This window comes from Myotis myotis, unplaced genomic scaffold (genome assembly GCF_014108235.1).
Source record: "Myotis myotis isolate mMyoMyo1 unplaced genomic scaffold, mMyoMyo1.p scaffold_m19_p_58, whole genome shotgun sequence".
Taxonomy (NCBI): Eukaryota; Metazoa; Chordata; class Mammalia; order Chiroptera; family Vespertilionidae; genus Myotis; species Myotis myotis.
The window spans coordinates 1-225,392 of NW_023416366.1; the positions used below are offsets into that span (position 1 = coordinate 1).

Consider the following 225,392-nt stretch of genomic DNA (forward strand, 5'->3'; position numbering starts at 1 on the left):
TAAAAACTAGCAAGGATTGTGGTTGAGTGAGACGGAGAGCTGATGGAGTCCTAGGCAATTCCTCTTAAAGGGCTCACGCTCTGACTTATTCAGATTCATGCCCTGTGAGCTCCAGTGCTGTGGCAGCAGCTTGAATGGCACCAGGGACATACAGGTTGGACCTGAAGGATGAGAGCTGTAGAAGGAGCTTTCTCCCAGGCATAAGTCTTGGTAGAAGCCATTGTTTCTTTTCTGAGCCTTTCACCCACATAGCTGGCAAACAGGAGCCACAGCTGAGTCTCCATCAATTTGTCTCACACTTTTTCACCACACCCTGAAGATTTCCTGACACCTCACCCCATCAACATGTGGGACCACCAAAGCTGTTTCCAGTGGCTATTCCATACAAACAGCCTAAATTGTCTTATGCTTCAGTCTTTACAACAATGTCTTAAACAAGCAGGATCTGGCCCCAGTGTACCCCCCATAACTCTCGCTAAGTGGCCCCCAGCACGGAAACTATGTAATGTCTAATTATTGGGATGTACACCTGAAACTAATATAATATTATATTGGCAACTACAATTGAAAAATTTTTTTAATGAGTTACACACACACACACACACACACACACACACACACACACCAATTACACTTTCCAGAATAGGTGTGACAGGCCTTTAAAAACCTACCACAGCTGATAGTTATTTTTGTTTTCCTGTATAAATCAAGTTATAAAGAATGGGATCGCAACAAAAGATCACAAGGCTTATGAAGAAACAGAAAAGCAATCCAACCAGAGGGACAAAATAAATCTCCATAAGTTGGCCCTAATTTAATAAACATATGTTAATTACCTGACAAAGATAAGAAAAAAAAACCTTTAAAAGGGCTCAATTGAAAAAAACATAAAAAACTATTGCCATCACAATTAGGCATGACAATAATAAAAATGCAAGCAGACAGAAGTATAAGAAAGAACCAACAGATATTGGGAACTGAAGAATATAGTTAGTATCTGAATGAAATATACAATAGAAACATTAGGAAAGACTTGATCAAGCAAAAGAAGGATAAGACAACTTGGACACTGACCCACAGTGTTCCTGGGATGTGGGAACCAAATTACAGTATCTCAACCACTTCCCTCCCAAATTACTCAGAGGCAGAAAACAGAACTTTAAAAACTAGTTTAATTTAAAATTCCTCAGCAACATGCACAGACTTCCCCAAGTTCACCAAGAAATCCAATAGTAGCCAGGTCATGCCACCCTTACACTGTTACAGGAGGACTTTGGCTCTCACTGCAAATGTGATGGAAGCAGAAAGAGAATCCTTAGATGATGATGGAGAGGATCTGTCCCTCGAAGCCAGAAATAGAAATAATCGTGACCCTCTCGAAAATCAGTCCCATTGAAGCAGATGTTTCCAAACCATTATATAATACCCGATCTTCGGCCTCTCACCTGGATCATCTATTTCCTTGATTTCCACCTACCTGGCTGGATGGGTATTGTCTTTTTTCCCTTCAACTCCCAGGGCTCCTTCATGTGCTCCAAAAAGGTGAGTAGGTCTGGCTTAGACACACCTGTTTATTAGAAAAAGGAACATGGGCCATAGCCAGTTTGGCTCATTGGGTAGAGTGTCATCCTGGGGACTGAAGGGTCCCTGGTTTGATTTTGGTCAAGGCCACATGCCTGGGATGCAGGCTCAATCCCCAGTAAGGGATGTGCAAGAGGCAGCCAATCAATGATTCTCTCTTATCACTGATATTTCTACCTCTCTCTCCCTCTCTCTTCCTCTCTGAAATCAAATAAAAATATATTAAAAACAACAACCAAAAACTTACAAAAAAAAAAGAAACATGGGTTCAATGGAGAATCTCCAATTTCCAATCAGCTCTGTGCTCAAGTAAGAAGAAAGGACATTGTAGAATACCAGAATATCATAAAAAATTATTTTCCAAAATATTATTTTCTGACAGAACCTTTAACTATACTGGAGACAACATTTAAAGTTTTCAAATCTTGAGTTCCACTTCCAAATACATCAGGAAGCCTTTTTGTTCTGCACCAGCAAAACCCCAATTTCTTTCCTTAATAACACGGATCTGAAACTCTATTATAAAAGCAGAAGCTACAAGCAGACACTGTGCTAATGAAGACAACAACACCCTGCGGGTGGAGGAGAAATTCTGGAAGGACGTGGTCCTCACCCAGGAATACCAGGTTCCTGTAGTTCTGCAACATCACGTCCATGTACAGTTTCCGCTGAGCTGGGTCCAGGCACGCCCACTCCTCCTGAGAGAATTCTATGGCCACATCACTGAAGGTCAACTGCCCCTGAAATTAAAAGGAAATTAAAAGAAAAGCATTAATCAATTGACCATGGGCAGAGGTCATAAGGTCACCCAAAATGAAAAGTTAATAGAACCAGTTTAGACTTAGGACAGTATCCTGAGTTATCCAACAGCATCACTTTGACATTAATATTCTCTAATGTATTTTTAGAAAGGAAGATGGCATATGATCCACAAAACCACAGTAGAAGTTTTACTTTTCTGAAAGATAAATTTTAAAAATACAGGCATCAACACAGGCATATCCATTTTTGAGTGCTATGTTTGAATCACAGAGGATCAACTGTACATATTTCTTAGCTGGAGAAGTCATTTTGAGTGAGCACAGTGTAGCACTTTTAAAATTTTAATGAGCTTCTTTTCCAAGGAAACACCAAATGGCGGATGACACCAGGGCAGAATAGGAGGTCTCTGGGGTTTCCATGGAGGATTTGGCTTCGGCATCCGGGGCCGGGGTGGCCGCCGGGATCAGGGCAGTGGCTGAAACCGCGTAGCTCATGGAGGCAAGGCTGAGGGCAAGTAGTGGATCACTTATCACCAAGCTGGCCGCTTGGTCAAGGGCATGAAGATCAAATCCCTAGAGGAAAGCTATCTATTCTCCTTGCCCATCAAGGAATCTGAGATCATAGACTTTTTCTTGGGGGCATCCCTCAAGGATGAGGTCTTGAAGATTATGCCTGTGCAAAAGCAGACAAGTGCTGGCCAGAGGGCCCAGTTCAAGGCATTTGTCGCCATTGGACATTTTGGTCTGTGTGTTAAGTGCTCAAAGGAAGTAGCCACTGCCATCCGTGGAGCCATTATCCTGGCCAAGCTCTCTATTGCGCCCGTGCGGTGAGGCTATAGGGGAAACAAGATTGGCAAGACCCACACCGTTCCTTGCAAGGTGACTGGCCGCTGTGACTCTTTACTGGTGCGCCTCATCCCTGCCTCCAGGAGTACGGGCATTGTCTTGGCCCCTGTGCCTAAGAAGATGCTGATGATGGCTGCTATTAACGACTGCTATACCTCGGCCAGGGGCTGCACTGCCACCCTGGGCAACTTCGCCAAGGCCACCTCTGATGCCATCTCTAAGACCTACAGCTATCTTACCCCAGATCTCTAGAAAGAGACTGTGTTCACCAAGTCTTCCTATCAGGAATTCACTGGCCATCTTGTAAAGACCCCCACCAGAGTTTCTGTGCAGAGGACCCAGGCTCCAGCTGTGGCAAACACATAATTTTATACAAGACAAATAAAGTGAATTAAGCCTGCTAAAAAATAAAATAAATAAATAAAATATTAATGAGTTCTGGGTGGGGCCTAAATTTACATATGTTTAACCAGCTCACTTATAACTATGGATGCCAATGTGCTGGTACGTGTCCCATACCTTTGGATACCACAGAAGAAGAAAACACAGGAAAAAAGTTCATATACAAGATTTTGACTGAACAATTTTATGGGCTTTACAGGTCTCATAGATTAGTAAGCCCATCAACCACAGCTGTTTTAACATTTATATATTAATTAATAAATCTCAAAAGTATTCAAAGAACAATAACATTCTTGTTCATTTTTTTAAAAATGTTTTTATTGATTTTTAGAGAGAGAGAAAGGGGGAAGGACAAAGAAACAGAAATGTCGATGAGATAGAAACATCAATGAGCAGACTCCTGCATGCCCCCTACCAAGGATTGAGCCCTGAACCCGGGCATGTGCCCTAACCCGGGAATTGAACCAGTGATTTCTCAGTGCATGGGTCAATGCTCAACCAAGTGAGCCATGGCTATTCATCCTTTTTAAGGAAAATATTTTGTAAGATATCCATAAAATGGTAGAGCCTGGGTGTTATTCCAAACTTTACTTCGAATTTGTCAAAAAGATCACAGAGCAGTACACAGACACAACCCTCATGAATGTACACAGCTGTTGTAACTGTAAAGAATACAAACAAGAAGGTACGAAGAAAGAACAGGGCAAATAATGTTAACATTTTTGCAAAGAGGCAGACATAAAAATGGAAACTATGTACACATTATATGCAACACAAAATAAAATGTTCATGTCAATAAAATTACCTGAAATAAAATCAACATTAATGTCAATGTGCCAATGTCACAAATCTCTTTGTGAATGATTGTATTTTATAAACACAAAAGGGAGGTAAACACACCATGATAAAAAATATTAGCGTTATTACTTCTTAGCCTTTTATTTATTTGATAAAAGTTATCTTTAGTGCTGATCTGTACTTTATAAATTTAACACACTTGAACATCCATTACTATGATGCTTGTAAACATTTTTGAAAATACAAAGCAGTGATAAAGAAGAGTGTATCTGTGACAAGTCGGTGAAATACAATAAAAATTTACAGGTCTGGGGCAAAGCAAGTATCTCCAGTGAACAACAACAAAGCAACCTACAAATAAAGCAAAATTGAAAAGCAATGAAAGTTTCCAGAAGAAATGTGATCATTTATGCACAACTCTCAAAAAACTTTTGACACCCATATTTAAAAAAAAACAAAAATTAACTTTATATTTCAGGAAATGGGCAGAGAACACCCGCACCAAGTGAAAATCAGGTGCAAAGGAAGGCACATCAAGTGACAGATGGACACATCATCACTAATACCAATTTTATACAAAATTCATTCCACAAATACCTCCTATACTGTATAAATCTTACAGAGCATTTAAAGAATAAAGCATCCATGCCAATGTAGAGAGCAAGTCACTGCTAATGAGTTTTCTTTTGCAGAACTTTCTGATCTAATCCCGGCCACTAAGGCCATCCTGGTTAAAGGTGCTTTGTCTCAATCCTGTTCTGCACAGCAGATGTTGCAGACATAGGAAATGTAAAACCTGCATGTCCCTTCTGCAAACATCATCTCAATAAGGAACTCGGATATCAATGCCTTCCCATGTTGAACTGTGGCAAAGAAAATGTTTTGAAAAGTTGAAGATAGGGGTTCAGAACAAGGCACCCTAAGATGTGCTTCAATGGTACATGCATTATGTTGAGCTGAAGGCATCAAGACCCTTTGGGTTCAAGAGAAACTTCTGCTCTCCCCCTTAACTACCTAGAAGAATTTAAATGATGAGCGTGACCTGTGATATAAGGTAAACCAAAAATGACATTTGAACTACCTAGATGGTAAGGAACCTAGGATTTCCTGAACATGTGATTTCCTGGCAACAATATTCTAAAGTCCCAAGGTGCATTACCTCATCCCAGGCTCAGAATGTCTTAGATGCTAAATTTCCCTTTCAGTCTCTGAACCTCTCTTGCATGTGGGGTCTCTGACTCTGTCATGTGTGTGCAGCTCCCATACATATCCCCTTTCTGATTAGGCCAGCTGAGAGAACTTTGAAGGTAGAAGAAAGTACCTTCTTCCCACACAATGGTCATTAACTTATGGTGAGATTCCTATGGGGGACCTGGATGGACACAATAGACAGAAAGCTGTGGACAAAAACGCAGAGGTAGCTGACTTTATCTGCCTCCTAAAGGCCTGCTTCCTTGCAGATGTTGAAACTGCTGACCCACATGAGCAGTTGATGAAGGCTTGACTGCTACATGACCTTCTTCAGGTGGCTCTAGTGACTACGCTGCCATCTCTCCCCCACAGCGCAGGCGCTAACAACCAGACAACCCCATTGGAAAAGGAAGTAACTGCACCCTGAAATGGAAATCTCCACCAGCAGGCCTTTTTCAAACCACCCTCCTATGTGTCCCAAGCTTGTCAGGGCCGCCAAGCAGCGCCAGCCCCTCAGCAGCTCAGGGGCCCTTCCTTTCTTCTGTGTTGTCTCCCTTATGAAAGAGCATAAGCCTAAGAAAATTTCCCAAGATATATCTCTAGAGGTTCCTCTTGATTTCTATCTTGGGGAACCCATAACCCCAAGCGACAGTCACAGTTTAAAGAGGGAACTTATAGAATCACAAAGAAAAAAAGTAAGCAGGTGAAAACAACTTCGTGTTGCAGGATCATCAGAAATAGAGAAACAAAGGTCTGCACCATCTAAATACATGAACTTTGGAAGGAAAAGCAGACACAGAACTGAGCCAAGACAGAGCGCTTACCTGAGAAGCAGCCATACTGTCCTCTTCCTCCTCCTGCTCTGGGTTGTTTTCTCAGGCGACTTTATGTTGACCAATCACACCTGCATCTGGAGAAGATATGCCGTGCTTCCACCACACTCACAGGCAGAAGGACTTGAATGATGAAAAATCTCACACTCCCATGCCCTTTGACACAGGAGAGATTAAGAAACAATGAGATGCTACATGAAGATCAAACTGTTTTTCTCTCCTGTCTTCTCTTGCTCTCCCCTCCAACAGACACGCCCAAATTCCAACCCAGCAATGAGAAAGTGGGCTGCACTTCTGTTCCTCCCAAACCCAAGAGAGGACCCTGGACCAAAGCCCATTGTCAACTCTCACAAATGCACTGGGGCAGGGAGCCCTTCTGCTAAACCCTGGCCACACTTTTGAATCACCTGGAGCACCACACTAAAATGACCACGATGTTCTACCCAGACCGGCTGTTCAACTCTGAGGGGGAGGCACAGGCAGTGTTATTTCTTACAACTCGTCAAGTGGTCGAATGGGAGGGGACCACCTAGCGAAGCATTTCTTCTGCAGCTTTAACGTGCACACAGAACCGTGGGGATCAAGGTTTCACTCTAAAAAGTTATGATTCTGTAGAGCTGCAGTGAGGCCCATGAAATAGCATCTTTACTTAGTGCTCTGGTGGAGGTGACCTGCTGTAGGTAGCACTGGGCGAGAGAGACTAGACCTAACACACCCAAGCCCTGTGCGTAGTGTGAGGGGTTGGGGCAGGAACTTCTACAGGGCAGCCTCCCAGGGTGGATCCCTAGAGATGGGGTTGTCCTGGAATGGGTTTCGCCAGGCCTGTAGCTACTGTGCAGATGCAACAGGGGAGAAGACAAAACTTGGTGGCAACAGGGCTCTGCAAAAATCCTGCCCTCAAAATCCTTCCACGGCCCGAACCAATATGCTCAATTAATATTTGACAAAGGGGGCAAGAACATACAATGGAGCCAAGATAGTCTCTTCAATAAATGGTGCTGGGAAAATTGGACAGATATATGCAAGAAAATGAAACTAGACCACCAACTTACACCATACACAAAAATAAACTCAAAATGAATAAAGGACTTAAATGTACGACGGGAAACCATAAAAATTCTAGAAGAATCCAAAGGCAACAAAATCTCAGACATATGCTGAAGCAATTTCTTCACTGATACAGCTCCTAGGGCACTTGCAACTAAAGAGAAAATGAACAAATGGGACTACATCAAAATAAAAAGCTTCTGCACAGCAAAATAAACCATCAACAAAACAACGAGAAAACCCACTGTGTGGGAAAACATATTTGCCAATGTCATATCTGATAAGGGCCTAATCTCCAAAATGTATAGGGAACTCATACAACTTAACAAAAGGAAGATAAACAATCCAATCAAAAAATGGGCAAAGGACCTAAATAGACACCTTTCAAAAGAGGACATTCAGAAAGCCAAGAGACATATGAAAACATGCTCAAAGTCACTAATCATCCGAGAGATGCAAATCAAAACAACAATGAGGTACCATCTCACACCTGTCAGACTGGCTATCATCAACAAATCAACAAACGACAAGTGCTGGAGAGGATGTGGAGAAAAAGGAACACTTGTGCACTGCTGGTGGGAATGCAGACTGGTGCAGCCACTATGGAAGACAGTATGGAGTTTCCTCAAAAAACTGAAAATGGAGCTCCCATTTGACCCTGTGATCCCACTTCTAGGAATATATCCCAAGAAACCAGAAACACCAATCAGAAAAGAAATATACACCCCTATGTTCATAGCAGCACAATTCACCATAGCTAAGATCTGGAAACAGCCTAAGTGCCCATCAGTAGATGAATGGATTAGAAAACTGTGGTACATCTACACGATGGAATACTATGCTGCTCTAAAAAGGAAGGAACTCTTACCATTTGCAACGGCATGGATGGAACTGGAGAGCATTATGCTAAGTGAAATAAGCCAGTCAATGAAGGAAAAATACCACATGATCTCACTCATTCATGGATAATAGAGTCCATTAGAAACTTTTGAACAATAATAGATACAGAGGCAGAGCTGCCTCAAACAGACTGTCAATCTGCAGTGGGAAGGCCGGGGAGGGTTGCGGGACAGGAGGTAGGGGGGTAAGAGATCAACCAAAGGACTTGTATGCATGCATATAAGCATAACCAATGGACATAAGACACTGGGGGATAGGGGAGGATAGGGGACTGTCTGGGGGGGGGGGAGGGGCGGGGAAATGGACACATATGTAATACCCTTTGTATTACTTTAAGCAATAAAAAATAAATAAATAAATAAATAAAGTAAAAAAGTAAAAAAAAAAAAAAAATCCTTCCAAAATGCCACCCAGTCCCCTTTGCCCACACCCCTCCCATGGGACACGTATAACAGGACAATCTCCCTCATCCCCTGTCCATAGGTGAATGGAGCCTCAATCCCTAAGGGACAAGGGGTAGAAAAGTGTTTCCATCACAGCTGTATTTGCAAATGAAGTAAAGGAGCATACTCTAGAAGCCTGTCAAGACATGAGATTGTTTGTATCACATTCATGTTCACTTTCTCTAACTGTACCCCCAAACACATTTTAATCGTTGCTCTTGTTAATGTAAGAACACCACATGAGATCTACCGTCTCAATATTTTAATATATATTTTTATTGATTTCAGAGAGGAAGGGACAGGAAGAAAAAGATAGAAACATCCATGATAAGAGAGACTCCCTCCCGTAGGCCGACATTGGGGATCGAGCCAGCAACCTGGGCACGTGCTCTGACCCGGAATTGAACCACGATCTCCTAGTTCATAGGTCGACACAACTACTAAGCAACACTGGCCAGGCTTAATGAAATTTTAAGTGTACAATACAATAGTGTTAACGGGCAAAATGTTGTACAGTGGATCTCTGAGACTTATTCATCTCTGATAAATCAAAATCTGTATCGCTGAATAGCAACTCCCATTTCCACTCTCCTCTGCCTGTGGCAACGCTAATCTTTCCTCTAATCTTTGTTCCTATGGGTTTGACTCTGTTGTGAGAATTCTGAACCTGTATTTATACTGTGTTTATACATTAAAAGTACTTTCTATGGCATATAAGGTTAGTAGTCATATTCTTAAATTTGAGGCAGAAAATATGATTAAAATAAACTCTAAATTTTATAGTTTAACAAACATAATTATTATGAAAGAAACAGAAAACAAATTCCTGAAACACAAGAGATTGACTCTAATAAAACCTTAATGCATCCCCAAAATCTTCATGTGGAAATTTATGCTTTTAACTGCAGAGAAGCAAATCCATAGGCCCAAGTCATTATTTCTCATTAACATTGTTTTTGGGAATAAAAAATTAGTACCTTTTCCCTCTATGCATATCTCTGTGACCAGATTTCCCCTGTTAATAAGGACAACAGGAATATTGGAGGAGGGCCCACAGTTAATGTCTTTAATTTAAGTTGATTATTTTGTTTAAGGATCCATTCTTTAAATGGGGTAATATCCCAAGGCAGTGGATAAGATTTCAACATATGATTTTTGAGAGACCCAACTGAACCCTTACATGGTAAATTTACATGGGTGGGTGTGTAAGTGTGTGTGTGTATATATCTATGAAATTTTATCACACAGGTAGGTTTGTTTAAATCAGGGACCACAAACCAGATCCTTTACTTGATACCCCGACTGACAACTCAGTGCAACCCAGTGCAACCATTAATCTGTTCTCTATACTGATCTGGTTGGATTTATTTTTGATAACTTTATAATTTTCAAACAATCATTAAATCACAAATTTGAGTTAACCCAATCTTTTATTTAACTGAATACACACTTACTATAAATAGTTCTATTTCAACAAATAGTCAATATTTAAAGAAACTTATATAAGGTATTTCACAACCATTTCCCCCTATTGTGTTTTGAACAATCAGTATGTATCTTCCACTAACAGCACATCTCAACTGAGACTAGCCACAGTTCACACGCACAACAGCCACAGGAAGAGACTGGCTGCCATACTGGATGGGCCAGCACTACAGTATCAACATGAAAGTATTTTATGCAATATGAGGGCAGACTGTGCCTGTAATACCCAACCTTTTCATTTCTTTGATGCTTTCTTTGAGGTTAAGTATAAAATCACCTTTGTAACTGAGCATGGTCTCAGGAAAAGAATTTTTTTTTTGTAGGGTCAGAGTCAAGTGAGTGTGTACATACACTCCCAACCTTATATCATGGTGTTACTCAGTCTTTTTGTCCTTGTTGTATTTGTCTACAGATCTGCCAAGTTCTGAGAGAGGAATTAAAAAAATTCTAACTTTCACTCTAGATATACGTTTCTCAATTTCTCCTTACATTTCCAATCATTATGTCATTCATCTTTAGCTTTGCCACTAGTACTTACATTTACTCATTCAAGTTTTATTTGGTGCCTGGCATTGGAGACACAGAATAGAACAAGACCAAGGCCTTGCACATGTGGGATCTTAATCAGGAGACAGACAATAAGTATACAAACAAATAAATAAACAGAAAAATATCTTGAGTCTAGAGAAGCCCAATGAAGACAAGTTAAAACTGTGGAAAACTCAGTGAAGGTTGGGAACAATATAACAGTCACAGCAAAGGCCCTAAAGCAGAAACCTTCCTATGTGTTTAAAGAACAGTGAGGAGGACCCTGTGCCTGCAGCTGATGCAGGGAGTGGGAGAGAGCAGGAGATGGAGTATAGAAGGAGCAAAGGGAGCCTGATCTGTGGGCTCCAATGGGCCATTTTAGCTTCATACACTGCATGTGTTATTATCTATCCATTCACTGAAATATTTCATGTATTGAAACTATTATAATATTATCTAATGAGCTCTAACTAATAGGTTCTGGCAATGAATGAGACAGATAAGGTTCTTGTCACCCTTATAACTCTCACAGAATATTAAAGAAGAGGAATAAACAATTTGATAGAAAAGCAATAGAAACACATTTTTCCAATTACAAAATAAAATGCAATCTTCCTAAGGGCCAGGCTGTTCTAAGCTCTTTCTGCAGAGTCATTAATTCTTATGACAACATTACGTGGTAATGACTGTGCCCATTTTACCAATGTGGAGCCTAAGCCACAGAGCGCCAGGAGTACTCCCGAGGTTTCACAACCAGCACCAGGCAGGCCTTTCTTTCCTTCCCTGTCCTAGCACTTCTCCTCAATCACCACCTACCTCTCCCCTCTCAGACTCCTCTTTTCTACGACCCCCCCCCCAAAAAAAACCCAGGGTCTGATGGAACACAGCCCTTACAATTCCTCAGGCCCCTCTGCTCCTGCTGCTAGTATCTGCTTGGTGCCTGCACTGGTGAAGGAAGAGGTAGAGGGGCCCCAGGCACCCAATGCTGCCTTATGGCTGCTTCCCTCCTGCGGCTCGTGGGCACTAACTTGTCTTGGTGAGTTCCTCATTAAACTGAGGACCCTGGACACTGTTGAAGGGACAGGTGGAATGAGAGGGCTGTAAGCAGGGGAGGGTAGGTCAGCTCTGGATACAGGAAGACCCCTTTAGGGCCATGAGAGGGGGACAGACTGGATGGTAGACACTGGAGACCAAAGAGGAGTCTAGAAGAAGGCTGAGGGACAGAGGACAGAAGCTGAACCACCTGAAACCATGAAGGTGGAAAGGAGAGAATGGGTCAATTCAGGGGTCTGAAACCAGGAGAAAGAGGGATAGAGAATGGGGGTGGGGGACTTGTTGGCACAGAGGACCCTGGGTCTTGTCCAGTGACTGGAGTGGACAGAGGGGACGCTGGGAAAATAGGACGATTAGGAAAAGATATTGATTTCAGTGGGAATTGTGCGTGTAAAGAGCCATAAGGGATATATTTGGGCCCAACAGTCTATAAGCCAGGTGAGTGTGGTCTCATGGATCATGGGGAGGGAAACCATATGCAAAGCCCTCCAATAATGCAAATGTTCAGGGTGTTCCAGTAACTTTAGCCAGATTTAGGTGGGTGTGGGAGAAGCTTTGAAAAATGCCACAAACACCAGGCAAAGGTGCTGGGACTTCCTACTCAGGGAAGCAGCATCAAGGGACGTCTATGATGGAATAAAGAACCTAGGAGCAGGTGTGGGGGTAGGAGGCAGGTGGATTGAAGGGGGTGAGGTTAGGAAAGTCCCAGTGGGTTCCTGATGAGCACAGGGAGCTCTAACAAGAAACACTTTGTAGTGATCACTTGCACACATAGCACCTCAGTGACACAGGTCTTGTGCTGGGCTTTTATAAATTCACACACTTAGTTGCAAAGTTGGAGCCTTTATTATCCCATTTCTCAGATGCTGACCCCAAGGTACATAATTTTCCAAAACTCACACAGCTTGTGCATCACAGAGCCAAGATTTGACTTGACTCATGGCTTTCTGCTTCCAGCATCTGAGCCTTTCATTCTATTGCCTCAATTTCCTGATCTGTCTGTCCAAAAGGCACTAATAATACTCCGTCTACCTTAATAGAACTGTCTGTCCACAGGTCTATTAAAGAGACACAAGCATTTCCTGCATCTTTTCCAGGTATTCACAGCGAATTATTTAAAATATATATGATTGTGCACTTAGGTTTTGGCGCTGAAAACTTTAAAAAACATGTTACCTTTGGAAATAGGTTGATCAAATTCCTTCACCATGAACAGATGAGCTCTCTTGGAGCAAACTTTCATGTCCATCCTTCAACATTTTCAGAGAATGGAGAAAAGGGATTTAGAGGAATATCATTGTAGCTCACAGCTCACTAATTTAACAAATCATATAAATGGAATTTTTAATACTGTGAATATTATACTAACTCACTAAAACTAGGTTCTCTCAAGAACAAACCATCCTTACTAAGTGTACACTGAAATAGCCTAATCATTTGTGTATACCAATGGATGTTCCCACATATTTTAAGGGAGAGAAAGAATGCAAAGCACATGATCTAAACTAGATACAATATATTCAAAAGGGAAAAAATTCAAATTTTCAAAAATATAATGACTTCCAGGGTTAATTTTATTTTTTAATTTAAGCTGCCCTATATTTAGAAAAGAATGGTAAGAGCTGGTAATGAGACGTCAACAATGCTTATTTCAGAAGTAAATGAAAATTTACAACAAAGTGGAAATTCAACAAAAATTTATTTAAATATACTATTTTTAATATTTTTTAATTGATTTTTTACAGAGAGGAAGGGAGAGGGATAGAGAGTTAGAAACATTGATGACAGAGAAACATCAATCAGCTGCCTCCTGCATACCCCCTACTGGGGATGTGCCCACAACTGAGGTACATTCCTTTGACCAGAATCAAATCTGAGATCCCTCAGTCTACAGGCTGACTCTATCCACTGAGCCAAGCCAGTTAGGGCTATTTCAATATACTTTTTAAGATACAGTGAAATAAATGTAACAGCAGTAGAAAGGAAAAAGTAAACCCATTTCAAAGAAATAAAAAACCAACACTTTTAATACTCCTTGAGAAAACATCATGTGGTGATAAACTTGGTCATTCTGTCCCAGTTCACCTTTCTAATCCCATCCCAGGAAATGGGAAGAGACCCAGGACTGACTGAGACAAGACTCTCCCCTCTGGCTGAATAAGGGCTGCAAATGAAAGCTATCTGCTGACGCAAATAACCATTTTATCATTTATAAAATGAACAAGCCTTATAAACTGGACTTGTGCAATTCTCGTTTGCATCTGTATAACTGAAATACAAATATTAAATTAAATAGGTCACAAAGCCACAAGTCAACACATCACAACTCACCCACATCCATCAGTTTTCCACTCGCCCAGAACGGGGTTCCCTTCCTCCTCCACTTCTGTTTCTCAATCCATTTAGGTCGCTCTCTTTCCTTTGTTTCTCTCCACTGTCCTTTCCTGTGTTCCCCCTTCGCTCCTGTCTCCCCTTTATTCTATTCCTTTCCTATACCTGTTCCGTGAAATTACTGGAACCGTGACCTTCAGTAGCCCTTTCTCCCTAATCTCTCTGATTGTTCTCACCCTCCATACATTTCGCCTTTCTCTCCCCATCCCTGTGCCCCTTCTGCTTCCCTTCTGGTTCCACCTCTCCTGCCAGACTCCCTGGCACCACCGCCTGGCTAAGCTGATTATTTTCTCTATTTTATTGATATTTTACAGAGAGGAAGGGAGAGGAATAGAGAGAAACATAGATGAGTAGATGAGAAACATCGATCAGCTGCCTCCTGCACGCCCCCTTTGGGAATGTGCCCGAACCAAGGTACATGCCCTTGACCGGAATCGAACCTGGGACCCTTCAGTCCGCAGACCAACGCTCTATCCACTGAGCAAAACCGGTCAGGGCAACACAGTGCTGATTCTTGCTGGGCTTCCTCCCTTCCAGCCCCTACACAGGCCTCATCCAACTTTTTCTCCTGACTCTCTCCATCTCAAGGGCCTCGCCCTTCGGGGGCCCCAACTCTGCTAACCAAGGACTCCTCACCCTTTTGCTCCCCTTCACGTCTCTAGAGCTCCCCCTTTTCCTCCATGGGTCTCTACTTGTTCTCCATTTACCACTTTCCCGAGTTCCTCTTTCATACTTAACAGTCGATTTGCAAGGACCTTCCACGTCCTCAACTTTGCTGTCTCCTCATGGGCCCCCTCACTGACCTTTCTGCCCTCTCACTACTTTATTTCTTCTCATTATCTCTTTCTCTGATTCCCACTCACCTGCACTGCGCCCCTTTCAGGACCACCCCGTCGCAGTCACACCTTCCACGAAGCCAATCCCTGCGCAGGGGGGAGGTGACAGCTTCCTGGGACACCCCGTGTTCTTCTGTCCTACATCCCACCTTACTGAAACGTGCACACTACTCGGCATCCGGCCTCATACTCGTTTAGTGGGGCGTGGGGGGGGGGGGGGACTGGAAACGGGGGTGTCTATACTCCCAGGCCAGGGAGGAATCCGGCTCTACAGGCTGGGAACTGCGAGGCTGCGGAGGGAGAGAGGGTTTGACTCCATCTCCCAATAGTTTAATGGCCTGGGGCGGAGGGCTGGCCCGTGAACGGTTTTAGCAGGAAAACCACGCGCGGGCCGGCGCAGGGGCCCCGGGAAGGCAGACCGCAGGCAGAGAGGGCTCCACAGTTTCAGCCAAAGGTAAAGCGGGTCTCAAACCCGCAGCGAAGCCCTCGGGGTCAGAGGTCTCACCGGGACGCGAGACTTACCGCCGATGGGAGGCGGGTTCGGGGTTTCAAGGTCTCCTCCGCCCTCGGGCTTCACACGTGCAGGGCTGTGGGCTGAGATGCGGAGGTTTAAAGGAGAAAGACCAAAGGTCTCAGACTCCACGGTTACCTTCCCTCTGCACCAGCCGCTTCCGGGTCCGGAAGTAACTGCGCGTGCGCGGGGCGGCAAAGGGGACGTGGTGGGGCGCGGGGCGAGGCACGGCGGGCGCTGGGCGGGGCTCGGGGCGGCAGGGGCTCCGGGGACACCGAGAGGGCGTGGCCGGGCCGAAGCGCGGAGCATGAACAGGGGGTTAGACTCGGACGTAGCATCTGGGCTGGTTTGGGCTGAGCTCCAGGAAGGCGCGTGAAATGCACTGCGGCCTAAACGAGGGTGTGGCCTGTCCGGTGGGAAAAGTGGCGGAACCGATGCTGGAGCACATTGCCTACTGGAGGTGGAGCCCAGCCCCAGGATGACCAGGGTCAGCGTCGCCAGGGATGATAGCTGGGCCCCTACTCCTGTCCGCGTGCCTCACAGTTTGTATTTTCTGAATTCTGAACCTGTGCAATTTCTTTCGTGCCCTGTAAAGCAGGACTACTCCCTGCCCATTTTAAGTTGATATTTCAAAATGTTTTATGTAAAATGTAGAGGTCAGTGGGCCACTTACGTTGAAAGCTACAATGTCTTTGTTTTAACAGGATGAAAACGGATTTGCTCAAAACTTCTATTGGGAAGTGGTGGACTCGCCGGTGAGTATTGGCAGAGATGCCAGCTGAACTCCAGCTCTGGGGTCTGAGAACCTGGCAGAGTTGTGGTGGAGCGATGATTGGATGGAGGAACGACCCAAATAAGTAATTTAATGAAGCAAGGAGTGCAGTTGTCTGTGCAGGAGATGCAAACTTGAAGGTAAAATTCAAAATTATATCTGTGTGAAATTCAAAATTCTACCTTTGGGAAACAGGCCATCGCAGACCAACATCTATCAGAACACCATTTCCGTTCCCATTCCCCACTCACTCTGTGCTCAGATGCGGAGACTTTTATAAGTACAAGACCTGGAGGGATGAAGCATGTGATAATTTAGGTCACCGTCCATGCTTTTTAAAAAATATGCAGCCCTAGCTGGTTTGGCTCAATGGATAGAGTATCGGCCTGTGGACTGAAGGGTCCTGGGTTCGATTCTGGTCAAGGGCACATGCTTGGGTTGTGGGCTTGGTCCCCAGTGTGGGGCACACAGGAAGCAGCCAATCAATGATTCTCTCTCATCACTGATGTTTCTATCTCTCTCTCCCTCTCCCTTCCCCTCTGAAATCAATAAACATATATTTTTTAAAAATGCAGCAATAACTTTTACGAAATAGACATAAATTGTATTGTTATTTATATATTCGACACTTGAGGGGAATGATAAACTCCAAGACCTTTGTTGAGATAAATTTTTCTGACAACATAATTAGTCATTAACTTCTGTATATAATTCAATTTCAAATCTCCTTTATATTTATGCAAAAAAGGAGTATTTTTATGCACTTTTTTTATATTTTAGCTTTTTGCTTGTTTTCTACTTATGAAGTTCTCGTAGGTGTGGATAATAAATGTCTTGTACTGTTACAAGACAATAGAATTTTCCCTAACTGGTTTGGCTCAGTGGATAGAGTGTTGGCCTGCTGACTGACGAGTGGCCGGTTCAATTCTGGTCAAGGGTACATGCCCAGGTTGCGGGCTCGATCCCCTGTGGAGGTGTGCAGGAGGCAGGCAATCAATGATTCTCTCATCATTGATGTTTCTATCTCTCTCCCTCTCCCTGCCTCTTCGAAATCAATAAAAATATATTAAAAAACAACAAGAAGACAATAGAATTTGCTTTTACCATATGGAAATGTTTGCAATATTTCTAAAGACATTCAGTAGAGATGTCTATCCTCTTTCAAATGAACCTTAAAGAAAGTAAAACAATCTAATCAATTTCCAGAGGTCTCATTCAAACCTTCAAGAAACTTTAAAGCAATATCTATGACATCATATCCATCATGAGTTACATTTTTTTCTCAAATCCCTACATGTGCAACATTTCTGTCCAGTAAGAACTTTTGATGAGATCAGGGCATTTTGGATAAACTGTCCTTTAGCATATCATAAATTGATAAGTTGTCACTGCCATATTCATATACGATGTTTCCCCAGGTTATGCCTTTATTGAACTCTTTTGACATTCATTACATTTGACATACCTAATATTTTGTAAGGTTTGAACATCATTACTCATAAAATATGTAAGATTTCATTATAAACTCAATAACATGATTATCCCCCAACTGTTGACATTTGGATAAGAACTTTGCCACACAATGTATTTTTAAGATTTCTTTTACATGTATATTTACTAAAGTTTGGTAAAGTTCAATTCTTGGTAAAATACATTGTCCAGTGCATTATATTTTAAGACACCTTCCCCAAGTAGGAGATTCTCGGGATTACTGAAGATTCATCTTCCTAAAGACAGCCCAAATTCATTATATTTGTAAGTAATTTTTTCTCTAATATATATAACTGCGATATTTGTTCATTAATGAAGAATGGATTGAAACTTTCCCTATCTCTATTGCAAATGTTGGTTTTGATACTAGGAAGGATTCTTCCATGTTATGAAACTAAGGAACCATTTTGAAAGATTTCTTGACTGGATTACACTTATACTATGCTACTCAATATTGATCTCTATAGTTAAGCCTGAGGTAACTGAAAGCTTAACCCCATCTTTTTATCAAACCATTCCAGGCATTGGCTTCCAGCATATATATGTGTTTTTAATACAGTGTTCGGCTTAGATTTGACGATCTTGACCAGGTAGATTATGTAGATTTACTGTCTTTAGTAATATCACCAACCAACCATGTTGCCACAAAAGAGCTTTCAACACAGGCTCCCATTTTCACATGAACTTTTTATCAAACTCAGAACTGTTGGAGAAAACCCAATTACAGATCAAAGTCAAGCATCCATGTTGTTCACGGGGAGTTTTGCTGCTTATAAAATTTACAAGGGAGTGAAATGTATAAAAGGAGTATTCACATGAATAAAAGGAGTATTTCCTTAATCACTTGAAATTTTTGACATGGGTCTCCCTGTACTATCGTTATAAAACATGCAAATTATTAGGTTATTAAAATCTTCACAATTATTGAAGGCTTCAAAAAACTGAAAAACATAAAAATTAGTTTGACCTGGTGAGTTAAATTCTATATCACAAAATCACAGACCATACATATAGATTTTTTTTATTTTTGTATATATTTTTTTTTAGAGAGAGAGAGGAAGGGAGAGGGAGAGACATAAACATCCATGAGAGACATCAACATCAATCGGCGGCCTCCTGCACGCCCCCTGCTGGGGAATGAGCTTGAAATCAGCATGTGCCCTGAACAGGAATCAGACTGGTGACCTTCTGGTGCATGGGTCAACGCTCAGTCACTGAACCACATTGGCCTGGCGAGACTATATTTTTTAAGCACACATGGAACACATATTTAACACTGTCAACTAAAAAAATCTGGGTTTATGTAAAGAGAGACTTTATACAAAAGGTGATTTCAGTAGGCCTTTCCAGGCCTTTACCACACTATTCTCTGTGTCCATTGATATGCATATCTACACTAAATAAAAGACAAAGATGCTAATTGACCATACCTTTGCTATGCCCTAAGCCACGCCCACCAGCCAATCAGAGAGACTATATGCAAATTAACCCAACCAAGATAGTGGCCGGCAGCCACGAAGCTGGAGCAAGCAGAAGGCTTGGTTGCCCGCACGATGAAGCAAGCCAACCTTCCCACAGGCACTGAGCGGCTGTGGCCTCTGCTCATTGCAACTAAGTTTCAATTATAGAAGACAAATAGATCCAGATACCTGCTTCCAACTAGCCTCCACTGGGATCTTAGGTGGCTGGGGGTTGTGGCCAGCCTGCAAGCAGCCATCAGCCCCTCACCCAGGCTGGCCAGGCACCTCAGGGGAGACCCCCACACTGAATGGGCTGTGGCCAGCCTGCAAACAGTCATCAGCTCTTCACCCAGGCTGGCCAGGCACTCCTATATAATAAAAGGGTAATATGCAAATTGACCCTAACAGCAGAACAGCTGGGAATGACTGGTCACTATGACACACACTGACCACCAGGGGGCAGATGTTCAATGCAGGAGCTGCCCTCTGGTGGTGAGTGTGCTCCTACAGGGGGAGCTCTGCTCAGCCACAAGCCAAGCTAATGGCTACCAGTACAGCAGTGGTGGTGGGAGCCTCTCCCACCTCCTCAGCAGTGCTAAGGATGTCCGACTACACCTTAAGCCTGCTCTCCGCTGTCAAGTGGGCAACCCCTGAAGGCTCCCGGGCTGCCAGAGGGATGTCTGACTGCCAGCTTAGGTCCAATCTCCCAGGGAGCGGGCCTAAGCCAGCAGGTGGTCATTTCCCGAGGTCCCAGGCTGTGAGAGGGCAAAGGCAGGGCTGAGGGACCCCCCCTCCCCCGAGTGCACAAATTTATGTGCACCGGGCCTCTAGTATTCATATAAGTTCTTTGGTTAATCTCTTTCCACTCCCCTAACCCTCTTCCCTCTGAGATCTCTCAGTCTGTTCCATCCTTCCATAACTCTGGTTCTATTATGTTCGTCAGTTTACTTTGCTCATTAGATTCCTCATATAAGTGAGATCATGTGAGATTTGTCTTTCTCTAACTGGCTTATTTCACTTAGGATAATAATCTTCAGGTCCATCCATGTTGTCTCAAAGGGTAAGATTTCCTTGTTTTTATAGCTGCATAGTATTCCATTGTGTAAATGTACCACCAGCTGTGTGCCGGGAAGGTGAAGCAATCTTGCTCCTGCTCTGCCTGACTGCAAAGCCCATGTTCTTTGTTTCCAGTGGGTGGGGAAGTGTCACACAGGACATCAGGAAGGGTGTCCAGCAGGACAGAGGGCCATAGGGAGGTGGTAGAGGGAAAGGCCCAGTGAGGAGACAGAAGGAAAGTAGAGATCACAACAAAGTCAGATAAATTCTAAAATCCAGGCTCGAAAGAAGGGTTGTAGGAGCCAAGGGGAAGTGCTGGGGAGAGGCCACAGGAGCTGATGTCTGAGCTGAGTCCTAAAGGACTCACAGGAGTCATTCATTCATTCATTCATTCAATATTTATTAAGCTCCGATTTACACACTGAGGACTCAACCAACAACACAGCAGATGCCACACACAATCAACTCCTACATGGAGACCAACAGGTTGAGTTTTCTACCTCGTTCCTCTGAATGTCCTTCCATCCTAGTGAATACCCTACATTATGAGGCAGCCATGGGTTATGGAAGCCTGACTGACCTTCCCCTTAAGTACAGATCTGGCAGTCTCTTATAGTAACTGCTGGTCACGTGGTCACCAGTTCATGATGGGCAGTGTTTTTCCTTTCTTCAGGCTCTGATTTTCCCAGTCATTCTCTTTCCCATTCTCGGGGCTTTAATCCTCAAAATGCCATCCTCTTCCTTTTCTTTTTTTTTTTTTTGAAATCAATAAAAATCCTATCTAATAAAAGAGAAACATGGTAATTAGCCATACCTCCGCTACCATTCCCATTGCCTAATAAGGGCGATATGCAAATTAACTGACAGCCAAGATGGCAGCCGGCAGCAAGGCAGCTTGAAGCGAACATGAGGTTTGCTTGCGTCAGTGACGGACGACTCCAACGTTCCCCGCCTGCTACTGCCGGCCTCTGAGCTTGCAGTTTGAAACATTGTTACAAATATAGAAGCTAAACAAACTCCAGAAACCTGCTTTCAGCCAGCCGGGATCTCAGAGCTGGAGTTGAAACAGTGTTTTGATTATAGAACCCAAACAAACCATATACCTGCTTTCAGCAGCTGAGACCTAAGAGCTGGAGCTAAGCCTCAGAGCTAAAGCTGGCCCAGAATAAAAAAAGAAAAAGAAAAAAGGAACGGTTGGGAGCTTCAGTCACCCGCCAGCCTGAAAACAGCCCTCAGCCCCTCACCCAGACTGGCCAGGCACCCCAGTGGGGACCCCCACCCTGAAGGGGGTGTGACCAGCTGCAAACAGCCATCATCCCCTCATCCAGGCTGGCCAGGAACCCCAGTGGGGACCCCCACCCTGATCCAGGACACCCTTCAGGGCAAACCAGCCGGCCCCCACCACTGCACCAGGCCTCTATCCTATATAGTAAAAGGGTAATATGCCTCCCAGCACCGGGATCAGCGGAGCCGCGAGGTCTCCTGGCACCGGGATCAGCGTGACAGGGGACAGTGCCCAAACCCCCAGATCGCCCTGCGGCTCTGTGTGACAGGGGGCGGGGCCACAACCTCCCTATCCGCCCTGCTCTGTTTGTGACAGGGGAAGGCACCCCAACCCCCTGATCGGCCCTGCACTGTGTGTGACAGTATGCGGAGCCCCAAACCCCCGCCACGGGCCCTGCTCTGTGTGTGATGGGGTAGAGCCATAACCTCCCCATCGGCCCTGCCCGAAGTGTGACAGTGGCAGTGCCACAAACCTGATTGGCCCTGCTCCATGGGTGATAGAGGGCGGCGCCCCAACCGCCCCCCACAAGCCCTGATCTGTGTGTGACAGAGTAGAGCCATAACCTCCCCATTGGCCCTGCCCTGAGTGTGACAGGGTGCAGCGCCTCAACCCTCTGATCCGCCCTGCTCTGTGACAGGGGGCGGTGCCCCAACTCCTCTATTGGCCCTACTCTGTGAGTGACAGGGGGGAGCTCCTCAACCCCCTGATGGGCCCTGCTCTGTGCGTGACAGGGTACGGAGCCCCAACCCCCCTGATGGGTTCAACTCTGCGAGTGACAGGGGGCAGTGCCCCAACCCCCTGACTGGCCCTACTCTGTGCATGACAGGGGGTGGCGCCGCAACCTCCCCATCGACCATGCCTTGAGTGTGACAGGGGGTGGTGCCCCAACCCCCCAATCAGCCCTACCCTGAGCGTGACTGAGGGTGGCATCGCAACCTCCCGATCCGCCCTGCTCTGTGCATGACGGGGCGGCGCCCCAACTCCCCAATCAGCCCTGCTCTGAGCCCAACCAGGGGCTGCACTTAGGGATTGGCCTGCCATCTGCCACCCGGGAGCAGGCCTAAGCCAGCAGGTCGTTATGTCCCGAGGGGGTCCCAGAATGCGAGAGGGCACAAGCTGGGCTGAGGGACCTCCCCCCTCCCCCCAGAGTGTACAAATTTTTGTGCACCGGGCCTCTAGTATATTATAAAAGAAAAGAAAAGGGAGAGGAAGATAGAAACATCAATGATGAGAATCATGAATTGGCTGCCTCCTGCAAGCCCCCTAGCCCTCTACCGGGGATCAAGCCTGAAACCTCCTGATTCATAAGTGGATCCACAACCACTGAACCACACAATCTGGGGACCTCCTTCCTTTTCTAAACTCCATTTTCTAGAGCCAACTACACTCTCCTAATTGGAGAGATATTTTTAATCAGAGCTGTAAAGTGCTATACCCTCTCCTTACTACTGCCTTGTGACTGTGTATATTGGCGCAGGCAGGAAAGTGCGTGGCCAAGACCAGGAAGGAAGGGAAAGTCTGGATGTGGTAGTGGTAGCTTTGTCCCATCTCACTCCTTCTCTAAAAAGATTTCAGGTGATATTTTGTATACATGATCAAAAGAGATGTCTCTTCGTGGTTTTAAAAACAATGATTTTATTTTATCTGTGGGGCTAATGCAGGTGCTGAGGCAGGAAAAACACTGCCCATCATGAACTGGTGACCACGTAACCACTCTCCAAAGGACGTGAGCGTGTCGGAGGGGATGTGTGCACATCCTGTGGGGGACTTAGGCATGCTGGGGTTGATGGAAGTGCAGCTGGGGGGAGGGTGCGGGGGGAACGTGTGTGCGCCTTGGTCTGCGACTGTTGCAGGCACACGAGGGTGACAGCGTGCTGGGGGGTATTTGCACGCAAGCGGGGGAGGAGAGGATGTACGCACCGGAAGCCTGTGGCTTCGCAGATCCACAAACCCCCGTGGCGCAGCCAAGAGGATGTTAATCTGGCCTGCCACGGTGGCTGTCCCTGCAATTGATTGCACATCTTCTGGGCCAGGAGGAGGGACTTGCGCAGCCACTCCTCTGTGCTGATGGTCTGCAGGCACTACTTCAGCTCAGCCTGCAGGCTCCACTTGGCACACTCACGGCTACCACTGCAGCCATGTGGGGAGTACAGGCCGCCCTCCGCTGGCCCACCTCCCCTGACCAAAGGCTCCCCATGCGCTGCCCACAGGCCCAGAGTGGCCTGGGCAGGGCGGGACGCCAGCATGCGGCTGCTCACCTGCCCAGAATGACCAGGGAGGGGCGGAAGCCAGGCATCCCGCCCCCACCCTGGCTGCTACTTGACTCTGCACGCTGTGCACTGGCCTGGAGCGGCCAGAGCTGGGCGGAATCCGGGTGTCCTGCCCTGCCCAACCCCGGCCACTCTGCCTCTGTGCGCGCTGCCCGCTGGGGCAGGGTGGTGCAGGACGCCTGCCTCCAGCAGTTTGGCACCTGTGCACGTGCACACTGCCCACAGGCCCGCCATCTTTGTCGGGTTAATTTGCATATCACTCCGATTGGCTGGTGGGCATGGCTTGAGCATACCACAGGGATGGCTAATTTGCATGTTTCAATTTTATTATATAGGATGGTTAGACTTGATTTTCACTACACACATAAAAAAAATCAACATTACTTGTGAACCAGTAGGAATTAATAGAAAACGTAGAATATTGGATTATAGTTAACACAACCCATGTAGCACATGCCTTGTATTACCATGGAGGACCCTCTGGCCATGAAGATAGACGTCAGTCCCTTAAAACAGGCAGAATGGCCTCCAGGAATATGGCAATAGGAATGATCTTTTCATTATAGACTACAGCTAGAATCCTGGGGGAATTTCTCTTTTCTCTACCATTTTACCTTCCTTTACTTCACAGGATGCAAGTTAAGGTCCACAGATTTCATTCTCTAACACCTACAAAGAAGCTTCACAGACAAAAAAAGGGAGTTTATCACCACCAAGCCAGCAATGCAAGAAATGCTAAAGGGACTGGTATAAAAAGAAGAAATAAAAAGCTCAGAAAGAAAATAGCCACACAAAAAAAGAAATGGCTACAAACAAGTACCTTTCAATACTAACTTTAAACGTAAACGGACTAAATGCTCCAACAAAAAGACATCGAGTGGCTGAATGGATAAAAAAAACATGACCCATACATTTGCTGTCTACAAGAGACCCACCTCAGAAGAAGGGACTCACACAGACTGAAAGTGAAGGGATGGAAAAATATCTTTCAGGCACATGGAAATGAAAAGAAAGCTGGGGTAGCAATACTTATATCGGACAAAATAGACCTCAAAGTGAAGGCCATAACAAGAGATAAGGAAGGCCACTTCATAATACTAAAGGGATCAATACAACAAGAAGATATAACCCTGATAAACATATATGCACCCAATGCAGGAGCACCCAAATACATAAAAAAACTCCTGGAAGATATCAAAGGAGAGATCGACAACAATACAATCATAGTAGGGGACTTTAATACACCACTGACATCCCTGGATAAGTCCTCTAGACCAGCCGTGGGCAAACTACGGCCCGTGGGCCGAATCCGGCCCGTTCAGCTGTTCTATCCGGCCCGCGAAGCCGAAAGAGTGGAGGGCTCTCTTCTCTCCCCTCCGCTCCTTCACCAGCAGCAGTGTTAACATGGCAATGTCAGGAAACAGGGCCGCAGCTCCTTCTTCTGAGTCCAGTTTAAGAACCCATTATGGCCCTCGAGTCAAAAAGTTTGCCCACCCCTGCTCTAGACAAACAATTAGCAAAGAAACAGCAATCCTAAATGACTCACTAGATCAGATGGACTTAATTGGCATCTTCAGAACACTTCACCCCAAAGCCACGGAATATACATTCTACTCAAGTGCTCATAGGACGTATTCAAAAATAGACCACATATTGGGTCACAAAGTCTCCCCAAATTCAAGAAGATTGAAATCATACCAAGCATCTTCTCAGACCATGATGGCATAATATTAGAAATAAACTACAATAAAAACAACCCAACATACTCAAACACTTGGAAGCTGAATAGCATGTTATTAAATACTAGAGGCCCAGTGCACAAAAATTTGTGCACTGGGGGGAGGGAAGGGGGTCCCTCAGCCCGGCCTGTGCCCTCTTGCAGTCTGGGACCCTCGGGAGATAACGACCTGCTGGCTTAGGCCCGCTCTCGGGTGGCAGGGGGCAGGCCCAATCCCTAGGTGCAGCCCCTGGTCGAGCTCAGAGCAGGGCCGATTGGGGAGTTGGGGCGCTGCCCCGTCATGCACAGAGCAGGGCGGATCGGGAGGTTGCGATGCCACCCTCAGTCACGCTCAGGGTAGGGCCGATTGGATGGTTGGGGCACCGCCCTCTGTCACACTCAAGGCAGGGTCGATGGGGAGGTTGCAGCGCCACCCCCTGCCACGCACAGAGCAGGGCCAATCAGGGGGTTGTGGCGCTGCCCCTGTCACTCACAGAGCAGGGCCCATCAGGGGGGTTGGGACTCCATACCCTGTCACGCACAGAGCAGGCTCCATTAGGGGGTTGGGAGCTCCTCCCTGTCACGCACTGAGCAGGGCCAATCAGGGGGTTGAGGAGCTCCCCCCGTCACCCACAGAGCAGGACGGATCAGGGGGTTGGGGCGAGGCACCCTGTCACACTCAGGGCAGGGCCGATGGGGAGGTTATGGCTCTACCCCGTCACACACAGAGCAGGGCCAGTGGCGGGGGGTTGGGGCGCCGCACCATGTCACACACAGAGCAGGGCGGATCAGGGGGATGGGGTGCGGCACCCTGTTACACACAGAGCCGCAGGGCGATCAGGAGGTTGGGGTGCCTTCCCCTGTCACAAACAGAGCAGGGCGGATAGGGAGGTTGTGGCCCCGCCCCCTGTCACACAGAGCCGCAGGGCGATCAGGGGGTTTGGGCGCCTCCCCCGTCACGCTGATCCCAGTGCCGGGAGGCCTCGCGGCTCCGCTGATCCCGGTGCTGGGAGGCATATTACCCTTTTACTATATAGGATAGAGGCCTGGTGCATGGGTGGGGGCCAGCTGGTTTGCCCTGAAGGTGGTCCTGGATCAGGATGGGAGTCCCCACTGGGGTGCCTGGCCAACCTGGGTGTGGGGATGATGGCTGTTTGCAGCTGGTCACACCCCCTTCAGGGTGGGGGTCCCCACTGGGGTGCCTGGCCAGTCTGAGTGAGGGGCTGAGGGCTGTTTTCAGGCTGGCAGGTGACTGAAGCTCCCAACTGCTCCTTTTTTTCTTTTTTTCTTTTTATTCTGGGCCAGCTTTAGCTCTGAGGCTTAGCTCCAGCTCTTAGGCCTCCACTGCTGAAAGCAGGTATCTGGTTTGTTTGGGTTCTATAATCAAAACACTGTTTCAACTCCAGCTCTGAGATCCCGGCCGGCTGAAAGCAGTTTTCTGGGGTTTTGTTTAGCTTCTATATTTGTAACAATGTTTCAAACTGCAAGCTCAGAGGCCAACAGCGGCAGGCAGGGAACACTGGATTCCTCCGTCACTGAAGCAAGCAAGCCTCATGTTCGCTTCAAGCTGCCTTGCTGCCAGCCGCCATCTTGGCTGGCAGTTAATTTGCATATCGCCCTGATTAGGCAATGGGAATGGTGCGGAGGTACAGCTAATTACCATGTTTCTCTTTTATTAGATAGGATTGATTGGGTTACCAATGAGATCAAAGAAGAAATTAAAAACATCCTGGAAACTAATGACAATGAAAACACAACAATCCAAAACCTATAGGACACAATGAAAGCAGTCCTGAGAGGGAAGTTTATAGCTCTACAGGCCTATCTCAAAAAAACAAGATAAAATGGTAGTAAATCATCTAACTCAACATCTAAAGAATTAGAAAGAGAGCAACAAGAAAACCCCAGAGTGAGCAGAAGGAAGGAGATAATAAAGATTAGAGCAGAAATAAATGACATAGAGACCAAAAAAACAATACAGAAAATCAATGAAACCAAGAGCTGGTTCTTTGAAAGAATAAACAAGATTGACAAACCTCTAGCCAGGCTCACCAAGAAGCAAAGAGAGAGGACCCAAATAAACAACATCATAAATGATAGAGGCGAAATAACAACAGACCCCACAGAAATACAAATGATTGTTAGAAAATACTATGGACAACTCTACTCCAACAAACTAGACAACCTGGAGGAAATGGACAAATTCCTAGAAAAATACAACATTCCAAAACTCAATCAGAAAGAATCTAAATATCTCAATAGGCCAATAACTGTGGAAGAAATTTAAGGAGTCATGAAAAAGCTTCCAGCAAAAAAAGCCCAGGACCAGATGGCTTCACCGGGGAGTTTTACCAAACATTCAAGGAAGAACTAAAACCTATCCTCCTCAGACTACTACAAAAAATTCAAGAGGAAGGAACACTTCCAAGCTCATTTTATGAAGCCAGCATCACCCTAATACCAAAACCAGGTAAAGACAACACAATGAAAGAGAATTACAGGCCAATATCCCCCATGAACATAGATGCCAAAATCCTCAACAAAATCTTAGCAAATCAGATTCAGCAGTACATCAGAAAGATCATACACCATGACCAAGGAGGATTTATCCCAGGGATGCAAGGATGGTACAATATCCACAAATCAATAAACGTGATACATCACATAAACAAATTGAAAGAAAAAACCACATAGTCATATCAATTGATGCAGAAAAAGCATTCAACAAAATCCAACACCCATTTTTGATAAAAACTCTCAGCAAGGTGGGAGTAGAAGGATCATACCTCAACATAATAAAATCTATATATGACGAACCCACAGCCAACCTCATACTCAATGGACAAAAACTAACACCATTTCCCCTAAGAACAGAAACAAGACAGGGATGCCCACTCTCACCACTCCTGTTCAACATAGTACTGGAAGTATTAGCCATTGCAATTAGACAAGAAGAAGAAATAAAAGGCATCCAAATTGGAAAAAGAGGAAGTAAAACTGTCCTTATTTGCAGATGACATGATATTATACATACAAAACCCTAAAGTCTCCATCGAAAAACTACTAGACTTAATACATGAATTTGGCAATGTAGCAGGATACAAAATTAAACCCAAGATATCTAAGGCATTTCTATACACCAATAGTGAACTTTCAGAAAGAGAGACTAAAAAAAAAATCCCATTTACCATCTCACCAAAAAAAATTAAGCTACCTAGGAATAAACTTAACTAAAGAGGTAAAAGACCTCTACTCAGAAAACTACAGGATGTTGAAAAAAGAGAGAGAGGAAGACATAAACAGATGGAAGAACATACCGTGTTCATGGATTGGTAGAATCAACATCATCAAAATGTCCATACTACCCAAAGCAATCTATAAATTCAATGCACTTTCCATTAAAATACCAACAGCATACTTCACAGATCTAGAAGGAACTCTCCAAAAATTCATTTGGAATAAAAAAAGACCCCGAATAGCTGCAGCGATCCTGAGAAAGAACAAAATAGGTGGGATCTCAATACCAGATATCAAGCTATATTACAAAGCCACTGTTCTCAAAACTGCCTGGTACTGGCACAAGAATAGACATATAGATCAATGGAATAGAGAGCCCAGAAATCGGCCCGAACCAATATGCTCAATTAATATTTGACAAAGGAGGCAAGAAAATACAATGGAGTCAAGATAGTCTCTTCAATAAATGGTGTTGGGAAAATTGGACAGATACATGCAAGAAAATGAAACTAGACCACCAACTTACACCATACACAAAAATAAACTCAAAATGGATAAAGGACTTAAATGTACAATGGGAAACCATAAAAATTCTAGAAGAACCCAAAGGCAACAAAATCTGAGACATATGCCAAAGCAATTTCTTCAATGATACAGCTCCTAGGGCAATTGAAACTAAAGAGAAAATGAATAAATGGGACTTCATCAAAATAAAAAGCTTCTGCACAGCAAAAGAAACCATCAACAAAACAACAAGAAAGCCCACTGCATGGGAAAACATATTTGCCAATGTCATATCTGATAAGGGCCTAATCTCCAAAATGTATAGGGAACTCATACAACTTAACAAAAGGAAGATAAACAATCCAATCAAAAAATGGGCAAAGGACCTAAATAGACACCTTTCAAAAGAGGACATTCAGAAAGCCAAGAGACATATGAAAACATGCTCAAAGTCACTAATCATCCGAGAGATGCAAATCAAAACAACAATGAGGTACCATCTCACACCTGTCAGAATGGCTATCATCAACAAATCAACAAACGACAAGTGCTGGAGAGGATGTGAAGAAAAACGAACACTCGTGCACTGCTGGTGAGAATGCAGACTGGTGCAGCCACTATGGAAGACAGTATGGAGTTTCCTCAAAAAACTAAAAATGGAACTCCCATTTGACCCTGTGATCCCACTTCTAGGAATATATCCCAAGAAACCAGAAACACCAATCAGAAAGGATATTTGCACCCATATGTTCATAGCAGCACAATTCACCATAGCTAAGATCTGGAAACAGCCTAAGTGCCCATCAGTAGATGAATGGATTAGAAAACTGTGGTACATCTACACGATGGAATACTACGCTGCTGTAAAAAAGAAGGAACTCTTACCATTTGCAACGGCATGGATGGAACTGGAGAGCATTATGCTAAGTGAAATAAGCCAGTCAATGAAGGAAAAATACCACATGATCTCACTCGTTCATGGATAATAAAGACCATTATAAACTTATGAACAAAAATAGATACAGAGGCAGTCCTGCCTCAAACAGACTGTCAAACTGCAGCGGGAAGGCCGGGGAGGGTAGGGGGATAGAAGTGGGGTAAGAGATCAACCAAAGGACTTATATGCATGCATATAAGCATAACCAATGGACATAAGACACTGGGGGGTAGGGTAGGCCAGGGGATTGTCAAGGACGGGGGGGGGGGGGAAGGAGACATATGTAATACCCTTTGTAATACTTTAAGCAATAAAAAAAAAATACAAAATGCCCTGCAATTATCACAAAAATGTAAATCCTAGATTTTCACAACATTCAGGTGTTTATTCACACATCTCTCAGGAACCTGAGCGCTAATTTAAAGCAGCCACATCATAGCTCAGTGGTGAGACCAAGACACAATGTACTTTGACTTCAATTATTAAAAAAAAATTAAGATGACTGTGAATTAAATGTTATGTACTTATTATGCAGAAACTTATATAATTTAAAATTTCTTAATACTTACAGTAGAGAAGTTCAAGTTTTGCTACATAAAAGAGTATGTCCTAACAACCTAAAGAATATGGAATAGAATTGGAGTGTGTAACTTTCTATCTGACAAAGTAAAAGTTCCAGATGGTACCAAAGCCAACGATTTTGAAAGACATTTTATCAGAAAGAAAGAAGAAATGAGCCAGTAGACAACTCATGCTCTGTACATAAACAAATATACATAGCACACCAACACACTTGTACAAAGATTCATCACACATTAAAATGCAAAAATGCATATCCTCACTCATATTCTATCACGCACTCACACTCCTGCCCACACCACATACTCATAATCACATTCATACATACTCAAAATGAAACATGCCATGACAGAAGCTCACATGGGTGTACTCAGGTTTATAAAAAAAAACATTAACAGGTCCCATGAGTGAGCAGATCTCAATAACATGCTCATGTATGGATACACAGTAGTAACTACAGTCCTTTGGGTGCCTAACAGGGTGGCTATTTCCCTCATCCATGATCCCGCCTACACTACAACAATGCACGTGCAAATGGCTTCCAATGTTCAGAACTTTGAAAGTGCAGTGAGCATTGCCACTTTAGGTCAAAGACTATGGTGGGAAACTTAATGTGTGTGGACAAGTGACAGTGTGTGGCTGAATGCAGCAGCAGAGAGGAAAGAGCTATAGAAAAAAGGGCATAGGATAAACTGGAGCTGCAGAGTCTGGGTTCCAGGGGTCCCAGAGTGCAGGAGAAGAGAAGGTGCTAGGATCTGCACCAATTCCCCAGAGCTTAAGACTGTAGAAAAATATTTTTGACAGTCCTGGAGGCAAAAGGTCTAAAATCACATTGTGGGCAGTGTCATGCTCTATCTACCTAGAAGTCTAGAGGGATTAAGTCTTAACCCTTGCTTCTGCCCTGTGGATGTCAGCACCTTTGGCTCTCTGTGGCCTATACCTTCATCACTCTATCTGCTTTCATCATCAAAGGTGTTCTTTGTATCTGTGGGTCCAACTTACCTTTTCTTTGAGGAACCCCAGACATTGTGTTAGTTCTCATTCTAGTCCAGTCTGACCTCATTTTAACTTGATTACATCTGCAAAGACCCTATTCCCACAGGTACAGGTACTGAATTTCAGGCTTTGAACATGCATTTGAGTCACACAATTCACCATTCAAAAGGACAGCAGCCCTGACTGGTTTGGCTCAGTGGATAGAGCGTCGGCCTGAGGACTGAAGGGTCCCAGGTTCTATTCCAGTCAAGAATTGGTTGCGGGCACATCCCCGGTGGGGGGTGTGCAAGAGGCAGCCGATCAATGTTTCTAACTCTCTATCCCTTTCCCTTCCTCTCTGTAAAAAATCAATAAAATATATTTTTTTAAAAAAAGGACTGCAAGGTACAAGATAGTTAAAGTAACTGAGGGCTGAATGTACTATACAGGGTGCAAGGGTACACGAAAGTGAACAAGGAAATGAAGTCTACATGTTGGGGGATAAGGAATTGAGGAAGTCACAGGAATCCTATATAATAAAAGGCCAGGAATCATAAGCATAATGACTGGAATGACTACTCGACCAGTTGCCAAGAGATACATTTACCACCTCTCGGTCCTTCCCCCCACCCCCACCCTGCAGGCTCCAATTGCAGAATCGCGAACGGGGAACCACAGCAAATGGGGGGGGGGAGGTGAGGGTGGTGGCAGGGCAGGACTGGTGACTGGCGGCAGAGGGCGGTGAGTGGTGAAGCAACAGCAGCAGCAAAATCAGCAACGTTTGGCTAGCTCTTCAGAAACCTTACCTAAGGGGCATACAAATTGAAGGCCCTGGGGTGCACAAAAGACTACTGTTCACAAGGACTGCTGGAGAAATCATATCAAAACTTACATTCACTTGTGACACTGTAAGTTGTGTCTGTATGCACTAGAGATTCATGGGAGTTCCGTTCTTTAACTACACAAAATAAATGATAATGCTGAAACACCACAGACTTTTATATAAACCCACAACAATACTCTCACTACATATTTTTTTGTAACCATCATAATGTCCCAGCAGGTACAATGAATAAAAAAATAAATTATGGGTAAACTCTTTACACATTATTTAAGGTTTAAGGCCTGTGAGTAAATGTCACTCCACTGCATTACAAATTGTTACCCACAATGGTGAATAAGGCGGGAAACATTAAGACTGATGGCAAGTCAACACCTCATTCATTACACATCACTGTTAACATATTTCAATTACTTCATCTTTATTAATGAACATATTAAGTCCACACATTGTCTAAACAAAGTATTTCATAGCACATGTATTGTCTTGGGTTGAAATAGACATTACAAGCATTCAAAGATCATGAAATGAATTGAGAGAGAAATCACATGAATACTTTTGTTTAAAAAAGCCACAAATAACTGTTGCAATAAAAAAGGATTCAGTGGAGACAATTACATTTGTCCTAATATTCATCCCCTTGGTATTCTGATTTATTTTGATCTCAATATATTTTATTGATTTTTTTACAGAGAGGAAGGGAGAGGGATAGAGAGTTAGAAAGATGGATGAGAGAGAAACATCAATCAGCTGCCTCCTGCACACTCCCTACTGGGGATGTGCCCATAACCAAGGTACATGCCCTTGACCGGAATCAAACCTGGGACCCTTGAGTCCACAGGCTGGCGTTCTATCTACTGAGCCAAACCAGTTAGGGCGGTATTTTGATTTATACTAAAAAATCATGTAACTTTCCATACTAGAGTCTTTAAAATATGTATTCTGATTTAAACTCATATTTGAAAAGTGTTACTGACTTACTACTTTCAAGTACAAATGCTGTGGGGTTTTCTGAAATACAGTGGGGCCTTGACTTATGAGTTTAATTCGTTCGGAGACCAAGCTCGTTAAGGAGCTCGTTAACTCAAATTATCAACTTAATGCAAAAAATCGGCAGAGACAGCTGGTATCTCAAAAAACTCGTTAGCCGGGACATTCGTAAGTCAAGGCCCCACTGTATGTATTTTGAGGAAAGATTTTTTATCATTTATTACAAAAGTAGAATTTCTCACGAGTATGCATTCTCTGATATGCAGAAAGATTGTAGGTCCATGTATAGGGTTTGCATATTCTTTAACATTTTAAGTTTTTCTCCAGTAAAAATACTCATGTGGCAGTTAAGATGTACCAGTAAATGCTGAAAACAATCTGCTGAACTTTTTATATTTGTATGGCATCTCTCCACTATAAATTTTTAAAGCAACCGTCGCGAACCGGTGGTCCACAGACCACTGGTGGTTCATGAGGTCTGAAAGGTTGGCGACCACTGGTTTAAGGAAACCTTTGCAGCAGTGGTCGCCAACTGGTGGTCTGCAGACCACTGGTGGTACATGAGGTCTGAAAACTTGGCAACCATTGCTCTAAAGTAAATTGGAGCTTGAGCAATGGTTAAAGGTTTTGCCAGATTGTTTATATTTGTATTCTTTCAGTAAAGCATAAATTATGTGATACTGACTAAGGTTTCAACACTGGGTAAAGGTGTTATCAAATTCTCTCCATTGTAAGGTTTCTCTCTGGTATGATATTCAGTGAGGTTTGGGCAATGGTTGGAAGTTTTTCCATATTCTTTATATTTATACTAGTGGCCCGGTGCACAGAATTTGTGCACTGGAGTGGGGGAGTCCCCTAAGCCTGGCCAGTGCCCTCTCACAGCCCGGAACCCCTCAGGGGATGTCCACCTGCTGGCTTAGGCACGCTCCCTGTGGGGAACAGGCCTAAGCCAACAGCAGGACATCCCTCTTGCAGTCTGGGACCCCTTGCAGCTACCGCCTGCCTGCTCGCTGCTCTTTACCACTTCCCTTGCTGCTCCTTAGCACTGCCATGGAGGCAGGAGAGGCTCCTGCCACTGCCACTGTGCTCATCAGCCGTGATCCCGACTTCTGGCTGAGCAGCGCTCCCCCTGTGGGAGCGCACTGACCACCAAGGAGCAGCTCCTATGTTGAGCATTGGCCCCCTGGTGGTCAGTGAACATCATAGTAGCCAGTCATTCTGGTTTTTCTGCTGTAAGCGTTGCCTAGGCTTTTATTATATAGCTTCTATTTGCTATAAATTTCCCAATATTGAGTACAGCAATAGCAAGGTTAAAGGCTTTGTCATACTCTTCACATTTGTAAAGCTTCTCTCAGGTATGCATTCTCATATATTTGGTAAGATTTGAGCAATGAGTAAAGGCTTTGCCACATTCTTTGTTTCTAAGGCTTCTCTCTAGTTGAGTCCTCTGATGCTATAAATGTTTAAATATGATGTGAAGGCATTTTGACATCTGCACATTTATAAGAGTTTGTGTCCTGAGTGATTTCTCTGATGTTTGGAAAAGGCTGAATACCAGCTAAAGACTTTGCCACATTCTGTACATTTATAGGGTTTCTCTCCAGAATGAATATTCTGATGTTGAGTAAGATGTGAGCCCCGGGTAAAGGTTTTGCCACATTCTTCACATTTAAATGGCTTCTCTCCAGAATGAATTTTCTGATGTTTAGCAAGTTGTGAGCCCTGGTTAAAGGCTTTACCACATTCTCTACATGTATAAGGCTTCTCTCCAGAATGAATTTTCTGATGTTGAGTAAGATTTGACCTCCGGATAAAGGTTTTACCACATTCTCTACATTTATACGGCTTCTCTCCAGTATGAATTCTCTGATGATCGGTAAGGTTTGAACAGTGGCTAAAAGCTTTGCCACATTCAGTACATTTATAAGGCTTCTCTCCAGAATGAATTATCTGATGTCGAGTAAGATGTGAGCTCTGGATAAAAGTTTTGCCACATTCTCTGCATTTATAAGGCTTCTCTCCAGAATGAATAATCTGATGCCGAGTAAGACTTGAGCTCCGGATAAAGGTTTTACCACATTCTCTACATTTATAAGGCTTTAGTCCAGTATGAATTCTCTGATGATGGCTAAGGTTTGAACAGTGGCTAAAAGCTTTGCCACATTCAGTACATTTATAAGGCTTCTCTCCAGAATGAATTATCTGATGTCGAGTAAGATATGAGCTCTGGATAAAAGCTTTGCCACATTCTCTACATTTATAAGGCTTTTCTCCAGTATGAATTCTCTGATGTAAAATAACATTTGCCTGCCACTTAAAGGCTTTATCACATTCTTTGCATTTGTAAGGCTTCTCTGCAGTATGGATTTCCTTATGTATATTTAACTTAGAAGACTGACTAAACACTTTCACGTAGTGATTACATGGGAGAGACTCCTCCTCAATATGAGTACTTTTATGTTCAGTAAGATTTGACGATTGGTTGGAAGACTTGGCACATTCACTAAAACTTTCTGTTTTCTCTACAGTATGAATACCCTGAGGTATAAAAATATTTGAGTTTTTTTCAAAGACTTTAGGCAATTTATACTTGTTCTGTGGAAGCTGAGCTCTTTGATGGTTATTAGAATTTGACCCTTGGTTAAAGTTTTTCTGAGATTCATTGCATTGGTGACTTCTCTCTTCATTATATGTACTCTGATAATAATTTAAGAGAGAAAAACTTTTAGTGAGGGCTCTAATATCATTACACATTTACAATTGTTCTCAATTACCTATTTTGACACCATGATGGTTGTATATATATCCTCCCACATTTATGAAAATTATAAACTCTGGAAAAAGAACTATTTTCCCATGAAACAATAATACAAAATTGGTTAAGGGATTTACAAATTCATTTATAAATTGTACCTTCATTATTTTTTAAATTTTGTTTTATTGCTTAAAATATTACAAAGAGTAGTATATATATCTTCTTTTTTTCCCCCCTTGACCTTCCCCCGGCCACCCCTACCCCCCAGTGTCTTGTGTCCATTGCTTAGGCTTATATGCATGCATACAAGTCCTTTGGTTGATCTCTTTGTACCTTCATTTTTAAAATATCTCATTTGTAGTAATATTTGACTGTTTAATCAAATGCTACATTAAATCATTCAAAAATTATTTGCACAATGGACTAGGTGACTTTTCTAATATTAGAAATTTTACTTCAGAGAATATACATACATTTTTATTTATTTTAGTTTTCACATGAGAACATGTTTATTGATTTTTAGAGACAGAAAAGGGGGGACGGAAAGAGATAAAAAAAATTGATGAGAGGGAAAGATCGATCAATTGCCTCCTGCCTACACCCGGACCAGAGATCGAACCCTAAATCTACATGTGTTCCAACAAGCATTGAACCCACAACATTTCAGGGTGACACTCCAACCAACTGAGTCACTGCAGCCAGAGCAGAGAATACATACTTTTAAAGTTTTTTTTGTACAGAAACACATTGTTCTGCCAATGTAACTGTTGTCAAGTAGAGGGTAATTGCCCCACTTTGGGGCAAGATCATGACTCACAAGATTTTTTTCTCTTCATATTCCCCTGCACATTACAAAATTTTCATTCAGTGTGAATTCTCAATGCCATATCTGCTATATCTTACCTGTAACATTTTCTGGAATGACACTTCTACACCTGACTTTGACAAGAAACCTTGGGTAACTTGAGAAGATATAGCTGAAATATAACAAATTAATTAGAAAATACACGCAGGTAAATATTCTTTAAATTTTAATGTACAGAATTAATACCTGTAAGAAGACTTCAGTGAGATAGAAGAACAGGAAGCACAAAAACTTTCTTCCTCCATGGAAATGTTAACTTACCAACAATTACTGATCTAATTACCTTCTAAAGTACTTCAGAAGCCAGTTCAAAGACCACAATACCCACCAGAAAGCACAAAATAAAAAAGTCATATCAAAGACGGAAACAAATAATGTACATTTGCCCAAAATACCTGCTCACTCTTTCTGACACAGGAATGGGAAAATATCATGGGCTCTAAATAAAAGCAAAATATGTTTTAAACTGGAAAGTTACACAAAACTCACACACGCAGGCTTCTGGTCTCGATGGAGGTGTAGGTAACTGTGGCACTGGCAACCTCCCACAACCACATAAAAAAAAATACAACTGGACTACAGGAAAACCATCTCTCAGAACTGACTGAAACCTAACTGAATGAAGTTGTAAAACTAAGGACATAAAGAAGGCTTATCCAGACTGGTAGGAGGTGCAATGTCACAGAATGGACTGGGCTCACATGGTGGATAAAAATCACCAGTGGCATATCGGCTTCAGAGGTTGCATCTGAGGAGTGAAGGGTCACAGCCCACAGAAGGCCCTCTAGCCCCGGGTTCCAATGCCAAGAAGAGATGTTCCCATTACTCTGGCTGTAAAAACTAGCAAGGATTGTGGTTGAATGAGATGGAGAGCTGATGGAGTCCTAGGCAATTCCTCTTAAAGGGCTCATGCTCTGACTTATTCAGATTCATGCCCTGTGAGCTCCAGTGCTGTGGCAGCAGCCTGAATGGTACCAGGGACATACAGGTTGGACCTGAAGGATGAGGGCTGTAGAAGGAGCTTTCTCCCAGGCATAAGTCTTGGTAGAAGCCATTGTTTCTTTTCTGAGCCTTTCACCCACATAGCTGGCAAACAGGAGCCACAGCTGAGTCTCCATCAATTTGGCTCACACTTTTCACCACACCCTGAAGATTTCCTGACACCTCACCCCATCAACATGTGGGACCACCAAAGCTGTTTCCAGTGGCTATTCCATACAAACAGCCTAAATTGTCTTATGCTTCAGTCTTTACAACAATGTCTCAAACAAGCAGGATCTGGCCCCAGTGTACCCCCCCATAACTCTGGCTAAGTGGCTCCAGCACAGAAACTATGTAATGTCTAATTATTGGGGCGTACACCTGAAACTAATATTATATTGGCAACTACAATAGAAAATTTTTAAAAGTGAGTTAAACACACACACATACACACCCACACACCAATTACACTTTCCAGAATAGGTGTGACAGGCCTTTAAAAACCTACCACAGCTGATAGTTATTTTTGTTCTCCTATACAAAGCAAGTTTATAAAGAATGGGATCACAACAAAAGATCACAAGAAACAGAAATGAAGAACCAGAGAAACAATCCAACCAGAGGAACAAAATAAATCTCCGTAAGTTGGCCCTAAGATAATGAACATATGTTAATTACCTGACAAAGATATGAGAGAAAAAAGAACACCTTAAAAGGGCTCAATTGGAAAAACATACAGAACTAATTATTGCCATCAAAATTAGGCATGACAATAATAAAAATGCAAGCAGACAGAAAGTATAAGAAAGAACCAAACAGATATAGGGAGCTGAAGAATAGTTAGTGCCTGAATTGAAATATACAATAGAAACATCAGAAAAAGACTTCATCAAGCAAAAGGAAGAATAAGACAACTTGGACACTGACCCACAGTGTTCCTGGGATGTGGGAACCAAATTCCAGTATCTCAACCACTTCCCTCCCAAATTACTTACATGGGGCAGAAAACAGAACTTTAAAACTAGTTTAACATAAAATTCATCAGCAACATGTACAGACTTCCCCAAGTTCACCAAGAAATCCAATAGTAGCCAGGTCATGCCACCCTTACACTGTTACAAGAAGACTTTGGCTCTCACTGCAAATGTGATGGAAGCAGAAAAAGAATCCTTAGATGATATTGGTGAGTAAGTGTTGGAGAGGATCTGTCCCTCTAAGACAGAAACAGAAATAAACGTGACCCTCTCAAAAATTAGTTCCATTGAAGCAGATGTTTCCAAACCATTATATAATATCTGATCTTCCGCCTCTCACCTGGTTCAGCTGTTTCCTTGATTCCCACCTACCTGGCTGGATGGGTATTGTCTTTTTTCCCTTCAACTCCCAGGGCTCCTTCATGTGCTCCAAAAAGGTGAGTAGGTCTGGTTTAGACACACCTGTTTATTAGAAAAAGGAACATGGGCCATAGCCAGTTTGGCTCATTGGGTAGAGTGTCAGCCTGAGGACTGAAGGGTCCCTGGTTTGATTCCGGTCAAGTGCACATGCCTGGGATACAGGCTTGATCCCAAGTAAGGGATGTGCAAGAGGCAGCCAGTCGATGATTCTCTCTCATCATTGATATTTCTACCTCTCTCTCCCTCTCTCTTCCTCTCTGAAATCAAATAAAAATATATTAAAAACAACAACAACCAAAAACTTACAAAAAAAAGAAGCATGGGTTCAATGGAGAATCTCCAATTTCCAATCCAGCTATGTGCTCAAGTAAGAAGAAAGGACATTGTAGAATACCAGAATATCATAAAAAATTATTTTCCAAAATATTATTTTCTGACAGAACCTTTAACTATACTGGAGACAACATTTAAAGTTTTCAAATCTTGAGTTCCACTTCCAAATACATCAGGAAGCCTTTTTGTTCTACACCAGCAAAACCCCAGTTGCTTTCCTTAATAACACGGATCTGAAACTCTATCATAAAAGAGCAGAAGCTACAAGCAGACACTGTACTAATGAAGACAACAACGCCCTGCGTGTAGAGGAGAAATTCTGGAAGGACGTGGTCCTCACCCAGGAACACCAGGTTCCTGTAGTTCTGCAACATCACGTCCCTGTACAGTTCCCGCTGAGCTGGGTCCAGGCACGCCCACTCCTCCTGAGAGAATTCTATGGCCACATCGCTGAAGGTCAACTGCCCCTGAAATTAAAAGGAAATTAAAAGAAAAGCATTAATCAATTGACCATGGGAAGAGGTCATGAAGCCACCCAAAATGAAAAGATAATAGAACCGGTTGAGACTTAGGACAGTATCCTGAGTTATCCAACAGCATCACTTTGACATTAATATTCTCTAATGTATTTTTAGAAAGGAAGATGGCATATGATCCACAAAACCACAGTAGAAGTTTTACTTTTCTGAAAGATAAATTTTAAAAATACAGGCATCAACACAGGCATATCCATTTTTGAGCGCTATGTTTGAATCATAGAGGATCAACTGTACATATTTCTTAGCTGGAGAAGTCATTCGGAGTGAGCACAGTGTAGTACTTGTAAAATTTTAATGAGTTCCGGGGGGGCCTGAATTTCTATCTGTTTAACCAGCTCACTTGTAACAATGGATACCAACGTGCTGATACATGTGCCGTATCTTTGGATACTACAGAAGAAAACACAGGAAAAAAATTCATACACAAGATTTTGACTGAACAATTTTATGGAATTTACAGGTGTCACAGAATAGTACGCCTATCAACCACAGTTGTTTTAACAGTTATTTATATATAAATAATTAATAAATCTCAAAAGTATTCAAAGAACAATAACATTCTTGTTCATTTTTTTAATGTTTTTTATTGATTTTTAGAGAGAGAGAAGGGGGGAAGGACAAAGAAACAGAAATATCGATGGGATAGAAACACTAATGAGTGGACTCCTGCACACCCACTACCAAGGACTGAGCACTGAACCTGGGCATGTGCCCTACAGGGAATGGAACCAGTAATTTCTCAGTGCATGGGTCAACGCTCAACCAAGTGAGCCATGACTATTCATTCTTTTTTATGAAAATATTTTGTAAAAGATCCATAAAACAGTAGAGCCTGGGTGTTATTCCAAACTTTACCTCGAATTTGACAAAAAGACCACAGACCAGTACACAGACACAACCCTCATGAATATACACAGCTGTTGTAACTGTAAAGAATAGAAATAAGAAGGTAAGAAATAAGAAAAGGTCAAATAATGTTAACATTTTCTGTAAAGGGGCAGACATAAAAATGGAAACAATGTACAAATTAAATGTGACACAAAATAAAATGTTCATGTCAATAAAATTACCCTGCAATAAAATCAACATTAATGTCAATGTATCAATGTCACAAATCTTTGTGAATGACTGTCTTTGTATTCTATGAACACAAAAGGGAGGTAAACACACCATGATAAAAAATATTAGTACTATTATTTCTTAGCCTTTTATTTTTCTGATGAAATTTATCTTTGATGCTGATCTGTATTTTATAATTTTAACACACTAGAACATCCATTACTATGATGCTTGTAAACATTTTTGAAAATACAAAGCACTGATAAGGAAGAGTGTATCTGCGATAAGTCGGTGAAATACAATAAGAATTTACAGGTCTAGGGCAAAGCAAGTATCTCCAGTGAACTACAACAACAAAGCAACCTACAAATAAAGCAAAACTGAAAAGCCATCAAAGTTTCCAGAAGAAAAGTGATTGTTTATGCATAAATCTCAAAAAACTTTTGACACCCTTATTTAAAAAAAAATTTAACTCTATAGTTCAGGAATTGGGCAGAAAACACTTCTACCAAATGAAAATCAGTTGCAAAGTAAGTGACATCAGGTGACAGAAGGACACATCATCACTAACACCCATTTCATACAAAATTCATTCCACAAATACCTCCTGTACGTTATAAATCTCACAGTGCATTTAAAAAGTAAGACTTCCATGCCAATGTAGAGAGCAAGTCTCTGCTAACGAGTTTTCTTTTTCAGAACTTTCTGATCTAATCCGGGCCACTAAGGCCATCCTGGTTAAAGGTGCTTTGTCTCAATCCTGTTCTGCACAGCAGATGTTGCACACATACAAAATGTAAAACCTACATGTCCCTTCTGCAAAAGCCATCTCAATGGGAGCTCGGATAACAATGCCTTCCCATGTTGAACTGTGGCAAAGAAAATATTTTGAAAAGTTGAAGATAGGGGTTCAGAACAAGGCACCCTAAGATGTGCTTCAATGGTATGTTGAGCTGAAGGCATCAAGAAATTTGGGTTCAAGAGAAACTTCTGCTCTCCACCGGAACTACCTAGAAGAATTTAAATGATGAGCCTGACCTCTGATATATGTTAAACCAAACATGACATTTGACCTACCTAGATGGTAAGGAAACTAGTATTTCCTGAAATGTGATTTCCTGGCAACAATATTCTAAAGTCCCAAGGTGCATTACCTCATCCCAGGCTCAGAATGTCTTATATGCTAAATTTCATTGTCAATCTCTGAACCTCTCTTGCATGTGGGGTCTCTGACTCTGTGATGTGTGTGCAGCTCCCATACATATCCCCTTTCTGATTAGGCCAGCTGGGAGAACCTTGAAAGTAGAAGAAAGTATCTTCCTCCCACACAATGGTCATCAATTTATGGTGAGATTCCTATGGGGGACTTGGATGGACACAATAGACAGAAAGCTGTGGACAAAACGCAGAGGTAGCTGACTTTATCTCCCTCCTAAAGGCCTGCTTCCTTGCAGATGTTGAAACTGCTGACCCACATGAGCAGTTGATGAAGGCTGACTGCTACATGACCTTCTTCAGGTGGCTCTAGTGACTACGCTGCCATCTCTCCCCCACAGCGCAGGTGCTAACAACCAGACAACCCCGATGGAAAAGGAAGTAACTGCACCCTGAAATGGAAATCTCCACCAGCAGGCCTTTTTCAAACCACCCTCCTATGTGTCCCAAGCTTGTCAGGGCCGCCAAGCAGCGCCAGCCTCTCAGCAGCTCAGAGGCCCTTCCTTTCTTCTGTGTTGTCTCCCTTATGATCGGGCATAAGCCTAAGAAAATTTCCCAAGATATATCTCTAGAGGTTCCTCTTGATTTCTATCTTGGGGAACCCATAACCCCAAGCGACAGTCACAATCACAAGAAAAAAAAGTAAGCAGTTGAAAAGAAGATTCATGTTGCAGGATCATCAGAAATAGAGAAACAAAGGTCTGCACCATCTAAATACATGAACTTTGGAAGGAAAAGCAGACACAGAACTGAGCCAAGACAGAGCGCTTACCTGAGAAGCAGCCATACTGTCCTCTTCCTCCTCCTGCTCTGGGCTGTTTTCTCAGGCGACTTTATGTTGACCAATCACACCTGCATCTTGAGGATATGCCGTGCTTCCACCACACTCACAGGCAGAAGGACTTGAATGATGAAAAATTTCACACTCCTCTGCCCTTTGACACAGAAGAGAATAAGAAACAATGAGATGCTACATGAAGACCAAACCATTTTTCTCTCCTGTCTTCTCTTGCTCTCCCCTCCAACAGACACGCCCAAATTCCAACCCAGCAATGAGAAAGTGGGCTGCACTTCTGTTCCTCCCAAACCCAAGAGAGGACCCTGGACCAAAGCCCATTGTCAACTCTCACAAATGCACTGGGGCAGGGAGCCCTTCTGCTAAACCCTGGCCACACTTTTGAATCACCTGGAGCACCACACTAAAATGACCACGATGTTCTACCCAGACCGGCTGTTCAACTCTGAGGGGGAGGCACAGGCAGTGTTATTTCTTACAACTCGTCAAGTGGTCGAATGGGAGGGGACCACCTAGCGAAGCATTTCTTCTGCAGCTTTAACGTGCACACAGAACCGTGGGGATCAAGGTTTCACTCTAAAAAGTTATGATTCTGTAGAGCTGCAGTGAGGCCCATGAAATAGCATCTTTACTTAGTGCTCTGGTGGAGGTGACCTGCTGTAGGTAGCACTGGGCTGGAGATACGACTAGACCCAACACACCTGAGTGCTGTGCATAGTGTGAGGGGTTGGGGCAGGAACTTCCACAGCAGCGGTTCTCAACCTGTGGGTCGCGACCCCTTTGGCGGTCGAACGACCCTTTCACAGGGGTTGCCTAAGACCATCCTGCATATCAGATATTTACAGGATGATTCGTAACAGTAGCAACATTACAGTTATGAAGTAGCAACGAAAATAATTTTATGGTTGGGTCACAACATGAGGAACTGTATTTAAAGGGCCAGAAGGTGGAGAACCGCTGTTCTAGAGGGCAGCCTCCCAGGGTGGATCCCTAGAGATGGGGTTGTCCTGGAATGGGTTTGGCCAGGCCTGTAGCTACTGTGCAGATGCAACAGGGGAGAAGAGAAAACTTGGTGACAACAGGGTTCTGCAAGAATCCTGCCCTCAAAAACCTTCCAAAATGCCACTAAGCCCCCAGTTCTTTGCCCACACCCCTCCCATGGATTACGTGGTATAACAGGACAATCTCCCCAATCCCCTGTCCACAGGTGAATGGAGCCTCAATCCCTAAGAGACAAGGGGTAGAAAAGGGTTTCCATCACAGCTGTATTTGCAAATGAAGTAAAGGAGCATACTCTAGAAGCCTGTCAAGACTTGAGATTGCATCACATTCATGTTCACTTTCCCTAACTGTACCCCCAAACACATTTTAATCTTTGCTCTTGTTAATGTAAGAACACTTCACATGAGATCTACCGTCTCAATATTTTAATATATATTTTTATTGATTTCAGAGAGGAAGGGACAGGAAGAAAGAGATAGAAACATCAATGATAAGAGAGACCCCCTCCCGTAGGCCGATACTGGGGATCGAGCCGGCAACCTGGGCATGTGCTCTATCCCGGAATTGAACCACGATCTCCTGGTTCATAGGTCGACACTCTACTACTAAGCAACACTGGCCAGGCTTAATGAAATTTTAAGTGTACAATACAATAGTGTTAACGGGCAAAATGTTGTACAGTGGATCTCTGAAACTTATTCATCTTTGATAAAGAAAAATCTGTATCGCTGAATAGCAACTCCCATTTCCACTCTCCTCTGCCTGTGGCATCGCTAATCTTTCCTCTAAATTTGTTCGTATGGGTTTGACTCTATTGTGAGAATTCTGAACCTGTATTTATACCGTGTTTATACATTAAAAGTACTTACTATGACACATAAGTTAAATATCTATAAGGTTAGTAGTCATATTCTTAAATTTGAGGAAGAAAATATGATTAAATTAAAATAAACTCTAAATTTTATAGTTTAACAAACATAATTATTATGAAAGAAACAAAAAACAAATTCCTGAAACACAGCAGATTGACTATAATAAAACCTTAAAGCAGTTCTAAATCTTCATATAGAAATTTATGCTTTTAACTGCAGAGAAGCAAATCTATAGTCCCAAGTCATTATTTCTCATTAACATTGTTTTTGGAAATAAAAAATTAATACCTTTTCCCTCTATGCATATCTCTGTGACCAGATTTCCCGTGTTAATAAGGACAACAGGAATACTGGAGGAGGGCCCACTGTTAATGTCTTTAATTTAACTTGATTATTTTTTTTAAGGATTCTTTCTTTAAATAGAGTAATATCCCAAGGCAGTGGATACGATTTCAACATATTTTTGAGAGACCCAACTGAACCCTTACATGGTAAATTTACGTGGGTCGGTGTGTAAGTGTGTGTGTGTGTATATATCTATGAAATTTTATCACACAGGTAGGTTTGTTTAAATCAGGGACCACAAACCAGATCCTTAACTTGTCACCCCTCCTGACAACTCCCATCCCTAACCCAGTGCAACCATTAATCTGTTCTCTATACTGATCTGGTTGGATTTATTTTTGATAACTTTATAATTTTCAAACAATTAATCATTAAATCACAAATTTGAGTTAACCCAATCTTTTATTTAACTGAATACACACTTACTATAAAAGACCAACACTTTTAATACTCCTTGAAAAAACATCATGTGGTGATAGACTTGGTCATTCTGTCCCAGTTCACCTTGCTAATCCCAACCCAGGAAATGGGAAGAGACCCAGGACTGACTGAGACAAGACTCTCCCCTCTGGCTGAATAAGGGCTGCAAATGAAAGCTATCTGCTGACGCAAATAATCATTTTATAACATAAAATGAAAAAGCCTTATAAACTAGACTTGTGCAATTCTCGTTTGCATCTGTATAACTGAAACACAAATATTAAATTAAATAGGTCATAAAGCCACAAGTCATCACATCACAACGTAATCACCCACATCCATCAGTTTCCCACTCACCCAGAACGGGGTTCCCTTCCTCCTCCACTTCTGTTTCTCAATCCGTTTAGGTCGCTCTCTTTCCTTTGTTTCTCTCCGCTGTCCTTTCCTGTGTTCCCCCTTCGCTCCTGTCTCCCCTCTCCCCTTTATTCTATTCCTTTCCTTTTCCCATTCCGTGAAATTGCTGGAACCGTCGCCTTCAGTAGCCCTTTCTCCCTAATCTCTCTGATTGTTCTCCACCTCCATACATTTCGCCTTTCTCCCCCCATCCCAGTGTCCCTTCTGCTTCCCTTCTGGTTCCACCTCTCCTGCCAGCCTCCCTGGCACCGCCGCCTGGCACAGCTCAGAGTGCTGATTCTTGCTGGGCTTGGTCATCCTTTCCTCCCTTCCAGTCCCAGCACTGGCCTCATCCAACTTTTTCTCCTGACTCTCTCCATCTCAAGGGCCTCGCCCTTCGGGGCCCCATCTCTGCTAACCAAGGGCTCCTCACCCTTTGCTCCCCTTCACGTCTCTAGAGCTCCCCACTTTCCTCCATGGGTCTCTACTTGTTCTCCATTTACCACTTTCCCGAGTTCCTCTTTCATACTTACAGTCGATTTGCAAAGACCTTACACGTCCTCAATTTTGCGGACTCCTTATGGGCCCCCTCACTGACCTTTCTGCTCTCTCACTACTTTATTTCTTCTCATTATATCTTTCTCTGATTCCCACTCACCTGCACTGCGCCCCTTTCAGGGCCACCCAGTCGCAGTCACGCCTTCCACGAAGCCAATCCCTGCGTGGGGGGAGGTGACAGCTTCCTGGGACACCCCGTGTTCTTCTGTCCTACATCCCACCTTACTGAAACGTGCACACTACTCGGCATCGGGCCTCATACTCATTAAGTGGGGCGTGGGGGGGGGGGACTGGAAACGGGGGTGTCTATACTCCCAGGCCAGGGAGGAATCCGGCTCTACAGGCTGGGAACTGCGAGGCTGCGGAGGGAGAGAGGGTTTGACTCCATCTCCCAATAGTTTAATGGCCTGGGGCGGAGGCCTGGCCCGTGAACGGTTTTAGCAGGAAAACCACGCGCGGGCCGGCGCAGGGGCCCCGGGAAGGCAGACCGCAGGCAGAGAGGGCTCCACAGTTTCAGCCAAAGGTAAAGCGGGTCTCAAACCCGCAGCGAAGCCCTCGGGGTCAGAGGTCTCACCGGGACGCGAGACTTACCGCCGATGGGAGGCGGGTTCGGGGTTTCAAGGTCTCCTCCGCCCTCGGGCTTCACACGTGCAGGGCTGTGGGCTGAGATGCGGAGGTTTAAAGGAGAAAGACCAAAGGTCTCAGACTCCACGGTTACCTTCCTTCTGCACCAGCTGCTTCCGGGTCCGGAAGTAACTGCGCGTGCGCGGCTCCGTCTCACGGGGGGCGGGGCGAGGCGCGGCGGGCGCTGGGCGGGGTTTGGGGCGCCTGGAGCTCCGGGGACACCGAGAGGGCGTGGCCGGGCCGAAGCGCGGAGCATGAACGGGGTTAGACTCGGACGTAGCATCTGGGCTGGTTTGGGCTGAGCTCCAGGAAGGCGCGTGAAATGCACTGCGGCCTAAACGAGGGTGTGGCCTGTCCGGTGGGAAAAGTGGCGGAACCGATGCTGGAGCACATTGCCTACTGGAGGTGGAGCCCAGCCCCAGGATGACCAGGGTCAGCGTCGCCAGGGATGATAGCTGGGCCCCTACTCCTGTCCGCGTGCCTCACAGTTTGTATTTTCTGAATTCTGAACCTGTGCAATTTCTTTCGTGCCCTGTAAAGCAGGACTACTCCCTACCCGTTTTAAGGTGATATTTCATACTGTTTTATGTAAAATGTAGAGTTCAGTGGGCCACTTACGTTGAAAGCTACAATGTCTTTGTTTTAACAGGATGAAAACGGATTTGCTCAAAACTTCTATTGGGAAGTGGTGGACTCGCTAGTGGGGACTGACAGAGATGCCAGCTGAACTCCAGCTCTGGGGTCTGAGAACCTGGCAGAGTTGTGTTGGAGCGATGATTGGATGGAAGAACGACCCAGATAAGTAATTTAATGAAGCAAGGAGTGCAGTTGTCTGTGCAGGAGACGCAAACGTGAAGGTAAAATTCAAAATTGTATCTGTGTGAAATTCAAAATTCTACCTTTGGGAAACAGGCCATCGCAGACCAACATCTATCAGAACACCATTTCCGTTCCCACTCCCCACTCACCCTGTGCTCAGATGCGGAGATTTTATAAGGACAAGACCTGGAGGGATGAAGCATGTGATAATTTAGGTCACCATCCATGCTTTTTTAAAAAAAATATGCAGCTATAGTTCTGAATTGTTATGTTTTTCTGTAGAGTTCTGTCAGTTTTTACTCCACCTGTTTAGAATATCTGTTTTGATTCCACAGTGTTCAGAATTCTGTACTCCTGATGAATTCATCTCTTTATCATTTTGAAATGAACTTCTTTATCCCTAATAATAATAATAATAATAATAATAAAAATATGCAGCCCTAGCTGGTTTGGCTCAGTGGATAGAGCATCTGCCTGTGGACAGGTTGGATTCCAGTCAAGGGTTGTGGGCTTGGTCCCTAGTGTGGGGCATGCAGGAGGCAGCCAATCAATGATTCTCTCTCATCACTGATGTTTCTATCTCTCTCCCTCTCACTTCCCCTCTGAAATCAATAAACATATATTTTTTAAAAGTGCAGCAATAACTTTTACAAAATAGATATAAATTTTATTGTTATTTATATATGCGACACTTGAGGGGAATGATAAACTCCAACACCTTCGTTGAGATAAACTTTTCTGACAACAATTTGTCATTAACTTCTGTATATAATTCCCTTTTAAATTTATATTTATGCAAAAAAGGAGTCTTTTATGTACTTTTTTATATTTTAGCTTTTTGCTTGTTTTCTACTTATGAAGTTCTCGCAGATGTGGATAATAAACCCCGTAAAATAAATGTACTGTTACAAGACAATAGAATTTTCCCTAGCTGGTTTGGCTCAGAGGAAAGAGTGTTGGCCTGTGGACTGGTTCGATTCCGGTCAAGGGTACATGCCTGGATGTGTGCAGGATGCAGCCAATCAATGATTCTCTCTCATCATTGATGTTTCTATCTCTCTCTCTCTTCCTGCCTCTCCAAAATCAATAAAAATATATTTATTTTTAAAAAAACGAAGACAATAGAATTGGCTTTTACCTTATAGAAATTTTTGCAATATTTCTAAAGACATTTAGTAAAGATGTCTATCCTCTTTCAAATGAACCTTAAAAAGAGTAAAACAATCTGATCAATTTCCAGAGGTCTTTCAAACCTTCAAGAAACTTGAAAGCAATATCTATGACATCATATCCATCATGAATTACATTTTTTTCTCAAATCCCTACATGTGCAACATTTCTGTCCAGTAAGAATTTTTGATGAGATCAAGGCATTTTGGATAAACTGTCCTTTAGCATATAATAAATTGATAAGTTGTCATTGCCATATTCATATGTGATGTTTCCCAAGGTTATGCCTTTGTTGTACTCTTTTGACATTCATTACATTTGACTTACCTAATATTTTGTAAGATTTAAACATCATTACTCATAAAATGTGTAAGATTTCATTATAAACTCAATATCATGATTATCCCCCAACTGTTGACATTTGGATAAGAACTTTGCCACACAATGTATTTTTAAGATTTCTTTTACATGTATATTTACTAAAGTTTGGTAAAATTCAACTCTTGGTAAAATACATTGTCCAGTGCATTATATTTTAAGACACCTTCCCCAAGTAGGAGATTCTCATGCTTCCTGAAGTTTCATCCTTCATAGACACAGCCCAAATTCATTATATTTGTAAATTTTTTCTCTAATATATATAACTGCGATATTTGTTCATTAATGAAGAATGGATTGAAACTTTCCCTATCTCTATTGCAAATGTTGGTTTTGATACTAGGAAGGATTCTTCCATGTTATGAAACTAAGGAACCATTTTGAAAGATTTCTTGACTGGATTACACTTATACTATGCATCCTTAATATTGATCTCTATAGTTAAGCCTGAGTTAACTGAAAGTTTAACCCCATTTTGTCATCAAAACATTCCAGGCATTGGCTTCCAGAATATATATGTGTTTTTAATACAGTGTTCGGCTTAGATTTGACGATCTTGACCAGGTGGATTATATAGATTTACTGTCTGTAGTAATATCACCAACCAACCATGTTGCCACAAAAGAGCTTTCAACACAGGCTCCCATTTTCACATGAGCTTTTTATCAAACTCAGAACTGTTGGAGAAAACCCAATTACAGATCAAAGTCAAGCATCCATGTTGTTCACGGGGAGTTTTGCTGCTTATAAAATTTACAAGGGAGTGAAATGTATATAAGGAGTATTCACATGAATAAAAGGAGTATTTCCTTAATCACTTGAAATTTTTGACATGGGTCTCCCTGTACTATCGTTATAAAACATGCAAGTAATTAGGTTATTAAAATCTTCACAATTATTGAAGGCTTCAAAAAACTGAAAAACATAAAAATTAGTTTGACCTGGTGAGTTAAATTCTATATCACAAAATCACAGACCATATATATATAGAGAGAGAGAGGGTTTTTTTTTTGTATATTTATTTTTTTAGAGAGAGAGGAAGGTAGAGGGAGAGACATAAAACATCCATGAGAGACATCAACATCAATCAGAGGCCTCCTGCATGCCTCCTGCTGGGGAATGAGCTTGAAATCAGCATGTGCCCTGAACAGGAATCAGACTGGTGACCTTCTGGTGCATGGGTCAACGCTCAGTCACTGAACCACAGTGGTCAGGCGAGACTATATATTTTTTAAAAAAATATATTTTATTGGTTTTTTACAGAGAGGAAGGGAGAGAGATAGAGAGTTAGAAACATCGATGAGAGAGAAACATCGATCAGCTGCCTCCTGCACATCCCCCACTGGGGAAGTGCCTGCAACCCAGGTACATGCCCTTGACCGGAATCGAACCTGGGACCTTTCAGTCCGCAGGCCGATGCTCTATCTGCTGAGCCAAACCGGCTTTGGCGAGACTATATTTTTTAAGCACACATGGAACACATATTTAACACTGTCAACTAAAAAAATCTGGGTTTATGTAAAGAGAGACTATACAAAAGATGATTTCAGTAGGGAGAATGCTCTGACCATGGAACTTAAAAGGGTCTCAAAGACCAGACAGAAAGGGCTTTTCTTTTTATAGAGTGGTCAACAAGGCTAGAAAGGACAGGGGGTGAGGGAGTGGATGAGCAGGGAGCCTAACCCACCCTTGTGAACACCTTTTACCCTGAGTTTGCCTAGTCTAGAAGGAGGGGTTGTTCCTAATTATACTGTTCAAGGATGAGCCACAGTTCAGGGATCTGGGGAGATGGAGAGGCGATTGATTAGGTGTGCGTTAGTCATGTGACAGCATTTTGTTCCAACTGATCAATGGAGACAACCAGTTCAGCTAATTATAAGATGAAAAATGGCCTTGGTACGGTTTGTGCCTGGCTTTGTTCCAGGTAAGCAATGGTGTTGCCCACAGTCCTATCTAAGTAATATAAGAAAGGGCGTTTCTATTTTCATCAACACAAAGGCTTGGGGGAACTTCTTTAACAGCTGTTGTCACTACTGATTACGAAACCAAAAAGTTAAAAAATAATAAATACAAATATATTAGAATATTAAAAAACACTCAAATCCTATAATAACAATAAGAGTAAGCATGCTCAAAGATTCTGATATACTGTATTTTTCTGAATTTGACTATACACTTAATTTTACACTTGCTTTTTTATACTCTCATGTTATTAACAAACATTTTTCATTTCAGGTTGAAGACCAATGTTCCGGCATCCTCCAAATTTCCTTTTCCTTGTGACTTAGCCACACTTTTCTGTTTTTCATTCCTTCTAGCTTTTGTTGAGAACTGACACTTTAAATAATGTAATGTGGAAATCTAGAAATCAGAATCTCCTCTTTCAGGTTTGTTGCTGCTACGGGTTGTGGATGGTAATTAGTTTAGTGCTTTTTCACAGAGATTTTGCGTTTATTATATTGTGTGGTCAGTGTAGTCTCTCTTCCATTAGCTTAGTAGTCATTTTGTGTTTCACAGAGATTTCACTGAGTGACTGGAGCCAAGACAGAAAGGAATAAGGAAAAGAAAATAAGTTACTCTCCCAGTAGCTGCAGATTGGCTCTGAGTTCTGACAGTTGATCAAACATTCAGCCACGCCATCTGCCACACTGCCTTCACCTTCACTTTCTGTTTGTGCAGAGCAAGAGGAGATAGCTAATGTCTTTACCCGGCTACTTCTATTCCCCAGTATATGGGTGCTGTTTGTAAAGCCCTTAGTCCACACACATTTTTTATTTCTCAGCCTCACCACATGCTTTTTATCTTTCTGTCACTTATCCCATTACCCCTTGTCCTAGTCTGCTTTGGCCAATATTGTTGCTTTCAAATTCTGGATGATTTTCACTGAAATTTACCAATGAGAAAAACATGTATTGAATTAAAAAGGCATAAAGGAAGCAGAAATATCATTTTCAGGAGAACCCCATGACCAGATAAAGACTCTGTAAACCTCCCCAGTGGTTCTAATTTAAGGTAGCCAGAAGCAATAACTCTCAGACATAGCCATGATCTTTGGCTTCTCCTCGCACTTTTTGCTTTTGGATATAATTTCCCAGTCTTTCATACACCTCAGTGCTCAAGTTTCTACCTCTCAAATAATTACATTTATGTTTTCCTGACAAAATACAGATTTTTACAATCCCTCAGAGTACTAGTTCTATGTTTTCAAAATTTAAAAATCTCAAATCAGCGTGACTATGTTGGTTCCATGGTCCACTTGTTCTTAAATGTTTCATCTTAGAGAGGAAACCAAGATGGCGGCATAGGTAAACACCAAAGATTGCTGCCTCGCACAACCAATTCAAAAATACAACTAAAAGACGGAACGGACATCACCCAGAACCACAGGAAGGCTGGCTGAGGGGAAATTCTACAACTAGAAGGAAAGAGAAAAGCATACCGAGACTCAGAGGAGGCGCAGTGCTGAAGTAAAATACAAAGGTGCCTGTGGGGTGCGCTGAGGGCACGGTTGTCTTTTTCAATCAGGACGGAGTCTCAGGCTCTGGGCTCCAGTTCCGGGTGAGTCTTTGGGGACCCAGACTCAAACGGGAGAAGCAGGACTGTCTGTCATCAGCCGGAACTTGAGGGCAGCTTTCTCTCCGAGGGGCTTGCAGTGATTACCGGGACACTGAGAGGCAGAGCCTCTGGGAACGGGACTGAGAGCAGCCATAATTGCTCCCTCCACACGCCCTGTTGATCCCCTGGGACCCGCCCCGCCCAAGCCTTGCACAGAGGCATTTGCTGGTTAGCCTCAGGCAGAGGCAAGATTAGCGCTGCCCTAAAGATCTGGGACAGAGGTTCTCCCACTGCAGACACAGCTGATTCTCACAGTCAATTTGCCTGGAGGTCAAATCCCTCCCAGTATTACCTACAACAATCAAGGCTTAACTACAACAAGACTGCGCACAGAGACCACAAGGGGGTGCACCAAGAGTGTCTACCTCAGGTAATTGGGACACTTAGCACAAAAAGCCACTCTATTGACACAGCGAAGCATAAAAAATGCCGAGTCAAAGAAACAGGACACAAATGACAGAACTGGAGGAAAGCAGGCAGCTGGATATAGAATTCAAAACCACACTTTTGAGGTCTTTCAAGAGTCTTCTAGAGACTGCCGATAAACTTATTAAGATGTACAAGAAATCTAATGAGACCCTCGATGTTGTGATAAAGGACCAACTAGAAATTAAGCATACACTGAATGAAATAAAGAATATTATACAGACTCCCAACAGCAGACCAGAGGAGCGCAAGAATCAAGTCAAAGATTTGAAATACGAAGAAGCAAAAAACACCCAACCAGAAAAGCAAAATGAAAAAAGAATCCGAAAATACGAAGATAGTGTAAGGAGCCTCTGGGACACCTTCAAGCATACCAACATCCGAATTATAGGGGACCAGAAGATGAGAGAGAGCAAGATATTGAAAACCTATTTGAACAAATAATGACAGAAAACTTCCCCTTCCTGGTGAAAGAAATAGACTTCCAAGTCCAGGAAGCTCAGAAAATCCCAAACAAAAGGAATCCAAAGAGGACCACACCAAGACACATCATAATTAAAATGCCAAGAGCAAAAGACAAAGAGAGAATCTTAAAAACAGCAAGAGAAAGAAACTCAGTTACCTACAAGGGAATACCCATACGACTTTCAGCTGATTTCTCAACAGAAACTTTGCAGGCCAAAAGGGAGTGGCAAGAAATATTCAAAGTGATGAATGCCAACCACCTACAACCAAGATTACTTTATCCAGCAAAGCTATCATTCAGAATTAAAGGTCAGATAAAGAGCTTCACAGATAAGGTAAAGCTAAAGGGAGTTCATCACCACCAAACCAGTATTATATGAAATGCTGAAAGGTATCCTTTAAGAAGAGGAAGAAGAAATAGGTAAAGATACAAATTATGAACAACAAATACGCATCTATCAACAAGTGAATCTAAGAATCAAGTGAATAAATAATCTGATGAACAGAATGAACTGTTGATTATAATAGAATCAGGGACATAGAAAGGGAATGGACTCACTATTCTTGGGGGAAAGGGGTGTGGGGGATGGGGGAAGAGACTGGACAAAAAACGTGCACCTATGGATGAGGACAGTGGGTGGGGAGTGAGGGCGGAGGGTGGGGTGGGTACTGGGAGGAGGGGAGTTACGGGGGAAAAAGAGGAACAAATATAATAATCTAAACAATAAAGATTTAATTTAAAAAAAATTTTCATCTTAAAGAAAGTGTGATTTTGATCATATTTTTAAAATTTGATGCTCAAAAATACTGAATTGATGGAACAACTGAATATCTACATGGAAAGAATAAAGGTGTACCCCTACTTGACACCATATATAAAAGTTCATTCAAAACAGATGAAAGGACTCAGTGCAAGAACCATTCTTTTTGTTGCTGTTGTTAAGAACCATTCGTAATACAAGAATACATATTTCTCAAACCAAGATATACCAATGGACAAAAAAAAAAAATTTAATGCTTACTATCATGAGTTATTAGGGAATGCAAAACAAAACCGTGAGATGCCACTTTACACCTGTGAAATCACTAAAATGAAAAGACAAAAAATAACTGTTAATGAAAAAGTGGAAAAATTGAAAGCCTTGTGCATTGCAGGTGAAAATATAAAATAGTGTGGCTGCTTTAGAGAAGAGCTTGGCAGGTCCTCGAAAAAGATAAAGTTAAGTATCTTATCATTATGACACAATTCCACCCATGTATGTACACCCAAGGTAATGTAAAATGTGTGTACACTAAATCAAGCAAATAAAAGGCTTCTAAATAAATTTCCCTAGAAGCACTGTTTATAATAGCCTAAAAGTAAGATTTAAAAATTTTTCGAACTATTCAGCCATTAAAATGAACCAAGTTGCAAGTAACACGATGAATGAGAGTTGAAAACATTTTCATTGAAATTAGGTGAACACCAGAGGCCACATATTACTTTATTATTTTATTTCCATGAAGTTTCCAGAATAGGCACATACATAGAGACCAAAATTACAGAAGTAGTTTCCATGAGGTTGCTAGAGTGTATGGGATTTCATTTGAAGGTGATGAAAGTATTCTGAAGTAAGAGTTGAGGATTTTACAAAATTGTGAATATATAATAACCAACTAATGTTTCATGTGAAAGGCTAAATTTTATGGTAAGAATCACATATAGGTAAAATGAAAAAATCCAGTTCTTTCACTGACATAAAGGAACCTCTTTCTTCACATTCATAGAATACCTACTTCGACCTACCATTATTCTGTGGACATTTTTATGAAGACACAGTCCTTTCTCCCCTGTATATTGTTGGATGCTGTTTTGTCTAATCTTTCTTCATCATGTGGCTTTAGCATGGCAGCTGCAGGGAGCGGGATTTGAGAATTTTCTTGCTGTTTCCACTCTGCTTTTATTTTGCAATCTTACTGCCTAAAGATCAAATAGGGTGTTTCAGAACTAGTAAGACCAAGTCTTTTTTTTATTATTATTATTAGTTAAGGTATAACAAATGTGTCCTCATCCCCCCCATTAACCCCCAACCTCCCCCCCACACACACTCATGCTACCATCCCCCTGTTGTCCATGTCCATTGGTATGGCTTATATACATGTATACAAGTCCTTCGGTTGATCTCTTCCCCTTACCCCCGCCCTCCCCTACTTTCCTTCTGGGGATTGATAGCCTGATTGCTGTTTCTCAGTCTTTGAGTCTGTCCCTTTTCATCAGTCTATGTTGTTCTCTATAATCCACAAATGAGTGAGATCATGTGGTATTTATCTTTCTCTGATTGGCTTATTTCACTTAGCATAATGCTCTCCAGTTCCATCCATGCTGTTGCAAAAGGCAAGAGTTCCTTTTTTTTTTTTTACCGCAGCATAGTATTCCATTGTGTAGATGTACCACAGTTTTCTTTTCTTTTTTTTTTTTTAATATATTTTATTGATTTTTCACAGAGAGGAAGAGAGAGAGATAGAGAGTTAGAAACATCGATGAGAGAGAAACATCGACCAGCTGCCTCCTGCACATCTCCCACTGGGGATGTGCCTGCAACCCAGGTACATGCCCTTGACCGGAATCGAACCCGGGACCTTTCAGTCCGCAGGCCGACGCTCTATCCACTGAGCCAAACCGGTTTCGGCCACAGTTTTCTAATCCACTCATCTGCTGATGGGCACTTAGGCTGTTTCCAAATCTTAGCTATGGTGAATTGTGCTGCTATGAACATAGGGGTGCATATATCCTTTCTGATTGGCGTTTCTGGTTTCTTGGGATATATTCCTAGTAGTGGGATCACTGGGTCAAATGGGAGTTCCATTTTTAGTCTTCTGAGGTAGCTCCATACTGTTCTCCACAGTGGCTGCACCAGTCTGCATTCCCACCAGCAGTGCAGAAGGGTTCCTTTTTCTCCACATCCTCTCCAACACTTGTTGTTTGTTGATTTGTTGATGATAGCTATTCTGACAGGTGTGAGATGATAACGCATTGTCGTTTTGATTTGCATCTCTCGTATAATTAGTGACTTTGAGCAGGTTTTCATATGTCTTTCGGCCTTCTGTATGTCCTCTTTCTTTTTTTTTTTTTTTAATATATTTTATTGATTTTTTACAGAGAGGAAGGGAGAGAGATAGAGAGTTAGAAACATCGATGAGAGAGAAACATCGATCAGCTGCCTGCTGCACATCCCCCACTGGGGATGTGCCCGCAACCCAGGCACATGCCCTCGACCGGAATCGAACCCGGGACCCTTCAGTCCGCAGGCCGACGCTCCATCCACCGAGCCAAACCGGTTCCGGCTGTATGTCCTCTTTCGAAAAGTGTCTATCTAGGTCCGTTGCCCATTTTTTTTATTGGATTGTTTATCTTCCTTTTGTTAAGTTTCATGAGATCCCTGTAAATGTTGGAAATTAAACCCTTATCGGTGGTATCATTGGCAAATATGTTCTCCCATGTAGTGGGTCTTCTTGTTGTTTTGTTGATGGTTTCCTTTGCTGTGCAAAAGCTTTTTATTTTGATGTAGTCCCATTTGTTTATTTTCTCTTTAGTTTCCATTGCCCTAGGAGCATTATCAGAGAAGAAATTTCTTCGGCATATGTTTGCGATTTCGCTGCCTGTGGATTCCTCTAGTATTTTTATGGTTTCCCGTTGTATATTTAAGTCTTTTATCCATTTTGAGTTTATTTTTGTGTATGGTGTGAGTTGGTGATCTAGTTTCATCCTTTTGCATGTATCTGTCCAATTTTCCCAACACCATTTATTGAAAAGACTGTCTTGACTCCATTGTATGCTCTTGCCTCCTTTGTCGAATATTAATTGGGCATAGTGGTTTGGGTTGATTTCTGGGGTCTCTATTCTATTCCATTGATCTATATGTCTGTTCTTGTGCCAGTACCAAGCTGTTTTAAGAACAGTGGCTTTGTAATACAGTTTGATATCTGGTATTGAGATCCCACCTACTTTGTTCTTTCTCAGGATTGCTGCAGCTATTCGGGGTCTTTTTTTATTCCAGATGAATTTTTGGAACGTTCGTTCTAGATCTGTGAAATATGCTGTTGGTAATTTAATGGGGATTGCATTGAATCTATAAATTGCTTTGGGTAGTATGGACATTTTGATGATGTTGTTTCTACCAATCCATGAACACAGTATATTCTTCCATCTGTTTATGTCTTCCTCTATCTCTTTTTTCAGTGTCCTGTAGTTTTCAGCATATAAGTCTTTTACCTCCTTAGTTAAGTTTATTCCTAAGTATTTTAATTTTTTTGGTGCAATGGTAAATGGGATTGCTTCTGTAGTTTCACTTTCTGTAAGTTCACTATTGGTGTAAAGAAATGCCATGGATTTCTTAGCATTAATTTTGTATCCTGCTACATTGCCGAATTCATTTATTAAGTCTAATAATTTTTTGACGGAGTCTTTAGGGTTCTGTATGTAGAGTATCATGTCATCTGCAAATAAGGACAGTTTTACTTCTTCTTTTCCAATCTGGATGCCTTTTATTTCTTCTTCGTGTCTGATCGCAATGGCTAGTACTTCCAGTACTATGTTGAACAGGAGTGGTGAGAGGGGGAATCCCTATCTTGTTCCTGTTTTTAGCGGGAATGGTTTTAGTTTTTGCCCATTGATTATGATGTTGGCTGTGGGTTTGTCATATATGGCTTTTATTATGTTGAGGTATGATCCCTCAATTCCTATCTTGCTGAGAGTTTTTATCAAGAAAGGGTGTTGGATTTTGTCAAATGCTTTTTCCGCATCAATTGATATGACTATGTGGTTTTTCTCTCTCAATTTGTTTATGTGATGTATCACATTTATTGATTTGCGGATATTGTACCATCCTTGCATCCCTGGGATAAATCCTAGATCATGGTGTATGATCTTTTTGATGTACTGCTGGATCCGATTTGCTAGGATTTTGTTGAGGATTTTGGCATCTATGTTCATGAGGGATATTGGCCTGTAATTCTCTTTCATTGTATTGTCTTTATCTGGTTTTGGGATTAGGGTGATGTTGGCTTCATAGAATGAGCTGGGAAGTGCTCCTTTCTCTTGGATCTTTTGACATAGTCTGAGGAGGATAGGTTTTAGGTCTTCCTTGAATGTTTGGTAAAACTCCCCTGTGAAGCCATCTGGCCCCGGGCTTTTGTTTGCTGGAAGCTTTTTGATTACTGCTTCGATTTCCTCCATAGTTATTGGCCTATTGAGATTTTTAGATTCTTCCTGGTTAAGTTTTGGAAGGTTGTATTTATCTAGGAATATGTCCATTTCCTCCAAGTTGTCTAGTGTGTTGGAGTAGAGTTGTTCATAGTATTTTCTAACAATCCTTTGTATTTCTATGGGGTCTGTTGTTATTTCTCCTCTTTCATTTCTGATTTTGTTTATTTGGGTCCTCTCTCTTTGTTTCTTGGTGAGCCTGGCTAGAGGTGTATCAATCTTGTTTATCCTTTCAAAGAACCAGCTCTTGGTTTTGTTGATCTTTTGTATTGTTTTTTTTGGTCTCTATGTCGTTTATCTCCGCTCTGATCTTTGTTATTTCCTTCCTTCTGCTTACAGTGGGCTTTTTTTGTTGCTCTCTTTCTAATTCTTCGAGTTGTAGAGTTAGGTCATTTATTCTCATTGTTTCTTGTTTCTTGCAGTAGGCTTGTAGAGCTATGAACTTCCCTCTCAAGACTGCTTTTGCTGTGTCCCATAGGTTTTGGATTGTTGTGTTTTCATTGTCATTTGTTGCCATGATGTTTTTTATTTCTTCTTTGATCTCACTGGTGACCCAGTCGTTGTTTAATAGCATGCTATTTAGTCTCCATGTGTTTGATTTTGTTGGATTGTTTTTGTTGTAGTTGATTTCCAGTTTTATGCCTTTGTGGTCTGAGAAGATACTTGATATGATTTCAATTTTCTTGAATTTGAAGAGACTTTGTCTGTGACCCAATATATGGTCTATCTTTGAAGATAACAAATGTGCACCCGAGGAGAATGTATATTCTGTGACTTTGGGGTGAAATGTTCTGAAGATGTCAATTAATTCCATCTGATCTAGTGAGTCATTTAGGATTGATGTTTCTTTGCTGAGTTTCTGTTTAGAGGATTTGTCCAGTGGAGATAATGGGGTGTTAAGATCCCCTACTATGATTGTATTGCTGTCAATCTCTCCCTTGATCTTCTCCAGAAGATTTCTTACGTATTTGGGTGCTCCTATATTGGGTGCATATATATTTACCAGAGTTATTTCTTCTTGTTGGACTGCTCCCTTTAGTATTATGAAGTGGCCTTCTTGATCTCTTTTTATGTCCTTCACTTTGAGATCTAATTTGTCAGATATAAGTATTGCTACCCCGGCTTTTTTTTCACTTCCATTTGCCTGAAAAACCTTTTTCCATCCCTTCACCATCAGTCTGTGTGCGTCTTTTTTTGTGAGGTGGGTTTCCTGTAGACAGCAGATATATGGGTCATGTTTTCTTATCCACTCATTTACCCTATGCCTTTTGACTGGGGAATTTAATCCATTTACATTTAAAGTTATTATTGATAGAAACTTGTTAGTCGCCATTTTTGTTCTTTACCGCTGCGTTCCTTCTTTGTTTCCTGTTTTTTCTATTTACAGCAGACCCTGTAGCATTTCTTGCATTGCTGGTTTGGTTGTAATAAACTCCCGTAGACCGTTTTTGTCTGTGAAGCTCCTGATTTGACCCTCAATTTTGATTGATAGCCTCGCTGGGTATAGTATTCTTGGATTCAGACCCTTCCTTTGCATGACTTTGTATATTTCATTCCATTCCCTTCTTGCCTGATGTGTTTCTGTTGAGAAATCGGTCGCTAGTCTGATGGGGGATCCTTTGTAGGTAACTTTCTGTCTCTCTCTGGCTGCTTTTAAGATTCTTGCTTTGTCGTTGGTGTTTGCCAATTTAATTATTATGTGCCTTGGTGTCGGTCTTTTCGGGTTCATTTTGTTTGGGACTCTGTGAGCTTCTTGGATTTGTGTGAGTTTTTTCCTCCCTATATCAGAGAAATTTTCTGTTACTATTTTTTCAAACAGGTTTTCTATTCCTTGCTCAGTTTCCTCTCCTTCTGGCACCCCTATTATTCGGATGTTGTTTCGTTTAGCATTGTCCCAGAGTTCTCTTAGGCTCTCCTCCTGCTTTTTAATTTTTTTTTCTAGAAGCTGTTCTGTTTGGGTATTTTTTTCTGCCTTGTCTTCTAGCTCGCTGATGCGGTCCTCTGCTTCTTCTAGTCTACTGTTGATGCTTTCTATTGAGTTCTTTATGGCAGTGATGTCGTTTTTCATTTCTTCTTGGTTTCTCTTCATTTCCTCTTGGTTCTTCTTCATTTCCTCTTGGTTCCTACACATATTGTTGAATTGGTCTTCCATTTTTTTCATCCACCTTATGGCCATTACTCTGAATTCTTTCTCTGACAGGTTGCTTGCCTCCATTGCCTCCATTTCGTTTACTTCCTTTTCTGATGATGCCTGTTTTTCTTTCATATTTGGGTTGGTTCTTTGTTTCACCATGATTTCTCTTCTCAAGGTGTTTGGTTATGTAGTTCTCTCTCTGCTTTAGGGGATGTCCAACCTTTCCGTGAGAAGAAGCAGTGCTCGTCTGAGTTCAGGCAGTGACGCTGCTTGAGATCCCTTGTTTCCAGGTTAGTAGCTGGTCTCTGGATGCCGGCAACAACCACCCAAGATGGCGCAGTCTCCGCTGCTTAGCTGGCGCACCACGAGAGGCTTCAGCCGCAGTCTCCAACTGTCCTTTTTTTCCTGGGGGTTCTCGGTCTTTCCTAGCTGCAGACAGTCTCTCAGCTGAAAATCCTCTGCCTATTCGGGCTGCATGTTACCCGTTTCAGCTGCTCACCCTTATCTGCTCCAGGACAAGGCACAGGACACGTCCGTTTATACCGCCGCCATTTTTCCTCCTCCAAGACCAAGTCTTATGATAAGTCATAATGTTATATATTAAGTACCTTCTATCTGCCAGGCTCTGTTACATACATCCTCGATCCTCTTATCAGGGTGGTGTTTTGATCCACTTTGTACAGAACCAGACACTAAGGCTCAAGGATAAAGAACACAGATGCTAAAATTAATCAGTCTGTGAATGGTGAGATGAGCCCCGCCTTTTCCCCCGTGTGTCCTTGAACAGCTGGGTTTCTCTTTCAGCCTCATCCCTTAAGTGAGACCACACAGGGCCTGCCTTCAGGGTGATGGGAAAATGAGCTGAGGACACCGAGGGGCCAGCCCAGCATCTGGACACCAAGAGGCTCTCAATGGTGGCTGATCACAGCATCTCATCCCTCCAGGGACATCCAGGCACCTCGGGTGTTTATGACTTGACTTACTCCAGTGACTTACTATAATATCAAAATGCTTGATGTATGTTAGGAAGCAAGTTAAATATTTACAGATGTAAATACTTGTTAATATGTGTTGTCTGTCCACTGTTAGAGAAGATGTTGAGTAATAACCATTGTGAGTCACTCTAAATTATTTTTCCATAGGAAGAAACTGCTCTTGCTTTTGTTGTATTTTGTTTGTTTGTTTGTTTGTTTAAATCCTTCTTGTTGGGAGTATTATATATGTCTCCTCCCGCCCCCCCCCCCCCCGCAATTAACTTCCTCCAGCCTGCCCAAGACCCCTGCCCCAGGTCTTTACCGCCCTATTGTCTGTGTCCACAGATTATATATATATATTACTTTGGTTGATTACCTTCCACCCACTCACTCTCCCATGCCTTTCCTCTGAGATTCCCCACTCTGTTCCATGCTTCCATGTCTCTGGATTCACTCCATTCATCAGTTTATTTTGTTAGATTCTACATATGAGTGAGACCCAGTGATATTTGTATGATACTCTCCAGGTATCAAAGGGAAGAGATTCTTCCTTTTTACTGCTGCATAGTATTCCATGGTAAAAATGTACATCAGCATTTTTATCCACTCTTCTACTAATGGACACTTGGGTCTATTTCCAATAGATCTTAGCTATTGGAAATTCTGCTGCTATAAGCAGAGGGGTGCACACATTCTTTCTGATCGGTGTTTTGAGTTTCTTAGGATATATTCCTAGAAGTGGGATCACTGGGTCAAATGGCAGTTCCATATTAAATTTTTTGAGGAAACTCCATACTGTTTTCATAAGGGCTTCACAAGTCTGCATTCCCACAGCAGCTTATTAGGGTTCCCTTTTCCTCATATCCTCACCAGCACTTGTCATTTGTTGACTTATTGATGGTAGCCTTACTGACAAGTGTGAGGTGATACCTTATTGTAATTTTAATTTGCATCTCCAATGATCAGTGACTTGGAGCATTTTTCATATGTCTTTTAGCCATCTATATGTCCACTTTTCAGAAGTGTCTACTTAGGTCCTTTACAGATTTTTAAATTAGATGTTTGTCTTCTTTTTGTTAAGTTGTATAAGTTCCTTATATATTTTGTATATTAACCCTTATCAGCTGTATCTGCCAAATATATACTCCCATATAGTGGTCTCATGTTTCATTTTGTTGATGATTTCTGTTGCTGTGCAGGTTTTTATTTTGATGTAGTCCCATTTGTTTATTTTCTCTTTAGTTTGCTTTGCCCTGGAGATGTATCCATGAACATATTGCTATGAGAGATGTCTGAGATTTTGCTGCCTATAGTTTCTTCCAGGATTTTTATGGTTGCCCAGCTTACATGTAAGTCTTTTTTCAAAATATATTTTTATTGATTTCAGAGAGGAAGGAAGAGGGAGAGAGAGAGATAGGGGTCCTCCCACCCCACAGTTTCCCATGCATTTAGTAATGAGACATTTCCTCTGCAGAGTGCAACAATTCCAAAGGGAATGGGGAAGGGGAATCAGCTAAAAACAGTTACTACAAAGAGTAAAACTACTCATTGATTTTGTTCCTGTGCCCAGAATGGTGGAAAATCACCTGGGGAGGAAAGAAGGTGACTTTGAACTCAGGACTGGATTTGTTGTTGACCCTGCCCCTCACTCAGAGTTCACTTCTCAAGACACGAGTGTCCTCCTATATAAGCTGAGGATGATGAAACGCCATCCCAGAGGAGAACCAAGATAGTGGCGTAAGGTACAGATCTGTGCGTGCTGTCTCCCACAACAACATCGAGACTACCAACTATAAAAGAAACAGTTGTCATTCAGAACCATGGGAAAGCTGGCCCAGTGGAAGCTCTACAACTGGAAGGAAAGAAAGAAGAGCATTGAGACTGAGTAGGTTGTGCAGAGACTCCAAGAACGGAGGTACAGAATCGTTCGGCAGGCTGGCTGCAACTGGATGCGCGGTTTTTTTCAACCAGAAGGGGATGCGGACTATCAAATCCACTGAGCATGTTTGGGGCAGGATACTAAGGTCCCAGACCCCTACGGGGAGAAACGGATTGGCCTTACAACGGACCGGAGAGGGAGAGTGGCTGTCGCTGGCACTCGGGGACGTGAGTTGCTGAGGCTCGGAGTGGCGAGTAGACGCAAATGCCATTGCCCTTGGCCCCGCCCTGGTGATTCCCGGGGACCCCGCCCTACTCAAATTACATCCCCAATCAAGCTGTGCTAGTGACACAAAGAGAACCATCTATGCTTTTGCAGCCCAGCCCAGCAGAATGCAGATTTCAACTCCTCGCATACATAAGGGACACAATAAAGAAGCAGAATCAGGATCGGAGGAAGCTGGAGCCAGACACGGCTGGGCCGGCGATGTGGAACCACTGTAGGAGGAAACGCACAGACAGGCCCACCAGATCCAGTCTCACAGAGGACGCTGGGTGACGGCAGACAGGCAGTCCGTGCACATGGTAGAAAACGAAATCCAAGCAAGCATACCAGATATTCAGCCACCAGGAATGCCTGGAGATTTTGTCCAGCAAGGAGCCCCCCAACAAAGGACAGAATGCCAAACTTCGTGTTGCTGAGGCGGCCCCCGAGAGGCTGGGACAGCCCCTGTGAGGCGGGGACAGCACCTGTGAGGCTGAGATGGCCACTGTGAGGCTGAGATGGCCCCTGTGAGACTGAGACGGCCCCTGGGAAGCTGAGAAAAATACCAGATGAACTCACTGATTTACGGATAATAAGAAACATTATAGACTGATGAACAAAAATGGATACAGAGGCAGAGCAGCATTGAGCAGAATGTCAAACTACAGTGGGAACCCTGGGGAGGGCTGGGGGGGAGTAGGAGATCAACCGAAAGACTTATATGCATGCATATGAGAAAAACTAATGGACACAAGACACTGGGGGGGGGGGGGGGAAGCCGGGGGAATGTCAAGGGAGAGAAAAAAGGAGACATGTGTAATACTCATTGTAATACTTTAAGAAATAAAAAAAAAAAGAAACACCATCCCAGCATTATTAGAAAGATAAAAAACAATATATGAAGTTTTGACAGTGCCAGATGCTTATTATCCCTATATAATAAAGAGCCAATATGCAAATGGACATCACGCCCTCACCCCACATGCGGTAATGGCTCAGACAATCAACACTGGGGAAAGAGGAATGGGGACCAGCCAGACACAAATGAACTTAAGAGAGGAATGGGCCCAGCCAGGCTGCAGCCGGGGAGAGGGACAAGCCACCCGCCCTGTGGTCCTGGGTGCCAACAGCTGCACCTGCACCTGCAGCCCAGCCTGGGAGAGGGACAAGCCGCACACCCAGCAATCCCAGGCGCTAGCAGCTAGGGCTGCAGCCCTGGAGAGGGACAAGCAGCACGCCCTGTGGTCCTGGGTGCCAGCGGCTGCGCCTGCACCTGCAGCCCAGCCTGGGAGAGGGACAAGTTGCATGCCCGGCAGTCCTGGGCGCTAGCCGCTGGGGCTGCAGCCCTGGAGAGGGACAAGCCGCCTACCCCGCGGTCCCAGGTGCCAGTGGTTGAGCCTACACATGTGGCCTGGAGAGGGACAATCCACATGTCCCACAGTCCCCGCAGTCCTGGGTACCATGGATTGTGCCTGTACCTGCAGCCCAGGAGAGGGACAAGCTGCCCTCCCCATGGTCCTGGGTGCCAGTGCCTGTGGCTGTGGCCCGGGAGAGGGACAAGCTGCCTGCCCTGCAGTCCTGGGTGCCTGCAGCTGTGGCCCAGGTGAATCCGCCCACCCATGGTCCCCTGCGGCTGTAGCCAGCCCAGGTCCTGGAAGCCTGCTGACAGCCGGAGGGAGGGAATCCTGGGTCCCGGGTACGGGGTGAGGCAGAGGTGGTTAGGGGCGATTAGGCCAGCAGGAGTGCAGTTAAGTGCGATCAGGAAGGCAGGCAGAGGTGGTTAGGGGAGATCAGGCAGGCAGGCAGGCAGGCAGGCAGGCGAGCGGTTAGGAGCCAGCAGTCCCAGATTGCAAGAAGCAATTGGACATCCCCTAAGGGGTCCTGGATTGGAAAGGGTGCAGGCCGGGTTGAGGGACTCCACCCTCCACCCATGCATGAATTTCATGAACTGGGCCTCTAGTTAGTTATAATCACAATCATCTTCACTCTTTATTATTCTCCTTTTATAGCACATTCCACCCCACCCCTGTGGTATTGGGTCCTCTGGGGAGGTCTCCACCTGGGCAGACAGTGAGCTTCAACACCAATTCCCATGACTTCACCCACAAGAATATGGCCCTGAAATTATTCCAAGATGGAAATGAGATTCCAGCCTCAAGACCACTGCAGACCCAGATGGAGACAGCCCTTTATACAGCAAGCAACTCCAGCACAGCCAAACTATCTGAGACCATCCAAGGTAGATGTCCCTCATACCCAGCTCAAACCCACACCTGGCCCCTGTCCTCCAAGGCTGCTCCTCCCCCTGCTCCTTGCTTCACGCCTGGAATCTAATTCCAGACAGTCGATCCCATTGCCAGGCACCTGGATGTGCCCATCACTCATCTCTGTTTAAGACCAGTTCCCAGGTGAACATCTATCCCTATACTTGGTAGTTTCATCTACTTCACCAGTAACAACTCCAGTAACAGCACCTACTGTAACCCACGCTCCTATGTCCTTGGTGATTTCACTTGTTTTGCTATACTTATTATGTTTCTCCTATATGCTGGGGCTGTGATTGGTGATTTCTCACATATCACCCAGGGAGCAGTTACCAGTCCTTAACCACCTACTTTCTGCAGGGACCTCTGCTTACTGATTTCATTCATATGCAAAGAGATTGCTGAGTTGTGAGCACTTGCTGGATACTTTGAAGTGTTCTGGGTTACTTTGAAATTCAAAGTAATTGCTGTGGTGGGGATGCTTAGTTATGGAACCCTCCTCTGTGATCAGTCTGTTCTATGAGGTCAGAGCTTCTGCCCTGTACGGTTTGTTTTGCCCATCTTGGAGGTTACCTACCACACTTTCAGACAACATGGTGAAGCTCACCTGATCAGTAAAGAATCACCAGCACCTCCAGCTTTCCTGGTTGCAGAACGGAAATATGTACCAAACCTGTACAGCCTCGACCCATGTAGAGAAAAGCAAGGGACCAACAATTACAAGAGCTGGCTCCTGGTGAATTTGTCTACAGGGAGGGTGTGATGCTCACTTGTCGGGTGGAGCATGATGAGCAGCAAGTGGTCACCAAAATCCTTGCCCTGGAGGCCTCTGCTCACCACAAGGACCAGCAGAGATGAACCCTCTGGTGAGGCCTCTACTCTAAATGAACTGCTTTTTAAATTTTATCATTTTTAGTATTAAAAGTAGTAATTTACGCTTCTTATAGAAGAATCTCCAAATTTATAGATATGTTAGCATTTTGAATGAAGCTCCCTTTTTCCCATATTCCACACTCTAAGAGTCACCACTGGTGAGAGTTTCATAAATACCTTGATAGACCCTTGACACCATTTTCATTAAAGAAATAAAAAGGAAGAAAGAGCATCCTGTTCAGTGCCACTTGTTTTCTTCACCTAAGTCACTGTGTTCACTGTTCATATCATACCTGCCCTTCTCCTTGCTCTTTTAATCTCTTCATGGCCCCTAATCCACCCTACACTTTCCCACCTGGACCAGACACACAGCTGTGAGTAGTCACAACATGGCAATTCTTCGTCCGCTATTTATGAAAAGAACCAGAAATAAACACAATTGTTCACTGAACATTCTTACATGTACATTTCTGTTCTTCTGTGAATTCCTTTCCTGTAAAGCACCTTGTGGAATGTGCAATTTTATAGAAGGTATTCAGGGAGCAATGGAGGGGTCTTCACAAGACATTCTTGTCATAATAACATGTGATTGGGCTAAGCTAATCAAGATAATCTGAGAAAATATTCAAGATTTTACTGCCTACTTTATCTTATATAGCTTTGATTGTATTGAGTCTTACATTTAAGTCTTTAACCCATTTAGTGTGCATACTTGTGTATGGTGGAAGGACATAGATTTGATGTTTTGCACAAATCTGTCCAATTTTCCAAACACCATTTATAGAATAGACTGTCTTTCCTGCCTTGTATATTTTGCCTCCCTTGTAAAATATTAATTGACCTAATAAGTGGGGATTGATTTCTGTGTTTTCTATTCTGTTCCAATGATCTATGTATGAGCTGATGCCAGTTCCATGCTGACTTTATTACTAACGCCTTGTAGTATAGTTTGATATCATGTTGTGTGGTTCTGACAACTTTGCTCTTCTTTCACAAGATTGCTGGGGCTATTCGGGGTTATAATAAAACTGTGACTGGGAAGATCATTCCAATTGTCAAATCAGATGCCATTCTCATGTTTTCCAGCATTCAATATTCACATTCCAAAAGAGAGATTTCAGAATGAAATTGTAAGTTGTGAGGTCTCTTTTTCATTCAAAATATAATCCAAAATTTTCAATACTATCTGATGTTTCCCCCATTACATAAATTCCAAACAAACGATCTGTAAGGACGATTTAGGATGGGGAGAATAGGGAGATGGTATAGTCATAACACCTCAAAAGAGAATGACTGTGATATCTATGTAGCTGGGAATGAAAAGAAATAAAGGAATTGGAGATAGGAAGGAAATGAAAAAAGTATCATTTATGCTACTAATTTCAGAGTCAGTATTGCATCCTGGAAAAAGATATCCTCTCTTTCCACATGCTGAATTCATATCAATTTTTCATCCTGGTTCTTTTCCATCTGCTATTTAATACTACATCACTCCTATTGCAATGTTTTCCTTCTAATAATGGAGTATCTCTTCCACAACTTGAATGTGGTATGTTTCTTCACTTCATATTATTGTAAAAACACCATAATTTATGACACCACCAAGTTGTGACCTGAATAAATGGGCAAACACTGAATGTCTTTGGTGACATCAATAATAAACAATGAAAATAGTAACTAAAGGAATACTGACTTAGTTTTTCTAATAAATAGATGGTATGAAGTGTACCACATGAACTACAACTTCATATGCTCATTGTGACATTACTTCCATTTTCAAGATATTTCTGTATAATAATGATTTCAATGGAAGCCATTCCTCTGAGCACAACATATAAGGAACATTTCATGAGCTAGCCCATCTAATAAGAGCAATATGCAAATTAACCCTCACTCCATCACTCCACAACAAAGATGGCGACGCACATTGCGGCCGGGGCAGGACACTAGTGACGTCACCCCGGCAATGTGAGCCCAGCAGGCAAGTGTGCCCGCAGGCAGCACCCAGCAGGGCCTGCTTGGCTGTTGCCGTGGTATGGAGCAGGCAGGCCCCGCAGAGAGCAGAGAACCATAGGGAGCGGGCCCAAGCCGTCAGTAGGACCTCCCCTGAGGGCTCCCGGATTGGAGAGGGTGCATGTCAAGTTGAAGCCCACCCCCCACCCCCATGCACGAATTTCATGCACCAGGCCTCTAATGGAACAAATAAAATATACGGCATCTTACATGAGACACAGAAATGTAAAAAGCATAGAACTGCAGTAGGAGAATCTGAGAAGAGTCATCAGATCAGGGAGAAAAATCAATGTAATGTAATAAAAGATACTTCACATAATAAATCTGTAAGGTTTGTTAGTAAATCAGCAAATGTTTCTAAATAACCAATTTTAATCCATTATTTCCCTTTTCTTCTGAAGATATGAGTACATACATACACACAAACTTCCTCATTACTCCTCTTACTCCTAAATACATTTTTATGTTACTATATTTACATACTGCATTTAATGCAAAACAAAATGTGTACAGCTGTTATAAAAACTCAGAAAAAGTCCATGCTATTCATATATGTATAAACATATACATATATATGTATACATTATATATATATGAAAAAATGTTGTGAGGATGCAGAAAACCAAAAATTGGGCTTCTCAATGTATTCTTTTAGATATTTGTTATATTAGCATTTGTTAAGGAAACCCCCCTGGTACTGGATGGTGTCCAGCAGTTTCCCAAAAGACCACAGATAAACTGGAAATAAAAGTTTATAACTCACGGAGGAAGTACACGGCACGCCTGCAGGGACTAACACAAGGCAAGACAGGATGCAGGAAGAGAGTGGCAGTACACACAGTGTAGGTCTGTATTAGGATCACTATGTGGAGTGCCTTGGGGTTCTTGAGCTAGGTCCAGATTGTTCTACTCAAAGCAAAATCAGCAAGGTTTGGCTAGCTCTTCAGAAACCTTACATAAGGGGCATACAAATTGAAGGCCCTGAGATGCACAAAAGACTATTGTTCACAAGGACTGCTGGAGAAGTCATATCAAAAACTTACATTCACTTATGACACTGGAATCTGGTGTCTGTGTGCATTAGGATTTCATGGGAGTTCAGTTCAAAATGTTTTAGCTACACAAAATAAATGACAACACTGAAACACCACACACTTTTATATAAACCCTTAAAAACAATCCCATTAGATATTTTTTGTAACCATCATAATGTCCCAGCAGGTACAATGAATAAAAAGATAAATTATGGGTAAACTCATTACACATTATTTAGGGTTTAAGGCCTGTGAGTAAATGATGTCACTCCACTGGATTACAAGTTGTTAGCCACAATGGTGAATAAGGTGGGAACCATTAAGACTGATGGCATGTCAACACCTCATTCATTACACATCACTGTTAACATATTTCAATTACTTCATCTTTATTAATGAACATATTAAGTCCACACATAGTCTAAACAAAGCATTGCAAACACACTGTATTGCCTTGGGTTGAAATACACCTTACAACCACTCAAAGAATCATGAAATAAATTAATCATATTAATACCTTTTTAAAAAAAATCACAAATTCTGTTATACTAAAAAAAGGATACAATGGAGGCAAATTACGTTTGTCCTAACATTCATCCCCTTGATATTGTGATTTATACTAAAAAATCATGTAACTATCCTTAGTAGACTGTCTAAAATAAGTATTCTGATTTAAAGCCATATTTGAAAAGTGTTATTGACTTACTAGTTTCTAACGTGAATTCTCCGATATTTTACATTAATTTGCATTATCTCCTTTCACACATTTTCTACTTCTTTAAGTCACTTTCACGCACAAATTCTGCAGACTTTTCTATAATGTGTATTTGGGGGAAAGATTTTCATCACTTATTTCAAAGGCAATCTCTGATATTCAGGAAGACTCTGGGTCGAGGTAAAGGGGGTTTTTTTGTTGTTGTTGTTTTATATTTTATTGATTTTTTACAGAGAGGAAGGGAGAGGGATAAAGAGTTAGAAACATCGATGAGAGAGAAACATCGACCATCTGCCTCCTGCACACTCCTCACTGGATATGTGCCCGCAACCAAGGTACATGCCCTCGATCGGAATCAAACCTGGGACTCTTGAGTCTGCAGGCCGACGCTCTATCCACTGAGCCAAACCAGTCAGGGCGAGGTAAAGGGTTTGCACGTTCTTTAAAGTTTCTCTCCAGTATGAATTCTTGTGCATCAATTAAGATGTAAATGCTGAATATAGGCTATGCCGAACTTTTTTATTTGCATGGCTTCTTTTTATTTTTTTATTTTTTATTTTTTTTTTATTTTTTTTTTTTATTGCTTAAAGTATTACAAAGGGTATTACATATGTGTCCATTTTATCCCCCCGCCCTAGACAGTCCCCTAGCCTCCCCTATCCCCCAATGTCTTATGTCCACTGGTTATGCTTCTATGCATGCATACAAGTCCTTTAGTTGATCTCTTACCCCCCTACCTCCTGCCCCGCAACCCTCCCCGGCCTTCCTGCTGCAGTTTGACAATCTGTTTGAGGCAGCTCTGCCTCTGTATCTATTATTGTTCAAAAGTTTATAATGGTCTCTATTATCCATGAATGAGTGAGATCATGTGGTATTTTTCCTTCATTGACTGGCTTATTTCACTTAGCATAATGCTCTCCAGTTCCATCCATGACGTTGCAAATGGTAAGAGTTCCTTCCTTTTTAGAGCAGCATAGTATTCCATCGTGTAGATGTACCACAGTTTTCTAATCCATTCATCTACTGATGGGCACTTAGGCTGTTTCCAGATCTTAGCTATGGTGAATTGTGCTGCTATGAACATAGGGGTGCATATATCCTTTCTGATTGGTGTTTCTGGTTTCTTGGGATATATTCCTAGAAGTGGGATCACAGGGTCAAATGGGAGTTCCATTTTCAGTTTTTTAAGGAAACTCCATACTGTCTTCCATAGTGGCTGCACCAGTCTGCATTCCCACCAGCAGTGCACAAGTGTTCCTTTTTCTCCACATCCTCTCCAGCACTTGTCGTTTGTTGATTTGTTGATGATAGCCAGTCTGACAGGTGTGAGATGGTACCTCATTGTTGTTTTGATTTGCATCTCTCGGATGATTTGCATGGCTTCTTTTTAGTATGAATTCATTAAAGTTCAGTGAGCCTTGATAAATGGTTAAAGGTTTTGATATTCTTTATGTTTCAATTGTTTCAGTCCAGCAAGAATTATATGATATTGACTAAAGTTTCAACACTGGATAAAGACATTACGACATTCTATGTACTTGTGAGGATTCTCTCTGGTATGAATTCTCTGATATTTAATGAGGTTTGGGCAATGGTTGATGTTTTTTCCATATTGTTTAGATTGCTTCTATTTATCATGTATTCCCCAATATTGAACAGAGCTAGAGCAAGGTTAAAGGCTTTGTCACACTTCTCACACCCCTAAAGCTTCTCATGTATTTGGTAAGAATTGTGCAGTGTAAAGGCTTTGCCATATACTCAACCTTCATAAGGCTTCTCTCTGATGAATCCTTCGATGTCTAGAAAGGTGTGAAGACCATGTAAAGGCTTTGCCACATTCTACACACATATAAGGCTTCTGTCCTGAATGAATTCTCTGATGATGGGTAAGGGTTGAAGACCGGCTAAATGCTTTGTCACATTGCATACATTTATAAGGCTTCTCTCCAGTATGAATTGTCTGGTGTTTCTTAAGGCTTCCACACTCATTAAAGGCTCTGCCACATTCTGTACATTTATAAGGCTTCTCTCCAGAATGAATTCTCTGATGTCGAATCAGATGTGAGCCCGACATAAATACTTTGCCACAATCACTACATTTATAAGGCTGCTCTCTAGAATGAATTACCTGATGTCGACGAAGATTTTCTCTCCAGTTAAAGGTTTTGCCACATTCTCTACATTCATAACACTTTTCCCCAGAATGAACTCTCCATTTCTTAAGGCTTTCTCCCTTGTTCAAAGCATTAACACCTTCTGTACATTTATAAGGCTTCTTTCCAGAATGAGTTTTCTCATGTAGAGAAAGACTTAAGCTCCCGGTGAAGGCTTTGCCACACTGTTTACATATATAAGGCTTCTCTCCACTATGGATTCTCTGATGTCGAACCAGTTCTAAGCTCAAGAAAAAGGCTTTGCCACATTCTTTACATTCATAAGGCTTTACTCCAGAATGAATTATCTCATGTTCTTTAGGGGTTCCACACATGTTAAAGGTGTTGCCAACGTCTGTACATTTATAATAGTTCTCTCCAGTATGAATTACCTGATGTTGAATGAGACTTGACCTGTGGATAAAGGCTTTGCCACATTCTTTACATTTATAAGGCTTCTCTCCAGTATGAATTCTCTGATGTTGAGTAATGCTTTTATAACAGTTGAAATCTTTGCCACATTCTCCACATATATAAGGCTTTTCCCCAGAATGGACTATCAGATGTTGCTTAAGTCTTCCACATTCATTGCAGTAATCATTACATTGATTACTTCTCTCTTCATTAGGTGAACTCTGGTAATCATTGAAGAGATAAAATCTTTTAAAGAGGGCTCTAATATCATTGCACATATAAAGTTGTTTCTAATTACCTATTCTGATACCTATCTACATCCTCCCACATTTACAAAATGTATACACTCTGAAAGACAGGTGAATATTTCTCCATGAAAGAATAATGGAAAGTTCTTTGAGGGATTTGCAAAACTAATAATTTTTACCTTCATTTTAGAAAGACCTACATTTTAGCAATATTTGACAATTTAATCAAATCCTACATTAGATCATTCACAAAATTATTTGCACAATGGACTAGCTGACTTCTCTGATATTCCAAATTTTACTTTAGGGAATAAGGATGTATGTATGTATTAATTGATTTATCTATATATCTATTTATTCACTTCTTTATTCATTTTAATCCTAACCTGAAGACATGATTATTGATATTTATAGAGAGTGAAGTAGAGAGAGAGGAAAAGAGAAAGTGAAGAACATCGATCAATGGCCTCCTGCATGCAACCAGACCAGGAATCGAACCCACAACGTTCATTATATAGGGCAAAACGCCAATCAACTGTGCCACACTAACCATGGCAGCAAATATGTTTTTTAAATTTTATTGGTCTTTACGTTCAGAGACCATTGCTCTGTCAACATAGCTGATGAAAAGTAGATATTTTCAAGATTCTTTTCCCCAAGATGTTTTATATACTTAATCTCCTTAGGCAACAAGGATTTTATTAAGGATAATTGCCCCACTTTGATTATATCCATCAGAACATCCTTTTTTTTCTCTTCATATTACTTCACCCATTACAAAACTTTCATTAAGTGTAAATTCTCAGTGCCACACGTGCTAGATCTTACCTGTTGCATTTTCTGGAATGAATCTTCTACGTCTGACTTTATAAACAAACCCTGGGTGACTTGAGAAGACAGAGCTGAAATATAGCAAATTAAGTATGAAACACTACACTCAAGTAAATATTCTTTAAATTCTAATGTGAGATGGCAGAATAGGAAGCACAACTTTTTTCCTCCATGGAGATGCTAATTGACCCAATTACCTTCTAAATTGCTTCAGAAGCCAGTTCAAAGACCACAATACTCACCAGAAAGCACAAAATAAAAAATTCATTATCAAAGAGAAAAACAAGTTACCTACATTTGCCCACAATACCTACTCACCCTTTGTGACATACTACAAAATAACTGTGGGATAACTCCCAAGTCTCAGTTTCTTCTCAGAATAGAAATCAATGAGTGCACTGTGTCTCCAGTAGTCGGGACTTTTTACAACTGCCTGAGGAACTTGTTTCTCTTTTGAATGACACAGATTTAAAAGAAATGTTAATATACTGTGACTGCATTATGGTGGCTAAGAAGGTAAGAGAGTAATTGTTCAAACACCAGAGAGACTGCAATGCTGAAGAAAGACATCAGAAATGGTTAAGATGTGAAATCAAATTATGTTTTAAACTGGGAAGTTACAAAACACACACACACACACACACACACACACGCTTCTGGTCAAGATGCAGCAAACAAAAGCCCTGGTCCAGACGGATTCACAGGGGAGTTTTACCAAATATTCAAAGAAAACTGACACCTGTACTCAAGCTATTCCAAAAATTTCAAGAGGTAGGATCACTTCCAAACTCTTTCTATGAGGCCACCATCACCCTAATTCCAAACCCAAATAACGACATGACAAAGAAAGAGAACCACAGGCCAATATCCCTGATGGACATAGATGCTAAAATCCTCAACAAAATTTTAGCAACCCGGATCCAGCAATACATTAAAAAGATCATTCATCATGACCAAGTGGGATTTATTCCAGGGATGCCAGGCTGGTACAATATTTGGAAATCAATAAATGAGATATAGCACATGAACTGATTGCAAGACAAAAATCACATGATCATATCAATCGATGCAGAAAAAGCATTGGACAAAATCCACCACCCTTTTCTGATAAAAACTCAGCAAATTGGGAAGGGAGGGAACATACCTCCAAATAATAAAGGCCATATATGACAAACCGACAGCCAATATCATACTCAATGGGCAAAAAATAAAAGCACTTCCCTTAAGAAGACAGGGATGCCCTCTTTTACTAGTCTTGTTCAACATAGTTCTGGAAGTCCTGGCCATAGTGGTCAGACAAGAAGAAATAAAAGGCACCCAAACTGGAGAGGAGGAAGTAAAACTCTCATTATTCACAGTTGACATGATACTGTACATAGAAAACCCTAAAGAGTCCATCAAAAAACTACTAAATTTAATAACTTAATTCAAAAACATAGCAGGATACAAATTTAACATGCAAAAATCTATTTCATTTTAATAATAGTGAACTCTCAGAAAGAGAAACTAAAATAACAATCCCATTTACCATTGCAACAAAAAAATTAAGATACTTAGGAATAAACTTAACCAAGGAGGTAAAAGACCTATACTTGAAAAACTACAGGACATTTTTTTTTTTTTTTAAATATATTTTATTGATTTTTCACAGAGAGGAAGGGAGAGAGATAGAGAGTCAGAAACATCGATGAGAGAGAAACATCGACCAGCCGCCTCCTGCACATCCCCCACCGGGGATGTGCCCGCAACCCAGGTACATGCCCTTGACCGGAATCGAACCTGGGACCTTTCAGTCCGCAGGCCGACGCTCTATCCACTGAGCCAAACCGGTTTCGGCAACTACAGGACATTGAAAAAAGAGGTAGAGGAAGATATAAAAAAGTGAAGAATATATACCATGTTCATCGATTGGTAGAATAAACATCATTAAAATACCAATACTACCCAAACAATCTACAGAGATTCAATGCAATTCCTATTAGAATACCAAGGGCATATTCCACAGATCTAAAACCAACACTCCAAAAATTAAATGGAACCAAAAAGACCCTGAAGTGCTGCAGCAATCTTGAGAAAGAAGAAAAAAGTAGGAGGAATCACAATACCAGATATCAAGTTATACTATGAAGCCATTGTACTCAAAACAGCCTGATACTGGCACAAGAGGACATACAGAAAGCCGAGAGACATGAAAAAATGCTCAAAGTCATGAATCATCCGAGAAATGCATGTCAAAACAACAATGGCATATCACCTCATACCAGTCAGAATGGCTATCATCAACAAATCAATCAATGACAAGTGTTGGTGAGGGTGTGGAGAAAAAGGAACCCTAGTACACTGCTGGTAGGAATGCAGACTGGTGCAGCCATTGTGGAAAACAGTATGCAGTGAGTTTCCTCACAAAATTAAAAATGGAACTCTCATTTGACCCAGTCATTCCACTTCTAGGAATATATCATATCCTAAGAAACCTGAAACACTCATCAGAAAGAACATATGCACTCTTATACTGATAGCAGTGCAATTTACAATAGCTAAGACTTAGAAACAGCCTAAGTGCCCATCAACAGATGAGTGGATAAAAAACTATGGTACATTTATACAATGGAATACCAAGAGGTAATAAAAAAGAAAGAACTCTTACCATTTGCAACAGCATGGTTGAACCTGAAGAGTATTAGGCTGAGTGAAATAATCCAGTCACAGAAAGTTAAGTACCACATGAGTTCACTCATATGTGGAATCTAATGAACCAAATAAACTGATTATCAAAAATAGACCCAGAGTCACAGAAGCATAAACAGACTTTTGAACCCCAGAGGGAAGGCAGGGGAGGGTGGCTAGGAAGAGATCAACCAATGAACTTATATGTATATATGCATAACCTGTGGGCACAGACAATGGGGTGGTGAGGGCTTGTGGGGGAGGATGGGAGTGGGCTGGAAGAGGTTAATGGGGGAAAACGGAGAACCTATGTAATACTTTCAAAAATAAAGATAAAAAGAAAAAAAAAGATGGCAGTGTAGGTAATTCCGGCACTGGCATCCTCCCACAACCACATAAAATATACAACTAAACCATAATTCAGAAATGCCAGAGACCTGGCTGAATTAAGTTTTAAAACTAAGGATATAAAGAAGAACCTTCATTGAGATTGGGACCGGGGCAAAGTCACAGAATGGGTTGGTCCCATGTTGATAAAAATCATGAGATATATTTCTGCTGCAGAAGTCATGTTTGAGGAGTGAACGGTCCCAGGCCACCAGCCCAGGGTTCCAAAGCAGAGCAGAGATGTGACCATTACTACGGCTGTAAAAACTAGCAGTGATTGTGGCTGAGTGAGTCAGAGAGTGGATGGAAACCCAGGCAGTTCCTCTTAAAGGGCTCGTGCTCAGGCTTACTCAGACTCATGCCTTCTGAGTGCTATGGATGCAGCTCGGCATGAGAGACATACAGGGAGGAACTGAAATGTCTTGCATAAGGGAGAGAGCAGGAGGAGGAGCTTTCTCCCAGACATAAGCTCTGATAGAAGCCATTGTTGCTTTTCTGAAACTTTCCCCGCAAATGGCTATCAGATAGGGGCCATAGCTGAGTCTCCATCTACCTGTCTCAGACTTTTCACCCCACCCTGAAGATTTGCTGACTACCTGCCCCATCAGCTTGTGGGGCGACCCAAGCTATTTCCACTGGCTATTCCATACAAACAGCCTGATTGGCTTGAGCTTCAGTCTTTACTACAATATGTCAAATAAGCATCAGCTGGCCCAAGTGTGCCCCATACCACTTGCTAAGTAGCCCCAGGCCAAAAACGATATAATGTCTATTCATTGCAGTGTCCACATGAAACTAATATAATATTGTATTTGCAATTATAATTGAAAAATAGAAAATGAATGAAACACAAACACACACACACACACACACACACACACACACACACACTCCAATTACACTTTCCAGAATAGGTTTGACAGGCCATTAAAAATCTAGCACAGTGGGGGGGCAGAAAGGAGACATCTGTAGTACTTTAAACAATAAAGAATTTAAATTAAAAAAGTAAAATATGGGATATACAGGCAAAAAAATCTACCACAGCTGACAGGCGGGCATGGCTCAGTGGTTGAGCTTTGACCTATGAACCAGGAGATCAGGTTTGATTCCCTGGGGCAGCATGTAGAAGGCAGCTCATCATGATTCTCTCTCATCATGATGTTTCTATCTCTCTCTCTCTCTCCCTTCCTCTCTGAAATAAATAAAAATATATTTAAAATAGTAAACACATTCCTGACCGGTTTGGCTCAGCAGATAGAGCGTCAGCCTGCAGACTCAAGGGTCCCGGGTTCGATTCCGATCAGGGGCGTGTGCCTTGGTTGCGGGCACATCCCCAGTGGGGAGTGTGCAGGAGGCAGCTGATCAGTGTTCCTCTCTCATCGATGTTTCTAACTCTCTATCCCTCTCCCTTCCTCTCTGTAAAAAAATCAATAAAATATATTTAAAAATAAATAAAAATAAAATAAAATAGTAAACACAACCGAACAAAAACAATCTACCACAGGTAATTATTTGCCTTGTCTTGTACAAAGCAATTTCATAAAGAATGTGCTGCTTCTAATGACCTTAAGTAGCAGCAAAAGATCACAAGGCTTACGAAGAAACAGAAAAACAGTCCAGCCCGAGGAACAAAATAAATCTCCATATACTGGCCCTAAGTTAACTAACATCTGTTAATTACCTGACAAAGATCTCAAATATGCCGAAACTGGTTTGGCTCAGTGGATAGAGCATCGGCCTGCGGACTGAGGGGTCCCAGGTTCGATTCAGGTCAAGGGCATATACCTGGGTTGCGGGTACATCCCCAGTAGGAGATGTGCAGGAGGCAGCTGATCGATGTTTCTCTCTCATCGATGTTTCCAGCTCTCTATCTCTCTCCCTTCCTCTCTGTAAAAAATCAATAAAATATATTTAAAAAAAAAAAGATCTCAAATAAACCAACATAAAGGGGAAATATTGCAAAATATAGAAAACATAAAAATCTAAATATTATCATCAAAACTATGCATGGGAAAAATTAAAATGCGACAGAAAGTGTAAGAAAAAAAAACATATATTGGGAGCTGAAGGACCCAGTACCTGAATTTAAATATACAATAGAACTATCAGCAACAGACCTGATCAAACAGAAGGAGAAATAAGACAACTTGGACACCTATCTCTAGTGTTCCTGGTTTGTGAGAACTAAATTCTAGTATCTCAACCGCTTCCCTCACAAATTAATTACATGAGACATAAAAGATTAAAAAGAAATATGCCTCACCCAAATATACCCTCTCAAAAATCATTTCCATTGAAGCCAAGCTTCCCAAACCATCGTTTAAGGTCTGGCTTCCTCTGTCAACCTTGGCCTCTCATCTGGGTCATCTGCTTCCTTCATTCCCACCTACCTGGGTGGATGGATACTGTTCTTTTTCTCTTCAATTCCCAGGGCTCCTTCTTGTGTTCCAAAAAGGTGACCAGGTCTGGCTTAGACACAGCAAGACCTGTTTATGAGAAAAAGGAACAGGAATTTTAAAGGAGATTCTCCAATTTCAAATATATACTGAGCTCAAGGGAGAAGACAGGACATTGTAGAATATCAGAATAGTCTAGAAAAAGTTTCCCCAAAATATTATTTTCTGATGTCACCTTTACCATACTAGTGACTACATTTAAAGTTTTCAGATTCTGATTTCCACTTGCAAGTGCACCAGCAAAACCCCAGTTGCTTTCCTTAATAACACGGATCTGAAACTCTATCATAAAAGCAGAAGCTACAAGCGGACACTGTGCTAACGAAGACAACAACGCCCTGCGGGTGGAGGAGAAATTCTGGAAGGACGTGGTCCTCACCCAGGGACACCAGGTTCCTGTAGTTCTGCAACATCACGTCCCTGTACAGTTCCCGCTGAGCTGGGTCCAGGCACGCCCACTCCTCCTGAGAGAATTCTATGGCCACATCGCTGAAGGTCAACTGCCCCTGAAATTGAAAGAAAAAGCAAACATTACTCAAGTGGCCATGGGCAGAGGTCATAATGTCACCCAATAAGAAAAAAGTTCGAGCCCTGACCGGTGTGGCTCAGTGGATGGAGCGTCGGCCTGCGGACTCAAGGGTCCCGGGTTCGATCCTGGTCAAGGGCATGTGCCTGGGTTGCGTGCACACCCAGTGGGGGGTGTTCAGGAGGCGGCTGATCGATGTTTCTCTCTCATCGATGTTTCTAACTCTCTATCCCTCTCCCTTCCTCTCTGTAAAAAAATCAATAAAATATGTGGTTTTTTTTTAAAAGAAAACAGTTCGATTGAACTGTTGTTTTTGGTTTTTGTTAATCCTCAACAGAGAATATTTTCCCATTGATTTTTAGAGAGTGGAAGGGAGAGGGAGAGACAAAGAGAGAGAAACACATGGATTGATTGTCTCCAGCATGCGGCCGACCCAGGGCCTGGGAGCAATCCTGCAACCAAGGTATGTGCCCTTGACTGGAATCAAACCGGAAAGCCTTCAGTCTACAGTCCAGAGCTCTATCCCCTGAACCAAACCGGCTAGTGCTGATCTGATTTTGAGCCAGGGAAGTACCCTGAGTTATCCAATAACACCACTTTGACACTAATATTCTCTAATGTATTTTGAGAAAGAAGGATGTCATATGACCCACAAAACCACAGTTGAAGCTTTACTTTTCTAGAAGACAAATTTTAAAAATAGCCGGGCCATCGTGGCTCAGTGGTGAGCATCAATCTATGAACCACAAGGTCATGGTTCAATTCCCGGTCAGGGCACATGCCCGGGTAGCAGGCTTGATTCCCAGGGTGGGGCATGCAGGAGGCAGCCAATCAATGATTCTTACTCAGCATTGATGTCTCTATCTCTGTCTCCCTTTCCCTTCCTCTCTGAAATCCACAAAAATATGTGGGTTTTTTTGGGTTTTTTGTGTTTTTTTTTTTTAAATATATTTTATTGATTTTCTACAGAGAGGAAGGGAGAAAGATAGAGAGCCAGAAACATCGATGAGAGAGAAACATCGATCAGCTGCCTCCTGCACATCTCCCACCGGGGATATGCCCGCAACCCAGGTACATGCCCTTGACCGGAATCAAACCTGGGACCCTTCAGTCTGCAGGCCGATGCTCTATCCACTGAGCCAAACCGGTTTCGGCCACAAAAGTATGTTTTAAAAAATAACAATAATAAATAAAGGCATCAACACAGGCATTCATTTTTGAGTGCTTCGTTTGAATCATAGAGGATCAAGTGTACCAGTATATATTTTTTAGGTGGAGAAGTCATTCTGAGTGACAACTATAAAGTACTTCTAAAATTTTAAGGATTTCTGGGGTGGGGCCTGAGTTTCCACATGTTTATCTAACTCACGTATGACTATCGATGCCAATGTGTCTGGTTCATGTGCTGCACTTTACATAGCACAGAAGAAAACACAGGAAACAATTCATATACAAGACTTTGAATAGTTTTATGGAATTTACAAATCTCACTGATTAGTAAACCTAACAGCCGCAGTCCTTCTTTAATACATTGTTCTAACAGTTTTATACATATTAATCAATCTCAAAAGTAATCAAAGAACAATATTATTCTTCCTTTTTCAAAAAATAAGTTTTTGTTGATTAGAGAGAGAGTGAAAGGTGGAGAGATAAAACATTGATGAGAGAAACATTGATGAGCTGACTCATGCATGCCCCCTACCAAGGATTGAACCGGCAACCCGGGCATGTGCCCTGACTGGGAACTGAAGCAGTGACCTCTCAGGGTCACCACTCAACCAACTGAGCCATGGCGATTGTTTCTTTTTTATGAGAAAATTTTGTAAAACATCCAGCATTTGGTAGAGCCTGGGTGTTATTCCAAACTTTACCTGGAATTTGTCAAAAAGAACAAAGACCAGCACACAGACACAACTCTCATGAATGTACACAGCTGTTGTAATTGTAAAGAATAGAAACAGCCGAAACCGGTTTGGCTCGGTGGATAGAGCGTCGGCCTGCGGACTGAAAGGTCCTGGGTTCAATCCCGGTCAGGGGCATGTACCTGGGTTGCGGGCACTTTCCCAGTGGGGGATGTGCAGGAGGCAGCTGATCGATGTTTCTCTCTCATCGATGTTTCTGACTCTCTCTCTCTCTCTTCCTCTCTGTAAAAAATCAATAAAATATATTTTTTTAAAAAAAGAATAGAAACAAGAAGGTAAGAAAGAAGAGCTCAACGTTAGCATTTTCTGCAAAAACCAAGACATACAAATGGAAATAATGTACACACTGAATGCAATACAAAATAAAATTTTCATGTCAACAAATTACCCTGAAGTTTATAAGCTGGTTAGGTTCAGTGGATAGAGCGTCGGCCTGTGGACTGAAGGGTCCCAGGTTCAATGCCTGGGTTGCAGGCTCGATCCCCAGTAGAGGGGGTGCAAGAGGCAGCAGATCCATGATTCTCTCTCATCATTGATGTTTCTCTCTCTCCTTCTCCCTTCCTCTCTGAAATCAATAAACATACATTTTTTTAAAAATTTAACTCTGTAGCTCAGGAATTTGGCAGAGAACACCTGCACCAAGTGAAAATCAGATGCAAAGGAAATCACATCAGGGGACTGAAGCACGGGAAAGGACACAACATCACTAACATCAGCTTATACCAGTGGTTCTCAACCTTCCTAATGCCGCGACCCTTTAATACAGTTTCTCATGTTGTGGTGACCCCCAATTTCATTGTTTCAAATTGAACATAATTAAAGCATACTGATTAATCACAAAAACAATATGTAATTATATATGTGTTTTCCGATGGTCTTAGGCGACCCCTGTGCAAGGGTCGTTCAACCCCGAAAAGGGTCGTGACCCACCAGTTGAGAACCGCTGGCTTATGCAGATTTCAATCCACATACCTCCCAGACTCTGTAAATCGAACAGTGCATTTAAAGCAGTGGTCCCAATGTGGGGCAATTTGACTTTAAGAGGGGAAATTCAAGAATGAGTTAACAATGAATTTTTTGCATTTCTTATGGTTCTAGGGACTTCACATAGAGTATATGAATATATATTGTGACATATTTATACATTTCAGTTATCTATTATGTTTTGAAACTTTATTTGCTATTTTTTTCATATCACTCCATAGTATTAGTATTTTTAACAATTCCTTAGTGATTTCTTCCTCAGTATTTCGATTGTCCTTTCATTCTTTTACTTTTCGCTTTCATGGATGCCATGTTCTTTGGAAGCTTGTTTAGACCAAGTTAATGGCCTTTTAGGGTTCCTCCACAAGAATAGAAGTTCACTTTTTGAATAATAAGAATTATATGTCACAGGAGGGGTATCAGGATTTTAGAGATGCTTAGGTGGGGCACGGCCAAAAAAAGTTTGGAAACCACTGACTTAAAGAGTATTTCTTTCTGTCCGGCCGGTGTGGCTCGGTGGTTGATTGTTGACCTATGAACTATTAGGTCACAGTTCAATTCCCGGTTAGGAATCCCCAGTGTGGGGGGTGTGCAGGAGACAGCCTATCAATGATTCTCTCTCACCATTGTTTCTCTCTCTCTCTCCCTCTCCCTTCCTCTCTCAAATCAATAAAAATATATATATTTTTTAAAAAGTATGCCAAACCGGTTTGGCTCAGTGGATAGAGCATCGGCCTGCGGACTGAAAGGTCCCAGGTTCGATTCCGGTCAAGGGCATGTACCTCGGTTGCGGGCACATCCCTAGTAGGGGGTGTGCAGGAGGCGGCTGGTCGATGTTTCTCTCTCATCGATGTTTCTAACTCTCTATCCCTCTCCCTTCCTCTCTGTAAAAAATCAATAAAATATATTTTAAAAAATAAATAAATAAATAAAAATAAAAAGTAATTCCTTCTTATCAACGTAGTGAGCAAGTCTCTTGCAACGATTTTTCTTTCAGACCTATCTGATCTAATCAGGGCCTGGTTAAATGTGCAGTGTCTCAATCCTGTTCTACAAAGCAGATGTTGCAGCCATACGAAATCTAAAACCTCCATCTCCCATCTACACTTCACATCTCATCTCTATAGGGATCTTGGATATCAATGCCTTCCCATGTTGGTCTGTCACACACACAAAAATGTTTCCAAGAGTTGAAGGTAGGGGTTCAAAACAAGGCACCCTAAGATGTGCTTCAACAGTAGGAAGATTATGTTGAGCTGAAGGCACCAAGACCCTATGGGCTCAAGAGAAGCTTCTGCTCTCCCCCTGAACTACCTAGAAGAATTTAAATTCGAAGCCTGGCCCATGATAAGTGTCAAAACCAATAATGACTTTTTACCTATCTAGGTGGTAGGCAAACTAATACCTCCTGAACATGTGATCTCCAGTCAAAGATCTTCTGAAGTTTCAAAGTGCATTACCTCATCCCAGGCTCAGAATGTCTCATATGCTAAATTTCCCTTTCAGTCTCTGAGCCTCTCTTGCATGTGGGTCTCTGACTCTGTCATGTGTGTGCATGTCAGGGCCAGCCTGACAGGGTTGAGCCGGGCTGAGGCAGGGAGGTGGGAATTGAGAAAAGAAAGAAAGACAGGAAAGCGGGGTCGGGAGGACCCCAGTTCTCTTGATGAACTAAAGCGAGTTTATTAGCTATACAATCCTATTTATACATAACACACTGAATCGGAGGTCTGTCAAGAGGAATGTATTCTTTGTTCCTCTTAATCTCTAAGGGAGAGATACAGCAGAAGGACAAGTTCTCAGTACAGCATATCTCAGTAAATAGTTATAGACTTCTTGGCAAGCTATGAAAGGCTGTTCTCATTCTACTCCCATTCTACTGATAATCGCCATCCAAACAAGTCTGGGAAAACTGTGTGGGTAAGGGTCCCAGCCTTGCTAAGCCCCTACAGGTGCAAGGACCTTGCCAGCTTACATCTGGCCCCCAACATGTGCAGCTCCCATACATATCCCCTCTTTCTGATTAGGCCAGCTGAGAGAACCTTGAAGGTAGAACAAAGTATCTTCCTCCCACACAATGGTCATTAACTTTTGGTGAGATTCCTATGGGGGAACTGGATGGACACAGCAGACAGAAAGCTGTGGACAAAACGCAGAGGTAGCTGACTTTGTCTCCCTCCTAAAGGCCTGCTTCCTTGCAGATGTTGAAACTGCTGATGCACTTGAGCAGTTGATGAAGGCTTGACTGCTACCTGAACTTCCTGGGGTGGCTCTAGTGACTACGCTGCCATCTCTCCCCCACAGCGCAGGCGCTACCAGGTAACCCTGTTGGAAAAGCAAGTAACCACCAGCAGGCCTTTTCCAACCACCCTCCGATGTGTCCCAAGCTTGTTATGGCCGCCAAGCAGCGCCAGCCCCTGAGTCAGCTCAGAGGCCCTTCCTTTCTTCTGTGTCATCTCCCTTATCCTTTAGCAAAAGCCTAAGAAAATATGCCCAGAAATTTCTCTGGTAGCTCCTCTTGAATTCTATCTTGGAGAACCCAAAACCCCAAATGACATAACATTTTAAAGAGGGAACTTGGGCCCTGCCATTCTCCGTGATTACAGCATCTGCCCCAGACAGAAAGGATGCAGGTTAGAGTCCAGGTTGAGGGCACTTACCTCGGTGGCAGGTTCCCTGACACCAGTAGGGGTGCATGTGGGAGGCAACCAGTCCACATGTTTCTTTCAAGAAGATGTCTCTCTCTCTCTCTCTCCCTCCTTATTCCCTTCCACTCTCTAGAAATCAGTGTGTGTGTGTGTGTGTGTGTGTGTGTGTGTGGCGGGGGGTGGGGGGGGTGGAGAATATATCCTATGGTGATGATTTTTAAAAAAGAGGAAACTTGGATAGCTATAAGGAAAAAAAGTTAGTAGTTGAAAGCAAACTCCCTCTGGCAGGATCATCAGAAATAGAGAAGCAAAGGTCTGCAGGTCTGTACCACCTACATCCGTGAACTTTAGAAGGAAAAGCAGACACAGAACTGAGCCAAGACAGAGCGCTTACCTGAGAAGCAGCCATATTGTCCTCTTCCTCCTCCTGCTCTGGGTTGTTTTCTCAGGCGACTTTATGTTGACCAATCACACCTGCATCTGGAGGATATGCCGTGCTTCCACCACACTCACAGGCAGAAGGACTTGAATGATGAAAAATTTCACACTCCCCTACCCTTTGACACAGGAGAGAATAAGAAACAATGAGACCTAGCAGGTTTGGATCAGTGGATAGAGCGTTGGTCTGCGGACTGAAGGGTCCCAGATTCGTTTCTGGCCAAAGGCACATGCCTGGGTTGCAGGCTCGATCCCCAGTAGGGAGCGTGCAGGAGGCAGCGATGAATGATTCTCTCTCATCATTGATGTTTCTATCTCTCCCGCTCCCTTTCTCTCTGAAATCAAGAAACAATGAGATGTTACATGAAGACCAAACTGTTTTTCTCTCCTGTCTTCCCTTGCTCTCCGAGCCCACAGATGTGCACAATTTCCAACCCAGCAATGAGAATGTGGGCTGCACTTCTGTTCCTCCCAAACCCAAAAGAGAACCCTGTTACCTCCCCTGGGCCAAAGCCTGCTCTCAACTCTCATAAATGCACCGGGGCAGATAACTCTTCTGATAAATATTAGCCTTGTTTTGAATCCAAATGACCCAACCCATCTGAAATCTGAGTAGTGTGAGGAGTTGGGACAGGAACATCTAGAGCGCAGACTCCCAAGGTGGATTCCTAGAGGTGCAGGAAACCATTTACTGTCTTCACTAGCTGAGTATAGACAGAGACCCCCAAAAGCTAGTAACCTTTGAAAGTCCTAGAAAAGGTCAGGATTGTGCACCACCCAGTTAATTTAGACACCACCCAGTTAATCTAGATAATGGTAGCTGAAGCATCATCCCCACCTTAGTTCACTGAATTCCTTAGATACTAGTGTAGACCAATGAGCTAATCCATGTCATTCAAACCACCTTACCCTAGGGCTACCCCAGACAAACCTCCTTACCCTAGGGCTACCCCAGACAAAATAAAAGGTTGGAGCGGCCTGAGCATCGGTGGAAGTCCTTCTCCTTGAGTTGGACTTGCCCACCTGGCTCCCCAATATTTCAAATTATCTCGTGTCTTTTCTCTTTCATTTGTGCGCGGCTCCTCTTTCAGATCCTGAACCCTGACCCACGCGGGACGTGGGAAGGAAACATACATGACATAGAGGTAGGGTTGTCCTGGAGTGGGCATGGCCAGATCCTTGGATACTGTGCAGATGCACCAGGGGAGAAGAAACCCATGTGGTGGCAACAGGGTTGCCCTCAGTATCCTTCCCCAACTACCCTGTCCCCAGTTCTTTACCCAGTCCCCTCCCATGGGATGAAAGAATAAAAGTGTTTAAAAGCTGCCTGTTTTATCTCAACTCCCCAAGGTCCCCCGCCAGTGATGGGAACAAAGCCCTTAAAGCTGTCCCAGGAAACAGCCCCTAGCAAAGAGCAAGCAGAGCAAACAGCAAACAGTGCTCTGACAGTTAAGAAAAACAGGATATGAGATTACCAGATGGGACTGTTGACTGAGCTTAAGCCCTGTCATGAAACCTGTTATTAACAAGCCCAGTTCCCCCTTGGAATTCCTTTGTTCCCCTCTTCCCTCTTCCGTGTGTAACCCCTCCCAATGTGTGGTTTTTGCCTATATATACTTGTAAGACTTTCTGCTCGGGGCTCGACTCCTCTGCTCCTGCGTGAGTTACCAGTTGAGCCCCAGCGCGCTGGAATAAAGCCTCTTGGTGTTTGCATCAAGTGACGCCTCCTGCGGTTGATTGGGGTTGCCGTCGATCCGTGGGACAGAGTAAGGGTCTCCCTGTGGGGGTCTTACAGGGACACATGTATAACAGGACAACATACTCTGTGATGCCCTGTCCACAGGTGCCTCAAACCCTAAGGGACCAGGAGCAGAAAAGTGTTTCCATCACAGCTTTGTTTGAAAATGAACTGAAGGAGCACAGTCTAGAATACTGTCACTGTATGAGCAATCTCATATGCCATTCATGTTCACTTTCTCCAACTGACCCCCAAATACAAAGCAGCTGGGCTTAGGTTCCCTCTTTTATCCTAAGGCCTTATTTCATTTTACTGTCCCCAGCTACTCTCAAAGCCACCTGGACTCAGGTTGTGAAAAGAACCCACACACGACTAGACCCTGACGGGTAACACTGGGACACCCAGTGCTTTTCTAGCCTAAATCCCGTCTCACGGAAATGTGTGCCCTTCCTTGGCATCTGGCCTTTTAGATACTAAATGGAGAGTTGCGGGGGAGTCTGCAGAATCCCAGGCCAGGGAGGAATCCAGGCCTTAAATGGCCTAGAGAGTCCGGGGCTGAAGGAGGGCGCAGAGGGTTTGAGTCCATCTCCCAGGACTTTAAATGGCCTGGGGTGGGAAGGCTCTCCAGTGGGAGGTTTTAGGCAAGAAAACCATCCGAGGCAGGCCGTGTGCAGTGGCCCCAAAAAGGAAAGTGTAGAGGCAGGGCGGATGCAGAAAGAATGTAACCAGAAATTAAGGGAAACCTCAACGCAAAAGTGAAACAGGAATTTTGGGGGGTGGGGAGGTGAAAAAAACAGGTTTTAGGAAATTTTAGAAATTAAGGGGACCATGGAGGTGTAAGGCCGCTGAGACCTCCCTTCCCCCTCTTAACTAACTTTTCCAGTAAGCCCTGGTTAATGTAAGATCAAAGAGAAACCCTCCCCCCTCCTCCTGTGTTTTAACTGACCTTTCCCGTAAGCTCTGGTGCTCTGGTCTGGTCATAGCATAGCTATCTTATCTCCTCCTGGGATCGGGTTGTGTAAAGACAGACCACTCTGCCCCTCAGGAAATGAGTCAACTACAAACACAGGCCTGTCCTTGCAGGAGATGAGTTATGAGTTAACTGTTAACCCAAATTCCTGTACCCCAGGCCACCTGCGTGTGGTTTTTGCCTTTATAAGCTCATGCTTTGCCATTGCTCAGGGCTCCAGTCAGCCAGCACTTCCCTTGTGTTGCTGTCTGTCTGCCTGAGAGCCCCTGCGCTGCGCTTGTAATAAAGAACCTCTTGCTTTTGCATCAAGCTTCGGTCTCTGCGTTTGACTTGGGGTCGTCGCCCCCTCCGTCGGACTCACCGGGGGTCTTGGGACCTTACAGAGGAAGCACAGGGCTGCAGAGCAGCAGAAGGTATATTTCCATAGAATAGGGAAGCTGAAAAGCTGCAACAGGCATATTTCCATAGAATGAGGGAGCTGGGAACAGCAACACTTCCATATTTACAAAATGGAGAGAAGGAAGCCCTTCATCCAGAAGGAGAAAAAGAAAGCCCAAAGGGAACAGAAAAACAATGGGGGGGGGGTGGAGAAGAACTTCACATGTCCCACGTGAGGTTGGACCTCTGAGCCTAGGAGTTACTATAGTAACCAGTCTAAGGGAATAGTGACCAATCAGAGGGGATATCAAGGCACCAGGATCTGCAGCCTTTATAAGCCATAGGGAAAAGGAACTCAGTGGGACCCTTTCCCCCTCCCCATGTGGGAGAGTGTACTTGTTCTTCAATAAATCTCCATCTTTGCTATACCACTTCCTGTCCGTGGATTCGCTCTTCAATTCCCGCGGACAGAGAATCAGGGTTCCAGTCCAGGGGAACACCACGTGTTCCAATCCAAAAATTCCGTTTCAAAAGCAAAGCCCTAAGGATTCCAACCTTTCACGGGGACGCGAGACTTACCGCCCTTGGAGACGCGGGTTTGGGATTTCAAAGTCCGTCGCGGCCCCAGGATTCATCTGTACAGGACCTTGGGTAGAGATGCTCGGGTTTAAAGGAGAAAGACCAAAAAATCCGCATATTTACCTTCCCTCTGCCTTAGCCGCTCCCGGGTGTGCAAGACACGCGGCCAGGGCGGTGGAGACCCGAGAGGGTGGGGCGGGCCCGGATGGGACGTGAGCAGGAGCGGGTGGGGCGGAGCCGTCCTACCCGGAAAGGCGCACCCAGGAGAGGGGAGGGCCGGCTGCGTCCGGGGCGGGGCGTTGGGATGGGGGTCGATGAACTGTCTTGGCCTCAGCAAAAGTGGTTCAGCGGGTGGAAGAGTGTGACAGGGTCGGGAAAGAATGTGGTGGAACTGGGCCCAGAGTCGCCTGATGGCAGGCGGGTGGAGCCAGGCCCCCAGAATGATGGCCAGGGTCAGCTCCGCGCGGGGGGGTGGGGGGGACCGTAGGGGCGGGCGCGGGGCGGGTTTGGCTGGGCCCGGACTCCAGTCTTGGGTCTGAGTTTGTATTTTCTGATTTCTCAACTTGCTCAATTTCTTTTGTGCCCTGTGAAGCAGGGCTATTTCCTGCCCATTTTAAGTACATATTTCAAACAGTGTAATGTAAAATTGAGAGTCCTGTGGGCCACTTATGTTGAAAGTTAAATTGTCAAAAAAGAAAGGAAGAAAGTTAAATTGTCTTTAACAGGCTGACAATGGATTTACTCAAAACTGCTAGTGTGAAGTGGTGGACATGCCTGCGCACCTTGGCTGAGATGCGGCTGAACTCCAGCTCTGGGTTCTGGGAACCTGGACTTCCATATCGAGTTGTGGTGAAATAGTAATTGGATGGAGGAACCATCCAAGTAAGCAATTTCATGAAGCAAGGAAAGGAGACTGTGCAGGAGATGCAAATTTAAATGTAAAACTCAAAATTCTACCTTTGTGAAACAAGCCTTCACAGACCGACATCTATCAGAACACCATTCCCACTCCTATTCCCCACTCACCCTTGAATTTTATAAGGACAAGACCTGGAGGGATGAAGCATGTGATAATTTAGGTCACCATCCATGGTGGTGTTGTTTTTTAAATACAGCAACAACTTTTACAAAATAGATATAAATTGTATTGTCCTTTACATATTCGGCACTTGAGGGGAATGATAAACTCAAATACCTTTGTTGAGGTAGACTTTTGTGATATCGTAATTCATTTGTCATTGACTTTTCTGTATAGAATACTGAGAAGGAAAATAGGGGGGCAACTTTGGGGGCTTACAGCCTAATTCAGTATCTATTAAACTAATTTTACAAGCCCCATTCTAACCGACTTGGGCGGAGCTGCAAAGCCCACACCAAGGGGCCCGCCACAAGATATATATATATATATATATATATATATATATATATATATATATCCCCACACTGAATGGCCAGATTATTATGACCACCTGACGTTTTTAGGCAAATTAGTTATAATTTCGCGCTGAAGTTGCTAGAGGGCCAGACCATTATAAATAGGGAAGCAGGTTGTTTACCACGACAGAAGTGACTTTTTTCTGAAGATATGGGTAAACAATGTGATTTAACAGCCTTTGAACGTGGGAGATATATATATATATATATATATATATATATATATATATACACACATATACACACACACATATATATACACACACACACACACACTGAGTGGCCAGATTATTATGACCACCCCATCAGTACTTTGTTGAGCCACTTTTTGCCTTCAATACTGCGGCGACTTTTCTTGGCACTGACTCCACAAGATGTTGAAAGGTGATGCAAGGAATCTGACACCATGCCTGATGAATAGCACTGTCCAGTTCTGTGAGATTTGATGGCTGTGGAACCAGCTGCCTGATGGCTCTTTTAACTTCGTCCCACAAATGCTCAATTGGATTGAGATATGGTGATTGTGGGGGCCACCTAAGCAAGGTAAAGTCTCCCTCATGTTCTTGAAACCACTCCTGCACAATACGAGCACCGTGGCATGGCGCATTGTCTTGTTGGAAGAAGCCATCTCCATTGGGATACGCCATCAACATGATAGGATGCACTTGATCAGCAACGATACTTAGGTATGTTGTGCTATTCAGACGTTGTTCCACACGAATTAAAAGGCCCAAATCATGCCAGGAAAACATGCCCCAAACCATAACACTGCCCCACCAGCTTGAAGGGTTGTACTCATGCATGTGGGGTGCATGCTTTCATGCTATTTCCACCAAATTCTCACTCTGCCATCTGCATGATGCAACTGGAAACGTGATTCATCGGACCACATGACTTTTTTCCAATGCTCCACTGCCCAATCCTTGTGTTCCTGTGCGAATTGGAGACATTTTATCTTGGTAACTGCAGACAGCAAAGGTGTTGGAACAGGCCTTCGGCTTCCATGTCCCATATGATGCAGTGTACCGCTAATTTGCCTACAAACGTCAAGTGGGCATAATAATCTGGCCACTCAGTGTATATATCAAAGCCTCCCCACATTGTCAGTTCAGGCTTTGGATCAAGGTCCCCTGAACTAGCAGCGCTGCAAAATAAAGGTTTTGCTTTCCTAATTCCTCTGGGTAATAAAGATTTTACTTTCCAGATTTCTCTGGGTGCCGGCTACCATTCTCTTGGGCCATTTGTAACAACATTCTTGGTTCCCTGACCCACGAAGCGTCAGCTGCGCTGGGTTTTGGGGCCACCGCTGATGAGAGCGGACTCCCGGGCACTGGGGCACTCGTTCAGGCTCTGAGACCCTGGGAAGGCGTCACTGGCACATTCGCCGGTTCCTGGACTCGTGGGGCCTGCAGAGACTGCTGCGACTCTGCGCTCTGGGGGACTCACTGAGGCAGGAAACCGCTTTCCGGACCCGCGGTTACATCTCTCACCCCTCCCTCCCCCCGCCTCCCCTCGTCCCCCGCCGCACTTGGCCGAGTTCAGGCCTGTCTTTCGGGACAGAAGAGTTTGGCTGATCACCCGCTAGGCAGTTATCTGCCTCTGTTTGCTGGGCGGACTGACTGGAGCTCTTAGGAGTTGATCTGCCTCTGTTTTGGGGCTTCCTGGGGAGGAAGTCAAACTCGGACTGACTGTGTGTGAATGAGAGCGTGAATGGCGATTCCCATATGGCTAAGAGAGGCATCCTCACCTGGGGGACTGAGGCAATCCGGCCCCTCCCTGCTGAGGTGATCCGGTTCCAGGATTTATACGGATTCTCCAAAGCTAAGAGTTTGTCTCCACCGAGAGAGTGGCCAGACAGACGGAGTTTTCTGTTGAAATTGTATGTCTTTTTGTTGTTTGTTTAATTTGTTTGAAGATGGGGCAAGTCCCACTTTGGGAAACCCAGTTAAGCTAGTGAGATTTCTGTCTGTATATCTGTAATGTAATCTTTTAGGGACTTTAGTTTACTCTTCCCTGGTTTATAAATACAGGCCTATACATAATTTCCCAAAGTCTTTGATAACTTAAAGGCTTTGGAGCACTGCTGGGTTAAATGATACTGAAACATTAATTGATCTGAGTTTACCTTCTCTGGAGAATCGAGGATGACGTTGAATCATTAATAAGTAAGTCTTGCATTTTATTTGAAATCTCTCTTAAAATATAAATGTATTGCTAATCTAAGGAACGTTAATTACTTACATGTCACCGAAAAATTAAGGTTAAGGAAAATATGGCTTTGGTGCAATAGAGAAAGCATAGGCATAGAAATGCAGTTTGAAGGAGAAAGAAGGTAGTTTCTAAAGCTGGTAATTTCTGAAAGTTATAAGAATGTTTGTGTCTAACACACATTGATACGTTATCTTTTGGTAAAATCAAGTTTGACAGTCCGTCAAGGGTTTAAATTTTAAGAAACTTTCTCTTGACCTGTAGTTGGCTTTAGATCATCCCAATAGGCTCTGAAATGCCTCAAATGTTTGTTTTCTCTTTCATGAAAGAAAATTTTATACTGAAGGTACATAGGAGCCTTTGTCAAATACAATTATAACTAATATTTATTAGTTATAGTATTATAGAATATTGGGTTTTACAGAAAGAATTAGCCAGGGATTATAGTGTGAAACTAATTCCCTGGAAGTTAAGAACATCCTGTGAATCAGAATGGCCAGCCTATGGTGTGGGTTGGCCCTCAGAGGGAACCCTAGATGTCCCAACTGTCAGGGCCCTCTTTGAGGTCATCACAGGTGACCCTGGTCATCTTGATCAGTTTCCTTGCATAGATCAATGGCTAGAAATAGCTCGACACAGGTCTCCTTGGATCCGGCTCTGCGTGTGTAAGAAAGGACAGAGTAAGGTTTTAGTGGCAGGAGAACAGAAGCAGGTCCCTCGGAAGGAAGCTCAGCCCCCTGTTCTACAGGAACCCCCCCGCCCCCCCAGGAAGTGCTGCCAGTTTTACCACCTCCATAGGTGCCTCAAGTGGCACCCAGTGCTCCTTTGCCTGGTCAGGGAAGCTTAGATACACCATCTCCTTCCGTCTCGCCCCATCCGGACTCTCCAGAGCCAGTTGGACAATGTTTTCACTCAGCTGATCAGGGACCCAAGTCCCCTTTTGTCTTATTCAGGAGGACCAATCCACGAGGGACACTTGCCATGATGCCTGTAGCTGCTACCCCAGCTTCTCCTGCCTCATCAGCCTTCTGAGACATGGTCAGTGCTGGCTGTCCCTTCCTGTTGCCGGCAGCCCCCAGAGGAGGTAAAAACCTGGATGGTAAGGGCAGCAATGACAGGTGGGTTCTCATGCCCTCCCCGGGAAAGAAGTTTCTGTGGCCATTCTGACCCAGAACAGGAAATCCAGCAGAGACAGGACAGGCTCCCTCCCAGATGAAACTCGTACCTGCAATTCTGAAAGGACCCTTCCTGGCTCCTAGGAAACTCCATTGTGGATACCCAAGCTCTGCCACAAAACCTTTACAGCCCCATCATTAAAATGGGATTAAAGAAAAACAATTATGGCCAAAAAAGAAATGAAGAGACATCCAATCTCATTAGTAATTAGCAAAAGCCAAATAAAACCACACTGAGATGCTATTTTGTCCCTATTCAAATAGCAAAAATAAGGAAACAATGGCTCTTTCCTACACTACTGGTGGGCATATAAATTGGCACAATTACTTTGGAAAATTTTACATTGAACATTCACATACCCAATAACCTGGCATTTCCACTCTTGGCTCAGAAACAAAGGCTCAGAGATGGCAAGTGAGTTTGAAAGCTCACACAGCCAGGAAGAAGCAAACCCAGTACTTGATCCAAAGTCTGGCTGACTTAAACACACCATTTTTTATTTTTTATTTTTTTTTTAAGAACAATCTATTTTATTGAGGGCCTTCAGGGAAAGGTTGAATTGCTGGGAGGACAATGAGATCCCATGTCTTCTGCAGGCCGGATCTCGCAAGCTTTACAACCTCCGAAAACAGCACACACTTTGACAGCCATGCTCATCTCCCTCCCAAGGTGCTGAGGACAGAGTGTGTGGCAAGGGATCATTAAAGTTTTGACAGGCTAATTATAGGAACCACTGCCCAGACACAAAAGCCGGAACCCAGTCCACCAGGCTCCTCCCTCTTGCATCAGCAGCCTTATTTTGCTGTGTTCAAAACACTTCCCCAAGTAGCCTTCACCACGAGAAGCAGACATAGCCTTGCCCACAGCCCCACTTCAGACTCCAACAGGCACCTGAGAGCAAAGACACAGCCGGTCTCAGGGACTACAAGAGGAACCGTGTGCCCCTCATCATGCCCACCCCTCCCCACTTGGTCGACTCACCTCCCTCCTGGCAACTGGTGCTGCTCGTTGTCCTCTCAGGTGAGTGGAATCTGGAACAGAACAGAATTTACCCCTGGCTGGTCCCCGAGAGGGGCATCAGCTGCCCTGGCATGCCTGGTGGGGCAAGAACCCACCAAGACAGAGTAGGTTGAGGAATTTCCTGACCCCAGCAGAGCATAGACCCAGTGTCCAAAGAAGCAGAACTTCTTGGGCAGCACAGGGAAGTTAAGCTCCCAGGCTCTGGGCTCATGCCAGGTGGGTTCTGGTTCGGACACTTGTGTGCCCATGTCACCTCTTCCACGAAGCAGGACCACTAGTGGGACCTTTATCTAGAAATGCTGGGAGCATTAAACATAAAAATGGTGAGGCGCAGCCCAGGGCCATTGGTGTTATTGGCAGGGCCCTTGCCCTTCAGTGCAAAATGAAAATGCAAGTCCTTTGTTCAAGAAGTATTAAGAATTTTAAAGCTCCTAGATGGTTTGGCTCAGTGGATAGAGGGTTGGCCTGCAGACCAAAAGGTCCCGGGTTTGATTCCAGTCAAGGGCACGTACCTTGGTTACAGGCTCATCCCCAGCCCTGGCCCTGGTTGGGAGTGCATGCAGGAGGCAACCAATTGATGTGTTTCTCTCACATGGATATTTTTCTTTGTCTTTCCCTCTCTCTTCTACTCTCTCTAAAAAAAATAAAAATCAACTGAAAAATATCCTCAGGGTCCCCCAGTATTGGGAGACCTGGGTCAATTGCAATTGTTGTTAACAACAACAACAAAAACATTCCATTCTTTGATTGATTTCAGAGAGGAAGGGAGAGGGAGAGATAGAAACATCAATGATGAGAGAGTCATTAATCGGCTCCCTCCTGCACGCCCCACACTGGGGATGTGACCTTGACCGGAATCAAACCCGGGACCCTTCAGTCCACAAGCTCTATCCATTGAGCCAAACCGGCTAGGGCAAAATATTCCATTCTTTAAAAAATAATAATAATAATTTAAGGCAGCAACAACAGAACATTAACTCAAGCATAGGGCCTATGTGACTATTCACATGGAACAGCCATGAGCCAGCACTGGCCCAGCCCGAGACAAAGCTAGGCTCAAATCTCGCCACTGATTGCTTGAATTAACTTCTCTCTGAGCCTCAGGTTTCCCTCTCTGTGAAGTGAGGCTAATCATAAGACCCACTTCATGACTTTGTTAGGAGGTTTCAATGAGGTTATACCTATAAATACAGTTGACCCTTGAACAATGCAGGGGTTTGGGGGTTCTGACTCCCCAGGCAATTAAAATCCATGTATAACTTTTGATTCTCCAAAAACTCAACTAATAGTAGTCTACTGTTGATCAGAAGCCTTCCTTATAAACAGTCCATGAACACGTATTTTGTGTTATATGTACTATACTCTGTATACTTAGAATAAAGTAAGCTAAATTTTTTAAATGTTATTAAAAAATTGCCGAAGCCGGTTTGGCTCAGTGGATAGAGCGTCGGCCTGCGGACTGAAAGGTCCCAGGTTCGATTCCGGTCAAGGGCATGTACCTTGGTTGCGGGCACATCCCCAGTGGGAGATGTGCAGGAGGCAGCTGATCGATGTTTCTCTCTCATCGATGTTTCTAACTCTCTATCTCTCTCCCTTCCTCTCTGTGAAAAATCAATAAAATATATTTAAAAAAAAAAATGTTATTAAAAAATCATAAAGATCCTGGCTGGTGTGGCTTAGGGGTTGAGCATCAACCTATGAACCAGGAGGTCAATTGAACTAGGTTCGAGTCCCACTCAGGGCACATGCCTGGGTTGTGGGCTCGATCCCCAGTGTGGGCCATGCAGGAGGCAGCCGATCAATGATTTTCTCTCATCAATGATGTTTCGATCTCTCTCTCCCTCTCTCTTCCTCTCTGAAATCAATAAAAATATTTTTTAAAATAATTTTTTAAAGAAAATCATAAAGAAAACACACTTATAGTGCTGTATGTATTCACTGAAAAAAAATCTATGTTGAAGTGGACCCACGTAGTTCAAACCCATGTTGTTCAAGGGTCAACTGTACTTGGCACAATGTAAAGATTGGATAACTGTTGGCTATTATTATCAGACTCATATCTCCTCTAAGATCATCTAGCTGCAGGGCCTTGAGGCTCCTGGGTATTGTTCAGCCTCTCAGCCCAGAACACTGTGATCCACCAGACAAAATGCTTGGTTCTCAACAGGCTCATTCCATCTCTTGCCCATCTGGACCCTTGTCCCCAGGCCCTATTGAGATCTAGATTCTGTTCATCACACCTTCGGTCCCCCAGATGGTAACCCCCAGGTGGGTCCTGGTGGGACTCAGGTGTGGGGCTTTGAATAATGATAGCTAATATTGAGAGAAGTTAGCTTGAAACACGGGCAGACAGGGCAGGGGTCCAGTGGAAAACAAAGGCAAGTGGAACATAGGCCGGGCAGACAAGGCAGTTTGAGCAGCCTAATCACAGAAACCAACCAAGCAGGATAACAAAATGGTTTTGGACTCAGAGCGGGGGCAGGTGAAACTAAGGAGGGTCTGCAACAATAAGGTGAACTGACACATAGGAACTGGGAAAGTTCAGATCCGTTGCTGGGCAAGAACAATTAAGGGAATCAATCAGGTGGCTACACGGGTAGATATAGAGCAGGTGTGTAGCAAATATATACCTCTAGACTACAAGGCTTCAAGGGGGCAGCCCATTATTGGCCCCCCTTCCTCCCCATGCGGGGAGTCTGAATCTGCTTGTAATAAATTTTCCACACTTTTGCTTAGTTAAATCTTCTGGTCCGTGGAGCTCATTCTTAGGCGTCAGAGATGCAACCCTGGGAAAAAAACCTCAGCTCACCCTTAAGGTTATCAATATGTTTAGCATTTGCATTGTGCTGAGCCCTCCATCAACTATAGAAAGAATGGATGTTGAAATCTCACACTTTGTGCATTTGTCAGTTTCTCCCTGCTATTCTATTACTGGCTTTTGCTTTATATACTTTGAAGTTCTGTTATTAGGTACATAAATGTTTGGGATTTATATGGCTTCTTGATTAATTTACTCCTTTATCATTATGAGATAATACCCTTTATTTCTGGAGATAGTGTTTGCTCTGAAGTCTACTTTATCTGATATTAAAATAACCACTCCAGCTTTCTTTTGATTGGTGCTAGTATGCTGTATATGTTTCTATCATTTTCCTTTTAATCTATTTACACCTTTAATATTTATAGTGCATTTTTTTGGGGGGGGGATTTATTCCTGAGATTTATTCCTGAGATTAGTTCAATATCCACAAATCAAATAACATGATACACCACATTTAAAAATGATGGGTGAAAATCATGTGATCATATCAATAGATGCAGAAAAAGCATTCAACAAAATCTAGCATCAATCTGGCTGGTTTTGCTCAGTAGTTGGTTGTCAACCCATGAACCAGAAGGTCACAGGTCAATTCCCGGTCAGGACACATGCCCAGGTTGCAGACTTGATTCCCAGTAGGGAGCTGATCCATGATTCTCTCTTATCATTGATGTTTCCATCTCTCTCCCTTCCCCCCTCCAAAACTAATAAAAACATTTTTTTAATCCAACATCCGTTTATGATAAAAACTCTCAGCAAAGCTGAAATAGCGGGGACTTACCTCAACATGATAAAAAGCATATGTGACAAGCCCACAGCTAACAATGATACTCAACTGGAAAAAGCTAAAAGCATTTTCCTTATGATCAATGTACCTGTCCAATTTCCCAACACCATTTATTGAAGAGACTGTCCTTACTCCATTGTATGCTCTTGCCTCCGTTGTCAAATATTGAGTTGAATGGCTTGGATCGATTTCTGGATTCTCTGTTCTGTTCCATTAGTCTATATGCCTGTTCTTGTGCCAGTACCAGGCTGTTTTGAGTACAGTGGCTTTGTAATATAACTTGGTATCTGGTATTGTGATTCCTCCAACTTTGTTCTTCTTTCTCAAGACTGCTGTGGCTATCCAAGGTCTTTTATTGTTTCCATATAAATTTTTGGAGCGTTTGTTCTAGATCTGTGAAATATGCCGTTGGTATTTTAATAGGAATTGTATTGAATCTATAGTGAGTCATCAGCTGTTAAAGTGTGTATACATTTTTGGGGAGACACCCTGGGTATACACACTTTTAATAATTATAAAGGCAGTGTTTATACTTCAACTGTATTTTCAAACTTCTAGTAGCATTTCAGGATGAATTTCCTTTATTCAAAGCTTAGTCTGGCTCCGGCCTCCCGCCTTCCTCCGCCGCAGGCAGCGCCAGGCCAGCGGCCGCCAGCGGCCACCGGCTCCCAGACACGAGCCTCCAGGAGCGACTTCCGCTTCCCTATAGTGCATTTTTTATAAGCAACAGATAGTTGGGTCTTATTTTTTTATCTAATCCAGTGGTTCTCAACCTTCTGGCCCTTTAAATACAGTTCCTCATGTTGTGACCCAACCATAAAATTATTTTCGTTGCTACTTCATAACTGTAATGTTGCTACTGTTATGAATCATAATGTAAATATCTGATATGCAGGATGGTCTTAGGCGACCCCTGTGAAAGGGTCGTTCAACCGCCAAAGGGGTCGTGACCCACAGGTTGAGAACCACTCATCTAATATGACAAGCTCTAACCTGTACTTAACATATTTAGACCATTTACATTGACCAATTTAAATATATTACCCTCCTCTCTGTTCTTTGTTCCCTTTTCCTTCTACCTATTATTGGTAATTAAATATTTTTATAATGCTATTTTATCTCCTTTATTGGCTGTTAGCTATAACTCTTTATTTTGTAGTTTAGTGGTTGCTTTAGAGTTTAATTATACACCTTTAATTTATCACCATCTACCTTTTATCATACCATTTCACATATATAGTCATGCATTATTTAGGACAGGGACTGAGAAAGGCATCATTAGGTGAATTTGTCATTGTGTCTACATTTAGGGGTCATGATGAACAAAGCAACATGAGATTAAGTCATGCCCAAGAGAAACGGATGCAATCAAGAGATTCAATAGACATGAGATGTGTGAGGCTGCTGCCAGCATAACATGGCATTCTGTTTTTGAGCGTACTAAATACTTCTATTTTAAAGTAGAAAAAGTACACTCTAAAATGATTAAAAGTATAGCATAGTAAATATGTAAACCAGTAACATAGTCATTTACTATCATCAAGTATTATGTACTCTGTGTGTGTGTGTGTGTGTGTGTGTGTGTGTGTGTGTATATAAATAAAAGCCCGGGATGCACAAAATTTGTGCACAGGGGGAGTGGAGGACCCTCAGCCTGGCCTGCACCCTCTCCAATCCAGAACCCCTCAGGGGATGTCCGACTGCCGGTTTAGGCCCGATCCCACAGGGGGCGCCCCAACCCCCTGATCGGCCCTGCTCTGTGGGTGATAGAGGGTGGCGCCCCAACCCCCCTGTGGGATCGGGCCTAAACCGGCAGTCGGACCTCCCCCTTGCAATCCAGGACCGCTGGTTCCTAAACACTCGCCTGCCTGCGCTCCCCTGCCGGCCTGATTACCCCTAACTGCCCTCACCTGCTAGCCTGATCACCCCTAACGGCTCTCCCCTGCCGGCCTGATCTCCCCAACCGCCTCTGCCTTAGCCCCCACTACTGTGGCTTTGTCCAGAAGGACATCCGGAAGATGTCCGGTCTAATTAGCACATTACCCTTTTATTAGTACAGATATTATCCTATCTAATAAAAGAGAAACATGGTAATTAGCCGTACCTCCGCTACCCTTCCCATTGGCTAATCAGGGCGATATGCAAATTAACTGCCAGCCAAGATGGTGGCCGGCAGCCAGGCAGCTTGAAGCGAACATGAGGCTTGCTTGCTTCAGTGACGGAGGAAGCCAGTGTTCCCCGCCTGCCTTGCCGGCCTCTGAGCTTGCAGTTTGAAACATTGTTACAAATATAGAAGCTAAACAAAACCCCAGAAACCTGCTTTCAGCCAGCCGGGATCTCAGAGCTGGAGCCAAGCCTCAGAGCTAAAGCTGGCCCAGAATAAAAAGAAAAAGAAAAAAAGGAGGGGTTGGGAGCTTCAGTCACCCGCCAGCCTGAAAACAGCCCTCAGCCCCTCACCCAGACTGGCCAGGCACCCCAGTGGGGACCCCCACCCTGAAGGGGGTGTGACCAGCTGCAAACAGCCATCAGTCCCTCACCCAGGCTGGCCAGGCACCCCACTGGGGACCCCCACCCTGATCCAGGACACCCTTCAGGGCAAACCAGCCAGCCCCCACCTGTGCACCAGGCCTCTATCCTATACAGTAAAAGGGTAATATGCCTCCCAGTACCGGGATCAGCAGAGCCGCGAGGCCTCCTGGCACCGGGATCAGCATGACAGGGGGCAGTGCCCCAAACCCCCTGATTGCCCTGCGGCTCTGTGCGTGACAGGGTGCAGCGCCCCAACCCCCTGATCGGCCCTGCTCTGTGGGTGATAGAGGGCGGGGCCCCAGTTCCCCCCCCCACACGGGCCCTGCTCTGTGTGTGACGGGGTAGAGCCATAACCTCCCCATCGGTCCTGCCCTGAGTGTGACAGGGTGCGGCGCCCCAACCCCCTGATCCACCCTGCTCTGTGTGTGACAGGGGGCAGTGCCCCAACTCCCCTATCGGCCCTACTCTGTGAGTGACAGGGGGGAGCTCCCCAAGCCCCTGGTGGGCCCTGCTCTGTGCGTGACAGGGGGGAGCTCCCCAACCCCCTGATTGACCCTGCTCTGTGCGTGACAGGTTACGGAGCCCCAACCCCCGTGATGGGCCCTGCTCTGTGAGTGACAGGGGGCAGTGCCCCAACCCCCCAATCGGCCCTACCCTGAGCGTGACTGAGGGTGGCATCACAACCTCCCGATCCGCCCTGCTCTGTGCATGACAGAGGCGGCCCCCCAACTCCCCAATCAGCCCTGCTCTGAGCCCGACCAGGGGCTGCACCTAGGGATTGGGCCTGCCCTCTGCCACCCGGGAGCAGGCCTAAGCCAGCAGGTTGTTTTCCCCCGAGGGGTCCCAGACTGCGAGAGGGCACAGGCCGGGCTGAGGGACCCCCCTCACTCCCGAGTGCACAAATTTTTGTGCACCGGGCCTCTAGTAGTTTTATAAAATTGGCAGCACAGTAGGTTTGTTTACACCATCATCACCACAAACACATGAGGAATATGGTGCTCTATGACCTTACCATGGCTACAATGTCACTAGGAAGATTGTAGAGGAGCTGATGGGTCCACTGTAGTACATGTGGTCCATTGTTGATGAAACCGTCATTATGTGATGCATGACTATAGTATAGGAACCTTACAATAGTATACTAACATTTCTTCCATCTCTTCTTTTATTCTATTCTTTTCTTTACTTAAATAAGCACTATAAACCTCACATTAGAATGTTACTAGTTTTTATAAATTTGGCCTTGTTTTCAGATTTGTTAAGTGGGACAGGAGCACATCTCTCTGAGTAAAGAACTCTGTCCTGTGTAGTCTACCCATTGCCTTGTGGATCATGAGGTCTTCCAGTCTGGCTGGTGGGAACAGGCACAATTCTCAGTCCTGTGCTGAGGGATGGTCACTGTTCTGTGCATACATGTGAGGAAACTACCTGGGCCAAAGAAAGGCCCACCAGAAAAGATTGGAGAGAACAGATCTGACTAGTTCAGATAATGGTGTTTGGGGTGGGTGTTGCTGAACTTCTTGAAACTAAGGACACCAAGGACAAAAGGCATCCCTAGGGTTAAATAGTGGGTGTCACTTGGTCACAACTGTGACTAATAGCACACATCTAGCAGAAGGCAGGCAGAAAAAAAATTTAGAATTCTACAACCCTTCCCCACATCCTCTTAGAAGGAGATGTTTGCTTCACTGCCCTACCTCACCTCATTTGCAACTGAGAAACACCGTGATATACTGCAAGCTTATGTCTTAGAGTGAGACTGAGTTATTCCCAGGGCCTGATGGGAACAAACCAAGGGCACAAAGCTGATGACCTTGTGTAGAGCAGAACACTAAGTCACCTGATCTGCACTCCAATCCTGGCCATGATACCTACTGAATGCATGGTTCACCTCAGGTTTCTTCAACTCTCTGACATTAGTTTTCTCGTCTCAAAAATAGACATAATAGCCCATCCAGTGTGGTTCAGTGGTTGAGCATCAACCCATGAACCAGGAGGTCATAGAGTTTAATTCCTGGGCAGGGCACATACCTGGGTTTCAGGCTCGATCCTCAGTGCGGAGCATGCAGGAGGGGCATCCATATTTCTGTATATATCTCTCTTCCCTTCCTCTCTCTCTAAAACCAATAAAAGTATTTTTTAAGTTAAGAAAAAACCACAGAGGTAGTAAAATAGCACCCTTCTCATAGAGTGCTGGTACCTATGATGTTCATAACCTGGGTGTAGAACTTCCATCGGTGGCCTCCACCCTCTTTCTCTGAACTTAGTCTGAGGCCAACCTCAAAGTTCAACCTACCCCCCAGATAGACTCACTTCACAGTGCATCAACAAGCACTGAAGGAGTCACAGGAGGCAGGGGGGTACTTACAATGAGCACCACAGCACTTAAGCTCTGTGTGCCCCATTTGAGGGTTAAGAGCAGGGGCTCTAGAAACAGGCTTTAAGTGTTTGGATTGAGGCTCTGTCACATTTTTGGGGGTGGTGAATTAGTTTGCTAGGGATGTCTTAACAAAGTACCACAGGCTGCTGGCTTAAATAACAGGAATTTTTTGTTTATATAATTCTACAGGCTAGAAGTCTAAGATGAAGATGTCTACAGGGTTGATTTACCCTGAGGCCTGTTTTCTTGGTTGTAGATGGCTGTCTTCTTCCCGTGTCTTCATGTGGTTTTCCCTGTGTGTGTGTGTGTGTGTGTGTGTGTGTGTGTGTATGCGCACGTGCACTCGTGTGTCCTAATCTACTGTTCTTATAAGGACACCAGTCATGTTGATTAAGACCCACCCATGTGACCTCATTTTAACTTACTCATCTATTTACAGACTTTATGACCAAATGCAGTCATGTTCTGAGGTACATGGGTTAGGACTTCAACATATGAATTGTGGGGGTAGGAGCACCATTCAGCCCATAAACGGTGAACCTGAGGAAGTTACCTAACCTTTCTGGGTACTCACTGTTTTTGTTCTAAAATGGGGATGATGCTGCCCACCTCAAGGGAGTGCCGGGAGGAATAAATGCAATAATACATGCAGTGCCTGGCCATGGTGAGTACTCAAGTGCCATCTATTATTTGTAAGTTCTCCATTCACTATCTCTGTTCTCTCCAGCCGGTTGCCTCATCTCCTCTTTCACTTCCTCCTCCAACAACCCCTAGAGTGTCCTGAGCAATTGTTCTTGGTCAGCTAATGACTAGTTTCCATTAAGCTTGCCTCTCAGGTCTCCAAGTCTTTCCTGTGCAGCTCAAGGCCTTTCTTTGTCTATTGTAGGAGTCTCTGAGAGGAGCAAAGGGAATGAGTGGCAGGTGCTGCAACCTGAGGGTCCCATGCTGGTGGCAGAAGGTGAGACACTGCTACTGAGGTGTACAGTGATCGGCTCCTGCATTGATGCCATGATTAAATGGATCAAGGTGAGCAAGCAGGACCAGCAGGAAATTTATAATTTCAAACATGGCTTCTTCCCTGGGGTGACACCTCTGACCCAGCAGACGTGGGAGCCACTTAGTTGCGACTATTCCATCTATATTCATAATGTCACCAAGGAGCAGGAAGGAACCTACCACTGTGTGAGGTTTGATGGCTTGAGTGAGCCCTCAGAAATGCAGCTGGATGAAGGCACCTCAGTGCTTGTGAAGGGTGAGTATCAGGCCCTGCAGGTTAAAGCATTCTTCTCTGATCTGTTTTTCTACATCAGTCACTTGTATCCACAATCATGCTGTATACAGAAAATCTCAGTGGCACGTAACAATTAGTATATCTCACTCACACATTTAGTATAGGCAGCTGGGGTGGTTCTATTCCATATGTCTCATTCCAGAAGAGCCAGAGTGCATTTTCTCATGGAGATGGCAGGAGAACAGGAAGTCAAGTCCTAACACTCCCAGTACATTTCAAGCTTCTACTGCTAACAGCCCATTGGTTAAAGCAAGTCACATGACTCAGCTCAAATTCAACTGACAAGAAAGTGTACCCTACCATCATGAGGCTATGGCAGGAGTGTGGATGTTCCAGAGGGGAGTTAAGAACTGGGGCTGATCATTTCATTTACTCACTCCCCAAGGAATCAGTCATTTTATCTCTAAGTTCACCAGTGATGACCTGGATACCCAAATCCTGGGTGTGTCATTCAATAGAAGTGTGTTTTTAAATCAGTCACTTCAGCTCTATGTACTTCACTTGCCTAACTTGAAAAATAGACAACATAATTCCTGCTTCAAGAGTCATTTGGGTAAGGAACAGATGTTGTGAAACCACTCTGTAAACTGCTGACAGGGAGAGAATCTGTGAGTGTGGTCATGGGGGCGGGGGGGTAGAGGGGAGGAGGGCAGTCCATTTTCACTTCATGCAAGCATTTCAGGAAGACTTCTCTGACTCCTTCCAAGCTGTGGCTGGTGCCTTCTCTTGGTCCTGCAGTCGCTGGGTTTCCAAACTCAGGGGGATTTCCTGGACCATCTCCACAGCCAGACTGAGACCTTCTTCGGGGTAGGACATTTGTGTGTCTTTCTGAGCTCCACTTTCCCCTGTTCTAGCATCAATACAAATCGGTCTGAGAGCTTCTTTATTGCCCTGGCTGGTGTGGCTCAGTGGGTTGGAGCATCGTCCCTTACACTGAAAGGTTGCTGGATGGATTCCTAGTCAGGGCATATGCCCAGGTTTGGAGTTTAATCCCTTGTCAGAGCATGTGCAGAAGGAAACCCACCAATGCTTCCCTCTTACATCGTTGTTTCTCTCTCTCTCCCTCTCCCTTCCTCTCTTCAGCTGCTGAGTAATGAGGAGACATAGGAGGGAGTGGCTGAGTGAAGAAGTCAGGGAAGCGGAAGGGAGGGAAGATGTAAGGGCGGAAATGAGTGGACAATGGAAGAAGAGAGAGAATAAAACAAGGGTCTGTCTTTGGCTTCAGGAGCTGGCGACCTAGAGCCAAACCTCCGGATCATCCAGCCCCAGGAGCTGGTGTTGGCAACGCCTGGAGACACTGTCGTCCTGAACTGCGCAGTGCTTGGAGATGGTCCTTCCGGGCCCATCAGGTGGTTCCGGGGATCTGGTCTGAGCCGTGAAGCCATTTACAACTTTGAAGGCATCTCCCAACCCAATGTGACTGCGGTCCAGGCCTCCAGCAGCGATTTCAGCATTCTTTTGCAAGATGTCTCTACGGAGTATGCAGGCACCTACTACTGTGTAAAGTTTCAGAGGAAACTTAACAGGCAATACCTGTCTGGACAGGGCACCAGGCTGAGGGTGGAAGGTAAGACAGGTGGTCTAGGCGGTGGTAGGGAAAGGGGGGAGGTTATCCACAAGGAACTTTTTACCATGTCCCAAACACGCCAGCTTTTCTCAGTCTCCATGCCTTTACATAAACTGTTCCCTCTGCCCGGAATGTTTTCTCATTTTCTATGTCAAACTCCTAATCATCCCTCAAAGCTCAGCATCAATAGCCTCTCCTCTGTGAAACCTTCTCCTTTTACCAGGCAGAGTTCACTTTTCCTCATTCTGGAACCCATAGAATTTTGTATAGTTAATGGTTCAACAAACATCTAGTGCGCGCCTGTCGACTGCTCTGCGGTGTACTGCAGTAAATCAGACATTGTTTCAACCCCAGAGATGCTCACACGGGCCTAACTAGTCCTTATAGGTACGAGGTCTGACATATAGCCCCCATCCCAGGTAGAAACTGGCAGGCTCATTTTGGTGACCCCAGCTCCAAGCACAGGGCTCAGAAAGTTGTGGGACAGAAAGAAAAGTGGAACTTGAGACCACCTCTCTCCCTTGCAGCAAAGCCCACTTCTTCGCAAGAGGCAGAAGTCATCAATCAACATGTAGCCAGGAGATCTCTGTCAGGTGAGTGAGTGTTCCTACCTGCAATGGAATTAACCAGGGCCCCACAGGCGAAGGTGGGGCACAGATGGCTTAGCCATGGGAAGAGAGTCATCCCGTCTAGGGCCCATCTGCCACCAAGAGAGTTCCGGGAAGCCAGAGCACCTTGCTGAAGCTCCATCAGAGACACAGTCAGTGCTAGCTGTTCAGCGGGCGGTCTTCCCTGAGAGGTAGTGGTCTCCCATGATTCCCTGTAAGATTACACTGTAAAACTGTGCATAACTGTGCTGAAGCACATGGCTATGGATTGAGCCCCTTTCTCTCTGCGAGACTGTGGGCAGGTTGCCTCACTCCTTGAATCTCCGATGTCCTGCTCTGTGACCTGGGGGTCAGAGAGCCTACCTCACAGGGTTGTGTGTGGACCCAATGAGTCACATGTGCTGAATGCCCAGAACTGTGTCTTTCACGGCACCTGTTAGTACTCAGGGATGCTCGATGACTGGGGGAACTGGGCATAGAGGTTGCCAGGGTGCCCTCCCTGATGCTCAGCCCTGTTCCTGCCATTCTTGGGGGCCTACCACTTCTTTGACACATGTGGTCCTGAGCAAATCACTGCCCTACTCTGCGTCTGTCTCCTCATCTATACAAATGGCATTGCTATCCTACCTTGCAAGATTAGTTTGAGGATTCTACTAGGCAATTAGGAGGTGCTTAGCTCAGGACCTGGGGCAGAGGAGTCGATCAGCCAATAAATGAAAGCAGTTTTCTATTATAGCAGTTTGATGACGTAGTTTCCATCATTTCGCTATAACGTGAATAAGATGCCATAGGAACTTCACTCTTGTTTATATCAATTAGCCTGTGGTAAAGTTGGTTTCATTACAAATATTATATGTTTTGCTTAAAGTCACAGAACCTATGGATGATGTTAAGTGAGGACTTACTGTTTTGTCAGAAGTCAGGGATGCTATCAGGATGATTAAAGGTACAGGTACGATAGTGTCCCTTTCTGGGCCTGGGACAAGGGGAAGGGAGGTCTTGGATCTCCCCTTCCAGTAATAGAAAGAATATGGCCCCCGAAATTAGAGAGCAGCTGAGCCCAAACCTCGCCCACAGGGAGCACTGATGTATGGGCTGCTGAGGACTCACCTAGGGTCTTTCTTGAACTCTCCTTTGTGTCCCCCAGGCCTCCTGTCTGTGCTCACAGCTGTGGTCCTGGGAATGAAGGCAGTGACCTTGGCTGCACTCCTGCTGGCCCTGGCTGCCTGCTGGAGACACGGTGGGCAAGAAAATGTCAAAACCCCAGGCCCAGCAAAGCTGTGCTCATCTTAGCCTGGGGCCTGGGGCCTGGGGCGTGGATGAGGGGTCAGCTCCAGAGTGGTGCTCTGAGTCGGAGAGGGGCCAGGACTCCCCAACCATTTCTCTGCCTCCAATCCCAGCCTCCAGATGTCTCCCAGGACTCACGAGAAACTCCAGCATCCCCACACCTGGTTTCAGTTCACCTGGTGAAATAGCCCACTTGGCACTGGGCTCCCCTCGGACGTGCTTTCCTCACTCTTCTCAGCCTGTCCAGGCCCTCCTTGTCCTTCAAGGCCTTGCCCAGGTCTCCCTTCAAGGCTCTTGCTCCTGCTGCAGTCCCTGTGAAGGGCTCTCCCCCTTCCTTCCCCGCTCCACATTTTCTCGACCTTCAACTCTAACTCAGAGACTTCCCAGAAGATACCCCTCAGCATTTCTCACCCAGCCACACTGCCTCCATTTGTATCCTTCTCTCCTCTTTTCTTCCTCACTGTGGCTAGCTTGGGTGGCTGCAATCGTTGGAATATAGGGTTGGTAAGTTTGACGAAACTCATAAATAACAGTGGTTTAAACCAGAACAAAGTTGGTTTCTCTAGTAATATCTGAGCCTAAGCAGACCAGGCAACACAGCCACTTCCCGGTACTGAGACCAGGGATTCCTTGGTCATGTTGCTACCAGGTCCACCTCCCAGGCTGCAAGACCAGGGAAAAGGCAATGAAGGGGAGCATGGCACTCCCCTGCAAGGGCACAGCTAGGAATTTGCCCACATCATCTCTAATTGGCTGGAAGGTGTCACATGGTCACACCTAGCTATAAGGAAGGCTGAGAAATACAGTCTTCATTCTGGCAGCAATATCCGCAGCTGAAAAATTTCACTAGAGAAATAGAGGGTAAATATCAGTAGATACTGTAACCCAAGCATGTCAAAATCAGAGGCTAACACGGGTCAAATAAACAAGGTTTAAGTTGATGTGGGCCGCAAAAAAACAAAAGCTTCCATTTTCATAGAAACATAAGTTTATTTCAATAGAGACATGTTGAATACACAGGGCTGAAATAAATGAGTCATCGTTAACATTAAATAATAGAACATTTTACTAAAAATTAATATTTTTTCTTGAACATTAACTTACCAGACACTAAATAACTGCACAAATGAATGAGCGTAACGCAAATAAACCTATTTTTCTTGTTCTTCGAAAGCGAAAATATTTCCTGTTGCATACACCAAACAAGTCACTACAGGACTAATGATGTGGCAATGGGCTGCTCAAATATTCACTGCTAGTATTAGTGGAGAGAAATGGTGTGTCTGTGTGTAAGGCGCTTAAGGGAAATGAATGCAACACGGTTATAGTAATCAGTCATTAGCGAACGTTGTAGTTATTAATAATTATGTATAACAGGATGTTGTAAAAATTAAGTTATGAAATTTTTATTAAAGTGTTTCTTACATACCGTTATATTGGCTGGGCCGCAAAAATATTCATTGTGGGCCGCATGTGGGCCGCGGGCTGCGAGTTTGACATGCTTGCTGTAACCAGTAGTTTCCACCTCAATGACAGACACAGCTTCTTTCTTGCTCTGAGCGACACCTAGTTCAATCCCCAAGGAAACAGCACCTGCAGTAGGATAGCATAATGGAGGGCAGTCATTCTCAAGAAGAGGAGATTTTTCCCTGGCCAGTTTGGTTCAGTGGATAGAGCGTCGGCCTACAGACTGAAGGGTCCCAGGTTCTATTCCTATCAAGGGCACATGCCCAGGTTGCTGGCTCCATCCCAAGTGGGTGGCATGCAGGAGGCCCACATTCCAAAATTGACTCCCAGGTCCAAGGTTGACTCCCAGGTCCCAGGGCATACAACTTCCAGCCAAGTTAGAATGCCCTTTCTTTAACCAGAACAAGGCAATCATGGTTAACAGAGCATAATTAATATTTCCCATAACCACAGCTAGTCCCCAATATTCTATTTTTGCCCCTAACAAAGGTCTCACTCATTTACTTCTTCATGAATTCAGCCAAGAGTCATTAGGGCTATTTAATGCCAGCGAGTGCAGGTCAGGGGAGAAAAAATGACAATTAATGTTTGCTGAGGGCTTAATAAGTATCAAACATTGCTCTTAGCACGTCCCACTGAGGGGGCCGTCCCTCTGAGGGAGGTACTGTTGGGAGCTCCACTTTACACATAGGAAACTGAAGCTTAGAGAGAGGTCTGCCCAAGGTCATATAAGCAGTAATAACTGAGTTTCAACCCCAGGCTGTGTGAATCCAGGGCAGGTGCTCTTAAGCCATATTATGCTGGAGACAGCCCTGGTCCCTGCTGCCACCGGGATTGTGGCCCTTGGGGAAGGCAGACACTTAATGGGCATGCACAGCAGATTGTCTGATGGAGCCTGGGGATGTAGACATGTAACGGAAAACACAGGTTTGGCTGCCTGCTCCCTACAAAAGTCAAAATCATGAGACGTGCTGGTGCAAAAGGGAAGAGGTTTAGTCAGGTGACCTGGGAGAATGGTGTTCTCCTGTCTCAACGCCCATTTCCCCTTTCTGTTTAAGCCCATGAGGTTTCGTGTGTTTTTTCTCTCTATCCATTCATCTTTTTGGCTTTGGGCCTCTTAGTGTAAGAATCTCCCCCTGCGCCACCTTGGCCAATGGGAGAGACTCCCTGGCCCCCACCTGACTGTCTATGTGGAAACAGATAGGCCTCCTTGACGCCTAAAGGATAGCTAACTGAGACCAGAAGGATGAGCGGGATCTGGCCAAGGTACGATGAGAAAGTGAAGCGTATCCAGGCAGGTGGCAAGAGGCAAGAGGGCAAAGAAGCTCAGGACCCGAAAGACAGGATTGTGTCTGAGAAGGTGCCCTTGGGCCAGAGGCCTGAAGAAAGTGAGGGAGCACCTTGCCCAGCAAGGAGGGAAAGGTGTACCTGGCCAGAGCAGCGAATGCAAAGACTCATGCAAATGCATGCCTGGCGCATTGAGGAGCATCAAGAAGGGTAACTGCCTGGAGCAGAGGAAGCTAGAGAGAAGCCTAAGAGGAGCGGTGGAGGGGCAGGCTCTTGTCACGTGGGCCTGGCAGGCCCCTAGAGACTCACGCGGGGAAGATGAGGAGGCACTGAAGGGTTGGAAGAGAGGTGTGACCTGCTGTTCAAGGTCTGCTTTTGTTCCCTAGAGTGTGAGTGAGCAACGGGAGGGCAGGGACTTTGCTTTGCTCGCTGCGGATCGCCAGCCCTGGAAGAGCATCGGGCCCTGGATAACACTCCGTAAATATTTGAACAAGTGAATGAACAAATGAATACATTAATGCAAAGACCGGATGAGTGCATGAGTAATTGACTGCCTCAGCCATCCTGCATTCTATCTACCCCAATGTTTCAAACCCGCCCCGCCTCTCCTCCGTGGCGCTCCCACCCGCGCCGCTGGGCTGCCGCTCTGCGCCACGGCCGCCAGAGGGCGCGGAGCGGTGGCGTTTCCAGCACGGACGGCTTTTCCTGAGGCACCGCGTGAGGCGGGGCCCGGGGGCGGGCGACGCTCGGCAGGGCCGGACCCACCCGCAGCCGGAACGCGAGGGAGCGGCTGAGGCTGTGCAGCGACGACCGGAGCAGTTTGGGGAGCACACCGGGCGAAAATGGCGGAGAGGCAGGAGGCTCTGAGGGAGTTCGTGGCGGTGACGGGTACCGAGGACGACCGGGCTCGCTTCTTCCTGGAGTCGGCCGGCTGGGATCTGCAGGTAGCGCCGCGAGGCAGGCTGCGTCGGGCAGGCCGGGGGCTGCGAGGCGCGGGCGCCTGGCACGTCCAGCCCGCGGTGGCCGAAGCGCACAGTCATCCCTCCGGGCCGCGGCCCGACACAGGCCTCAGGGGCCTGCGGCCGGTTCCAGCGCGGCTCGGTCGTGGGGAACCGCGGGGCAGCCCCGGCCCGGCCCGGCCCTGCCTGGCCTCGGTTCCCCCTCCTGCCTCACCAGATCGCTGGGCCAGCGAGACCCGGGCACTGCAGCCGCCCGCGTGGATGGGGGACCCTGGGGGCGTGGCGGCCGCGCCGACTCTCGGCCGGAGTCCGGGCCGAGGGACCCCACCGGGACCCCACCGCGGGGCCGAGGGGTCGTTGATGGCCATTCCCGACCGCAGGAGGAGGGAGAAGCCGGCCGAGAATTTGGCCCACGCCCCCTCCCACCCCGTTGCTGGGAGAACCTGCCCCGGGGCGGTGGCGCAGGGTGGGCTTGTATTCATTTTTCTTAGTTACCTTCCCTGTCAAATGGAGGTCTCGGAGAGGTGACTGTCTAGTTCCCCGGCACGCATTCAATATTCATAAGTACCTCTTAAGACATGAAGATGAGCCACACGCAGGGTTGTTTTGTTTTTTTGGAAACTGTTTAAATCACTCGTATCTGGAACGATGCCCGGCACATAAAAATCGCAGAAAGAATTGCATGAATGTTCCTGGCCGGCGTACATCTTGGGAAGAGGGTGATTAATGTGTATTGAGCACCGACCACGAACCGGATGGTGTTCTCACTGCTTTTCCGTGTCTTGGGTCACGCCAGCTTGCATTTTGCAGCTGAGGTGTAGGGCGCTCCGGTCCCGTGCTCAGGGCCTCCCTCCCTCCCTCGCAGGCGGGAGAGGGAGCGTTAGAGCTCAGTGCTGTCTGATGCCCAAACCCAGCTTCGTCACCGCGTGTGCCGGCGCTTCACATGTGAGGATTCATTTAACCCTGGCAGGACTGAGGTCCAGAAGACGGGCCTCGTTGTATAGGGGAGGAGCTGGAAGCTCGGAGGGTAACGACTATGCCAGGGCCACACCGCCAACACGTAGTGAGTTTGGGATTTGTCCTGGGCCTGTTGACCCCGCCGTTTAAATGGCTTCCCCAGAGAGGGACGGCGTCACACCTCTGCAGACCGTGTGAGCAGAGCTCCCGTGCGGGGCAGAAACACCAAGTGCGGACTCTGCCTGAAACACCTGGGAGCTCACGGTGTTATCCGCAGGCCACCAGCCCCAGTCCCCTCACTGTAGGGGAAACAGTGTCACGCCTGGGGCCTGATTCGCCTGGCCAGGCCATCGCCTGAGTGAGGGCGCCTCGCAGCGCCTGTCACTCGTATCCCATGACCGCACGCTTGCTCCTTGCAGGCCTGTTAGGCCCTGCAGTGGCACGCTGCCTGCAGCCGGCAAGTCACGTTATGCCCCGTGAGGGCACACAGTTCCTAGTGGGATGATTATGCCCCACAGCGGCTCACTGCCTCCTTTAAGGCCGGTGACCTTGAGGACGGAAGCCGGGTCTTTTTCATCTCTGTAGCCCTCCCTGCTCTTTATTTCTTTGTGCAGAGTAAGTGATTAGTAAACGCCTGCCCATTGAATCGATGAGAGAAACAATCACAAATGGCCAGAAGACGTCCGTGTTCCTTGCGAATAGAGCTAAGACATGGCTCTGTAGATATTAAAGGACTCTCTCATCCCTTGCGCAGGTTTGGTGGGGTGGGTAGGGAACCGAGCCTCAGAGAGAGAGTAGAAGCAGCACCTGGACCGGCCGCACGGCTCCTGGCTCCTGGCTGTCACACAGGAGCCGGGAACAAGAGCCTGACCCCTCTGCCTGGGATGGAGCCTGGCTCTGCTCCTTACCAGTTGTGTGACCTGGGCCGTTCTCTTCATTTCTGAGGACTTGTGTATTAACGATAAAATGAGAGGTAGTAGTTAAAATTACATAGGGTTCTTTGAGGATGAAGTGCTCAGTAATTGTACACGGCTTTTACTAGATCATGTTTTTAAAAAAAATGAGGATGAGGAGTGCCTCCATCCCAGCCTTCCTTCTTGCCTTCCCCCTCAGAGTAGGTGGAATTTGTTTCAGGTAACAGTTGGTCTAGTTTTCTGTGACCCTTGGGTACAGACCTAGTTGTCAGTGTGGGCCGTATCTTCGTGTCTGTGCTCCTTTGTACTCAGAGGAGTTGTGTGTTAGATGAAGGCCTGTTTAAGGACCCCGAGTAACTACCTCTCTGTTTCAGATCGCCCTGGCGAGCTTTTATGAGGACGGAGGGGATGAAGACATTGTGACCATTTCGCAGGCAACCCCCAGCTCAGTGTCCAGAGGCACAGTCTCCAGGTAAGGGCTCTGTGGGTGTGCTTCCCGCGGTGATGAGGAGCTGCTTCCTAGCTGACAGGTTCGGGCCTGGCATATGGAACAGTGAGTTTCAGTGACGAAGTTAGACTGACCGGCGGGTCCTAGTTCTTTGTCCGGAAGGAAAACTCTGGTGGCACTCTCAGAAGCCGAGCTTGTGCTAGCCCCTTAGAGGGGCTCTGTGTCCAGCCTGCCTTCCCCCAGTCAGCCCTGTTTGCCCTCCCTGCTCCTTTCCGTGGAGATGTGCATGACACTCTCCGGCGGGGACTCTTAGTGAGTGTGGTTTATGATCATCCTGGGGGAAACCTCAGAACCTCCTTTTAAGATGTTTGAGGGTCTTTTATTTATGAAAGTCAGGAGTGGCCTCTTCATCTCTGAGGTTTCAGTAGAAACAAGGACTTCCTTCCAGGGGTGCTGTAGATGTACAAGATTAGACTTTGAAAGGGATTTTGTTGTTGTTTTGGATTGTTTGTTTGTTGACATTTTAGGATGCCCATTACCCTATTACGAAGTCTTAGAGTCCAGCTGGCGTGGCTCAGTGGTTGAGTGTCGACCTATGACCCAGGAGGTCATGGTTCCATTCCTGGTCTGGGCACGTGCCTGGATTACAGGCTCAATCCCAGGGGTGGGGTGTGCAGGAGGCAGCCGATCAATGATTCTCTCTCATCATTGATGTTTCTATCTCTCTCTCCCTCTCCTTTCTCCTCTGAAATCAATAAAAATATATTTAAGAAGAAAAAGTCTTAGAGAAAGTAAATGTATTTGGGTTTGACTTCAATCCTGGAATATAGATATAGTGTTTCTTTGCCAGTGAGTTGCTAATTGTGTTTCTGAGCCTTAAATTACATGTCCCTTTATTTTTATTTATTTATTTACTTTTTGGTTAATCCTCACTTGGGGATATTTTTTCAATTAATTTTCAGAGAGAGAGGGAGAGAGAAACATCGATGTGAGAGAGACACATCAATTGGTTGCCTCCTGCATGCACCCTGACTGCAGCAGGGAATGAACCTGCTACCAACCCAGGTATGAGCCCTTGAAAGGGAATTGAACCTCCAACCCTTTAGTGCTTGGGCTGGTGCTTTAACCATTGAGCCACACCGCCAAGGCACATTTCCTCCCTTCAACAGAAAACTAACCCCAGATCTCATTGCTTCCTTAACTAATTTCCCTTCCTCCCATTTCCAGAAGAAAGAGGTTGCAGACAACTGATCCTTTCATTATTCCTAGGTGCTAACCTGTGAGATGTCCTTAATGGCACATCAGGTTGTTACTGCTTGGGACATAGTTATAGAATAAGGGCTCTTGCAGCTGCTGGTATAAATAGCTGATTTCATAGCCACCCCAGGTTACTATTGGGGTGTTGGCATGTCAGAGAGATAGAGCGGGAGAAGTTGAAACTTAGCCTATGATGTCAGTCACGCATTCACACCTCTGTTTCCTAGTAATCCCAACGTCCTATTAAGGGAGTGGTTAAGAGATCTGTGACCTTGGGCAGGTTACTTAACATCTCAGTCCCTCAGTTTTTCTCACTTGTCAAATGGGAATGATAATAGTCCCTACCAAATAGGAGATTAAATAAGTTAATATTTAAAAAGCACTTTGAACACAAAGAGCTATTATTGTCATTTTATTACTACTGGCATCCATTCTCACCTTCCCCATTTTTTCTTTATGTTTCTTGTCATTTCACAGCAAGTAGACATATTTAGAAATAGACATAAAGTAAAAGAATCAAGGAAATAGGAGAGTTTAATGTTAAGACTGAGGGCAGTAAAAGGCTGAACACATGCAGACCCAAAGGCCTTACTTTATTGCTTTGGTTAAACCTCAGACTTGGCATTGAGGGAAAGGAAGGGCAGTTTGTTGCAATGTTGTCCTTGTCCAGAAGGAAAACACTGACTGCATTCTCAGAAGCCGAGCTTGTGCTGGCACCTCAAAGGAATTCTGTGTGGGGCCTGCTTCTTCCCACCCCCAGTCGGTTTGACTTGACTGTTGCAGGACACGTAGTCTCCTCTGGGCTCTCCCCATGCTCCACTCTCTTTCATCTCAAATATCTTTCATGTCGTCGCTGCTGCTATGAATGACAATTAGTAAGTTACTCCTTTGACTCTAGAGCAAGGGTTCTTAGTGGGGTGGCTCTGAACTCTTTGGAGAAATCCATGGAATGGTGAGAAGGTTCATAAATTACCTGAGATTGTAGGCAAAAATTTGTTTGTAGTATTTTTTCTGGCAAGGAAATCCATAGCATTTGTCAGATTCTCAAAGATCTTCAGGACATAAAAAGGTTAATCATTGCTACAGGAGAAAATCTAAATTCCTTCATAGTAACAGTCATTTATTGAGCACTTACCAAGTACCAGGCACTGGATTAAGTCTGTACATATATCTCTTTAGTCCTCACTACTACTCTGTGAGGGGGATACTGCTGTTACTTCCATTTTACAGGTGAAGACGCTGAAGCTGGGCATTTTCCCAAGATCACACCGCTAGTAAACAAGGGTCTAAATGCAGCGGTCTGGTTCCAGCATTCAGCGTTCAGCTGAGTTATGTCCTGCCTCTCCTTGTGGACTTTCAGGGTCCTCCAGAGTGCAGTGAACTTGCCATCCTAATCGTAACCCCCTTTTCTCATTCACCTCACTGATTTCTTGGTGTCTCGATTTTGCCTTGTTTTTGGTTCTTTCTCTTTTGTTTGAGCCTCTTATCGGACGGGGCATGCCCACTCTTGCTTTCTGCCTGTCCAGATCTCCTGCTTCTCTCCGGGTTTACCTCCATCCCCACCTTCGCTACTGAGCATGTTATCCCCAACCCACAGGCAGGACACCGCAACCCTGTTCCTCAGAACTCCAGTCACAACTGTAATTCACTTATTTGATCCATATCCTTTTTCTGCTCAGTAACATCTCTACTGTGTTTTTGTGAACTCTTCTTCTGACATTTAACTTCGTTTTTTATCACTAAGTAAATCATAAGTTCCAAGAAGTGGTAGGGGCTGGTATTTCAGGAGCACCCACATCTGTCAAGCTCTGCCAGATATCCTCACGTTCTCTTATATTTCAGTAGCTGTGGAAGTAGGTAGGGTGCTCACCATTTCACAGGTCAAGATGCTGAGCCTTAGAAAGGTTGAGTAACTCATAGTTGCTCTTATGCCAGATTCAAGCCCAAGTCTGTCTAATTCCAGAGTTACTTCTACTTCCCCGTTCAGCATCTCCCACCCCTGTACCTAGCACAGGGTCAAAAGGTAGTTAGTTCCTATTTTGTTTTTTTCTTCCATCTAACAAAACTATACTTTTGGAGAATTTCAGGGACTACCATTGTCTGATCTAAAACTATACTGTCCATTATAGCCACTAGCCTCATGTGGTTGTTTAATTAAAATTAAATATTTGTACTTAACCACATTTCAAACGCTCAGTAGCCACATGTGACTAGTGGTTTCTGTATTGGATAATCTGCACTGCAGAAAATGTGGTCTGGCAAAGGACATTTGTGCCACTTCAGGGTTCAAGGGTAGCCTGGGAGAGACAGTTTTGATGTTGAAAATTGAGATTCCTGAGACATTTTGCCAACTTGTGGAGGACATAGACAAAATATTCTGAATTTGGCAGTGTCCTCGAGACATCCATACCATTAAGGTAACTCTCAGAGCAGAGTTTCTCAAACTGGAACATGCATCAGAATTACTTGGAGGGCTCCTTAAAAGCAGATTGCTAGACACTCCTCCATAGTTTCTGTTTGAAGAGGTCTAAAGTGGGGTCCGAGGATTTGCATTTCTCACAGTTTCATAAGTAATACCGATGCTCCAGTCCAAGGACCAACACTTTGAAAGCCGCTGCTCAAGAGTAGCACTTGAAATGTGCTACATTATGCATCAGTACCCCGGTTGTTCACAGAAAGCCTATGAGGTTGGTGCTATGATTATCTCCATTTCCACATGAAAAAACAAAGGCTTAGAAACTTTATTAGTATGCCCAGAATCCTAGGGTAGGACGCTAAGTTGGGATCGGACCCAGATACGTGGACATCAGAATCTGTATTAGGTAATGTCAGAGTCTAGATATAAGAACTTTTGGGGAAAGAAACCCATATCCAGAACAAGTGTTTTACTCAAGCAGGTGCACACATGTGTATTAGAAGGTGTTTAACAACAGAAAGCCAGGATTTTTTGTTTTTGGGGTTTTTTTACCCATGTCATATAGAGCATCAAAGAATGCCCAGGAAGTTGCTCACAACTAACTTGATCAGGGAATGTATTCGCCTCATCAGTTGGTCTTTGTCTTCCCATTTCTAGTTGATGGAACCTCAAAGCCTGTTCTGTCCCCTACTTGTTTCCTTCTAGACTGAACTGGAACTTTCTTCCTAGTTAAACAATTCTTCCTTTCCTGTCTAGCCTCACTAAATCTGTATTGCCCTCTTGCCCCCATATCATAGGAATGCTATTATTTTCTCCTAAGAAATACAGGAAATGTTTTCATAAAATTTGTGTCTTGTGATCCTTGAAAAACTAAGATTGTTCTTCATGGACAAATCTAAACTAGAAAAAAAGTGGCAGTAAGACAACATCAGAAGAGGGAGTTAATCCTTCACACACCCATTTTGGGTGTGCCTCTCTACCACACCTCAGACAACTCTGCTATTTTCTAAACACTAAAAATACTTATTTAAAAAAAATTTTTTATTGATTTCAGAGAGAAAGGGAGAGGGTGAGAGAGAGAGAAACATCAATGATGAAAGAATCATTGATTGGCTGCCTCCTGCACGCCCCCAACCGGGGATCGAGCCCACAACCTGGGCATGTGCCCTCAATCGGAATTGAACCTAGGACCCTTCAGTCCACAGGCCAAAGCTCTCCACTGAGCCAAACCAGATAGGGCCATTAGTAAGTTTTTTAAAAAGTGCATACCCCCATTTTGTTCCTCTCCCCCTTTCTAAACTTATTCTCAATCCTATGTCACCTTGAAGAAATAAATGCCACATTATTTTACATATAAACTTGGAGAGATATAAACTTGAAGACATATAAACTGTCTTCTACAAAGATCCTCTTCCTGTGCACCAAAAAATCTAACCCCAGTGTCCTCAACTCCTTAACAGCTGGTGATGGGGGTTACCTTTCATGAACTTCCCTGAGATAATTTTGTTCTTTTCTCCATCTCCAGCGATAACAGGGTAACATCCTTCAAAGACCTCATTCATGACCAAGATGAAGATGAGGAAGAGGAAGAGGGCCAGAGGTGAGTCTTTCATGGGGGAGCATAGTCCACAGAAAAGTCCTTGATAATGTGTAAGTCATGGTAATGTGTAAGTCATCTAGAAGGATAAACGTGTTTGGTTACCATTAGCTATTACTACTGTGGACTAGTCACACACATAGTAGAAACAGTCTCCCCCCACTTCCCAGAGATAGGTTAGAAGTAATCCCTGTGCCCTGTTACTACTGCTCTTATTTTGGTATATTCTGGGTTTATTTTTGTTTTTAATTGTTAAAATATTTGTTGAAGAAAATTATGGGAAGGGAAACAAATCAATAAGAAAGAAAAAATAACTTATAATACCACAACCCAGAGGTAACCAGGTATCAATATTTTTGGTGTATTTTTTTCCAGCATTTTCTTTTTAATTAAAAAAAGCAATGCATTACAGCCCTGACCAGTGTGGCTCAATTGAGCATCTTCCTGGGCACCAAAAGGTTGCTGGTCCAATTCCTGGTCAGGAGACATGCCTAAGTTGCTGGTTCAATCCCCAGTAGGGGGTATGCAGGAGGCAGATTGATGTTCTGCTCTCACATTGTTGTTTCTCTTCTTTTCTCTCCCTCTAAAAAATCAGTGAAAAAAACCAAAACAAAACATTTTTTTTTTAAAAAAAAAAGCAATACATCATTCCCTGCTGGCATGGCTCAGTGGTTGAGCTGCGACCTGTGAACCAGGAGGTCACGGTTCAATTTTCCGTCAGGACACATGCTCAGGTTGTGGGCTCCATCCCCAGTGTTGGGCATGCAGGAGGCAGCTGGTCAATGATTCTCTCTCATCATTGATGTTTGTATCTCTTTCTCCCTCTCCCTTCCTCTCTGAAATCAATAAAATAATATTTTAAAATAAAATAAAATAAAATAGCCCTGGCCGGTTTGGCTCAGTGGATAGAGCGTCAGCTTGCGGACTCAAGGGTCCCAGGTTCGATTCCAGTCAAGGGCATATACCTTGGTTATGGGCACGTCCCCAGTAGGGAGTGTGCAGGAGGCAGCTGATCCATGTTTCTCTCTCATCGATGTTTCTAACTCTCTATCCCTCTCCCTTCCTCTCTGTAAAAAATCAATAAAATATATTAATAAAAATATAAAATAAAATAAAAAGCAGTACATCACATAATAAACAATAAGAGGCTTATAAATGTTTCTTTCCCACACTATACATGCACCCATACTGTTTGTTTTTAACTTTTAGGAATGTTATGAAATTAGTGTTCATTATAGAAAATACAGAATAGTGTAATAAAAAAATACAAACACTCATCTACTATTTGGTAACTACATTAATATTTTGGCCTGTTTTCACTTGGTCTTGGTTCTGTGTATAAATATACTTTGTTTTAAATACTGTATTTTACATGATGACGGTCAGATAATTTTGTTTTTTGTTCTGTTGGGTTACTGCTACATCTTAAATACTTCACGTCATTAAAATTATAAGTGTTTTCAATGACTATAATAATACATCATATGGATGGCCAACATTTAGATTGTTTCATTTTTTAACACTATAAATATTAGTGCTGTGAACATATCTGTCTATTAATCGTTGACTACATTTCAGATTACTTTCTTAGAATAGTTTCTAGAAATGAAAATACCAGGTCATGACCATGAATGATGAATGTTTTTTGTTTTGTTTTTTGAATGAATTTACTTTAGTGTTGTTTTTTTTAAAATTTTTATTGCTGAAAGTATTACAGATGTCCCATTTCCCCCCCCGTTGACCCCTTCTGGGCAAACCCCTGCCCCCTGCCTCCCACCTCTGGTCTTTATCACATTATTGTGTGTGTCCATGGACTGTGGGCATGAATGATTTTAAGGCAGTTGATGAACAAGCCCCTAGTTCATAAGCAAGGCTTGGAGATCCCTTACAGTCTATTGAGCAGAATTTCATGTACCCGGAATGAGCAAGAATGAACTGGCTGCAGCCTCATTTCACGGGTTTTGCTTCTCCCTGGACTCTGCCTCAGTCTGTCACACATTCCTAAGGAACGTTGTGTAATAACCATTATGGAAATGCAGTTAGGTTATCATGGTCATTTGGGAAGTGGGCTGAGAAATTGCATGTGTTTTATTCTCTGATTTCATCTGAATACACTTTACACTGCCTTCAGCCTTCTTGGGTACACTCACGGTTCAGAAATAAATGTTAATTTTGGGGTTTTACACTCCTTGAGTGACAGGCAATGTCATCAAGTATGTGACTGCCCTGCTCCTAAATGACCTCTTCTTCCAGGCATTGACTCTTCATTTCACATCCTAATTACTTCCTTGGCTCCTCAGCATTTTAGACCTCATGACTCTGGTGGTAGTGTTCTTGCCAAAGCCTATAGCTTTGCCTTGCATTTCTTTTCTCTTTTTTATATATTTTATTGATTTTTTACAGAGAGGAAGGGAGAGGGATAGAGAGTTAGAAACATCGATGAGAGAGAAACATGGATCAGCTGCCTCCTGCACACCTCCTACTGGGCATGTGCCCGCAACCAAGGTACATGCCCTTGACCGGAATCGAACCTGGGACCCTTCAGTCCTCAGGCTGATGCTCTATCCACTGAGCCAAACTGGTTAGAGCTGCCTTGCATTTCTTAGGGAATGTCAGGAAATGAAAGGTTGAGACTGATTTTTATAGGTTCTTAATTCCCCCTACCCAAGTACATGCTATTGACTCAGCTGTGAATAGGAGTAATAAGGAGGCAGCTAGCCAGGCAATGTGACTCCTGGTTTTCAGACCCAGGTAAAAAAGTGCTAACTTAATCTCAAGCCATGCTTGGCCCATTGCAAAACCCAATGTGGATACCTTCAGGCTTGTTTTTGAGCATCCCTGACCTTTTCAAATACCCTCACCACAGTGCCCCCAGTATATGTCACAAGAATAGCAAGGTGAGGTAAGGCTTGGGTGAGCTCTTGGTGCTGTATCACACCACCTTACATGTGTGCATTACTTTGTGCTTGTTCTTTTGCATACATCTGCTGATTTGAACCTCGGCCCTGACTTAAGGAGCAGGTAGGTAGGGCATGTGATTTTTTTTCCTCCCATTTCAGAGACAAGGAAAATAAGATACAGGGCAATGCACTGGCTTGCCCAGGGTCACTCAGCAGCAGAGCCAGTACTGGAGCCTCGCTGCCTGTGCTAACTATGCCACTGTCACCATTAGCACAGAACTGCTAGTGGTAGCTGCTTGTGACTGTGGCCATAGTTGCTATGTTCTGGAGAGGTGTTGGCCACTGGATGGCTAATTGTCAGTTGGGACTCTGTGAAGCTGACTTGCTATCATGCATGCCTGGAATGCCCTTCCCTGATTTCTTCACTTGATAATCTCATGCTCTTACTCAAGACTCAGCTCCGAAGACACCTTTCTTAGGAAGCCTTGACTGTCCTCCCCAGCTCAGTGTTTCCAGAGCACCCCTTATACTGGCCTCTGTTGCTGCTCACACTGCGTTATGCCTGCCTGCCTCCTTACATGTGTCCCCAACTAGATAGAAAGTTCCTTAAAAATGGGCAAAGTACCCTTCTCCTCAGTGTGCCCAGCACCTAGCCCAGCACCTGGTACATACTGTATTTGTGTTTTCAAGTACGTTTGGTGTTAGATGCGCATTTTCCGCACAGGTTTTATGCTGGAGGCTCGGAGAGAAGTGGACAGCAGATTGTTGGTCCTCCCAGGAAGAGAAGTCCCAATGAGCTGGTGGATGATCTATTTAAAGGTGCCAAGGAACATGGAGCTGTAGCTGTGGAGCAAATGACCAGGAGCCCTGGAGAGACCAGTAAACCAAAAGTGAGCATAGAAGTTCGTCTCTGTCCACAGGACTCAGGTTCCAGCAAGAGAAGGAGGCCCTCCTCACCCCAGTAGTGACTGAATTTTTGTTTTGTTTTTCATTTGTCGCTGACTCTCATACACAGAAGAGCAGCGCAGTTTCTCCCACCCTTTAATATGAAATCAAGATTTGGAGCAATGTTTTCAAACTTGTGACCTGTGGTCTGGGTTGGGTTCTGCACACATTTTATATGGCCTATCCAATTTGACTTAGTGTTTTGCTTTATTTTGTTTTACTTGAATTAATAGGTACCTGTTTTATTTAAAATCTGGATTTCTGTCTCTTTGGGGAAATCAAAAATTCTGCTGTTATCCTATATACCAATTTCTGCCTGGTGGTGATTAACTAGAGCGAGGAGCAACTGTTCCCTTGAGCCAAGCAGCATTCCCCTTTTCCTGGCCACTTAATGACCAGGCATGTAAATGGCTCTGCAATTCCACCTGGGCCTGTAGCTCTGCATTTGTGGAAAGTGGATCTAGTAGTTAATGAGCTTTTAATACATCCTTGTATGTGAGTAACCCCACCTCTATTGACCCGTTCCTCAAGTCTTTATGATTTTTCTTTTATAGCCATTTGCTGGGGGTGGCTACCGCCTTGGGGCAGCACCAGAGGAAGAGTCTGCTTACGTAGCAGGAGAAAGGAGGCGGCATTCCAGTCAAGATGTGAGTGTGCATCTACCTTCCTTAGGGGGAAGTTTGTGAACTGTTCTACCATTTTTCAGAAGGGATTGGTCATGTTACATATGAGCCAGCAGCCTGTAAAAGGGAAGAGACAGTGCCCTTGCTGTGGCCCATGAACAGAGAAGCTTACCTGAGAATCCAAGGTAGCTTTCATCTGGCTGGGCAGAGGGCTCTGAGAAGGGGTAAGCAGAGGGGATGGACAAACAAAGAAGTCTACTGGCACTCCATGGATCTCAGGCAGAGGGGCAGTATATTCAGGGTTGTCTGGTGGGATAGGCAAAGCTAAAGAATGATCTCCAGACAACCAGAAGAGGCGTGAAATGCAACTTTTAAAAGAAAATTTCCTTACTATTACCCAGTTCTCTTGTCCTTGTGCATAAGGGTCCCCCCCTTCAGTAAGACTAATCATACTATGCTAGAGGCCCGGTGCACGAAATTTGTGCATTGAGGGGGAGGGTCCCTCAGCCCCGCCTGCACCCTCTCACACTCTGGGACCCCTCACTCCTTATCCCCCGCCTGCTCACTGCTCCTTAGCGCTGTCACAGAGACAGAGAGGTTCCTGCCACCACCGCTGCGCTCACCAGCCGTGAGCCTGGCTTCTGGCTGAGTGGCACTCCCCCTGTGGGAGCGCACTGACCACCAGGGGACAGCTCCTGCGTTGAGCATATGCCCCCTGGTGGTCAGTGTGCATCATAACAACCAGACATTCCACCGGTCATTCCACAGTTTGGTCGATTTGCATATTAGGCTTTTATTATATAGGATAAACAATTTTGAGGTTGTTTTAATTTAATATTAATGCCATAATCTTTTTTTAAAAGTTCTCTCTCGCTTTTTTAAAAAATATATTTTATTGATTTTAGAGAGGAAGGGTGAGGGAGAAAGAGATAGAAATATCAATGAAGAGAGAGAATCATTGATCCACTGCATCTGCACACCTCCTACTGGGGATCGAGCCCACAACCCGGGCATGTGCCCTTGACACAGAATTGATCTCAGGACCTTCAGTCTTCAGGGTGACGCTCTATCTACTGAGACAAACCAGTTAGGGCCATAAACTTTTTCATATAGCCTTGTCACCATTAGTTTCCATAATGTATTCATTTTTTAATCATTTGGGCTTTTATTCCAAAATAAAAGGCCAGGAAGAAGAAAATAGAAATTCTATTCACCTGAGGCAGCTGCTAATATGTTGGTTTTTAGTCTTCTAGACCCTTTTCTATGAATACATATAGGGAGTTCTAGATATTTTTAATGGCTGCTAAATAGTCTGTAGGTAGTTTAGTTGAGCACAAGCTACATGCCAAGCACATTGGCAACCCTTCTGATGAGGAAGCCACAGTTTCAATTAAGTCATTTGCTCAGAGCAGCCACTGAGCTAGCGACTGGCAAAATGAAAGCACAGACCCAGGTCTGCTTAAATTAAAGCCCATTCTTTTAATCTGTGCTATATTATCTTCTTATTTTAGGTTAATACTTATTTGATTGGTTATTTCCTGAGCGTACATTAATATTTGTGCTGTATTTATTTATTTATTTATTTGAGAGAGAGAGAGAGATTAAGAGAGAGATAGAAACATTGATGAGAGAGAAACATCAACATCAGTTGGGTGCCTCATGCACACCCCCTGCTGGGGATTGAGCCGGAAACCTGGACACGCGCTCTGACCGGGAATCGCACCTATGACCTCTCGGTGCATGGGTTGATGCTCAACCATTTAGTCACACCAGCCAGGCTGTCTGTCTGTCTGTGTTTTAATAATGGCACAGTAAAATAGTAAAAACATGCTAACTTGCAGGTTCACAATGGTGTGCTTGCGAGGTTCCTGACAATGTATGGACTGCTTACCTCCTCTTGTCACAGGTTCATATAGTGTTGAAGCTCTGGAAGAGTGGATTCAGCCTGGACAATGGTGAACTCAGAAGCTACCAAGACCCATCTAATGCCCAGTTTCTGGAGTCAATCCGCAGAGGGTGAGCAGAAAAATCCTCTTCTAGATTCCATGTCATTGAGTGAGATGGGTGATCTGAGTATTTACTATTTAAGAAATAAACATTTGTAAGCAGATTTAGCACAGCTGAGGTATAGATTCACAGATCTGCTTCTGTGTCTTGTTTTGTTTGGTCCTTGAGCATAACCAACTGACCAAATAAATACAGGTCTCTACCATGCCTTTGAGTAGACAAGAGAGAAGGGGAGGCAAACAGATAGCCATGAGAGTAGCCAGCTTTCTGTGGAGGCCCAGCGATTTTCACTGAAAAGTTTATACTATCACTGTCATTCCCATCCTTCTCTGTGTGGGTCCCAGCATTGCATTTTCTCCTGCAGGGAGGTGCCAGCAGAGCTGCGGAGGTTAGCTCATGGTGGACAGGTGAATTTGGACATGGAGGACCATCGAGATGAGGACTTTGTGAAGCCCAAAGGAGCCTTCAAAGCCTTCACTGGCGAGGGTCAGAAACTGGGCAGGTAAGGAGCAGCACAGGTAGGAGTGGAACTGCCTCTTAGGCTCAGCATATCCTGTGTATTGCTCACTTTGTATAAGTCTTTACTCTTTACAAAGTATTTCACATTTTATTTTTATGGGAGGAAAATTATGGAGAATGTGGACTTTGATGTTAATAGACCTGAGTTTAAATCTTCATTTTCTAGCCCCATGCATGACCTTGGATTGTATAGCCTCAGTTTTCCCAGTTATAAAATGGGACTGATGAGAGTCCTTACCTCTTTGATTATTGTTTTGAGGAGCACACAGAGCACTGCCCCACAATGAGCAGTAAGGGTAACACATTGCTGCTTTGACTCAGTAATTTAGAGTGTGAAGCCTTGATGGCTTTAGGCTGAAACAGAAACATACTCAGGTCATCTGAAATGGGGATTCAGGGGGAATAAGGGATCTTGGACTCTTCCCTCCCAGCAAGCCCTGCAGCAGCATTGTTCAGGATCCAGAAAAGCTCAAGGATACTGTTGCCCAGTGCGGGCTACTGGTCAACCATTATGTTAGCTCTTATCTTTTCTGTGGTCCTTCCTGATACTCACTCTGTCACTTCCTGTGACTTTTCTGCCTGTGTCCTCTTCCACGGCCTCCATCTTGCATTCAGACCTCTGATGGGATCTGGTTAATTGATAGGCACTGTTACCTCTGATAGACAGAGTTCTCCCACCAGACCCTTGATCAGTCTATATGCAGGTTGCCTTCTCTTAGGGTCCCATTCACTTGACCATTATTCTTCAGAGGGAACTGAGTACACATGAGAGGCACTCAGAGCATAGTCCTTATTTTACAAAGAGAAAGCTGAGGCTCTTGGACTTTAAGGGTTACCCTGGGGTACATGACTGGTATGTGTTGGAGCCAGAACACAGGCTTCTAATGGCATTCCTTCCCACACTTCTGCATCACAAGATATTCTCTCTGACCTAGATCTGGTAGCTCTTCCATTGCCCTTGCTCTTCTCACCCTCATCTGCAGGGATCAAAATGTGGTCTATCAACAGCTGTGCTCTTTGAGCTGCTGGCTGGCCCTCTCCTAGGATTCCCTACCTCCCTGTCGGCCATCATGCCTCATCAGAGGCAAGGGTCATAGCTCAGGGCATTAGAGACCAACAGAGTATAATTTACCAGAACCAACTTAGTTAAGTCCACCCTGCTCATCATTTCACCTACCACATTGGGGTCCTGGGTTAGTCCAGGACAACTATTCTCAAGGTAGTCCATTTGTAGCTTCCCTGTCAGCTATGGTAAGCTTTGTAGAGTACCAGATAATTTTTTTCTTTTAATATTATTAAAATGGATTGTGTTTATCTTTTTAAAAAAATAGAAAATGCAGATAAAGAATAAAAACTATTCCTAAACCTAACTCCCAGTATACTCAGTCAGTATCCTGGAAGTATCCTTCTAGTTTTACTGGTATATGTACAGTATGTGTGTAAACATGCTGTTTTAGCACCTGCTATTTTGCCTAATCCATATAGTATTGCTGTCATTCCATATCAGCAGATGTATTTCTATAACTTTATTTCTAATGCTAATATAATTTTCTGCCCTACGTATGTGCTATAATTGAACCAGTCTCTGCTGTTAAACATTTAGGCAGCTGCCAGTACTATGAACAACATTGCAGTGAATGTCCCTAATTAAATCTTTGTGTGCCCCTTAATCATGGACTAGGAGGAAAATTGCTGGCTCCAAAGGTCTTCACATTTTTACGTTGTCAAATTGATCTCCAAAAAAGGTTTTACCAGTTTTTTACCCACCAGCAATTATAGGAAAAGGCTCAGAACACCATGTAGTTTGGGGATTGTTCAGTTTCATAATACTAACAGGAAATGCTTTTACTATTAGAAGATCCAACAATATTAGGTGTACAAGACTCCGCATCTCAAAAAATGAAATATTTTTAAGGCAGGCTGTTTTAGCAGGATGGGAATACATACTTTATTAGTGTGGAGGATGAACCCACAGATGGAGATAATCAGATGTGGTGTTTGTCAGCTAAATAAATGTTCATTGCCAGTTCCACTTTCATTTTATTTCAGTTCTGGTGGTTTTTTATTTTTAATGTGTTCTTATTGACTTTTTTTGTTTTTTAAGAGAGGGGGGGGGAGAGAGAAAAAACATTGATGTGAGAGTAAAATATCAATCAGTTGGCTGCCTCTGGCACGCCCCCTATCGGGAATAGAGCCCACAAGCATATGCCCTGATGGGGACTCAAACTGGCAACCTTTTGCCCTAGCCGGTTTGGCTCAGTGGATAAAGCGTCGGCCTGTGGACTGAAGAGTCCTGGGTTCGATTCTGGTCAAGGGCACATGCCTGGCTTGTGGGATCGATCCCCAGTGGGGCGTGCAGAAGGCAGCCAATCAATGATTCTCTCTCATTGATGTTTCTATCTTTCTCTCCCTCTCCCTTCCTCTCTGAAATCAATAAAAATATGTCAAAAATTACTTTTAAAAAAAACCAAACAGGCAACCTTTTGGTGCACAGAACAATGCTCAATCAACTGAGCCACACTGGCCAGGGCTTTAAAAAAAAGTTTTATATAGTTAAGTGAGATGGTATTTTAGCTTTTTAGTCTAAACCAGATGGATAACCTTTTGGGTTTGTTTTTTGTTGTTGTTCCATTTTGTGGGGGGTTTTTTGTTTGTTTTTTTGTGTGTCTGTTTTAATTTTACCCATAAATTTTACTGTTTTCCATTGTCATCTTGTCAACTAAAATGATCAGGAACCAAAAGTTTAAAAAAATTTCCTCAGAGTTGCCTCAAAAATCAATCCTGGGGGTTTTTCTCTGATGATCTGGAAAAATACTTTGAAGTGAATGAATAGATTGTTCTCAGTTGAAAAAATTCTTTCAGTTATATTACACTTACTTTATTGTTTTAGCTGTTGCAGTTTGCATGGGAACTAATTTGAAGGTTTGGATAAGACTGCATTTATTTGAGTTTGAGTAACAAACACCAGGAGTTGCACTTGGGTGGAGCTGGGTCATTACAGTGTGGGGATGAGCTTTGGCTGCTCACCTTGCTTTGTAGTAGTCAATTTTGATGGCAGGGTCTCAGAACTTATAATTGTGGAAACAAAGCATCTTAGTGTCTATTTTATTTTCACTACAAAGGAAATGAGCAGTCAGGTGATTCAAGCTTTTGATCTGAATAAGACTCAATTTCCCTGTGACTCATGATATTTTCAGGGAGACAGTAAAGAAACTCCTTTTTTGATAGATGTCTGATCTGATCTGACCATTCCTGCCCCTGGATGAAGTGCTCCCATTGCTACAGATGGCCCAGCCACTGCTGGAGAGGAATGACTCAGGTGATAGCAGTTCTCAAGCACCAGACACAGACTGGGCATCGCTTGAACGGATGCACATGGCTATCCTACACGATGATTAGAACAATCTAGATCTAATGTTCTTTGAATGTCTTGCTTCAAATTAGAATCACAAAGCTGGTATTGAGGTTTCTCCTCCACTCCCTACCTCTCAGCTTAGGCTGGAGTGCCTCTCAAGTGACCTTCCATTTACAGCCCATGGGTAGACAGTAGCATCTCTGAGTGATTTGGGTCCAGAATTTGGGCAAACATAAGTGGAAGAGGACCTTGAAGAATGATAGCAATCAGCTATTTGAGTGTTTTTCTATAGTTAACTAAGCACTATACTAAACATTTCATATGTATTATGGCCTTTAATCCTGTTTTGATCCACATTCTACAAATAAGGATTCTGTGGCTTATTTTTTTCTTGTTATTGAGTTTATTAGAGGCCTGTTGCATGAAGAGATTTGTGCAATAGGCCTTCCTTTCCCCTGGCTGCTGGCACCGGTTTGCCTCTGGCGCCCGGGGCCCAGGCCTTCGCTCTGGCCGAGTTCTGGCCAGAGCCGGCCCCAGAGCCATGAGGCCTCGCTGCTCTGCTGGCCCAGGAAACGTCAGGCCTCGCTGCTCCACCGGCCCCGGAGACGTCAGGCCTCGCTGCTCCGCCGGCCCCGGAGACGTCAGGCCTCGCTGCTCCACTGTCCCGGGCCGCCAGGCTTCGCTCCACCCCTTGGAGCCTATGTATGCAAATTAACCACCATCTTTGTTGGTAGTTAATTTGCATATCATGCTGATTAGCCGATGGGAGATGTAGCGAAGGTACGGTCAATTACCATGTTTGTCTATTATTAGATAGGATTGGAGTGACACTGGTTAACAAAATTATACAGGTTTCAGGTACATAATTCTACATGTTAACGTAAAAATATTTAAACCTGTAAAGAATTTTTGTGAGTTTATTTGAGCCAAACTGTCGACAGTTACCAGGAAGCAGTATCTCAATGGTTTGGGATAATGCTCCAGAAAATGGCGGTCTTTTATCTATTTTTATACATTGCAATCAAAGGAGGAGATGTAGGTGGGTTACATGAAATCCATTGGTGATAGACAAGAGAGGTTGGAGAAAGCAAAGTGGGGAAACATCTGGGATTGGTTAAAAAGCAAAATGATAGACACATAAGTGGGTGCAGGATAGTTAACAATCAACAATTAACATGACAACAGTGACAACAAAGGAATTTGTGGTATCTGTCCTGGCGCCCAGGCACATTAGATTGTGAACCAAGGGGCCCAGAAAAAGGGAAGTTACAAGTTACCCAGATGTTTCAAGGATGTGTTATCATAGATGCAAAAAGATAGATAGGCTCGGTTAAGGTAAAGGATGACCTTATTAGTGAAGATACCGGCCTAGGAGGTGACTACCCACCAACTGCTTTTAGTTAAATTTTAATTTCAGACCATCCTTTGTGGTTACTTAGGTCTTTGAGTTTGCAAGACTGCCATGTCCCTCCATACTACATTTTACCCTGGAATATATCAGACAGGAAGGGAGAGGGAGAGATAGAAACATCAATGATGATAGAAAATCATTGATTGGCTGTATCCTGCATGCCCCCCCGTTGGGGATCGAGCCCACAACCCAGGCATGTGCCCTTGACCTGAATCGAACCTGGGACCTTTCAGTCCACAGGCCGACAACACTCTATCCACTGAGCCGAACAGCTAGGGCTACCCTGGATGTTTTTACATAGCCACATAGACTTTTATTTGTGTTTCTTCTATATTCTGGGTATGGTGCATTATTTTTAGCTATTATCTTAGTCATTATGGGGGATTTTGTTTAACTCCCATTTTATTGATGAGGAAATTTCATCTTGGGGGTAATGTTTCTGAAATCAAGTCTAGGTCTGCCTGACTCCCAGACATGGCAGGAGAGTGTGGTAGGTGTTAGGAGCACAGGACCTAGAGCGAGACAGCTTGGATTATATCCTGGCTTCACCTAGAACCAACACTGGAATTTTGGGTGAGTTGCTTAATCCCACTGTGCCTCGGTTTCCTCATCTGTAAAGTGGAGGTGCTGAATCCCTTCCTTGCAGGCTGTTGTGAGGATTAAGTGAACTAATACTTGTAAAGTACTCAGCACAGGGTCCAGCTTGGTAATGGGTGCTTCGTAAACATACACTATAGTCATCATGCTTCCCTAACCCACCTTATTTTCAGAGTATGCAAAAGAAACAGTCAGACGCATGGCAAGTCCATGTGTCAGGCTTTCTTTGACCTTCAGATGATGAGCACCAGCTCTATGCAAGAGGCTGTGCTAGGAAGAAAGCCAAAAATATCAGTTGCTTTCTTTTTTGGAGTGTCCTATCTTGGGCATTCTGCATACATTATCTTATCTAATCCTCATAGCAGAACAGTTCCTTGTGCTACACCTGGAGAAACTGAAGGCCTGGGAAGTCAAGTGCCTTGTTCAAGGCCAGTCCTCTTGTTTAATTTAGTGGTAGAACTGGGACCAGATGGCCGGTCTTATGCTCTTTCTCCAGCATCACAATGACTCCTGAATAATAATGGGCTGCCATTTAGTAGACTGAAATTCTTTGCAAGTGATCAACAAGTGTAACATGAAAAGAACATGGTGCTAGAATAAGTTTGCCTTAACCGCACAATCTCTCAAGACCTTTAATACACTAGTGCCCCATGATGCTGCTGGTGTAGTAATATGTGGCATTTCTGAAACCTTCCTGGAGATATCCCAAGGGACTAGGACCCCAGGAAGAACACTTGGGAAACGACTTCCAGTTGAATGTGCTAAGAGTACCCTTCTTAGGTTTAAAGATCAGAGGGAAGGGAGAGGTATAGGGACTGATCTGATTAGCGGCTTTGAGGGGAAACAAGCAAGCTTTCGTCTAATAGCCTCTGATCTGCAAAGGCCTAGGCCAGGGCATCTGCTAAGGCAGTGGTCGGCAATTCATTAGTCAGCAGAGCCAAATATCAACAGTACGATTGAAATTTCTTTTGAGAGCCAAATTTTTTAAACTTAAACTATATAGGTAGATACATTGTTATTAACTTAATTAGGTTACTCCTAAGCTGGCCTTTGCTGAAAACATCCTCAGTCTGAGGGGTCGACCTCAGCGAACGTACCCACACTTCTTCTAATGTCACTTCTTCAAAATAGACTCGCCCAGGCTGAAAACTGACTTCTGCGCATGGGCCACGAAGTTTCAATCGCACTATACGTGCGCGCCCACACGTGGTATTTTGTGGAAGAGCCACACTCAAGGGGCCAAAGAGCCACATGTGGCTCGCGAGCCGCGGTTTGCCGACCACTGAACTAAGAGAAAGGCTGAGGGTGAGATGTATGGTGGTTTACAGGAGAAAGACAAAGGCTTTAAATGGTTGTGGAGAATTGGGAGTTCTATGTACATTTTGTTTGTCAGCTACCCTAATTGCTTTATTTGATTCACTCCTTAAATCCCTACAAAAACTGAGCAAAGCTGGTAGCCTTAACCCTTGTTAAAAATCCTTGTTACTACCCTTGTTGAAATTAAGGGAGCTTAAGTAACTTGCTCAACACACCATGGCTAGTGGGTGAATTCCAGCCCCAGTCCATCTGCGAGCTCTGAACACTGCAGCAGACACCGTGTCTTATTCATAAGACATAATCAACCCCTATGGTGCCGGGCACTTAGTTGGTCTTCAGGAAATCCCGCATCCACCCCCCTTTCTCATAGTTGGCACATGAGTATGAAATCGACTCATGAGTGAGATTTCAGTAGGGAATGCAGGCCTGAAAAGTCCATCACAGAGAAAGAGTCTAGACCAGGGGTGGGCAAACTTTTTGACTCAAGGGCCACAATGGGTTCTTAAACTGGACCTGAGGGCTGGAACAAAAGCATGGATGGAGTGTTTGTGTGAACTAATATAAATTCAAAGTAAACATCATTACATAAAAGGGTACGGTCTTTTTTTTTTTTTTTTAGTTTTATTCATTTCAAACGGGCCGGATCCGGCCCGCGGGCCGTAGTTTGCACACGGCTGGTCTAGACTCATCCCTTATGTCCCATCAGTCACTGCCAGGCTGTGTCAAGCCTGCCTCCACTGCAGACTTGGAGTGCTCCTCTCCCCATTCTGCCCTCCACCTCTCTGAAGCTAAACACATCCTGGTCTGTTGGACCCTCCAAGTTCCGGCCACGGTCTCTCCCACCCCAGGCTGCCATGCATACAGCTTTCCTCTCTTTAAGCCCTTATTCATGTGAGGACATCAAGGAAGGGGGGATTGAATAACTTGCCCAATGTTATTAGGAGTGAGGGGGAGCTAGCAGTAACTCAGAGTCTGAGGAGAATTCTGCTGGGCCTGTAGGTTCCATGAGGGCAGGCATTCTGACTTAGTCATTCCTGTTTCAGCAACACCAAACACAATGCCAGGTGCAGCAAATGCTTAGTACAAATCTGAGACAGCATTTCCCTCCTGCCTTGTTTTTGTTAGTGTCCTGACAGGATCCTCTCTCCTCAGCACTGCACCCCAGGTATTGAATACCGTCTTTCCAGCCCAGCAAGCAGAAAATGAAGCCAAAGCCAGCTCTTCCATCTCCATCGACGAGTCACAGCCTACCACAAACATCCAAATACGGCTTGCTGATGGCGGAAGGCTGGTGCAGAAATTTAATCACAGCCACAGGTACCTTATATTGTCTGGCCTACCTTATTTTAGGAGGGTCCCAGAGATTCCCACCAAAGGGGGAGGCAGGGGGCTGTTTTTTCTTCTAACCCCAGCAGGTACTCCATGCTTTTCGAAAAGGAGGCAGTGGAATGGAAAGCATGCAAGTCTGAAGCCTTTGGCCCCTAATTCCATTAAATGTGGCCAGTGATTGCTCTCTTACCTACTGTGGTTCTCATTCCTTACCTGTAAAATTAGGGGATTGGATTCCTTAGGGATTTTTTCAGCCATCAAACTCTTTGTTCAAAGGAAATCTCGTGCTAAATCCCAAAGGTAGAACAGATAAAATTTGAACAGCTGTGCTTGCTAGAGAGGAGAGGAGACACAGTACCAGCATCCCACCCATGGCTTTCTCCCCCTCCTTCCCACAAGGGGCCTCTGAAAATGACCAGGCTATTAAGGTCTCTTCCAGATCTGGCATTTGAGAATTCCAGAACACCTGCTCTACTATCTCAGATCATCTGGCCTGGATCAAAGCAAACTGCCTCCCTCATTTTACAGACACAGAGTAATGAAGTGATTAGCAGGGGAGGATAGAGTAAAGATATTTGACAACTCCTTTTTCTAGACTAGCAGTGTCTAAATGTCATCAATCATAGGCCAGGTGAACCAGAACCCACATGTGGGACTCAGTGAATGGCTTGATAATCCTTGAGTGTTGACAAGGTTCTCGTGTTGAGTAAGCTGTGAAACAAGCCCCAGGAGCACATGGAATCTTTGTTCAAACATTTCTTGTTCAGTAGGAACTGTTCACTGCACTGTCAGGTGCTTTGTGTTTAAAGGAATTAATTCCTGTCACTTGTCTGAGTTCTTTGCCTCAGTTTCATTTCACTCAGTAATTCCAGCCTTTCAGCATGATTGCTAACTCCCCCGGGTGGACAGCCCACCCCAAGAGTTTACCAGCTGGTGGGTAAGAGGACTCTGCTGGAGGTCTCAGACTGTATCATGGATGTCTACGCCCTTAGATGTGCCAGATTGTGAATCACATAAATTTTAAGTGTTGGAGGTAGAAAGAAGTTTCTGTTTAAGCACTCTAGGGGAGAAGGCTGGCTGTTTCAGATGACTCTTCTTGTGGTCACCAGGTTCAGGACACAAGCAGTATCTAGAGTAGGGATTCCTGGCACTCAAGGGTTACTGACCTTCAGTAATTCTTCTCACTAATAGTTTTAGTGGTTTTCAAAAGAGACATAGTATTTGCTGCCCTTGTGGAATTCATGGTCTTTAGGGGGAGACAGACCTTAATCATATCCCAAAATTGTTTGATTACAAACTTGATCAGTACTGTGGGAGTAAGATCAGGGGATGGAGCTGGGGGGGAAGGCTGCCCTAAGGAGGCAGCATTTGAGCTGAGGCCTAAGGTTTGATTAGGATTACAGGAAAAAGAATCAGGCAGAGGAGCCTCTAGAAAGAGGAACCCAAATGTAGGCAGGGAGCATAGCATGAAGAAGAACTGAAAGGAGAAGGAGGGTGGTGTAAAATTGGTCAGGCCTTGGAACCACAGTAAGGAGATGGGTATTTCTCCCAAAGAAAATGGGAGTAACCCTGAAGGGTTTCAGGCAAGGGAGTGGCCTGCTCAGATGGGCTTCCAAAGGAGAGCTTTGGCCACTCTCTAGAAGACAGGGCCAGGGGAGGGGGCTTGGGGGATGTGGTGCATCCTGCTGCAGGGTGGGATTTGTGGGCAGCAGAGAAGGGCACTGCTCACCCACTTCCCACTCATCCCTGCTCCACCAGGATCAGTGACATCCGACTCTTCATTGTGGACGCCCGGCCGGCCATGGCCGCCACCAGCTTTGTCCTCATGACTACTTTCCCGAACAAAGAGCTGGCTGACGAGAACCAGACCCTTAAGGAAGCCAACCTGCTCAACGCCGTCATCGTGCAACGATTAACATAACCACCCGGCCCTGCCAGGTGGCCTCACCTTCCTGTGTTTCCCATGGCCAGCTGCCCCGTGGAGACTGCCCCTCCCGCCCCCTCTTGAACACCCAGCAGTCCAGTGCCGTCTCCTCCGTAGCTCTGGGTTCTTAGATCTCCGTTGGACATTTGTTTTCTCCTTAGTTGCATTTCCTGGGTTTTTGTGACGATCAATGGACTTTAAAGAAAAAAAATAAAAACAGCTAAAAAAATGGAAGGAATATCACCAGCATGTTCCAGGGAACCTCTCCCACTGAAGTAGGCTTTGATTGCTTTAAAATAATTTCTCTCCAGGGCGTGTGAGAAGAACCTTCCTGCATAAAAATTGCTTGTGGTCCACAATACCCATCTACTTGTATGTCCACCTGCCTCTCCCACGATGACTAGTGGAGGATTTCCCCCTTTATAAGGAAGGAAGTGGGGGACTTGTAGAAAGAGGATTTGCAGCCACTTACTCCCATAAGGACAAATCTCTTGCCCAGATAAAACCAGGCAGCAGCAAAAGTCCCCCAGATATAGATGCACATGACTCCTTCAGATGAAGATAAATATTCCCTGTGCTCCTTTCGCTCAAACCCTGGGAATTTCAAACCAGTTGAGATTCTGATTTCACCTGTCTGCCTCGGGCCTTTCCTCCCTCATCATCTGGGCCATTGTCACCCTGGTGATTCTCAGCTTCTATGCCATTGCTTTACTCCATGTGCAGAAGTGTGTACCTAGGGAATAGATGGGGTATCTTTTCATTGGGAAACAGCTCATGCCAACCTGAGTTCAGAGTCAGGGTATCTTAGTGAGCAATAATCAAAATACCACTGAGCACCCTAGCCGGTGTATCTCAGCGGTTAGAGTGTAGACCTGCAAATCGAAGGATCTCAGGCTCAATTCCGGTCAAGGGCGTGTACCTGGGTTGCAGATTTGGTCCCCTGCCCTGTCGGTATATGCGGGAGGCAGCCAATCAATGTTTCTGTCCCTCTTCCTCCCTCCTTTCCATTCTCTGAAAAAAGAAATGGGAAAAATGACCTCTGGTGAGGATTAGCAATGTATATATCTCACCCAGCTATTCGATAATGATGTGTGTGGCAAATCAAATGTTGAAAGGGGAGGGGAGGCCTGTGCTGAGTAAATTTTGAGAGTAAGAGTAATGTAAGTGCCTGGCTTTGGTGTGCAGGTTCCGCCTCACAGTTCTCTGCCCCATTGATTTCAGACTTACAGCAACTTAGGCAGTCGGATACAGACCTCCCCCATAAATAAGTGTGGTTTTTTTCTGTGCAAGTTTGGGAAAGAAGGGTCACTGGGGTCTTGAAAGCTTTTCCACCTCCCAATTAAGTGAAGCACAGACTTAGAATCAACACTGACTCAGAATCTCCTGGTTTTGAATCAATGTCCCTCAATCCTCTTTTCCAAGCAGTCATCACCAATCCTGCTTCACACCCTGCAACAAGCCAAGAACCAACACTACTTATATCCAGAGCTGGGGAATGGCTTGGATTTCCCCAAGACCCATCCTGAGAAAGGGACACACACAGCTTGTTGCTTCTGATCGCAAATTGGCAGGGGCCTGCCAGGGCTGCAGCATCTGCCAGTGTCCTCCAGCAGGTGGTAGTAACTGTGGAACCTGCCGGTCTGGAAAAACTTTGTAAATTATTGTCACCTTGACCATGCAACCCAGGTACATGCCCTTCACCGGGAATTGGACCAGAATGAGGGCAATGGAGTTCGATGCTTTATAATGGGTTGCTTTGAAGAAGTGTAATAGCAACCATTGTAAGTACGTCTTTGCCACAAGCATCCCATTTTACAGTGCAAAACCTAAAGCCCAGCTGGTGAGTGGTAAGGTTTGCTTGCTTCCAAAGGTTATGCTCTAAACCTCGCTCCACATACGTACACGCTGTCCCCAACCCGGGCCCTGTACACATACACTCAACCCCCTCCTACCCTGCTTCAGAGTTTCTTTTTTTCCTCCAAAGATTTTGTTTGTTTGTTTTGGGTTTTTTTTTTTAAATATATATTTTATTGATTTTTTACAGAGAAGAAGGGAGAGGGATAGAGAGCCAGAAACATCAATGAGAGAGATTGATCAGCTGCCTCCTGCACGCCCCCAGTGGGGATGTGCCCGCAACCAAGGTACATGCCCTTGACCGGAATCGAACCTGGGACCCCTGAGTCCGCAGGCCGATGCTCTATCCACTGAGCCAAACCGGTTCGGCTTGTTTGTTTGTTTTAGAGAAGAAAGGAAAGGAGAGGGAGAGAGAAACATCAATCAGCTGCCTCTGACATGTTCCCTACTGGGGATAAAGCCCGAAACCTGTGTCTGTACCCTGATAGAATCAAACTGGCAACCTTTCAGTGCACTGGACAACGCCCAACCAACTAAGCTACACTGCCAGGGCATGCTTTTTTAAATTTTTATTAAGATTTATCAGAGTTTCTGCTTAAGTTTCACTAGTACATATCAGAAGAGATCACAAAAACACCACTTAAAACCTGCATCATCTAGAAAGGCACAAAGGCCTTTTGGGATTCCCACCCAGCCAGGGGAAGGGATCTAATGCAGCCATCACAGTTTAGACCATCCCAGGGTCAGAGAGCTTGTCAGCCACAGAGCGAGGATCACACTGGTCTGCATCCAGGCTGGTTTCAGTCCTGGTTCTCTCTAGGTGGCCCAGAGGGAAAGGTTCATCCACCCACAGATAGGCTTTCACAGTGTTTGTTTTGTTTTGTTTTTAATATATTTTGTTGATTTTTTACAGAGAGGAAGGGAGAGAGATAGAGAGTTAGAAACATCGATGAGAGAGAAACATCGATCAGCTGTCTCCTGCACATCTCCTACTGGGGATATGCCCGCAACCAAGGTACATGCCCTTGACCGGAATCAAACCTGGGACCTTTCAGTCCGCAGGCCGACGCTCTATCCACTGAGCCAAACCGGTTTCGGCACACAGTGTTTTTTAAAAAAATAAAGGATACTCAGCCACTGGTTATGGAGCTTCTGAATTCAAGCATCCCATTTTACAGTGCAATGTAAAGATGATGCTCAACTGAGGCATTTTGTTAATTGGTAGGGACATTTTGGATCATCCCAAAACTTGGTTGGCAAGTAAGGGAGTTCAATAGGCCAGGCCAAGAATATATTGCAATGCGTGGGACATTTCCTGATGGAATGACATCCACAGTGAAAAAGGCAAATTAGTTATGATGATGCCCTTCCTAACAAGTTCAGCTTAAACTAGTCTCTACTGTGGGGCATATGTGGTGTTTCTGTTTGGTCTTGTAAACCACACCATGCCCAACAACCCTGTAGGTACAGTTTGGGGCACATCTGGTTGCTTCCTCAGAAGCAGGTATGTGCGGCAAGAGCTGAGCATGTCTTTATGGCTTTGGATGGCATCTTCCAAAAAGCGGCAGTGCCCTTTTGTGTACCCACCAGCGCTACAAAACATGCTAGTCCCCACCAGGAACTCCTTCAAGCTGACTGAGCTCATTCCATGGAAGCAACTGGTGCAGAAGTGTGGGTTCTCTGCTGCTCTCTAGCCCAACCACTAGGATTTCCAGAGGAACTGCTGTCAGGACTTCTCCCTGCCAGAGCCAAATGAAAGAAAGTCTCCCCCCACCCCCCCCCATGGAACCCGACCCCCCCCTCCCCCACCCCGCCACACACACACATACACACTCACACTTTCTTCCAGGTCCACTTTTCTCAGGCTAGGACAGGGAAGCACATTGTTGACTTCTAGTGGCCAATCTGGCCCCAGCTGAGCAAGCTTCTGTGCTGTGTGACTACATCTCTGCTCACCCCACATCCAGTCCATGAACAGGCTCTTAAGGTTCTGCTGCAAATGCATCCCAAATCCAGCCACTCATCATCCCTACCCTGCCATCTGCATCCAGCCTCCATCATCTCTCACATCGACAACTGCAGTGACCTGGTTGGTCCCTGAAGAACCCTGCAGGACCTGGCCCACCACTAGCTATCCATTTGCCCTGCTGTATTTTCCTTCTTATTCTGTCTCCATGTGATGCATTATATACTCTCTATGTGTTTGTTTCCTTTGTCCCTCCACTGGGTTATAAGCTCCATGACTCTGAGCACTTGGCACAGTGCCTGACACATCTTAGGTCTTCAACAAATGACTGGTTGTATGAACTTGTGAAATGGAGATAAGACCTCCCTATCTAAAGGGTGAAGGTGATGATGCTTAAAGTGTCCCATGAAGTAGTGTTTGGGTAACTCAGTCCATCCCTCTCTCCCAAAGCAGGCTCTCATTCAGCCACAGGGGGGCATCGTTCTAAAGGGCACCTGTAGCTGCCAGGAAAGGCATCTAGGTTCTTCCAGCAAAGACACTTAAGAAAAGGTGGAACTAAGACAGATATGGCCGGGACAGAGCATCAGCCCGCACACCAAAGGGTCCCAGGTTTGATTCCGTCAAGGGCACATACCTTGATTGTGGGCTTCTCCCCAGCCCAAACCCTAGTGGGCTCGTGCAATCAATGTGTTTCTCTCACATGGATGTTTCTGTCTTTCCCCCTCTCTCTTCCACTCTCCCTAAAAATCAGTGGAAAAATATCCTCGGTTGAGGATTAACAACAACAACCACCACAAAAAAATATACCCCCACAACAAAGCAGATATGTATGTGGGGTGGGAGAGCAAGGTGTGCAGGGGGTGCCTCGGCACCTTCCCCACCTTGACAGGACTGGACTCAGAAGTTTAAGGGCCAGTCACCCTCCATCCTGAGTACCTAAGACCCTCAATGCCAGGACCAGATCTTCAGCCACTACCAATGATAACAGCAGCTGCCATTATTTGAGCACAGTTTTGTGCTAGGCCCTGTATGTATCTTTCCTCGTGTAGTTGGACAACAACCCAAAGGTACCATGGCTAGCTTATTTTATGGAGGAATACACAGGCTCAGCGTGGTGAGGTCCACACCATGTAAAAGGCACAGCCAAGATTTGAACCCCCGACTGCCTGAACCCTTGGCTTTAGGAGTTAGATAAAGAGCCAAGTTATAGTAACCTGTGTCAGGTGGTTTCAACGAGGGCCATCGGGGTCTATACCACAATCAAAGGTTGGACACAAGGAAATAAGTGATTCACAAAGAAGTTCAATATAGTCTCACTACAAAACCTCAAGTATACCCCTTGCTTAAAGAGGGTCAGAGGATCCCATAATAAGGTGTTTATTTCCAAGTGGTCACAAGATGAAATGCACCTAACCGTGCAAAATTACCTGCACCACCTCCTCCTCCTCCATCTCTGCCATCTTCCACCACTTCCTCCGTCACCATCACCTTTACCACCATCTGCACAATTACCAGTACCTCCACTTCTATGTCCACCACCACCATCTTCACAGTCTCCACCATCATCTGGGACATTCCAGTCTCGCCCGCCTGCCCTCTCCCAGCTTCCTGTACCAGGTCCTCACTTTTTGTTTGTCTGTTTGGTTGGGGTTTTTTGTTTGTTTCTTTGTTTTGAGCACTTTATTACTTTCCATCACAACAAGATGCTCCAGGCTCATCTTGTATGTTTCCTATCCCAGTCCTAGAATCAGCCCTGGTTTCTTTACTTAGAGAATTGTGTAGGAAACCAAGATCTGGGCACCAGGCAAGCTCATTGCTCTTTGGGTGTCTTTCTTCTAGGGGTTCTCAACCTTCCTAATGCCGCGACCCTTCCTCATGTTGTGGTGACCCCCAACCATACAATTATTTTCGTTGCTACTTCATAACTGTAATTTTGCTACTGTTATGAATCGTAATGTAAATATCTGATATGCTATATGTGTTTTCCGATGGTCGCGACCCACAGGTTGAGAACCGCTTAGCTAACAGAGTAAAGAAATATATACCTGAATACTAACCCACAATATACACATATCCATAAATATTACTATATGTAACCATCTGTATCTATATTAAATTAAACGAGTTCTTAACAGAGGCTCTTTTTTTATAATGTGTATTTCATCACTGAGATTTCTAATTTTTCCTGGTTTCAAGCGATTTGTAATTGATTGTTGAAGCATTTTTATGATGGCTGCTTTCAAACCCTTGTCCTGTAATTCCATTTTTATGTTTTTAATTGATTTTTTAGAAGAAAAGAGAGAGAGAGATTTGTTATTCCACTTATTCATGCATTCATTGGTTGATTCTTGTATGTGCCCTGACGGAAGATTGAACCTGCAACCCTGGCACATCAGGACAATGCTCCAACCAACTGAGCTGCTTGGCCAGGGCTAACATCTAATTCATCTCAATGTTGGAGTTGGTTGATTGTGTTCTCATTCAAGTTGTGACATTTTTATTCTTATTTTCATGGGCGATTTTCACTCTGGGTTCTATTTAAATCCTTTATTTTAGCAGGCAATCACCCTGTTTAGGTTTAGCACACAGCCTACTTTTGTTGGCTGTGGTCCCAATGACAGTTTGATTTGCTTGGATTATCTGGTGTTACAGGGTCTTCCTCTGGCCTCTCCTTAAGCTGCCATGAGGGTGGAAGGAGTTTCCCCAGGCCTGGCCACCATGTGCCTCTTGGTGGGGAGGGAAGTGCAGACCTACTGTGGTTGCTTGTTGTGCCAGGTCCCCTCCTGCCTGTTCCACCTGCCCACCTTTCCCGTGTCTCCCTGTGGAAAGGGGAGTGCTCCCCCCCATCCTTACTGTTAGTGAGGCTCCCCATCAATCCCCCTTGCCAGCAGTGCTGGGTGCACCTGTTGCTGGCAGAGGGGCTCCCATTCAATCCAGGGCTGCCTACCTGGGCTACCTTCTGTTGCCTGGCTGGGGTGAGGAAGTGCCAGGTCCAGGTTCCTTCTTCTATGGGGTGGACCGCAGTGGTCGGCAAACTGCTGCTCGTGAGCCACATGCGGCTCTTTGGCCCCTAGAGTGTGGCTCTTCCACAAAATACCACCTGCGGGCGCGCATGTACAGTGCGATTGAAACTTCGTGGCCCATGCGCAGAAGTAGGTATTTTGTGGAAGAGCCACACTCAAGGGGCCAAAGAGCCGCATATGGCTTGAGAGCCGCAGTTTGCCGACCACTGGGGTGGGGGAATATTAGAGGCCCTGCCTCTGTGTTGCTTTTTCAATCCTGGGCTTCCAAACCAGTTCATTTTCCTTTACCACTTGTCATAGTGCTCCTTAGGTTGCCTCTTGGTTTATCATTGTGCTTAACCGGGAAGAAGAGAAGTGGGTCTATATAATCTTGTCCAACCAGAAATCCAGTAAGTACATTTTTAACACTATGGATTTGTGTTGCCAGCTGCTTTCTTGAAAGGCCATTCTAGCCCTGGCCAGTTTGGCTCAGTGGATAGAGCATCAGCCTGCAGACTAAAGCGTCCTGGGTTCGATTTTGGTCAAGGACACATGTCCGGGTTGTGGGCTCAATCCCCAGTAGGGGCGTGCAGGAGGCAGCCAATCAATGATTCTCTCTCATCATTGATGTTTCTATTTCTCTCTCCCTCTCCTTTTCTCTCTGAAATCAATAAAAAAATATATTTTTTAAAAGGCCATTCTAATATAGTATATTGCCTCAAATGATGCATGAGGGTCTGCTCTCATTTTACAGTGTAAGATCACCTGCCCAATGTCACACAGGAGCACATAGCAATGCGGAGTCCTGCACAAATCCTGTGTTCTCCTATGTCCCCACCTGCTGCCACCACACTCAGCACCACTTCCCAGCGCTCCAGGAAGCTCACAGCCTGGCAAGGACAGCAGACTCAGGAGTTAAGCTCTGAGGGGGAATGAAAGTGGAAGGGCACCCAGGCCTGAGAGTGAAGAATCAGTCCAGAGAGGACATCCTTGAGCCTGATAAGATGCTCTGCTCAGAGTCCCCGCTCCTGCCCCTTCCAGCCCTCTGTGTTCAAGCACTTCAGGCTTCAGGCCAGTGTGAGCACTACAAATGTGGATTCAGGCTCCCCAGCTGTGGGGACTCCTGCGTGTCACTGCTGATTATTGTCACCAGTCCTCGGGTGGAAATGGGGGGCAGATCCAGGCACCTGTGACAGAACAGGCACTGCCTGCCCTAGGAGAGCCTGGACACCCAGCCCCAATCCTGGTGAAGCTGATCCCACTGGCAAGCCACTGCCCCTGTTTGTGCTTTAATCTCCTGCCCTGTGAAATGGAAGCAATCATTCTCATCCTTCGGAGAATCCATGTTGTTAATAGGCCGGATAGACTGTAAGCTCTGGTGAGAGTCAGAAAGCTTTAAAAGGATAAATCAAATCTTGGCTCTCTCTGGCTCAAAACCCTCCAGTGGCTCCCATCACATTTGAACTAAAACCAAGGCCTCGTGTAGTATTTGAATTAATACCCTTCACTCCTCATGCTCCTTTAACCTGTTCTTATTTTTCTTCCTAGACTTATCACTTAGTGTGCATGTGTGTTTCTTTTTAATCTCTTCCCAGAAGCTCCATGGAGGCAGGAATCATGTCTTCTTCAACCCCTGAGCCTAGGACAGCACACCACAGACTCCTGCCTCCCTGCCCATAGCTCTTCCCACTGTACCACGGACCTCACCCTGGAAACTTTTTTGTGTCCCTTATATTTCTTCTCTGTGACTGGCTCATCTCTGTAGGGAAACTGTTCTGTTCTGGTGCCCTGACAACTTTGCACATGTCCACCTAGGCCATGTAGGCAAGGCTTAAATTAACCACAGCTGACCTACGCCTTGATGGAACATCCGAGGATCCTCCTGGAACATGAGAAGTCAGGTGGTCATGAGAGGAGCTGCCACAAGGCCATTTCTATTCCCAGTAAGGCTGTAGCCATAGGCTCTTTCTCATCTGCCTCCCTGATTCTGATGAGGTGGGGGTTCATCCCCTTCTACCTTACCTTCCTTCCAGTTTCAGGCTGTCAAACAGCTTAGCTGCAGCATGGAATTAGGACCCCATTATTCTGGTTTCATGTCACCTAGCCCCTTTTGTTTCAGTATCATCTTGTGGACTAGGGATGCTAACACCATAGCTGATCTTGCTTTTGCCATCCATGTAAATAATAAACTCCCTCAAGCCATTTGGGCTGGATGTATTCCTACCTGCTAAACCTATGACAGAATGACACTCTAATCTAGCAGCTTCTGATAGGAATTTGTAAGTCTGCCTGACAATATTATTTTCATGCCAGCATTATTGTCCCTCTCAGGCATATCTGTCGAGCATCCCTCATCCTGGGTTGTGCCACCACTCTTCAGGATCCAGCCACTAGAATCCTCAGTTATTCAGAACCTGAACCAAGAAGCATTTTCAGACTACCACATGTAGCCTAAGCCCAATCTGGTCAATTGCTTACTAAAACAAAAATATCACTATTCTCCATAGGAGTTTAAAAAGACTGGATATTGTATAATGACACTCAAAATGTTCAGGATATATTCCAATATTACTTGACATATTGTTAGGGTCACCAAAGGAGGAATGCACAAGGACAAGAGTGGCAAGGGATTATAAATTTATTAGATCATTTGGAGACCAGATGGGCTGAGCCAAAATGGCATCAGCAGCCAGGGACGGGGTCAGAAATTTTAAAGGACTCTAGGAGGGCTTTTTCCATGGAGAATTCTCTGGGCAGGTCCAGATCCTGGGCAAGTTTGGAGGGGAAAGTTACTGTTCTTAGCAAATGGAATGTCGTCTAAGTGAAAGAGAATGTCAGTTGTGAAATGATCTAAAGGTCAGTTTCCCAGAGGAGGGGATATCAATTTGATTATATGATCAGAGCTAACACGTATGAAGAAACATGAAAATCTCAACTCACAAAGGAAAAGACAATCAACAGATGCTGAGAGTACACAGCTGTTGGAATTATCTGATAAAGTCTTTAAAGCAGCTACTATCAACATGCTCCAGCAAGTAAGGACAAACCATCTAGAAACAAATGGAAAGATAGAAAGTTTAAGCAAATTCATACGTAAAGAACAAATGAAACTCTGAACTGAAAAATAAAGTAACCGAAAATTTTAAAACTCTTTGGCCCTAGCCAGTTTGGCTCTGTGGATAGAGCACTGGCAAAGGGTCCTTGGTTTGATTCCAGTCAAGGACATGTACATTGATTGCAGGATTCTCTCCCCACCCCCCTTTTTTTCTCCTAATATCTGTTCTTCCCTTCTCCTATAAGCACAGAACTCCTATTTTTCATTGGGCACACAAGAAGCTAAATTTGACCATACAAATAGGTTGTAGCCAATGAGAGATGAGAAGAAGAGATGTGTGCAACTTCTAGGTCATGCACCTAAAGGGATAGGGTAAGCTTTCATTCCCCCTTTCCACTGGTTGGAATGCAAGACTGTTGGAGTCAGCTTGGACCATGCAGAGGAGGGTAGGATCCTACAGATGGAGAGGCACAAGTAAAATGAACACAATCCTCTGGAGAGCCTGTGAAGCCAAGCTGTCCTACCTGCCTCTGGACTGTTAAAAGAGAGAGAGCCCTGCTATCTTAGCTCAGTGGTTGAGCGTTGACCTATGAACCAGGAGGTCATGGTTCAATTCTCCATCAGGGCAGTCCAGAGCACATGCCTGGGTTGCAGGCTCCATCCCCCGTGGGGGGTGTGCAGGAGGCAGCTGATCAATGATCCTCTTTCATCACTGATGTTTCTATCTCTCCCTCTCCTTTTCTCTCTGAGATCAATAAAAATATATTTTAAAAAAATAGCCTGGCTGGTGTGGCTCAGTGGTTGAGCATCGACCAGGAGGTCACAGTTCAGTTTGCGATTCCCCATGGGACACATGCCAGGGTTGCAGGCTCCATCCCCAGTGGGGGGTGTGCAGGAGGCGGCTGATCAATGATTCTCTCTCATCACTGATGTTTCTATCTCTCCCTCTCCCTCTCTCTCTGAAATCAATAAAAACACAGTTAAAAAAATAAGAAAGACAGCAATTTCAGTCACAAGGTCCCTGAGATTGTAGGGAAGGGAACACAGATGATGGGAAGAGTGTCAAAGAACTTTGAAGTCATGTTTGAAACACCCGAGGAGCACACGCAGGTCCCTAGACTGTCACAACGCTCCCTCCTGCCACAATGCCTCCTGCGTGTTCCTCTGCCTCTCCCAGCGCCGCACACAGCCGGTCAACTCCTTCAGACCTTGGCTAAACCTAGCTACCTGCACGGACCATGTCACTACCCTCCAGGCTGAGACAGGCCTCTCTATTCTGTCTCTCAGAACACAACGTCAGGGGTCGCTCTCCCACAGAACTTACAGATCTGAAACTTTACATTTACCTGTGTGGGTACTGGTTGCCTCTCACCAAAATTTAAGTTCTGTGAGGTCAGGGACTGAGTCTGTCTCCTTCCCTACTGTTTCCCCAGCACCTAGCACAAAATAAGCCATGAATGAATGCGTGAATGAATGAATCCAGGGCACATAATGACTCCTCCTCCAACATGGAAAAGCAGAGCTCCTCATCGTGAACCATTCATTGAACGCTAACATGCACGCACATCTGCGCTGCCCTCACAATCATCCTTTGTACAGGAGAAGTGTGAACCTGCTGAAAGCCACCTATTCCGTTACCGGCGGAGCCCCAAATCGTCTCCCCGTTTCTCAGATGCGGAAACTTGATTGAAGAGATGCGGAGCGGGGCGGGGGGCGGGGCAGGTCCGGCGTCCGAACGGCAGCCTCCGCAAGGTAGCAGCCGCGGGCCTCCCGGCTTCCGGTTCCCGGGCGCGGGGACGTGCGCGCCGTGTGTGGGGGGCGCGCGCGCAGGGCGGGGCGTGCAGGGCGGGGCGCGCGTGCGCAGGCGTCGCGCGGAGGGACGAGGCAAAGCCGCGCAGTCGCCTGATCCGCTCTCGGTCCACGCCGTCCATCGCGCTGCCCGTCCGCCCGCCTCGCGCCCGCCGCCGCCGCCGCCGCCGCCATGGGAGTGCAGGTGGAGACCATCTCCCCCGGAGACGGTGAGTAGGCGCATCCGACGGTCCTGGGGCCCCCGCTGCCGTGCGCATCCGCTCACCGCGCCGTCTGTCTGTCTCCTCAGGGCGCACCTTCCCGAAGCGCGGCCAGACCTGTGTGGTGCACTACACGGGTGAGTCGGCGGGCCCGTGGGGCGGGGGCGGGGGCGCCGGGAGGGCGGCCTGGGGGCAAAGGCCTGAGGCGTGGCGGCGGCGAGGCCCGCGTGGCCCGCGGCTGAGGCCTGGGCGGGGGCAGCGCCCCCGAGGGGCCATCTCAGGCCTGCGGAACCCGCGACCGGCCGAGCCGGCGCCGGTGAGCGCTGACCTCGGACCGGGTCTTATTTTGCCCTTCACAAGCAGTTTTGTGCCTCGGATGCTGCCCCTGTGCCCACTGCACAGAGGAGGAAACTGAGGCTGGGGGAGGCGAAGGCTCTTGCCCAAGGTGACGCTCAGGAACCGGCAGAGCGCCGGCCAGGGACCGTCAGAAAGGATTGGCGTCCCGGCTGACACCCCACTCCCCACCCCCACCCCCGCCCGCACCCCACCCCACTCCCAGCCCCGCTCCGGCCCTCCCTCCTTTGGCGATTAGAAGGGCGAGGCACTTCCCAATCTGCGGAGCTGCCGTTCGCCCGAGAGTCGGGCCCCGGCCCCGCTGCCGGGAGGAGGAACGTTCCGGCTCCCCAGTCCCTGCTGTGGCCCAGCCTGGCCGCGGAGACACCACATCTGCACGTCTCTCACCTCTTTATACTTTGGAGGCACTGGCACATCCCAGCTCCCGTGGCGTTGATGGCCCAGGCTGACAGAACGCGTATGGCATTTAGTCCCCCCGCCCTACGAGGTGACTTTTCTCATCTCCATCTTAAAATAAGGAAACGGGCCCAGTTAGGGTCACAAACAGCAATGTAAGCCAAAGGGAATTGTGGACCCTCGGCCGGAGTTCGCACCCGCGCCCAGCACCTGGAGACCCTCTTGGACTCCATGCCCGTACAAGGCCCTCCGGGGCGGTGTCGAGGCGGGGGTGGGGGCTGCGCGGGCAGGCGGCGGCGCCCTGCTGTGGGTGGAGGGGGAGGTCGGTGCAGCTCCAGTTGCTGATATGAATCACGGTCCTTCCCCTTCCTCCCCCCCTTTCTCCCCCTTCCCATCCTTCCTCTGTTCCTCTTCCTTCCTCTGTTTTTTTCTCCTCTCCTTTCTCTTCTGTTACTTCGCCTGGGTGGTAGGCTGTAGCCAGCGGTTCTCAACCTGTGGGTCGCGACCCCTTTGGCGGTCGAACGACCCTTTCACAGGGGTCGCCTAAGACCATCCTGCATATCAGATATTTACATTACGATTCATAACAGTAGCAACATTACAGTTATGAAGTAGCAACGAAAATAATTTTATGGTTGGGTCACAACATGAGGAACCATGTAAAGGGCCAGAAGGTTGAGAACCGCTGCTGTAGGCAGCTCTGAGTTGCTCAGGTCTACCCTTCCAAGCTTTACCTTCTCTCCCAGACCATGGGGGCAGCCCTCTGTTGATGGGAAAAAGGCATTTAACACCCCTCTCCAGTGTGCTCTTATTTCACTGGCCCTTCTCTGTGGGTGGACATGCTAAGGACTAGAACCCTTTAAAAGGCTGTGGAAGAGGAGGCATTGAAACCCAGCTTTGTAAGGAACAGCCTGATGCCTGTGAAGGAAGCTGGAAGGTGGTTTTGACATTTTAAATGACTGTATTTGTAAGCCACGATCAGCACCTGAGCCTAGGGAGGCTGCTGGCAGAGGAAAGCTTGTCTGTATGGTTATTTGTGATCAGTGGGGTGAGAAGAGTGACCATTGCCTGTTACAGCGTTGGGGTGAGTGGGCAGCTCATTCACTTCCTACAGCCAACTGGGCAGAGACAAGCTCGGGATGCAGTGACTTCTGCGCCCCTCCCCCAGTTTGAAAGTAGCCACATTCAGATAATTGGCTACTCCATCAGTCCTACCCGTCTGCTGGTGCTGTGGCAGGACTGGACACCAGTACGTAGGCAGGACCACATTTCACTGTGCCTCTTGAATTGTCCCCACACAGCATGCCTGGAGCCTTTCTCTAAGAGAACAGATGGTCGTGGGACCTAGAACACCATCAGGGCTCCCAGTGCCTCTTCTCAAAGTCTATGTTTTTCCTTGAGGGTGGCACCCACCCACACATTCCCAGAACAGCAGCAGGACCCTGGCATGCATTAGGACAAAAGCTTTCTTTTTTATTTCATTTTTTATAAGCCCTACGAAGGCACCTTAGTGAGAAGTCAGCTCTGTCTCATGCTCACAGAATAGGTTGTTCTCAGGTGGGTGGCTTTGTTCCCCTGAGTCTTTGCCACCAGCTTCCCAGGAAGAACCTGTTTAAGACCTGTGGGGGCGTGAGAGGAATGGGTAAGCACTTTGAGATTTCATCTGTAGTAGTTAAAGCTTTTAAGCCATTGGGAACAAATCCATCTTGTGGGAACATGATTGGCAGGGAGGGGGGCAGTGAGATTATCATAAAAGTCCAAAGGTCTTCAAAGGCAGGAAGCCCTCTGGGCCTTAAGAAGGGAGAAGGGTTTCTCATGATATACCCCTAGTTTTCATATCTGCTTTTCTCTGCCTGGCTGCCTTAATTATTGTTTCCTGTCACAAATTTCTGTTTTTCTACTCCCAAGTGGTGGAAGTCCCTTGTGTGCCCCCCTCCCCCGCTGCACCCCAATCCCATATCCAGTTTCTGTGTCTCCTTTTGATTACCTACCTCTGAATACTTCTGGTGACTGTCAGTAGTAGCCTTGATGTCGGTCTCAAGGTTTCTTCTGGTGCCTTCTAGCAGAACATAGCATGAGTATGGCCTCAAAGAAAGGCTTGTGACACCTTTTTGTGGTGCCAGAAGGGAAAATGAAAACTTGACTGTCAACCAGCCAAGCACCTCCTAATAGCATGCTATCATGCTATATTGAGGTGGAAGGGAGGAGGTGGGAATATAACCTGCCACATATGTGCTTTGAGGATCAAGTGGATTCTCGCTCCTCTCTCCTTGCCTCCAGTAGCTTTGTCATCTTGATTGTTGAGTTGTCCTGACACAGAGCTAGGCTTATATCCCTGTTACTCACATCAGCTGCCACGTGCCTCCCATTGTCAGAGCAACCTCAAGTGGATTGAAGGCATTCTTTTTTTATCCTCTTAAATAGTAGTTGACATCATGTCCTTGGGATCAGATTTGTCAGAAGCCTGGCTTCTGACAGAAAAACCAAGGTCCCCTCAACCCCATTTCCTCAGGAGCTCCAATTGGAGGGCGACTGAGCTCCCCGGGCAGGTGTGGCCACTTGCCTGCAGCCCCTTCCCACGCCTTGCTTTTCTTCAGCCTGTTTCCCTTCTCTCTGTTTAATTCCATCCACTTTCCCGCTGGGTGTTTCTTGGATGATGATCCGATGTCTGGAGGAAGGCACACCCCTCAGATGGTTTTCCCCAGGCTCTCTTCAGGTGGACAGACTATAGCTATTTGGGCTGGGCTGCACAGGACCCTTCCTTCCTACAGCAGATGTTGAGTGAGCAACAGCAACAAGCCAGGCAATAGGGATGTGGCCAGTGAGCTAAATAGATAAAGACCTAATCTGGCGGGCGGGGGAGGGGGTGCGGAGGGGGGGGGGGCTTACCTGAGTGATAAGACTAATAGCATGAAGGTAGTTAGAAGCACTGTGGAGAGATTATAAACAGGGCTAGAGGGCATGGGGAGCAGACTTGCTGCTTTTAGTGAGGGTGTTCAGAAAAGGCCTCTGACAAAATGACACTTTAATATTTACCCAAAGGAAGTTGGGGAGTGAGTGGCATGTCTGTCTAGAGCAGTGGTTCTCAACCTTGGCTGCACATTGGAATCACCTGGGAATCTTTTTAAAATCCTGATTTCTGGGCCTCATCCTCCGGAAATTCTGTTTCTTTGTTACTAATGTTGTGGCCTCACCCCTAACAAAGAAACAGACTTTTCGGAGGATGAGGCCCAGAAATCAGGATTTTAAAAAGATTCCCAGGTGATTCTAGTGTGCAGCCAAGGTTGAGAACCACTGCTCTAGAGGAAGAGTATTCCAGGCAGAGGGAAGAGCCAGCACAGAGGTTGGAGCATGCTTTGTGTGTATTAGGGGAACAGCAAGGAGACCAGTGTGGCTGGAATGGATTGTGTAAGGGGCAGAGGGGGGGGGGGGGGGGGGGGAGGAGTGGGAGAAGATGAAATGATGGTGGAGCCTGGTAGATTGTTATAGGAACACTAGAGGCTCGGTGTATGAATTCGTGCACAGATGGGGTCCCTCGGCCTGGCCAACGAGATCGGGGCTGGCCAGCAGGAGGGACCACGGGAGGTTGGCCAGCCACAAGAGGTTGGCTGTGGGAGCGCACTGACCACCAGGGGGCAGCTCCTACGTTGAGCATCTGCCCCCTGGTGGTCAGTGTGCATCATAGCAACTGGTCGTTCGGTTGCTTAGACTTTTATATAGATAGATTGTCTTTGGGAGTAGGGTGGGATCATTGGAGGGTTCGATTCCTGGTCAGGGCACATACCTAGGTTGTGGATTCGATCCCATCCATAGGAAGAAACCCATGGATGTTTCACTTTCACATCAATGCTTCACTCTTCCTCTCACCCTTCTCTTTTCCATTCCCTCCTCCCCCTTCCCATCTCTCTAAAAAATCAATGAACATGTATTAAATACATGGGGATTTAAAAAATAATAATTTTATGTTTGATACTATTACATGTGTCCCCATTTTCCCTCCCTTTGCCCCCATCTACCCAGCCCCCGCCCCACCCCTTCCCTCTGGCCATCATCACACTGTTATCTTTGTCTGTGGGTTATGCATATATTTTACTTGGCTAATCCCTTCACCTTCTTTCATATAGACCCCCTTTCCCCCAACCCCTCTGACAGCTGTCCTCACTGTTCCATGTATCTATGTCTCTATTTCTATTTTGTTTGTCAGTTTATTTTGTTCATTAGATTCTACGTATAAGTAAGATCATATGGTATTTATCTTTCTCTAACTGGCTTATTTAACTTAGCATAATAATCTCCAGGTCCATCCATGCTGTCACAAAATATAAGGTTTCCTTCTTTTATTATGGCCACATAATATTCCATTGTACCACAGCTTTCATATCCACTCATTTACTAATGGACACTTGGGCTGTTTCCAGATCTTGGCTCTCTCTATATAAAAGCCTAAGTGACCAGCCAACCGGCCGACCAACTGTGACATGCACTGACCATCAGGGGGCAGATGCTCAATGCAGGAGCAGAAACCACAGGCATGGAAACCTGGAACAGACTGATGAATCTCAGAGGGAAGAGGGAAGTGGGAGGGTGGGAAGAGATTAACCAAAGATCTATATGCATATTAGAGGCCCGGTGCACAGATTCGTGCACCAGTGGGGTCCCTCGGCCTGGCCTGTGGGGATTGGGCCGAAACCGGCTCTCCGACATCCCCGAGGAGTCCCGGATTTCGAGAGGGCGCAGGCCAGGCTGTGGGAATCTGTGCACCAGGCCTCTAGTTACAAATAATGCTGTTGTGAACACAGGGGTGCATATATTCTTTTGAGTTGGTGTTTGGGGATTCTTGGGATATGTTCCCCAGAAGTGGGATAGCTGGGTCAAAAGACAGTTCCATTTAAAATTTTTTAAGGGAACAAATCCGCACTGTTTTCTACAGTGGCTGCACCAGTCTGCATTCCCACCAGCATTGCACTAGGGTGCCCTTGTCTTCACATCCTCGCCTGTACTTGTTTGTTGATTTATTGATGGTAGCCATTATTGCAGGTGTGAGATGATACCTCATTGTGGTTTTAATTTGCATCTCTCTGAGGGTTAGTAATGTGGAGCATTTTTTCATATGTCTATTGGCCATCTGTCCTCTTTGGAGAACTATCGATTCAGGTCTTTTGCCCATTTTTAATTGGATTATTTGTCTTACTGGTGTATAAGTCTTTATTTTGGGTATTAACTTCTTACCAGATGTATCATTGGAAAATATGTTCTCCCATACAGTGGGTTCCCTTTTCATTTTGCTGGCGGCTTCTTTTGCTGTACAGAAACTTTTTAGTTTGATGGAGTCCCATTTGTTTATTTTTTCTTTTATTGCCCTTGCCCTGAAGGCATATCAGTAAAAATATTACAAGAGATGTCTAATATTTTACTGCTTGTGTTTTCTTTTAGGATTTTTATGGTTTTGTGACTTACATTTAAGTCTGTATCCATTTTGAGTTTGTAAGTTGATGGTCTCCTTTCATTTTTTTTGCATGCACCTGTCCAATTTTCTCAACCCTATATGTTGAAGAGACTGCCTTTATTCCATTCTATGTTCTTGCCTCCTTTGTCAAATAATAATTGACCATTTAGGTGTCAGTTGATTTCTGGGCTCTCTGTTCTGTTCTATTGATGTATGTGCCTATTCTTATGCCAGTACCGGACTGTTTGGTTGCAATGGCCTGTAGTATAGATTGATATCAGGTATTGTATCCAACTTTGTTCTTCTTTCTTCAGATTGCTGAGGCTATCTGGGTCTTTTTGGTTCCATATAAATTTTTGAATATTTGTTCTAGATCTGTGAAATATGCCATTGGTATTTTAATAGGAATTGCGTTAAATCTATAGCTTGCTTTGGATAGTATAGACATGCTAATGATGTTAATTCTTCAAATCCATATATATGGTATATGCTTCCCCTTATTTGTATTTTCTGAGTACAGGTCTTTAACCTCCTTGGTTAAATTTATTGCTAGGTATATTATTATTTTGTTGTTGCAATAGTAAATGGGATTGTTTTCTTAGTTTCTCTTTCTTATAGCTCATTGTCGGTGTATAGAAATACCACTGATTTCTGGTTATTAATTTTGCTGAATTCATTTATTAGTTCTGGTAGGTTATTGGTATAGTCTTCAGGGTTTTCTATGTACAGTATCATGTCATCTGTGAATGAGAGTTTTACTTCCTCCTTTCGATTTATATGCCTTTTATTTCTTCTTGTTTGATTGCCATGGCTAGAACTTTCAGTACTATCTCCTATATAATAAAAGCCTAGGTGGTGTCACACCCTCACGCTACATCACCACAAGATGGCTGCCACAAAATGGCCCCGCGCACAGCAGAGGCGGGGCCTGGTGCCGCTCTGCACCATAAGGTCTGGGGATCCCGTGGCTCCGCGTGGCATGGAGGAGGTCGGTCTTGGTGTCTCCGCTGCCTTGCACGGAGGAGGCGGGTCCCAGTGGAGGAGGAGGGTCATTGCAGGGGAGGGCAGTTGTGGGCCATCAGGCCGGCAGGGGAGGGCAATTGGGGGCGATCGGGCCAGCAGGGGAGCAGTTAGGCATCAGTCGGGCTGGCAGGCAGAAGGGGTTAGGGGCAAGCAGTTAGGAGCCAGCGGTCCCGGATTGTGAGAGGGATGTCCCATATTGGAGAGGGTGCAGGCTGGGTTGAGAGACCCCCGCCCTCCCCCCCCCCACACACACACACCCCGTGCACGAATTTCGTGCACTGGGCCTCTAGTGTTGAAGAATGTTAGTGAAAGCGGACATACCTATCTTGTTCCTGATCTTAAGGGAAACACTTTTTTTAAAAAATATATTTTATTGATTTTTTTTACAGAGAGGAAGGGAGAGGGATAGAGAGTTAGAAACATCAATGAGAGAGAAACATCGATCAGCTGCCTCCTGCACTCCTACTGGGGATGTGCCTGCAACCAAGGTACATGCCCTTGACCGGAATCGATCCTGGGACCATTCAGTCCCCAGGCTGACGCTCTATCCACTGAGCCAAACCGGTTAGGCAACACTTATTTTAAGAATATTTTTTTTATTGGTTTCAAAGAGGAAGGGAGAGAGAGAGAGAGAGAGAGAGAGAGAGAGAGAAACATCAGTGATGAGAAAGAACCATTGATCGGCTGCCTCCTGCACGACCCCCACTGAGGATCGAGCCTGCAACCCAGACATGAGCCCTGACCAGGAATTGAACCGTGACCTGGTTGACACAACCACTGAGCCATGCTGGCTGGGCTTAAGGCAAACACTTAGTTTTTGCCCATTGAGTATGACGTTGGCTGTGTATTTGTCAAATGGTCTTTATTATGTTGGGGTATGTTCCTTCTATTTCCACTTTGCTTAGAGTTTTTATCATAAATGGGTGCTAGATTTCATTAAATGCTTTTTCTGCATCTATGTGTATGATCATGTGATTTTTATCCTTCATTTTGTTTATGTGGTATATCATGTTTGTTGATTTGTGAATATTGTACCAACCTTGCATTCCTGGCATAAATCCCACTTAATCCTGGTGTATGACCTTTTTATTGTATTGCTGGATCTAGTTTGCTAATATTTTCTTGATTATTTTACCATCTAAGTTCATTAGGGATATTGGCCTATAATTTTCTTTTTCTTTTTAATTACATCTTTATTGTTCAGATTATTACAGTTGTTCCTCTTTTTCCCCCCATAGCTCTCCTCCACCCAGTTCCCACCCCACCCTCTGCCCTTACCCCTCCCAATGTCCTCATCCATACGTGTGCGATTTTTGTCCAGTCTCTTCCTGCACCCCCACACCCCTTTCCCCCCAAGAATTGTCAGTCCACTCCCTTTCTATGCCCCTGGTTCTATTATACTCACCAGTTTACTCTGTTCATCAGATTTTTTATTCACTTGATTTTTAGATTCACTTGTTGATAGATATGTATTTGTTGTTCATAATTTGTATCTTTACCTTTTTCTTCTTCCTCTTAAAGAATACCTTTCAGCATTTCATATTATACTGGTTTGGTGGTGATGAACTCCTTTAGCTTTTTCTTATTGGTGAAGCTCTTTATCTGACCTTCAATTCTGAATGATAGCTTTGCTGGATAAAGTAATCTTGGTTGTAGGTTCTTGCTATTCATCACTTTGAATATTTCTTGCCACTCCCTTCTGGCCTGCAAAGTTTCTGTTGAGAAATCAGCTGACAATCATATGGGTACTCCCTTGTAGGTAACTGAGTTTCTTTCTCTTGCTGTTTTTAAGATTCTCTCTTTGTCTTTTGCCCTTGGCATTTTAATTATGATGTGTCTTGGTGTGGTCCTCTTTGGATTCCTTTTGTTTGGGGTTCTCTGCGCTTCCTGGACTTGTAAGTCTATTTCTTTCACCAGGTAGGGGAAGTTTTCTGTCATTATTTGTTCAAATAGGTTTTCAATATCTTGCTCTCTCTCTTCTTCTGGCACTCCTATAATTCGGATGTTGGTGCGCTTGAAGTTGTCCCAGAGACTCCTTAACACTATCTTCATATTTTTGGATTCTTTTTTTTTTGCTTTTCTGGTTGGGTATTTTTTGCTTCATATTTCAAATCTTTGACTTGATTCTTGGGATCCTCTTGTCTGCTGTTGGATCTCTGTATATTATTCTTTATTTCAGTCAGTGTATGCTTAATTTCTAGTTGGTCTTTTTTCATATCCTCCAGGGTCTCACTAAATTTATCGGCGGTTTCTAGAAAATTCTGAAAAACCTTATAACTGTGGTTTTGAACTCTATATCCAGTAGTTTACTTTCCTCTATTTCTGTCATTTGTGACCTGTTTCTTTGTCTCCGCATTTTTTATGCTTCCCTGTGTTGATAAAGTGGCTTTGTGTGCTAGGTGTCCTATAGGGCCCAGTGGCTTAGCCTCTCCAATTACCTGAAGTGGACACTCTTGGTGCACCCCTTTGTGGGCTTTGTGCACAGTCTTGTTGTAGTTAAGCTTTGATTGTTATAGGTATCTCTGGGAGGAATTGACCTCCAGGCCAATTGGCTGTGAGAATCAGCTGTGTCTGCAGTGGGAGAACTTCTGTGCTGAAGACACCCTTCTGGAGCAAGACTTGCTTCAGTGGGGCTTTGGTGCTCACTGAGTCTTCCCCCTGAGTGTGTCCCTTATGGATCTGAGGAGTTGTAATCTGGATGGTCCCACCCACTCTGACCACTGGGTACACTGGCTCTTGGATCTAAGGAGGTGCTAATTTAGCCTCTGCCTGAGGCTACCCAGCAGGAGCCACGAAGAGATCTGCAGATTCCCCTTCCTTGTTTGGGGTTTGGAGGTGCCCAGATGAGGCCCAGCTGTGAAGCAGTGCAAGCTGCTGTGGGGCCTTGGGCCTACTCTTGGAAGTTCTGGGTCTGTCTGGCCCAGCTGCAGTTTGTTAGGTAATTTTCAGATTGCAAAGGGCCAGGGCATTCATATGCAAAAGCCTCTGCCACAGCTTGGGTGGGACGGGGTCTCAGGGAATCAACAGGGCGGAGCAAACAGCTATGGCTGATCCTCAGTTCTACCCTAAGAGGCCCCGCATCTCAGTGTCCCGGTAATCACTGCAAGCACCTCAGGAAGAGAGCCGCCCTCGAGTTCTGAGTTCTGCCCGCTGCCACACAGTCCAGTTTCTCCCCATATGAGTCTGGGTCCCCAGAGACTCACCCGGAACTGGAGTTCAGAGCAGTCAGGGGCTTGTGACTCCCTCCCGATTCAAAAAGACAACCGCGTCCTCAATGCCAGCCCTTGCCATGTGCGCCTCCCTACCTCTGCACGCACCTCCTCTGAGTCTCAGTGTGCTTTTCTCTTTCCTTCTAGTTGTAGAATTTCCACTCAGCCAGCCTTTCTGTAGTTCTGGATGATGTCCGTTTTGTCTGTTAGTTGTATTTTTGAAGTTGTGGGAGGCAGCAATTCCGGTGTTTACCTATGCTGCCATCTTGGTTTTTTCTAATTTTCTATTTTTGTCATGTCTTTATCTGGTTTTGGAATTCAGATAATGCTAACTTGGTAAAACGAGCTTGGAAGTTTTCCCTCCTTTTTAATTTTTTGGAACACTTCAAGAAGGATAGATGTTAGATCTTGAATGTTTGGTGAAATTCATCTGTGAAGCCATCCAGTTCAGGACTTTTATTTGTTGGGAGGTTTTTTTTGTTGTTGATTGTTTTTTTACTGCTTCAATTTCACTGTTTGTAATCTGTCTATTCAGATTCTCTGATTCTTCCTGATTCAGTTTTGGAGGATTGTATGTTTCTAGGAATTTATTGATTTCTTCCAGATTGTCTGGTTTGTTAGCATATAGTTGCTTGTCATTTTCTTTCTTTTTTTTTTTGGTTAATCCTTACCCAAGGATATTTTCCCATTTTTTTTTTTTAGAGGGAGTGGAAGGGAGGAGTCGGGGGGGGGGGCATCGATGTGAGAGGGACACATTGATTGGTTGCCTTCCGCACGCATCTTGATCGGGTTCAGGGGTCAAACCTGGACCAGGTACATGCCCTTGACCGGGAATTGAATCCACAACCTTTCAGTGTGCAGGCCAGCACTAACCACTGAACTACACCTTGTAGATAATTACCTGCTTTTCTCTTGATGCTTTTAACACATTGCGTACCGCATAGAAATCTCTAAGACATACGCCAGGAACCGCACGTTTTTGGGCAAACTGCACGTTATTTAAATCATCATAATGCACTTTAGGTGTTGTTTTTCAATAATTACAACATTTTTATTTACAAAAACAATTAAACAATTAAAGTTCCTAGTACTTTTTAAACATATGGTACTGTGTAAAACATTTTCCTCTATGAAGAGGGACCAAACAAAATTTACATAAGTATCTAGATTCGCTCCTTTTTCCGTGGGTGTGAAAAACGAGAACACTCGTGAGCGGTCCTTAACAGATGGCGCGCGAAACACGAGAAAACTCCTGAGCGGTATGAAATGTGTTAAGATTCTCTGTCTTCAATTTTTGGGGATTTTAATTATGACACGAGGCCTGGTGAATGAAATTCGTGTGTGGGTAGGGTCCCTAGGCCTGGCCTGCGATCAGGGCTGATCAGGTTTCCTGCTTCCCCACCTCTTTCCCTTGCTACCCACACGCCACCAGCGCGTGCGTTTCCCCCCGCCTTCCCCTTCCTCAGTGCCCTGCTGCTGCCGCTGTTGGCCCACCATGTTCCATGCCACTCCCTGGTGATCAGCACACATCATAGCTAGTGATCGAACTCCCGGTCGAACTTCCAAGGGGACACTTTGCATATTAGCCTTTTATATATAGAGATGTGTCTTGATATGGGTCTCTTTTGGTTCATCTTGTTTGGGACTCCCTGTGCTTCCTGGACTGTGTGTTTTTTTCCTTCACCAGGTTAGGGAAATTTTCAGTCATTATTTCTTGAAATAGATTCTTGATTCCTTGCTCTCTGTCTCTTCTCCTTCTGGTACCCCTGTGATGTGCATGTTGTTTCATTTCATGTCCCAAAATTCCCTTAAACTATCCTAGTTCTTTTTCATTTTTTCTTCACCCCATTCTGACTTTTTTTCTACGTTGTTTTTCAAATCTGATTCAGTCCTTTGCTTTATCCATCCTACTTTTTATACCTTCTGTGTATTTTTTGAATATTTGTGAGATATGGTATTTTTCATTTCTGACTGGTTCTTTTTCATAGTTTCTGTGTCCCTTTTCATGCTGGTGTAGTTCTTACTGAGTTCCTTGAGCATCCTTATTAGCATTACTTTGAACTCTATATCTGCTAAATTTTTTACCTCCATTTCATTTAGCTCTTTGGAGATTTCTTCTGTTCTTTCATGTGGGGCCTGTTGTTTTTTTTTGTCTCCCATTGTGGTTGTCTTGTTGTATATGTTTCTGTGTATTAGGTAGAATTTCTATGACTCCCAGTCTTTGTGGGGTGGCCTAATGTAGTAGGTGTCCTGTGGGACCAGTGGAATAGTCTCCTTGATCCCCTGAGCTGGGTGCTCTAGGAATGTCCTTTGTGTGGATTATATGGGCCTTCCTGTTGTAATTGGGTCTTGGTTGTTGTTGACCCATTTGTTGGTGGGATCAATCCTCAGGCTGGCTGACTGTGAGGCTCAACCCTGACCATGGCATGCAAGCTGCTGTACAGGTGCCATTTGACTGGAATTTTACACGAATCTCCTCAGAGCTGCGCCTCCTGAGACTGTCTGAATGGTTTCTGGTTAAACATTTGAGTATGAAGACTTCATATATGATGCTGTTTACTTCAAACTCAGCTTCACTATTTGTAATTTTAAATGTGATCTTTTTTGTAAAGGAACATTTCCCCTTTGCAAGGAGCAGGCAGTCTGGGAGGTACTTGCACATCCTGCAAATGCCCTGCTCCTCATCAGGCTTCTCCCTACTGGCATTTACACCAATGATAATTCATACTGGAGGAAATTATTTCATTGCCATTTACAACATGGCGATTTTATAATTCTCTCATACCTTGTACATTTGTTAGCTGCAACTCTATAAAGTAGGGTAAAGCTTAATTCTTTTGATTACTATGGTCTTGTGATTTTAACTGTAGACCCCCCCACATTTTTAAAGTGAGAAGTTAGTTTTATAGTCTTCCCCAATGGTGTGGCAAGTGACTTCCCTCCTCTATTTATTTTTAGTATACTCTGAACTCATGCATTGTACTAAGGGTCCTAAAATAATTGATTTTCATTACTCTTTTTGATACATTGTCTCATTTTGCCAGTAGGAGTCCCTTCAGGCTGGCTCCAGTGCCTTTTTGACATGCTCCCACTATTTCTTAATCACTAATTTGGTGTTACTGCTCTGGTCCCTTTTAGTGGGTCTCATGGACTTTTATTTTCATTAGCAGCTTTATTGGATATAAGTTATGTACCAAAAATTCACCAATTTACCCAGAGGCTTTTTAACTTGAACATTTTTGGTGGTTAAAAGCTAATTTTTTTGTGAAGTGTAATGGAGCCACTGTACCCGCAAACTGGGGAATCATTTGTCTGCCTTGGGATTTTCTCTAAAAATAGTATTGTCACCTGCTATTTCCTGGAAAAGGCCAGGGGTATTTTGTATAACAGGCATGTACGATCCAGTTCTCCCTTTGGTGCTCTTGGTAATGTTTGCTTGTTTTCATTTCTATTTTCCCTGTCCTGTTTTGTTTTTTATTTTTACCTACTAAGGAACTGAAGTGGGTCTTTGCATTCCTTCCACCAGCACCCTTTAACTTGAACCAGATAAATTCTAGCAGTTTCAGAAAGAAGCAGGAGGGAAAAGGAAGAGCGCAAAAGAAATAACCAGCTCCTGGATGCTGCTGTCTATGCTCTCATTGCCTTTACACTTCCTTCCCAGGACTCAAACCGTCCTGGCTTGCATTCATTTCCTCAAGCACACCAAGCATCCCCCTCTAGGAAGGTCTCTACCCCTATGCTTATGTGCCACCACACTGCCTCCACTCCCCACCACAAGGCAGGCTGTTATTGCAGCTTAAATGACACCCTTTCATTAGATCTCCCATGACCCTGAACCTTGACCCTCTACACACCTCTGATTCTCCAACAAGGCACCTGTCCATTTCCTTCTTAGCCTTCCTCACAGTCTGATTTGTGTCCTGAGATCCTGTGTGTTCTACCCCTCATGGGCCCTCCTTTGAAAATACACTTTTAGTCATAGAACCTAGAGGGATTTGGCAAAGGTTAGAAGCATTTCCAGATGGGAAATATTCTTGCAGTCATTTTGTGTGGTGGGGAGAAAGAAGCTGGTTCTGTGTTTAGATAGGCATTTGATCTTTGTACCACAGTAGGCTCTCAGAACTTCGATTCAGGAATATTGCCATGTGCATGCAACCTCAGAGATCTAAAAACAGGACAAAGACTGAATTTTGAATTATCTCTTAGCTATCTCAGTGTGTAGGATCTCTTTTCACCATCAGGGTTGAGACAAATGGATGGTTGACACATTAATCATAAAAATGACATCTTCTGTAAACATTTTTTAAAATATATATTTATTGATTTCAGAGAGAAAGGGAGGAGAGATAGAAACATCAATGATGAGAGAGAATCGTTGATCGGCTGCCTCCTGCACGCCCCCTACTGGGGGAATCGAACCCACAACCCGGGCATGTGCCCTTGACAGGAATCAAACTCAGGACCCTTGAGTCTGCAGGCTGATGTTCTATCCACTGAGCAAAACCGGCTAGGGCTTTTCTGTAAACATTTTAAATCCAAACATAAATCATTGGCTAAATGTCTGTCTTTCTTTTAGGATGGCTCTTCTAGGGGAGTTTACCATTAAGGTTCTTGCAAAACCTAACTTTGGCTTCTTTTAAAGTGGAGCAAGGGCTATTGTAAGGTCATTTAAATGCCAAACCTTTCTAGATTTTTAAGATTTCTTTCTCCAGACATATATTGGTCTCACCCATACATAATTATTCACCAGCAATAGGTCAATAGATACAGATTTTTTTTAATCCTCGCCTGAGGATATGTTTAGAGAGAGGAAGGGAGAGAGACATCAGTGAGAGAGAAACATCAATCTGTTGCCTCCCTTATGTATGCCTCCCTTATGCACACTGACTGGGAATCGAAGCCATAACTTTTTGGTGTATGGGATGATGCTCCATCCAACTGAGCCACCCAGCCAGGGGACCAGCAATATTTTCTAGTGACTTGTGTTTATTGAGTCTTTCCAAACAGTCATCTAGGGCCACTCTTTTTCTATTCACACTCATATATCATTTGTTTGTATACTATTTAATTATGTTATTAATACTCAGTAAATAAAATTGCCATAAATGGATTTGGGAATAAACATAGCTGACGAACACTTGGTAAGCATCGAACTTGTATGGGAAAGGAGTGAGGCTGCACTGGAGACTGGGGCAGGAAGGAGTCTCCACCAGGGCTGGGGCTGTACAGGCTGTGGTTCTTTTTTTCTTTTCTTTTTTTTTTTTTTTTTCAGAGAGGAAGGAACAGTGAGATAGAATCATCAATAATGAGAGAGAATCACTGATCAGTTGCCTTTTGCATGCCTCCCACTGGGGATCGAGCCTGCAACCTGGGCATGTGCCCTGACTAGGAATTGAACGGTAACCTCCTGGTTCATAGGTTAGCCACTGAGCAACACCGGCTGGGTTGGACTGTGGTTCTTATAAAGTCTCTAGCAAGGCAGTTAACTAAAAGGTGTTTGAGAGAGCTCTGTATACCAGTATAATAAGAAAGAAGAGAAACGGCTAAGCCTAAGTTGGTATACCCATTCGTACCTGGGTCATTACATCCATTTGTATGAGAAATGCTCCAGGTGGCTTCAAATGCAAGTCTGCAGAAAAGTTGGCAACTTTGAATTTGGTTCCCCCACCTCCATTCAACCATTGTACTTTTTGTACTTAAGAAACTACCTACTGAATTAAAAATAGAAATCCTTTCTCACCCTCCCAGCTATAAATGACAAGAACTTTATTTTGTTTTGAGAGTTTGGTGTTTGGGATACTCTTTTGTTATTGCCATTGTTTGATTTAGGTTTGAGTTTTTTGATTTTTTTAATCTTTTGGCCCCTGTAAAATGCTGCCTATGAAAACCACCTGCAAAGATTCATCAGCAACTGCAAACCATATTGTGAGTCATGAGCTGTAACAAGTGCTAAAGCCGTAACTCCCCAGATGCCATCTTTTTTTTTTTTTTTTTTTTTTTAAGTACAATTTCCATTTATTTTTACCCCAGAGAACTTTTCTTCACTCTTTAAGGACTTAACTCCTTACATGGGCTTTGGTGAAGATCATGGGGCAGCACCCACAGGTCTAAATCAGGGTGAGGGGATTCAGTCCTTCCAGGCTTCATGGGAACGATTCCTGACTATTTTGCTGTGAATGGCACAGCTCACACAGTAATGTAGTTTTACATACAGCTTGGGAAGCACATAGGTGTCAAAGACATTTGCTTCGGAGATGTCCCTAATGGCTGCAGCCTCTACTATGTTTCGAATGACAGACTTCTTAATGGCCTTGTCCTTGGGCACGCATCAAGCGCAGTTGGTGCAACGAATAGGCTGCACGTAGCCTCGGCCTTTTTTTGGCACGACTATTATTCCTTTTCTTGGTCATCTTGGAAACGAGGACCCGAGAGAGTCCGCAAATGCCTTCTTCAGTTATCTTTCCTTATCCATTTGAGAGTATATGGTGACTCTGCCTTCCACAAAGCAGAATACACTGGAAATGGCTCTATTTCTGTTGGATTATTAGCAAAATAAAAACCCAGTGGTCCTCTTGAATATCTAAATCCTGACCTTGGATCTTAACCACTGCTTCTGCGACTTGGGCCAGCCACAGGAACACAGTCCTGGGGCGCTTTGCTCAGGAGCTGCTGGCCAAGTCTGCCTTTGATGGTTCCTTCTGAGCGAGAGCAGTTTCAAACACATGAGCAGCAAGAAAGAAGAGCCTGCGGAGGGGTAGATGAACTCAAGACTCCTCCCCATGCCTTTTGTTCTTGTTGAAGACCATCTGCTCCCTCTCTAAGGATTTGAGTCTGGTTCTTCCCCAGAAGAACAGCTAAACAGTTTGGGAAGAGACCCAGACACAGGTGACATCGACTGCCTTGCAGCCAGAGGCTGCTTTAACAGTCCCTCTCAATACAGCCTTCGTTCCTGTCATAGTCTTAACGATTTTTAACTGAAGACTCCCAAATTTTTACATTTTTTGTGGGAAACTGATATAGGGTTAAGCCTCGGACTGACCTGCTGGCAAAATCACAAACAAGTCCTAGCTTAGAGGGCACAGTCCTCTTAGCACAATTAGGCTTGACCTTATAACACTCCCTAGATCTTATCTGGGAAGCTAATGGGCTGAGGAAGTGCAGGAAGTATAACCATGGTGTAAACAAGTGAAACTCACAAGAAAAGTGTAACTTTGGTAACCACTACCTTGTTTACCCCTCACTATAAAAAGCTTGGTGAGGCCTGAGCACAGTGGAAGTCCTTCCTCTTGAGTTGGACTCTCTCGCCTGGTCCCCCAATATTCCCAAATTATTCTCGTGTCTTTTCTATTTCATTTGTTGTGCGGCTCCTCTTCCAGACCCGAACCCTAAACCATGCAGGACGTGGAGGGGAACACTTACGACAATTTTTCTCACTGATCAGTAACTTAAAGGTGCTGAAAGTAAAATCTGCCACTCTGGGATTACCCGATTCTTTCTGCATATAGGGAAGAGGTCTAAATATGGAAGCCTTGTGCTTGTCCTGCTAATTCTTAAAAATCATGCGAGTGAAGCAAATCTGAAAGTGCTCATGAGTGCCAGCATTGTGAGTGCCAGGATTTAAGCTGAGTGCCACAAGGACATAGAACTCTGAGTCCAGGTCTGTGACCTCAAGAGAGTTCTTGAAATCGAGAATATGGAGCTATCCCAGGCAGATTCTGGGTCATGCGGTATATAGGTTTGTGTGTAGTCAGAAATGAAATCGGTCATGCAGATGATTTTCGCTAAGAGTGCCCTTTGGAGCTTAAAGAATGTCAGCTGTCGTGCCTGAACTGTAACTTCAGTTGCCTTTGTGCAATAGAGCATGCTTTCTCTAGGAAATTATGGCACTAACTTGGCAGGTGGTTTCACTGTTGCCGGGCTCCAGGCCCTGGCACGGAGATGTCTAGAGTTAAAATGGAAACAGCTGCTGAGACTTGACTTGCTGCCTGCTTTACCTGCTCCTTCCCCAGAGAAAGCACCTTACTGTCTACTGCCAGGTTGGGTGTAGTAGGTAACAAGCAGGATTTTAGTAAATCTCACTTTTTTTTTTTTTCCCTTTAAAAAAACAACAACAGTTTTATAGAGGCATAATTGACATTCAATAAACTGATCATACTTAATGTGTACAATTTGTTCATAAGTTTTTGGTTGTTGTTTTTTTAAGTATATTTTATTGATTTTTTTTTTTACAGAGAGGAAAGGAGAGGAATAGAGAGTTAGAAACATCGATGAGAGAGAAACATCAATCAGCTGCCTCCTGCACACTCCCTACTGGGTATGTGCCCGCAACCAAGGTACATGCCCTTGGCCGGAATAGAACCTGGGACCTTTGAGTCCGCAGGCCGACGCTCTTATCCACTGAGCCAAACCGGTTAGGGCTGTTCATAAGTTTTGATGTGTTTCTTTGTTATCCTTTCTTCCCATCTCCATCAACCACACGATTTTTTCTGACAGCATAGATTAGTTTGCATTTTATAAAGCTTTATATAAGTGGAATCATACAGTATGTACTCTTTAACTTTTCAGTTACAGTTGACATTCAATATTATATTAGTCTCAGGCGTCAGTATGTACTCTTTTTTGTCTGTCTTCTTTCACTTGGCATAATTATTTTGAGATTTTTGTGTTATTCCATGTGTTAATAGTTCATTCCTTTTTATTACTGAATAGTTTTCTTTTTTTAATTGATTTCAGAGAGAGGAAGGAAGAGGGAAAGAGAGACAGAAACATCAGTGATGAGATATAATCATTGATTGGCTGCCTCCCGCATGGCCCCCACTGGGGATCCAGCCTGTACCCGGGGCATGTGCCCTAATCAGGAATCGAGCTGTGACCTCCTGGTTCATGGATTGATGCTCAACTACTGAGCCACACCTTTCCAGCAATGCTATATGCTTTGCAAATATTTTTTTTTCTCTGTCTTGTGACTTAACTTTGCATTCTCTTAAAAGTATCTTTTAAAGTACAGAAGTTTTTAATTTTGATGAAGTTCAGTTTATCCTTTTATGGATTATGCTTTTTAGCTTCATATCTAAGGAATCTTTGCCTAAACCACAGTTACAATGATTATTTCCCCATTTTCTTCTAGAAGTTTTATAGATTTCTTGTTTATGTTTAGATCTGTTACCCATTTTAAGTTGATATTGATTCTGATGTGAAGTGCAGATTTAGATTTTTACTTTTTGCCTGTGGATATCCCATTGTTCCAGCCCAGTGTATTTTTCAGGCATTGTAGTTTTCATCTCTGGAAGTTTGATTTGAATCTTACTGTCCTTCTCTACTAATTTTAATATCTGTGTCAGTTCTGGGTTGTTTTCAATTGATTGATTAGTCTTCGAATTGTGAGTCATGTTTTCCTGCCTCTTTGCATGCTTGGTAATCAGGTAATATACATTATGAGTTTTATCTTTTTGTGGGGTACTAGCTATTTTCATTCCTGTAAATCATCCTGAGCTTTGTACTGGGAACCACTTTATTTACTTGAAAGCAGTTTCCAAGATCTTGCCTCAGATCTTCTTGGGTATCCTACCCAGTGCCTCATGAACTGTGTCTTTCTCCTGTCTGGCTAGTGGGAACAGATGCTGACCCTTTTAAACATTTTGGATGGTTCTTTTCCTGGCCTTAAGTAGTTTCCTCAAAAACATGCATTGATTAGTACTCTCTGAATACTTAAGGGGGACCCTCTCCAAATCCCTGGGGATCTCTCTGTAGTTCTCCACTCCCTGGTACAAGTCTTGTAGACTCGGGCTGTCTTAAGCTCCATCCCAGTTTCCTCTCCCGGGAAACTCTCAAGGATGTAAGCTGCCACAGTCATAAGGCTCACCTTGTTTGTTTCTTTTGTGTGTGTGTGTGTGGGGGGGGGGGGGGGTTTGTTTTTTTATTTGTTTGGGATTTTTGTTTTTGGTTTAGATGGGAGGGTAAACCTGATTCCTGTTTCTCCATCTTGACCAGAACTGTGACCTGTTTTGATGTCACAGCTTCTCTTACATTCTATATTCAACACTGACCAGCCTAATTTCCACTTCAGAAAATACTGTATGCACATTCGTTCCTGCTGCCCAGTGGACACTGCTTCCTCTCCTGAATCAGCTTCTCCCCCAGGCTAACAACTTACAGCCATATATAAAGTGGTCTGTTCCTCCCCATTGCGAGGAAGCCCTCCTAGCACCTCCTTGCCCCTATAGCCTGTGCCAGTTGTGTGACTTTGTGCTCAGCTCTGGGGATATTGTTTACTTTTTAGACTTAGATTATAGGAAATCCCCTCCTCAGGCCAAAGAGACCCCTATCATTTACCAATACCACCACTCAGCCCTTCCCTGTGAAGATTTCTCAAAGGAAGTAGACGGGATTGACAGTTGGTGACTGTGGTCTGATGTTCTGGGGCAAGGCTCATGTCCTCTTCCTGGAAACAAGAGCTCATCTGAAATTGAGTAGGAGAATCAGATCCTTGGCAAAGCTCTTGCTTAAAGCCCCTTTGTTGGCATTTATAGTTTTTTAAAATAATAGGAAGAGGCTTTGCCCCTCAGTGTCCCAGAAGAGTTTAAGAAAGACATTCTCCCAGACCTACAGTCTCTTTGCTGAACTCTGGTTTTCTAGGCTGGCTCAGTAGCAGGTAGAGGCTGGATTCCACCTTGTGCTTCCAGCTTGATACCAGTCAGACACTAAAGCATCTTACCTTTAGGCAAAGTGAGATGGATGCACATCTGGAGAATGCTTGGCAATGCATTTAATCAGGAATAAAAGGAGTCTGTCTCAGTACCCTGTGGTTTTTCATTGCAGTTAAATGCAGTCTTGCCCTGGTTCAGGGCATGTTCAAATTTTGCAGGAAATAGGATAATTCTTTCATAGGTTTACTGTATTAAAAGTGAGTTGCAACCCATTCGTGTATCATGAAATAAATTTAGGGGTCACACTCAGCATTCCTCTTAATAATGAGAAGTATGTCCCATGTAGTAACTAATACATAATGTAAATACCTCAGTCAGTGATAGCTCTTTGTGGGTGGGTGGTTGAGTTCCATTTCTCTGTTACTCCTCTCTTGGCAGCACTGCAATTGAGTATGCTAAGTAAATGTGAAATAAAGATGTACCTCATACCGATTAGGTTACTTTCAGCTGCAAGTAACTGAAAACCTGACTTAAGGCAAAGCAGACTTTCAGTCATCTTAGAACACAAGTCTTGAGGGAGGTGGTTTGGGTCTGGTTTAGATCAATAGGACAACTGCTCTGTGGTGCTGACCTTTTCATGGTTATAAGGTGGCTGCCATCCTCGCACAGCAGCATTCGACAGGAAGGGAGAGCAGGAGCTTTCTTCCTGAGTGTGTTTTTCTTTTTTACCACTGAGACAGGTCTTTTCCTGCAAGATTTCAGTAGACTTCACAGTTGGTCTGAATGCCCAGACTGACACATATGCCCCAACCCTGGTATAAAAGAACGGCTTAGGTTGATTCCAGTTCATGTACTGGGCCAGGCTGTTGCTGCTCCTGGAAAGTTGATATTCAGTTAAAAAGGAGGGGAGGGGCACTGAGTTTGGAATGTGCCACAGCCTGGGCTCCAGGTGCCTCTCTGGGCAGGTATTTCTCTGTGGGTTTTGTTCAGCTAGCCTTTGCAGACCGTCAGGGCTGGGGACCTCACCCTTCCATCGTTGGTTCTTTCCCCGAGGGGTTCCTCACCAGTGACTTACCCACCATCGCCCCTCAGGAAACCCTGGGGCTGGCTCCTCACATTCTGCTCTATAACATGCAGACCAGGAAGAGGCGATTTTCTCCTCATTAGCCTCCTTTGTAGCTCACAGTCCCCATTGTGCTAAATAAAACCTTTTGGTAGAGCCAGACCCCACTGCTCACTGGCTCTGACCTTGAACAGGTTACTGAACCTGGAAGTTGGTTCCCTTATTTCTGTTACACGCAGTCTCGGGAGAGTGAATGGGAAGGCTCCCTGCCTGGCAGACAAGAGAATCTGAGAATCCTAGCTATTCATTGCCTACTCTCACCCTTAATGCTGAGTTCAGCTGGGTAGAGTTCAATGTATGAAGCAGAGCCCAATGTGTAGAAAAGGGATCTCTACAGTGAGTATTGTGGAGAGCGGAGACCTGTTCTTCTCCTCGTTACTCATAGAAAACTGTTCAAGTCCTGCCATTTGTCGTTTCTTTTACCAGGTAGTGAATGTGTTCTGGCAAGGAGATGAGCTTCATTATAACCCAGCTTGTTAGTTCTGGGTGCCAGTTCCTGGCCCTGCACTTGGCAGGGGTGGATTCCTGTCCTTCTATCTTCCTCTCAGTCCTTAGCTCCCAGTTCCAGGCAGTCTCAGCATGTACTCTGCCCCCAGGACATCAATCTCCCCTCCTGCTCGGTAAGGACAGCAGTTCCTGTCCACCTCCCTCCCCAGTTCCCTATTTTGTCAAAGTACAGATAGTCTGGTGTCTGTGATAAAGCTCTCACTTGATCTCTGCTTCCCCATCTCACCTACAAGTGTTGACATTTTTAGGTTGGGATTTTGTTGGGATTTCTCTCTTCCTGTCAAAAATACAAACACAACTAAATTCTGTATTTTATTGGGTCTTCTGAGTGATTCTTAGAACCACGTCGGGTGCCTACCCTCAGCCTCCAATGGAATTAGCTTTGTATTACGTGACAACTGGCTGACCCCTTCCAGTCTGGGATCCTGGCATAAGAGTTTTCAGGACCTAACTGACAGTTATCACAATTGGCTGACAGTCTTTTAAAAAATATTTTCTGTACTTTTATTTTTATTTTATTTATTTATTTATTTATTTTTTAATATATTTTTTATTGATTTTTTACAGAGAGGAAGGGAGAGAGATAGAGAGTTAGAAACATCGATGAGAGAGAAACATCAATCAGCTGCCTCCTGCACATCCCCCACTGGGGATGTGCCCGCAACCCAGGCACATGCCCTTGACCGGAATCGAACCTGGGACCTTTCAGTCCGCAGGCCGATGCTCTATCCACTGAGCCAAACCGGTTTCGGCTGTACTTTTATTTTTAAAATATTTTTATTTTTATTGATTTCAGAGAGGAAAGGAGAGGGAGATAGAAACATCCATGATGAGAGAATCATGGATCGGCTGCCCCCTGCATGTCCCATATTGAGGATTGAGCTCGAAAACCAGACATGTGTCCTGACCAGAATTCGAACCGTGACCTCCTGGTTCATAGGTCGATGCTCAACCACTGAGCCACTCCAGCTGGCCATGACTGACAGTCTTTTTTGAACAAGGAGTTGCAGATGTCTGTTCCTCTTTTCTCGGGCGTATCTTCTTCCCTGGAATTCCCCCTTTTAGGAAGGTGCCTTTGTGGTTTGTCTGGCTTCTGGGAAACTGGAATAGTAAACTGAACATGGTTTTTGGATTTGTAGTCTAGCTTTATTATTTCAGCAAGCTACTTCACTACTCTCTGCCTCAGTTCCTTCGTCTGGGAAATGGAGACAGTGCCATGGGGAGGATTGAGTGAGTTTATATATGGAAAGTGCCTCGCTCAGCCCCTTGCTTGAGGTGGAAGCACTGCCCACAGTTCAACTGGAATTGTCAGCAGTTCACTAGGAAGAGGTTTCCTGTGTCTTTTCCATGCCACTCCTCTGATTCTGACCAGCTGGTGTCCTACAACTCAGTTCAGTTCTGCCACTACCCACATTTCCGTAAAAGATGATGGGTGAATTAAGGAAGGAATATTGCTGCTTACCCTGTATGTGACTTTGAGCCATTGTGTGTGCCTAAAGGGCCCACAGTTAGTCTGGGAGGAAATCCACAGGGTACTGGAAATTCATGCAAGGAGTGTGTACACTTTCCTATTCTCCAGACCAAGGTGCATTGCTGCCTGCATCCCGTGGTCAACTTACTACTTGGAGTTAAGGAAGAGCATTCACAAGGCCTGGCTAGAGGACTACCCTACTCCTTAGAGACCCACTGAGTGCTCTCTGGACTCTGCAGTCCCTCTTCAGGCCTAGACACCCTGCCAGGCCCTTCAGTTCAGGCATCTGGGATTTGCACTCTGCTGATGGCTTATGACTTGCCTCGTGTCATTACTCCTTGTTGCTCATGTTACAACTGCCCTTTTTCACAGGGATGCTTGAAGATGGAAAGAAATTTGATTCCTCCCGGGACAGAAACAAGCCCTTTAAGTTTATGCTAGGCAAGCAGGAGGTGATCCGAGGCTGGGAAGAAGGGGTTGCCCAGGTATGCTCTCATTTGTTTTGTTCTGTTTCTGAGTGTCTACCTTTTAAACTATATTTATGGTTAGAACATTCATATGGTTCAAAAATAAGAAAGGTACAAGTAAAAAATTTCATTCCCATCCCACCCAATCTATCCAGTCCTCCCCCCCGCCAAATAACTCTTGTTATTAATGTTTCTTGTAGAGTTTCTTTAAGCATATATAAAAGCATATACTTTTTTTTTTCTTTTAGACATACACACACATTGTTCTGCAATTTGCTTTTTTACTTAATCTCTCTTTAAAACACTTTATATACCAGGATTAAAAAAAGCAAGTTTTCTTTCAGCTTCAAAGTGTTTCCTTAGGTGTGAGCAATCTAATTTACTTGACCTGAACTCAGTTGATGGCCATTTGGGTCGTTTTGCTATTGTAAACCGTGCTGCAGTGACTAACCTTGTATGGACTTTATTTTACGTTTGCTAGGTGTTGGCATAGGCAAATTCTATGTAGTGGGGTGAGTGGTTCAGTGGCTGTCTTTGACGTTCTGCCAAGTTGCCATCCATAGGGATCACACTGAACTGCCACCAGTGGCCTCTGAAGCTGCCTGTCTCCTCTCAGCCCTGCCAGCAGTGAATGTTGTTAGACTTTTGGCTCAGCAGTATGAGTAGCAAATGTTATCTTGGGGTAGTTTCAATTTGTGTTTGTCTTATTGTGGACCATGTTGTGTCAGACTACTTCTGAGAGGTCATATTCATGGATAAAGTAGTTTTGTTTGTCTTGAGTCTTTCTTCACCTCTCCCTCCCCATTGTGTAAACAGCTTTTGTCCGCCAACACTGCAAAATTTCCAGTACACAATAGGATTGCCAAATTTTAGTTGGATTCTAGCCTTCCATGGAGTCCCGAAATTTTTTTCTTGGCTCTACCAGGTAAAGGGTGTTCACAGTGGCCTGAGACCCAGCGGGCTTTATAATTAGGCCCTGAATAATACTAATCAGTCTGTTTCCCTCTCACCAAAGAGAATTGGGAGATTTAACCAAAGTGTAGAGAGATTTCTTTGTTTTTGTTGTTGTTGTTAGTCCTCACCCGAGGATATATTTCCATTGATCTTTAGAGAGAGTAGAAGGAAGGGGGAGAGACAGAGAGAGAAAAACATTGATGTGAGAAAGACTGATTGCTTGCCTCCCACACAGGCCCCGACCAGGTCCAGGGGCTGAGCCTTCAACCAAGGTACATGGCCTTGACTGGGAATCAAACCCGGGACCCTTCAGTCTGCAGGCCAATAACTCTATCCACTGAGCAAAACTGGCTACGGCTCTCTTTCTCTTTTCTAGAATAGACATTGCTCCACTTCCTCTGGTAAATATCACTGATTTACCTCCAAGTAAATTGCTTAACTTTTAGGAACTTTAAGCCATTCCACTCCTAGGTATCTAGATTTCTGTTCCTGCAGGGCAGAGAGTTGGCAGTGTAAGAAGGAGAGGATCTTTGTGATTTACTTCCCTTTGGAAACCCCTTCAGCTGTACCTTTCTGTCTCATCCTGTCTCCCCTCCCCCATGTCTGGCCAGCTTTTGGTCTGTAGCCCTTCCCCCACCTCCCATGCCAGCCATTGTCCATACCACAGTTCATCTTCTGTGGCTATTCTGGCACTAGAACAGTAATTGCGTTGTGTGTTCCAATAGCCGTAATTGTCACCAAGGTAGTATTATCAGCCTGTTCCACATCCCAGGCTTGGCAAGGCATGACATGGTACTGGGAAGATGCCCAGACTCCCCCTGGACCCAGTGTGCTTTGGAGTCAATCACAGCTCACTTGTGAGAAGCCTGGGTGCTCTGAGACCTCTGCAGGGCATCTTTTAAACTCCTACAGGTACTACTTCAGCAAGTGAGCTAAAGGCACAGGAAGATGGGATTGTTTTGTGCCCCTTTCCCCTTCTTTTGATATTGTTTTGGTTTTACGTGTTGACAGGTATGTAATCCTACCACAAGTACTATTTTGGCAGCTTGCTTTTTTCATTTAACGCTGTATCTTGAGCATCTTTCCATATTAATATATTTAAAGTCATTATATTCTTTCTAGTGGCTAATCCATGGTGTGCATGTGTCTCTGACATGACTTCTCTTGTAATGGGCATTTGGGGTTGTTAGCAGAAGATTCTGGAAGTAGAATTACTGGGTAAAAGGATATAGTTGTTTTGAATTTTTTTATATTAACTCATGCTTTTAACTGTCTTTACCACCTTGGTCTAATATGTCCTTGTTTCTGAAGGGAGCTGTAGGAAGCAGGGCTTTTGAGTTTCATTGGAAACTTCATTGCAGCCTGCTGCTTCCTCTTCAGTCACCCTTAGTCTGGGTCAGAGATAGTTACAGAATGGAAATACAGCAAAAAACCTGCTCACTCTTCAGAATAAAATAGCTAGTTAAACTTATTTGTGTATTTGATTAGAAAATGAAAAAAGCACAAATTTCTTTTTCTTCTTGATTTTAGAGAGGGAGGGAAGGAGGGAGGGGGGGGAGAGAGAGAGAGAGAGAGAGAGAGAGATAGAGAGAGAGAGATAGATATGGAGATATATGAAAGAGACATCTATTGGTTGCCGGGATCAAACCCACAACATAAGTGTGTGCCCTGACCAGGAATCAAACCTGAGACCTTCTGGTTCATTGGACAATGCTCCACTCAACTGAACCATACCAGCCAGGGCAATACGAATATTTTTTTTAAGTAAAAAATTTCTTTTTTTTTCTTTGTTAATTTAATCAGTTGCCTCCCACCTTGGCCAATACTATACCCTGTTCTCCCTATAGAAAAATGCTGGTTTTTGTAGGCAGGTACAAATACATAAATATTTTCACACAAGTGATCGATATTGTATCGTGTACTTTGTACTCCAGAAAATCATAGTCTTTTAAAAACTTTTTCTATATTTCTGAGGTATGAGTATAAATATGGGAAGTGCAGAAAAGTAGACTACCCTCCTGCCCCCAATATTACTTTCTCTGTGTGCTTTTTCAAGCAAAGTTTTGGACAAAGTACTCCTTTTTCAAGAGCATAGATGCCACTTAACATGTCCTTTGACTGAGCAGGCCACTGAAGGACTAGGTGGTGACACTTCCCGAGTGTTGGCTGCCTGGAGTCAGGTTAGTAACACCTGGACAGAAAGGTTGAGGGCCTGACCGTTTCAGGAACCAGAGGTTTTTATCTGCCTTCGGGCCCCTTTGAGGCAGATGCAGGGATCATCCCACCTGACTGCCAATCTCCACGTACTGCACAGGGGAGTGCCCAGTGCCCATGCAGCTGCACAGTCGCCGTAATGTCCTGCTCACATTGTCCTGGGCAAGGGACACCCAGACTTCTTCCAGAGACAGTTGAGGAATGCATCCAACTGATTCTTTTTTCCTTGTTCTTTTTACAGATGAGTGTGGGTCAGAGAGCCAAACTGACTATCTCCCCAGACTATGCCTATGGTGCCACTGGGCACCCAGGCATCATCCCACCAAATGCCACTCTCGTCTTTGATGTGGAACTTCTAAAACTGGAATGACAGGAATGGCCTACTCCCTGAGTTCCCTGTGCTTGGGTAAGGAACTTAATGCTAAAGAACCTTTAAATTACCTTTGCTCCTCCCATGTTATGCTCAGCATTTGATGGGTGGATAGTAGAGAGAATGAAAAATGTCATGGGCTGCCTCCTCCCTCCCCCTCTTCTTCCTCTCTCGGGTATCCTTTCAGTTTTAGTTATCAGTGTACACCTTGAATGTAAAGATTGGTCACCCTATGAAAGGGATGGCCTATGTTCTTGAATGTATTTATGGGGATGGGGCAGCTTAATGTAGCTGTTTAAATGAAGTATTTTTTTTATGTAGCTTATAAGCTAAACCTCAGTTGGGAACTGAAAATATTAGGCTGATTTTTAGTGCCAATATTTTAGTTCTTTAGAAGTAGGAGTGTTGGTGACTTTGCTTACCCTGTCCTGGTTTGTACACCTTCCTCATCCACAGTTTGTGGCTGCCTGCCTTGGGGAGCAAACTCAGGATAGTTGAGGCCAGCCGGCCAGCTTCTTATCAGTGGGTTGAAAGTGAGGCCAGAGGATGTTATGGAAGTGTAAAGGGTGCTCTCAGACAGTTGTAGGAAGGAATCTTAGGGTGTCAGCCTTCCTATGCAATAGGTGAGGAAACTGAGGCTCAGAGAAAAGGGCCTTACAAGGTCTCATTTTATGGCAAACTAGGACCAGACCAGAATCCCTTTCTAGACTTTTTTTCTTCCCATTACCTTCATTTCTAGGAAACGAAACTCCAAATCCTAATGAATCATAAAACACATGAATGTTGTCATCTTTCTAGTTGGCCCCACACTTCTGTTTGCTCCCCTCAGGAACCAGAGGACCACAGCCAGTGGCTGGGAAGAATGCTTTTGTTTGAAAGCTACAATAGGTGTCTGCCAGCTGTCGGTTATGGTGTAACCTTGTCCTGTTGTGGTCTTCCTTAAGTAGAGGAGCTTTTTAAAAATTAGTAGTTATTTTCTCTTTTAGTGGCTTGAACCCTGCACACCTGGGTCATACAGTCCTGGTCAGGTTTAATGACTTTGGCTTCTTCATTTGTTTTTTCTACCAGGGGGGAACTCCTGACACTTTAGAGAGCCTCCCTCTGCCCAAAGGTCTACACCTACACCTAGTCCAAACCCTCTTTCCTGTTCTTGAAGAGCTGAGTCCTTTGAACATGAATGTATTTGAGGGAGCCTTGGAGTTATTCTGATTTGGGAACAGGCTTTCTGTAAATCTGATAGGATGGAGGGTGGGGAAGGAAAGGAGAGGGAGATGAATGGCTAAAAGTCACTCTGGTCTAAGCCTCCCCATGCACTGCCACAGAGCACCTCAGAGCTGTTTGCAAGGGTCTTGATGGGAAGCCCAGGAGCAAACCCAGAAAGTTACAGATTTGGGTGAATAAATGAAGACTGCAGACATTCTCTAAGTATGTTCAACATGGGGAATATCCGTTTAGAGCTTTGCACATTAAAGATACCTGAGAAGCTTTTAAAACTCTCCTGATGCCCAGGCCACAGTTGACCACAATCACTGGGAGTGAGATCCAGGCATCAAAGATATTTAACACCCCACCCCCCACCCCCAAGCAATTCCTATATGTAACCAATGATAATAGGGACCTGTGTTTGTTAGTGGCCTTGGTGGACTGCCCCTCCTACTGTCCTCAGCAAGATAAACTTACCTTAGGTTTATAAAAAAGAACAACCTATTTAAGTAGGAAGGAGGTGGTTCATCTGGGAATCTAGCTTGAGCCCAGTGCCTCTCCCAGCTCAAGCAGAAGTAGCTTGGTCCAAGTAAGACCTCCCAGATGTTGGAGAAGGGACTTGGTGTGGCAGCCAGCCCTGTGGTTGTCCCACTGCACACAAAGAGCACTGAGTTGCTGCAACTCACAAATTTTCTGTCCCCAACAGATGTGCCATGGAGGGATCTGGCGCCCCCGACGCGCACACGCGAATCCGTGCGGAGCTTTTCCTGATGTTCCACTACACTTTGTATAAACATCTGCCCCGACTGAATGTGTTCTGTCACCCAGCTTTGCTCTTCCCCTTTCTCCTCGTATGTGTGTTGACCTAAACTACATGCCATAAACCTCAAGTTACTCTTTTTATTTTTGTTTTGGGGTGAAGATTCAGTTTCAGTCTTTTGGATCTAGGTTTTCAATTACATGTTAGTCAAGTATTAACAGCACAAGTAATGGGTTAACTTTAGACTAGGAATTGGTGTGTGGGGGATGCAAGAATCTTTATTTTATTTTATTTTTTTTTGGATGAAATTTTATCTATTATATATTAAACATTCTTGCTGCTGCGCTGCAAAGCCATAGCAGACTTGAGGCGCTGTTGAGGGCCGAACTATCTCCAAGTTGAGAGATGTCTTTGGGTTGAATTAAGAGCCCTACCCAAAACTGAAGTGGGGAGGGGAGAGCCCTCACCTCCACTGCCCCATCCCACTCTCCCCTTAAACCCTCTGCCTTTTAAAAGCAAATCGTTTTCACTGCGATGTTGGACACTACAGGTATCTGTCCCCAGGCCAGCAGGGACCTCTGAAGCCTTCTTCGTGGCCTGGCTTTTTTTCCCCCCATCCTGTGGTTTTTTTCTAATAGATATTCAGGACTTTTATAATGTCATAGCTATCCAGGCTCCACTCCCTAAATTTTAAGAACTTTAATCGAAAGTTTAAATTGAAGGTGCTGTTTGTAGACACTTAAAATCCAATGAAAGCCCAGCCATCATGACAAATCCTTGAGTGTTGTCTTAAGAAAATGATGCTGGTCATCACAGCTTCAGCATCTCCTGTTTTTTGATGCTCACCTCCCCCTGCTGAGCTCAATGTTTTCTGGCTTTTCCTTCCCTCCTCTCACTCCTTTGCTGTCCTGTGTAGTGATTTGGTGAGAGAAATTATGGCTGCCTACCCCCCACCCTCCTCTCCTGCACTACATATGAGTTTCAAGTTTTATTATTGCAATAAAAGTGCTTTACGCTGGCTTTTCTCAGCTTGGTGTGATGGTGGTTACTTTCAGGTTCCTCCCCCTGCCATTTGGTGCAGCAGGATGGGGTTAGAGGTCTAACAAAGGGGATATAGTGTGGGAGGTTGTGTCTTGTCAGAAGAACCGCAGCAGGGACTTCTTCCCCATTGGTCTCTGGAAGCAGGGGACGTGGGGTAGGTTTGTCTCTTTACCAGTGGAGAGAATTACCTGGAGGTCAGACTGGGGTCATCAGGGAGAACCCGCTCACCCACCATCAAATGTTTATTAAATATATGTTCTGGGTAGAGCACTATGCTTGGTTGTCTGGGGTTACCAAGAGGTTGGATGTGTGCTACCAGCAAATTGATGAATTACAAAGGGAAGATGGGATTTTAAATTGGTTTCCTCAATAACATTTGGTGTGGAGTTTTGTCATGTGGACAGGCTGGGTGGTTACAGTACCTTCCTGGCCCCTGCCCTGTATATGCTCCCTTCCCCCCTCATTACAGAGACCACCAAAAATGCTCCCACATCCATATAGACATTTTCCAAAATCGCCCTAGTGAAGAGCCTTTGATACTTAAATAGGTTACTCAAGGCCTTGCTTAATGCTTTTACAAATCCATCTCTTTGTTAATTTAAGTCACCAGAGTATTTCAGGGTCATGTCCATCATTAGAATTCAGTATTTGTTTATGTTTTATACCCTAAGACCTAAAAAAAGAGAGTATCACCATCTCAAAGTTTCTTTACGCCCTTCCCAGTCAGTCCCCACCCACACCCAGAGGTGACAGTGCTTTCATTTTTCTACCATAATGTTATTACAGAAGAGGACTGTAATAAGAATCAAATTAATAAACTAAATTTATTTAACCACCAAATGTTAAAGGATAAGATTTTTTTTAGTAAAATGATTCAAATACAAAATGAACATATTAAAGATTTTATTTAACTCATTAATGAGAGAAGCAGACAGATGTTTTATTTGGTTCAAAGGAGAATCCAGAGAGCAAGTAAATATACAGTAAGTCCTCACTTCCTGTCATCTATTGATTCTGAGAACCTGTGACTTAAACCGTGTGTGATGAAGCCCATTTTACCCTGGCCTAATTGGCATAAACAGGAGTTAAATTCCTATGGCATGTTTCTGGTCACACAAAAAAATCACCAAACTTCTAAATAAAGACCCAAAACACTTCTAATATGAAACACTGAAATAAATGTGAGCTATGCTTACATTTAAGAAAGATTAAAACAGAATTATTTCACAACCCATTTAATCCAGTTCAGGGTTGAGGGTGGCCAGAGCAGCTCAGGGCACAAGGTGGGCACCCACCTGGACAGGACACCCTTCCATGGCAGGGCACACTTATACACCCACCCTCAGACTGGGACAGTTGAGAAACCAATTCACCTAATGTGCATATGGGTGGGATGTGGAAGGAAAGCTGAGTCCCCAGAGAAAACGCATGCAGGCATGGGGAGGATGCACACTCAGACAGACACTGGGCGCCGGCTGGGACTGGTCTTTTATTGTTATTTGAGGACCTGCTATATAATAAGCCCAGTAGAACACTAGGATGAATTTGCATAATACAAAACTGGCATAGTTGGCATTAATCACTAACATTCCATTGGATGCATAGAATTAATCTGCATTATCAGTTTGCCTCTATTTACATTATTTTAAAGTACTAGTAAGTTAAAGAAAGTCAGATGGAGACACTCAGAAGAGTGGGCTAGATGGAACACCCAGTAATCAGGTAGGGTCAGAACCTATTTCAGAGTCCCACAATGCTTTCTGACATCCACTTTTTCCTCATGCTCATTGGCCACAATTAAATGTGAAGAGCTGACTGGTCTCGGCCAACTGAGGACCCCACCCTTATCTACACTAGCGACGGGGAAGGACTCAGGCCCCCGAAGCCCTGGTCCCCTGAACTGGATTCTTATTAATGAAGTGAGGAGGACATCAGTGGGCCTGGCTAGAACTGGCTTATGTTACTACTGACTTTTTCCTTTTTTGTTTTATTTCCGAGAAGCAAGATGGTTATGTCCTGGGATCCAGGAAAACTTCCTAATTCTGTTTCTGAGTTTTCCCGTTTGTTCAATGGACTTGGGGTGGGGGCTGAGGTCTGGGTGGTGGGTCATATTGTTCAGATGAATGTAAGATAGCTTCCAACTCAAAAGTTGTAAGTGTTTAAGTTTGGTGATCACGTGAGAAACTTCCTGCTGTGACAGCCACACACACCCTCCTCCCCTAATAACCATGATGGTGATTTAACTACAAAAAGGCATCCCATCGACCTCCTCTTGCTCCAGGAAATGGTTGGCCACAGAAAACCCGCCACCCCTTCCTCTTTTGATAGGTCCCCAAACTGCTTTCTTGCCTCTTGGCAGCTAACAGTGATGACCAAATATACTTGAATACCAGCTGGTCTCTCCTCTCCACAAATCCTACCTTAATAGGACTTTTCCCACTGAGACAGTGTGTCAGTATTTCCTTTTTACTTAGTAAAACGTACTCCCTAACACCTTTGAACCCCTGCTGAAACTGGTGACGGCAGATGGGTTTTTCTGCTGCAAGTTTATGAGCAGGTTTTATTAATCTTGTATTGAACTTAGATTTATCTTTCACACGTGTGGGATGTGCATCTAAGAATTCAACACTTAACATGCACCTGCTTCCTGGATAAATGTGGGTTTGGGTTCACTTTGGTTGACAACCTCGGACTGCACTGGCTTAGGAACGGTCGAGAAACCATAGTTTAGGGATTCTCATGAGCCCTCTAATTAAATGCAGTGAGTTAATGAGGGACAGCTGACACCAAAAATGGATTAAAATTAAAATGTCAAGGGCAGCACTCCCTGGCTTCTGTCCAGCGTGTCTGATGCGTTCCTCTAAGTTCCCCAAGTTCCACGCATGCACAGGGCAGGTTGCCTTGCTGCAGCAGCTGCCCCCATAGGGCACACAGGAAAACAGCTGTCAGCTTTTATTAGGAAGGTAGACATATTTGCCACTGGGTATGTAGGACTGATACATCATTGGATCTGTCTGCTAATTACCACTATAGTTTTTCCTCTTTTGGAATTAGTTCATATATTTCTCAATGCAGTGCATACCCAAGATTTAGGGAAATAAATTCAGTTAAACCGTGGAATATATTTATGGTATGCATCCCTGTGATCAGTGCTGTCCTAGGTGCTAGGAGTGAATCCAGGATAGAACAGAGAAAGACACTGCCTCCAAGGAACTTATATTCTAGTGGAGACCCAAAATAGGAAGAAATAAATAATGTTAGCTATCCAGAGTATGAAAGCAGTGAGGAGAGCGAAGTAGCCAAGTGAAGGTTTGGAGGAAAACTGTTCTAGGCTATGGAACAGCAGGTGTTAAGGCTTTCCAACCCACTTTGAGGAGTGGTGAGTTAGGGGTGCTTGGAAAACACCAAGACCAGTATGAGGAGAGTAGAGGTGTGAAGGAGAGACTTGGGCAAGGGCCAGGCAAGGCACGGCATTACATTACAGATACAGTGAGCATAATGATGCTATTGGTGGATTTTAGATGGGGCATGGTGTCTGTTTTTAAAGTAATGTCTCTGGGCTCGGCTGGGCAGAATGTCTGCCCACGCACTGAAGGGTCTCAGGTTTGATTCCCAGTCAATGCCACGTACCTGGGTTGTGGGCTTGCTCCCCACCCCGGTAAGGGTGCATGAGGGAGGCAACCAGTCAATGTGTGTCTCTCACATCGATGTCTCCCTCACTCTCCCCCTCCTCCCTTCTCTTCCCCCTCCCTCCCTCTCCCACTCCCTCTCTCTAAATGAATGGCAAAAATCCTAGGGTAAGGATTAAGAAAAAAAAAAAAAAAAAAGATGTCTCTGGAAACTGGAAAATTGCCTGAAGGGGATCATGATAGCTAGTCTCCAAAGATGGCCCCCAATGATCCCTGCATTCCCCTTGACTCTTGGCTTGACTATTAGCAGGCAGTGGAAGGAAAGTTCTGGGACTTCCAAGCCCAGGCCTGAAGAGGACTGCCAGCTTCCACTTCCTTCCTCTTGGAACACTAGCTCTTGGGCCCAAGCTACACAGAAGAATTAAGGCCCACAGCCCACCCCAGCTGAGGACCCAGCCAACTGCCAGCACCAACTAGCCGCCAGGTTGAGTAAGCCATCTGGACATTCTGCCCAGACGAGTCCACAGTCTACAGCCCAGCAATATCACGTGGCTAGAGAACACCCTTAGCTCAAGAAAAGCACAGAACTGAGATTTAATATATTGGTTTTGAAGTGGCTTATGTCATAGTGATGGATAACTGAAATGGGAGCAAGGGAGGAAATAGGACACCAGTGAGCCGGCCATTGGGTTAGTTTAGGCAAGAAATGGAGGCTTTGACTGGAACGGTGGACATGAGGGTAGATCCAGGACACACTTGAGTAACATAACTTTCAGGCTGGACTGAGGGAAAGAGCTATAATAGAAAAACAGCAGTTCCTTGCCTGGCCTTCCTCACTCCAGACCGCTCTGGAGAGAGAACTGTTTTAAACTCTTAACTCTCTTATAGTCACCACTATATAGCACCAATTGTTTATACTGTGTTTTTTTTAAGAAAGAAAGAAAATAAGATAAAAGTAAACTTTTATGTGGAAAGAGCCTTTATCTTAAGAAACAAAACCTCAAAGACCTAAAGAAAATTATTTGTAGATGTGGCCACTGGAAAATGGGAGGGAAAAAAAAAAAGCTATCATACAGTTAAAAGATGAGCCATAATGGAGAGAAAATATTTGTAAAATATAACAAAATCCTTATATCCTAAATAGATACACAATTCTAAATCAAAAGACAATCTAATGGAAAATAGCATTAAGCTGCTCTAAGAATTTTACATTATGTTTCTGCATCTTCCTGTATCACTTTTTGACAGCTTTCCATGGCCTCTCATCCTCCGTTAGACATGCCTAGGCTTCTTCACAGCAAGGTGGTTTCACGTCCAGGTAGGTGAAAGGAGACACGTCTAGGCCTCTTTAAAGCCTTGGCTGTAGAACTCACACAGTGTCACTTCTGCCACATGCTATTGGTCACAACAAATCACAAGGCCAGCCCAGATCCAAGGGAGTGAAGAAACAAACTACCTCTCACTGCAAGGACTAACAAAGTTACATTGCAAGGGGGCATGGCTACAGGGAGGAGTGATTCACTGGGGACCATTTTAACACTTGAGCACACAATTTCTAAAACTGCCTTCTACCCTCACAAATGATTGATAGTTTGGCTAGGACTATTGGTCTAGATTGGTTTTTATTTTCCCTAAGAAGGAAATTATTGCTGCATTGTTTTGTATTCTCCAGTGTTGAGAAGAGTGACGCCGCTTTGATTTCTGTTACTTTATATGTGATCTCTTTTATTCCTCCCTGAAATCTGTCAGGATCTGCTACCTATGATTTTTTTATTGTTTGTTTATTTGTTTGTTAATCTTCACCAGAAGATATTTCTCCATTGATTTTTTTTTTTTTTTAGAGAGAGGGGAAGGGAGGGCCAGGTATTGAGTCTGCAATTGAGGTAGGTACCCTCAACTGGAATCAAATCTGAGACCCTTCAGTCTGCAGGTCGACATTCTAACCACTGAGCAAATTGGCTAGGGCTGCTTATCAATGGTTTGATGAAATTTCATAATATGGCTTTGTGGGGGGTCTTTTTTTTTAAAAATCTTCTCCTGTTTTTCATTTACTCTGCTGGGCATTTGGAAAGTCATTTTAATCTGGAAACATGTCCTTCAGTTTGAAACTTTTTCTTATGTTATTTATTTGATAGCTGTATTTTCCACACATTTTCTCACAAATTATATTAGAAGAGTGGTATTATTTTACTTTACATTTTTGCAAATCTCTTTAATGCTAGGCTTAATAGAAGACAATTCTCACATCTACTTCTGCATTCCATCTGTTGCAATGTGCTGTTTTGGTTGAAGTGTATGAAGAAATTCCGGCTAGGCACATTTACAAAAGAGCTTATGTCTGAACAGATAGTACAGAAACCAATATAATTAGAAACCTGGCAACCACCTGTGTATCTTAGGACTTGGCTAATGGGGAATGTTTGCTCATTCATCTTTTTGAAAAGAATATATCCAACCTTATATTGGTAGAAAATAAAACTGACTTTGTCTCCCTGTATAAACACCACTTAGCACTTCATTTGGAAGTCTGAATGTATAATTTTGTGAAGAAAGCTGTCAGAGAAATCATGTGTCCACTAGGTAAATATAACTAGCCAGAGAGAATCTGTCTACAAAGTCAGATAATCTCCTAGCTGGTCTGACAGTTGCCATCACAAAGTGCATCAGCTGCCCAGAGAGTAACAGCCCTCTTCCATCAGGGATTTGAGTGCATGGTGTGGACAGAAGATAAATCTTAGAGACCCTGAGAATGTAGGTAACTCATCACAAGCCACTAGGTATTCAACATGAAAGGATGGTGACAGTTGCACATGAAGAAGGTGTCCATATTCCATAGAACACAGATGGCAATGTAAGACCAAGTTTACAAACCCCTAAAATTTTCTGGCAAGAGAATGACTTTTTTTTTTAATGTACTTTGATCTGAGCAGGTAATTAGTAAGTAAATGATGGAGCATATTGATTCAGGCATCCAGAAGAAACCATCCTTTTACTCTGAAATCTTATCCTACCCATAACTTGAAATAAGTACCAAATAATGCATCTAAATTTTCTTCCCTTGGATCAGAGAACAGGAACCTGGAGAGCAGAACCACAGCAAAGGTCATGGCAGGAGCAGCTGTGGTCCATTGACTCTTGGTGTTTGTCAGGCAAGAGCAGAGGGTAGTGACAATCCAAGTGAAAGCACAGACAAAAATATACTGGAATACTGCTCAGCAATACAAAGGACTAAACGACCAGTACACCCAGATATATCAGTGAATCTCACAGACATACTGAGTAAAAGAAGGCAGACTTTTACCAAAGAGTACATTCCATGTGATTTTCTTTATCTGAAACTCTAACAGTGGTTCTCAACCTTCTGGCCCTTTAAATACAGTTCCTCATGTTGTGACCCAACCATAAAATTATTTTTGTTGCTACTTCATAACTGTAATGTTGCTACTGTTATGAATCATAATGTAAATATCTGATATGCAGGATGGTCTTAGGCGACCCAGAAATCAGATCAGTGCTTGTCTGAGGCCTGTGATGGAGAGAATTAACTGGGAAGGGGCATGGGGGCGGGGGGGGGGGGGCGGTTTGGGTTGATAGAAATGTTCTTTACCTTGGCTGTGGTTACATGGGTGTATATATTTGTCAAAACTCATGAAAATGTAACTTTTAAATGGATACATTTTGCATAAATTGCACCTTTAATTTAAAAATATATTTGGTTTTTCGCCCTAACCCGTTTGGCTCAGTGGATAGAGCGTCGGCCTGTGGACTCAAGGGTCCCAGGTTCAATTCCGGTCAAGGGCATGTACCTTGGTTGCGGGCACATCCCCAGTGGGGAGTGTGCAGGAGGCAGCTGATCGATGTTTCTCTCTCATCGATGTTTCTAACTCTCTATTCCTCTCCCTTCCTCTCTGTAAAAAAAATCAATAAAATATATTAAAAATATATATATATATATTTGGTTTTCAATTTTCAGACAAGATGGAGTAAATGGGTTTCACCCTATTCCTTCTACTTATTACGAGTAAACATTTGATAAAATACATAAAGCCACTATCAGGATACTCTGATCATGGGAAAAAGCAGGTGGACTGGCGAGGCAATTTGGTTCTCAAGGGATGACCTAGTCAGGGGTCTTCAGGAGCTTTACTTTGTCCTGTATCCCAGCCTGGGCACTAGAGAAAGCCATGACCCAAAACTACCACCAGGCACAAAGTCCCAAGGAAAGCCTGCTTTCTTACATTAGAGGGCTGGGGAAGGACAGCAATTAAGGACAAGTCTTTTCCAATACTTGCTCCTCTCCAGGCAAACACCATGAAAAAAGGCCCTCCTCCTCCCAGCAGGCTCTGCTCTGTCAGCTCCACTTTGCACTAATGTGATCAGAGGGGGTGATCTGGAGACTGAAGGGGAGCCCTGCCACGATCCTTGCCCTGAGCAAAGGTAACAATGAGGCAGCACCCACTCCCTCACAGCTTGAGTGCATGGGAAGGGGTGCAGAGAAGAGGGAGCTGCAGAAAGAGATTCTTTCAATTTGTGTATGAAGACCAGGCCACAACCCCAAGTGATCTATGTATGAAACTCAACAGAATTAATACAGCAAAAGCTTTGAGAACTGAACTATGAGATGGAATACTGTGTGGTTTCAGGTTGGCCTCTGGGTAGCACACAAGCAGGGCAGACCAAAATAGCAGTGACTTTGGAACTAAATTGACATTCAAACTCACAGAGCACAAAAGTGAGCCGTGATGTGTGCATTCGGAACTTAAACAGGTTGAACGCATGCTAAAATAGATTTAAAAAGGAACCAGCGTCTCAGAACTTAATACCCAAAAGTCCAGAATAAAATTACTGCTTATACCAAAAACCAGGGAGTCTCAACTGGAATGAGAAAGGGCAATCAACAGAAGCCAGCGTCAAGGTGACACAGATATTGAGATTATCTGACAAGGATTTTAAAGCAGCTGTCATAATAAAAATAAAGTTTTACAAAGCTTCAACAAACCACCATAAACACTCTTTTTTGTTGTTAATCCTCACCTGAGGATACTTTTCCATTGATTTTTAGAGAGAGTGGGAGGGAGGAGAAAGAGAAACATTAATGTGAGAGAGACACATTGATTGGTCGCCTCCTGCACATGCCCTGACTGGGCCAGGTTTCAGATGGAGGATCGAGCCTGCAACCTAGGTATGTGCCTCTGACTGGAATCGAACCCAGAACCCTTCACTCCATGGGCAGGTGTTCTGTCCACTAAGCCAAACCAGCTAGGGCCACTATAAACACTCTTAAAACAGAAAATAGAGGTGTTCAGCGAAGAAATAGAAGATATAAAGAAAAAAATGGAAAAAAGGAAAGAAAAGATGAAAGTTGTACAACTGAAAAATACAACAACAAATAAAAAATGTACTGGATGGGCACAGAATGGGGATGGCAGAGGAAAAAAGCAGGGAACTTGAAGATAGACCGATAAAATTTATACACCCTGAACAGGTAAACAATTTATACAACGGAACAGAACTTCAGGGCCTGTGGGGAGTCCCGGAAGGAGAGGAGAAAGAGTGTAGTGCAGAAAGAGTGCCCTGCTGGTGTGGCTCAGTTGGTTTAGGGTTCGATTCCCAGTCAGGGCACATGCCCAGGTTGTGGGCTCGATCCCTAGTAGGGGGCATGCAGGAGGCAGCTGGTTGATGTTTCTTATGGGTGTTTCTATCCTCTCCCTCTCTCTAAAAAAAATAATGTATTTTTTAAAATAAAAAATATATATATACATACATATATATGTTTTAGTGGAAAGAGACCAGAGGTTCTAGGCAGATAACGATGTCACCTTTTAACCAACCTCAGCTGCAGCACAGTTCACCAGAAAGGAGAGAGCCGAGTGACAGGATTGAAAGATGTCATTTTGACCCCTGGCCAGCACTTTGGAGCCTCTGTAACAGCTGAACACTGGGAATGCTGGGAAAAGAGGTGGCCACAGTGGAAGCCATGAGACAACTCCAATGGCAGGGTTGTTGGGAGTTGGAGATGTCCAGAGCTTCAGAGATCAGCCTCTTCATGTAAGGGGCCCCTACAGAACATTAAAGGCAGTTGGGGGCAGGGGGGGGAGTTAGTTGAGAAACATTGATCGGTTGCCTCCCATACATAGCCCAATGGCGGATCGAACCCGAGATCTAGGTATGTGCCGTGACCAGGAATCGAGCCTGAAACCTTTTGGTGTACAGGACGACACTCCAACCAACTAAGCCACCTGGCCAGGGCTGATCGTTATTGTTATTACTCATTTTATTTTGTGATTAATAAGGACAATAATTATGTTATATGGGGAAGGACAGAAAGCAGCTGCTGCCTGGAGGCTGACTCCGTGTCAGGTTGACCTCACCTGAAACTTCACATCGACCTCTGAGAGGGGCTTCTGTCCATTTTTCAGGTGAGAAACCAAGGCTCTGTGAAGGGGGGAAATGAACGCAGGATCACACAATAAGTGGCAGGAGGAGGATTCACGCCCAAAGTCGGCCTGACTCCAAAGTGCAAGTCTGAAATGCGAGCGAGTGTTGAGATCCTGCCTGAGCAAAGCACAAGGATGTGGGCCAGGGGTGGTCAAGGGGGGCTTGGAGGATGAGGTGCTGGGAGGGATGTCTACAGGGGAGGACACTGAAGCTTGAGGACCATGTGAGGAGTCGGAATGGGGGTTCCAGCTTGAGCCCTGTCACTTCCAGGCTGTAGTTTTCAAAGGCCCAAGATTCCATAGATAAGACTAAGACAGTGGTCTGGGCAGTGATCTTGGCTGGTGAGTATGACCTTTCCCTGCCCCATGTCTAAGAACTGGCCCCCCAATTTCCTGTGGCTCGCCCCACCCTGCATCTTAAGTAAGGAGCCCAGCCCCTGCCTGGAAGTCTGATGGCTGATGGTTAAAAACATAAACCTGGTGCAGCTGGTGTGGCTCAGTGGTTGAGCATCAGCCCATGAACCAGGAGGTCATGGTTCAATTCCCAGTCAGGGCACATGCCTGGGTTGTGGGTTCAATCCCCAGTGTGGGGCATGCAGGAGGCAGCTGATTGATGATATTCTCTTATCTCTGACTAGAGCAGCGGTTCTCAACCTGTGGGTCACGACCCCTTTGGGGGTCAGGTCAAACAACCCTTTCACAGGGGTTGCCTAAGACCATCGGAAAACACATATATAGTTACATATTGTTTTTGTGATTAATCACTATGCTTTAATTATGTTCAATTTGTAACAATGAAATTGGGAGCCACCACAACATGAGGAACTGTATTAAAGGGTCTCGGCATTAGGAAGGTTGAGAACCACTGGACTAGAGGTCTGGTGCACAAAATTCTTGCACTGGGGGGGAGGGGTACCCCTCAGCCTGGCCTGCGCCCTCTCTCAGTCCAGGAGCCCTTGGGGGATGTCCAACTGCGGTGGAGCACACCGCTGCTGTGCTCACCAGCCGTGAGCCAGGCTTCTGGATAAGTGGCATCCCCCCGTGAGAGGGGGTAGCTCCTGCACTGAGCGGGATTGGGCCAAAATTGGCTTTCTGACATCCCCATAGTGGTCCCGGATTGCTGGATTACGAGAGGGCACAGGCCAGGCCCAGGGACCCCACTGGTTCACTATTGAGGCCAGGGAGGGGCACGGGAGGTTGGCCAGCTGGGGAGAGACTGTGGGAGGGCTCCAGGGCGTGTCCAGCCCGTCTTGCTCAGTCCCGATCGGCCAGACCCCAGCAGCAAGCTAACCTATCGGTTGGAGTGTCTGCCTCCTGGGGGTCAGTGCACGGCATAGTGAGCGATTGAGCAGCCTTAGCCATATCATTAGCATAGTATGCTTTGATTGGTTGAATGGACAACCAGACACAGCATATTAGGCTTTTATTATATAGGATGTTTCTATCTCTCTCCCTCTCTCTAAAATCAATAAAAACATAAAAACAAACAATCATAGGAAAAAACTAAGATGGCGGCATAGGTAAACACCTGGAAATTGTCGCCTCACACAACAATTGAAAATTACCGCAAAGGACTGAGCAAACATCATCCAGAACAACAGGAAGGCTGGCTGAGTGTAAATTCTACAACTAGAAGGAAAGAAAAGCACGCTGAGAGCCAGAGGCGCTGCGGAGGTGAAGTGCAGAGGTACGGCGGCTCGCGCGCGTGAGGAAAGGGGGTGGCGCCTGAGGACGCGGCTGTCTTTTTGAATCACAAGCTCCCGAGGGCTCTGAACTCCGGTTCCGGGAAGTCTCTGGGGACCCAGGACTCATACGGGGAGAGGCTGGTCTGTCCAGCAGCGGGCGAACTTGAGGGCGGCTTTCCCTCAGAGGTGCTTGCAGCCGTTACCGGGACACTGAGACGCGCGACTCCAGGCGGAGAATCGGCCATAGCTGCTTTCTCCGCCCTTTGACTCCCTGAGACCCCGCCCCACCCAGGCTGCCGCAGAGGCTTTTGCATGTGAATGTACCTAACTGCAGCCTAGCCAGGCAGACCCGGAACTTCCAAGAGAAGGCCCAAGGCCCCGCAGCGGCTTGCATTGCTTCACAGCTGAGCCTCTTCGTGGCTCCTGCTGTGTGGTCTCAGGCAGAGGCTGAATTAGCACCTCCTTAGATCCAGGAGCCACTGTACCCAGTGGTCAGAGGGGGACCATCCAGACTGCAACTCCTCAGATCCATAAGGGACACACTCAGGGAGCAGACTCAGTGAGCACCAAAGCCCCACTGAAGCAAGTCTTGCCCCAGAAGGGTGTCTTCAGCACAGAAGTTCTCCCACCGTAGACACAGCTGATTCTCACAGCCTGGAGGTCAATTCCTCCCAGTGATTCTACAACAACCAAGGCACCAAGAGTGCACCAAGAGTGTCCACCCCAGGTAACTGGGGAGGCTGAGCTACTGGGCCCTACAGGACACCTGGCGCACAGGGCCACTCTATCAACACAGGGAAGCTGCCAAAATGCGGAGACAAAGAAACAGGTCACAAATGGCAGAAATGGAGGAAAGCAAACGATTGGATATAGAGTTCAAGGCCACGTTTATAAGGTTTTTCAAGAATTTTATGGAAACCGCCGATAAATTTAATGAATCCCTCAATAAGTATAGTGAGACCATGGAGGACATGAAAAAGGACCAACTAGAAATTAAGCATACACTGACTGAAATAAAGAATAATTTACAGAGATCCAGCAGTAGACAAGAGGATCCCAAGAATCAAGTCAAAGATTTGAAATACAAAGAAACAAAAAATACCCAACCGAAAAAGAAAAAAGAAAAGAGATTCCAAAAATATGAAGATAGTGTAAGGAACCTCTGGGACAACTTCAAGCGTACCAACATCAGAATTATAGGGGTACCAGAAGGAGAGAGAGGGCAAGATATTGAAAACCTTTTTGAAGAAATAATGACAGAAAACTTCCCCTACCTGGTGAAAGAAATGGACTTACAAGTCCAGGAAGCGCAGAGAACCCCAAACAAAAGGAATCCAAGGAGGACCACACCAAGACACATCATAATTAAAATGCCAAGAGCAAAAGATAAAGAGAGAATCTTAAAAGCAGCAAGAGAAAGACAGTCAGTTACCTACAAGGGAGTACCCATACGACTGTCAGCTGATTTCTCAACAGAAACCATGCAGGCCAGAAGAGACTGGCAAGAAATATTCAAAGTGATGAATAGCAAGAACCTGCAACCAAGATTACTTTATCCAGCAAAGCTATCATTCAGAATAGAAGGTCAGATAAAGAGCTTCATGGATAAGAAAAAGCTAAAGGAGTTCATCACCACCAAACCAGCATTATCTGAAATGCTGAAAGGTATTCTTTAAGAAGAGGAAGAAGAAAAAAGAACTCTTACCATTTGCCACAGCATGGATGGAACTGGAGAGCGGATAAATACCACATGATCTCACTCATTTGTGGAATATAATGAACAACATAAGCTGATGAACAAGGACTGATCCAGAGACGGAGAGGCATTGATTGGACTGTCGGGACTTGGAGGGAAGGTAGGGGAGGGTGGGGGTAAGGGGGAAAGATCAACCAAAGGACTTATATGCAAGCATATAGGCCTAATCAATGAACATGGACAACGGGGGGGTGAGGGCATGAGCGGGGGGGGGTGGGGGGTGGGGGGGTAGAGGGTAACGTGGGGACAAGGACACATATGTAATATCTTAATCAATAAAAAATATATTTAAAAAAAAATCATAAACTTGGCTTGGAGTCCCAGATCCACCACCTCCTTCCTAGATGAGTGACCACTTCTTTTCCTTAAGCTTAGTGTCCTAAACCATAAAGTAGGGTCATCATATTGACCTCAAAGGGTAGTTGTAATAATGAAACAAAATACTAATACCTGATATTTATTGGATAATTGTTATATGCCAACACTCTTCTAAAAGTTCTTATTAAATCTTCCCAACTACTCTATGGAGCTATTATTGCCATTTATAGATATGACAATTGAGAACAAGAGTGATGATGTCACTTGCCCCACCCCATACCTCTGTTCTGCTTAGCTCAATGCCTGACTCACAGGAAAAGGTAACTATGATCATAACTAGTTCTGATGCACTGGCCCCACACACATCTTAACGTTTCTGGAATCAGGATGTGCCCCACCATTGATGCGGAAAGAGCATGCCAGCCAGCAGGCGGAGGGTGACTTAGTCATTGTCTGTCTGCTGTCTAATTGCCTGGATGGAATTTTACCAGATCTCAAATATTGCATAAAATGACTTCTAAAATGATGCCACTTGAAAATAAAAGGTTATTGAGTGTATGGAAGGCTAGCATTGGCCAGGCAATGCAATTAGAAGTTAAAATCGCCAAATTCAACCAAGGAAAGTTTAGACTCTAAATGTGAAGAATTTTGATCAAATCACCAATGGAGATGTGTTGTACAACTTTATAAATAAAAACAAAACCAATGTCATTTATTTCTTTCCTCACCCAAGGATATTTTTTCATTGGTTTTTAGGAAGAGAGAAATATCAATGTGAAGCTACATGGGTTAGTTGCCTTCTGCGCACACCCTGACCAGGGCCTGGGCCTGGAGGAGCCTGCAACCCAATGAAGGTGTTGTGCTCTTGACTGGAATTAAACCCAGGACCCTTGGGTCTTCAGGCCGATGCGCCATCCACTAAGCCAAACCGGCTACGGTCAGTGTTAGTTTTTTTGTAAGGGGCATTCCTGATGTTCTTATTTTTTCATCCATAAGTTGTTATTAAGTAGATATATTTTCCTTTTAAAAATCATCTTATAGCCCTAGCCAGTTTTGCTCAGTGGATAGAGCATTGGCCCGAAGACTGAAGGGTCTCAGGTTCAATTCCAGTCAAAGATACATAACTCAGTTGTAGGCTCAATCCCTGGCCCAGATTGGGGCGCATGGGAGAGGCCACCAATCGATGTGTCTCTCTGTCTTTCCCTCTCCCTTTCACTTTCTCTAAAAATCAATGCAAAAATATCCTCGGGTGAGGATTAACTAAAAATAAATACATAAACAAACAATAAAAATAATCTTATAATTGATGATGCCATAAAATAAAGCAAAACAGTCAAGACTCTTTTTGTTCTTAGCAACAGAAAATCCATTTCCAACTGGCTTGAGTGAAAAGGCATTTCATTGACTCTTGAACCTGAAAAGCATAAGGGTAGGCACAGCTAGATGGGAGAGATAAGGCTACATCAGCAGGTCCTGATCTCTCCGCCCCCAGCTCTGCTTTCTTTCCAACAGCTCCATTCCCATGGCTGCCAGCAACTCCCGCCCCCAATCCTGCCAGGTTTGAAGCTTCCAGACTTATCTACAGTGTTCCCACATCTTGTGGTTCAAAGCCAAACCCACCAACTGGCTGGCTGTCCTGAAAGTCCTCTATGGGAGGGAGCTTGACTGCAGCAGTTTGATTGGTGGTGGGAGGGGCTGGTCTTAAAGCTTTGTTAACATAATAAGCACTTTATTTTATCTAGATCAATGGCTCTCAACCTTCCTAATGCCGAGACCCTTTAAAACAGTTCCTCATGTTGTGGTGACCCCCAATTTCATTGTTACAAATTGAACATAATTAAAGCATAGTGATTAATCACAAAAACAATATGTAATTATATATGTGTTTTCTGATGGTCTTAGGCGACCCCTGTGAAAGGGTCGTTTGACCCCCAAAGGGGTCGAGACCCACAGGTTGAGAACCGCTGGTTTAGCTTCAAATCTTGCTTTCACCTCCTACTTATCTGGGGCATTTTACTTAAATTCTCCATACCTCAAATCTCATCTGTAAATAGGGCTAACATAGGTGTAAGGCAAGGATTCCATGGGATAATCCATCTAAGGTGTTTAACTCAGGTCCTGGTGATATTGGTGGAAGTAGGGTGTCTATTGGTGGAAGTGAGAGGATCCCTTTCCCCACTGGGTGCGGGGGGTTGGGTTTTTATGATACCTTGAGAAAAAGACTTTTCTAAGACTTACATGATGGGTTGAATGATTTTTATTAGCATGGAGTTATATACCTCAGTTTCAAAAGTCCCATTTCCCTTAATCTAGGCCTGGAAGAGGTGCAGCTGGGGATTCTGCAGAGCTAGAAGCAGAGCCAGTGTGCAGTTTCTGTTCCACGGCGGAGCTACGTCTGGCACAGAATCCAGCTAGTCAGTCCATCAGTGCATTACGTGCGGGTCCATGTGGCTGTGGGCTATGTGGGCAAATGCAGAGCCTGAGAGACCTGCAAGCCAGGTGTCAGGTGAGCAGCAGAGATAAGGGGCAAGAGGGCCTGGAGAGGGAACTCCCTTTGTTTAGGAGCTTATGTGTCTCAGATTTCACACCCCTGCAGTGGCCACGCTTATTCTGGCCAATGACCTGCTCCCAGGTGTGACACAAGTAATCACCTTTCCTAATCATCAGCCCTTACTGGGCATGCCTACACTATTCAGCCTTTCCTTTGCTCCTTTTCTGTTAATTAATAACTGGGTTAATGACAACGGTATTATTGGCATACAGTAAGTGCTCAGACAATGTTAGTGGTTAATCTTGTCAGTCTCCTGTGCAGGGGCCTCATTCCCACAGTCTCTACAACCGGCTCCACCCTGCTCCGGAACCCAGCACCCCTCTGCCGCCGGCTGCCCATTGTTCCTGCCTTCCTGCTCTGGCTGCTCCAAGAATCCTGCAGGAGCAGCTCCAGCCCAGGATGGAAAAGCACCGGGCTCTGGCTGCCCCTCCCCCTCCTTTATGGGCCTTCAGCCAGGCCTCTCCCGCCTCCAGCGCCCACAGGGTGGCGGGGGAAGGGGGGAGTGGCGGAGGGGGGGGGGGGCGCAGGCGGGGGAAGAAGCGATGTGTGAGCACTGGACTGCGAGTCCTGGGGCCTCAGTTTCCTCTCTGGAAAAATAGAAAACCTCACAGGACCACATAAGGGTTCAACGAGACCACATGTGCAGGAGCCTGAGCCCCATGCCTGGCTTCCCACCATGAACACTTCTGTCCTCAGAGATATTGTCTCACTCAGGTCAGTTTTCAGAATGTGGCTCCCAACTGGTTCAGCCCCTAGTGTCCGGGCCTGAATGGATCTTCGGAAAATCAGCTTCCTCTCCCTGCAATCGCCCCTCCACCAGCACCAGGCACAAAGTGGGTGAAAGGGTTGGGCAGCTTTCCCAGGCTGGCAGCCAGAGAGACAGGGTCTGGAGTCCTTGTATCCTGGCTCTGCTACAGAAGTGCTGTGTGACCTTGTGCAAGGCCTTCCCCCTCTGGGCTCCCGTCTCCTTCCTCTCCTGGCTTAGGGAGCAGGTTTGGCTCCTCCGCCTGGCTGTCCCACTGGCTGGATGGGTTACTCTGGCAAAGCTGACCCCTCCAGGGCTCAGTTTGTTTTATCTGCGAAATGGAATGCCCGGGAGATTAATGAGCTGACTCCTGATCTCCAGATGTTTCTTTGGTTTTCTGTCGCCCTCTCCCCCATTTCTCTGTTCAGAAGAGGGACTGTACTACCCAACTGGGGCAGGCTATGGGAGGCTTCCGGAGACTAAATCTGAGCCTTAGCAGCATGTCTTCCTGTGCGGGACAGGACCAGGCCAGGCGTTGGATATGCTTTCTCCCCATCCTGATCCCCAGAAGCAGAGAGGGCCTCTGTGTCCACAGGCTGGCTCTGACATGCCATGGACACACTGGGCAGTGTGCCCATGGTGCCGGAGCGAACCTCCTGTCAGCAGAGGGAGTTTACTCAAGATCTCAGGGGAAGGACCTGGGGCTTACACCTCACATCGCAGCTTCAAAGCTAACCCTGTTCTCAGAATAACTTACTGGAGATTACTGTACCTGCTGGCCTCTCCCCATCGCGCTGCCTTCCTTCCCACTTCCCTCTTCTTTGCTCCCTAGTCTGTGGACTGCTGCAGGAACCCCCAAACCTTCTGTTGCACAAAACAGTTGATCTCTTTCCAGTTTTGAAGGGGACAGGTGTGGGGGGCTTGGATGCTCCCAGATTCTCCAACTCTCTCAGAGCCATCTCAAATAAAGGCACCCCAAAGACATCATAGGAATGTACTGTGCCTCAGTAAGCACACAGTAAGCCTCGGGAAAGCCCCTCCGGCGGGTGTCCTCCAAGCCCCTCTTCGCCAAGCTCCTGCTTTCGAATGTGTCCACCCGAATTCATCAACGGGCTCAGCAGGCCAAAGGCTTTCCACCAAAAATATCTCCTTCTGCGGAAGGCTGCTTGGAAGATAAAGGCACGTTTCCCCATGCTGCTCACCTATCCCAGTGAACCTTCACTCACGTTCCTCCGATCAGGAAGTACTGCCCCTGTTTTACAGCAGTGGAGCCTAGGCTGCTGGCCAGCTTGGCGGGTAGGACTATCGGGCATCACAGCCCCAGGCTCTGGAATGCCAGCCATCCTTTCTCCTCCTCAGCACTCTCAGTCCAGGTGGGTCCCGGCAGGCTCCACTGCCGGACAAGCTGCCCCCCCTGCCCCTGCACAGGTGATCGCAGCGCCCTGGCAGACGCTGATCAGGTCTGAGGTCATCATCCATGTCATTCTCCATATTATTTCCCAAGCTCTGCCCTCAGGCAGGTGGTGGGATGGCATATCTCTGCACCCTTGTGATTGGGTTGGGGTCATGTGACTAGTCCTGGCCAAGGAAGTTTGAGAAGTGACATTAGTCCCTTAGCCGGGAGCCTTTTATTGCCAAGTGAAGACCCTCCCCCACTGCGGAGGCTACTGGTAGCCCCTGAGATAGATGGTGGCCGCAAAGCACCCTGGGCTCTGGAGTGAGGAGCCCTGAAGAACCCTGCCAGCCCCCCACGGGTATGTGGTGTGTGTGACAAATAGCTTCATGTTAGGAGCCACTAAGATCTGGGCTGTTTGTTCTGCAGCGTGACCCAGCCTACCTTGCCTCGTCCAAATCTCCAGAAAGCAAAACCCCGGCAGGAGCTGAGAGGTGGCCTGGAGGACCTTCTGCCTCTGGAGACCTGTCTGTATTCTTTTATGAGATGGCCAGTCAGGTACAGCACAGAGGAGAGGCTCAGAAAAAGTTCCTTAGACTCTCTGGTCCTAGAGACGGGAGGCACGCATGCCACTCAGGGCCACGTGGTCTCTGCTGCCGGTGGCCCGGCCACTGCACTGGGAGAAATACAGGATCCGAGGGATAGAATGGAGAAGGTGATCACTTCTAGAGTAACCATCTCAGGGAGAGTCCAACCTAAACTTATGGTCCAGAAAGGATGCAAGTAATTTCTGTGTGTCTGATCTTCTACCACATTAAGAACGGTGCTGCGCCAGCACGGCCATGGGTGAACCTGAGGTGGGGTGGCGAAAGATTAGAAACAACAGACGAGAGAGTAAAGCTGGGGCTAGGTGGGACGCTGCCCTCTGATTAGAGAGACAGTGCCATGGCCTGCAACCCAAGTCTTTATTTTATAGCCAGATTCCACGAGGCAAAGTAAGGGCGTGGTCAAGGGTTTACAATGTTCAAATCTACTCAGTTACATGCACCTGATCAAGCTTTGTTTACTTGCTGCACCTCCCGCAGCCCATATCACTCAGCCACGTGGGACCACGGGTTCGGACCATAAGGTAACCTGCCCAAACACTGTAGCCGCTCTCCACAAAGAACAGTAATGGATCGTTTCTCACTTGGATAATGCAGTAATCCAATAACATGGATGGAAATATAATAGTTCAAATGTAGTTAGCACATCCCCTGAGCCAGGCATTAAGCGAGAGTACTTTATTTGTGCTAATAAATACAAAGTGAAATCATTTTCCCCATCTCACAGGTGAGGAAACTGAGGTCCAGAGAGGTCATTTGCCCAAGGTCACATAGCCTAACAGTAAGGATTTGAGCCTAAGCTGTGCCCCCTTCAGGATGTCACGTCGGGGTATTGTGAGGGCCTTATAGGTCAGGGTCTCTGGCCAGTGCCTGCACTACCAAGCAAGGGGCTGAGGTGCTGGGTGGGGCTAAGTGGGGGACAAGTATGAGGAACTGTCGGACATTAGCCCCCTGGGCGTCTGACTCGGCTACCACCTGGGACATCTGTGACTCAGCTGTGAGGGATGGGAGACTCCTGGAGCCCAGGCAGCTCCATGCGGTTTACAGTCAAAGCCTGGCCTTCCCCCTCGGGCTGCGTGGTCTTGGACAAGGTGCTTCACTCTCTGAAGCTGGGGCTGCTGTGAACAATAGAGGAAACCGGGTAATACCCCAGGCCCAGCAGAGCACCCAGCATGGAGAAGGGGCCAACCAACGGCCTCTTCCTGTTATCATCATCCCACTGTGAGGAGCCAGCCACGGTGACATGCCATCAAGATTCCCTGCAGAGGCAGGAGTGCACAGCGGGCACTTCTCTGCCCAGAGCCCTGCTGCAGGTAAGGCCATTTTCACTTGAACCAGGTAACTTGCATTTCTGTAGCTTACAGCTGGACTGAGTCCATGAGGAAGTCGGAAACTAACATTTACTGAGAGCCAGCTGTGCCCTAGGTACGGTGTATGACTAATTCATTTAATCCTCAAGATAAGCCTGTAAAGCAGGTCCCAAGATCCCCATTTGTAGATGTGGAAACGGTAGCTCAGAGAGGTTTGGTAATGGGCAACGTCATAGATCTGGGCCTCAGATTCGATGCTGCAGCCCTGCCCAGCCCATCTTTTATTTATTTATTTAAAATGTATTTTTATTGATTTCAGAGAGGAAGGGAGAGGGGGAGAGAGAGATAGAAATACCAATGATGAGAGAGAATCATTGATTGCCTGCCTCCTGCAGGCCCCACACAGGGGGTCGAATCCGCAACCCAGGCATGTGCCCTTGACCAGAATTTAACCTGGGACCCTTCAGTCTGTAGGCCAACACTCTATCCACTGAGCCAAACCTGCTAGGGCCCAGCCCATCTTTTAAATAAGTGAGCCATTAAGTTTATTACGGTGATTGACTTTCCTAGGAGGGGTATTTATTCACTCAGTAAGTACTTACTGAGAGCCCACTGTGTGCCGGGCAGGGCCCTCGGGCAGGGGTGGGGACATCTGGCCCTCGGGCCGAATAAGGCCGAGGAAATAATTTGTTCTGGCCCTGCCATGGCATAAGGGGTGAGTTAATTAAATGTTTGACCAAATATAGCAGGCTAATTTTTAAGTTGATAATTTTGTGTGGCCTGGGAATGATGTTATAAATATACAAATGGCTCTGCCCCCCCTCCTCCCTCCCCCCCCCCCCCACCTTAGGACTAAGAACCTCCCTCACGGACAAGCCCCTGCCCTCAAGGAGCACCCACTGGGACCGGGTGGCACAGAGGTTTCACCTCAGGGGCAGAATCCAGGTGGAGGCAGCCTTCTTTGACTTTGTTGTGAGAGGATTCTGAGCCACCCCTGGGCTCAGCAGGGAGGACAATCAATGGCTAGTTACTTAGGTCTGACAAGGGTGCTGTTAGGGAGTTTCTGATTGTATGCTGGATATTAGATACCCGTTTTAGACTTTTGAAGATTGTTCATACCAACGTGTAAGAAACCAGAAATATCTCCTGGCCAGAGCACAGTTTCCAATTTTATTTTGAATATAGCTACTGTAAACCTAATTACTAGGCTCTGTCTTCAAGGAACTTAGAGTCTAGTTGGTAGCCTACAGTACACATGAACAATAAGAGGTGATTACTATCAAAGAACAAACTGGAAGGTCTGATCCAGCCCTCAGAGGTGGGACAGGCCACATGATGGGGGTGACCGGGGAAGCTTCCTGGAAGAGGTGCTCAGTGGATCTGGCTGGGTGGAGTGGGGGGAGGGGGAAGGCGTTCCAGAAGCAGCAGCACAGGCTTGAGGTATGAGGTGGGAATTGGACTGGAGAGGATTCCCACCTGGCTAGGAAGAGGTGCTGGGAGACAAGATTGAAAAGGTAATAAATGAGTGTGGGTTATAGACCATGTGGCTTCAATGTGAGGTCTGGGAGTTTGTCTTACCCTAACCCACCCTCATTTGACCCTTCAGTAGTGGACCACTAAAGACTTTGAGCAAGGTCATGCCCAATGAAAGATTGGACAAGGTGCTTCACTCTCTGTGAACAATAGAGGAAACTAAGGGAAACTGTTGGCTGAAACAGGGATGTTAGAGATGGGAGGTGGCTAGCATGCTGTGGAACATGTAAGTGGGGGTTCGGGGACCTGGGTCCTAGTCCTAGATCTATACCGAGGTGCTGTGTGACCACAGGCAAGCCCTTTACCCTTCTGGGCTGGTTTTCCTCCATCTTCTCTTAAAGGCCCTTTCAGACCACGACTAAATGAATTGAGGTGTGAGTGTGTGTGCGTGGCGGGGGAGGAGGGGTGTCATTTGGTTTAGTCAGGATCTCTATTTCCTACTTTTCTTTGGCCTTGAAGACCTGGCCTAAGGGGGCCCATCACCCACGGTTTACTTCATCCTTCAGGACCACGTGGCACAGCCCTGGGTGTGTCCACACTTCAGCTTCAAGCTGCATTTGTCTCACAGAAGAGAAAACATGACTTGGAGCCGCCTTCCAGCGTGTAATTAGGAAAGGGGCTTCCCTCTCACACCTGCTCACAGGGATGAAAGGAGCCACGGAGAGAGACCTTTCAAGCACCTGGGGCAGGATCTTTAGTTCCACAGGCAGGACTGGAAGGGACTTCCAAGCCTGTATGTAGAGCAGTGGTTCTCAACCTTCCTAATGCCGCGACCCTTTATTACAGTTCCTCATGTTGTGGTGACCCCCAGTTTCATTGTTACAAATTGAACATAATTAAAGCATAGTGATTAATCACAAAACAATAATTATATGTGTTTTCCGATGGTCTTAGGCGGCCCTGTGAAAGGGTCCTTTGACCCCCAAAGGGGTCGCAACCCACAGGTTAAGAACCGCTGATGTAGAGAATCTTTTTGAGTTTTTTGAGCCAAACTGATGACAACTGCTGGGAGGCAAAATCTCAATGGATTGAGAAAATGCTCTGGAGAATGGCAGCTTATTTTATACACTGGGATAAAGGGAGAAGACGGAAGGAGGGTTACATGAAATCCATTAGTGTAGATTAAGGAGGCGGGAGAAAGCAAAGTGGGGAAATCTCTGGCACTGGGTAAAAAGGCAAAACAGAGAAATCTTTCACATTGGTGGGTACAGGATAGTTAATGGACATTTACAGCACATCGAGGGGGTACGCTGGGAGCAAGGTAACAAGGAACCGTTCCAGGACCTCCTGCTCCGGTGCAGGCAGCTGGGCCTTGCTGGGCCTGGAAAAGGTTACTCTGCCATTTCAAAGGTGTGCTCTCTTAGTGTGAAAAGACAATAGAGGGGTTCACCTAAGGTAAAGATCCACCTTTGCCTGGGAAGCTACAGGCCTAGGATGTGACTCCCGTCCCCACCCCCCTCCCGCCCGTGACCCGCTTTCAGTTAGGAATTTCAGCGTTCAGATCCTCCTCTGTGGTTACTTTCGGCCTCTGAGTTTGTAAAGCCACCATGCAGGCCTCCCTGAGCTTGTCAGGGTTAGTATGTGGCCCCTTTTTCGTCCACTGTGCTCAATGAATAACAGCTGCTTTTCTTGCTATTGTCTCTTATGTTTCCTATGGGACTCCTGGCTGTAAGCTCCTCAGAGGGGAGCAGTTCTCTCCTCCTGGGGCCGAACACCAGCCGGGCCCCTGGCCAGGGTCTGACACCGAGGCTAGTGCAGCTCCACCCAGGCTTGTCATGGGGACTGACCCGGACCTGCCTGGCTTGGTGAGCAGCCCTGATACTCACCCCGCCCTGTGTGGGTGCCCTGCGTCATCACATGGGACTGCCCCGCACACAGGGCACCAAGTGTGACAGGCACCTCGGTACAACTAAACACCAGGAACTAAACAACATTTGTCCTCCTTTCTGTTTAATTGTATGTGATTATTTTGGGGGGATACGTAATACATTCAAATGTTTCAAAATTTAAAAGGCACCAAAAATGTGCTATAGGAAAGATCCCCTCCTACCCCAGCACACAGCCAATCTAAATTCCTTTCTCAAACAAATTTAATTTGCTTCCTCTTTGAAAAATCATAAGCGCTCAGAGCAAAAACTAACTTCGAAACAAAACTCCACCACCTTAGAATATACACAAAAGTACAAACCCAAAACCCCACCACCATCCAGATTTTCAGCATTTAGCATAGGCCCTCCCAGACCGTTGTCAATGCAGATCCACTTTTCAAAACAATAAAAGCAAATCACAAGAAGAGTATCACAGTCCTGATTATGCCAGTATCTCAGGGACATTCCTCACGGCTTCTTCCTTAAACAACGTTGATAGCTGTGTGATCGTCCATAGGTACTGACTTATAATCAGACCTCATGATCGGCATTTGGGATTTTTAGATTTGCCTGTTATAAGCAACATGGTGATGGGCCCTGAGACCTCACTGCCTACTTGTTTGTTTGTTTATTTATTTATAATATATTTTTATTGATTTCAGAGAGGAAGGGAGAGGGAGAGATAGAGATATCAATGATGAGAGAGAATCACAGATCAGCTGCCTCCTGCACGCCCCCCAGTGGGGGTTGAGCCCATAGCCGGGGCATGTGCCCCTGACTGGAATCGAACCCAGTCAGGACCACCCCAGTCCGCAGGCCAGCGCTCTATCCACTGAGCCAAATCAGCTAGGGCTATTTTTTATAACAAATTCCTAGAAGAGGAAATGCTGGATTACGATTTTTTAAGACCCTGGATACCCCTCAAACTGCCTTCATGTTCAGCAGGACTGGTGTCCAATGAAAATCTGAAGGCCAAGAAGTTTTGGTTCAAATCTCTCTTAATAGTAACAGCTGTGTGTGCTCCAAACCCACCTCCACATCTAGACAAAGGCCAGAGCCCTCCCCTGGGCCTGGTGACCTCTGTTTGCCCTGCCCCAGAGCATTACCTGGGCCTGCCCCAGTCCCAGGCCTGGTGAGTCAGCTGACCAGGAGCGGGCACCACCCTCCAGGAGCAGGAATGCAGCTGCGACAAGGGCCATCACCTTCCAGGTAGGGAAACAGATTCTCTGGGCAGTGACTGGAGAAGGACGTGCAGCAGCTCCAGGTCTGCAGGTAAGATCTGCCTCCCCCTTCACCCCAGCTCCCCTATAGACTGGGGCCCAGGTAAGCGAGGTTTGTTCTCACCCTGTCCTGAGCTTTTTGGGATTTCCCAGGCAGTTTCCTTTCCAGGTGCTTCACTCTGGGAGCGAAATGTGAACTGGGGTTTCCTCCTCTGATCCCAGCCCTGGGCCAGGTTTGAGGGCTGAGAGATCTTTATCCAGGCCAGGGCCCCAGCCTCCTTCTGCCTGCCTGTGAGGGTGCTCAGGGAGACGGGACCCATACTTTACTCCTGGAAGTGGGCCTTAAAGGCCAGGCAAAAAGAAGCCGATTTCCACAAGAACGGAGTGCAGGCCTCAGTTTCTGTTACTGCCTGAGGCTGTTTCTATCCACAGCCTCCCTACCATAGCCAGGAACATCTTGGGCCAGTGGCTTGACCCCTCTAAAACTTGGTTTCCTCATTTGGAGACTGAAAATACCCCTAAAATCAGGAGAACTGAATGAGGTAATGGACATGAGGGGCCAGGACGTGCCCTCCACACAGCAGAGCCCCAGCAATGGAAAGGGTGCTTAACATGCGGCCGATGTGCCGGGCACGCACTGCCGTGACTGCTTTGCCCAAACTAGTAAGTCTTATGCCACCACCACTCCTTACCTGGGCCCCCGTGTCCACTGTGGCCCCTCCAGTTGATTTTCTAAACATCAGCCAGAGGGGGCCCATTAAAATGAAACTTGGACCATGCCACTCTGTTGCTCAAAATTCTCCAGAGGCCCCAGGGTAAAGGCCACGTCCTGGCCAGGACCCACCAGCCTCCCAGGCACTGCGACTCCTCCTCCGAACCACTGACTGCCTTACTGGTCAGATGTTCCCTAGACACAACAGGCAGCCCTACCTCAGGTGGCAGCTCTCTGTCCTTGGCCGGAATGCTCTTCCCCACCCTTCAGGCTTTTACTCGTTACCCACCACCCCCTCCCCAAGTAGTGAGGCTCTTCCAGACCTCCTGACACTCTGCCCTCCACCCTCTCCCCATCGCTTCCCACCACCTCACACAGAAGCACTTACTTATCCTCAGCTAGGAGGTTAGCACTCCTCCGGGCAGATTTCGCTTTTGTTCAATGCCTTCCTACTGGCCCCTAGAACAGTGCTGGGATGGAGGTGCTCAGTAAACACACTGAATGAACAATAGCTAATGATTGCTGTGTGCCCTTCAGGTGCCAGGCACTGTGGTAAGTGCTTTGCATACAAAGCTTATCTCTATTTAAGAATCTTTTAATCTCCACGATAACTCTGTGATGCATGCATTGTTCCCTGCATTACAACAGAAATGACATTCAAAAGGGACTTGTCCATGCTTGTTCTCACAAGGTCCTGGCTCCTGCCCTGCCCTGCCTTTCCTGGGCTGGCTCGGGAGCATCTGCGTTCTCTGAAGAAGTCCCCAGCTTTTCTCTAGCAGGCAGGACACCCTGAGAGGAGGAGGGGGTCTGTGCCGGTGGCCTAGCAACAGCCTCTTTCCGACTCACCGTAATCCTGGGCTAATTTGGCCTTCCAGGAGCTATTCCTTCTGATGCTCTAGCCCACGCTTCCCTCCTGCACACTGTCTTCTGAGATGGATGAGTTGTCCACAGAACAAGTGGGAGTCCCTCGCCTCAGCTCTTGGGAACACAGTGTTCCAGAGGAGTGTTCTCACCCCGAGTCCAAAGATGCGGCTGAGCTCTGAGGACCTGACTGCCGATGTGTTGTGGGTGTTGTTATTGCTGATATAAAAAACAGTGAGGCTCAGGGATGGACATTCTGCAAAGTGCAGCGGGTGAAGAAAATTCCTTCCAGAGGGGCTAACTGTGGGAATCCATCAGCACTGAACTGAGCAAATTCGTCCCTTGCCAGCATGTGGGAGCCAGACGTTCAATCTGCCTCATTAGGCAGACTTATCTCTCTTTCTAGGCCCAGGGCATTTGTTCAAAGGACTTCTTGGGCTTTCTCTTCCCTTTGTGTCTGCTTTTCCATTTCTTTAAGAAATGGTAACAGGACACCTGCTGGGTGCCAGGCCCTGGGCTCAGTACTGGGGATTCAGAAATGAGCAACATTCTTGACCAGAGAGGGAAGACAGGCAAACAAATACAAAACAGTGGAAATCCCACCCAGAAATGCCAAAGGCCTTTATCACAGCAGGTGATTAATCAACATTAGTGGAGTAAATGTTGAATAGGTGAACATAAATCCTGTGGTCTAGAAAAGGGAGGCTGTGGGTGTGGACATTTTGGGGAAAATTTAGAATTGGAGTCCACCAGATGAATAAGGGGGAAGAGAGAAGGCGTGACTGGCATTGAAGTCAAAGGGCACAGTCATGAACAAGCAGGCTGAGTTTTAGGATCAGCTGTCTGGAATGAATGAAATGCAAGGTGAGTGTAGAAGAGGGTGAGACTGGAGCTGTACCAGGAGTCAGGTCATGGGAATTTGAATACGAAGTTGAAGTTTGAGATTTATCATAAGGAAAAGAGCTGGCCTGGATGACTTCACGAGCAGGTGCTGAGGATAACTCCCAGGCTTCTGGCTTGGACCTTGGGTTGGATTTGGTGGGGCGGCCGAGGAGGGGCGGCAAAGCTGGGGAAAACGGGTTCAGGCGGTAGTAAAGATGTGGAAGGCGGCTGGACTCCTGGCCTGGGCCTCCCTGTCCCTGGAATAGCACCCCCCACTTCCACCCTCCTGAACCCTCCATACTTCGGTCTTCTCAGGGTCTCCTTCCTTCCTCCAAGTGGCCTGCCTCGTTGCCCTCGCCCTTTGTCCTGCACTCCATAAACCCACCCGCCTGAACCCCGTGTAAAATGCAGTGGGTCCAATTTTGCTGTAGGAAGTGATCTGCTCGGCCAAGCACAAGTCCCCTAACCTGGGCAGCAGGGGCTCAGATCCCTCAGTCACACGTCTGGGAACACTGGGTGAATCAGTGTGGAGTGGGCCGAGGCACTTGCGGCTCAGGGCCAGGCAGGTAGGTGCACAACCCCCCCCCCGCCCCCAAGAAACTGGTGAGAGAGTGGGCGGGACGGTGACGTCACAAAGGGTAGGAACTAGTCGGTCAAAGACGCTTCCGAGTCCTAAGGAGCCAGGGTGTGTGTAGGTTCAGATTCCTTTTCAGTTTGAGCAACAGGCAGCGGGAAACGCAGGAGTGTTGACTGTTCGCCTCCGCTCCCACAGCCGCCTTGGTACAGAGCCTTGTCAGCGGCGAGCAGCTCAACTGCACCGATTGCTTCGGAGGCAATAAATGGCCCTCAGGGGTCCGTGGCCACGGGGCATAAGCCCCTTTAAAGCTCGATTTGACCCGTAGCCTCCAGCCGGTAAAGAGAGAACCGCGGGACCTGGCCAAGCCTTCTTCCTGCCTCTTAATCTGCTGCTTTACCCGATCTTTTTGTGGATGCCAGCGCCAGCTCCGGGCGCCTTGCCCACCCTGACAGCATGGCTCTGGTGGGGCAAGGACCTATGAACCAGGAGGTCATGGTTGGGTTGGGGCACTTGCCCGGGTTGCGGGCTCCATCCCCAGGGCTGGGCGTGCAGGAGGCAGCTGGCCAGTGATTCTCATCATTGCTGTTTCTCTCTCCCCCCTTTCTCTCTGAAATCCACAAAAATATATTAAAAAAAAAAGAAGGAAGCCGAGTGGATTCTAGTAACCAACCACGCCAACCACCCACTCGGCGGGGAAGCAGGCATTTCCAACCCCGCAACCGGAAAGCATTTTGGGCAGTGGCTCTCAACCTTGGCTGCACATTGGAATCACCTGGGAATCTTTTTTAAAATCCTGATTTCTGGGCCTCATCCTCCGGAAATTCTGTTTCTTTGTTACTAATGTTGTGGCTCCGCCCCATAAAGAAACAGAATTTCCGGAGGATGAGGCCCAGAAATCAGGATTTTAAAAAGATTCCCAGGTGATTCCAATGTGCAGCCAAGGTTGAGAACCACTGATTTGGGGAGTCGCCCGCAGCCCGCGCTGGCCGGGTGGGCCAGACGCATGCGCCTTAGACGCCACCGCGGACCCTAGCGGCCTGGCGGGGCCTCTGCGCAGTCGCCGTAGCTCCTAGCAACCGGGAGCGGTCGCTTCCGGCGGGAATCGAACTGCAGGGGGATTGGAGTCCGAGCGTCTGGAGATCGATGAGCAGGCGGCCTGACCAACTGGGAAGCTGGCCTGGGGTGAAGCACGAACCCCAGGGACCCCGGGGCGCTCTCTGGGCCCCGGGCATGGAGTGTGTGCTTGGCGGCTCCCATTTGACAGCGGGAATTGCGGCTGAGGGAGGGGGCGGGTTTGTCCACAGCGGCCATTTCCTCGGTACGAAATTGATAGGATGCCCTCCCTGCCTTAGTACAAGGAGAAGGGAGGGCGGAGTAATTTATGATAAAAGATGACGCACTTCACTATTGGGCTACACCGATCATGCTCGTCCCTGACAAAGTGATTAAGTTTGGATTATTAAAACACAACATTCAACTGAATTTTGCCAACAGTTTATAGTTGACATTTTTAAAAAATACATTTTATTGATTTTTTACAGAGAGGAAAGGAGAGGGATAGAGAGTTAGAAACATCAATCAGATGCCTCCTGCACACCATCCACTAGGGATGTGTCCGCAACCAAGGTACGTGCCCTTAACCGGAATCGAACCCGGGACCCCTCAGTCCTCAGGCCCATGCTCTATCCACTGAGCCAAACCGGCCAGGGCTATAGTTGACATCTTAAGTCGCAGGCTAATGTATTTGCATACAGGCGTGGAATCGCTGTGGCAGCTACAAATGCAGACACGCATGGGTGTGTGCTGGTGACTGACGTGTGGTGAGAAGGATCGACAGTGATGTTCCAAAATGGTGAACAAAACAAAGTGTAACTTCCCTCGATTGACCTGGTACATGCACTTCTGGATAACCTATTGTATGTGAAAGCCGGCGGGAATTTTGTATGTTTTGTATTTGTATGTAAAACAGGTCATAAGCAGGTGTTTTGCCTCCCTGAAGGTTTGCAGGACAAAGGACATTTACTGTGGTGAATTATTCCGTGTATGAGGAGGTCCAGATCCCTGCTTCCTGAAGGCTAATAGTGTCCCCTCAAAATGCCCACACAAAATTCCACTCTGGGCTTTGGGAAAACACTGATTTATTCAGTCAAATAAGTTTTGCCAGCCTTCGTGTGCTGGGCACGTTTGGTGGGGAGGCATGGAGTGGTGAATGGGGTGGGTGGGCGGGAGCGAGGCCCCTGCCCTTCTGAGGTTGGGTCCAGTGTGAGAAAATGCCCAGATAGTAATCGTATAATATGCTAAACAGGCCCTAACCGGTTTGACTTAGTGGATAGAGCGTCGGCCTGCAGACTGAAGGGTCCCAGGTTCCATTCTGGTCAAGGGCATGTATCTTGGTTGCGGGCACATCCCCAGTAGGGGGTGTGCAGAAGGCAGCTGATCGATGTTTCTCTCTCATCGATGTTTCTAACTATCCCTCTCCCTTCCTCTCTGTAAAAAAATAAAATATATTAAAAGAAGTATGCTAAACAGCTTGGTAATAGAGGCAGTACAACTCAGGTTAGGAGCAAAAGAAGGCCCAGCCGACTAGCAGAGGGTCCCGTGACCTCAAAAACAGAGAAGTAGCTTTTGAGCTGAGCCTTGAAAGGGCGCCAGGCAGAGAAGGTGGTGGGCCAAGCAGAGGGGCCAGCATGACTGAAAGAGGGCCAGGGCCCCCGCATGCGGTAGACGCTCACATTCTGTGAATGAGACGCAGCCATGCTTGCTGGCAGGGAGCATTCCCCACTCTACCGCGAACTGCTCAAACTGCGACAGGGCAGGGGAATACCTGCCTCTTGATGCCCCAGCGCCCCAGACTGAGCTGGGACCACCACGCCGGTGACAGTGGTGGAAGGGCCACTGGAACGGAGAAAGGCTGTGTGGTCCTGGCCTGGGAGCGATTTCCAGGAAGTGGCTCTCTGATTCTCCTCTCCCAGAGGGCAGCTGCTAAAAATACAACCTCCCTGTTGCTTCATAGTTGGGAAAAAACAGGGCAGGGGTAGCCTCTCACCGCTGTTTGTGCGAGATTGTGCTGGCACGGGGTGTTTTGGGCAGATGGTACCTGCCGAGGACTGTCCTAACATAAAAACCTCCCAGAGTATGTGCACAGCGGGGAGGCCACAGGCAGACGGCCCCCCAGCTGGTCTAAAGGAGGTCAGCGTCAGTCTCCCTCTCCCCCTGGGAAATCCCTGATCTCATGAGATGATCATTTCTTCCCCGAAGGCCAGGGGAGGGCAGGATCTGGAACTAAACGGGCTGGCTGGGTATTTGGGGGAATAGGAAAGCACCAGCAGCTCCTCTGGAGGTGGGCTGAGTGTTGCTATGCACGACCCCTGCTCTTGCATTGCCCAACGTTCTTATGGTTTTCAATACAATTAGAAGTGAAGAATTTTATGTTTCCATATCTTACAATGTTGGCACTAATTCAAATAAAAGACGCCTAAGACTGTGAGAGGTGAACAAGACTGTAGGACCGCTGGGCCTTGTTGCCATCTTAGGAAGGCGGTTGTCCTTAGGACATCACAGCTTTAAAGAGGAAAGTGAGAGCCAGGCAGAGTGTAGTGCTTCTGGCAGTATTACCGAGTTAGTCTCCACGCTAGGGGTGAGGGGCCCCGTGACAAGTGAGAAGGCCCAGTGCTGCCATTTTGGAACTCCCAGTCGAACAAGGCAGATGGACCATTTAAGAGGCCACTACAGGCAATGGAATAATCAGCACGAGTAAGGACATGGGTGGGGGTGGGGGAAGAGAGCACAAATCAAGGCAGGCTTCCCGAAAGAAGAGTGCTCTGATCTGGGGCTTGGAAACGATGAGCAGTTAGCCAGGCAGGAAGTGGAAGGGGTCGAGGAGTATTCAGAGAGAGGGACTAGCATATGCAAAGGCCTGGAGACATGAAAAAAAACTCGATTTATTCAAGAATCTGAAAGCAGCCCCTTCCTCACATTTCATCTAGGCAGGAAATAAAGCATCACTTGTAATTCCTTTGAATTTCTTTGGATACCTTGCTCCAAGGTCTTACTGACTCTCCTCTGGGACACTTAGAAGATATTTGGTAAATGTTCATGGTGCTCCCCCAGGTCCCCATTCCTTCCTGTTCTCTGTGGAGTTTTAAAATTCTGCTACAGTTTGTATGCTTGTTTTTAAGAATTTCCATTGGTCTCACTTCACCCTGGCCAAGATCAAGGCTGGAAATGGGTTATACAGTAAGAAGTCAAATGTCCAGAAGTGAAAAGGGGCGTGGGGGGAGGGGTGTGGGGGTGGGGAAGGAATTCTGAAGGGCCTGCTGCCTTTCTGTTGTAACTAAGTCCCCGCCCACTGGACACTGGACCGGATTCTGTGTAGTGGTGGGGCAATGCTTTGCAAACCCCTAACAGGCCGGTACGCAGCGGGTACTCGCTACGCACCTGCTGGATTGAATGTAGGTCTCATAAACAGGTCTGATCTTTGAAACAGGGCAGGGAAGGATGTGGCCCCCAGTCCTGCTTTTCCCGGCCAGCATGTCCTGGGTGGTTCCCTGAGCCCGGGTTCTGTAGCCCAGAACCAATTGAATGTGGTGGGATGGAACTCTGCAAGGGTGGAGACCGTGAGCTGGGGAACCAAACAGATTTGGGTACAAACCCCAGCTCCCCCATTTCCAAAATGGGGGGTAATTGTGCCTTCCTGGTATCGTTTTCATCCTGAGAGTGCTAAATGGCTCATGTGGACAAAAGGTGGGCATCTGTGCCTCCTCTCACCCCTCGCTCCTCCTCACTTTCTGTGCCCTGCAGGGTGTTTCACGGAGCAGCCATGTCCACACTGTACCCATCTCTGGAGGACCTGAAGGTGGACCAAGCCATTCAGGTACGTCGCCAGGCCCATGTTAGCCTGGGCCCCTGATGGAGCCTTCAGGATCACCCAGGGCAGCTAAGGGAGGCTGGTCTTGGATGTTGGTGGGTGGTTGGGCCCCAGGCATAGCAGGTCACCCCCAAAGGGCCTGCTGAGCGGGGCAGGTGCCCAGAGGCCAAGGCAATGGAGTCACAGCAGGAATAGAAACGGCCGGGCACCTTCGGCCAGGCCTCTGTCGTGCCTGCTTTGTCCCAGCCTCTCCTCCACCAGGTTCAGTCCACCCCACACTGTAGGGCAGGCTCTTGGCCTTCTCAGCCCCCACAAGCCCCTTCTTCCCTCCATCCCATCTGTGGTCTCAGTGGGTGTTGAGAGTTTGGGACTTTTTGAGAACTTGGCTGGGAGTTGGCCCCCATGTTCTGGCTGCTTCAGGGAGAAAATGGGTCATTTGGTGGCTCGTAGAGCATGACCATGAACCTCCCCCAGAAACATGGACATCTCAGAGACCACATCTACACTGGACCTCAAAGGGTCGTGGATGTCCTCCACCCCCAGGCCCGCCAGCATACGTAATGCCTCGCTCTTAGGGTCCAACGGTTCCGTGGGGCGGGGGCCGGTCCCAGACGCAGCTGACCAGCACCCCTCACCTCTCCGCAGGCCCAGGCCAGAGACACCCCCAAGATGCCCATCCTGCCTGTGCAGGAGACACCTGTCCCCCAGCCTTCAGGTGAGTGAGTGGGGTGCTCATGACCAAGAGTCACCTCTTCTGGCATCTCCGAGTGCTGGTCTCTGGTCTGCTACTCTGCTGTGTGCTCTAGACACGCCCACCGTCACCAGAACCCTTTGAGGGGCATGGAGAAAACCGGCCCAGTGAGGCGCTCACTGCCCTGCTTTGGGCCGTCTTCTGTGCTGCCGCCTGAGGGCCAGATGCTGTGGTGGCCCCTAGCGTTGTTGTCTGTGGCCGTCTTGATGCAGGTTTTGGCAGCAAACTTGAACTTAGGCTCAGTTCTCCCCTCCTCCCCGGGCACAGTGTCCCCAGAGCTGAGCTGCCTTTGGGTCAGACGCCTGCTTCTGTGGATTTCTTAAGAGCAGGGCCTCATGGCCCCAGTGCCAGCCCTGTACTTCGTGTTGGGTGTCTGGCCGGTGCCAAGTAAAGGGGTACATGAGGCACTCGGGGTCCCAGGCTGCTCCTGGAGGGAGCAGGACCCCTGCCCCTCAGACCTGGGGAGAGGACCACCTCACCAGCGCGTGTTCCTGCCTCCTCTCCCACACACCCCATCCCCGGGAAACACTGTTCTCAGGGAGACGCTGCGTCCTTGGCGCTGACAGCATTCCCAGGCCCCGTTTCTCAGAAATGAGCCACCGCATTGGAGCCAGCAGCTGTGGCCAAGCTCACCTTGGTAACACCTTTCTTCCTCCTTCTTCCTTTCCCATCAGTTTTGTACCCAAACCTGGCAGAACTGGAAAATTATATGGGTCTTTCCCTCTCCAGCCAAGAAGTCCAACAGAACCTGCCTCAGAGTCCAGACGGTGCCAGTGTAGGTATCTGTCTCTTGCCTGAAGTGGGCACAGATCTTCCAACTCTCCCTCCTTCTTGGTCTCGCCTTTGAAACATTCTTGCAGCCCTATTTCTTGATGGAACTTCCCGTTTTGAGCCCTCATTACAAGTGTTGTGGGATTTCATGGGGTCCCGCGGGCCTTGGGGTTGCAGGGCCACTGCCTGCCCTTTGACCCCTGGCGGCAGGGTGCTGAAGGAGAAGGGAGGACATTAAACCCAGCCTGCGTCTGGGAGCTTCTCATGAAGGGCTGCCTGTAGCGTGAGAGCAGCAGCGTGGACAGGCAGAGGCGAGGTGGGAGGAGCTTGTCACCCAGCCCTGGTCCCCAAACTAAACAACATGGCTTGATTCCCGAGCTCCATGGCTCAGAGAGCAAGAGAAATCCTGACAGAAACATTCACCCTTGAAATCGTGTTCACTCACAGACTCAGTCCCCACACAGACCCCTCCCGGGCAGGTCCAGCACCCCTGCGGTCATTTGTCCGTGTCCTTGGCGGCCAGTCTCGGCCTGAGCCCGTGAAAATCAGTGGCAAAGTGCCGAGGGGACTTGCTGGGCCCGGAGGATTTCGAGAGGGTGGTGGGAGTGATAACGAGAATGCCACAGCCACATGCAAAGCTGCTGACAAGGGAGGATCCACAGGAGAACATGGACAAGGATGAGGACATGTGGGACCCTGAGAAAAGCTAGTGACGCTGGGGTGTTTCTCTAAAATGACCCCCTTGATAGTCATGCTGTGAAGTCCACACACCACGTTAAGAAGGTCATGTTTATCTCTTCAATTTTAATCCATTGATTTAATCCCTCTGTTCCAGTAATTAGGACATAAATGCATTTAACCTAAGTGTTGATAAAAATATGACAGCTGAATGCATTTTATAATATTTTAAAGTTTTGTTTTTATTTTTAACTTTTTATTTTTAAATAATCATAGATTCACAGGACGTTGCGGAGGACAGAGGAAGGCACCGAAGCGTGTACCCTTCTCCCAGTTTTCCCAATGACTGCGTTTTACATAATGACAGCATAATGTCAGAGCAGGCCTTGCGTTGGTACAGGGTGTGTCTAGGGCTCGGTGTCGTTTTATCACCTGCAGAGATTCCTGTAACCACCAGCACAATCAGGGCGTTTCATCCCCACCAAGGTCTCCTAGGAGCTGCCCTTCATAATCATGTCTGCCCGCCCCCCTCACTATTCTTCACCGGGGCAACCACTCCTCTCTCTCCTGTCCCTTTAACGTCGTCATTTCAGAATGTCATGTCAGTGGATCCTACAGTGCGTGACCTTTGCACTCAGCATCAGGCCCTGGAGATGCTTCCAGCTTGTCACGTGCATCAGCAGTTCCCCCTTTTCACTGCTGAGCCGTGTCCATGGTGTGGATGTGCCACAGTTTGCTTACGCTGTTGAGGGTCACTTCGTTGTTTCCAATTTGTCACAGATGGAGCTGCTGTGATGTTTGTAGACAGGTTTTGTATGAACATACGTTTTTGTTTATCTGGGGTGAATGCCCAGGAGTGCAATTGCGAGGCTGTATGATAAATGAATGTTTACATTTTTAGAGAAATCGCTCACCTATTTCTAGAGTGGTTTGACCATTTTATTTTCCTGTTAGCAACACACGACAGCCCAGTTTCTTCACATCCTCACTAGCGCTGGGTTTTATCACCATTTTTAGTATTCGCTGTTATGATGGGTGTTTATTGGAATCTTATCAAGGTCTTAATTTGCATTTCCCTAATGGCTAGTGATGTTGAACATCTTTCTATGATCTTATTTACTATCTATATTCTTTTCAGTGAATTGTTTCCTCATATCTTTTGCTTATTTTCTAAATGGATTGTTTGCTTTTTTAAGTCAAGTGTTGTTTTTTTGTTAATCCTCACTTGCGGATATTTTTTCCTTTGCTTTTCAGAGAGAGTAGAAGGGAGGGAGGGAGTGAGAGAAACATTGATGTGAGAGAGACACATGGACTGGTTGCCTCCCAAACTCGCCCTGACTGGGGGGGCCGGGCGGGGGGGGGAGCAGAGTTTACCCAAAACCGAGGTACATGCCCTCGACCATGCCCTTGCCCGGGAATTGAACCCATCACTCTTTGGTGCGAAGGCCAACACTCTAACCCAGGGGTGGGCAAACTTTTTGACTCGAGGGCCACATGGGTTCTTAAACTGGACCGGAGGGCTGGAACAAAAGCATGGATGGAGTGTTTGTGTGAACTAATATAAATTCAAAGTAAACATCATTACATAAAAGGGTACGGTCTTTTTTTTTCAATAGTTTTATTCATTTCAAACGGGCCGGATCCGGCCCGCAGGCCGTAGTTTGCCCACGGCTGCTCTAACCACTGAGACACAGTGGCCAGGGCTAAGTCAGTTTTTGAGAGTTCTTTATTCTAGAGTCACTCATTAGATATGTGGTTTGTAAATATCTTCTCCCAGTGTGTAGCTTCTGTTCTCATCCTATTAAAAGGGTCTCTTGCAGAGACTCTTAATTTTGATGGGGTTCAATTTATTGATTTTTTTTCTTTTGTGGGTCATGCTTTGCTGTCCTAAGGAATTTTCACTAAGCTCTAGGTCCTGAAGATTCTTTCCTTTCTAAAACCATTATAGTTTTATGTTTTACATTTAAATTTATGATTGAATTTGAGTTAATTTTTATATGAGGTGTGGGGTAAAGGTCCAAGTTCATGTTTTTGCTATGGATGTTCAATTGCTCCTATACCATTTGTGGAAAAAACTATGCTTTCTCCATTGAACTACTACTCTTGCATCTCTGTGAAAACAGCCGGCCCTACTTATGGGAGGCTGTTCTGTTTCATAAGTGTCCATCCCTCCACTAACACCACACTGTCCTGATTACTTAGCTATATAATGAATCTTGAAATTTGGTTGAGTGTGTCTTCTCACTTTCCTTTTTGTCAGGATAGTTTTAGCTATTCTAGTTCCTTTGTCTTTTCATATGAAGTTCAGATTAACCTTGCCTAAATCTAGGAAACATCTTACAGGGGTTTTGATAGATATCAAATCTGTATTATCAACTGGGGACCTTTGACAGTTTTTTGATTTTCTTCAAATCCATGAATCTCTATGTTTATTTAGATCTTTGATATCTTTTATCAGTGTTTTTTAATTTTCAACATACAATTTCTATACATGTTTTGTTAGATTTATAACTTATAAGCTTTTTTTTTTTAATTCTCACCTGAGGATATATTTTCCATTGATTTTTTTTTAGAGAGAGTGGAGGGGAGGGTGGAGGGGCACAGAGAGGGAGGAGAGAGAAACATCGATGTGAGAGAGACATACACATTGATGTGTGGCCTCCTGCACGCACCCTGACCGGGCGTCAGGGATTGAGCCTGCAACCGAGGTACATGCCCTTGACCTGGAATCTAACCCACAACCCTTCCGTCGACGCTCTAACCACTGAGCAACCGGCCAGGGCTTATAAGCTTTTTAGAGTGATCGTAAGTGGTATTGTATTTTTAATTTAGGTTTCCACAGGTTCATTGCTAGTATATTGAAGTACACTTGATTTTTGTATGTTGATATTGTGTCCTGTGACCTTGCTGAACCCATTTATTAGTTTAGGGAGTTTACTCATAGATTCCTTGGAATTTTCTAGTAGGCCATAATGTCATCTGCAAATAGGGACCATTTAACTTTTCTTTTCCGATCTGTATGTCTTTTTTAAAAAAAATATATTTTATTGATTTTTTACAGAGAGGAAGGGAGAGAGATAGGGAGTTAGAAACATCGATCAGCTGCCTCCTGCACATCTCCTACTGGCGATGTGCCCGCAACCCAGGCACATGCCCTTGACCGGAATCGAACCTGGGACCTTTCAGTCCACAGACCGATGCTCTATCCACTGAACCAAACCGGTTTCGGCCTATCTGTATGTCTTTTATTTCCTGTTCTTGCCTTATTGCTCTGGCTAGTTCTTTCAGTCCTATATTTAATAGTAGTGGTGAGCTTGGACATGTTATCTGTTCTGGATCTTAGGGGGAAAGCATTCGTTTTTATTTTTAGAAAAAATTCAAACTGAAACCACTTTTTCCCATTGGTCACTATTGCTGTTTTGTAATTTTACTTACTTTTACTTAAAAGTGAATTTTAAGGAGGTCTTTACCTGATATCAATTAGCCTTGGAAAACGAGGGCCTCTTTTCTGTATAGCCCTGCTCTTTCCTCATTTTCCTGGCTGTTTTTCAAGGCCGTGGACTTGGCTGCCCCCTAGTGGCTTCATGGAGTCATGTCCCCTCTGGGCTCCAGCCGATCTGCTGGTGGGCGAGGCCCCAGGGCCCATTCCATCCTCCTTTCCCCCTCCTTTCGAGGCCCCAGGGGCCCGCTGACCCCCTCCTCCCCTGGTGTCTGCAGACGGTGGTCTCTGGCCCTTCGCCGGGCCAGGTGGTGGCGCCGGTGTCCGGGAACAGCCTGGGCGTGCGGCGAGCGGAGATCAAGCCCGGGGTGCGTGAGGTCCATCTCTGCAAGGACGAGCGCGGCAAGACGGGGCTGCGGCTGCGGGCCATCAACAAGGTGGGGCTGGCGGCCTGGCGGGAGCGGGGTGGTGGGCAGCACCCGTAAGCAGCCTGCGCCACCCGAGCTCCGCGCCTTCAGGGCTTCGGCTGCACAGCCCAGCAGCTGGGGAGGGCATTGCGGGGTGGGGGTGGGGGTGGGGGTGGGGAAGATGCAGAGGGTGCTGGGAGCAAGGCCCACCTAACTCCCAAGCCCAGCCCCTTCCTCTTGGCCCCTCCCCCAAGGCCCAAGGCCTGGCACTGGATTGCTGAGGGACCCACCAGCTGCCTCTCGGGGGCTCCCGCTGCTCAGAGCCTCCCTTCCCCGCGTCCCCCGATTCACAGGGTTCTGGCTGCCAGGCGGCTGTCCTAGGGCCTTGATGCCGTCGGGAGAGGCTGCGGGCCAGTGCTTGGGGGTGCGGCCACCAGCCAGGCTTGAAATTCTGCCTCAGGTGCTCCCTAGCTGTGTGGCTGGGAGTTTCCTCACCAGGAAAATGGGGAGCCAGTGTACCCGCTGGCAGAGCTGTCGTCTCCGTCTCCGCACCCTATAGGCCCCCAGAGCACCAGGAGGAAACAGCACCTAGGAGGGACCTGGGCTCTCGGGCGCGCTGACTGGGGCCCTGCCTCTCCCAGGGGCTCTTCGTGCAGCTGGTACAGGTCAACACCCCTGCATCCCTGGTGGGGCTGCGCTTTGGGGACCAGATCCTGCAGATGGACGGGCGCGACTGTGCCGGGTGGAGCACAGACAGAGCGCACCGGGCGGTGAAGAGGGCTTCAGCAGAGAAGATCGTCATGGTGGTTCGGGACCGGTGAGTGCCCGTGGCAGGAGCTCCTCTGTCCGCCTGCAGCCCCGGCCCAAGCCCCGCTCACTGTCCCTCTCCGGCAGGCCTTTCCAGCGGACGGTCACCATGCACAGGGACAGCACCGGCCACGTGGGCTTCATCATCAAGAAGGGGAAGGTGGTCTCTGTGGTCAAAGGGAGTTCTGCGGCCCGCAACGGGCTTCTCACCAACCACTACGTGTGTGAAGTGAATGGGCAGAATGTCATCGGGCTGAAGGTAGGCCAGCGGCCGGCTCTGCCCCAGGGCTACAAGGGCAGGAGGCTGCTGGGTGGTGGGAGGGCTCATGTCTGTGGGCACCATCCGAGCTCGTTTCTTCATCCTAAGGTTGCTGCGAGGAGTCGATAAGACAGTAAGTACATAGAACTTTGGGCAATGGTCAGTGCTCAATAAATATTAGCTATTGATACTAACACATGGAGGTCAAAGGTGTGACAGAAAGAGGGGGTGTGGTGACATGTGAAAGGCCACAGGTGCCCAGGTGGCTACGGGCTGCATGAATACCTCCCTACTTGTGTGGTACTTCTGCTTGCATCCTAGATCACGTGACAGGAATGTTTCTGAAAACAGTTCTTCAGAAATCCATTTCTGACCTTTGTTCACTTTTTGAGGAGAGGTGTGTAGCGACTTTTATTTTTGAAAAATATAAGTGGTCTCGAGTCATTGCTAGGGGCTTGGACTGAAGGTGGGTGCCTTCAGGGAATGGACCACAGAGGATGCCGAGTCACATGGCTTTTGGTCCCTGAACAAGTGAAAGTAATGTTATCCTAACCTGATGCTGCTTCCTGGATAAGAGTGGTTCTCATCGCAGGTGTGATTTAGATGAGGCCCTTCCCCTCCTGCAGCCAGGGCTCTGGGCTCACAAGGCAGGACCCCCTGCAGAATGGCCTGGGTGGCGGCATTCATTCTCCACCCCTCACAAGGACCAGCACCAAGTCTTTCCTGTCACATCTGCTTCCCTGTGCCTGGTGGTCTCCCCGCCTTCCCTGGAGGCAGGTTCTGGTAGCTCACTGTGATCAGGAAGTGCTTCCTAATGTCTGTCCTAGGTCCTTCCTGCTGCATCTCTCCCCTCAGGGATCAGGTGTGACAGTCCGAAGGGAACCCCCATACCTGGAAAGCTGGCACACTGGTACCAATTCTGAGTAGCCGGCTCTTTTGGGTATGAATGAATCCGTCCTTTGAGAGCATTACCGCTCATGGATCCTGAGAGCCGTCAGTCTACAGGGGCTGCCGGTCCTCTCCTTTCGGACGGCTCACGGCTGCGTTACGGGCTTACCCGTGACCCTGCCAAGCCACAGCGTGTGAGGCTCTTAGGACCGGGCTGGCCCCCTGACAGGTGGCCACAGAGCGCTATGCTGCTTGAGATGATCTCTTCACAGTTCATCTGCTTTCACTCTGGCCATCACCAGTCCTATCCAGCACGTCTTCTCCCCTCTATCCTGGAACAACCCGACAACAGAAACCAAGCTAGAGTGAAGTCAAGGCCTCTAGTCTCTGGACGGGCCAGGGCTCTGCTGCCATCGCTCTAGCTGTTGGGGTGCTTGGCACACTTTGCATGGAGACTTTGTGTTGTGTCCCCAGGATCTCACCGGCTTCTGCAGGTCTTTCCTCTTCACTGAGTGAGATGTAAGAGGAAGGGCCCCTGTGGGCAGCTCAGGCTGGCTGGCCAACGGGCCCGGCGGGGGTGGTGCACCTAATGTCTCCACTGCATGGCTGTTTTCTTCCTGCTTTGGGGCCAGAACCTGGCCGGGCCCAGGGAGATGGGATAGGAGATGTGGCTGGTGAGATTCGGGGCCTCTGTGGGTGAGGGAAGGAGCGCAGTTCTGTTTGTAAGGCCCTGTTCCGTCAAGCCCAGGTGACTGGCCCTTGAGACGAGGGTGGGGAATGGCCCATTCACAGAGGGGAGCCTCAGGGGAGGTCCACGTTCTCGGTCAAGCAGGGCCTCACCAGGTGTCTGCCTGGGACTCTCCCCTGAGGGCAGCCCTCCCCCCGAAGCCGGGTGCCAGTGGCTCCCCAGCAGAGGCCACGCTGACCCAGCCTTAGCGTTGCCTGCAGAGTTACTCCTGGCCCGGGGTGACCGCTCTCTCGCCTCCTCTCTAGGACAAAGAGGTCACGGAGATTCTGGCCACGGCCGGGAGCGTCATCACCCTGACCATCATCCCCACCGTGATCTACGAGCACATGGTCAAAAAGTAAGGCGCTCCCTCGCTCTTCCCACCCCTCCCCACTCCCCTCTGCCCCGCCTCCTCAGAGCTCAGTGCACAGCCAGCTGCCCGCCCCCACCCACCCCCTTCAGCGTGGCTGGTGGCTGGAAATCTTAGAGATAGAAGTGGAGGCCCACGTGGGAGGCACAGGCCGCGGGGAGGAGGGAAGGCACTGCCCGTGTGGCCACTGTCGTTGTTGCTGTATCCAGGTTGTCCCCGACGCTGCTCCGCCACACCATGGACCACTCCATCCCAGATGTCTGACATCACGGGCAGCTCTGCCCTCCCTCCTGCAGGAACGCAGAGGCCTCAGGACGCAGGTTTCGGGTTTCGGAGACCTGCTGCCTGAGCCGGGATGTGCTGACGGGGTGCGCTCGGCGGGTGTGTGTGTGTGACCGCAGAGCACAGCATCTTCATGTGGAGCGCAGCCTCCGCGGAGCCTGACTTGCCTGGACTACGGCGGGCCAGGGCCACAGGCAGCGCTTGCGCGGGTTTCCGTGTCGCGGCAGCCGGCTCAGGGCCTCCGGAAGGGGCAGCTGGGTCCCTTTCGAGACGTCACCTCTACCAGAAGGACAGTCCACATTGAGAGAACAGAAGCACATTCCTTGTGAGAATTTTCCCCTTTACTTGATCTTTGACACACACTGTACATGGGTAGAACTCCTCACTTATCTTTTGAATAAAGCTTTGATTTTAAATAAAATTCCTTCCTCCAAAGTCACTGAAAAGTCCAGAATTTCAGCCCCAGGACATGCCGGGCTGGTTTTCTTTCAAGCAATCGTGAGACCAAGGCCTTGCCTATGCATTGCCTCTGAGAGCCGTTAGTGCTCCGACCCGTCTCAGGCTGCCTGCCATCGGAGGCGGGACGGCTAGTGGGGGACCGTGTGGGCCCTGGAAGAGGGGACCAGCTGTGGACACCCCTCTCTCCGGCCAGGCTGCTGTGCACGTGCAGAACGGGCGCGAGAACTGGTGAGGGGAGGAGGAATGGATGCGCTCAGGGTCTGACACGGAGGGAGGTGCTTCTAGATGCTTTGTCCCCGCTCCCCAATGAGGGGCGGGGGCGGGGGCGGAGCGGAACCACCCACAGCTCGTGTCCCCTGACCTGGAGAAGACGCCTGCCAGGGGGCACGCTCTGCCTCCCACGCGGGTGGGGACAGCTTGAGCCCCCTTCACCCGCCACCTCAGAAAAAAGACATCAAGAAACAGACTGAGGGTCGTGTGTGTTTTCATGCTTTAATTCAGAGTCGTCTGCTGCAGGTACAACTCTGTCTGAACAAAAGGACGAAGGAGACCAAAGTGAATGCCCCTCCCACCTCCCCCCTTCCCGGGCCCCTGAATTCTGTCACTGGGATGGCCAAGTGTGAGTGTGCACTGTGCCTGGGGTGCACTGTGCCCCCAGGTCAGAGAGGGGATCATGAGGTCACTGGGCAAAGGCCCCTCCGTAGACCTTTGCCCCAGAACCTTGTCCTT

At 45.4% G+C, this 225,392-nt stretch overlaps 7 protein-coding genes, 1 long non-coding RNA gene and 2 pseudogenes across 33 annotated transcripts; 5 read left to right on the plus strand and 5 right to left on the minus strand.

The window, feature by feature from the left end:
• Window positions 1–1,170: 1,170 nt before the first annotated feature.
• LOC118657514 (putative protein ZNF720) lies at window positions 1,171–6,542 on the minus strand. The gene is made up of 3 exons (XM_036311589.1): window positions 6,404–6,542; window positions 2,195–2,321; window positions 1,171–1,567 (listed from the first exon to the last, which is right to left on the minus strand). Exons 1-3 carry the CDS (start codon window positions 6,416–6,418, stop codon window positions 1,455–1,457), a joined length of 255 nt encoding a protein of 84 aa, XP_036167482.1. The 5' UTR covers window positions 6,419–6,542; the 3' UTR covers window positions 1,171–1,454.
• On the minus strand, window positions 1,462–43,771 carry LOC118657512 (zinc finger protein 501-like). Of its 8 annotated transcripts, none has more exons than XM_036311580.1 (5): window positions 43,634–43,771; window positions 40,389–40,515; window positions 39,636–39,757; window positions 37,379–37,452; window positions 1,462–1,567 (listed from the first exon to the last, which is right to left on the minus strand). In XM_036311580.1, the coding sequence occupies exons 1-4, from the start codon at window positions 43,646–43,648 to the stop codon at window positions 37,405–37,407; spliced, it is 312 nt and encodes a 103-aa protein (XP_036167473.1). In that variant the 5' UTR covers window positions 43,649–43,771; the 3' UTR covers window positions 1,462–1,567; window positions 37,379–37,404. The 8 variants fall into 8 exon arrangements, with proteins under 8 accessions (XP_036167473.1, XP_036167465.1, XP_036167467.1 ...); XM_036311572.1 differs by lacking the exon at window positions 1,462–1,567 and adding an exon at window positions 34,940–36,417 and having other exon boundaries at window positions 39,668–39,757; XM_036311579.1 differs by lacking the exon at window positions 1,462–1,567 and adding an exon at window positions 36,289–36,417.
• LOC118657533 lies at window positions 2,367–3,554 on the plus strand (annotated as a pseudogene).
• Window position 43,772: 1 nt separating the features above from the next.
• On the minus strand, window positions 43,773–91,712 carry LOC118657513 (putative protein ZNF720). Of its 8 annotated transcripts, none has more exons than XM_036311586.1 (7): window positions 91,473–91,682; window positions 87,764–87,926; window positions 81,672–81,798; window positions 81,227–81,322; window positions 75,780–75,853; window positions 74,682–74,924; window positions 43,773–43,796 (listed from the first exon to the last, which is right to left on the minus strand). In XM_036311586.1, exons 2-7 carry the CDS (start codon window positions 87,776–87,778, stop codon window positions 43,782–43,784), a joined length of 570 nt encoding a protein of 189 aa, XP_036167479.1. In that variant the 5' UTR covers window positions 87,779–87,926; window positions 91,473–91,682; the 3' UTR covers window positions 43,773–43,781. The 8 variants fall into 8 exon arrangements, 7 of the variants coding, with proteins under 7 accessions (XP_036167479.1, XP_036167478.1, XP_036167480.1 ...); XM_036311585.1 differs by lacking the exon at window positions 43,773–43,796 and adding an exon at window positions 55,734–56,704; XM_036311587.1 differs by lacking the exons at window positions 43,773–43,796; window positions 74,682–74,924 and adding an exon at window positions 55,734–56,704 and having other exon boundaries at window positions 91,473–91,680.
• Window positions 91,713–97,061: 5,349 nt separating this feature from the next.
• Window positions 97,062–107,610, minus strand: LOC118657531. The gene is made up of 4 exons (XR_004968033.1): window positions 107,207–107,610; window positions 105,476–105,561; window positions 97,272–97,321; window positions 97,062–97,181 (listed from the first exon to the last, which is right to left on the minus strand). It is a non-coding gene; the product is annotated as an uncharacterized LOC118657531 (long non-coding RNA).
• Window positions 97,108–111,616, plus strand: SIRPB2 (signal regulatory protein beta 2). The gene is made up of 5 exons (XM_036311627.1): window positions 97,108–97,310; window positions 106,711–107,076; window positions 108,341–108,682; window positions 109,210–109,275; window positions 110,438–111,616. Exons 1-5 carry the CDS (start codon window positions 97,241–97,243, stop codon window positions 110,581–110,583), a joined length of 990 nt encoding a protein of 329 aa, XP_036167520.1. The 5' UTR covers window positions 97,108–97,240; the 3' UTR covers window positions 110,584–111,616.
• A 2,499-nt stretch (window positions 111,617–114,115) lies between these two features.
• NSFL1C (NSFL1 cofactor) lies at window positions 114,116–139,049 on the plus strand. 7 transcript variants are annotated; one of them, XM_036311593.1, is made up of 10 exons: window positions 114,116–114,275; window positions 116,536–116,633; window positions 121,808–121,882; window positions 124,895–124,900; window positions 125,504–125,669; window positions 126,279–126,371; window positions 128,254–128,363; window positions 128,719–128,856; window positions 136,679–136,870; window positions 138,641–139,049. In XM_036311593.1, exons 1-10 carry the CDS (start codon window positions 114,174–114,176, stop codon window positions 138,801–138,803), a joined length of 1,143 nt encoding a protein of 380 aa, XP_036167486.1. In that variant the 5' UTR covers window positions 114,116–114,173; the 3' UTR covers window positions 138,804–139,049. The 7 variants fall into 7 exon arrangements, with proteins under 7 accessions (XP_036167486.1, XP_036167488.1, XP_036167487.1 ...); XM_036311595.1 differs by having other exon boundaries at window positions 136,706–136,870; XM_036311597.1 differs by lacking the exon at window positions 114,116–114,275 and adding an exon at window positions 115,175–115,353 and having other exon boundaries at window positions 138,641–139,040.
• Window positions 139,050–150,539: 11,490 nt separating this feature from the next.
• Window positions 150,540–181,863, plus strand: FKBP1A (FKBP prolyl isomerase 1A). Of its 2 annotated transcripts, XM_036311603.1 has the most exons (5): window positions 150,540–150,701; window positions 150,782–150,829; window positions 175,240–175,352; window positions 178,744–178,908; window positions 180,782–181,863. In XM_036311603.1, the coding sequence occupies exons 1-4, from the start codon at window positions 150,665–150,667 to the stop codon at window positions 178,870–178,872; spliced, it is 327 nt and encodes a 108-aa protein (XP_036167496.1). In that variant the 5' UTR covers window positions 150,540–150,664; the 3' UTR covers window positions 178,873–178,908; window positions 180,782–181,863. The 2 variants fall into 2 exon arrangements, with proteins under 2 accessions (XP_036167496.1, XP_036167497.1); XM_036311604.1 differs by lacking the exons at window positions 150,540–150,701; window positions 150,782–150,829 and adding an exon at window positions 151,491–151,533.
• On the minus strand, window positions 167,185–167,530 carry LOC118657518 (annotated as a pseudogene).
• A 24,978-nt stretch (window positions 181,864–206,841) lies between the features above and the next one.
• Window positions 206,842–224,625, plus strand: SDCBP2 (syndecan binding protein 2). Of its 5 annotated transcripts, none has more exons than XR_004968030.1 (10): window positions 211,561–211,584; window positions 214,759–214,831; window positions 215,471–215,540; window positions 216,251–216,351; window positions 220,743–220,901; window positions 221,513–221,688; window positions 221,766–221,937; window positions 223,300–223,344; window positions 223,819–223,910; window positions 224,132–224,182. XR_004968030.1 is itself a non-coding variant. In XM_036311605.1 (9 exons), exons 2-9 carry the CDS (start codon window positions 214,778–214,780, stop codon window positions 224,184–224,186), a joined length of 879 nt encoding a protein of 292 aa, XP_036167498.1. In that variant the 5' UTR covers window positions 206,842–206,978; window positions 214,759–214,777; the 3' UTR covers window positions 224,187–224,625. The 5 variants fall into 5 exon arrangements, 2 of the variants coding, with proteins under 2 accessions (XP_036167498.1, XP_036167499.1); XR_004968031.1 differs by lacking the exon at window positions 223,300–223,344 and adding an exon at window positions 222,046–222,070 and having other exon boundaries at window positions 224,132–224,171; XM_036311605.1 differs by lacking the exons at window positions 211,561–211,584; window positions 223,300–223,344 and adding an exon at window positions 206,842–206,978 and having other exon boundaries at window positions 224,132–224,625.
• Window positions 224,626–225,392: the final 767 nt, after the last annotated feature.

Coding starts and splice junctions, on each gene's coding strand:
- LOC118657514 (XM_036311589.1), bottom strand. Junction 1,568..2,194: donor CAGGAACCTGGTATTCCTGG/GTGAGGACCACG, acceptor TCTAATAAACAG/GTGTGTCTAAGCCAGACCTA.
- SIRPB2 (XM_036311627.1), top strand. CDS start 97,241: ATGCCCACCCCTCCCCACTTGGTCGACTCACCTCCCTCCTGGCAACTG. Junction 108,683..109,209: donor CACCAGGCTGAGGGTGGAAG/GTAAGACAGGTG, acceptor TCTCCCTTGCAG/CAAAGCCCACTTCTTCGCAA. Junction 109,276..110,437: donor AGCCAGGAGATCTCTGTCAG/GTGAGTGAGTGT, acceptor TGTGTCCCCCAG/GCCTCCTGTCTGTGCTCACA.
- LOC118657512 (XM_036311572.1), bottom strand. Junction 39,758..40,388: donor CAGGAACCTGGTGTTCCTGG/GTGAGGACCACG, acceptor TCTAATAAACAG/GTGTGTCTAAACCAGACCTA. Junction 36,418..37,378: donor CATTCCAGAAAATGTTACAG/GTAAGATATAGC, acceptor AATTATTATCAG/AGTACATATAATGAAGAGAG.
- NSFL1C (XM_036311593.1), top strand. CDS start 114,174: ATGGCGGAGAGGCAGGAGGCTCTGAGGGAGTTCGTGGCGGTGACGGGT. Junction 126,372..128,253: donor GGCGGCATTCCAGTCAAGAT/GTGAGTGTGCAT, acceptor CTCTTGTCACAG/GTTCATATAGTGTTGAAGCT. Junction 128,857..136,678: donor GAGGGTCAGAAACTGGGCAG/GTAAGGAGCAGC, acceptor TGTTTTTGTTAG/TGTCCTGACAGGATCCTCTC.
- LOC118657513 (XM_036311582.1), bottom strand. Junction 81,323..81,671: donor CAGGAACCTGGTGTCCCTGG/GTGAGGACCACG, acceptor TCTCATAAACAG/GTCTTGCTGTGTCTAAGCCA. Junction 74,925..75,779: donor CATTCCAGAAAATGCAACAG/GTAAGATCTAGC, acceptor AATGATTACCAG/AGTTCACCTAATGAAGAGAG.
- FKBP1A (XM_036311603.1), top strand. CDS start 150,665: ATGGGAGTGCAGGTGGAGACCATCTCCCCCGGAGACG. Junction 150,702..150,781: donor GACCATCTCCCCCGGAGACG/GTGAGTAGGCGC, acceptor CTGTCTCCTCAG/GGCGCACCTTCCCGAAGCGC. Junction 150,830..175,239: donor CTGTGTGGTGCACTACACGG/GTGAGTCGGCGG, acceptor CCTTTTTCACAG/GGATGCTTGAAGATGGAAAG.
- SDCBP2 (XM_036311605.1), top strand. CDS start 214,778: ATGTCCACACTGTACCCATCTCTGGAGGACCTGAAGGTGGACCAAGCC. Junction 214,832..215,470: donor AGGTGGACCAAGCCATTCAG/GTACGTCGCCAG, acceptor ACCTCTCCGCAG/GCCCAGGCCAGAGACACCCC. Junction 221,689..221,765: donor GTCATGGTGGTTCGGGACCG/GTGAGTGCCCGT, acceptor CCTCTCCGGCAG/GCCTTTCCAGCGGACGGTCA.